Source organism: Bos javanicus, chromosome 1, assembly GCF_032452875.1.
Source record: "Bos javanicus breed banteng chromosome 1, ARS-OSU_banteng_1.0, whole genome shotgun sequence".
Classification (NCBI taxonomy): domain Eukaryota; kingdom Metazoa; phylum Chordata; class Mammalia; order Artiodactyla; family Bovidae; genus Bos; species Bos javanicus.
Genome location: NC_083868.1, coordinates 56,107,408 through 56,395,765, shown reverse-complemented (window position 1 = coordinate 56,395,765; position 288,358 = coordinate 56,107,408). Strand labels below are relative to the sequence as shown.

At 38.7% G+C, this 288,358-nt stretch overlaps 1 protein-coding gene and 1 non-coding gene across 5 annotated transcripts; both read right to left on the bottom strand.

Annotated features, from left to right (window-relative positions):
- Positions 1–66,283: 66,283 nt before the first annotated feature.
- Positions 66,284–211,882, bottom strand: NECTIN3 (nectin cell adhesion molecule 3). 4 transcript variants are annotated; one of them, XM_061389371.1, is made up of 10 exons: positions 211,507–211,745; positions 165,570–165,911; positions 157,505–157,801; positions 154,069–154,186; positions 147,781–147,932; positions 129,499–129,637; positions 126,598–126,682; positions 77,487–77,549; positions 76,514–76,695; positions 66,284–66,668 (listed from the first exon to the last, which is right to left on the bottom strand). In XM_061389371.1, exons 1-9 carry the CDS (start codon positions 211,664–211,666, stop codon positions 76,516–76,518), a joined length of 1,536 nt encoding a protein of 511 aa, XP_061245355.1. In that variant the 5' UTR covers positions 211,667–211,745; the 3' UTR covers positions 66,284–66,668; positions 76,514–76,515. The 4 variants fall into 4 exon arrangements, 3 of the variants coding, with proteins under 3 accessions (XP_061245355.1, XP_061245273.1, XP_061245148.1); XM_061389289.1 differs by lacking the exon at positions 66,284–66,668 and having other exon boundaries at positions 67,636–76,695; positions 211,507–211,882; XR_009731020.1 differs by lacking the exons at positions 66,284–66,668; positions 76,514–76,695; positions 77,487–77,549; positions 126,598–126,682 and adding an exon at positions 140,310–141,153 and having other exon boundaries at positions 129,553–129,637; positions 211,507–211,737.
- LOC133255553 (U6 spliceosomal RNA) lies at positions 86,753–86,858 on the bottom strand. The gene has a single exon (XR_009738970.1). It is a non-coding gene; the product is annotated as a U6 spliceosomal RNA (small nuclear RNA).
- Positions 211,883–288,358: the final 76,476 nt, after the last annotated feature.

The following is a 288,358-nucleotide window of genomic DNA, read 5'->3' as shown; positions in this document are numbered from 1 at the left end:
TGCAGTTGTGATATCACTCCCACTTGTGGGTCGCTGACCTAGGAATTGTGTCTCTGCCCCCACCCTACTACTTGTCACATGTGGCTTCCTTTTTACATCTTTAGTTGAGGACAATCAGACATGCAGATGACACCACCATTACAGCAGAAAGCGAAGAAGAACTGAAGAGCCTCTCGATGAAAGTGAAAGAGGAGAGTGAAAAAATTGGCTTAAAAACTCAACATTCAAAAAACTAAGATCATGGCATCTGGTCCCATCACTTCATGGCAAACAGATGGGGAAATAGTGGAAACAATGCCAGACTTTATTTTGGGTGGCTTCAAAATCACTGCAGATGGTGACTACAGCCATGAAATTAAGACATTTGCTCCTTGGAAGAAAAGTTATGACCAACCTAGATAGCATATTAAAAAGCAGAGACATTACTTTGCCAACAAAGGTGCATCTAGTCAAAGCTATGGTTTTTCCAGTAGTCATGTATGGATGTGAGAGTTGGACTATAAAGAAAGCTGAGTGCCGAAGAATTGATGCTTCTGATCTGTGGTGTTGGAGAAGACTCCTGAAAGTCCCTTGGACTGCAAGGAGATCCAATCAGTCCATCCTAAAGGAAATCAGTCCTGAATATTCATTGGAAGGACTGATGCTAAAGCTGAAACTCTTTGGCCACCTGATGCGAAGAACTGACTCATTGGAAAAGACCCTGATGCTGGGAAAGATTGAAGACAGGAGGAGAAGGAGATGACAGAGGATGAGATGGTTGGATGGCCAACTCAATGGACATGAGTTGGAGTAAACTCTGGGATTTGGTGATGGACTGGGAGGCCTGGCGTGCTGCAGTCCATGGAGTCGCAAAGAGTTGGACATGACTGAGCAACTGAACTGAACTGAGGACAATCATTTTTTCTAGTCTTCAAATAGTTCTTATAAATACCTGCTATGTAAATAGTGTGATCTTGATGTGCCCTTAGAAGGAAGTGAGTTTGTGATCTTCCTCCTCCACGGTCATAATCTCTTTCCCCTCTCCCCACCCTGGCTTTTAAAAAATCCATCTCCAAATGCCTAAGCTCTAAGTTCAGTAAAAAAGTGGATATGGAAAACCCAGCAGTGTCCACAGAACTGGAAAAGGTCAGTTTTCATCCCAATTCCAAAGAAATTGAATGCTATTCAATTTTGGGCAGTTCTATAGAATGTTCAAACTACCGGACAATTGCACTCACTTCCCTTGCTAGTAGGTTTATGCTCAAAATCCTGAAAGCTAGGCTTCAGTCAAATTGTACTTGAATCAAGAACTTACAGGTGTATAAGATGGATTTAGAAAAGTCAGAGGAACCAGAGATCAAATTGCCAATATTCATTGAATCATAGAGAAACAAAGTGAATTCCAGAAAAACATCTAGTTCTGTTTCATTGACTACACTAAAGCCTTTGACTGTGTGGATCACAACTGTGGAAAATTCTTCAGGAGATGGGAATACCATCTTACCTGTCTCCTGAGAAACCTATATACAGGTCAAGAAGCAACAGTTAGAACCAGACATAGAATGGACTGGTTCAAAATTGGGGAAAGAGTACGACAGGGCTGTATATTTTCACCCTGTTTATTTAACTTATATACAGAGTACATCTTGTGAAATGTCAGGTTGGAGGAGTTACAAGCTGAAATCAAGATTGTTGGGAGAAATATTAGCAACCTCAGATATGCAGATGATACTACTCTAATGGCAGAAAGCAAAGTGGAACTAATCAGCCTCTTGATTAGAGTGAAGGAGGAGAGCGAAAAAGCTAGCTTGAGACTCAGTATTCCAAAAAAGTAAGATCATGGCATCCAGCCCAATCACTTCATGGAAAATAGAAGGAGGAAAAGTGGAAGCAGTAAGAGATTTTCTCTTCTTGGGCTCCAAAATCACTATGGATGGTGACAGGAGCCATGAAATTAGAAGACATTTATGTCTTGGAAGGAAGGTTATAACAAATTTAGTACATTAAAAAGCAAAGACATCACTTTGCCAACAAATGTCCAAATAGTCAAAGCTACGGTTTTTCCAGTAGTCATGTACGGATGTGAGAGTTGGACCATAAAGAAGACTGAGCACTGAAGAATTTATGCTTTTGAACTGTGGTGCTGGAGAAGACTCTTGAGAGTTCCTTGGACTGTAAGGAAATCAAACCAGTCAATCCTAAGGGAAATGAACCCTGAATACTCATTGCAAGGACTGATGCTGAAGGTCCAATACTTCAGCCACCTGACACAAAGAACTGACTCATTGGAAAAGACCCTGATGCTGGGAAAGATTGAAGGCAAAAGGAGAATAGAGTGGCAGAGGATCAGATGGCATCACCAATTCAGTGGACATGAACTTGGATGAACTCTGGAAGATGGTGAGGGACAGGGAGGCCTAGCGTGCTGTGGTCCACGGGGTCAGAAAGAGTGGGACATGACTTAGTGACTGGACAACAACAAAATGGTGACTGTCCAACATACCACCATAAACACTTTCCTACTTTTCACCCCCCCCCCCCCGCCACCCAAGAAGAGGAGTCAATGCTTACATTACAAAGTGCCATATCTGATAAGATTAAACATATAGGAACCCAAATTATAAGTACATAAAGAAGATAGATGATGAGGAATAAAATCTCAGACTGTAATAAACTATTTTATCTTGGAAGCTTCAGCCTTCCTAGCAGTGCATCACAGATTGCACTTTAAAGTTTTCATTCTGTTAGTAGGAGATTTTTTTTTCTGAATGGTGAATAAATACATTGTTCCGTTATCAGTAATAACCCTATGGATTACTAGGACATTTTCTTCCAAGTCACAGTGCCTTTGAAATTTATTGATGGTAATTTATTGCAGCACATTTAGCAGAGCAAGGGAAGATAGTGTTAGGTCAGACTCACAAAACGCTAGTATTTCAAACATCAACGAGTCTCTGGAATCTTATATTAACCAACACAATAGCCTATGTGTTTCCATAGCTGTGTCTCCTTTATTCTCCCACTTTTACTCATTTAAATTTTATCTGCTTCTAAAAAGAACATTGTATGATTTAAATACATATACTTAAAATGAAGGTTAAAGAAACAATTTAGGGGAGAAAGAATAATTTTACCCATCCTGAGAATGAGATCATTACTGTAATTAAACACTTATTTTATCTTCCAGCTTCCTAGTAGTTAAGGATAACATTAAATGTAATAGTTATATATACATACATATATATATATATATATATATAATTTTTTTTTAAGCCTACAATTTTACCTAGGGAGACATTTTTATGTCTCTAAATTCCTAGACAATGGTTTTTCAGTCTACATCATATATGAAGCAGGAAGCAATAGAATAAGCACAACAAAAAAATAATAATTTTAGAGGTGATCATGAAATATTCTTCAAATAGATCCCTATATCAAAATTTAATAAAAACCCAACAACACAGAGAAAAGTTTGACATAAATGTACCTTTGTGGGAAGTTAAGCTATCAGTCCTGGTATATAATATCCTGATGATCTCATTTTTTACAAGGATCAGGTTTGAAGAACCTAGATAAGGTACCTCTTAGCCTATCTCTTTTAACCACAATTTATTAGTTATACTCTCAGTGGATAATTTATAGGAGCCACTTCAAGACTCAGATTTTTTAAAGACGTCTAGACTGCTGATTTTGTGTGTGTGAGAGTGTGTGTGTGTGTGTGCTGTTGACTGGTAACTGTGCTGTGATCAGGAGATGGATTTTTGCTAAGTAAAATATAGGTGAGGGTCCCTTATATTTATCACAAGACAGTAACTTTGACATCCCCTGTTCCTCTGGTACCACAACCAGAATGAGCTATCCCTGTTCAAAAGAGTGATTTAGCTCACCACTGAACACCACCAAACACCAGCAACAATAAAAAATTTACAATTTTAGTTTAATACATCAAGTCTTCATCAATAATTCATTTGTTTTTTGAAAGACCAATTAGCTCAAAGTTACAGTGAGAGAATCAGAATCTTAAAATTGTAAGATACTCTTTCAACGTTGGGATGTGAACACATCCAGTGACAGGTAACTTACTGCTAAATGAGACAGCTTGTCTAGCTTCTAAAGTACTCTAAATGTGAGAATGTATTTTTATATAATGTTCTTTTATAAAATTTACTTCTAACTTCCATTTATAGTCTTTTCTGCTGCCCTCTGATGCATGCAGAATATGCATGATAAATAGAAAATATCAATTTCAAATCACTGCTACACAGGAATTTTAATTATGTCATGTTATGTTAAAGGCACTGGTCATAACAAACACCCTCTTCCAACAACACAAGAGAAGACTTTATACATGGACATCACCAGATGGTCAACACCGAAATCAAATTGATTATATTTTTTGCAGTCAAAGATGGAGAAGCTCTATACAGTCAGCAAAAGCAAGACCAGGAGCTGACTGTGGCTCAGACCATGACCTCCTTATTGCCAAATTCAGACTTAAATTGAAGAAAGTAGGTAAAACCACTAGACCGTTCTGGTATGACCTAAATCAAATCCCTTATGATTATACAGTGGAAGTGAGAAATGGATTTAAGGGACTAGATCTGATAGATAGAGTGCCTGATGAACTATGGAATGAGGGTCGTGACATTGCACAGAAAACAGGGATCAAGACCATCCCCAGGGAAAAGAAATGCAAAAAAGCAAAATGGCTGTCTGGGGAGGCCTTACAAATAGCTGTGAAAAGCAGAGAATTGAAAAGCAAAGGAGAAAAGGAAAGATATAAGCATCTGAATGCAGAATTCCAAAGAATAGCAAGAAGAGATAAGAAAGCCTTCTTCAGTGATCAATGCAAAGAAATAGAGGAAAACAACAGAATGGGAAAGACTAGAGATCTCTTCAAGAAAATCAGAGATACCAAAGGAACATTTCATGCAAAGATGGGCTCGATAAAGGACAGAAATGGTATGGACCTAACAGAAGCAGAAGATATTAAGAAAAGATGGCAAGAATACACAGAAGAACTGTACAAAAAAGATCTTCACGACCCAGATAATCACAATGGTGTGATCACTGACCTAGAGCCAGACATCCTGGAATGTGAAGTCAAGTGGGTCTTAGAAAGCATCACTATGAACAAAGCTAGTGGAGGTGATAGAATTCCAATTGAGCTATTCCAAATCCTGAAGGATGATGCTGTGAAAATGCTGCACTCAATATGCCAGCAAATTTGGAAAACTCAGCAGTGGCCACAGGACTGGAAAAGGTCAGTTTTCATTCCAATCCCAAAGAAAGGCAATGCCAAAGAATGCTCAAACTACCGCACAATTGCACTCATCTCACACGCTAGTAAAGTAATGCTCAAAATTCTCCAAGCCAGGCTTTAGCAATATGTGAACCGTGAACTTCCTGATGTTCAAGCTGGTTTTAGAAAAGGCAGAGGAACCAGAGATCAAATTGCCAACATCCGCTGGATCATGAAAAAGCAAGAGAGTTCCAGAAAAGCATCTATTTCTGCTTTATTGACTATGCCAAAGCCTTTGACTGTGTGGATCACAATAAACTGTGGAAAATTCTGAAAGAGATGGGAATACCAGACCACCTGACCTGCCTCTTGAGAAATGTGTATGCAGGTCAGAAGCAACAGTTAGAACTGGACATGGAAGAACAGACTGGTTCCAAATAGGAAAAGGAATATGTCAAGGCTGTACATTGTCACCTGCTTATTTAACTTATATGCAGAGTACATCATGAGAAACGCTGGACTGGAAGAAACACAAGCTGGAATCAAGATTGCGGGGAGAAATATCAATAACCTCAGATATGCAGATGACACCACCCTTATGGCAGAAAGTGAAGAGGAACTAAAAAGCCTCTTGATAAAAGTGAAAGTGGAGAGTGAAAAAGTTGGCTTAAAGCTCAACATTCAGAAAACGAAGATCATGACATTCGGTCCCATCACTTCATGGGAAATAGATGGGGAAACAGTGGAAACAGTGTCAGACTTCATTTTGGGGGGCTCCAAAATCACTGCAGATGGTGACTGCAGCCATGAAATTAAAAGGCACTTACTCCTTGGAAGGAAAGTTATGACCAACCTAGATAACATATTCAAAAGCAGAGACACTACTTTGCCAACAAAGGTCCGTCTAGTCAAGGCTATGGTTTTTCCTGTGGTCATGTATGGATGTGAGAGTTGGACTGTGAAGAAGGCTGAGTGCTGAAGAATTGATGCTTTTGAACTGTGGTGTTGGAGAAGACTCTTGAGAGTCCCTTGGACTGCAAGGAGATCCAACCAGTCCATTCTGAAGGAGATCAGCCCTGGGATTTCTTTGGAGGGAATGATGCTGAAGCTGAAACTCCAGTACTTTGGCCACCTCATGCGAAGAGTTGACTCATTGGAAAAGACTCTGATGCTGGGAGGGATTGGGGGCAAGAGGAGAAGGGGACAACAGAGGATGAGATGGCTGGATGGCATCACTGACTCGATGGATGTGAGTCTCAGTGAACTCCAGGAGTTGGTGATGGACAGGGAGGCCTGGCGTGCTGTGATTCATGGGGTCACAAAGAGTCGGACACAACTGAGTGACTGATCTGATCTGATGTTAAAAGCTCATCTTTGCCCACATGATGTGTAGTGTACCTATTTCAGTACAGAATGCTCACTGCATGATTATTTTTTGTGATGTTAATAGTATAGATGATTCTTCTCTATTGACTTAATAGGTCTTTTCTTTCCTCTGTTCGAACTTAATCCAAATAATTTGTGGTCCTGCCCTTCCTACACTTCCTAAAAGGTCTGTGATATTCAGTATGTGCTTCCACTCTATCCTAGATCATGACTGGTTAGAATACAGATAAATATCCCAACCAAAAGTTACCAATTCATGACCAGAATGATTTGTATTACTCAAAGGAAATGGTCCCATAAGAGTCTCTCTCTTTCTGAAGATGGATGTTACCTGAATCTGCTTTGGTAATATGTGCTGTATGCCTTAAAGTTTCAGTTATGTTGTTAATTAGTTATTGATATAACCAGAAAACATTAATTTTTTAAAGATTTTCTCTTTAATACAAAATACATTGTTAGTCAATGGTGAATGTTAGAGTAGGAAGATCATGAAGACTGGAGGATCTTACAATTTAAGCTGTCATTGGAAAGGTGACTAACAAAGATAAAATAAGCATTTAAAGGAAGGAGAATAGAGTGTGCAGAAGAGGACTTGCTGGTAGTTTATCTGAGCTTGAGCAATAGAGAAAGCAGTTTTTAACTTGCTGCCTTCTGTTTCCACAAGGCCTGGTTACAGTGGTTCCCATCCTCAGATCCCTATGTGAGCTCTGTATCCTTACAATGCCCTCCGACCTTTACTTGATCTGATCTGACTGGGTCTTTGTGCCTTGAAAATGAGACAGCCCTGACTGAAGAGGAATGGAATACAAACATCCCAAGTATACAGATGGAGAATCCAAGTTACAGAATGGGACTTGAATTAAGAACACAGAGAGCTATATGTAGCACTGGCAACGGAAATCCTTCTAAGCTCCATTTTTGTTGTTATTCTTTTGTCCAGTCATGTCCGACTCTTTGTGACCCCAAGGACTGCAGCAGGCTAGACTTCCCTGTCCTTCACCATCTCCCAGAGCTTGCTCAAACTTGTGTCCATTTAGTCGGTGATGCCATCCAACCACCTAGTCCTCTGTTGTCCCCTTTTCCTCCATTTTAGTTCCATTTTATACGGGCTAATTTCAGTGACAGAGATTGTTTTGTATACTTTTATGCATAAAAAAGGAAGAGATCAAATTAAAAGAGATTAACTATGACTCTATTCAGCCTGTGTGGTTCAGAGAGCAAGTATCCACATATAAAGAACTCAGTGCACTTTGCACCACAGATCATCCCCAGGAACTTGGCCTATTTCACAGTAAGATGCTGGTTCAACATGCAACTTGTCCTGGTTTCATACTCAAGATGAGCAGCAGTTCAGACTACTGTTAGGAAGCCCCACTTCACATGAACAGAGCAGATCACAGAGCGTATGGAAACACACTCGGGAAATCCTCCTTACACACCTCTCATCTGTGGATGGGCTGGAGTTCTAGGAGGATAGATGGTGTCTGATTGAGGGACAGCGGGGCAAATAAGGGACAGAACTGGCTTTGACTACTGGGAGGGGAAGCTATAGATGACATTGGAGAGCCACTTGTTTGGAACATGATTTATAGTATTTTCCAAAAGGGAGTTCATACCACATTGTGCACAATTTACACCATGCAATATATATTCATCTTCCCTTCCTTCTCCATTCTATTACAGACTTTGAATGAGTCATTCTTGACACACGTTGTATTGTTTCGGACACCAGTTATTTTGAAAAACAGTGTGGAATAAAATGCTTTCTCATTACTTTATCCCTAGGAGCTATTGGTTAGTTCATTTGGTTTCTAATATTTCTTTTTTTGGTTCATAAAATAAATCATCCAGTGAAGCCCCAAGGTAATCATGCATGAAAATAAAAACATTTGACAGCAAAGATTCGCCTCACAAAATTCCCATTTTCTTTATGCCCAAGGGAAGTTTTTTGGGAATTACAGTGGGAAGTAAAAAGCAGGAGAGAAAAAGACAAAGACTTCATAGTTAAAGTGATTTCTAACAAGCACAGGATTAAAAAAAAAAAAAAGGCAGAAATTACATTCAGCAAAACCAAAGCAAAAAGGCAGAGCGAAATGAATCACAGAAACGTCTGCTCAGAATCTGAAAATTAAAATATTGCTCTGAATAAAATAGATGTGATTCCCAATTGAACAATGAGCTGAAATCCAGGAAGCTTTCAAAAATAAATAGGAGGTAATCACAGTGAAGAATAAAGATAAGTGCACCTTCTCATTTACATAAGCGGACAGTAGTTCCACAGACACTTGCTTATTAAAATGGATTGTTACCCAGACTGCAAGGAGCAAAGTGAAATGGATCATAAAGTTGCTCATTTTAATGCTACAATCTCTCAATGAAAATGTATTTTCAAATTAAGATATAATATACGAGATGAAATCTCAACATCTGAGTGATCAAAGAATCACTGAGAAGGATTTTGAATTAACCAACATCTACTGTTTGGGGCAAAGAGAGTTTTTGTCTAAGTGACCCACCCATCATTATAATTCAAGGGCTTGTTAGGAGACTTCCATATATCCTTCTCTCATAGACAATTACTATTCTTACCTTTCCTGGATAATTGTATCACTGCCCTTGTTGCTGCAGAGTGACTGGGTCAGCCATGAAGTTACTTATCTAGGCACCAGGATATAAGCCCTACCTTCAATAAGTTTACATATCTGTGAATAAGTTATTTCTTCCTATTTAACAATCTATTCCAAAACTTAAGGACTTAAGTTACTGACTTATGATTCTACAATTTCGGCTCGACTCAGCTGGGCAGTTCTTTTGCTCATCTTTCTGAGTGGTGGATGATCTAAAGTGGCCTTATTTAACTAGATCTATGGTTCCTCAGTTCTCTTCCACATGACCTTTCCATGTTTCTAACATAAAGGAAACAGCCTTCCACAACAGCAGTCCAAATACTCAAGTACATATCAAACCACTGTCTGAATCATTTTTATCTATGTTCCACTGACCAAAATCACATGGCAAGTCACACAGCCAACCCCAGAACCAATGTGGGAGAGAAATCACACCAAATCCCGAAATTCTAGAAGTCATTATTCATACGGCTATTAACGCAACAATACATAAAAACTCCTATTTTCGGTTGAGCATAGAATAAAGTACAAAGTACTTAGTCTGGCATTTCTACATATTCTTATCCCAAATCACCTTTTCTTGTCCCATAGAAATGTTACAGTAGCAAAAATAACCACAGGTTTCAACATAAAGACAAATGCCATACCCAGAATCTGTCCTTTTTAGTGCTGAAATACACTCTTATGGTCTCCACTCTCTCTGCCCAGGTCCTTCCATCTACTGAGAATCCTGGCCATCCTTCAAGGTCCAGATTAGAGGTTTCCCATTCTGTGAACACTTCCATCATCGTTCCAACACATGAATAATTTCTCCCTTCTCTAAACTCACTATCAAGATGGCACCGTGTAGTGCAAATGACCAACTTTGGAATCAGACATACTTAGTTCCAAACCCCAGTTCTTCTAGTTTGTGATTATGATCATACTACTTCAGCTTCCTGTTTTACTTTATGTCCTCTTATTTTGAGAACTTGTCAAATAATGTGAATCTTTAAAGACACAAGTAAGTATTAACACCATTTTATTGCCCAAGCCTACCTCCCAGTCTACAGGTCTCAGTCTACAGTCTACAGGTCTACTCTACCTCCCAGTCTACAGTCTACCCCCTGTATACAGGTCAGGAAGCAACAGTTAGAACTGGACAAGGAACAACAGACTGGTTCCAAATAGGAAAAGGAGTACATCAAAGCTGTATATTGTCACCCTGCTTATTTAACTTATATGCAGAGTACATCATGAGAAACGCTGGGCTGGAAGAAGCACAAGCTGGAATCAAGATTGCTGAGAGAAATATCAATAACCTCAGATATGCAGATAACACCACCCTTATGGCAGAAAGTGAAGAGGAACTAAACAGCCTCTTGATGAAAGTAAAAGAAGAGAGTGAAAAAGTTGGCTGAAAGCTCAACATTCAGAAAACTAAGATCATGGCATCTGGTCCCATCACTTCATGGCAAATAGATGGGGAAACAGTGGAAACAGTGGCTGACTTTATTTTTCTGGGCTCTAAAATCACTGCGGATGGTGATTGCAGCCATGAAATTAAAAGACACTTGCTCCTTGGAAGGAAAGTTATGACCACCCTAGACACCATATTAAAAAGCAGAGACATTACTTTGCCAACAAAGGTCCATCTAGTCAAGGCTATGGTTTTTCCAGTGGTCATGCATGGATGTGAGAGTTGGACTATAAAGAAAGCAAGTGCCGAAGAACTGATTCTTTTGAACTGTGGTGTTCTAGAAGACTCTTGAGAATCCCTTGGACTGCAAGGAGATCCAACCAGTCCATCCTAAAGGAGATCAGTCCTGGGTGTTCATTGGAGGGACTGATATTGAAGCTGAAACTTCAATACTTTGGCCACCTGATGCGGAGAGCTGACTCATTTGAAAAGACTGTGATGCTGGGAAAGATTGAGGGCAGGAGAAGAAGGGGACAACAGAGGATGAGATGGCTGGATGGCATCACTGACACAATGGACATGGGTTTGGGTGGACTTCGAGAGTTGGTGATGGACGGGGAGGCCTGGCGTACTGCGGTTCATGGGGTCGCAAAGAGTTGGACACGACTGAGCGACTGAACTGAACTGAACCGAACCTCCCAGTCACTTCAGTATGTAGTGTTTATTCAGTGTTAGCTAAAGGCAGAAAAGAAAGAAGGAAAAATAGAGAGGGAAGGATGGTATCCACATTACTTCTTAAAGCAAATGATGTCAGTTGTAGTACCTCTCTTTGTAAAGGACACAGTTGCTGATTGCCACTGGTAATTATTCAAACTGCTAAACTGCTAAGACATACTAAATTTCATTGCAGAAAACATTTTTCTAACCATAGTAGGTCTATTTGATAAGTAAAAATATCATGGATTTATAGACCTAGAATAGATGCTAAGAAGTTGTTTAACCTAGCTTCTATCTTCAAACAGAACTGCACCCAATTCATAAAGACAAAGGTGAGGCTTGTCCTCACACTGGAGGAAAGAAAAGACTCTGCTGAGAGGAGGTGTGGCAGGCCCATTATGTAACCAGGCTCCCATTGCTGAGATACCCTGAGGAAGATGCTGATGGTGGATATGTAATTTCTAGCAAGTCACTATTAAAACAACTTACTTTTTCCCAGTCACAGGGGTGTGTCTATGAGCCTGGTTTAGAGTAGTGCAAGAAAGTCACTGGAGAGAGAATGGGAGACAGTGAAACTGACATTCAGGGAAACTTAGGACAATGTGATTTGAGTCAAATAAAGAGAAATGGGTAAATGATTTTAAATGTTGCCATCAGAAGAAAGGAGTTGTCAGGAGTTAGGGATGGGGTGAGGAGGAAGTCAGTGTAGCTATAAGAGGGGTAGCTGGAGGATCCTCATAACAGAACTGCTTTGTATCTTGACTGTATCAATATCGATGCCCTGGTCATTATATTGTACCATACTCTGCAAGATATCATTGGGAAAACTGGGTAAGTGGTGTATAGGAATCTTCTCTGTATTATTTCTTAACAACTGCACATGAATCTACCTGTATTCAAAATTAAAAGTGTGATTTAAGAAAACTTCTAGAGATGCAAATAAATGAGTTGAGAATCAAGTATAGAATACAGAGTTTGTTGTCAGAACAAGTTATCAGTACCAAGTCCATCCTTAGTAGTTGTTTGATCTTGGCCAATGTCTTAATCTCACTGAACCAGAAAACTCTTGTCCTTTGAATAGGCTTAGTATTAATATTAGCACCTATCCCAGAGGGATATGCAAGAATTTAATGAATTAAGATATAGAAAGTCTTATCCCAGAGCCAGGCACATGGTAAATACTCCATAAATGCCATTTCTAATTATGACTTCACATTTCCTCTCTCTCAATACAGTCCATATCATTTTAGGAACACAGGAGAAATAATAAGATACAAAAATAGGAAGACTTGGTTTTTATTACACTGAAGCTGGGTAAAGACTTAGTGTGAATATCTCAAATGCATAAATTATAATGAGACACAAAATGCAGTTATAATTAAACTAAGCAATTTTTATGAACTAGAAACAAAGTCACTGCCCAGGTTTATGCATCTCCTTTTTCTTTTTTTATGAAACAGAGAACCAATTAAACAGCCTGTGTGGAATTTTTGAATTAGCATTAAACAGAGGCACAAAAGTGATAAAGATAATTCCTTGCTAGTTTCCCAAATTACTAGCAATAATAACTAAAATCAATTAAAGTTTTCCTAAGATCTTTTCCTTAGAAAAAAATTTCTGAGATGTTCACACTTTTATGAATTCAATTACCCAAGTTTTTGTGCTTTTTCCTTTAAGGAATATTCTTTTCAAAATCAGGAGAGGTTGTAAGGGTATGTGGACCCTCTCTTTTCCAGAACAGTGGTGGATGGGGATGATACAGGCAATTGAAGTCCCTTGGAAAAAAATGTAAATTTGTCATATCTATTTTGGTCTTCTTCTCTAACAAGCAGCTAACCATCAACCATATGGACTAACTAGCATTTTTGGTTGACCTGATCACCAATTGCTAAAAAAGAGAGGAAAAGAAACACTCGATCGAGGTCAGAATAAAATATAAGCAGTCTATAGAGTGGAGGATACGGGCTTCCCTGGTGGCTCAGTGGTAAAGAATTCACCTATAATGCTGGAGACATGTGTTCAATCTCTGGGTTGAGAAGATTCCCTGGAGAAGGAAGTGGCACCCCACACCAGTATTCTTTCCTGGGAAATCCCATGGACAGAGAAGCATGGCAGACCACAGTCCATGGGTTCAAAAAAGAGTTAGACATGACCTAGCAACTAAACAATAACAAGAGCCAAGGATACCATGCAACCTTGGCACTTTAAATCATCATGGATTCAAGATTTCATAGAAGACAAAAACTGAACTATGAAATAGAGAACAAAAGAATTCAGCAGAACATGGAAAATATGATTTTCCTAACAAGGTTTCACTATGAAATGATGACTCTATCACCCTGGTGAAATGGACAAAACACACACACTGAAATCAGCTGAACTTTAGTCAAAACCCAAGGTCCAATGATTACTTGCTGTGGGACTTTAGACAAGTTACTCATGTTTTCGAGCTGCAACTTCTTCATTTGTAAAACTGGAGTTATAGTAGCTGTCTTGCTGGTGGCTCTGGACCCAAATGAGAGCACGTTCGTGACATGCACACCTCAGTGTGACACAACAGGAGCGAGGGTAGTATTAGATCCCTTCCCTCTTTGCTCTTGTATCTTCTGTTTCTCTTGCTGTTGCGGCTTATTGTTGGGTTCAAGTTACTCCCCACTACTGATTATGAAACTGTTCCTTAAGGACAAACCCTGACTCCTCAAGGCAACAGTGAAGATAGATATCTTGACTGTCAAGTCTGGATATTCCATTCCAGGTTGTTACTGACAAGTAAATCCTCTGAATCAACTGCAATACACACATACTAAAAAACAAGCTCACATACAGTTATTCTTTGGAATATTAAAAAGGAAAGAGAAATAGGTAAATGGAATGGGGGTTGGAGAAGAGCTCAATTCCACTGACAGGGAGCACATCATAGATCCATGGGTTCATTCTCATAATCTTGCAGAATGGTCTCACCCATCACCTTAAGTGAAGGCCCCTGACTCATGCAGAGAAGCTTGAAGGCCTGTGTCTAACCCAGTTTCAGTCACTAAAACATCAGAAAACTGATAAAGTGATTGTCTCTTGAAAGAGAGAAGTTAGGTGGGTCTCTCATGGGCCAAGAAGCAGGAATCTAGGTTTAAGCAAAGGCTGACATCTTTGGTTACTTATCCATTATGCCTTCACTTCACTTCACTTATGCCTTAACTTTTTCCTAATTGAATAGAAGCAATGTACCATTGTAAGATGTATTCTGACATGAAAAAAATGTTAGTAATAGTGTGCATGAAATAGTATAGGGTTAGACAACTCTGATCCTTTTGTGTATTTCTAGTTGCCTATGATAGATTGCTACAATAATGGCTCCAATGAATGATGCTCTCCTGTATCAACTTCCCTTTGCAGTGTGACCTGTGAGTCCTCCTACCAAGTAGAATCTATTTCCCCATCATGTGAATGGGGAAATCTATTTCCCCATTCATGTAAGCTGGGCTTGTGACTTTCCTGGACCAAGAGAATGTGGTAAAGTGATAGTGTGTGACTTCCAAGGCTAAGCCTGAAAATGCCTTGCAGCTTGTGGAGAGGCCCCATCGAGAGCCAACACCAACCATCAGTGAAATGAATGAGGTCATCCATGAATGCCCCAACCTCGAGTGTACCAACCAACACTCTGAGAACATGTGAATGAGTCCAGCCAACCCTAGAGGAGCAGGAGGGTTTCCCAGCTGAGTCTAGTCCTATGACACTATGATTCATAATAAGAAATTGGTTTTGCCTCATGTTTCTGGTTGTTGTTTAGTCTGCTGAATCATGTTTCTGGCACAGAACTCCTAAAGCCCTTGGAATTTCCTAAGTGATGAGAGTATAAAGGTGTCTTTTGTTATGTTAATGAGGCCACAATGGAACCGCACCTAAAGGTGGAAGCTGGTTGCCAGGAAAATCAAACAGCTTGGTTAGAGGATTGAAACCTTTCAGTTCCACGCTCCTGGCTTCCCAGGAGTGAAGAAGGGCTGGAGGTTGAGTCAGTTGCCTGTTGCCAGGGGCCAGTGATTTAGTCAATTTTGCTTGTGTAATGAAGCCTCCACAAATATCCAAAAGGATGGGGTTTAAAGAGCTTACAGGCCATGAACATATGAAGGTGTGGGGAGAATGGTCTGCTGGAGATGGCATAGAAGCTCCATACCTCTCCCCCACCCCTTGCCCTAAGCATCTCTTACAGGGTTGCTGAGCTACAATCTTTTATAATAAACCAATATTTCTCTGAGATCTGTGAACTACTCCAACAAATTGATCCCACCCAAGGAGAAGGCTGTTGGAACCTTCAACCTATAAGTGGCCCAACAAGTGCTCAGATGATAAACTGGACACGTGACTGGTGTCTCAAGGTGGCGGGGGAGGGGGGGGCGGGGCTGCAGCTTTACAGAACTGAGAACATGACACCATCTCCAGGCACACAGTGTCAGAGTCGAGTCAGACTGTACGACACTCAGCTGATGTCAGAGAACTGCTTCGTGGTGTGAGGAAAAAACCCACACGTTGTAAACGGGTATAGAATCATAAGCCCAGACTGCTCATGCACGGAACTGTGACCAAATACACAGCTTTGTTTTAAGCTACTAATTTCTGGCTTGGATTCTTATCCAGTAACGGATAACCAAAACACAAGGTAAAAGGACCTGGTGAGGCAAACTCCTGACACAAAATATAAACGAAGCTCAGAAAACTAGTCACCGCACCTCCCATTTTTGTTACATCCAGTTGCCTTCTTTTCATTCTTATTTTTTTCCTTGGCACTTCTGCAGCTTTTAAGATGTCTAATCACCCTTTTTGGAGATGTCTCCGTAATTTCCTTCACAGCTTTCCTGGGTGCTACACAATCTCCTCCTTCTCCATCACCTTTTCCAGTTTCTTTTCCTCTAGACTCTCAGCATCCCAGTTCTTGACTCTGTTCTTATCTCCCACTCACTCAGGTAGCTTTCTCCTGAGAATAGTCTCCTCTATTCTGATGACATGCCAGTGTTTAACTATTGCCTTGATCTCTATATACCATTGGTTTTCAATAAGTACCTGCAATATGGTTTTTACATGGTTTCATATGGAGAAAAATACACACTGACTGTGAATCTCAGACTTACATTTGACAAAACCAAAAACATCTGAAAATCTATTTGTTGTTTTCAGTCACTAGGTTGGATCCAACCCTTTGCAACTTTTAAAGGGTTCTGATTTCAAGAGACAATTTCCCACCTGACTGTGAAAATCTGCTGTATTATATTGGGGTCAAAATATTTCCCCTCCTAAATGAGGATGACAAAAAAAGCCAGTAGGAGTTCAACTCTTATTGTACACCCAAAGACACGAGATGAATGAAAGATTCAAGTATTAAATACTCACATGTCACTGCGGCTTAAATACCTTTCTTCAATTCTCACTTAGGCATTCAAAGATGCTTCTGGCAGTTCCAAATAGGAATCCACATGTAGCTCTGGGCTTCAAAGAATGAAACAAAACAATAATTTCAATTTCATAAGTCCTCAGAGTGAAAACAACTGAGAATGTAGCCTTTTTCTGGCTGTTGTGTGTTCCAATCCCTGCTGGCCAATTAAGTTCTTTCAAAGCCCCAGCAAGGGCTTGAAGGTTAATTAAAATGTGTGATTTAGGGAAAAAGAGAAAAACCAAACTGAGGATGCTGTAAAGGCACACACTCTACCAGCTGCTTTGGAAGTGACATTTAATTAACTAGCAGTGAAGCGAGGCGCCTGCACCGTCCATCTCTGCACAGACACCGTGGCTGCAGGGGCCAAGGTCTCAGAAGGTGATGTTTGCAAAGACAGCAGACAGGACGTCTCTCCATTCCCCACCCCCACTCTGTCCCCTCCTCTTATAGACAGGGATCCTGCTTTTTATTGTCTTTATTATCAAGACTCCTTCCCACAAATTGTGTAAGACTCCCTCCCGCAAATCTTTCCCCACTGACTCTCCTCTAAAGCCCCACAGAGAAGATTTTCTCATCTCTTCTGTTCTCCCCTCTACACACAGCTTGCCCGTCTATTTTCTGCTCTTCAGAGTGGCAACTACTTGGTTAATTAACTAATGGCTTGTTAGTATGTTAATCTGCTCTGGAAACACATACATCTTAAATGAAGAACGCATAGGGCTTGAAAGACTATCACTGGAAAGGGGTGGCCAGCCTCAGAGACACCCCCAGTGACCTCTACCTCTTGGTATGCACACCCATGTGTAATCCCCTCCCACATTTTACCAGGGTTGGTCTGGGTGATCAGTAACATATAACCATAGTAATACTTTGTCATTTCCAAAAGTAGGTTATTAAAAAAAGAAAAACTTCCATCTTAGGTTTTGTCTCTCTTACTAGTTCCTTAGTAGGAGCCCTATGGAGAGGCCTTCACGGCAAGGAAGTGAAGAGTCACATGAGTGAGCTTGGCAGTGGTCCCTTCAGCCCCAGTGAAGCCTCAGAGACTGCAGGCTTTATGGATTGCTTGGCTGTGACCTCATGAGAGATATTGGTCTAGAGCCACCCAGCTAAGTTGCTCCCAGATTCCTAACCCACAGAAACTGCGCCATACCCCATGGACTCTAGCCCATCAGACTGCTCTTTCCATGGAATTTTCCAAGCAAGAACTCTAGAGTGGGGTGCATTTCCTACTCCAGGGGATCTTCCTGATCCAGGGATCAAACCCACATCTCTTTTTGTCTCCTGCTTTGGCAGACGGGTTCTTTACCACTAGCGCCATCTGGGAAGCCCCAGAAGGAACTTTAAAACAATAAAGGCCACAGTTAACATCATGGTAAAAACTGGAAGCTTTTCCACCAAGTTCAGCAGCAAGCTAAGGATGTGTAGTCTCACTACTTCTGTTCAACATAGTACAGGAAGTCCTAGCCACCGCAATCAGTCAAGAAAAAGAAATAAAAGGAGTTCAAATTGGAAAAGAAAAAGAAAAGTTATCTCTGTTTACAGATAACATGATCCTGTATATAGATAACTTTAGACTCCATACACACACACACACACACACACATACACGCACAAATGTATTAGAACTAATAAATTAATTCAGTAGAATTTTAAGATACAAAATTAATATAACAGGTGCATTTCTATGACTTTCAAGCATGATCAATGAGTGGCAGTGGGTTACTTTGATTAGTGGAAGATGTCACTGGATTGAACCTCAGATAAAGAAAGGCTGCCTCCCACCTATGGTATTTTATAACTGGTATTGGGTGCAGGTCTTATTTTTGGGGGAGAGGTGCATGTGTTTTAAATAAAGCATTGGGTGATAGAAAGAACATGGACTTTAGAGTCAGGCAGAACTGAGTTTAAGTTCTCTTCCCAGTACTCCATAGTTTCTGACTGTGAGAAAGTCATTTTGCCTCCTTCGCTTCTCATCTGTAAAATGAGACTATTAATATTTACTCACAGACTTGTCAAAATGAGATGATATGGTGTATATGAATATAGAATGCTTAAAATTTAGTAGAGTTCCATAGAATTTTGCTGTGAATGGTGACAACAGGAGGATAAGTAGTAACAGTAAAATCAAAAGTATTTATCAAGCACTCAAACCTTATGTAAGAATTCTTCCCTCTGAATGCCCAGACTTTTGAAGACACTACTCCTTTCTCAAATTTCTCAGAAGCTCTAAACAGAAGAGAGGGTGTGAGTATGTCAGTGTAGAGAGGGGGACATGGGTAACAAATACATCTACTCCCCATGGTGCTCTTGAATTTGGCCAAAGCCATGGTAGCTTCCATGGTTTGTGACTAAGAAGCAATATGGTAGGGTTGAAAATGCATGTTTTGGCACCAGATGCCTCTGGGTTCTAATGTATTCTCTGCAGCTTACCAGTGGTGTCATGTGGGTAATTTCTCTGAGCCCTGGATCACTCATCTATAGAATGGGAATGATGTCTAGCTCATTAGCTTATTGGAAGTGAGATAATATACATAGGTCTCCAAACACAGTTCCAGGAATCAGGAGAATGTTCACCAAATACTAATGTCCCTTCTTTCCAGTCTCTCATCTGAATCATTCAGAGTAACTCTAATAACTCCCAGGGATTTCAAAAGAACTCCAGGGTCTATTGCATGAGTCAAGACAAATGAGAGGTGTATTATAACTCTTATGAACGTGCAATCACTTTTCAAGAAAGAGGAAATCAATCAATGTATGCCTTAAATTTCATGCTATTTTTTTCCACCTCCAGATAATATTTAAAATACACATGATTCAAGTAAATTTACAAAATTATTCAAACCACAGATGAAGCATATATGAATATTTAACTATTATTGATAGACCAAGGACTAGCTCTATGAAAAAGATTTCAAGATGAAAGGGGACTTAGAGCACATGCAGGCTAAGTGCACACTCCACAGGGAAGTCCCACCTAGAACACCTATTAGAGACAGAACAGTACTGGAATACCTGGATTCAAACACCAGCTCTGCCACTCATTAGCTGTGTGACCGTGGGCAACAAACTCTCTGAGCCTCAGTCTCCTAATCTCTAAAATGGGAATAATTGTAATACTTGACTTTTAGGGTTATTGTGAGAATTAATTATATCTATTGATACATAATATCACTGTTGATACATATATCAACAGTGGGCTGCCCTGGTGATTCAGATGGTAAAGAATCTTCCTGTAATACAGGAGACTCGAGTTTGATCCCCGAGTTGGGAAGATCCCCTGGAAAAGGGAATAGCTACCCAATCCAGTATTCTTGCCTAAAGAAGTCCATGGACAGAGGAGCCTGGTGGGCTGTAGTCCCATGGGGTCGCAAAGAGTCGGACACAATTAAGTGACTAACACTTTCATACCAACAGTGCCTATTTATACTAATACCTGGTAATGACTAAATATAAGTGGTCATTGCCAGTTTCAAGTAGCTATTGAGCTCTAGCTTGAACTTCAGGAAAACTCAGGAAACTTAGCCCCTGATAAGGCAGACCTTCCACTGTTTGATAGCATTGGTTCCATGTTCTGGGACAGAATAAAGCAAGGCTACTCTATTCAGACAGGCCAGCCTCCTGATACTCAGGGGCAGCTAGGGCCATGCTCTGCACTGTGTCTCCTGTCATAAAGGATTTCCAGACCAGCCAGTCCCTGGGTATCCTCCTATAACTGCCCTCAGTTCATCAGTAATCTTTCTGGAGTGTGTCATGTAGAATTAACTCAGTACTACAGACTCTTGAGAGTCCCTTGGACTGCAAGGAGATGCAACCAGTCCATTCTGAAGGAGATCAGCCCTGGGATTTCTTTGGAAGGAATGATGCTGAAGCTGAAACTCCAGTACTTTGGCCACCTCACGCAAAGAGTTGACTCATTGGAAAAGACTCTGATGCTGGGAGGGATTGGGGGCAGGAGGAGAAGGGGATGATAGAGGATGAGATGGCTGGATGGCATCACTGACTTGATGGATGTGAGTCTGAGTGAACTCCGGGAGTTGGTGATGGACAGGGAGGCCTAGCGTGCTGCAATTCATGGGGTCACAGAGTTAGACACAACTGAGCAACTGAACTGAACTGAACTGAACAGATATGATTAGCATCAATTAAATGGGACTAAGATTTCCATTAACAAAGACTAACTCTGTACCTTTACTAAGACAGAATCACATTATGCTAGGGTTTTTTGTCTGTTTATTTTTGTTGTAGAATTATAAGATAAAGCTTATGCTCCGTGTTCAGTTGCTTCAGTCATGTCCAACTGTTTGTGGCCCATGGACTGTAGCCGACCAGGGTCCTCTGTCCATGGAATTTTTCAGGCAAGAATACTGGAGTGGGTTTTTTCATTTCCTTCTCCAGGGGATCTTCCTGACCCCGGGATTGAACCTGCGTCTCTTGCCTCTCCTACATTGGCAAGTGGATTCTTTACCACTAGTGCCACCTGAGAAGCCCCAAATCAAGCTTGTTTTGTAGTGAATATGGGTCTTTATCCCCTGGATTTTACCTTATTACTGTGATTCCAGTATTATAGCTATTCTATTCTAGTACTAGCACTTTGAATTTTTTCTGTTTTTCCTACTTTTGTGTCAGCTACAAAGCTACAAATCGACAAGGAGCCTTCATCCAAGTCATGTAGAAAAGGGTTTTTTCTTATACAGCTGCTAGTAAGCAAGGAGCACCCCCTGTCTCAGTGTGTGAAACAGGGTAATGTGATGGGCATCTTTTGGATCCAACATGACCATGGATGGTGTGGCCTCGAGGGATGCAAGCTTTGCAAGAAGACAAAAGCTACTGAACACAGCAAAATGAGTCAATCAATAGATCATTAAGGAGAGGCCCAGAAGAAGAAAAATCCAGATTAAAATTCACATTGAGCAAGACATGACCAATACTAGATACTCTGGAGAAAAAAAAATTTTTTTGAGAAAGGTAACTGTATTCCTAAACAGGGTAGGAAAATAAGTTATTCAAAAGAGGACACATTCAGAGACTTCCCTGGTGGTCCAGTGGCTAAGATTCTGCCCTCCCAACGGAGCAGGCCCTGGTTCTATCCCTGGTCAGGAACTAGATTCCACCTTCTGCAACTAAGAGTTTATATGCTGCAATTAAAAAAAAGATCTTGAATGCTGCAATGAAAATCAAAGATCCCCATGCTGCAACTAGGACATGCCCAGCCAAATAAATAAATACTTAGAAAGAGGAACTATTCAATAGAAACTTCAGTTAGTTCACAGTACAAGCAGACTCTTTCCTTGAAACTTTGAGGCAAAAGCCTTTCTTAACTCAGTAAAGCCTTTCAGATCACATGATTTACACCTTTCACAAATGCAAGTAACAAATAACTAAGAGATACAAAAGGACACTAACTCCTTAACCTGAGGAATTTGCTTTAGAATTGGGAGAGTGAATGAAAACCTGTAAAAATAACATAGCAATATTAAACAGCAACAAGAAGCTATGGGAAAAAAATAAAAGGAAAATGGAAAGTAAACCAAAACATTATTGAGAGCCTACTGTATGCTAAGTGCTTTCCACACATGTTCTCTTTCATTCCTTCCCAAGACTCCTTAGTGTAAATAATCCATCTTTTTTTATAGATGAGAGAAGTAATTTTCTCAAGACTTACAGGTAATCAGAAGCCAAATGTGACTCAAACCAGATTTGCCAGACTAAACTATGCTCCCTCAGTGCAACACTTTGCCTCCTTGGGTTTTAGTCTATTTTGGAGAATGTAGACATATACAAATTGAAGAAAACAAATTATGCCAGTGATCACTGAGTCGATCATTGACAATATTGATAACTTTTGTAGCATGGATTAGAACTTGTTTTGAAGTTCAAAAGCAAAAGAAAACCTAAGAAATCTAGAGATGTCAGAGTAGGTGGCTTCATAGAAAGGTTGAATAACTGAGTTCTATACTCACTTAAAGGGTGAGTGTAGAACTTGAGTGGTTGTGGGGAGAGGGTAAGGACAACAGAAGACATGGTAGGAAGATAAGGAGAGCCATTTCTTAAGAAAACGTGTTAGGACCTAGTGTGGCACATGACATGGAGTGTGAAGGACAGAGAAGGGAAAATGACAAGTGCAAAGTATAACGGTGGTCCCACTGACAAGGGTCAAAAGAAAGTAAAGAGAAAAGGTGTTTTAGGTGAAAGAAGATAAATTCTTCTCAGAATTGCTGAATTTAAGATGACAGGGAAGCACACAAACTAAACTCTGAGTAGAGGAAACAGACTGAAACTAGTGAGAAAATGGGGCTTGAAATGCATATCTGAAGGGTACTTTACCACTGAGGTGATAATTGCATTTAAAGACATTATTAATGAAGACCAGACCATAGTGCAAGCAACAAGGGAATTGCTGAAAATCCACAGTTACACACAGAGGATCCAGTGAAAGGTCACTGGAGTTCAGAACAGTATAGAGTCACAAAAGCCAGAGTGGAAGAGAGTCTCAGGCATGGCACCCTGAATGACTGGCTTCAATTCCCTGCATGCAGCCTCATTAGAAGCAAATGTACCATTCCTGCCCATGGCTTTGGGTTTACCCAAATGACTTGTTCTGAGCAACAGTGGGAAAAAGTGACACGGTTCCAGCTCCAAGACTCTAAGAAGCTTTCCATGTTTCCACTTAGCTTCCTGTGTCTCTACCATTACTGTGAGAAGAACAGGCCCCAGCTTGCTCACTGATTATGGGAAGAGGATAGGAGAAACGTGGGAAAGAGCCTCCCTGGCTGAACCTAAGTGTACAGCAGGGCTATGCCAGCAGCCATAGCCCGAAGCAAGAGACACCAGCCAAAGCCATCCTTTATCAGACAAACGCCTAACAACCTGCAAACCTGTATGAGCAATAACATCTGATGGTTGTTTTAGATCAATGAATTTGGGGTTGGTTTGTTATGCAGCTATGGCTAAGCATCAGGATTGCTGACCTGAGAAAATATGTCAGAGATGATAAAGAGAAAAGGACTACTGAGCCTGGAAACAGGGCAGCCCATAGAGATTTTTAAGAATATTTGATGTTGTAGTTTGTAGTATTTCTCTGAATATGAAACACAATTGCAGTAGGCTGGCAGTGTATGAAGACTAGCTTTTGAGAGGGACAGGGAGCTGAATCTGAATATATCATCAGATTCTGAACATATTGCCGGCTGAATACAAATTGTTGTTGCAGGCTGGATTACCTGATGACAGAGCTTTCTTAATAAGCTCTCTTGAATAAAAAGTGTATGTTCTCCTGAATCAGTGCTGTAGGTATAGAATTATTTAGACATGCAGAAATGTTATCATTTAAGAGCATATGGTCTGAAATGACTCTAAAGGAATATCCTGTGATGTGCAATGAAAACTGGTGTGACTCTCAAAAAAAAAAAAAAAATGATGTTTCAGGAAAACCACAAGTCCCAAAACTAGATTTCAAGGGATAAATAACAGTGGGAAGAGGCAGGAAATGTACTCATAAGTAGAGATCACTTAGCTGAGAAGCTTTAAGGTTAAAATAAAAAGGATAACTATTAGCAAGATACTCAAATATCATATCCCAGAGTGACTTGTGCACATCTGGAAGCACAGGGAAGGAATTCATGGAGGTGGGGGGGTGGAGGGGTAAGAAGGCTGATGATTGTGGAGGATGAGAGCCTCATTGTAGAAGGAAGGGTGCCCAGAAATCAGAGGGAATGGTGTGCAGCACAGAGTGTAAAATGATTCTGCACTCTCCAAGGTGACACGATGAAGGAACTGAAGTCAGGTTCTGAATCAATAGACCACAGATGGGAGGAGTATTTTTTCAGTGAAATTCTTAGATTGTAACTTGATAGCAATGATGAGGGTGTGAAAAAGTATTGCACACTTGCTTGTGTTTTCTTTACATTGAATAGGATTCTGTAGAGTCAAATATCTAACCAAGAGATATATCCAAAGACTTCTTCAGTTTCTGAAGAGAAAGAGTTTGACACTACATAAAATTCAAGTCCATGGCTTTGAGTGTCTTTAGGTGCTTCTAAGTGACCAATCATGATGTCAAATGGGGAAGTGGAAGTTCACGGGATCACTATGTGAGGAGGGAAGCATGTTGTCTTGGAGAGAAGTATGATGCACTGATGCTCCAAGATGTCACTGAATCATTCTAGGCTAACGAGAGTGCTACTATCTTCGTGTTCCTATGACCCAGGAGGTCATGAGATTTCCTTTCACTGGCCTGACTTCCCAATTTCCAGCCAAATAAATGAATGTCTCTGTCTGAAGGCCTTTCAAAATGACATAATAGGGCTACAAAAAAAGGCCTGAGAGCAATTCATGGATGAGGATGGTTCTATTTTTGAACACTGATTTGCAGCGGTGTGTCCCAAACTAGCTGAGACTGATATGTCAGAGCCACCTGAGTGAGCAAAATGGAATAGGATCTATTCCTGGCAGGGCAGCTGTTGACTCGCCAGGAGAGGTAGTGAGCACCCCAGCAACTGTGCCGTCACTGCATGATGTCCTGCCTCATTTCTGCTCTAATGGTGAGTCAGGATGATATTTACTCTGCCTGCTCTGACCCCAGTGGAGTGTCATCAAGGCCGCCCTTCCCTCCCAGGCTGCGTCTGGACTGTCAGGGAAACTCTGAGGCCTGCATACTCAGAGCCACTGGCCTACTGGCTGCAGGCACACCAGAAAGCAACCAAAGCCAAGGTTATTTCAGGGCACCTGTCAGCGGGTAGGATCACCGGCGGGAAAGGATTAGTACAAGAGGGTGGAGGGAAGCATCTTCTGGGTCTTCCAGTGAAGGAAAAACAAGTGACACTGCACTCTGAGGACAAGGGCACCAGCACCTGGCCTGCTCCCAGACACTCATTCTGGGGCATGTCTGGAAATGCTACGTGAAGCAGGGAAGAAGCAGGCAGGGTGGATCTAGGGACGTTATCCAAGACACTCTCTACTCCCCTAGGTTCAGATTTTAAAGTTGGCCGTTACAGTATGTCAGGAGACTTATGATCAGTGTGATAGACTCTAGCCACCATAAACTCCTCAGTCAGTGAACAAACAAACTGTGCTAGATACTGTTGGTTGAAAATCAGACCCTTCCTACCTGTCTAAGTTCTCCTTTGTACTGCAGGGATGAGAAGCTCAAATCCCACAGTGCCTAAGCTCCCTGGCCAGGAGACCCAGTTAGGTTTGGCCAGCATTTTGAGATTTTGAAGACAGAAGAGAAGAGCCAGTTGTTCCCCAAGCGGCAGCTGCAGACCAGGATGTGGGTATCAGCAGATGACAGACACAGTAAGGATTTTGCCCTAGGCTTCCATGCATCCTCCTGGGAGCCATCCGCTTCTCCATGTGAAGTCATGGTGATGGCTTCTTGCGAGCCTGTTCTTCCTGGTTCCTGTGTTGAAATCTTGCTTGCCTTTACTCCCTCAGTCTCCCAACTGAAGGCTCCAGTTATGCCAACTCCATTTCTTCTTATTCAACCTCTTCCTACTTCAGATACCTGGGGAGTCTTCTGTTTTTACCGACAAAACCTGACTCATACACTCATTAGAATCATATATATTCATTCATATACTCATTAGAATCTGCATGCTTCTAATTAAAGAAGGCTTGCACATATTGACATCTCTGGCTTTTTGTGACCCAAACTAAGCAATGGCACCCCACTCCAGTACTCTTGCCGGGAAAATCCCATGGACAGAGGAGCCTGGTGGGCTGCAGTCCATGGGGTCGCTAAGAGTTGGACATGACTGGGTGACTTCACTTTCACTTTTCTCTTTCACGCACTGGAGAAGGAAATGGCAACTCACTCCAGTATTCTTGCCTGGAGAATCCTAGGGACAGTGGAGCCTGGTGGGCTGCCATCTATGGGGTCACATAGAGTCGGACACGACTGAAGCGACTTAGCAGCAGCAGCAGGCCCCAGCAAGCCACACCCTCATCTGAGTTGTAAAACACAGAATGAAGGGAAACTGCTAGCTAGTTTTGAGCATGTGTGGCTTTTATGCTAAGGAGAAAAGAAAACTTGTTTTTAAAACAACAGAACTTTAATAGGTACTCCACCAAAGAAGATATACAGATGGCAAATACGCCTATGAAAAGATGCCTCACATCATATGCCATCAGGGAAACCCAAATTAAAACAAGATACCATCCCACGTATTAGAATGACAAAATTCAGAATCATGATAACACCAAATTGCTGGCAAGGATGCAAAGCAACAGGAACTCTCATTCACTGCAGACGGAAATGCAAAATGATATAACCACTTCAGAAGACAGTGGTCATTTCTTACAAAACCAAACATATGCTCCAGCACTCATACTCTTTAGCATTTACTAGAAGGAGTTGAAAACTCATATCCACATTAAAATATGCATACAGATGTTTAGAGCAGCTTTATTCAAAATTGCCCAAACTTGGAAGCAACCAAGATGTTGTACAGTAGGTGAAATGATAAACTATGAGATATCCAGACAATGAAATGTTATTTGCTATTAAAAAAGAAATGAGCTACAAAGGCATAGAAAGCCATGGAGGAGCCTTAAAGGCATACTAGTAAGTGAAAGAAGCTAGTGTGAAAACACTAATCTGTATGATTCCAACTATATGACATTCTGGAAAAAGCAAAACTATCAAGACAGTAAAAAGATCAGTGGGTTGCCAGGGGTTGTGGGGAGGGAGGAATGAATGAGCAAAGCAGAAAAACTTTTAGGGCAGTGAAAATACTCTGTATGTACTATAATGGTGGACATACATCTTTGTATACAATTCTTTGAAAACCATAAAATGTACAGAACCAAGAATGAAACTTTATATAAACTATAGACTTTGGAAAATAATGATGCATCAGTATAGGTTCATCAATTGTAAAAATATACCACTCTGGTGGGGCATGCTGATGGTGGAGGGGGGAGCTATGTATGGGTGGGGTCAAGGTGGAAATGGAAACCTCAGAACCTTCTATTCAATACTGCTGTGAACCTAGAACTGCTCTTAAAAATAAAGACTATTAAAGTATAGAGCATGAGAAAACACGGACCCAGGATTCATTCTCTCCCTGAAAGCCATAGTGCACTATGTTTCCCACTGGCCAACTACTCCTCAAATATAACCTATTGACTTCTTGCCTTTGGTCTGTAAACACCATTTGCAACCTGGCTTATAAAACGATTATGAGTTCTACACCAAGCTCTTATCAGAATTTTCTGCAAACTGCAAAATAAGGGCTTAGTCCCCCAGATGATGACAAGATGATGTCGGATTGAACGAGAGGAAAGAGGCCAGATAAATAATAATAACTGAAAGCTAAGAGAGAAAATGCATGTAATTTGGCTGAGATGGTTTCCCTGGGAAGAACAGCCACTAGATACTGGAGAATGTCTCATGGAGGGGGCTCCAGCACAAGGAGACCATGAGAGTTCCCGGGGCTGTGCTCCAGATCCAGCGAGCTGAAGAAGACGTCAAGACAGAGGCTCTCTGTTCCCAGAGGCACTCTTTATTTTTTTCCATCAATTTGTTTATTTGTCTTTATTTTTTGTTTTATTTTAATTGGAGGCTAATTACTTTACAATACTGTATTGGTTTTGCCATACATCAACATGAATCTGCCACGGGTGTACCCATGTTCCCCATCCTGAACCCCCCTCCCACCTCCCTCCCCACACCATCCCTCTGGGTCATCCCAGTGCACCAGCCCCGAGCACCCTGTATCATGCATCAAACCTGGACTGGCGATTCATTTCACATATGATATTATACATGCTTCAATCCCATTCTCCCAAATCATCCCACCCTCTTCCTCTCCCACAGAGTCCAAATGACTGTTCTATACATCTGTGTCTCTTTTGCTGTCTCACATACAGGGTTATCTTTACCATCTTTCTAAATTCCATATATATGTGTTAGTATACTGTATTTATGTTTTTCCTTCTGGCTTACTTCACTCTGTATAATCAGCTCCAGTTTCATCCACCTCACTAGAACTGATTCAAATGTATTCTTTTTAATGGCTGAGTAATACTCCATTGTGTATATGTACCACTGCTTTCTTATCCATTCATCTGCTGATGGACATCTAGGTTGCTTCCACATCCTGGCTATTATAAACAGTGCTGCAATGAACATTGGGGTACACGTGTCTCTTTCAATTCTGGTTTCCTCAGTGTGTATGCCCAGCAGTGGGATTGCTGGGTCATATGGAAGTTCTATTTCCAGTTTTTAAAGGAATCTCCACACTGTTCTCCATAGTGGCTGTACTAGTTTGCATTCCATCAACAGTGTAAGAGGGCTCCCTTTTTTCCACACCCTCTCCAGCATTTATTGTTTGTAGACATTTGGCAGAGCTGCACACAAACACCGCACTGAGACAGCTTCGTCCAAGCCGGCTGCCAGCACAAACAAACCGCTGAAACCTGAAGGAGATGGTAAAGAAAAGACGAGAAGGGGATAGAGCAGAGAGGGGAGGGAAGGGGGCAAAAAAGGAAAGGGAAAGGAGACGTAGGCTAGCTATCTCAGGTACTACTCGGGGGCTGTGAGGAAGAAAAATCCCCAAAAAAACACTGGGAAACAAAAGAGCGAAAATATCTGAATTTCATTAACTAAACTCAGCCAGGACTAACACAAACAGGAATTCCAACCTGACTTCAGAAACACTTTTAACTGAAAGGATGAGAGTGGTTATTACAGATTTTATTTGCTGTTTGGTTCCATAAAATCTTTTCCTTGATAAGCTTCTCACCTAAAGCCTCATTTAGGAAAATATCACATTGTCATTAAAAAAAAATAATCTTTTAGCTCTATGTAGGTATGAAAAATGTACAGCAGAATTCACAGGGCTGTTAACACACCAACATCCTAAATTTTGAAAAGACACTCCTGGCTCTAACAGCTCACTTTGTCAAGCCCCTCCTCTCCACCCCCAAGCCACCCCCTGCTATATACACACAGTACCCACAGGGCACAGCACACCCCGTCACCACTCCCATGGCTCTGGGCCTCACATATTTAAACATCCACACACAAGCTTCTTACCCTCAGCTACTTCAGTGGTTGACACACGTCGAATGGGTTGTTCAGTATGGGCACAATCTTGGCCTCAGCTACTGTGTTCATGGCCTGATTTGAGAAGCACCAAAAGCCCTCTGTGGAGAAGTGTGGTCTGCTCATCTTCTAAGTTTCTTGCTTTTCAGGTAGGAGCATGGACCACAGCCTTAGCATCACCTGTTGTTATTTAGTCACTAAGTCGCATCAGACTCTTTTGTAACCCCATGGACTGTAGTGCACCAGGCTCCTCTGTCCATGGGATTTCCCAGGCAAGAATACTGGAGTGGCTTGCCATTCCCTTTTCCTGGGGTTCTTCCCAACCCAGGGATCAAATGTGAGTCTCCTGTATTGCAGGCAGATTCTTTACCATCTGAGCCAGCAGAGAAGCCCTTGTGAACACACCTTATACGCTCTAAATGCAGTCATCCAGATGGAACAGGAATCTGCCTGCAATGCAGGAGACCCCAGTTCAATTCTTGGGTTGGGAAGATTCTCTGGAGAAGAGATAGGCTACCCTATCCAGTATTCTTGGGCTTCCCTTGTGGCTCAGCTGGTAAAGAGTCTGACTGCAATGTGAGAGACTTGGGTTCAGTCCCTGGGTTGGGAAGATCCCCTGGAGAAGGGTACGGCTACCCACTCCAGTACTCCGGCCTGGAGAATTCCATGGACTGTAGTCTATGGGGTTGCAAAGAGTCGGGCATGACTTTCACTTTCATTTCACTTTCAGATGGAACTCAGTAAGTTTGAAGATCACCCGAGTCTGCCATGTATTATGTCAACAACCATGGGTTCTTCTTCCCTGTGGTACTTTCCTCTGTGACAGTGAGTGTGGACAGGACGCACTGCCACACGCAGCTGTATTTGCTGGCGCAGTTGCGGTCACATGGAACAAGCACAGAATGCGGAGTCAGGATACATAGGGTTGAGGTTTTCACCCACATCTTAGCCGTACGACTAAGTCCAGTTTCACTTTTCAGCCTCAGTTTCCTTTACTGTAAAAATAGTAGCCCTTCTATGTATACCACAAACAATTGTGAGGATAAGTGAATATAAGGTAAGGTGTAGGTGTAATAAAAGGTGTAAACTATTACATACTACAAATGCTGCAGGTTGTCATCCTTGTATCTATTAAACATGCCCTCACATAGTTGTTGATTGGGTACTAGGAACATAGATAATTATAGAGCATCCAATTTTGAAATAAATTCCCTATTGATTGCCTCTTCTAGGGCAGAACAATTTTTAAGGTTTGGTGAGCGGGGCTGTACTGTCAGGTATCAAGTATAATATATATAAATGCCCCTCTGATGGAGAACGTGCCCCTGTGTGGACTGTTTATGCAGTGGGAAAAGGCTGGTGAAGGCAAATTCAGATTAGAGCGAAGTTAAGAACATGACTTTGGGGACAGAAGTCGATGTGAGATTATTTGGCCTGCAATTCACTCTATTTTCCTTCTTGAACCCCAGTTTCCCCATCTGTGAAATAAACCACTGCCTGGAACTGTAGTGAGACTTCCAAGAGAAGATGTGTATGGTTAGCACTATAGTTGATCCACAGTCTACTCTCATTAATCTGTAACTGTTTCCATCATTATCTCAGCTCAGCAGAAGCCTGCCTCATCATCCTGGGAGAGGCAGGAGCTTTGGTGAAGTTTCAAAGAGACCTGGCCATTCATCTTGTTTGGGGGGTCTGTGTGGAGGCTGTTGGCAGGTTTGTTTAGCAGGGACAGGCCCTCAGCTGGCACTCTGTTTGATAACTTCAAGCCGTCTAGTCACATTCTGCTGGACAGACGCATTATTGCTGAAGAGCAAGAGAAGCAGCTCACAAGATTGATGGCTCTTTCCAGTATGGGCAGCTCCCGTGGGGCTCCCCTCTCAGAGTCTGGCCTCCCAGGGAGAACCTTTCTGCTTCATCGACTTGGGCAGATTGAGTCCTGCCCCATGAGTTCCCATCCCTGACGGGCAGTCTATAAGTTTATGATAGCCAGTGTCATTATTCCAGCTGGGTATTCATAAGAAACCCTATCAGCCCAGCAGATCTCAAATTGCTTTCTATAACTTCTCCTCTTCTGAGAAGCCTTTTCTTGGAATGATGTAACCCCTGGGTGACAGTGGGAACACCGGAGGGGATGGCACAGGGCCAGAGCAGTGACAGCGAGCTGGTGTTTATAGTTGTAACTGACTGTGCCTTGGATGGCAGAGGCCAGAGGATTAACTGTCTGGGTTTATCGGAGACTATGGGGTAGTCTTGGATGCAGAACTTTAGCCAGATTATTGAGAAAGGGAAAGTGTCAGTCAGTCAGTCGTGTCCAACTCTTTGCAACCCTCTGTCCATGGGATTCTCCAGGCAAGAATACTGGAGTGGTCTGCCATTTCCTTCTCCAGGGGATATTTCCAACCCAGGGATCGAACCTGGGTCTCCTGCACTGCAGGCAGATGCTTTACCATTTGAGCCATCAGGTAAACCCATTTTCAGGAAAACCTCAGGTTTAAACCCTGAAAATGGGTTTAAGGAAAACCTGAAACACCAGAATAACTATTAGATTAGTGAGAAGTCTAGACAATAGATCTCATTCTTGGACCAAAAAGGTAGAGCAGTGCTTCTCAAAATTTAATGTGCGTGGAGTCGCCTGGAGATCTTGATAAAATGAAGGTTCTGATTCAGCAGGTCTGAGATGGGACCTAATAGTCCTCATGTCTAAGAAGCTCCTGGGTGATGGTGATGCTGTCAATTCTTGGACCACTCCTTAGTGGACCTCTAGGAGGCTTGGGAAAGGCTTGGCTTGGCCACCTGGACACATCTCTTCTCAGACATCATTCTTTGAACTTCAGTTTCCTTGTATGCTCGAACCCTATCCCCCTGCAGATAAAACTCACTGTCCAGGTTACTGATAATTCTGTGTTCCTAATCCCTAATATTCAGTCTTCCAATGCAGCCCCTCCTACTTACCAACTCTTATCTTTTCCTATTTATGCCAGTGCTCACAGCCTCCAGCAGGGGGCACACAGTCATACTCAACAGATGCCAGTTTCCTCTTCCCACTCCTCATACCTTCATTAGTGCTGATTCTAAGCCTCATTAAAACCCTTCGCCTCCTCAACCTTATCCATTTCATCCATTTCACCCATTCCAATGTAAATGTGGATGATTTGGGCCTGGGTGTGCCTAAGGACATTTAGTCACAAACGTTCCCCTTCTAGCTGCAGGCTTTTCAACTATGGTAGGCAGAAATCTAAGATGGTAGAAAGGATTCCTGTCCCTTGGTGTGTGTATATCAGTATACCATCTCCCAGTAATTCAAACAAATGCTAATCTAGGTGCTGTTATGAATGGATTTTGCAGATGTATGACTCAATGGACATGAGTTTGAGCAAACTCCAGGAGATGGTGAAGGACAGGGAAGCCTGGCATGCTGCAGTCCATGGGGTCACAAAGAGTCAGACATGACTGAATGACTGAGCAGAAAACAACAAACTAGTTTCCCTAACCTGTTGACTTTTAAGATAGGAAGGTGATTCTTAGCAGGCCAGACCTAATTAGATAAACTCTTCAAAGACTGGACCCTCCTTGGTGTGAGAGATTAGAACTGTGAGAGTGATCCAATATGGGGAAAGATTCTCCATTGTTGGATAGAGGGTGCCATATGACAAGGGATTGACTACAGGGGATTCTAGAAGCTGAGAGTGGGTGACAGTCAGCAAGGGAATAAAGATCTCAGTCCTTCAGTGCAAGGAATAAAATTTGGCCAACCACCTGAATGCACTTATCATCAGATTCTATCCCAAAGCCTCCAAGTAAGAACCTAGACAAGTCAACACCTTGATTTAGCTTGTGAAACCATTGAGCAGAGGAGCCAGTTGATCTATGCCTGGACTTGTGGCATAATCATAGAAATTACAGGTGATATATAGCATTGTTTTAAGACACCAAATTTGTGGCAATTTGTTTTGCGACAATAGAAAATGAACACCCTAATATACTCTCTCACATTACAATAGCAGAAGAACAAATGACCACCAGTCCATTTGGTTGAACTTTCTGTTCCCCCAGGAATCAGAGCACACTGGGTCAAAGTATAAGTGAAGTGACAGGCACACAGTATCTAAATGAAATGCTTACTGAAGTTGAGAACCATGATTTCTCTCTGATTTCACCCCTCAGCATTATTTTCCTCATTTCCCCTATTCTAGCCATACTGGCCTCTTTGCTTTTCCTCAAATACATCAAGTGTGTATCTGCCTCAGGACCTTTGCACATGCAGATCCCTCTGCCTACAGCGCTCTCCTCCAGGTGGCTCCATGACTCCTCCCCTCCCGTGCTGCAGGTCTCCACTCACATGCCTCCTTATCACTCATGTTTATCATGTGCATGATTCGTCCCCAGTACTATTTAAAATAGCCACAGGGCTTCCCCCATGGCTCAGTGGTAAAGAACTTGCTGCCAATGCAGGAGATAGAGGAGATGCAGGTTCAATTCCTGGGCTGGGAAGATCCCCTGGGGTCACAAAAGAGTCGGGCACAATTTAGCAACTAAATAACAACGACCACCACCTTTCCTCATCAATACCCACCAACATTCACACACACTCCCCATCCCTACACCCCTGTTTTATCGTTTCTCCCTGCTTTTTTGTCTCTTTCAAGCAGCTATTAACATCTACGTAATTTATTTCTTTATATCTTGCATCCCTTCACTGGACCATAAATTCTGGGAAAGCAGAGAATTTGCCTATTTGTTCATTCCTACAGTTCCGATGCCAAGCAGATAGCTGACATGTAGTAGGCATCAGGAAATACTTAAAAATAAGTAGCTATTGTAAGTTGTGACATAGCAAAACCTTCTATATTAGAAAATAACCACAACTAGCCAGGTAAATGCACAAATAGACTACAGCATATAAAGCATTCTGACTTCAAATCCCTTTATAAATTCCTTCTATAATATTTATAACTTTGAATTTCTGTACCTAAAAATGCATAGGTGTCTATGAACTGTCACATGTATTTGTGGGCACACATTCATACACAGACACATACAAATATGCCCACACACAAAGCTTAATAAGGGGTACAAATAGTGTGCACCATAAATGTGTTTTGAGGGGGAGGGAGTTAATTTCCTGTGAACCCTGGAGAGCATGGCACCACTGCTTGAGCACAAAGTACAAGGCTCTTCTCCTGCAAGGACAGTGGTCCTAGTAACCATGTTTCTTCAAATATCCACCTGACCAACTCAGCGTAACTTGATGAAACAACCAAATCTCTGTCGTCAAGCAGAAAGACAGAGAAGGCATATTGAGCCTAAAAGGTGTTTTGACTGTTTCACAATGGCCTAACTTTAGTGCTAATGGGTTAATTTCCAGGTTGCACATCCTCACTTCTTAAATTGCACTTAGCGTAACTGATGCCAGGTTAATCACTGTGCCAGCCAAGGGAAGTGTCCACAGGGCAGGAACCACATGCTGTTCTACCTGTGTTTAAAAAATGTCACTCCTCTCTGAAGAAACAATGCTGTCTGAAAATAGTACTGAGTCTCAAATGAGACCTTGGAGAAAAAGAAAGCAAGAAGCACAAAGGGGGAAAGAGACAAAACTCACCACTGTCTAAGAATTAAGATGAATATTAAAGTGTTTATTTTTTTCTTCCTTATATCGTTAACTTCTGAAAATAGAATGATGTATATTATTTTATAACTATTGACAATATAGTATTATGTAAAAAATGTATTACATGGAAAGTACTCCCAATTTTAATCGGGACTTGTCTTAGTCTATTTGGGCCACTATAACAGATAACCATAGACTGGGTGGCTTAAAAGCAACAGAAATTTGTTTCTCATAATTCTAATTTTCAAGAATTTCAAGATGAAGGCACTAGCAGAATTGGACTTTGTGAGGATCAGTTTCCCAGTTCAAAACTGGCTTGCTCTCACTGGGTCCTCACACAGTGGGATGGGGGAGTTCTGTGGGTTTTCTATTATAAGGACACTGACCCCATTCATGAGGACTCTGCCCTCTTGAGCCAATCACCCTCAAAGGTCTTACCTCCTAATATCATCACATTGGGGGTAGACTTCAACATATAAATGCTGTAGGGACACAGACATCAGTCTGGGGCAGGACTACAGAGAACTGGAGGGTTCCAATGATGCATGTACTATGCTCAGTCTTGACCAACTCTATGTGATCCTATGGACTGCAGCCCTCCAGGATTATCTGTCCAAGGGATTCTCCAGGCAAGAATACTAAAGTGGGTTGCCATGACCTTCTCCAGGGGATCTTCCTGACCCAGGGACAGAATCTATGTCTCTTAGGTCTCTGGCATCGGCAGGCAGGTTCTTTACCACCAGCCATCTGGAAAGTCCCTCAAAGGATGTATACTCAAATGTTAAGAGTAGATACCTCTAAACAGTGAGATTAGTGTTAAATCTTATTCCTGCCTCCTCTCTTTTGTATTATTTTCTTAATTTTTGACAGTGAGCATCAGCTACCTTTCTAATTTAAAACCAAGTGGGTTAATTTTCTTAAAATTACTACCATCCTGTGTCTGTAACAACTAAGCATTTTTCTGCTTGCCTTGAAAAGTGAAAGTTAGTTGCACAGTTGCGTCTGACTCTTTGCGATCCCATGGACTGTAGCCCACCGGGTTCTTCTGTCCATGGAATTCTCCAGGCAAGAGTACTGGAGTGGGTTGCCATCTCCTTCTCCAGGGGATCTTCCCAACCCGGGGATCGAACCCAGGTCTCCTGCATTGCAGGCAGATTCTATATCAATTGAGCTACTAGGGAAGCCTTGTTTGCCTTGAGTTCATCTTAAACAGATTCCATCTCAGATTCCTGGCATTATATATATTAAGAAACGGAAAGGAGAAGGCAATGGCACCCCACTCCAGTACTCTTGCCTGGAAAATCCCATGGATGGAGGAGCCCGGTAGGCTGCAGTCCACTGGGGTCGCTAGGAGTCGGACACGACTGAGCGACTTCACTTTCACTTTTCACTTTCATGCATTGGAGAAGGAAATGGCAACCCATTCCAGTGTTCTTGCCTGGAGAATCCCAGGGACGGGGGAGGCTGGTGGGCTGCCGTCTCGGGTGGCACAGAGTTGGACACGACTGAAGCGACTTAGCAGCAGCAGCAGCAGCAGCAAAGGTTTTGTCTTGAAGAGGTAAAGAGAGTGCTTTCTGTATGGTGTCACCTCTTAGAAGGAATCTTGGCATTTTGCCTTTCCCTAAGATTTCCCCTTCGCTAGTGGAAGCAGGGGAATTAAGGGGATCTGCTCTCCTGGCCTAACACTCATTTGAATGCAGAGCCGAGTGGCCTTGGAAGTCACAAAGCACCACCCTCTTTCACAGGGGAGGAAACAAGAGTTCCTGAAGGAGGAAAGGGTTTACTCAAGATCACAACATGTTGGCGACATCATAGTAAACCCGGGTCTGGAACTCAGTGAGAACCTGTGTTCTCTCCGCTCTCTACTTACTTACTCCCTATACTCAGATATGGGATCCTTGAGAATTCTCAGCATAGTGCCTTGCATAGACCCCAACAAATGAAGGTTGGAAGAATAGAAAAATTAATTTTACAAGTCTGGAACATTAATGATCAATACTTAACATGGAGGGAAAAAAAAAAAGAGGTTCTGAAAACAAATACCAGTTCCTTTTCTTAACTTGACAGAAGAAAAGAAAAAGCAGAGACAAAACTGCCTTAAAAGTAGAACATCCACCTGTGGGCCACCCATGGTGGCAGCAGGTGTCTGGATCTGTCCCCAGAGAGAAAGTTAAGATGACTCTGGAGATGGAAACGCATAGGGAGGCCTGCACACTTCCGTCTTTGGGTTTAAGAGGTCCCAAGACCTCAGGAGAAAATGTAAAAATGTATACCTCTTCCTGATGGGGAAAGAGAAAGCCTCACCCAGCGGCCGCAAGGGAGTTCTGGTAAGTGATTGATCGAGAAGCCTCCAAAACCCAACGGGACATCCCTCAGCTCAGCAAAACCGATGTGGCCCACACTTGACAAACTTCAGGTATTAAAGGGAGGTTTAAATGCACCCTGGAGGCAGCAAAAGGAACAAAAAGAACATTTAGTCCCCAGAGTAAGGACAGTTTTAGAAGCGAAGAGAACATTTTCAGGATTTAGTACGGCTTACCAATAACGATGCACAGGCTTCTCCAATGACAGGCAGCACATAAAATGCAGGGCTTGCTTTTCTTCTGTCATTGTCCTGTCATTTGAACCAGCTAGATTCTCCTAAGTAGCTTGGCTTACTCTGAGAGGCACAGTCATTTCATACGACTCAGTAAACCACACCACTCTCAGAACGGCAGCTGCCAGAGTTGATGGAAATTTCTCTATCATCTCCATTTTGAGGGTTTCTAATGCTAATTTTCATATTTTCCCATCTAGAGATGCTTTCTGTGAAGATTCCAAATTGTCTCTTTTAAAAAAATTTTTACTTATGTATTCAGTTTTCGCTGTGCGGGGTCTTCGTTGCTGTGGGCTTTCTCTAGTTGCAGTGAGCAAGCACGGTGCACAAGCTTCTCGTTGCAGTGGCTTCTCGTTGTGGAGCGTGGGCTCTAAAGCACAGGCTTCAACAGTTGTGGCACATGCGCTTAGCTGCTCCACGGTATACAGGATCCTTCCAGACCAGGGCCTGAACCCGTGTCTCCTGCTTTGGCAGGCAGATTATTTACCATTGAGCCACCAGAGCAGTCCTCCTGATTGTCTTTTCAACCTCAATCTTTGGCTCAGGTGAACCGTAATGCAAACATGATAACCATGGTATGCCAGGCATCCCTTCTTAGAATGTTTTCTCACCCAATTATAAGATTAGGGATTCAAACTGTCTTGATGGGGTGAGAAAACAACAGGTCAGTGAAGATAAGACTGCTGCATTGCTGTCCTGTGTATCGTGAGGTGGGGGGCAATGGGCAAAGATATGCATACAGCTCTCAGGGAGCTTCAATTTACTCAGATGTTCCCCTTATTGGAAGATAATCTCCACTTTTTTTCATTTACTAAAATCATTAACTATCAACTAGAGTTAGTTGGTAAAAACATGGCTTTCCAGAAGGAGTTGTCCAGCCTAAAAGGAAATTTATCACGGGCTCTCAGCTTTAGAAAAGAGGCTTCCATACAGAAGTTCCTTAATATGCATTCATTTATTTATTACTAAATAAACTGTGGAAGGCAGAATAATGACCTCCTTAAAGATGCCTATGTTCTAATCCCTGGGGCTTGTAAAAATGTCACCTTACATAGCAAAAAGGACTTTGCAGGTGTGATTAAGTTAAGGATCTTGTGATGGGGAAATTACTCTCTTTTCTCATAGGTACAATGTGATCACAAGGCAGAAAGGTCAGAGTAGAGGGAAGCTGGAAGACACTCCACTGCTGGCTTTGAAGAGGAGGAAGGGCCACAAGCCAAGGAAGGCAGAGGGCCCTTCGAAACCAGAGAAGGCAAGGAAATGAATGCTTCCTGAAAGCCCTCAGAGGGCATACAGCTCTGTTGACACCTTAATTTTAGCCCGGTAAGACCCAGTCCACACTCTGACCTCCAGAATTATAAATACTAAATTCTGTGTTATTTTCAGCCACTTGGTATGTTACAGTACTAATAGGAAGCTACTACAAAATCCAAGTGAAAAGGCACATTTGAGAATTACCCAGATTATCCCTCACCCCTTTCTAGAAAGAGATGGTTAATAGACAGGAAAACAACTCCAGAGACTTCCAGTGCAGATTCTTCCACCAGCCTGTCTCAGCAAAACGGTGCCACGGTGACCTACAAACATGAGCATACAAAAGCATGGCCACCCTCGTTGGGGCTAATGTGCATTTCACAAAGTCATGTGCAATCAGAACAATCAGTTCTAAAGAACAGAGCTTTTTGCTCTGCAAATCAGCTCTCTGGCCTTCTTTTTAGTCCAGATTATAACAAACTCAAATACCTCAGTACCGCATGAAACAAAAGACACAAAGACAGTGCCTAATGTGTAATTTGGGAGGGAATTTAATGATACATCTGTCTGTTTTGACAAAGTACAGTCTTGAAGTATCTACTTAAAATAAAATCAGCAGATTGGCAGCGATTAAAAATGAAAGGCTATAAAAAGTTTAGGGAGAAAAAGCATTAAAGTCTAATAGCTTTTGGTTTATGTGCCAGTACTATAGTAAATATTTCCAGCACCAAATTTCTCGCCTGAAATCTCAAGTGTTAGCTACTGCAAAAAATACCACCATTAAACACATACCAAAAAAAAAAAAATCTATCCTTTATAAAGATTAGGCAGTGAATCTACCTGGGATACAGTACGGCTCGGTATACACAATGTTTTAAGATATTTTATTGAACATTGCTGAACTCCATCTTTCAAGCCAGAAAAGTAGGAACAATATCCTGTTATTTTGTGTAAATATTGCCCTGCAATCTTTTTGACACTAACTGAGCAATCTATTAAGGAATTTTGGAAGTGTGTGAATTTAGGGTATTCTAAATGATCATTTGGAAATATAATAACCATATAATATATTGATATCTGCTCTCAAAAACTCTAATATAGTTTATAACTTAAAGCAATAATGTAATGACAACAAGAGAAACCTATTACCAAAATGAAGTTTTTAAATAAAGTTAGTTATAAAATTGCAGGAATTACCAGTGATAGAATGACACCTATAAGAACAAAGGGTAAAATCTACTGCATATGCAAAGTCCTGGACACAGAGCCCACCCTGAACCACACCCCAAAGCAGACCTCAGTTCTCTCACGCTCCAGTCGTACTTAATGTCTCCTTAGGGCACCTGCTTTCTTTCCTCTACTTAGTGTATTAAATCGTTGGAGATTTGTCAGAATCTAGTCCTAATCTAATAGATCTCTTATCCAGTACAGATTCTCTTACACAAGCTTCTTATTTCATGGAGAAGCCTTACATGTAATAACTCTTCCAAGAACTAGAGAATAATTCTACAGCTTTTAAAAAACTAGTTAATGGTGTAAGTGGCTAAGGATGATTTATAGTATTATAGCATAGGACTGTACAAATGTAGACCTTTGATACTTTTATTATTGTAACTGCTTCCTTAGTATAAACCTGGCCAAAGCTTCTCTAAGAAGAAAGAAAATGTGGGAAAGAATATAATCAAGGAAATTATGCTTATTCATTTATTTATTAAATATTAAATTTTTTATCTACTATATGGTATGTTTTGTGCTGAGTGTTGAAAATACAATGGGAGATAAGATGGACATGGTTGTGGTCTTTAAGGTCTAAGATGACTGCTAAACGTCCAGCTATCACAAATGCATTTCAGGTATTTGGATGTAGGAAGGGGTAAAGAAGATAATGTCCTTTCCATTTAAGGGAGGAATTTTTCACACTGCCACTTAAGTCTCATTAACAAATACTTAGCCCCATGTTCACAGTAAGCTGTAAGGGAGCTGAGGAAAATAGATTCTTAGGTGTCTGATTTGTGTCCAGCTTAAAATTAGTGTTCTTATTTTTAAGTAAAGAGAAATGGATCTTCAAAGTTATCTAGCATATTCTGACACAGTATCTATTTCTTTTATATCCAACAACATGTAGTCTGACTTAAAGCATAGGAAATTCTTCATTTAATTTGAATAATAATCAAGCATGACAATATAAGAAACAGCTCTTTGTAATCTCTAAAGTGCCACATACATGTAAAATACTATCAGTTCAGTTGAGTTGCTCAGTCGTGTCTGACTCTTTGCGACCCCATGAACTGCAGCACACCACGCCTCCCTGTCCATCACCAATTCCTGGAGTCCACCCAAACCCATGTCCATCGAGTCAGTGATGCCACCCAACCATCTCATCCTCTGTCGTCCCCTTCTCCTCCTGCCCTCAATCTTTCCCAGCATCAGGGTCTTTTCAAATCAGTCAGCTCTTCGCATCAGGTGGCCAAAGTATTGGAATTTCAGCTTCAACATCAGTCCTTCCAATGAACACCCAGGACTGATCTCCTTTAGGATGGACAGGTTGGATCTCCTTGCAGCCCAAGGGACTCTCAAGAGTCTTCTCTAGCACCACAGTTCAAAAGCATCAATTCTTCGGCGCTCAGCGTTCTTTATAGTCCAACTCTCACATCCATACATGACCACCGGAAAAACTATAGCCTTGACTAGATGAGCCTTTGTTGGCAAAGTAATGTCTCTGCTTTTGAATATGCTATCTAGTTTGGTCATAACTTTCCAAGGAGTAAGCGTCTTTTAATTTCATGGCTGCAGTCACCATCTGCAGTGATTTTGGAGCCCAGAAAAATAAAGTCAGCCACTGTTTCCCCATCTATTTGCCATGAAGTAATGGGACTGGATGCCATGATCTTAGTTTTCTGAATGTTGAGCTTTAAGCCAACTTTTTCACTCTCCTCTTTCACTTTCACTGAAGATAAAAATCAACTAGCTGTTAATTCAGGAAATTGGTACTTTCAAAAACCTAGAGCCTGAGAGCTGTTATAGGACAAGACAAAGATCAGTTCCATAAAATACTGAATTCTTTTCCATTAAATTGAGTTATTTCATTTCATCTATTTAGTTGCTAATTTTTATAGTTATTTCTACTTATACATTGTTTTTGTTTTCAAAATATTTAAATATCATTCTTGTATAAAACATCTGTTGTCAGTTTTTCCAGAATGCACTGCATGCTCCTGATTTATTGAAATGATTCAGAACTAAATTCACTCATCAACGTATGTTTATTAAATGCCTACTGTGTAGCAGGCACTGTTCTAGGTTCCAGATGATAGAACATACAATTTTTTTTAAAAAACATGCTCTCAGAGAGCTTATATTCTAGCAGAAGAAGAGAGAAAACAGCCAAGAAAATCTGTTTAGCTTTGCAATTTCTGTGAGTGATACAAAAATCAAAGAAACAATGGCATCTAATGCCCTTTTACCTTTATAATGATAAAACAAGCATGTGCTGTGTGTTGAGTTGCTTCAGTTGTGTCAGACTCTTTGTGACCCTGCCAGTCTCCTCTGTCCATGGGATTCTCCAAGGAAGATTCCTAGAGGGGGTTGCCATTTTCTCCTCTAGGGGATCTTCCCCATCCAGGGATTGAACCCCAGTCTCTTGTGTCTCCTGCATTGGCAGGAGGATTCTTTACCACTGGTGCCATCTGGGAAGCAGGAGTACTGGAATGGGTTGCCATTTTCCTTCTCCAGGGGATCTTCCTGACCCAGGGATCGAACCTGGGTCTCCTGCATTCCAGGCAGATGCTTTAACATCTGAGCCACCAGGGACTCAAACAAACATAACCTGGTTGTAAAATAAAGATGGTGGGGGCGGGGTATGGAGGGAGGCCGAGTAAGAGGGAGAGAGGTTGAGAGGTTCATTCATCTGCAGGGCTGAATTAACCAGTTGAAGCTGAAAGTGATTTTCTAGTAAGGGTGGCTCAGTGGTAAAGAATCTGCCTATCAATGTAGGAGTTGTGGGTTCAATCTGTGGGTCTGGAAGATGCCCTGGAGTAGGGAATGGCAACCCACTCCAGTCTTCTTGCTTGGAATATTCCATGAACAAAGGAGCCTGGTGGGCTACAGCCCATGGGGGTCTCAAAAAGTGAGACACGACTGAGTGCACGCACACACACACACACACACACAAGAATAAGATATGACTGAGACCACACGCGCATGCACACACACACAGACACACACACACACACACACACGCACACGCACACAGGAAGAACGGCGGAAAAGAAAAAAGTTGGTAATTGTTAATGAAAGAAATAAATTGCCCCTACCTTGAAACGTGCCCCATAGAGCTAACAGAAACTGGTGACTAATAGAATTTCTTGAGCTCCTTTTATACAACAGTAGATAAGCTAATTAATGACCTCTCAGCTAATAATGCAACAAAACTGCCTAAAACTGGATAGAACCTATGTGGCCGATCAGAGTCTGTACAGAACAAACTCGCTTGTCCAACGGGTAAGCTTTTAACATCACAGCCCAAATTTTCCCCACCTGTTTCATGCCAGCCCACCTAGAACTTGCCCACAGGACCCACAAAGAGACAGGAAGCCTGCTTGTGCCTGCGCATAACAAATTTAGCAACTCAGTAAACTTTGTAACTAACCTCTTCTGTTTTTCTTTCTCACCTGGAGAACCCTAAGCCTTAAACACCCATCTCGTCTTGCCATGGGGAGACAGAGTTGACCCTTGCCTCCTGCCGGCTTGCTTGATCAACCTGCAATAAAGCTTTTTCTTTTCTTAGAAGCCAGCAGCATGGTGTTTGACTTCCAAGCTTGGTGTGCATCCGGCAAGGAGCGCTTTGCTCCATTAACAGCCTCCCCACTTATCAATGGTGACACTGCAGAGTGCTCTGCTGATGTGAGTACGACTTGGGATGGTGTTGGCTTGAAACCTCACGAGTCTCCTGGGTGAAATCTGAAATTGACCCTCTTATAGAGGAGATCTCTGCATCGCTGGCCAGCCTCTTAAACGTTTACACAAAGGCCTTACCTGGGTTTAGTTACATCTACCATCCAGATGCTCTCCATGCCACCTTGATTTCTCAAGTCTGCATCCTTGAAAATGGCTCCAGCTGTGGGAAAGGTGGGCAGAAGATACACTGCAAGGAATGACAGGAGCAGGGGTAAAGATTTTCCGACTGCCTGATCCAGTTTGTGGGTCAGCCAGCAATCACGTCCTCCCCCCGTGACCTCATCTAACTGATGAGGATGGTTGGAAAGGCAATACCTTCTTTTGCCCTGTGGTATATTAACAGACTGAAAAGCTTGTGGCCCAAATGAGCAGAGGAAGGGCCACCTCAGTGCAAGAGGAGGTGAATTTCTCCATTCATTTATTGCGCTGCAGGGACTAGGTGGGGCAAAATAGACCCAGCCCCTGTGCTCAAGTGGTGTCCAGTCTAGGACAGACAGTAAACAGGAACAAAAAGAAACATATATTCCTATGTTATATATAGTACTCTGAAGTAAGGACTGTGGTGAAAAATCACCACATGTGGTCCTGTGATAAATTATGTGGGGGCTGGGGGGACACCAGTCAGTGGAAACTAAAAAAGAGACATCTGAGCAGGACAAAAGGGATGAATAGAGGTCAGCTGGGGGAAGTGTGGAATGCATCCCAGAAAAGTATTAAACACTAGAGGTTACTGGTGAGAAAAATAGATTTTGGAGATTAAAAATCACTCAAAAACTCCCAGTGTCCATGTGCATACAGATGACTCATTTGAATTTAGATATATAGTAAAACATTTTCCATTAATAAAATATAGTATATCCCTAACATTGCTTTGCTGAAGATACCTTGCACTGGCTCACTAGATTCTAAGCATCTCTTTCTGAGTCTGCATTTGGTGATCTCAAAATGGCAGCTTGAAATTGGCAGTGGTCAGAGTCTTTAAATAATGGAAATTGGCAAAGGCGACACAGCAGGGCTGTTTTTTTTTTTTTTTCTTCCAGAAAAACTTGTTGTTAAACCTTTACCAGTACATCATTGTCCTTATGTCAACTACTGACAGGATGGCTAGGCAAGAAACACCCAGAGAAAGGCAATAAAAACCAGTAATTTAAATCATTCTAATAAAATCTGATACAATATTTTAATATTTCTCTAATGGTTTAATGTCTTCATAGAGAAAGTATCAAGTTTATTTTGGGAACAAAATGGAATAATCATATATTTGCTGTATCTGTAGTAAGTTGCTTAATTACAATGGTTCAATAATTTACCTAGGTGTGATAACATCACTTCTAAAGAATGCTGGTAATTTTCTGAAAACTGCAACACATTTCATTGATCCTTTTTACTGTTTATTCCACTTTAAACATTCCAAAGCCTATTTTCTGATTACTAATTATTGTGCCAAGCTTGGCAGGGGAAATGCCAAAGGAAAATAACAATCTTAGGACTCAGAAAGCTTTCAGTGTAGAAGAAATGAGAAATATTAAAGAATTGAAGGCTACAAATGTTAATGACCAGTAAGATGAAGACAGATACACATAGGTAAAAATGATAGGGAGGGAAGACATCACTGAGAACTTGAATTGATCCGGGCTATCAAAGATGTGTAAGACATAATAATCTAACACATTGCCGGTTGGAATGTAAAATAGTCTAGTCAGTCTGAAAAAGAGCATGGACGTTTCTTAGAAAACTAAGTAGGTACTTACCATAAAACCTAGCCATTGTACTTCTGAGCATTTATCTCAGAAAAATGAAAAATTGTGTTCACCCAAAAAGCCTTATATATATGTTCTTAATAGCTTTATTCATAATAACCCCAAACTGGAAAAGAAAAATCAGTTTGTCTAACCATTTATCCTTCAATGGAATGAATGACCCCGAAAGTGTAGTACATCTACACCATGAAATACAACTTGGAGAAATCTCAAGGGAATTATGCTGCGTTTAAAAGCCAGTCTCAAAAGGTTACATACTGTATGATACAATTCCATTTATAGAGCACTCTTGAAATGACAAAAGTATAGAGGTCCTTATGTGGAATTGTTTTGTATCTTAACTATAGTGGTGGTAATACAAATCCATACACATGGTAAAATTGTGTAGAACTAAATGCACACACACACACACGCACCTGCAGGCACCATAATGAGTGCATGTAAAACCAGTGAAATACGAATAATGCCCATTAACTGTACCAAAGTCAATTTCTTATTAGTGACATTTTACTATAGTTTTTTTTTTTTTCAAGATTTTATCACTAGGGAAAACTAGGTGAAAAATATACAGGGGACCCTCTATGTTGTTTCTTCCAACTACATGTGAATCTATAATTATCTCAAAATTAAATGTTTACTTTAAAATTATAACACAATAGTGAACAGGAATGAGAAAATAATCTCCATAATGCCATCACACCTTTATAATAATAATGGCCATTTCTTTTATTCTTGTGGGTGCTGCTGCTGCTGCTGCTGCTAAGTCGCTTCAGTCGTGTCCGACTCTGTGCGACCCCATAGATGGCAGCCCATTGGGCTCCCCCATCCCTGGGATTCCCCAGGCAAGAACACTGGAGTGGGTTGCCATTTCCTTCTCCAGTGCATGAAAGTGAAAAGTGAAAGTGAAGTTGCTTAGTCGTGTCCGACTCTTCACTACCCCATGGACTGCAGCCCACAAGCCTCCTCCATCCATGGGATTTTCCAGGCAAGAGTACTGGAGTGGGGTGCCATTGCCTTCTCTGGGTAGTAGTTGGATAAAGACACAGGAGGGGATTTATTAGAATACCTCAAATCACAATGTATGACTCTAATAAGACAAAAATCAGTCTTACTTATTCTCTGTGAATATTAAATATGAGAAGAAAACAGTACAGAACTGCATTACAGAGACTCAGTCTCTATCTTTCTTATTCATCCTATTACCACCGTTGGTAAGTATGTCATCCAAAGATGCCTACATCATCCTTGGCCCTCCTGAGAGGACTAATGTACAAAGTCACAGCTGCAACATCAGATGACAATTTACGGAAACATCGCTATAAAAACCGAGTACTTCTTTCTGTACCTTTTTCTTGATTTTTCAAGATACAGTGACAGTAACTTAATCGTAGAGTAGATATCAGAGTCTTGGCCTGCTGTTGTGTTGGAAGGTAAAACTTTAGGCTTAGAATGGCAGTGAGGTGTAATTTGCACCTGCTAAAGCACAAACCCATGCATGGACCTATCTGTTTAGTTGTAATCAGAATCATAGATTCTGGATCTCAACATCCAGTACCCCCAACACCACTGTGTGTGTGCGTGCTAAGTCATTCAGTCGTGTCTGACTCGTTGTGACCCTATGGACTGTAGCCCACCAAGCTCCTCTGTCCATGGGAATCTCCAAGCAAGAATACTGGAGTGGTTTGCAATGCCCTCCTCCAGGGGATCTTCCCAACCCAGGGATTGAACACACGTCTCCTGCAGCTCCTGCATTGGAGGCAGATTCTTTGCCACTGAGGGAAGCCCCCAGCACCACCATACATATACTCAAAATGTATACATGTTTTAAGTTCATCTCATAAATGACTATAGAAAATTATGTAGAACTAACTGATGAAACTAAGCCATAAATTTGACATTTGAATGCTCTCGTAGCCCCAGGTAACATCCAAAAGCCACAATTTAATTTTAGACCCAGAGTGAAAGGTTTATGACCATGTTATTCAAACAAACACATGTTGCTATGAAATGCCACTCTGGTCAGACCATCTGTTTATCTGGGTGAATTCATTCAGTACACAGATCTGAAGGAGGATAAATCAGATGTTTTTTGGCATAAAGGGGTCTGCAGAGAAGGCCAAAGTCTGTAACTCAGTTTCTGCTCATCCATGATCAAGCTCGAAGCCCTAATCAGAGTCTAGTGGTAAAGGGCTGATTTGAAATGGCAGCCTCTGAGCTCTGTTTCTATTGTCTCTCTTTCTAGAAGGTGCTTAAGATCTTAGGTCAAAACAGAGTAATTACTGTTAACTGACCATTAGGGAAGACCCTGATCCTGGGAGGGATTGGGGGCAGGAGGAGAAGGGGACGACAGAGGATGAGATGGCTGGATGGCATCACTGACTCGATGGACATGAGTTTGGGTAAACTCCGGAAGTTGGTGATGGACAGGGAGGCCTGGCGTGCTGCAATTCATAGGGTCGCAAAGAGTTGGAGTCGACTGAGCCACTGAACTGAACTGAACTGACCATTGTTATATTGCTCAATAAAAATCTCATTTGGTAAATTTAATAATTATGTATTTTTTGTTTTATTTTGTAAACTGTGTCTTTTTTTATTATAGTTAATTCACAACATTGTATTATTTTCAGGTATGCAGCGAAGTTCTTTTTCAGATTCTTTTCTATTATAGCTTATTACAAGATATTGAAATAAAGTTCCATGTGCTATATAGTAGGTCCTGTTGGGTGTCTGTTTTATATATAGTAGTGTGTGGGTTTCCCAGGTGACTCAGTAGTAAAGAATCTCCTGGCCAATGCAGGAGAGGTGGGTTTGATCCCTGGGTCGGGAAGATCCCTTGGAGGAGCACATAGCTACCCTCTCTAGTATTCGTGCCTGGAAAATCCCATGGACAGAGGAGCCTGGTGGGCTACAGTCCATGGAGTTGCAAAGAGTCAGACATGATGAGCGACTGAGCACACACGCATGAATATAATAGTGTGTTTGTGTCAATCCCAAATTCCTGATTTATCCATCCACCTCCTTTTCCCCTTTGGTAACCATAAGTTTGTTTTCTATCTCTGGGTCTATTTCTGTTTTGTATATAATTAAGTATTTTTAAAACCAAAAATCTGTGAGGAAAACAATTTCAAATATTAGTTTGTCCATACTTCTTAGTGGAAGGAATACAAATTTGAAATCAGACACGTTTTGAATGTCTGCTCTTTTTCTTGACCAGCTATAACTTGGGCAAGTTACTTCAACTCTCTGAATCTGTTTCCTAATTTGTAAAACAGGGATAAGAAAAACTACCCCTCACATTTCATGAGAATTGACTCAATAACTGGCACACAATAGATGCTGGATAAATTCTCTCAAGTCTTTTACTGAGATTTTCTTAAGTAACACATTTCTTTGAATTGTTATGCTGCTGCTGCTGCTGCTAAGTCGCTTCAGTCGTGTCCAACTCTGTACGACCCCATAGACGGCAGCCCACCAGGCTCCCCCGTCCCTGGGATTCTCCAGGCAAGAACACTGGAGTGGGTTGCCATTTCCTTCTCCAATGCAGGAAAGTGAAAAGTGAAAGGGAAGTCACTCAGTCATGTCTGACTCTTATCGACCCCATGGACTGCAGCCCACCAGGCTCCTCAGTCCATGGGATTTTCCAGGCAAGAGTACTGGAGTGGGGTGCCATTGCCTTCCCCGTGAATTGTTATGAGAACCGACCAAATAATTAAGCACGGCTCACTAAATGCTTGTTCTAGTCCTTTACTGAGATTTTTCCATAACAGAGTTACCATCAATTCAAGGCAGTGTGTGTAAGTCGTGAAGAGTGCAGATCCTGAAGCCAGACTGCCAAGCTATAAAGACCAACTGTAGCATTTTCTACTTAGAAATATTTGGACAAGTTATTTCATTGCTGTTTCCCAGTGTCCTTATCTGTAAAGCGTGGATAATGACAGGATCCTCATAAGGACTAAATGAGTTAACATAAAGCACGCTGAGCAATACCTGGGGCCTGGGAAGTGCTAGATAAGGGTTAACTATCAGTATTATTATTACCTAGCAACCTAGATGGCATATTCAAAAGCAGAGACATTACTTTGCCAACAAAGTTTTGTCTAGTCAAGGCTATGTTTTTTCCTGTGGTCATGTATGGATGTGAGAGTTGGACTGTGAAGAAGGCTGAGCACTGAAGAATTGATGCTTTTGAATTGTGGTGTTGGAGAAGACTCTTGAGAGTCCCTTGGACTGCAAGGAGATCCAGTCCATTCTGAAGGAGATCAGCCCTGGGATTTCTTTGGAAGGAATGATGCTGAAGCTGAAACTCCAGTACTTTGGCCACCTCATGCGAAGAGTTGACTCATTGGAAAAGACTGTGATGCTGGGAGGGATTGGGGGCAAGAGGAGAAGGGGACAACAGAGGATGAGATGGCTGGATGGCATCACTGACTCAATGGACATGAGTCTGAGTGAACTCCGGGAGTTGGTGATGGACAGGGAGGCCTGGCGTGCTGCGATTCATGGGGTCGAAAAGAGTCGGACACGACTGAGCCACTGATCTTATCTGATCTGATCTGATTATTATCACCAAGTGTTGTTTAAAAACTTATATTTCATGGCTTGCATCTATTACATTCAAAGATCTTTTTTTCTCTCGATCACTTAGTAAAATAATTTCTTTTCCATTGTTTTATACTAAAAATAGGTAAATCTGGTTCTCTTCCTTCCTGCCTCGTCAAGTCTTCCCAGATGACACTATACTTCAAATGAGGGATCAATGACCTTTATAAGTCTCTCCCAGGAGGTGGAGCCAGCTCTAAGTTTCTTTTGAACGTCTGAAAAAAATTTTTTTTGGTTTTTTCTTCTGGTAAATCTGCCCTCAGGCTTGACATTCTCTAGGGTTTCTTCCTGCATTAAAATTCTGTGAAGAAATCCTTTTCCACTCATGGAGATGATTAGGGAGAAAGAAACAAGTTTATCTGAATCTCTGTGGGAAAGAATTGAATAATAAAAATGGAACTAAGACATCCTTACTGTCTCCTCTTCTTCAATAATGAGTCCATTAATACATTTCAAGGCCATTCTATCACAATAGCTCTATACAAACTTACTTTTTGCTTTTCATCTTTATAAAACACCATATTTAATTGTATTAAATAAAATTTTCTACAACCCTGAATAATAGCAATGGTCCCCTTTGCAAAGAGAAAGGTGCCACTGCTGTTCTCCAAGGACAGGACAAGTCTTTTGGGTGAATTCACATTGGAGTGATGTCAGTTACATTGGAGTGATGTCAGTCTTCTTAAATACTCTTATGCTCTTCTCCTCTTTGACCAGGATATGATGGCGCCCCAGGTTGGGAACATGGGTTTTTCCCACAACCACTGCACAAAGTGCAGCTGCCAGGCTACACTCTGAAGCCTAAATTGGTGTGACAGTTCTGTGCTCTATGGACCAGCTGAAGATTTAACGTCAGCATTAGCCAAAGAGGGCAGAAGTGGCAGTTCATCTCATTCAGTTTGGCTCTCCTAAAATAAAGGGTCCTTAAAAGAACATCCTGAATTTTTTCTCTTTCTTCCCTCAGAAAAAATCCCAGGCTCTCATCCTATTTCAGATCCTGGGTCACATCACAACACCTATGAGGCATTAGCAGTCTCCCAGGGCTCATGAGAGTTCCCACTTCAACAAAAGAGATCTTTATTGGCAGTATATCTAACTTCATTCAGAAGGAGTGCTCACCCACCCAGTGTGGCTCTAGGGCCTATGAGAAGCCCCCTGAAGTTCCTCCCTCCCTGCCTGCCTACACTCCCATCAGAAGTGATTATTCAGATAATTACTGGGCAAATAATTTGTAATCTGAGGTAAATTGTTTCTGTCTTTTGTTGACCTTTGAAAAAATGAAACTATCACAGCAAAATAGGAGAGGACGGATCTGATTTTTATACTGCTTATCAGATATCTAGACTGTTTGAAAGCTTAGTATTCTTGCCTGGAGAATCCCCACGGACAGAGGAGCCTGGCGGGCTAAAGAGTTGAACTCTACTGAGCAACTAAACAAACATGTGCACACACACACACATACACACACCCACATACATCAAGCTATGCGGGGCTCCCCAAGTGGTGCAGGTGGTAAAGAACCCACCTGCCAATGGAGGAGACATAAGAGACTGGGATTCCATCCCTGGGTCGGGTAGAAGATCCTCCTGAGGAGGAGGTACAGCAACCCACTCCAGAGCTCCCTCAAGATACCTGAAGCCAGAAGTACAGTGACCATAAAAAACCAAAATGTGCTGGGACAGCTCAGTTTCATGCATTTTTTTTTCTTCAAAAGAGGCTTTTTGCTAAATATAATTAGAGATGATCTAATGTTTACTTTGGAAAGACTTTTCTAAGACAACTTGGAGGAATGTGTCCATTATCCCACATGTTCTTGTTTGAGGTTAGGCAAATACAGCCTTTATCATAAGGAATGCATAAGTCAGAGCTGGGTGACTTGGTGATCTAAGAAGGGGTGTCTGGCTGAGCTCAAGCCAAGTCTGTGCAGGAGGCTGGGGCAGAGCCCCGTCCCGCCCACTAGATGCTGGGAGGGAAAGGTGAGGAGCACACAAAATCCGCCCCCACATGGGCAGGTCTGCTGCAGCAGGAGGAAGGTGGGCGTTTTACACAACCACAAAGCCACAGGTGGGCGGTGGAAGGCCACTGATGTTTGCGTCTGTCCTTACTGCCTGACGTCTCCACCGGATCCCAGCCTCTCCCTCCTCATACAAATGACTTTGGGAAGTTTCTCTAGGAAGTTACTCAAAATCTGTTTCAGGGGGGAAATTTTTTTTTTTTAAATAGAAGACACCCATTGTTCTAGGAATTCAAAATTACTTTCAGTCTTCCTATGTATGTTCTGAGTGTATTAGCACTTCCTTCAGTGAACTCCCCAGAGCTGATGCTGACTTTTTGATCTGGAGAGGAGCCCCGCACTAAGCTAACCTGCACACACCCCTCCCTGTGGCTCTGGCAGAGCCCCCAGGACACAGAGGTCAGTTCGCAGCTCAGTTTAAGTTCCAGCGTTTGTGCCGAATGGGGTTCGTCTCAACAAACACAAATTTATGCCATTATGATTGTCGAGCCCCACTCCTTAACTGTTCCTCTTGAACATGAGAAAGTATGAGTTGTAGATGTCAGCTCAGAAGCTGAAAGTATGTAATTTCTCAAGCAGTATAACAGGCAAACTCTATGACATGCACATCACTGTTGCTTGAATGTCCCTCCTCTGGACAAGCAGGGAGATCCAGGAGGCAGCTCAGGTTGATAGAAATGTTTCACTTGAACTCAAGTCTGACTACCTATGTGTTTTCAATATTGTTTTGTGATTATAAAACTAATACGTATTTACTGAAATGTAGGATCTCTGACAAAACACAAAAACATAAATATAAAAATCTATTTTAACCTCATAAAGGGGTGCTGTTAATGTTTTAATGTATTTATCTCAGTGTTATTTATACAATACGCATACACAAGCACATTTGCATGCCTTACCACTTGTGACATAACTGAGATTACAGAATATAGTATTTTGAATTATACTGCTTTCAATTTATATATCATTAATATTGTCCATCATGTAAAATATTCCTTGAAAACATTTCAATGGCTGCATATTGTTCCATAGAATAAATGTACCATTATATATTAACTTTTCTCTATTAATGAGTTTTTTAATTTTTCCAAACTTTTGCTTTTTCAAATAATAATTTAATAAACATCTTGATACAAGAATCTTTGTCTAATTGTTTTACTATATCCATACAGTAGATTGCTAAATGGGAAATTACTGAGTATATGGACTTTCTTTTTAGAAAGATGTATTAGTTTTTATTTCTAGAGGAAGTGTAAGAGAGTATTATTTTGTTATCTTGTTTTCAATACTGAATAGTATGACTTAAAAGTTCTTTATTGCTATAAGCACTGAAAAACAGCCACTTCATTGCTGTTTCAAGCCTCATAGTTTTTAAGAGGCTTCATTTCTCTAGGTAAAAAACATCATTGTGTGTATAGCACATTTTCTTCACAATGTCTACATACCATCCTTAATTTTCACAAATGCAACTGCTTGGTGATAACTATGATATTCTTACTGTAGGGTTTCAAGAAGAACTCACCAGTCTCTGAGGCTATGCCTGTGGAATCAACACACTAGAGCACAGGCTGCAGAAAAGGGAGGAAAAGGGGATGGAGCTGAGAAGGGGCCACTTCTCAAGGCTGGATCCGACCCTGAGGGATAGTCCTGTCAGAGCTGCTATAGCAGGAGGACTCTGGACACTGGGAAAGGAGGTGCTGGGTAACAGAAAAGAATCTTAGGATACAAAGGTATTGAGACAAGCAGTGAATAGCTTGTCTTACTGAGGATGTTCCTGAGAGGAAAGCCTCGGGAGGATGCTGGAATGAAAGAAGCCATTAAACACTCTTACAGCCATGGGTGTCGGACAGAGCTGCTCACTAGAAATGGAACAGGTCAGACCTGCCCATCTGGCGGGTAGTACTCAGCAGAAAATCATCCAGCTAGGAAGGCAGAGCGTGGTGTCCCAAGTATAAGGTGACAAGCAGATGGATTGCTGCGGTCCACTAAGACGGCACTTGACACTGGAAGTTCCTTGGGTGATCCCTGCTGGGTTTCCCTGACCTTGAAGGGGCATGGAGAGCTAAACATATTGTCAGCCCGAACAAAAGGCTAGACAAAGGTGTCGCAACAGGCAAAGACAGACCCCAGCCCTTAAGTGTGGTTTGGGGAAGGACCTGAAAAGGTAAGGTGACCCTGGATGATCTGATGATCTGGACAAATTAGGTCAGATCTTTAAGCCTAGACATCAAGACAAGAGGCCAGGTTTCTAGAGCTCATGAGTAAGGACTGAGCTGGGCATGGAGATCCTCAAGAGACTCCATGCATTCTTGTGGTGACGCCTAGGACTGAGGCCAGACTTTGCCTCTGGATGGGGCTGTGAGGTCTTGGCTATGGGGACTGGCAGGCTGAGATGGCATAGGGCCAGGGATGTCATCTGAAAAAACAAGCAGAGAGCCCTTGAGGACACCCCCAAACGAATATTGCATTTTGTTCTCATCATGCATGTTCATGAACGACTGGATGCTTCAAATGATAAATTGCAAGAGATTTATGGATGAACGGGGAAAAAAATGTATTTGTAGAGGCCTGGTGGGGAATGAACAAAAACCACAACTATTAAAGTAGGCTAAATGGAATGAACTAGCAACCAAAATGAAATGTGTTGTGACACTAGTCAGAGGAGGCTAAAAAGCAGAAGGATTTGTAGGGATGCATTTTTTTAAGGCCAGCTTGTAAATCAAGAGCATGAGATTAATGATGACTTTGAAATGGTCAAGGTATTGAACTGATTTTCTTAATCTGTCTTTAACAAGAGAAATGGAACCAAGCGGCTGTTTCAATTAGGAGGTAATAGGGAGTTTGCAAAAACATCCACAGTTGGTAAGAAAAATCTGGTGACCATATAAATATGCTGCTCAGCAGGTTCTGATGAGATTCACCCTTGAAGTGATGTCTGCAAATAATCCTCACAATGGAGGGAAAGGGTAGGCAGAGTGGGAAGGGGTCAGGAGACTGGAGAAAAGATGGAGGGGAAGCAGCCTATTGGGAGAGTGCCCTGTAAGCAGGCTGGTGGAGATGGGTATTAGAAAAGAGTTCTATGAGAAATCCCGAGTACTGTGTTGGGAGGGAGACATTCGAGCGAGCGAGTCACCACTCCAGGAAATACACCTTAGGATAAAGTAGTTAGGAACAGAGGGAAGGAATGTAGATGGTGGTTAGCATCACCATGATTTCCCACATGTCTTTATGTGTTAAAAACATAAAGACAGTTTGCCAGATCACTATGAAAGACTTTTTTGAAAGAGCTACCCTAGTTTTGAAGAGTGTAGGTTACATTTTGTTCAATCCAGTAAATATCTGCCCAAGACACATTACATGCCTCATAGATGTTGGAGGGGGTGGAGAAAGCATAAAAAACCCCAAAAAGTTACATCAAGTCCCTGCCTTTATAGAGCTTATGAACTCCTGGAAGTACCCAAACCAAATGGGAAAATAGTGCACAGTGGTGTAAGCTAACTTGTCAGCATGGGAGGTGCAGGCTCTGACGGTCAGGCCCAGGGACAGAGCTGCTCACGTGGACTGTCCCTGACATGACAGTCCTTCATGACATGACTTCCCTTCATGTCAGGGAAGACATGCAGAAGAGGGCACCTGAAATGGGCTTTAAAAGGAGGAGAGGAAAGGATCTAGGCAAAGAAAAGGGTGTGGGCTCCCCTTGCAGAAGTTAGAACAGCAGGTCATGTGTGATGGGAGAACAATGACCCACCTCCCAGAATATTGGAAATAAAAGCAAAAATAAACAAATGAGACCTAATTAAACTTAAAAGCTTCTGCACAACAAAGGAAACTATAAGCAAGGTGAAAAGACAGCCTTCAGAATGGGAGAAAATAATAGCAAATGAAGCAACTGACAAACAACTAATCTCAAAAATATACAAGCAACTCCTCCTGCTCAATTCCAGAAAAATAAACGACCCAATCAAAAAATGGGCCAAAGAACTAAATAGACATTTCTCCAAAGAAGACATACAGATGGCTCAACATCACTCATTATCAGAGAAATGCAAATCAAAACCACAATGAGGTACCATTTCACGCCAGTCAGAATGGCTGTGATCCAAAAGTCTACAAGCAATAAATGCTGGAGAGGGTGTGGAGAAAAGGGAACCCTCTTACACTGTTGGTGGGAATGCAAACCAGTACAGCCACTATGAAGAACAGTGTGGAGATTCCTTAAAAAACAGGAAATAGAACTGCCTTATGACCCAACAATCCCACTGCTGGGCATACACACCGAGGAAACCAGAATTGAAAGAGACACATGTACCACAGTGTTCATCGCAGCACTGTTTATAATAGCCAGGACATGGAAGCAACCTAGATGTCCATCAGCAGACGAATGGATAAGAAAGCTGTGGTACATATACACAATGGAGTATTACTCAGCAATTAAAAAGAATACATTTGAATCAGTTCTAATGAGGTGGAGCCTATTATACAGAGTGAAGTAAGCCAGAAAGGAAAACACCAATACAGTATACTAACGCATATATATGGAATTTAGAAAGATGGTAACGATAACCCTGTATACGAGACAGCAAAAGAGACACAGATGTATAGAACAGTCTTTTGGACTCTGTGGGAGAGGGAGAGGGTGGGATGATTTGGGAGAATGGCACTGAAACATGTATAATATCATATATGAAACGAATCCTGATCCATGACACTGGTTGCTTGGGGCTGGTGCACTGGGATGACCCAGAGGGATGGTACGGGGAGGGAGGAGGGAGGGGAGTTCAGGATGGGGAACACGTGTACACCTGTGGCGGATTCATGTTGATGTATGGCAAAACCAATACAATATTGTAAAGTAATTAATGTCCAATTAAAATAAATAAATAATAAAATATAAAAAAAAGAAAAGCAAAAAAAAAAAAAAAGAAGCTGATGAGAATAGAGAGCTCAGCTGGGAGGTGGGAGGTGCTCAAGTAGACAGGAAGAATTCCAAGTTGCAAAGGGTTAGAGTCCTCAAAAAAAAAAAAAAAAAAGCAGAGGACATGATTTGGTCCAACACAAGGAGTTATTTCGGTGTTCTTGAGTTAAGAAAGTGATGTGAGAAGAGTAAACTTACAGAAAAAGGGCCAAGAGAGAATTAATTCCACCCTGGAAAGGGAGGAGGGTTAACTAGGAAAGCTAGAGATGAATGGGAGTTTTGCAGGTTGAGAAATGGTGAAAAGGGTGTCCTGGTCAGACCATACACAGACACAGTATTATGGAAGTAGGTGTAAAGCTCCAGAAAGTCACCCAGAGACAACTATTATACCAGTGGAGTATGTACAGGGAGTGGCAGATGAGATAAGAAAGGTTACCTGGGGCCAGATTATGGAAGGCTGACTATCCAGCCAGAGAGCAGACTACTCCAGGCAATGAGAGGCTACTGAGCAACTTCTAAAGCAAGGAGTGACAAGACCAGAGTTATAGCGTTGTGCAGGGCAGGCTGAAGGAAGGAAAACCATATCCAACTAGGAAATAAAAGCTCACTCCAGCTTATTATTATTCTGTAACTACCCTTTAGCCAATTTGAAATTAAGATATAACTGAAATGTATGTTAATAATAAATTTTACTATATATTTAAGAAAAAAAAAAAGAAAGTAAGAGGTCCAGCCTTGTAGAACACAGGGAAGATTCGAGCAAGGACAGATGTTTAGGAGGTTATGTCTACAACATGAACATCACTTTTCCTGCCCAAACCCTGATCTAACTACCACAGCCTCTCGGCTAAATGCTTGAACTGTTCTCTGAATCAGACACCCTACAGGGGTCCTCTCCTGCTTTGAACATTTCCATCATGGCAGCCAGAGTGATCCTTTTAATGTATAAGCAACGTATATCACTCCTCTGTTGAGAACTCTCTGATGACTCCTAAACCACACAAGAAGCACAGTCCTCATAATACCCCACAAAGGACTGATTACCTGATTCAGTCAGTGCCTACCTCCCTTTCCTTCTCAGATCTCATCTTCTACTTACTCACTCCTAGTCCTCAAATGTGTAGGCCACACTCCTGCCACAGGGCCTTTGCACCTGCTGCTCCCGCTGCCTGGATAGTTCTTTCCCCAGATGATATCCCCTAGACCTTGCCACTTCCCCCTAAATATCACCTTCTCCATGAGGCGTTCCCTGGACACTCTACCTAAAGTTATAAACCCTATGCCCCCAACATTTTCTAACTCCTTTCCCTACTTTGTTTTTCATTCATATGCATCACTTTCTAACATACAACTTATTAAACTGTTTCCTGTCTCTCTTACCCTCTCCACCCATGTTTGTTTTGTCCATTGCCATAGTCTCAGTATCTGCAGCAGACCTTGGTAGGCACTGAATCACACATATCAGATAAATGGATGAATGAATAAATAAATGTCACAGAAAGCTGAGAAGGGTTGAGAGTAAAATGGCTGAGAGCTCCAAGATGGAGAATTTGGTGATAACTATGGGGAGCTGTACAAAGGTGTCAGAGCCAAGAAGGAAACAAGGAATGCACACCCTCTCCCCAGAAACCCTGCTCTTAACTGTCCTTATCAGCCCTGTCTGAAACATGAGGCTGGGTTTTATAGAAGGGAATGGAATGTTCCCTTCTATGAAATGTGCAGAAGGCTGCACACTTTATAGAAGGAAATCATCTTTGAAGCATGATGTACAACTAACTGAGACCCATTAAGTGACCTGCTAGGACTTCCCCAGTAGCTCAGTTGGTAAAAATCCACCTGCAATGCAAGAGAACCCTGTTTGATTCCTGGGTTGGGAAGATCACCTGGAGAAGGGACAGGGTACCCACTCCAGTATTCTTTGGCTTCCCTGGTGAGTTAGTTGGTAAAGAATCTACCTGCAATGCGGGAGACCTGTTAGATCCCTGTGTTGGGAAGATCCCCTGGAGGAAGGCATGGAAACCCACTCCAGTATCCTTGCCTGGAGAATCCCCATGGACAAAAGAGCCTGGGGGGCTATAGTTCATGGGGTGGCAAAAAGTCAGACATGACTGAGCGACTTTTACTCTTCACTTCACAAGTGACCTGCTATATGAAAAAATCTCAACCTTTTCTTTCCAGGATATTCCTGATGAGGTTTTCAAACATGTACTTCCCCTCTTCTATCTTTAATTCTCCTTGATATTACTGAAAATAAAATCCAGTTTAATACTGGTCAGAAATCAGTATTAGTATGTTCTATTCACTTTAAAAGTTTATTATAAAAAGAGTCTTTAGAGGTTTCTTATGACAAATATAATTTACTGTTTTACAATTAGAAATTTCAAAGAACCTCAGATATGAGGAAACTGAAAATAAGGAATAAAAATAAAGATATGAGATGAGTGATACAAAGGACAGGATGGGAACGTGAGAGTGAAAAAAAATTGAGGATAAAACAAGAAATGGGTGGAGTCAAGTTTTTGCTAAAGTGCTCTTATAAAGAAATACTGGTAGGACTAGAGTTGAGTTGAGATCAATGCAAGAATAAACCAATGGCAGGAATAGAGACACAGACATAGAGAACAGACGTGTTACTGTGGTGGAGGGGACGAGGTTGGAATGAACTGGGAGAAGAGCATTGACAGACATACACTGCTATGTGCCCAGAGCCGGCTCACTGGAAAAGACCCTGATGCTGGGAAAGATCGAAGGCAGGAGAAGGGGACGGCACAGGATGAGATGGTTGGATGACAACACCGATTCAATGGACATGAGTTTGAACGAACTCTGGGAGATAGTGAAGGACAGGGTAACATGGTGTGCTGCAGTCCATGGGGTCGCAGAGTCAGACATAACTGAGCGACGGAACAAGAATGTGTAAAACAGATAGCTAGTGGGAAGCTGCTGTATAACACGGGGAGCTCAGCTCAGTGCTCTGTGATGACCCAGAAGGATGGGATGGTGGGGTGGGAGAAGGCTCAAGAGGGGGGACATATATGCATACATATTGCTGATGCACATTGGTGTACAGAAGAAACTAACATAACACTGCACACCAACTATACTCAAATGATCTTAAAAAATGAACAAACCAGTGGAGTTGGGGTGGAGGACAGGATGGGCCTGCTCCTGTTCAGAGATGGACAAGAGGAGCTGGAGCAAGGCTTTGCAAAAGTGCTCAACATCTCTGCATCCATCTGGTAATATGTGGTCCAGATGGTTAAGGACATAGAAAGTGTGTGTGGAAGGAACTGGGAGGCTGAAAGGACATTAGCAATTAACAGTGTTGGGGAACGGAGAGACTGACATGATGGTCTTTCACATGAGTGAAGCAGGTAAGAATCAGTCTTTATACACAAGACTACAATCAATATCACACCTCTTTCTTTTCTTCTAGTCAGCTTTTTCTAAAACCATGTTTCTACTCCAACAGGTGAGACTGGAAATTCAAAGCTATTTTTGTAACATTCTTTTCTTATTTGTTTCAAGATTATTTCAAAGTCCTGGGGTCTGACACAGTGGTGAGGAGGGGTGGTGTCTCTTCAGGTTCACCACCCTACTGCTCTTCTCAGCTGAGACTAGGACAATGAAGATTCTCACCGCCCATATTTACTGGGGAATTGTTCCCTCTGCTGCTGCTGCTGCTGCTAAGTCGCTTCAGTCATGTCCGACTCTGTGCAACGCCATAGACGGCAGCCTACCAGGCTCCCCCATCCCTGGGATTCTCCAGGCAAGAACACTGGAGTGGGTTGCCATTTTCTTCTCCAATGTATGAAAGTGAAAAGTGAAAGTGAAGTCGCTCAGTGGTGTCCGACTCTTAACAACCCCATGGACTGCAGCCTACCAGGCTCCTCCATCCATGGGATTCGCCAGGCAAGAGTACTGGAATGGGTTGCTATTGCCTTCTTGAGGCTCTTCTAAATACACAGAAATACCCGAAACTCCGTATCTCTTGACACCAACCATCCTAGAGCCTTTTTTTTTAGTTTGAGAGAAATTGCCTTTCTCTTCAAACTCTGTTCTCAGAACAATGGGTTTAGGCTTCTGGGAAAAAACACAGAGAAGAATAAAACCTCCCCTGAGATGAAGAAAGTACTCCCTTGAAAGGGGAAGGAGATAGGGGCAGAATATATAGAGAAAGTATGATAATTAAACATTATCTTGCCACTTACAAAGCCTCCCTAGTCCAAGAATAAATTAACAGTAACCAATCTAATGAAAGTAATCAGCTTACTTCAGTTTCTCTCTTGGTGTAGTCAGTGGAAAGGCACTGCCCACATCCCCTTTCAGAAAAGGACTTGCCCCAGCTTTCAGCTCCCGGCTTGATCCTGTTGCAAAGGGCCTCCGCACCCAAGAACATGCCATTTCTGGGCAGCCTACATCCAATGAGGGGGGCAGGGCATGGACAGGAGCCATTTCAGCTCAACGCGGGACATGCGTGCTACAAACCTCCCTGTGGATGGATCGATGCTTCACAGACCTTCCTCACAGTTCTAATGTCTTTCTGCCCTATTTTGCTTCAGCCCTTTACCTTCCACAGCTGTTTGTCTTACACTCAAATCCTGTCTCATCATCTGCTTCCAGAGAAGCCAACCTACAACAGTGCATCCAGGAGTGGTCCTCAAAGTATATCAATAACACAGGATTTGGGGGCCAAATCCCTAGTCACATGACAGGCAATGAGAACCCAGCTGGTGATAGAGGGAACACAGGCACCCTCTGGCCCAAGGGGACAGTCCTAAGGAACATGTAGGAATTATAAGGACAATGGGATTGTGTGAATTTTGCTAAGTGCCACTGATATACACCAGTGCATCCCTGATGGTTCAGATGGTAAAGAATCTGTCTACAATGCAGGAGACCTGGGTTTGATCTCTGGGTTGGGAAGACCCCCTGGAAAAGTGAGTGGCAACCCACTCTAGCATTCTGGCCTGGAGAACTCCATGGACAGAGGAACCTGGTGGGCTACAGTCCATGGGGTTGGGAAGAGTTGTACATGACTGAGAAGCTAATACTTTCACTGATACACAAAGCATAATGAAAAGCTGCAGGCAATTATTAGGCCATAGAAAAGTCAAATATAAAAATCAGAGGATCTCGCTTAAGTTAATAGGCTTGCATATCCTGCAGCTGAGGCCAAACTCAGGAGTAGACCTAGTGCTGATCTCCAGAAACGGTTAAACACCTCACCAAGCAGACCTGTTACTAGTTGGGGGAAAGGAGACGCTGACACTTGGGATGGGAATATCTGGGAAGATTCCCCTGAAAATGTTGACTCTCCAGAATCCTGGGATGACCAACTGTCCTGATTTTCAGTGACTGAGTGGTTTCCTGGGCGGTGGGACTTTCTGTGCTAAAAGTTCGATAGTCCTGGGCAAATTGGGACTAATCTTTGTCCTCTGTGCTGCTGTGCTTAGTGGCTTAGTCACGTCTGACTCTTTGCAACTCCCCTGAATTCTCTGCTAGCACTTCCCTCTTGCTTGGAATCAATATAGACGTCACCTCCACCTTCAAGATAGCATATGCTCTACTCAAGATCTACCCACACCTCTCCTCCTGGCTACTAGGCTTCTAAGTAGGATTAAGTCACAGCATAATCACCCTGGGAAATGCTGGGCCTGATAAGGAATAAAGGGACTTCACTCCAAAGAAGCTGCAAGGCCTAGCCAACATCCACTGGCAGATGCAAGGCAGTACCAGTTGGACTGGGTTCTGAGGCTGTGTGACTGAGCAGGGCTGGAACATAAGATCAGATGAGGGAGAGTTTATTGATTTGGGAGCATACTTCAAAGATACAGGATTTACAACCTGTCAAGAACCCTAGGAGATGATGTCTAGCATGGTACCTAGAAGCATGAAAAAGCAATGGTCCATCTACTAAGTGAAGTTGGAATGCCAGAATGTCCTGGAATATAGAGGAGCAAATAATTAAAGGGCTTAGGGGTATGGACATATCAAACACGACATAATTCTATATTATGTGAGGCCTTAAAACTAACTAAAAAGGCAATACCATGTATCAAGGTGATGCTAATGAGGCATGGCCTCATTATCTGCCAGGAATATCGTAACAAGGAGCTTCGGTATCACCAGTGCTCAGCAATGATGAAAGTACCACAAATGGAGTAGGAGAGTACCCTTCCCCACGATAGAATCCCACATTCTCTTGTTGTTGTTGTTCAGTCACTAAGTCATATCCAGCTCTGTGACCACATGGATTGCAGCACGTCAGGCTCCTTTGTCCTCCACTGTGTCCCGAAGTTTGCTCAAATTCATGTCCATTGAGTTGTTGATGTTATCTCATCATCTCATCCTCTGCTGCCCCCTTCTCCTCTTCAATCTTTCCCAGCATAAGGGTCTACTCTAATGATTTGGCTTTCTACATCAGGTGGCCAAAGTATTGGAGCTTTGGCATCAGTCTTTCCAATGAATATTCAGGGTTGATTTTCTTGCTGTCTAAGGGACTCACAAGACTCTCCTCCAGCACCACAGTCTGAAGGCATCTGTTCTTCGGCACTCGGCCTTCTTTATGGCCCAACCCTCACACGTGTACATGACTACTGGAAAAACCAAAGCTTTGACTATAAGACCTTTGTCAGGAAAGTGATGTCTCTGCTTTTTAATATGCTGTTTGGTTTGTTAGAACTTTCCAAGGAGCAAGCATCTTTTAATTTCACTACAGTCACCATCCACAGTGATTTGGGAGCCCAAGAAAATGAAAGCTGTCACTACTTCCACTTTTTCCTTCTATTTTCCATAAAGTGATGGGACCGGATGTCATGATCTCAGTTTTTTGAATGTTGAGTTTCAAGCACCGTTTTCACTCTCCTCTTTCACCCTCATCATTGTGTGAGAATCCCACATGATAAAGGCCAAGTGTGCGAATGCCTAGCAAGCCAGGTGGATGAAGTTACCCTAATGAACAGCCAGGTAAGAGCAGCAGCCAAGGGGGCCTGCAGAGTGTTATGGTCTTACAGGACCACCAGTGGCAGCTTGTCCTGGGAACCTCTTAGAAATGCAGTTCCTCAGGTCTCTTCCCTGACCGACTGAGTCAGAAACTGCAGGCGGGACCCAGGAATCTGAGTTTTAACTAACTCTCTGGGTGATTCTAATGCAAGCTGAAGTTTGAGAACCTCTGAGTTAACAGAACACAGGTAAATCAAGACCAACTTTGAAAGCAGGGCTATGCCTGAAAACCCAGAAAGTCAGCATGTGCTATATGTTTTAGAAAAGGCTTTGTTTCCTCTTTAGCCAATACAACAATGTGAGAGTTTATAGAGAAGTCGCAGCTTAAGTCTCTATGCCCTGCACATTTCTACTTAGAAAATCCAAATTTTAGGGAATTAGCAACTGTGAGCTCTGAGCAATTGAACAGTTCTGCCCATCTGCTGCACTGAGCAAGGTAACATTCTTCTGCCCAGCAAAGCAGCTTTTTGGTTTGCTTTGAGCTGAGAAATGCAGGTCAAAGGCATCAATCCCACACTGCACCTCTGGGCTTTACCAGTAAGTAGGAGGAGAAGTGTTTAGAAGCAGAGAGGCACATTGTGGACAAAAAGGTTGGGATGTTCTTAATCACGATTCATGAACTAAAGCCAACTTGGAAACTCAGGTGGCGCTGGTGGTAAAGTATCTGAATGCAAATACAAGAGATGCGAGGTAGATCCCTGAGTTGGGAAGATCCCCTGGAGGAGAAAATGGCACACCACTCTAGTATTCTTGCCTGGAAAATTCCACGGGCAGAGGAGCCTAGCCGGCCAGTCCATAGGGCCTCAAAAAGTCAAACATGACTGAGCATGTGCATGCACACACATACACAGACACATAATTAGACTAGAATTTCAAGGGCTAAAGTTTGAGATATGAATTAATTATTTTCTGGATGATTTTCCATCTGATTTCTCTAGAGCTTTTTTTGCAGCAATTTCAGGTTGTAGAAGGGATTTTTTTTTCCCCCCCCGTTTTACTTCTTGGTGAAAGCATAAATCTCAAGGCTTTTCCCAGAACCTCTGGGGAGAAGAAATTCAGAGGCAAAAATATCTGGTTGCAAGAGTTCATGATTCTGTTATCTAAACATGAACAATCATCATACCCAATTTTTTTGACTCCTAATTTGAATTCTTCTCCAAACCGACTATTTGTGTAGAGTATGTCTGCTCTTTTGTTTACTGGCTATTTCCTACCCATTCAATACCCAACTAAGATATAACATGTTCACCTTTGTTCTGACTTCATTCCAACACTGCTTTGACCTTCTGGGAAGTGTGAGGGTATGTAGTTATCTGTCTTGTGGCAATATGGCCATGATTTCAGAGAATGAAGGCTGAGAAAGAGCCATAGGCTATTTGGGAGTCTAACAATATAATGGCAGGACAGACAGGTGTGGAGGTGAAGACCAATGACAGTCAGGAAGATGGTAGCTCTAGTTTCTGATGACTCTATGTCATATGTGCAGTAAGAGATGGTCTATGTCAACACTGTACTAGCCAGGAGGCACCACCTTGCAGGTGCCAACTGTGTATGTCCCTTCCCAACTGAAGTTTCCAATAAATGAGCATGGTAAGTTTCTCTATTTATTTAGGTTTTCTTTGATGTCTTTCATCAGCATTTTATAATTTTCATCACTGAGACCCTATATAGATTTTGTTTAATTTATACCTAAGTATTTTATTTTCTTTGGCACAATGGCTCACGCTTTCCTCTACATTGATGAACATACACAGTGTATTTATAATATTGGTTTAATGATCTTTCTTTATCCTCTAGGTCAGAGGTTAGCTAACTATGGGTCAAAACCAGCCTGCAATATGACCCATGAGCTAAGAATGACTTTACATTTTTAAAGGATGGTAGAAAACAAAACAAGACAAAAAAAACACATCATCAGCAGTCAGGGAAATTATAAAACAGTGAGACAGCACTTCATACCTACTAGGATGGTTATAATTAAAAAGAGCAGATAACAACAAGCATTGGTAAGAATGGGGAGAAACTGAAACCCTCAAACACCGTTGGCAGGAATGTAAAATGGTGCCGCAGCTTTGGCAAACAGTCTGGCAGCTCCTCAAAAGGTTCAGTCTGAGTTCCCACATGATCTAGCAATTCCACTCCTAGGTATATATGGAAGAAAAATAAATACATATGTTCACACAAAGGCTTGTACATGAATAATACATAATTCTTTCCAGAAAGTAGGAACAACCCAAATATTCCTCAACTGAGGATTGGATAAATGTGGAATATCTATACAATGGAATATTATTCAGCAATAAAAGGAAATGAATAAATGCTGTAAGCATGGTTGAACCTTGAACACATTATGCCAAGTGAAAGAAGCCTACATATTATGTGATTCTATTTACATGTAATGTCCACAATAGGCCAATTCACAGAGATAGAAAGTAGACTGCTGTTGCCAGGGGCTGGGAAGTGGAAGGGGGACTGAGGCAAGGAGCAAATAGGAGTGGGCTTCTTTCTGGGGCAATGAAAATAGTCTAAAATTGGCTTTGGTGATGATTACAAAATTCTCTGAATAACTAAACAGCATTGACTTTTAGAATTTAAGAGGATGAAAATTATGGTATCTCCATAAAATGTTTCTTTTAAAGTGGTTCCTATTTTGAGAGCTAACAGATCAGTAAAGCATCCATCCCTAAAAAAATTCAGGAATTCCAAGTTAAAAAATGTAAGAACATATTAAAATTTATCATCTAGCACTAATACCATTTCATTAAAGAAGGGACATTTTAACACCTAAAGACTAATCAGGAATGAAGAACAGTTTTTAAATGGAATAAATTCAGTTTCATTTAAAAAGTATTAAGTAATTTCCACAAGCAATTACAATAATATGTAACTTGTCACGTTTTAAAAAATATTTACAATATTGCTTGAAGTATAAAAGTACTCCTGTTACTATTGTTAAAATCATTTTTAAAAAAGGACTTCAGTATAGAAATTTACTACTTCTATGAAAGATGTTCTTTAAATCTTGAATTTTATAGTCATGTAATTAGGTTACTAATCTTTATGTATATTTTAATCATACTTTATTTATCAATAATGAAAATGAAAAAGTTTAGTTGATAAAAACTTTATTCAAAACATATCAAGAACCACATAGTTCAAAACTGCAAAAATAAAAGACAATTTCTGGTAACTTAAAAATAAAGAGTATCTATAAACAACCACATTAACATCTACTATTTATAATACAATTTCAAAACCAAAGCTAATCTCTGTATTTCTATATCTTGATACATTTGAGCTAGAATCCTCCTCCTTACCTCACTATATTATTATGCAACCCCTTCAGTTTTAACAGTTAAAATATAACTTGGGTATTTTCTGTATACTATTAATCTCTTCCCATACTGAAAAATTGAGACAGTTCAAATGATTAGAAACTAATTTTCACTTAAAAAAAAGAACAGGTTAGTAAAACATTTCTTTTGAAAACTTCTCTGAATTGAGCTACACAAAAACACATTTCTACTTGAGGACTCTCCAGATTATTCACTATGCATTTATATATATATATAGTATAAGACATTTGAAAAAAGCTTTTCATCTTTTTTTTTTTTTTTTTTGGTCAAGATTCACACTACCCAGGTGCTGTGAAACAGCAGAATTAACCCCAGTTTATAAAGGGAAAACAAAGGCACCATAGTGAGATCTCACCAGGGCCAGAGTGAGACCACATTTACTTTCTGATTTATGTCCACAGCCAGATTCTCTTTCTGGACGACATTAATTTGTTCAATGATGGAAGTAAGTGATGTGGGATTTATTGTGGGAGAACTAGTTCTGGCTCTGTAGGTAAAAAGTTCACAGGGTGGACAAGGTAGAGAGGACAATTTCAGTGTGAAACGGGTTAATGAGAAGAAAGTTAAAACAGGAGTACAGACTCTATTCAGACAGAGATCACTTTTCAGACATATAAATAGCAAAACAAGGATAGGAAAAAATAATAGCTATAGAGTTTCTCATTTCTAAACCAAGGGGCTTTTACAAAATCACTTTAAAAGTAGGAGCTTTCTTGAAGACAACCCTTAAACATCTTATTCTCCCCGCGCTCCATAAAACTCCTGTAAGGTGGAGACTACCAATTTTTTACTAGGGATGAAAGTGAGAAGTAATGAAGTTAAGAGGCTAAGAATGAATTCTCACATGGAGAATGAATAGGCTGGAGCAGATGTAATGTCTTAAAGCTTTGGTTTAAAAATAGAAACAGAAGGTAAAGGATAACAGGAACTTTTCTGGATGGACAAGTGGAATAATCCAGGGATCCAGTAACAACACCACCTACTTAACATTTTTCTACAAAGAACTTGGAATTTCAAGTACATAGTGAAACCTAAGATGACAAATGTTCTTCCGGGTATTGAAATGCTCAGTTGAAGGGAATATAGCAATAAGTTCTCATAAGACCACATGAAAAAACAGAGGCATTAATAAGCCACAGTGTGGATAAGTGCAAACTAAGGCATTTAGGACAAAATAATGCTGCCTGTAGCTAAAATATGATGGACATGGAGCCAGCAACATGACTTCTGAGAGGAATTTAATTTAGCCTGATCAATGAGTTAGGGTGGATTAAAGGGAAAAAAAAAAAAAGAAACAGAAAAGCTGGTCATTATTGGCAAGAATAATGAAAGCTAAAACAACGGTGTCCATGCATTTGGGAATCAATGGAACTCTCGTCTTTATAAACCCACTGTGAGTTATTAAGGGACATTACGAATGCTTGAAATACATTCCTAACCTCTGGAGGAGACACATAAGACATTTATTCATGGCTGTCAGACATATTTGTAGCAGGATAGGCCACAGTTCTAAGCCAGTGTGGCAAATCTGATGTTCTGGATTCCCAAGGGGTTTTCCCCTGCAGTCTCCTCCAATCAACTTTACAGTTCAATCCTGTACCACAATAATAAATACAACCAGTTCAGGCCATAATATCAGGGGTCCTGCTGGGCCACAGGGAATCTGATCATAAAATCTTTAAATAGTAATGCTGGGAAAAACCTCAAGAAGGGAACTGTTTAGTCTCCTACCTCTAGATGGAGTAAAACATTGAAACATCTCAGAAAGCAGGTTTTTGTTTGTTGAAGATTGTTTGGGATCACAGTCATAATCTAGTAATAATTTCAAGTCCATTAGGTCTATCTCCTTGGAGAAGGCAATGGCAACCCACTCCAGTACTGTTGCCTGGAAAATTCCATAGGTGGAGGAGCCTGGTAGGCTGCAGTCCATGGGGTTGCGAAGAGTTGGACATGACTGAGCGACTTCACTTTCACTTTTCACTTTCATGCATTGGAGAAGGAAATGGCAACCCACTCCAGTGTTTTGCCTGGAGAATCCCAGGGATGGGGGAGCCTGGTGGGCTGCCGTCTACAGGGTCGCACAGAGTCAGACACGACTGAAGTGACTTAGCAGCAGCAGCAGCAGCAGCAGTCTATCTCCTTGGGTCTAAATGACCTGTGTGTGCGTACGTGTATGTGTGTTTGTGTGTGCGCGTGCACTCAGTAAATGATATGCTTCCTGTATAAACTGTATGCAAGTGGCAACTGTAAACAACACAGCTCTAGAATGGGAGTCCTTAGAGGACAGGGCCCAGCTGACCTATAATTCATGGAGGTGCTGCTGTTTTCCATAAATATTCACAACATCTGAAATGCAGGCATTTATCCTTACACCTCACTGCTAGAGGTGACAGATATTGCATATAACTAGAACTTTTTGATCACAACAAACTGTGGAAAATTCTTAAAGAGATGGGAATACCAGACCACCTGACCTGCCTCCTAAGAAATCTGTATGCAGGTCAAGAAGCAACAGTTAGAACTGGACATGGAACAACAGACTGGTTCCAAATTGGGAAAGCAGTATGTCAAGGCTGTATATTGTCACCCTGCTTATTGAACTTACATGCAGAATACATCATGCAAAATGCTGGGATGGATGACACACAAGCTGGAATCAAGACTGCCAGGAGAAATACCAATAACCTCAGATATGCAGAAAGAGAAGAACAGAAAGCCTCTTGATGAAAGTGAAAGAGAATTAAAAAGTTGGCTTAAAACTAAACATTCAGAAAAGTAAGATCATGACATCCAGTCTCACCACTTCATGGCAAATAGATGGGGAAACAATGGAAACAGTGACAGACTATTTTTTCAGGCTCTAAAATCACTGCATACGGTGACTGCAGCCATGAAATTAAAAGATACTTGCTCCTTGGAAGAAAAGTTATGACCAACCTAGATAGCATATTAAAAAGCAGAGACATTACTTTGCCAACAAAGGTCCATCTAGTCAAGGCTATGGTTTTTCCAGTAGTCATGTATGGATGTGAGAGTTGGACTATAAAGAAAGCTGAGCACCGAAGAATTGATGCTTTTGAACTGTGGCACTGGAGAGGACTCTTGGGAGTCCCTTGGACTGCAAGATCCAACCTGTCCATCCTAAAGGAAATCAGTCCTGACTATTCATTGGAAGGACTGATGCTGAAGCTGAAACTCCAATACTTTGGCCACCTGATGTGAAGAACTGACTCATTGGGAAAGACCGTGATGCTGGGAAAGACTGAAGGCGGGAGGAGACGACAGAGGATGAGATGGTTGGATGGCATTACTGACTCGATGGATATGAGTTTGAGTAAGCTGTGAGTTGGTTATGAACAGGGAAGCTTTGCGTGCTGCAGTCCATGGGGTTGCAAAGAGTTGGACGTGACTGAGTGACTGAACCGAACTTTTGGTGAGGGCGGTATGTAGGTATGTAATTTGATATACATCATGGCCTTATCCCCCAAACACTGGCTGGGATATTCTGGGGGAATGGACCAATGAAAGGAATTTATTCCCAATCTCTGGAATGGAGAATCCTTTTCTTTGTCAATGGTGGTTTCCCTTATCCTTGAAATATAGAAGGAACGTCTACATCATAGTCTCAATTGATAATGTTTGATAAAAAGATGTTTAGTGTCATCTGAATTGCTGACATTCTCTTTATTCTAGTCTACTTGTAGTTCCAAATTTCCACAATCAAACAAACATGACTAGACAATACTTTTCCTATTAAATGGAAATACATTAGAAATAAACTACTTTATATATTTTGGCAATTAAGGCAAAAAGGCATCTGAACCTACTTCTAACCTTTTTGCAGAAATAATGCTAAAGTATTATAAAAAAACGCTAAAGCAAGGTAATAAAAGGGGCTGGAAATAGATGTTTATAGATGTGAGGATTTTCTTGCATGTGTGAACTCCAAAATTTTTTTCAACTGTGAATTTAAGTGGGCTTCTCTCCCCTCTTTCTCTGATGCATACATGCATACACATACACACATACACACACCCCCATCCTAAGCAGGAAAAGGCTGCCACTAAGGAGAAATGCCCGCAGGTGGCTGACTTTAGAGCGGTGAATATAGTGCATCCCAGTGTGAAAGTGTGGTAACAACGAATCCTTAAGAAATTCTGTTATGTTGAATGTAATTTAAATTATTTTGGTGATTGTTAAATGGTCTTACCGTACACCCTAGAAGCGTTTAGTTAACATCTGAAATTTCCTAGTTGGGAATATAGCCTCCAAAGGTTGTTAGTTAGCATTCGAAAAGCTTATTTCAGAGGCTACTACCACAAGAGTTCAGCACCAGAGACTTTGTTAATAGGTGATTATTTTCAGTGGTCAGATTAATGGTGTTAAAGGTATGTGGATTGGCAAAAATACTACAGGGCACTCCATCCTTTCACAAACAGGGCATACAGTGCTAGCAAGCCCACTAGCTCTAGGATTCCTAGAGTACTAACCTGCTCTGTGTCTAGAAGTTGAACAGAATCAGGCTGCCTGACATTGAAGCAGCTGTAGTATTACTGGATTCACTTCTAATAGCCCTTTTACACAAAATATTGATAGTCTCTCTAAAAGAATGGAGTGGGAACTTTTTCAAGCTTACATGACAGGTTGACTACTATAGGATGTCTGTTCTGGTGCCTGCTTGTTTATGTACATGAATAATGCAGACTCTGGCTTAAAACCTGATTTCCGTGTAATATACCACCTAGTAAGGTTGCGGGGAGGAGACCTACAGCCCTCATCTACTGGAAGCCACCAAAAGTGAAAGTGAAAGTCACTCAGTTGTGTCTGAGTCTTTGCGACCCCATGGACTATACAGTCCATGGAATTCTCCAGGCCAGAATACTGGAGTGGGTAGCCTTTCCCTCCTTCAGGGCACCTTCTCAACCCAGGGATCAAACCCAGGTCTCCCGCATTGCAGGCGGATTCTTTACCAACTGAGCTATCAGTCAGAAACCCACCAAATCATCTAATAATTCCAAGTGACCAAACTGATAAAGTCCAGCTTACAACAATTTTAATGGAAGGAAGACAAATACCTTTCAAGGGCCATAAGATGAATCCAGGCATAGTCCACAATTGAACAGGCTTACAAACAACAGTTTCTGCAAATTGCCCAAGGATGAAGGGTGTTGCCAGTTCAGCACAGGAACAAGAGAAGCACAGAACTAGACCACAGGTAGAGGCCCTGACATTTCTACGTTCATTTCAACTGACCACCCCGCCCCCCACACACACATGTGCATGTTGCAGGGAAGCCAAGGACAGGTAAGAGTCTTCAAAGTTAACTAGCAGATTCTGACACTATTTCTTACGTGTGTGTTCTCAGTTGCTCAGTCACGTCTGACTCTTTGTGACTCCATGGACTGTAGCCCACCAAGCTCCTCTATCCTTGGCCTTCTTACATGTTCTAAAATTGAATAGAACATATAAGAAAGCCAAGGATAGAGGAACCCTCATAGAAGAGAAAACAAACCACTGCCTTTTAAAAATTAATCTAAAGTCTTATCCCATTATGTCAGAGCAATCCTAAATCATGCTGACACTAGTTCAGTGTGGTGTGCAAAGAATCTGGTGATCTGCTATTGCAGCGATGATGCATGCTCCTGGAGGTTAGGCTATCTACAAAATCAAGGCTGTGTGTTTAAGATGGAGCATGCACACTCCCCCTTGAAATGCAAAGCTGCAAGCATAAGTGGATAAGCACTCTGGGATTTATTTCTGGTTCAGTGTGTTTTAATAAACCAGTTATGAGAAGAGTATCTAGTATCAGCTGTGGCTTACATCCTTAAGCCTCCCTCACGGATCTTGAAGAGTCTGACTTCCAAATTTAACTGTCCATCCTCAAGTGGTCTAGACTCCAAATTTAGAGATCAACAAGCTAATTTTGGATGGCATTTTTTGCTTGAGGGAGCTTGTTGATCAAACCCTTTTAAAGCTCCATTCTATTCCCCTCAGTATTTAGAGAGAACAGATGGAAGGCACCGGGATAAGCAATTATACAGCTTCTGTGACCCATGTAAGGGGCCAACAGCTATAAAATCTACCAGTTTGTTAAAGAAATATCATAGCTGACAGAGAAGCAAAGAGGATATTGAACTAGCTGGCTGTTGCAAGAGGTGTCTACACCCTGAGATTTCTTTTCTATAACTACACCAAGAATGTAAAAACTTGCAATAGTGGCTACTTGTTGGTAGGGAGGCAGAAATACAGGTCAAAGGGTTCTGAAGCTCAGTGCTTCCAATCTCTTTCCCTAGTGCCAATGAAGACATCTCACTTCCCCTTGAGGTCCAAGGTCTTCTTTTGTAACACTAATCCAACAATTTGCTCCCCACCAGGACCCAAGAAACCATCCCCCATTTTTAAAGCTCACTAAAGGAGTGACTGCACCTCAGTATCTTCCACTGTAACATCCAGTATGTATAAACCACTTCCTTATCAAGGAGAGCTCTGTCTAGAGTCAACTTTCTACTGGAAGACATTGCAAGGATCCCTATACCTTCAGTTACATTAACTCACTGATGGGATTTCAAGTAATAAAGTTAGGTACCTTCTTTCTGGGCCAGCTTGCTAGCAAGGGCAGTGAACTTATTTTGAGGTAGTGCAGTGATACAGCAATGATGGTCCCTGGTATTTACCCTTTGATTCCATTTAACTATCATCTTTTGGGGCTTCCCAGGTGGCTCAGTGGTAAAGAATCTGCCTGCCAGTGCAAGAGATGCAGGTTCCATCTCTGGGTCAGGAAGATCCCCTGGAGAAGGAAATGGCAACCCATTCCAGTATTTTTGCCTGGGAAATCCCAAGGACAGAGTAGTCTGGCGGGCTAGTCCATGAGGTCACAAAGAGTCGACATGACTTAGCAAGTAAATAGCAATGACAACTATAATCTTTTACAGAACTGCCGGTCATCCATGTAAAGGAGGGTGGCATTGTATTACTACTGTAGAACAACTTGGATAATTTTTCTGATAAAGCAAGGCAACTGAAAAAAGGAAATAAATACACAAGCAAGAAATAGAGTCAGAGGAATGTGAATCATAACTTATCTTTGGTATCCCAGTAGAAATCTATGTTAATATTCTCCTATCCCTTGAAGTTTAGGTTGGAAATGTGTACTATTTTATTTCAGTGCTTATGTCACTCTTTCCTAATATATGACAAGTCTGCAGTGTTTTCATATCTGTGACAGACCCATAAGCTTCCAGAACACATAGTAAAGCAATGCTTGTCTAAGATGTGAGGACGGGACACTGACACTTGCACGTGTACCTATGCTCCCCACTCTGCTCACCCCATTATAATTGCTACCTTCAAAGCTCAGTGAGGAAAAGTTGGCAAAGGGAAGTGAGAAAATTCCAGACAGACACTGGCAGGCACCAAGATGTTGTAGAAAACACTAGTAAGCCAGTCACTGTAATATCTGCTGTTAGCATCTCTTTACACTTATTATTGACCAGGTAAAGATGGGGAGGAAGGATCAAGGACCACATGTGGGTTTAGCACACAGGCCATATTAATGCGGCTTTTTTGTTTTTTGGTTTTTTTTTTTTAGGTTTTCAAATTTTTGACCTGGCTTTTAAAAGCAAGGATTATTTCATGGTGCTTTTTCCATCAGGCTTTTTTTTTTTCCCCCTGAGGTAGATAAAACATGGACAATAAGAAGTCTGAAGAATGCAGAGGGTAGCTGAAGCCTGTGTGGACAGGATTAGTTTGAAAGAAATTTCAGCAGTGAAAGCTGAGCCTGTCATATATAATACCACAGAAAAGAGGGAAAAGGCTCAAGGCTGTCCACCATTTAGAAAGGGCTTTTAGATTTTAACAGGTGGGAAATGGGCTAATCTGGACTGCAAAGAACAGAACTGTGGGAACAATGACCGAGTAAGAGAAGAACCTTGGTAAGCACACAGTTCATCAAGACTAGGTTGATGATAGCAAGAAATATACATCCCTCAGGACCTTGGTGATCCTGAGATCATAAGAAGGAACACACAGTACAATATCACACGAGTATAAAAGCAACCAACAGACCTGAAGGTTTAAACTGCCTTTTGTTATGTTTTTGGGATAAACAATAAAGTATGCCTCTTAGCCTCTTGTTTGTAAGCAGGTATTGTTAACTGTACTAAACAAGTCAGGAAAGCCCAAATTCCACGACATAATTAGTGAGATGGATTCTGAGCTCTTTTTTCTGCCTGTTTGAATTACAAATGAACAGGCTGGTCTGCCTGAGACCCAGTGAGGTTAATATTCCCAGCTGGGGCCTTTCTTTCTGGAGAATCACTGCTGTCATCCCAGGCAGATGCTCTACTTTTAAATGAACATGTCATTGTAGGCCAAGTGTTAGTAGTTAAACGCCATCATCACAGAAACACACAAAGCTAGAGTCAAGTTCACAAACACAGCTGGTGGCTAAGAAACTCTTAATGAAAGAAAGAAATTTGCTCTTGGAGCCAAGTCATTCATCACAACTTCCGATACACTTAGACTGGGATTGCTTTATATGAAAGAGAATAAAATCATAACTATTGGCCTCAGTTTCTCTCCCCCCAATCTAAGAATAAACATTTGTTAAAACAGCACTGGAGAAAGAGGACCTTCACACATAATGTTCCCGGGGATTGATGTAGACTCCCTCCAGGTCGCTATATGGATGGTGTCTGCCAGGGCTCCCGTCTTGGTAGTGCATCTGATCATACAAGGGGTACATCTGCTGAGTCCCGTCCTCCCCCACTGGATTCTCATCTTCACAGTCGAATCTCCTGCTATTCAGTCCATTCTAAAAATTCAAACATTGCTTACATTAGTTGAGCAGCTGTTTGCATTTTTTCTAGCTCTTGGGTGAAAACAGGCAAGCACAGAATTCATTACACACAAGCTATTTATTGAATGGCAAGGTGTCAACAGCTTATCATTTTCTAGTCACTTGTTGCTTTTAATACCTAAGAGTGATGGCATCTCCTAAACAGAAAACTGTGACTAATGGGGACTGTGGTCAGTTTCAGGCTTCGAAATTTGGAACTGGTCTCAGTTAAGGTAAACTGGAGAAAAACAAGGTTGTGAACTGCAGGAGTCTCTCAGCAAGGCTCAAGCTTGGAATCCATGCATGAGATAATACAGAGATTTAAATTAAATAACCAAAACCAAACCAAAAGAAGCCTCAGGATTCAGAAATGGGGAATCAGGGGAGAGATACAGTGAAATGCATAGGTAATATCTGACTGTATGCCCAACATGGCTGAGAATAAGAAATGCTTTCAAAAAACAGCCTCTTGTCTTGACCTTTCTTCCTTGCTTGACTCTGGGTCACAGCTGATACCATAAAATGAACTTCCCTGGTGCTCTGTGTTGTCGCTGGTACTGATCCTCTGTCAGGTTATTGGTTTCATATAACTTGATTACTTCTAAGAGGAATAAACCAGCTCAAGGACTTTACGAAATCACACTACAGGTGCTCAGATAGCAGAGGGGAAGAAAATGAAGTTGCATGGAAATAAAATGATCTTTTAATAAACATGGTGGTCACTGGCTCCACCTGGGCTGACCCCGTTAGAGGATCATGTTACTCACAGGGTGCTGGACATTTCCAGTCTCTCTTTCTTTGAACTGAGTCTGCAGAGGCAAGTGTTCAGTCTGGAGGGAGAAGACAGAAAAAGACATGCACTTTAAAGCACAAAGCACATGATAAAACAGATCAACCAAGACCACTAAGACTCCTATTTTAAAGAGCCAACCGTGTCTTGTTAAATGTCTGCCAATGAAGCAAACTGTTTCACGTGAGGATGGGAAAAGCAACGGCATTTCCTGAGTGTTGTCTCTCTCTCAGCTCCAGCCTTCTTGTAGAGGAAGAAAATGCACAGAACATCTCCTACAGAAGCTCTCATGCAAACTGGTTTGCATCTTACTCAAGGGAGCACTCAGCACAGAAGGGCTCTTGCCTCTTCCTGGTGGAAGAGGCTGATATTTTGAATCGGCTAAAAGGGGTTTGGGGTGGTAATGAAAGGTTATTCTGTTTTTATTTATAGATGTATATATGGTCTGCTTCTCTTCCTCTCGCTACTCCTTGTCTCCCAACCCCAAACAGCTCATAAAAGGGATTCATCATTTCTAAACCTCAGCCTGAGAGAATGTTTCTCAGCTTCCCCTTGGCTTATAAACACATACTTACCTTTCAGCCCCAAGTTCAAATATCATCTCTTTCAGGAAGCAGAGCACAAAACCCTCAGGCAGAGAGAGTCACTTTCCTTTCTGTATTTTCACAGCATGTGTAATTTTCAAATCTATTTGCTTTCTCCTTCACTGGACTGAGGGTGCTGGCTGGAGTATTTACAGACATTACCTCATTTAATTTTTATAATAATTCTGTAAAACCCAGGTCTTTATTTTACAGATGACTAAAACGGAGGCTCAGAGTGGTTAAGTAAGGTGTCTCTGATCACACAGCTTGTAAGTGGTGGATGCTTTGTCTGATTCCTAAACCTATATTCTTATAAGCCCTGCTTGCGCCTAGAAAAGAGACGTTCAAGAACTGTAATACAAGAATGCCTGAAAATCCCAGCATGTGGGCACATCTATCAGCATGTTCTTCATTTCACTGTCTTTGCTTAGGCTGTCTTTTTAGTCTGGAATGTCTACCACTTAGCCTCTGGCACTTGAAATACTACCAATCTTGGCCAGACTAAAGTCAATTTTTTTTTCCTAAAAGGCTTTTCTGCAGTACCCATCGAAGTTAATTTATTTACTCCTACTTTTCCTGTTGTTCTTATTCTTATTTATACCTCTATTATAGCAGACATCATGATCTGTTTTTTAGTTCCTAATGTTTTTATCTTTCAATCCTAGCGAGCCTTTCCTGGCCATCCTCCTCCAAACCCACACCCTAGCCTGTGGGTCTTTCATAATAAGTCAATCACTAACTAATAACTTCACTGAAATATGAACTATCAATTCTTGATATCCTCTGTCATATGCCACATTATCCAAAGCATAAGATATCTGTGACAAATTTGTTCCCCCGTCACATTCTGCATGACTCTGGGGTGCTTTTGGCATGATCAGTTGATACCGACAGTACACAATGGTAAAAATTCAAGGCAAGGCCTGTTCCATGGACCAATCACATGGGGCCTTGTGCTCAGAAGGGTCCCACTTTGGGGTTCAATGTTCTGTGGTTGCCACCTTAGATTGCTTAATGATTTTATTATGAATTTGTGGTTTGTACGTGGCCAAAAGGACAACAGAGCATGCTTCAGGGACCTATAACTTCGGCCCAAGGGTGTCCTGCCTCCTTCTGCTTGTCTATGATTTCTTGGCTGCCACCCCCAGACCCTCCCAGTTTCCCCTCTCTTCCCCTGTCCCGTGCCTGCTGCTGCCCTCTGCCCTGGCCAGGGGCCTGAGTGCTGGTACAGGGAAGTCTGGGGTCAGGAGTGCATGCCCTCCACACCACAGAGCATCTGGCGGCTGGCAGGAGGATATGAGGACACGTTTCATTGAGGCCAAACCTCTTACGTCCATATAGGAACCCAGTCTCCATACTGAAAATCTTATTTTTTAAACAAAGGGCCCTGCATTTTGCTTTGCACCGAGACTACAAATTACATAGTTGATCCTGGTCCAAGAAAAATAGACTCAGAAAAAAAAAAAACACCTAAAATTAAAATTAGCATTTTCTTTTGTTTCCTGGCTATTTTAGATAAGCCATGGCTTTATGGGTGGCTCAGACAGTAAATAATCTGCCTACAATGCAGGAGACCTGGGTTTGATCCCTGGGTCAGGAAGATCCCCTGAAGGAAATGGTAACCCACTCCAGTATTCTCGCCTGGAGAATTCCATGGACAGAGAAGCCTGGCAGGCTACAGTCCATGGGGTCGCAAAGAGTCAGACACGACTAAATGACTAACACATACACACATGGCTTTATGAGCAAGAACAGCATAGCTACCCTTTTCTCATGGCCTGAGCTTTAAAATCAGCAAGTACACTTGAAAATATTGGACAAGAAAAGAGAGTTCCTAGGACAGAGCAGGAAGAAATGGTGCCTGGACACCACGAGCAGTCTTCACCTTCACTGACTGGACAATCAGCAAATGTTAAGTTCTTATTCTCTATCTAATATTGTAATTCTCTATCAATAAATCATTATACCTCACACGAGTCCGTGAATTTTGTAATACAACAGTTGGTCAAATTCTTTATATAGACAGAAGTCCCACACGTCCTAGGGATGGCCCTGCATTAGGGACCAAGACTATGGATGCCTGCCTCTGCCATGTATTGGCATCTAGCTTCTGACCAGATACCTTAGGAACTTAATTTTATAGTGGCTGATAAATGCGCTCTCTTTCTGCTAGTCCATAACTACTCCAAATGTTACATATCTGACTTTCTAAAAAATTTAATCACAAGAATATATAGAAAAGTGTCTTACATGATACCTCACATGTGACTGGTGCTTTGCATATGTAAACTGAATTAATCTATGGTATTTTAATTGGTGGATATATGGTATATATTATTATTCTTGTGTTTTTTTCCCAGAAAGCCTTGAGAGAGTCTGAATCTCTAAAACATATTTAGACTTCCCTACTTTACATGTACTATCTTGTAACAATTTCTACTGAGCTGCAACCCATACTTACTTTCCTGATTCACTAAAGTCATGTAGATTTTCATTCCTGTCTTCCAAGGTACTAACAAACTAGTTTTTCAAATTGTATTATCATAATGAATATTTTTACTTTCTCTGACTCAAAAATAAATCTCCACATGTTACTATGTGTTATATTTTATTCTTTCTGTTTAGATAAGACTTTAAAACCCCATAAACAGAGCTTTAAGAGTTACTAAAGTTTATTTTCAGTGATAAACAGAATCAAGATTTCAAGCTGCTATTGTCAACAAGTCTACAATCACACTGGACACTGCTTGCTCTGGCAGTGGAAAAACTACAAACTAGAGTTCCAGTTGAAACCATTATTCCCCTACTGAATTAGAATTCTTTTGGTCTTCTCTCATATCATAATTTCATCCTCAAAATACTCTTATACTTCCTTCCATGTCTTCCTTTTGCTCACATTCTTTTACTCTAATTTATAAACCTTAAACATTATTTTTTAAACACATTCTCTTACCTTCCCAAATGTTTCTCTAACATGTTCCCTCCAATTTCTAGCCCCAACTGACATCCATCCATCCGCCTCTTCTACAATTTTCTTAAGCCTAGAGAAAATTACTGCAGATCACTCCCACATCTACCAGAACTTCCCTATCGTTCTCTTATTTTTCAACTCTCTCACGCATATTTGCCATGGATTCCTACCTCTTGGCATGACAATATGTTCAAGCATCTGCCATCTTCAGAGATAAATGAAAAGATAGTATCTATTAAAACTTCAACATCTTAAATTCTAAAAGGGCATATACCTCTTGAAACTTCAGCTTAACAAGATAACTAAAACTCATTACCTGCTGAAGGACCATCCATCCTCTCTCAGTTCCTAAGATTATAAGGGAATATAAACTAAGCCATGATCAGTGTGTTCTCTTGGCATAACTCTACGAGCTTTGTCCTGCTTCATTCCGTATTCCAAGGCCAAATTTGCCTGTTACTCCAAGTGTTTCTTGACTTCCTACTTTTGCATTACAGTCCCTTATAATTAAAAGGATATCTTTTTCGGGTGTTAGTTCTAAAAGGTCTTGTAGGTCTTCACAGAACCGTTCAACTTCAGCTTCTTCAGCATTATTGGTCAGGGCATAGATTTGGATTACTGTGATATTAAATGGTTTGCTTTGGAAACGAGCAGACATCATTCTGTCATTTTTGAGACTGCATCCAAGTACTGCATTTCAGACTCTTTTGCTGACTATGAGGGCAGACAAAGATGGAGAAGCTCTATACAGTCAGCAAAAACAAGCCTGTGAGCTGACTGTGGCTCAGATCATGAACTCCTTATTGCCAAATTCAGACTTAAATTGAAGAAAGGAGGGAAAACCACTAGACCATTCAGGTATGACCTAAATCAAATCCCTTATGATTATACAATGAAGTGGGAAATAGATTAAAGGGACTAGATCTGATAGACAGAGTGCCCGATGAACTATGGCCGGAGGATCATGACATTGTACAGGAGACAGGGAGCAAGACAATCCCCAGGAAAAAGAAATGCAAAAAAGCAAAATGGCTGAGGAGGCCTTACAGATAGCTGTGTAAAGAAGAGAAGTGAAAAACAAAGGAGAAAAGGAAAGATACACCCATTTGAATACAGAGTTCCAAAGAACAGCAAGGAGAGATAAGAAAGCCTTCCTCAATGATCAGTGCAAAGAAATAGAGGAAAACAATAGAATGGGAAAGAATAGAGATCTCTTCAAGAAAATTAGAGATAACAAGTGAACATGTCACGCAAAGATGGGCTCAATAAAGGACAGAAATGGTATGGACCTAACAGAAGCAGAAGATATTAAGAAGAGGTGGCAAGAATACACAGAAGAACTGTACAAAAAAGATCTTCACAACCCAGATAATCACGGTGGTGTGATCACTCTCCTACAGCCAGACATCCTGGAATGTGAAGTCAAGTGGGCCTTCGGAAGCATCACTACGAACCAAGCTAGTGGGGGTGATGAATTCCAGTGGAGCTATTCCAAATCCTGAAAGATGATGCTGTGAAAGTGCTGCACTCAATACGCCAGCACATTTGGAAAACTCAGCAGTGGCCACAGGACTGGAAAAGGTCAGTTTTCATTCTAATCTCAAAGAAAGGCAATGCCAAAGAATGTTCAACTGCCGCACAATTGTACTCATCTCACACGCTAGTAAAGTAATGATCAAAATTCTCCAAGCCAGACTTCAATAATATGTGAACTGTGACCTTCCAGATGTTCAAGCTGGATTAGAGGAACCAGAGATCAAACTGCCAACATCCGCTGGATCATTGAAAAAGCAAAAGAGTTCCAGAAAAACATCTATTTTTGCTTTATTGACTATGCCCAGCCTTTTACTGTGTGGATCACAACAAAGTGTGGAAAATTCTGAAAGAGATGGGAATTCCAGGCCACCTGACTTGCCTCCTGAGAAATCTATAGGCAGGTCAGGAAGCAACAGTTAGAACTGGACATGAAACAACAGACCGGTTCCAAATAGGAAAAGGAGTACGTCAAGGCTGTATATTGTCACCCTGCTTATTTAACCTATATGCAGAGTACATCATGAGAAATGCTGGGCTGGTGAAGCACAAGCTGGAATCAAGATTGCCAGGAGAAATAGTAATAATCTCAGATATGCATATGACATCACCCTTATGGCAGAAAGCAAAGAAGAACTAAAGAGCCTCTTGATGAAAGTGAAAGAGGAGAGTGAAAAAGTTGGCTAAAAGCTCAGCATTCAGAAAACTAAGAACATGGCAACTGCTCCCATCACTTCATGGCAAATAGATGGAAAAACAGTGTAATTAGTGGCAGACTTTATTTTTTTGGGCTCTAAAACCACTGCAGATGGTGACTGCAACCATGAAATTAAAAGACGCTTACTCCTTGGAAGGAAAGTTATGACCTAGACAGCATATTAAAAAGCAGAGGCATTATTTGGCCAACAAAGGTCCGTCTAGTTCAGGCTATGGTTTTTCCAGTGGTCATGTATAGATGTGAGAGTTGGACTATAAAGAAAGCTGAGTGCCAAAGAATTGATGCTTTTGAACTGTTTTGTTGGAGAAGACTCTTGAGAGTCCCTTGGACTGCAAGGAGATCCAACCAGTCCATCCTAAAGGAGATCAGTTCTGAGTGTTCATTTGAAGGACTGATGTTGAAGCTGAAACTCCAATACTTGGCCACATGATATGAAGAACTGACTCACTGGAAAAGACCCTGATGCTGGCAAAGATTGAAGGCTGGAGGAGAAGGGGACCGTTGGATGGCATCACTGACTCAATGGACATGAGTATGGGTAAACTCCAGGAGTTGGTGACGGACAGAGAAGCCTGGCATGCTGCAGTCCATGGGGTTGAAAAGTGTCGGACACGACTGAGCCACTGAACTGAACTGATAAACTAAGCACTCTACAACTTCATACCTGGTATGTAATACCTAGTATCTCCTCCATTGCTTCCTTCCCAATTCAAGCATCTGCTAAGCTTCCACATCACTTCTTTGGGTAACTTTATACCACCACCTATAGTACACCAGACATAACAAAATATTTTCATATTTACTATTTTTATAAAACCAGAGAATCTCAGAGTAAAGATTACGTGAAGAATGCATGAATAATGAACTTATTAATAAACTGTCAGGATTCCGCCTGAAATGTCTTGAAAGACACAAAATCCTTCTTTCCACAGCCCTAATGGGATCACTAGTAAATTCCACCAAACATTTAAAGAATTAATACTACTCATAAATTCTTTATGCAAATGAGAGAAAAGAGAACATTTTGTAACTACTTTTATGAAATTAGCATCATTCTAATAACAAAACCAGGAAAAGGTATTACAAAAAAAAAAAGAAAAGTTTTTATTCCTTTCATCCCAAAATCTTAAATGAAAACAGTCCTCTACATTTTAATACTAAACAAATCGTGGCATATTCATAAAATGAGGAGTACTACTCAGCAATGAAAGGACATTTATTTATGCAACATAAATCTCAAAAATATTATGCTAAAGTAGTTAGACACACAAAAGCATGCTGTCTTCCTTCCTCTGTGAAATTCTTTATAAAAAATGTAACTATTATTCTGTGATAGAAATCACAGTAGGTGTGGTGCGTGGTATGTGTAAGAAGTCTTTCAGGTGATAGAAATGTTCTTGATTGAGATAGTATACATGAATGTATACATTTGGCAAAGCTTATCAAACTGTACACTTAAAATGGGTCAAGTATTATGCCAATTATATCTCAATAAAGTTGGTTTAAAAAAAAAAAACAAACTATGCCTTTCCATTTTATCATCGTCGTTCAGTTTTGCAGGAGTATGCACACGGAGGGAATCAGAATGGGAATTCACTGACAGTCTGGAATCTGGTGTGATACAAAAACATAGTAACTTCTCAATAAATACTTCATACCAGATCATCCTTGATGCAGGAGTTTCTCGACTATAATATTCAATTGCTTACTTGTGTTCTAGTGACTGAGTTCCTAATCCACAGATATGATTTTACCACACTAAAGGAATAATACATGAGGAAATGGTTATCATACATAATTCACTAAGTATGGATTCCTCAAGGCACGAAGGATATTACTTTGCTATCAAGTACCTCTTTAAACCATGACTAAAACGGTGAACCACAAGTCAATTTCCCTTTCACTTTTATTAATAGTTGTGAGAGTGGCCGGCTATGTTGTATGAGCAACTATAAAGATTGTGTTCCAATCAAGCAAAATTTACTACGACATTAATTGGGCACTTGTTTAATGAGATATATAATTATTACTGTTCTCTGCAATAATTACCCAAGCTATTCACATGAATGTCTCTTATTAGTATAGTAGACCCTTGGCATTTACAGATTTTTTTTTTTTTCTTTTTTTTTTTTCTTCCAATTTTATTTTATTTTAAACTTTACATAATTGTATTAGTTTTGCCAAATATCAAATGAATCCGCCACAGGTATACATGTGTTCCCCATCCCGAACCCTCCTCCCTCCTCCCTCCCCCTCCCCATACCATCCCTCTGGGCCATCCCAGTGCACCAGCCCCAAGCATCCAGCATCATGCATTGAACCTGGACTGGCAACTCGTTTCCTACATGATATTTTACATGTTTCATTGCCATTCTCCCACATCTTCCCACCCTCTCCCTCTCCCACAAGTCCATAAGACTGTTCTATACATCAGTGTCTCTTTGCTGTCTCGTACACCGGGTTATTGTTACCATCTTCTAAATTCCATATATATGCGTTAGTATACTGTATTTATGTTTTCCTTCTGGCTTACTTCACTCTGTATAATAGGCTCCAGTTTCATCCACCTCATTAGAACTGATTCAAATGTATTCTTTTTAATGGCTGAGTAATACTCCATTGTGTATATGTACCACAGCTTTCTTATCCATTCATCTGCTGATGGACATCTAGGTTGCTTCCACGTCTTGGCTATTATAAACAGTGCTGCGATGAACATTGGGGTACATGTGTCTCTTTCCCTTCTGGTTTCCTCAGTGTATGCCCAGCAGTGGGGTTGCTGGATCATAAGGCAGTTCTATTTCCAGTTTTTTAAGGAATCTCCACACTGTTCTCCATAGTGGCTGTACTAGTTTGCATTCCCACCAACAGTGTAAGAGGGTTCCCTTTTCTCCACACCCTCTCCAGCATTTATTATTTGTAGACTTTTGGATCGCAGCCATTCTGACTGGTGTGAAATGGTACCTCATAGTGGTTTTGATTTGCATTTCTCTGATAATGAGTGATGTTGAGCATCTTTTCATGTGTTTGTTAGCCATCTGTATGTCTTTTGGAGAAATGTCTATTTAGTTCTTTGCCCATTTTTTGATTGGGTCGTTTATTTTTCTGGAGTTGAGCTGTAGGAGTTGCTTGTATATTTTGAGATTAGTTGTTTGTCGGTTGCTTCATTTGCTATTATTTTCTCCCATTCTGAAGGCTGTCTTTTCACCTTGCTAATAGTTTCCTTTGATGTGCAGAAGCTTAAGGTTAATTAGGTCCCATTTGTTTATTTTTGCTTTTATTTCAATATTCTGGGAGGTGGGTCATAGAGGATCCTGCTGTGATGTATGTCGGAGAGTGTTTGCCTATGTTCTCCTCTAGAGTTTTATAGTTTCTGGTCTTACGTTTAGATCTTTAATCCATTTTGAGTTTATTTTTGTGTATGGTGTTAGAAAGTGGAAAATATGGAACGCTTCACGAATTTGCGTGTCATCCTTGCGCAGGGGCCATGCTAATCTTCTCTGTATCGTTCAATTTTAGTATATGTGCTGCCGAAGCGAGCACGGCATTTACAGATTTAACACTGCTGGTTTTAACCATTCACGAGTGAATTTTACAAGGTTATGACAGGTTGTAATTTCTAACTTTGTTGAGAAACAGATTTGAATACAGACTGAGATTTGTGTTATGGAATAGTTATTTAGCTAGTTAATGAGCTCAGCAACTGCTAAGCTGTGTCTTTGTTATTCTCAACTCATTTACGAATTCTATAAAAGACAGGGGTACTTAAGAAAGTAGGGTTTCTCAAAAGCCTGTGGACATTTCCTCAGTGAATGTCAAAGGGGTGCTATATTAATCAACCTTTTCCTTTTAAATTGAGAAATTGTTTTCACTAATTTTTAGTTAATTCTTAGGTATCTAGTATCTAGAATCAATTATGATCGATGCACTATACATTATACAGATTGAATGCATAAAGACTTTCTGGATCTTATGCCCTAAGACTTGATATTTTATTTGCTTATAACTCCTCTTTGCTAATTATTGGGAGAGTAAGGCTCATTTCATTTGGTGTGCTGCGATTCATGGGGTCGCAAAGAGTCGGACACGACTGAGCGATTGATCTGATCTGATCTGAAGTCTCATTTCTATGTTCTGTCCATGAACTCCATTGTATAAATCCTTCCCTGTTAACACTCTAAGAAGGTGACTGGGAGGTTTCCCCCAAATCTTATATGGTGCTCAACAGAGTATATGCTCAACAAACACTTGCTGATGTATTATCCATACACAGGATCTGTTCTGACTCTCACTCTCAGTCAGCAGTCCCTAAAAAAGTCTTGGGTGCTAGAATATGTTGAGAAACCTGTGCCTGGACTCGAAGCCTTGGGTCTAAAGTCCCGACTACAAAAATAGGGCACAGTTAGGTCTGAACTGGTTCAAAAAAAGAGTGTGAACACCATGAAAATAGATTCTAGATCCTTAGGACTCAGAAATTTTATAAAGACAGACTGGAGAAGAGAGTCTAAGGTAAATGGAAGATAAAAAGGCTCTGCACAGTAAGAAGAACAAGTGTAACTTGTAAGGACCGACAAGGTATTTCCCCTACTCCTCGCCCCTTAAGGCAAGTATTGTACAATAAGTTTTGAATGTCCTTATATTCTTATACGTACATCTCCTAAAGGTGAATTTTATCACTGTTCCTATAATGGAGATGAGGAAGCTGAGGCTCAGAGAGTTAAATCAATGTTCCCAAGTTCAAAGAGCTAAGATTCAAATTCAGTCTGTGTCTTAAACCATCACACAAAGCTGCCTACCTTCCTCTTATGAGTATATCCAGTCTCTTCCTAATTTTACTGTAGAAGAGGCCCCAAAAGGAAGAATACAATGGGCATTTGAAAGGGGAGAGGGCATAAAACTGAGGGGAAGGACTGGTAATGTTCAGTACTCGAGAGTTTTGCCACCTGCTGAGTCACCTTCGTCTGAAATGGTCAAATACAAACTATGGCTTAAGTTACTTTACTTCCTGCTCGGGCTTCAGCCTCGATTGAGGAAAAAGAAAGGCGGGGCTTTTCCTGAGCAAGCTAGGACTCTCAGAGTCCTAAAGTTTCATCTGCCCCAGCCCAGGGCTGAACACATAATAGTCATTTGCTGTGGGATAATACTTTATAAAATTAACTGAAGGGCATTTTCCCTCCTGATTTATGGTTTATACCCTTCAGTGATATGGTTAGTGCCTTAAAATGAAATGTCTAGGCCCTTAATTTATAATGTTAAAGATTGTAATGAGGCAATTACAAGCAGAAATGCCTACAGAACATCCTCATGGCAAACTTTTCAAATGCAGACTTAAATCATGAGGCTTTTTATAAGAGAGAATATTAGATGTCTTATCCCACAAGGTAGCTTTGGGTTTTTCTTAAGTCCCCACAGAATTATAACAGCCTAGCAGTTGTTGAAAACATTGTCTTATCCAAAAGGAAGACAGTGTTCCTTCTTATCATTGGTAAACAAATGCATTACTTTTACTGAGTATACATTCTAGATTTTAATTTTTCAAAGTAAAATCTGATATGACACATTTTAATGAAATTTCTTGCCTTGACTGTGGTCTTACTTAATAATCCTTACCTTAAACTACACAAAACAGTGATACTTCACCTAAATTGTAATATGTATGCAAAGCCAAATACCTAATTAAGGCAGACAGATGATAAAGATGATAGAAAATTATTTGCAGGCAAAAAAGACATTCACATACAATACTAAGATTTCCTCCCCCATCATTAATGCCACTCATTGAAGGATACAAACCAAATGATTATGCATTCATATGTGCTAATTTCCACAACTAATAAATACCTGCACATTTTAACACCAGAATGCTATGCTGTGCTTGTCACAGTGGGCATCTTTGCTCTTAACCCTTTGCCTTAATGCTGTACCAATTATTCAGGCATACCACTTTATCTCCAAATTTGCCCACAGGGTAAACCTTCAATCCAGAGCTACTGATATACATTCATCTATGCACCTAAACGCCCTCAAAGAAGGGGTTAACTACCTCCTCTGTATCAGGCACAGTACTGTACTCCAAGTTACTATGTACAGAAATATTATCTTGACAAACCAAATTCTAATTCCTCTCAAGAAACTACTAATATGGGCCTTCCCAAGTCTTACATTTAATTCATCATTCCTGAACTCATGGTACTGGAAAAAAGATACTCTAATAAGAACTTTTCTGTGGTTAATGTTATGCTATTCTTAGCTTAAAAAGATTTAAAAAAGTAAAAAGAGCCTCCTAAAAATCTTTAACACCAAATATATTTTAGATTGTGAAACAAAACATAATATATTAAATGTAGAGTACCACTACTCTTATATTCCTTCCTGAAGAAAGGTGAGAATAATATATAGGAATCATTTCCCTTACCAATAACCTACAATTCTATTGAGAGTGTAATAAAAAGGAAGAAAATGAAATATAAATAAGTCTTTATCTGTTCACTAAATGATTACTCTCCTATGAACAATCTAAAGGATCCTGGAATATATTTAGTTAATAATTACATGTATTTTTCCTTTGGGGTCTTACATTTGATTGAATGTAAGAATTGTGAATTTTCCTGAAAATAAAAAAAAGATATATAGGTAACATACACTGTTTCTTCTTCTAAAGGAAAATAACCTAATAATAGTAAAGAAGGCCAAGACAGAAGAGAAATCACCTGCTATGGAAAGCTAATATTAACCTTCAGGGACTGCAATTTTGTAAATATAAAGCCCAAAGCAGGCCATTTTGTTTGAAATAGAGAAGCAGATATAATCCTAGTTTGGCACTAATGTGTTGAGCAACCTGCACAAAGATTCCTTGAGCTGGAATCCAGCTCCTGGATTAAGCACAACCAGAACTGTCAGTGACAGCAACAGAGTTCACAGCACCAGTGGTTTAAGGAGGAGGGTGCAGTAGAAATGACACAGGAAGAGGATCCTTCTGGTGGAGATAAGGCTGCTTAGCTCCTAAAATGAGTCAAGGATCTTTTGCACACCTTCAAACTACCCTAGACTCAGAATTGAGTGTTTAAGATACGCTGTTAAGAGATGCCTTTCTTTATCAGGCAAGAAACACTGCTTGTGCTGTGCTGTGCTTAGTCGCTCAGTCATGTCTGACTCCTTGCCACCCCATGGACTGTAGCCCACTGGCTCCTCTGTCCATGGGGATTCTCTGGGCAAGAATACTGGAGTGGGTTGCGATGCCCTTCTCCAGTGGATCTTCCCAACCCAGGGATTGAACCCAGGTTTCCAGCATTGCAGGCGGATTCTTTACCACCTGAGCCACCGGGGAAGCCCAAACACTCCTTACTAACAGTTAAACAACAGTTGACATAGCATTGTGTCTTCATGCACACATGATTTAAATGGCCAAACAAAGCCTTAAGTATTTTCTGTTAGCCCCCAGAACAGGCTAACAACTACAAATAACATGTCATCCACCAAGTCTGGATTTGTTGTAAATGCCACTTCAACTGACATTCCTTCACAGATACTGAAAGGACTTGTCTGTTAGGACATGATTGCTTCCATTATTTGAAACTAAGAACTAAAGGTGAACTTCTGGGGGAAAGAGCAGAAGTAGCATTTTTAAAATATCAATTCATAAGATATTCAAATTAATTCCATATTCATGGCATTTAAAGTGACAGAATTATCTAATCCCTGCCCAAGCTGGAATGACCATAGGCTGTGGATGCCCCTGATCAGAATGGATCCTACTTGGAGAGGCCTCCTTGGGAGCCATCAGCAGGGGCCACTGAAGCAGCAGCAGCTCTTTTCTTGGTTCTGGGCAGTTAGTTCAGACACAAGGCTCCTGAGAAGTGCCATCATGTTAGGGATATCTACGTAGCCTGAGAGCTGCTGGAAGTTTTGGTTCTACTGTTTATGAGAACTGATCTCTACAGAGATAAACTTCAGTCTTCTCTAAATGGTCTGGAAATAAACAGTCTGTACTGAAATACCCTAATCATTAGCAATATTCTGCCAATCAGTTCAGTTCAGTTCAGGCACTCAGTCGTGTTGGACTCTTTGCAATCCCACGGACTGCAGCATGCTAAGCTTCCCTGTCCATCACCAATTCCCGGAGTTTACTCAAACTCATGTCCATTGAGTCAGTGATGCCATCCAACGATCTCATCCTCTTCTCCTCCTGCCCTCAATCTTTCCTAGCATCAGGGTCTTTTCAGATCAGTCAGTTCTTTGCATCAGGTGGTCAAAGTATTGGAGTTTCAGCTTCAGCATCAGCCCTTCCAATGAATATTCAGGACTGATTTCCTTCAGGGTGGACTGGTTGGATCTCCTTCAGTCCAAGGGACTCTCAAGTGTCTTCTCCAACACCACAGTTCAAAAGCATCAATTATTGAGCACTCAGCTTTCTTTATAGCCCAACTGTCACATCCATACATGACCACTGGAAAAATCACAGCCTTGACAAGATGGACCTTTGTTGGCAAAGTAATATCTCTGATTTTTTAATATGCTGTCTAGGTTGGTCATCGGAGAAGGCAATGGCACCCCACTCCAGTACTTTTGCCTGGAAAATCCCATGGATCGAGGAGCCTGGTAGGCTGCAATCCACGGGGTCGCTAGGAGTCGGACACGACTGGGTGATTTCACTTTCACTTTTCACTTTCCTGCATTGGAGAAGGAGATGGCAACCCACTCCAGTGTTCTTGCCTGGAGAATCCCAGGGACGGGGAGCCTGGTGGCTGCCGTCTATGGGGTGGCACAGAGTCGGACACGACTGAAGTGACTTAGCATAGCATAGCATAGGTTGGTCATAGCTTTTCTTCCAAGGAGCAAGCGTTTTTTAATTTCATGGTTGCAGTCACCATCTGCAGTGATTTTGGAGCCCCCCAAAATAAAGTCTATCACTGTTTCCATTGTTTCCCCATCTATTTGTCATGAAGTGATGGGACTGGATGGGATGATCTTAGTGTTCTGAATGTTGAGTTTTAAGCCAACTTTTTCACTCTCCTCTTTCACTTTCATCAAGAGGCTCTTTAGTTCTTCTTTGCTTTCTGCCATAAGGGTGGTGTCATCTGCACATCTGAGGTTATTGATATTTTTCTGCTGATAGGGATGCCAAAGAACTTATCTGTTCCCCTGCTCAAGGAACTTACAGCCTTGTTTCATGTGTCTTCCAAGTGGTTAAACAACAAAGCAAGACAGTTTGAATGCAAACTAACTAAAAGTAGGAAACCTGTCTCATGCTTCTACTTTTTCTCTTCTATCACAGTGCCTATCATGCTTTAGATATATAACCATCTGATCTGATTATAGGAGAAGGCAGTGGCAACCCACTCCAGTGTTCTTGCCTGGAGAATCCCAGGGATGGGGGAGCCTGGTGGGTTGCAGTCCATGGGGTCGCTAAGAGTTGGACAGGACTGAGTGTCTTCACTTTCAGTTTTCACTTTCATGCACTGGAGAAGGAAATGGCAACCCACTCCAGTGCTCTTGCCTGGAGAATCCCAGGGATGGGGGAGCCTGGTGGGCTGCCATCTATGGGGTCTCACAGAGTCGGACACAACTGAAGCGACTTAGCAGCAGCAGCAGATCTGATTATAACCTCAAATAACTACAGGGCCACAATTTCTTAACTGAAAGTTTTAGGGATGGATATATTTTTGATTGGGGGTTCCCAGGTGGTAAAGAATCTGCCTGAAATGTTGGAGAGATAAAGACTCGGGTTCAATCCCTGGGTCAGGAAGATCCCCTAGAGGTGGGCATGGCAACCCACTCCAGTATTGCCTAGAGAATCTCATTGACAGACAAGCCTGGGGGGCTACAGTCCACGGGGTCACAAAGAGTTGGACATGACTGAAGCGACTGAGCATGCATACATATTTTAGAATTCAGAATTTTTCAGATGTTTAGAAAGGTGATATATACTTATTCCATGTATTTATAAAACATCTCCTGAAAAGCTTGCTATAGAACTCCATAATCAAGCATATAAATATTTTTGCAATGGAAATATGAACATTCACATTAAGTGAAGAAAGTGGTGATTATGTATAGCTCTATGTATAGAGTCAGCAGTTCAGGTGAGATTTTGGTGCAAAATGAGTTTAAAAAAAGTTAACTGCCTAGAGATTTTTACAAATGTAGATAACAATTGTGGACCTATAATACACATCGTAAGAATGTCAGAAGTTCAGAGGCTAGAGCAATCAAGGTAAGCTGTGGAGAGGTGAAGGCTAAACACTACTAGTGAGAACCCAGACGTTATTGGTGGGGTTGGAGGGCGCATCTGACCACACTGAGGGTATGAGGTCTGACCACAGAGCACCAGACAGAGTCTCAAGCCTCCAGAGCCACCCAGATTCTAAGTTATAGACAGCAGGGCCTGAGAAACATCAATCTAACCAATGATGCTTATCATGCTGATGGTGAGTGTGGCTAGGTTTTTAGAGCACAGGAGAATCCGGGATTTGACCAATAGCAGGGAGTGGAGAAGGGGAAGTAAGAGAGGCAGAAAACATCAACAGACCTATAGCTATAAACCAAGTCTGTGGATGCTGCAAGCATGTAGAAAAAAAGATAAAATAAGAGGAAAAAAGAAGAAACGTAGGTCATGTACTTCATTAAAGGTTTATGGGGCAGAAAGTCTATTTGTCCATGAAAACAAAAACAATGTGGTTAATAGCAGAGATTATTACTACAGATTGAGTTGAATCACGAGAAAAATCACATTCCATCCAGGAAAACAACATAGATTTTTCAATAGCACAATGAAAGAAGAAATGAATACTCACTCAATTGTAGGAAGGAGTATATTACAGAGGCCAGCTAAGGGGGAAAATGATAGTTCTTAAAGAGCGCACAAAGACTGTAAAATACCCCGGGGAGGCGTATCAGGGGGGTGAGTGAGCAGCTCATATTATAGACATTGAAGCAATTGTGAGGCTGGGGAGGAGTAGTAGAAGGGAAAAGGCTGCTGTGCCCCAAAAGATGGGTGACATTTTACCGGCCCCCATAAAAGATTAAGGTGAATCAGAGCTGATTCAAAGAATTCTGATCAAAAGGATCATGCATGATTTGCAGGCGAAAGATCCAGAAGAGGTGAATGCTGCTGGCCTGAAATTGACAAGACGCAACAAAATAGGAGAGGTTAAATGCTATCACATGGAGGAAAACACCACTGTTCACGTGAAGGCGAAGAGCATCTGGTGGTTCTGTAATAGCCCTTCCTTGCTTGAAGCATGTTATATTAAAGAACAGTGGCATGCACTTGGGAGAGGAGTCATGTTTTCCTAACAGACTCAGAATGGGTAACACATCAAAGAGAGTAAGCACCATCTGTGTATTCAAGGAAAGGCATAATGTTTGCTTCTGACTATAGCCTGTTTTGTGTGTTTTTTTTAAATGTTGCATTTCTAAGTTGCTTGGAACAGAAGAAAGAATATAGTCAATGTAAGTGCCTTAAAAGCTCCAAAAATCTTCCATCACTTTTCCTCCAAAGAAACTCAGACTGCTTTGCTAGAATCTCATTTTTAGTTGCAAAAAGATTTGGGCAAACTCAGCAGTGAGGGTTAGAACAGACAAAGGTTCTCAGAGAGAATTATGCAGGATTTCACAGTAAGTCGAGGTGCTTTCCTCTGTTCATAGAATAAATGAGGCCTCCAACCAATGTGCATGGTGTTTGGCAGATCAAAGAAAAAGGCCAACAGGAAAAACAGCCTCTGATAACAATTTGTGGGTAGAGAATTTTCTAACAGATATCACCGCACCATTAAGAATGCAAGTTTTACTTCTTATCACGTTCAATAACTGATCCTAAAGACTCACTTTAATTTTCTCCTTCTAAAGTCATTAATTTTCTCCTTCTAAAGTCAGTTTTGAATACTGCATTATCTTATATTTAGTATGCTTTGGAGAAATACACTTTTTCAAAAAGTAAGTACATAAAGAAGCTAGGTAATTCAAATTTCTAAGAAATAAAATCCAGGCTAACTTCAGCCACCAAATATGTGGAGAAGTAGATATAAAAGATCTTATTTTTATATTCATCCTTCCTCATCTAGATTTTGTCAAGAATCCAAAAGAAAAAGGTGTAACAGTACAAAGTCCTCAACTCATATATTTTTAAAAGTCAGTTTGGTTGAATCTGCATTCACTTGAAAATAAGAAGAGATGGCTTAGAATATTTAGATGATTAATAACCAGTAAATGCCTGAATGTTTCCCTATTTTGTGAAATGTTGAAAAAAAAATCTACCTTAAGAACTTGGCTACAAATCTGTGCAACAGATCTTTAACAGGGCTGGATGAGGAAGTGAGTTGTTCTGAGAAAATGCATGCATGTCACATTGTAGCTAAACATTTTTTCTTAGCAGGGGATGACTATATATATATATGTGTGTGTATATATATATATATATCTCAACTGTTTTTAATTTAAGAGCTTTTTTCCTTATGAGGTTCCACCCATATGTGAAGTGGGTCATATGATATCTTCTTACAAATAGCTTTCAAATGGCAACATGCACTGGAGTATGGAGCTCTGTTCTGTACAGTTGCAAAGGCACCTGATGTGCTGGAAGAAGACAATGCGTCCAACTGTAGCAGCCGCGCCTCTTCTAGGTGTATTCTCAGAGGCTGTGGAATAACATAGCTGCTAAAGTCTAAGACTGTCCTTAATAGTTGATGAATCCAAAGCAGCAGCCTGGTTTAGTCCTTTTCATTTGAAGAATTCTAAAATGTTACTGAAAGAAAAGCCTCAGGAATTATCCAGAAACAAATGCCCTGCTTTCACATTTGAGGGTAGAGAGAGCCAGAGAGATAAAGGGATTTCCCCAAGGATTCACCCATGATACAACTGGGACACAAATCCAGATCTGTATTTCTTGACTCCCAGGCCAGTGATCTTTCCAGTATTTGTGACACAGTGTGGACTCTCACACTAGCCTGGCTGGGTTCTAATCTGGGCTTTCATAGCTGGGGGCACTGGCAAAGTTATTTAAGCTCTGAGCTTGAGTTTGCTCATGTGAAAGATGAGGATCATACTAGCAAGTGCCTCACAAGGTTGTTATGAGGGGTACATGAATTCATACATACAAAAGCAGTTAAGACAATGCCTTGCATTTAACAAACGCAAACTATACGTGAACTCTAATTATTATAGTCAGTATTAACATGTGTTCTCTCAGTTGGTAGGCACCAAAGAACAAAAGAGCCCTAACCTAGAAGCCCTTCACTAGAAATTACCTTGGTAAATTCACCCCTCAAAGCCTTAGTTTCCTCATCTATAAAATGGGAAAATAGTACTTCCTACCTCAAGGTGACCATAAGGATTAAATGAGATGGTTCATGTGAATGTTTACAACAGAACCTGGCATATGAGTAGTGCTCTACAAATAACAGATAGTATCCACAAATAATAATTCAATGAAAACTATAACTCTTTATCACCAACCTACTTCCTCCCTACTTAACACTGTCTCCTTCTACCTTTCAACTTTCTCCATATCTATGCCCAACAAAGAAGAATAAGGGATATATTTTTCAACATTAAATAAGGGAAATAAAGAAAAAAAGCTTAAAAGGATTTTTTTTATATATATAAACAGCCTAATTTATCCAATACATGAGTACATGAGAGTTGACACTTTGGAGAAAGGAAAAATTGTATGCACAAGAACATTTTCAACTCACCAGCATATCATTTAGAGCCTTAATAAAGTACAGTAGTAATGTAAATACAGAACAAGCTAATAAATGCACTAAAAGATGTGTTTTCTTCTCATATACTATTGGTGGCAGTGTGCATTGCTGTCAAGTACAAATCTGTGGGCAATAACCATCAAAATAAAAACCCACATACCCATTAATTTCTTAGATGACTTAATTAATTAGATGACTTCTTAGGAAGTCATCTAATACATATGTTTTAGACATACAAAAATTATATTTACAAATTAATCATTGCAGCTGAATATAAAACTATTTCCTTAATTCTTAGTTCAAGATTCTAGATATCTCTCCAGTACCTAGTCATATGTACCTATCATTGAATTTGAAGGGAAAAGTAATATCTTCACATTAGACTCTAGAAGCTAAGTAAATAGAATAATCATAAACAACTTTAAAATATGCTTTGGTAACCATGTTTAGAAATCGATTACTTTTCTATGATAGTGTATTTTACACCCTTGTGAGGTTTGCTAGGGGGAAAAATGCTCATTGATAATATCACAGTATCAAGCTGTATTTGCCAAATATTGCTTTTAAAACATCAAACATTTTGGGTAGTGCTCTCACCAAAATGGTGCAGTAGGAGAACCCAGCTACTAGCCCCCTACAAAAATAAAAAAAAAATTAGACAACTAATCACAAACAGAAACAGTTCTGAGAGAGCTCAGGAGTCCACTTAAAAAACTTCAGCAACAAAGCGGAACAAAAAACTTGAGAAAAACTATAGGAAAAGGAAGGGAGAACAAAACTTCATTTTGCCTGCATCGTCCCATCCCTCAGGCCTACGCTGCTCAGCGCCAAGAGCACACTTTCAGCTAGAAAGCATTCCTCTCCCTGGGGAAGAGAGGGGTTGGTGAATGACCAGCTTCCCTAACCTTTTGGAGCACCACATGAAGGATCTACCTCCATTTCACTCCGCCCAGAGACCTGCACAGCTGAGATGCATAGAAAGGGCTAGGAACAAAGAAAAAGAACAGGGGCTGCCAATGAGAGCCACACAGTGGGGGTAACCACACTTTCCAGTAACCTGCTCTGCAGAGGAACCCAGCAACTTTTGCCACTGAAGAAACCAACAGTCAACACAGCTGTCACAAAATCCTTACAGATTTAACCTTTTTTCATCCCAAGGTATCTGCATTTGCAGACTACCAGTTACTGTGCTGCATGCTAAGTCGCTTCAGTTGTGTCTGACTCCTTTCGATCCCATGGACCATAGCCAACCAAGCTCCTCCGTCCATGAGTCCCTCCCAATTCCCTCCCCTCCCTGTCTCTTCTGTAGTCCAGGATTCTTGCTGGAAGCCAACCCAGGCCTCTACAGCTGAAGACACCAGGCTAGACTCCCTTGGCCGATTCCCATCACACGTACGTTCTTGGGGCCAGAAACTCTGACTGAACACATGCGTTCTGACAGTCCACACCCATCACTCATCAGCACTGCTATGTATGCATCTGTATGCCCTGGAGCAAGATCCTGCGATCACAGAAGTACACACTGACAGTCAAGGGCCCCACGGTTATTTTTGGGAGCCAACTGCCAGTGTGTCCACAGCTGACTCCACCCTTGCTGACTGCCCTGGCCTCTATCATTACACATGTGTCTGTAACCAGTGTCTGCTACACAGGTACCTATAGCTGGTCCCCTGCAATCTAGTGTATGCACACTCCTTTCTCTGGCCACCACTACTGCCTGGTCCCTAGCTGCTGTACCTAGATGTGCTGCTGCAAACCACAACACTGCAGATCCCCTCCCAGGGCTCAACAAGGACTACACAGTAGTTGATGCTGTGACTCAAGTGACCTGAGCCGAAGCGATATCATGCCTGGCCTGTCCCAAGGCCACAGTATGGTCCCACTCTTATGAAGGCAGATCATCTGAAGTTAATTCACTCAGAGGACCTAAAAAGGATGAATAGGAATCAAGAAAGCCTACTGGACTTGTGGAATACCATTAAGAGAAACAAATGACAGCACACAGTGGGGGTAACCACACTTTCCAGTAACTTGCTCTGCAGAGGAACCCAGCAACTTTTGCCATTGAAGAAACCAACAATCATCACAGCTGTCACAAAACCCTTACAGATTTAACCACTGGAGTCCCATAAGGAAAAGAGAGGGAGAAAGAGGCAGAAAACCTAGTTAAATAAATAATGGCTGAGAACATCCCAAACCTGGGGATAAATTTGGACATACAGGTTCATGAAGATAATAGTTCACCCCATAATTTAAATCCAAAACAATTTACTCTTGGTCACATAATAACAAAACTACCTAATATTAAAAAGAATTTAAAAATCAACAAGAAACAAATTTCTCTCCAAAAGGGAACCCCTATAATGCCAGAAGTGGGTTTTGTAGAAAAAACTCTACAGGCCAAGAAAGTGGCATAATATATTCAAAGTGCTGAAAGGAAAAAACAAAACAAAACTGCCAACCAAGAATAATTTACCCAGCAAAGCTGTCCACCAGAAACGGCGAGATAAAACAAAAATATATGCATGTAACAGTAAGTATACATAGTATTCAGAATACTCTAATACTAATGAAATATGGAGGTATGTTAACATTTAACTCTAGTTTAAAAGAAAAGGGACAAAAGTATTAAAAACAGTTTAGTTACAATAATTTCTTAATGGATTCACAACAAAAAAGAAGTATATTTTAATTAAAATCACAAGATTAGGAACAAAGACAAGGCGATTCTCACCAATCATACAGAATAGTAGACTAGAAGTCCTAGCCAGAGTAACAAGGAAGAAAAGAAAGGCGTCCAAATTTGAAAACATAAGTAAAATCATCTCTGTTTGCTGATGACATGATCTTGTATATAGAAAATCCTAAAGATTCCACCAAAAAAACCTGTTTTAATTAATAAATGAATTCAATAGTTTCAGGATACAGACTCAATATACAAAAATCAGTTGCATTTCTATATAACAAGAAACTATCTGAAAAAGAAATAAAGAAAATTCCATTTACAATAGCATCAAAACCAAAAAATACTTAGGAATAAACTTAGCCAAGGAAGTGAATATACTGAAACTACAAGATGTTAATGAAAGAAATGAAGATGACTCAAATGAATGGAAAGTTGTCCTGTGTTCATGGGTCAGAAGAATTATTACTGCTGAAGCACTGAAACTACCCAAAGCAACCGACAAAGTTAATGCAATCCCTGTCAAAATTCCAATGCCATTTTTCATAAAAATGTTTTAAAAATTCTAAAATCTATATGAAACTACAGAAGACCATGAATAGCCAATGAACAATAAAGCCAGAAACATCAAACTTTCTGATTTCAAACTATATTACAAAGGTATAGTAATCAAAATAGTATGGTAATGATGTAAGAATAGACACATAGATCAAGGGAATATAACTAAAGCCCCAGAAATAAATTCATGAATATATGGCCAGTTATATGGCCAATATATGGTCAGTTAATTTTGACAAAGGAGCCAAGAATATACAATGAGGAAACTGTATTTTCTTCAATAAATGGTATTGGGAAAACTGGACAGCCACAGGCAAAAGAATGAAACTGGATCACTATCTTAAACACAAAAATCAACTCAAAATGAATTAATGAGGACTTAAAAAAAACTCCTAGAGGAAACAATTATTCTTGGCAATGACTTTTTAGATTTAACAATGAAAGCAAAGGCCACAAAAGCAAAAATAAGTAGTTTCTACACAGCAAAGAAAACTAAAAAGCTTCTGCACAGTAAAGAAAATGAAAAGGCAACCTATGGAAATTGAAAAGGCAACCTATGAAATGAAAAAAAATACTGACAAACCTATTTCCAATAAGGGGTTAATATAAAAAATGTAAGAGGTTCTCACACAACACCAAAAAACAAATAACATATGTTAAGACTGCTTTTAGAGAAAAGACAAGAGATAACAAATGCTTGTGAGGATGTGGAGAAAAGGGAACTCATGTATACTGCTAGTGGGAATGTAAACTGTAACAGGCACTACAGAAAACAATATGCAATTTGAAAATTAAAAAAGAACAACAATAATATCCAGCAATCCCATTTCTGGGTATATATCCAAAGGAATTGAAATATGAATCTCAGAGTGACCTCTCATTCCAATGTTCAGTTAAGTTCACTCGCTCAGTTGTGTCTGACTCTGCGACCCCATGAATCGCAGCACGTCAGGCCTCCCTGTCCATCACCAACTGCCGGAGTTCACTCAGACTCACGTCCACGAGTCAGTGATGCCATCCAGCCATCTCATCCTCTGTCGTCCCCTTCTCCTCCTGCCCCCAATCCCTCTCAGCATGAGTCTTTTCCAATGAGTCAACTCTTCGCATGAGGTGGCCAAAGTACTGGAGTTTCAGCTTTAGCATCATTCCTTCCAAAGAAGATCAGAATGGACTGGTTGGATCTCCTTGCAGTACAAGGGACTCTCAAGAGTCTTCTCCAACACCACTGTTCAAAAGCATCAATTCTTCAGTGCTCAGCTTTCTTCACAGTCCAATTCTCACATCCATACATGACCACTGGAAAAATCATAGCCTTGACTATATGGACTTTTGTGGGCAAAGTAATGTCTCTGCTTTTCAATATGCTATCTACGTTGGTCATAACTTTTCTTCCAACGAGTAAGCATCTTTTAATTTCATGGCTGCAGTCACCATCTGCAGTGATTTTGGAGCCCCCCAAAATAAAGTCTGACACTGTTTCCACTGTTTCCCCATCTATTTACCATGAAGTGATGGGACCAGATGCCATGATCTTCGTTTTCTGAATGTTGAGTTTTAAGCCAACTTTTTCACTCTCCTCTTTCACCTTCATCAAGAGGCTTTTTAGTTCCTCTTCACTTTCTGCCATAAGGGTGGTATCATCTGCATATCTGAGGTTATTGATATTCCTCCTGGCAATCTTGATTCCAGCTTGTGTTTCTTCCAGTCCAGCGTTTCTCATGATGTACTCTGCATATAAGTTAAATAAGCAGGTGACAATGTACAGCCTTGACATATTCCTTTTCCTATTTGGAACCAGTCTGTTCTTCCATGTCCAGTTCTAACTGTTGCTTCTGACCTGCATACACATTTCTCAAGAGGCAGGTCAGGTGGTCTGGTATTCCCATCTCTTTCAGAATTTTCCACAGTTTACTGTGATCCACACAGGCAAAGGCTTTGGCGTAGTCAATAAAGCAGAAATAGATGTTTTTCGGGAACTCTCTTACTTTTTTGATGATCCAGCAGATGTTGGAAATTTGATCTCTGGTTCCTCTGCCTTTTCTAAATGCAGCTTGAACATCTGGAAGTTCATGTTTCACATATTGTTGAAAATGTTAAGGAGAGTTTATCATTTGTTTTTCAGTCACTTAGTTGTGTCAACTCTTTGCATGCCAAGGACTGCAGCATGCCAGGCTTCCCAGTCCTTCACTATCTCCCAGAGTTTGCTCAAACTCATGTCCACTGAGTCGATGATGCCATCCAACCATCTCATCCTCTACTGTCCCCTTCTCCTCTTGCCATCAATCTTTCCCAGCATCATGATCTTTTTCAGTGAGTCCACTCTTCACAACAGGTGGCCAAAGTGCTGGAGTTTCAGCTTCAGCATCAGTCTTTCCAATAAATATTCAGGGCTGATTTCCTTTAGAATTGACTGGTTTGATCTCCTTGCTATCCAAAAGGAGATCAGTCCTGGGTGTTCATTGGAAGCACTGATGTTGAAGCTGAAGCGCCAATACTTTAGCCACCTGATGCAAAGAGCTGACTCCTTTGAAAAGACCCTGATGCTGGGAAAGATTGAGGACAGGAGGAGAAGGGGATGACAGAGGATGAGATGGTTGGATGGCATCACCGACTCAATGGATATGGGTTTGGGTAGATTCCAGCAGTTGGTGATGGATAGGGAGGCCTGGTATGCAGGGACCCCTGTTGGTGGGGTCGCAAAGAGTCGGACACGATTGAGCGACTGAACTGAACTGATATAAACTAAACAAATACAAAAGTAGACTTATAAAATTTAAAGTTCCAATTAGCCATTAGCACATCTTCTTTGATGAAATGTCTATATAGTCAGCCCTTCATAACTGTGAGTTCCCCATATGAGGATTAAACCAACCACAGATAGAAATTTGAAAAAGTTTTCCAGAAAGTTCCAAAATGAAAAATTTTAATTTTCCCACACATTGGTAACTATTTACACAGTATTAATTCTTACTTACAAATACTTACAAAGTGTTTGTATTGTATTAAGTACAATGTAATTATAAAGTAAATGACAGATGATTTAAATATATGAGAGAATGTACATAGGTTATATGCAAATGATATGCTAACTTAAATAAGGGACTTGAGCATATGCAGATTTTGGTATCTGCAGGGTGTCCTGGAACCAATTTCTCTCCATCCCCCATACTGAGGGATAACTGAGTTGCAAGATTTCTTTATTTATCCTGGATATAATTCTTTTGTCTGATATATGTGTTGCAAATATTTTCTTCCACTTCTGGTTTGCTTTTGTTTTCTTACTGATGTCTTTCGAAGATCAAACATTTTTAATTCTAATGAAGCCTAATTCATCACTTTTTTTCCTTTTCTATTCTGCATTTTTGTGATCTAGTATAATTAGTTTTGTAAACTGCATGTACACACACACATGGCTTTACAGTTTTACATGCAATTCATATCTCAGTAAGAAGTAACCACAGCAAAAATTTTCAACTTTGCAGCTTACCTTTTCTCAGATATAGCCTATAATTTCTCAGGTTCTACTTAAATGTAAAGGTATTATTTTACATCATATTTCAAAAGAGGTATTTGTGGTTTCCATGGGAATACATGTACCAGCAATAAAGGATTTAAAATGTTTCAAATACATTCACATGGCATTTCTTTTAATAAACAGGATAGACAGCCTAAATAATTAATGCCCACCAAACATTTGAAATTGAGACTATTACCTTTGTAAAGTGCCAATGAATTTAAAATAGGAATCATTATAAAGCTAAGTATTCCCTTTCAAAGACCTTTAAATGCTCTTTCTTCTGAAGTTACTTATGTACATGAAATATTCTGCAGTTACCAAGTTTTATATTTCATCATTTATTCATTGCAGTTAAACCACTGTAAAGATTTCATTCAAAGTGTATTTTAAGCTTCAGAATCTATGTGGGCAGTCAGTCATTAATTGAAAACCAACCATAAAACAATGTATAATTTGCATTTTAAGAACAAAATTTTTTCTTCCTTAAAAAAAGGTGAAAACATTTAAAGTAATTTTTCCTTTGTCAAACTGTTTTTAATTAAGACTTAATAAAACTACAGGGAAATAGATCTCGAAATCAAACTCAGTAAAAACACAAATAGTTATCTCTAATGTTACTGCTTTTAGTAACTCATTAACTAACTAATCATATAGTAAAATAATATGCTCAGAATCAAACTGAAGTATCTATGTAGAACATTGGTCCCAAGTTACACTGATGTTTTTCAACCTAACACCAATATTATTTACTTAGCGGGAAAAAAAAAAATCAGCAGATAGGACTAGAATGGGCCTTAAAATTTAACTTTACTCCTAATTTAGAAATGATTCTTGTAACATACAATAAAATACATCAGCTGAGTCCTTTTCCCAACAAGGCCCACTGGGAAATATGTATTACTTTTGAGATATCAGCCCCATTATCAGACAGACCCTAACTATTGGATAGGTTTTCTTTATACTGAGTATTAAAATCTGTGCTCCTATGCCCTTCATCTTCTGATCCTAGCTCTGTTTTCTAAAGTTACAAAGAAAAATTATACTCCCCCAACCAAGAGAACAATGCAAAATCATCAAGGAGTTCAGTTCTGAGGAAAAACCAAAGAAGTAACTATGTAATCATAGAAACGCTAAATGAACTTAAGCTCGGTCTCTTGAAAGATAAGAAACAGACCTACAGCAAGTCATCAAGAGATAACCTTGAATATATTACATACATATTTGCTAGTAATCAGCACACAGAGGTAAAGAGAACTGTACATTTTTGTAAATATGTAAACGATTTTAACAGGCTAATTATTTTTGAAAAATATTTGCATGGCAGCATCAATGATTCAAACCAAAGTACCTCTCTAGATAAGTTCCCCTCCCCCATAATGGCTTATTAATTCCTCAATAATAAAATACCATTTAGTCCAAACTATAAAAATAATTTTTAATTTACACACCCAGAGAAACACTTTTCACTTTGGGGCTTACTTCTTTTCAGAATCAGATTCCCAAATAGCAAGCAATACATTAAAAACACTGAACAACAGGCTAACTGCTTGCCCTGTACTATTTCTAATTAAGCAAGTATCAGGAAAGCAAAGGGCTTCCAAGGTGGTGCTAGTGGTAAAGAATCCGTCTGCTAATGCAAGAGAAACCAGAGACGCAGGTTTGATCCCTGGGTTGGGAAGATCCCCTGGAGAAGGAAATGGCAACCCACTCCAGTATTTTTGTCTGGAAAATCCCATGGACAGAGGAGCCTGGCAGACTACAGTCCACAGGGTTGCAAAGAGTCAGATACAACCGAAGTGACTTAGCAGCAGGTAAGCAAAGACAGTACATACAATTGAGGGGACAAACATCTTGTTTAGATGATGTGTCAAAGAATCAACAAAATAAATCTGGAATCATGCCACAACCTAACTTAGCCAGTGCTGACAGCAAGTGTCTGGGGAAAGAGAGCAGTAACCATGTCTACCATCATGCCCAGGTACAAGAGCTACCAAGGAAGCCCCCCAAATGGGGGATCAGTTCAGTTCAGTCATGTCTGACTCTGCAACCCCATGAATTGCAGCATGCCAGGCCTTCCTGTCCATCACCAACTCCTAGAGCTTACTCAAATTCATGTCTATCGAGTCGATGATGCCATCCAACCATCTTATCCTCTGTCATCCCCTTGTCCTCCCACCCTCTATCTTTCTCAGCATCAGGGTCTTTTCAAATGAGTCAGTTCTTCGCATAAGGGGGCCAAAGTATTGGAGTTTTTCAGCTTCAACGTCAGTCTTTCCAATGAATATTCAGGACTGATCTCCTTTAGGATAGAGTGGTTGGATCTCCTTGAAGTCCAAGGGACTCTCAAGAGTCTTCTCCAACACCACAGTTCAAAAGCATCAATTCTTTGGCGCTCAGCTTTCTTTATAGTCCAACTCTCACATCCATACATGGCCACTAGAAAAACCATAGCTTTGACTAGACGGACCTTTGTTGGCAAAGTAGTGTCTCTGCTTTTTAATATGCTGTCTAGGTTGGTCATGAGAAGGAAATGGCACCCCACTCTAGTTCTCTTGCCTGGAAAATCCCATGGATGGAGAAGCCTGGTAGGCTGTAGTCCATGGAGTCGCGAAGAGTCGGATGTGACTGAGCGACTTCACTTTCACTTTTCACTTTCATGCATTGGAGAAGGAAATGGCAACCCACTCCAGTGTTCTTGCCTGGAGAATCCCAGGGATGGGGGAGCCTGGTGGGCTTCCGTCTATGGGGTTGCACAGAGTCGGACACGACTGAAGCGACTTAGCAGCAGCAGGTTGGTCATAATTTTCCTTCCAAGGAGCAAGTGTCTTAATTTCATGGCTGCAGTCACCATCTGCAGTGATTTTGGAGCCCAAAATACATTCTGACACTAAAGCATGAATATGTAAAATCAGGATGGTCCTGGAAATTCTAGGATACAAGACTGGTGTCCCAATATGTTTGGAACATTTGATAATAATCAACAGCCTGAGTTAGTCTTCCCATAGTGGTTTCATGTTAACAGGCAGTAACAGATAGTACTAAATTAATCTCTACTGATCTCTATTATTAATCTCTGTTCATCACTATTATTCTCTGATGCTAAGTCAGGCATTGTGGTAGGCATAGAGGCTTCACTGACACTGCACACATCACAAAATGAAAAGAGCCACCTAAAGCAACACTCCGTTTAGGTCAGCTTCTTTTAATTCATAATTGAATCTACTTAGGAAGAGACTAAAAAAAAAAAAAAAATCACTCAGCATGATTTACTCTAATTCACTGAATGAATAAATTAACACTGTAAATTCAAACATATGGATAACATTTATCTAAAATAATAAATCATTTACATTACTCTCTCAAAAGTTCATGTGTGGTGTTTACTAATTTTTTATATTTAACATATCAAAATAACTTCAAGAATCTGCCGAGATGAAAATTAAAACTAAATAACCAAATTCAAAGTAAAGTTTGATTTTTAATGTCTATATAAAATTAAATTCACTAATAAGTAGTCTGTTCTTTGAAAACAACAGTGTTAGTTTGTTCTGAACATTTAAAATAACAGCTGTCTCAGATTTCTCCATAACTGAAAAGGAACCTCTCCCAACTAAGAAAACCATGCCTGCTTTTAAGAATGCTATTAGGTCCCCTAAAATTTGGATGAAAATTTCATTGTACTTAGCTTACTGTATTTAATTTCAATAGATCTTTTACTCCTCATTACTCATGAGTCAATCAAGAGTCACCTTTAATTAAGACTTATAATTCCTTGATGGCAGTATGAATTTAATGTAGATCTCAAATAAACCACTCAAAATTTAATACTGACTGCACTTGAAGTATGAATAGTCTAAATTCTTTAAAAATCAAGGCAAAAACTACAATTTAAGTAAATTAATGGTTAGGATAATACTTTTTCCCAGGAGTTCCCAAGTAGTATTGAGGCATTAAAACAGTTTTAGTCCTCCAAAATTTAGCATTACATCTGAGTTAATATTTGACACTTTACCATGGCTCTTGATGAAAGTGAAAGAGGAGAGTAAAAAAGTTGGCTTAAAGCTCAACATTCAGAAAACGAAGATCATGGCATCCGGTCCCATCACTTCATGGGAAATAGATGGGGAAACAGTGGAAACAGTGTCAGACTTTACTTTTCTGGGCTCCAAGATCACTACGGATGGTGACTTGAGCCATGAAATTAAAAGACGCTTACTCCTTGGAAGGAAAGTTATGACCAACCTAGATAGCATATTGAAAAGTAGAGACATTACTTTGCCAACAAAGGTCCGTCTAGTCAAGGCTATGGTTTTTCCTGTGGTCATGTATGGATGTGAGAGTTGGACTGTGAAGAAGGCTGAGTGCTGAAGAATTGATGCTTTTGAACTGTGGTCTTGGAGAAGACTCTTGAGAGTCCCTTGGACTGCAAGGAGATCCAACCAGTCCATTCTGAAGGAGATCAGCCCTGGGATTTCTTTGGAAGGAATGATGCTAAGGCTGAAACTCCAGTACTTCGGCCACCTCATGCGAAGAGTTGACTCATTGGAAAAGACTCTGATGCTGGGAGGGATTGGGGGCAAGAGGAGAAGGGGACGACAGAGGATGAGATGGCTGGATGGCATCACTGACTCCATGCACGTGAGTCTCAGTGAACTCCAGGAGCTGGTAATGGACAGGGAGGCCTGGCGTGCTGCGATTCATGGGGTCGCAAACAGTCAGATACGACTGAGTGACTGATCTGATCTGATGAGGTGGCTGAAAAGTATTCTGGTCGTTATGTCAAAAAGTGGATGCTCATTTCCAGTTATTAGGAGCTGACAGTGATTAAATCTTGGGAAAAGATATTATAGATTGGCACCTTGACATCATCTTGGGCTTCCCTCGTGGCTCATACGGTAAAGCGTCTGCCTACAATGCAGGAGACCCCGGTTCGATCTCTGGATCAGGAAGATACCCTGGAGAAGGAAATGGCAACCTACTCCAGTACTCCTGCCTGCAAAATCCCATGGATGGAGGAACCTGGTAGGCTACAGGCTATGGGGTCGCAGAGTCAGACATGACTGAGCTATTTCACTTCACTTTACTTCACTTACATCATCTTACTCAAAATTACTGATGGACTGGCTATAAAAGTCCAAGAAGCTTAAAATAAACTTTCTAGGTATTACACAAGTAGAAGGATGAGGTGACACTACTGAAGACTTTGATGTCTTCTTTTTTCCCCCAAATTCCTGAAATAATCCTCAACTAGCTCAGGAAACTGTGACTTTGCAAACAATTAATTTCACTACCACTGTAACTCAACAACAATTACTGAGTAGCTTTGTACAGTGAAGTTTATTAGATACAAAGAAAGGTTACAAAGGCAGTAGTAAGTCACAGTTTCTCTTTCTGAAGATTTTATAATTAAGAAAATAGAAAAACAGAAGACTCACAAATACATATCTATTAAGAATAATGAGTATGTAATATTTATAATAAATCAGTTCTTACAACTTATTTATAGGTTTAAAAGGATGAAAGAAAATGAGATGTTTATCACAGACAGAACCACAAAGAATTTTACTATAAAAAGTCTTACAAAAAAGGTGTCAATTAGATGTTCTCTCTGGATTGCTCAGAACATCTTAAAAGGCCAACATTTAGTTCTTTTACTTTAATCATCTACTTATTTTTTCTTTTTTTGGTAGTAAGTATTGGTGACTGGGATGAAGCCAGCTCTTTTCTGTTATTTAATCTACATAAAATAATTCAATATTTTTTAGAAATAGTTCTGAGGGAACTATTGTGTTATTCTTCTTTTTTTCTTTTTTAAGATGGTCCAAACATTCCCACTCAGTTCAGCTACAAATCAGAAACAATCAGAATCAAGGTAAGATTTCAACTCCTTTCTGAAAAATCACATAATAAATGCACTTATGCTGGTAGTATAATTAAAAATACTAAAATGCAATTAAACTCAGAATCTTTAGAAATCATCTCTCCAGGTTCCCCAGATTCATGCTGGTGTACATGTATACAATAAGTCTGAAATAAAGTTTCTTAGGGTATTTCTATAATTTATCAGTTCAGTTCAGTTCAGTTCAGTCACTCAGTCATGTCTGACTCTTTGCGACCCCACGAATGGCAGCATGCCAGGCCTCCCTGTTCGTCACCAACTCCCTGAGTTCAAGTCAAAATGAGTGAATTTGAATCTTTTTATTATAACAAGATTGTTAAATCCCATTTGATTCTACTGAAAACAAGAGGTAACAACATGACTCAAATGTTGTTGTTCATGTACCACTTACTACTATTCTACTTTAAAATTTTTAGTAAGCATCTTCTCTCTACTAATTACTGTTTTTGATACAGATGAATAGAACATATAGAGAGATAATGGCTACTTCAGTACCAAGGACTACAAAATACTATTATTTATATCTCCTGAGGATACTAGATATTGAAGGAAAGCTAGTGACCAAGAAAAACTACTGTCTTTGAATTAACTCATTAAATTTCCTAATTGTTGATGCTTACACAGGAAAAATAAAGAAAATGATATATCATGAAATGCATTAACCAAATTAAGACAAAGTAATAAAAATACATATCGAACATTCAAAAAACAAAGATCATGGCATCTGGTCCCATCACTTCATGGCAAATAGATGGGGAAACGGGAAACAGTGGCTGACTTTATTTTTCTGGGCTCCAAAATCACTGCAGATGGTGACTGTAGCCATGAAATTAAAAGACGCTTACTTCTTGGAATGAAAGTTATGTCCAAACTAGACAGCATATTAAAAAGCAGAGACATTATTTTCTCAACAAAGGTCCGTCTAGTCAAGGCTATGGTTTTTCCAGTGGTCATGTATGGACGTGACAGCTGGACTATAAAGAAAGCTGAGTGCCAAAGAACTGATGCTTTTGAACTGTGGTGTTGGAGAAGACTCTTGAGAGTCCCTCGGACTACAAGGAGATCCCACCAGTCCATCCTAAAGGAGATCAGTCCTGGGTGTTCATTGGAAGGACTGATGTTGAAGCTGAAACTCCAATACTTAGGCTCCCTGATGCGAAGAGATGACTCATTTGAAAAGACCCTGATGCTGGGAAAGATTGAAGGCAGGAGGAAAAGGGGACGACAGAGGATGAGATGGTTGGATGGCATCACCGACTCAATGGACATGGGTTTGGGTTGACTCTGGGAGCTGGTGACGGACAGGGAGGCCTGGCGTGCTATGGTTCATGGGGTCGCAAATAGTTGGATACGACTGAGTGACTGAAGTGAACTGAACTGAATGTATCTATAAAGTATACCTATTTAAAAGGAATGAACTATAGACCAAAACAGCATAAAAAAATCTCAAAATCATTATGTGGAGTTAAAGAAGTGAGACCAAAAAAAGAACCTACTGTATGGCTGTTACTTAAAATTCAAGAACAGTTAAACTCATGTATATAGATAGAGAACAGATTAGTAGTCGGTTCTCTGGGGATGTAGAAGGGGAGCAGAGAAATGACAAGAGAGGGAGATTGCAAAGGGGCACCAGGAAACTTTTGCAAATGACGAATATGCACATTATCTTGATTGTGGTGATGTTTCTAAGATACGTATGTATATTTTTTTGTCTGTTTATTTGTTGTATGCCAATTATACTTCAATAAAATTCTTTCCCAAAAAAAAGAAGAAAAAAGTCATCCTAGGCATTCATCCATTTGTCACTAGAATGTAAGCTCCATAAAGACAACATTTTAAAAGTCTGTTTTATTAACTATGTATTCCCAATACTTACATACTTAAATATGTTTGATAAATGGAAGACAGAGAAAAATCAAAATAGAACTATGAATCAAAAGAGGAAAACTCCATTTAATTTCATTTCAAGCACTACTAATTTAGCTTGTAATAAAAATATCAATAATTTCTGAAAGAAATATATGCTGAGTTTACTTACATGAGTTAAAGTGGTATTAGTTTTTTCCTTCTACTGAAATAATTTCACTGCATGGTCTCTTAAAAATGTTCTAAGAATAACAAAACTTCTTTTAAACTAACAATAACAACAATTACAGCAAACACATAGCATTTACTATGTGTCAGGCACTATTATAAGGATATAATAGATGGTAATTTATTAATCTTTATAAAATCTTATCAAGCAGGTTTATCTTTTTATTTATAAGACTGATTAGTAAGAGCTTTGACTTAGTAATTTAAAAATACCAATCCTTTATACTTTAGAAGCTTCAGTATTTTATTTGAATATATTATTTAGATCAGAGAAGGCAATGGCACCCCACTCCAGTACTCCTGCCTGGAAAATCCCATGGAAGGAGGAGCCTGGTAGGCTGCAGTCCATGGGGTCGCTGAGGGGTGGACACGACTGAGCGACTTCACTTTCACTTTTCACTTTCATGCATTGGAGAAGGAAATGGCAACCCACTCCAGTGTTCTTGCCTGGAGAATCCCAGGGACGGGAGAGCCTGGTGGGCTGCCCTCTGTGGGGCCACACAGAGTCAGACATGACTGAAGTGACTTAGCAGCAGCATTATTTAGATTCATCCAAATTTGCTGAGCCCAAAACTTTTCCTTCCTCAGACCAGAACGAGGCCCTACAATCTTTCAGTACTGAGTTCAATAATTATCACTACCTATTAACTGGAGGAAATATGCAAGATGAAAACATTTTGCTACTCAAGGGCAAAACTATCCTAGAAATACTCAGGACCCATTTACTCAAATATTCCACTCAGTCATTTAATTTCCATGAATTTGGAAGAAAATGTTAATTCTCTTATAAGTTTCCTCTCTCCCTTCTTCCTAATCCCAAAGCCTGTAACTACTGATAACCAGTATCTGGAAATACGTTAAAGTATTTAGATCCAGGGAGAAAACCAGATCATTGACAATTAACAAAAACAGATTATCTAAAAATAGTATTGTAAAATGGCAGTGATACATTGTAAAGATGAGTTTTGAGGAAAGATAATGAGAATCTACAAAACTATAAAAAGTAGAAGGGGGAACAGGTTCAAGTAAGTCTTAAATAAAATATGGTATGATTAGTAGCTGAAATTAAGATACCTGGAGGACACATCTCTAAATCTAAAACTTGATAGGACCTGTTATGCTAATATTATCCACCACACAATTTGATAACATTAGCACTCTAGTCAAGCGCGCTGGCTGCAACGGGCCGTACAGAAGCATGCCTGCTCCGACGGATCCTGCAGAAGAGTGGCCAGGAGGAGCTACCCCTTGTCCAAGGTCAGGGGCGGCGACTAAGAGCGCCAGGCTGTGACAGCGCAGGAGCGGGCAAGAGGAGCTACCCCATGCCCGAGGTCAGGGGCAGTGGCCTAGAGGAGCTAACCACGCCCGAGGTCAGGGGCAGCCTCCCAGAGGAACACCACCACTTGCAAGGAGTGGTGGCTGTGCGGGCCCAGGAGGGCCGAGAGGAACTACTCCACGTTCAAGGTCAGAACGGGCAGCCTTGAGGAGATACCCCTCACCCAAGGTAAGGAGCAGCAGCTGGGCTTTGCTGGAGCAGCCATGAAGAGATACCCCACATCCAAGGTAAGAGAAATCCAAGCAAGATGGTAGGTGTTGCGAGAGGGCATCAGAGGGCAGACACACTGAAACCATAATCACAGAAAACTAGCCAATCTGATCACATGGACCACAGCCTTGTCTAACTCAGTGAAACTAATCCAGGCCATGTGGGGCCACCCAAGACAGATGGGTCATGGTGGAGAGGTCTGACAGAATGTGGTCCACTGGAGAAGGCAATGGCAAACCACTTCAGTATTCTTGCCTAGAGAACCCCATGAACAGTATGAAAAGGCAAAATGATAGGATACTGAAAGAGAAATTCCCCAGGTCGGTAGGTGCCCAATATGCTACTGGAGATCAGTGGAGAAATATCTCCAGAAAGAATGAAGGGATGGAGCCAAAACAAAAACAATACCCAGTTGTGGATGTGAGTGGTGATAGAAGCAAGGTCGGATGCTGTAAAGAGCAATATTGCATAGGAACCTGGAATGTCAGGTCCATAAATCAAGGCAAATTGGAAGTGGTCCAACAGGAAATGGCAAGAGTGAATGTCAACATTGTAAGAATCAGAGAACTAAAATGGACTGGAATGGGAGAATTTAACTCAGATGAATATTATATCTACTACTGTGGGCAGGAATCCCTTAGGAGAAATGGAGTAGCCATCATGGTCAAGAAAAAAGTCAGAAATGCAGTACTTGGATGCAATCTCAAAAACAATGGAATGACTGCTGTCGTTTTCAAGGCAAACCATTCACTATCACAATAATCCAAGTCTATGCCCCAACCAGTAACGCTGAAGAAGCTGAAGTTGACGGTTCTATGAAGACCTACAAGACCTTTTAGAGCTAACACCCAAAAAAGACATCTTTTTCATTACATGGGACTGGAATGAAAAAGTAGGAAGTCAAGAAACACCTGGTGCTACAGGCAAATTTGGCCTTGAAATACAGAATGAAGCAGGTCAAAGACTAATAGAGTTTTGCCAACAGGACGCACTGGTCATAGCAAACACCCTCTTCCAACAACACAAGAGAAGACTCTACACATGGACATCACCAGATGGTCAACACCGACATCAGACTGATTATATCCTTTGCAGCCAAAGAAGGAGAAGCTCTATACAGTCAGCAAAAACAAGACTGGGAACTGACTGCAGCTCAGATCATGAACTCCTTATTGCCAAATTCAGACTTATATTGAAGAAAGTAGGGAAAACCACTAGACCATTCAGGTATGACCTAAATCAAATCCCTTATGATTATACAGTGGAAGTGAGAAATAGATTTAAGGGCCTAGATCTGATAGACAGAGCGCCTGATGAACTATGGATGGAGGTTCGTGACATTGTACAGGAGACAGGGATCAAGACCATCCCCAGGGAAAAGAAATGCAAAAAAGCAAAATGGCTGTCTGGGGAGGCCTTACAAATAGCTGTGAAAGAAGAGAAGCAAAAAGCAAAGGAGAAAAGGAAAGATATTCCCATCTGAATGCAGAGTTCCAAAGAATAGCAAGGAGAGATAAGAAAGCCTTCCTCAGCAATCAATGCAAAGAAATAGAGGAAAACAACAGAATGGGAAACACTAGAGATCTCTTCAAGAAAATTAGAGATAACAAGGGGACATTTCATGCAAAGATGGGCTCGATAAAGGACAGAAATGGTATGGACCTAACAGACGCAGAAGATATTAAGAAGAGGTGACAAGAATACACAGAAAAACTGTACAAAAAAGATCTTCATAATCCAGATAATCACGATGGTGTGATCACTGACCTAGAGCCAGACATCCCGGAATGTGAAGTCAAGTGGGCCTTAGGAAGCAACACTATGAACAAAGCTAGTGGAGGTGATGGAATCCAAGTTGAGCTATTTCAAATCCTAGAAGAATATGCTGTGAAAGTGTTGCACTCAATATGCCAGCACATTTGGAAAACTCAGCAGTGGCCACAGGACTGAAAAGGTCAGTTTTCATTCCAATCCCAAAGAAAGGCAATGCCAAAGAATGCTCAAACTACTGCACAATTGCGGTAAAATAGTAAAATAATGTAATAGTAAAACAGAATAGTAAAATAATGCTTAAAATTCTCCAAGCCAGGTTTCAGCAATACATGAACTGTGAACTTCCAGATGTTCAAGCTGGTTTTAGAAAAGGCAGAGGAACCAGAGATCAAATTGCCAACATTCGCTGGATCATGGAAAAAGCAAGAGAGTTTCAGAAAAACATCTATTTCTGCTTTATTGACTATGCCAAAGCCTTTGACTATGTGGATCACAATAAACTGTGGAAAATTCTGAAAGAGATGGGAATATCAGACCACCTGACCTGCCTCTTGAGAAACCTCTATGTAGGTCAGGAAGCAACAGTTAGGATCTGGACATTGAACAACACACTGGTTCCGAATAGGAAAAGGAGTACGTCAAGGCTGTATATTGTTCCCCTGCTTATTTAACTTCTATGCAGAGTACATCATGAGAAACACTGGGCTGGAAGAAGCACAAGCTGGAATCAAGATTGCCGGGAGAAATATCAATAACCTCAGATATGCAGATGACACCACCATTACGGCAGAAAGTGAAGAGGAACTCAAAAGCCTCTTGATGAAAGTGAAAGAGGAGAGTAAAAAGTTGGCTTAAAGCTCAACATTCAGAAAACGAAGATCATGGCATCTGGTCCCATCACTTCATGGGAAATAGATGGGAAACAGTGGAAACAGTGTCAGACTTTATTTTTTGGGGCTCCAAAATCACTGCAGATGGTGACTGCAGCCATGAAATTAAAAGACGCTTACTCCTTGGAAGGAAAGTTATGACCAACCTAGATAGCACATTCAAAAGAAGAGACATTACTTTGCCAACAAAGGTCTGTCTAGTCAACGCTATGGTTTTTCCAGTGGTCGTGTATGGATGTGAGAGTTGGACTGTGAAGAAAGCTGAGCGCCGAAGAATTGATGCTTCTGAACTGTGGTCTTGGAGAAGACTCTTGAGAGTCCCTTGGACTGCAAGGAGATCCAACCAGTCCATTCTAAAGGAGATCAGTCCTGGGTATTCATTGGAAGGACTGATGCTAAAGCTGAAACTCCAAAACTTTGGCCACCTCATACGAAGAGTTGACTCATTGGAAAAGACTCTGATGCTGGGAGGGATTGGGGGTAGGAGGAAAAGGGGACGACAGAGGATGAGATAGCTGGATGGCATCACTGACTCGATGGACCTGAGTTTGAGTAAACTCTGGGAGTTGGTGATGGACAGGGAGGGCTGGCGTGCTGCGATTCATTAGGTCACAAAGAGATGGACATGACTAAACGACTGAACTGAACAAGTTCTTAATCTCCTTATATTATCACATAAATCTATGGGAATATAAGATTCATCTTTCTTAACACTGTATACCACATGTTTGGATACTGATGAACAATGTACATACTGCTCATGCTGAAATCAACTCAAAAAATTTTCGTTTCTACTTATAACATATTTAAATAGCACACAAAAGAATGATGGCTTGCAGGAAAAGAAATGACCCTTTAAACATCTGAAGACATGCTGAGACTCACTAATGATGAGGTTACAAAACTGCAATTATATATTTACTATTTTTCACCTATCACCAGTAATCAAGTGGAATCAGGTGGAATACATATATTGTTGGTGAGAATGTGGACAAAGAGGCACTTTCAAGCATTATTCATACATGTGCAAAATAGTAAAATATGTATAGAGGACAATTTGACAGTATCTATAAAACACATAAACACATTTACTATTTGATGTAGTACAGTTCAGTTCAGTCACTCAGTAGGGTCCGACTCTTTGCGACCCCATGAATCGCAGCACACCAGGCCTCCCTGTCCATCACCAACTCCCAGAGTTCACTCAGACTCACGTCCAGGCAAGTCTAAAAAATTATCCTGCCAATTATACTTGCATAGATATAAAATAGTATATATACCAAGCTATTCACTGCAACATTATTGGTATATTAAAATATTTTGACATTATAAGCTATGCAACACACACACGTTAGAATATTACGAAGACATAGAAAGAATGAGAATGCTCTGTATCAACAAAGGAAGATATCCAGTGTATCTTAAGAGGAAATGGCAAGTTTATAACAGAGTACATATGTTACCTTTTGTTTGAGAAAAGATAAAATGAATGTTTCCTTGCCTACGTATTAAACTATATCAAGACAAAGAAGAAGTTTATAAAAATGTTTTTTTGTAGGAGGTGGTAGGAGTAGGATAAATTGGAATGGAAATGGTAGTAAGACCTTAGAAACTACTCTTTTTTACAGTTTTGTATGCATTATACACTCAAGAAAAAAAAATAGAAACAACTTTCCTTCACAACACTCTGCCATGAACTTTTACAAAAATTTACGAAAGAATAAGATATATGACAGTGAATTATTTGGGGAAAATCATAATTTTCCAGATAGTAAACTGTGCTTAAATATTAGCAGATGCAAACTATTATAAATATTAATAGAATGGATCAATAACAACATCCTACTGTATACCACAAGAAACTATATATAATATCCTATAATAAACCATAATGGAAAAGAATATAAGAATACATGCCTATATACATACACACACACACATACATATGTGTAATGAATCACTTTGTGTTACACCAGAAACTAATACAACATTGTAAATCAACTATACTTCAATAAAAAAAAAAAATTTTAAAAAAAAGCACAGTGCTGTCTTGCTTTAAGAAGAGAAATACAGAACAATGTAATAATTAAGCGTTCAGAAATATTTATTCTAAGATAAAAGTGTCCTCAAATCATGGAAAAGAACAGACAATTCAATAATTTCTGGACAACTGGTTATATCATTGGGGTGGGAAACTGGTCACTACTATACATCATAAGCAAAAATACGTTTCAGATGTTATTTAAAATAAAATATCCTATAAAACTGTTAAAGAGTTTTATATGATTTTTTTAACACCCCAGATCAGGGAGAGAGGGGGAATGGAAGCAAGTCTTTTTAGATAATATACAAGTTCTACAAACTACAAGGAAAAAGCCAAAGATATTTTAACTACATAAAAACTTAAACTTTCTGTATTAGACACGATAAAGTTAAGAAATAAGAGACAAATGCAAGACAAAAAGTTACTGTCCATATGAAAGAACTGCTAAAATATTAACAAGCAAAATTCAAAAAGTAACTATAAATTTGAAAGATGATGCAAATAGGTGGTTTACATAACTACAAACAAGGGATCAATCATGAAACTTCTTCCAAGAATCAACAAAGCTTTTAGATTATTTTTCCAGTTTTCTCAAACAACAACAAAAATTCTAGTAAACATTAGAGAAGGAAATGAGTTTTAATATACTATCTATTGTTCTTTACAGCATCAGACTTTACTTCCAACACTAGTCACACCCACAACTGGGTGTTGTTTTTACTTTGGCTCTGTCCCTTCATTCTTTATGGAGTTACTTCTCCACTAACTTCCAGTATCAAGTTCATCTTTCAGTGTCCTTTTCATACTGTTCATGGGGTTCTCAAGGCAAGAATACTGAAGTGGTTTCCCATTCCCTTCTCCAGTGGACCACATTTTGCCAGAACTCTCCACCATGACCCTTCCGTCTTAGGTGGCCCTAGAGGGCATGGTTCATAGTTTCACTGAGTTAGACAAGGCTGTGGTCCATGTGATCAGTTTGATTAGTTCCCTGTGATTGTGGCTTTCATTCTGTTGGCCCTCTGATGGATAAGGATAAGAAGCCTATGGAAGCTTCCTGAAGGGAGAGACTGTGGGGGAAACTGGGTCTTGTTCTAATGGGCAGGGCCATGCTCAGATAATCTTTAATCCAATTTTCTGTTGATGGGCAGGGCTATATTCCCTCCCTGTTGTTTGACCTAAGGCTAAACTATGGTGGAGGTAATGAAGATAATGACCACCTCCTTCAAAAGGTCCCATGCATGCACAGCAGCACTGAGTGCCCCCAACCCTGCAGCAGGCCACTGCTGATCCACACCTCTGCCGGAGACTCCTGGAAATCCACAGGCAAGTCTGGGTCAGTCTCTTTTGGGGTTACTACTCTTTTCTCCTTTGGGGTCACTGCTCCTTTATCCTGGGTCCTGGTGTGCACAAGGTTTGTTTGAACACTCCAAGTGTCTCTGGTGGGTATGGGGTTTGATTCTAAACAAGATTTCGCCCCTCCTACTGTCTTGCTGGAGCTTCTCCTTTGCCCTTGGATGTGAGGTATCTTTTTCTGGTGGGATTCAACATTCTCCTGTTGACGGTTGTTCAGCAGCGAGTTTTAATTCTGAGTCCTTGCAGGAGAAAATGAATGCACATCCCTCCTCTTTGCCATTTCCTCAGCCAGAAACAGCACAAAGAAATGGCGTAGCCATCATAGTCAACAAAAGTCCAAAATGCAGTACTTGGATGCAATCTTTCAAAAATGACAGAATGATCTCTGTTCATTTCTAAGGCAAACCATTCAATATTACAGAAATCCAAGTCTACGCCTCGACCAGTAAAGCTGAAGAAAATGAAATTGAACGGTTCTATGAAGACCTACAACCTTCTGGAACTAACACCCAAAAAAGATATCCTTTTTATTACAGGGGACTAAAATGCAAAAGTAGGAAGTCAAGAGATACCTGGAGTAACAGGCAAATTTGGCCTTGGAGTATGGAATGAAACAGGGCAAAGGCTAATAGAGTTTTGCCAAGAGAACGCACTGGTCATAGCAAACACCCACTTCCAACACACAGGAGAAGACTCTACACATGGACATCACCAGATGGTCAACACCAAAATCAGTATGATTATATTCTCCGCAGCTGAAGATGGAGAAGCTCTATATAGTCATCAAAAACAAGACAGGGAGCTGACTGTGGCTCAGATCATGAACTCCTTATTGCCAAATTCAGACTTAAATTGAAAAAGTAGGGAAAACCACTAGACCATTCAGGTGTGACTTAAATCAAATCCCTTATGATTGTACAGTGGATGTGACAAATAGATCCAGAGGATTAGATCTGATAGACAGAGTCCCTGAAGAACTATGGACAGAGGTCCCTGACATTGTAAAGGAGGCAGTGATCAAGACCATCCCCAAGAAAAAGAAATGCAAAAAAGGCAAAATGATTGTCTCAGGAGGCCTTACAAATAGCTGAGAAAAGAAGAGAAGCGAAGGGCAAAGGAGAAAAGGAAAGATACAACCATTTGAATGCAGAATTCCAAAGAATAGCAAGAAGAGATAAGAAAGCCTTCCTCAGAGATCAATGCAAAGAAATAGAGGAAAACAATAGAATGGGAAAGACTAGAGACTTCTTCAAGAAAATTAGATACCAAGGGAACATTTAATGCAAAGATGTGCACAATAAAGGACAGAAATGGTATGGACCTACAGAAGCAGAAGATATTAAGAAAAGGGGGGCAAGAATACACAGAAGTAGTATACAAAAAAGATCTTCATGACCCAGATAATCACGATGGTGTAATCACTCACCTAGAACCAGACATCCTGCAATGCAAAGTCAAGTGGGCCTTAGGAAGTATCACTATGAACAAAACTAGTGAAGGTATTGGAATTCCAGTTGAGCTATTACAAATCCTAAAAGATGATGCTGTGAAAGTGCTACAATCAACATGCCAGTAAATTTGGAAAACTTGCTAAGTGGCCACTGGACTGGAAAAGGTCAGTTTTCATTCCAATCCCAAAGAAAGGCAATGCCAAAGAATGCTCAAACTACCACACAATTGCACTCATCTCACATGCTAGCAAAGTAATGCTCAAAATTCTCCAAGCCAGGCTTCAACATTATGAGAACTGTGAACTTCTGTATGTTCAAGCTTGATTGAGAAAAGGCAGAGGAACCACAGATCAAATTGCAACATTTGCTGGCTCATGGAAAAAGCAAGAGACTTCCAGAAAAACTTCTACTTTTGCTTTATTGACTGCCAAAGCCTTTGTGTAGATCACAACAAACTGAGGAAAATTCTTCAAGAGATGGGAATACCAGACCACCTAACCTGCCTCCTGAGAAATCTGTATGCAGGTCACGAAGCAACAGTTAGAACTGGACATAGAACAACAGACTGGTTCCAAATCAGGAAAGGAGTGTGTTAAGACTGTATATTGTCAACCTGCTTATTTAACTTATATGCAAGAGTACATCATGCAAAATGCTGGGCTGGAAGAAACACAAGCTGGAATCAAGACTGCTGGGAGACATGTCAATAACCTCAGATACGCAGATGACACCATCCTTATGGCCGAAAGGGAAGAAGAACTTAAGAGCCTCTTAATGAAAGTGAAAGAGGAGAGTGAAAAAGTTGGCTTAAAGCTCAACATTTGGAAAACTAAGATCATGTCATCTGATCCCATCACCTCATGGCAAATAGATGGGGAAACAATGGAAACAGTGAGAGACTTTATTTTCTTGGGCTTCAAAATCACTGCAAATGTTGACTGAAGCCATAAAATTAAAAGACGCTTGTTCCGTGGAAGAAAAGTTATGACCAACCTAGACAGCGTATTAAAAAGCAGAGGAGTTACTTCGCCAATGAAATCTGTCTAGTCAAAAGTATGATTTTTCCAGTAGTCATGTATGGATGTGACAGTTGGACTATAAAGAAAGCTGAGCACTGAAGAATTGATGCTTTTGAACTGTGGTGTTGGAGAAGACTCTTGAGAGTCCCTTGGAGTGCAAGGAGATCCAACCAGTCCATCCTAAAGGAAATCAGTCCTGAATATTCATTGGAAGGTCTGATGTTGAAGCTGAAACTCCTATTCTTTGGTCACCTGATATGAAGAACTGACTCATTTGTAAAGACCCTGATGCTGGGAAAGACTGAGGGCAGGAAGAGAAGGGGATGACAGAGGATGAGATGGTTGGATGGCATCACCGACTCAATGGACATGGGTTTAGGTAGACTCCAGCAGTTGGTGATGGACAGGAAGGCGTGGCGTGCTCCCGTTCATGGGGTCGCAAAGAGTGGGACATGACTGGGCAACTGAATTGAACTAAACTGAACTGATGCTGGGAAAGACTGAAGGCAGGAGGAGCAGGGGATGACAGAGGATGAGATGGTTGGATGGCATCACCAACTTGATGGACACGAGTTTGAGTAAGCTCCGGGAGTTGGTGATGGACAGAGAAGCCTTGAGCGCTGCAGTCCACGGGGTCGCCAAGAGTCAGACACGCCTCAGTTACTGAATTGATACTATTTATAGGAATATAAATTAATACATCTAGTTTGGCCAGCCATCTGACACCTATTTAAATATAAAAAATATTCATAGCAGTTCTATTTTTTGCATATATTTTATAAACACATGTGTATAATAAAGTATAAAAAACTATGCTCAATGCAACAATTAATGTAACAAAAAAAAAAAGAAAACCACCTAGGAAAATCATTAGGCAATTTGTGGTGTATCAACACAGTAGAATATAATTACAGCCATTAAGAATGACATAGAGAAACAGCAACAGTTCTCAAGCATGAATGTGCATTAAAATTTACCTGGAAAGAAAGTGAAAGTGAAGTCGCTCAGTCCTGTCTGACTCTTTACGACCCCATGGACTGCAGCCTACCATGCTCTTTGTCCATGGGATTTCCCAGGCAAGAATACTGGAGTAGATTGCCATTTCCTGCTCCAGAGGATCTTCCTGACCTAGGGATCGAACCTGGGTCTCTTGCATTGTAAACAAGATGCTTTACCATCTGAGCCACCAGCGAAGTCCAAATTCACCTGGTGAGCTAGGTAAAATGCCCACTGTCTCCAACCCCTGGGATTCTGATTCAGTAAAACTGAAACTGTGCTCCAGAATCTTCCTTTTTAGGAACACAGAGGATTTTGATTAAGGTGGCAACACTAGTCATTATGAAAAATATTGGTTTGTAATAGTGGAAAAACCAGTTTCTAGAACAATATGTATTCTATGATCACATTTACGTTTTTTAAAAATTAAACTACTTGTAGCTATAGACAAGGATGATGTATACTTCAAAGTAAACAGGTGGGAAAAAGTCTGGGAGGATATTTAAATTTGTAACAACAGTGACCTCTGTGAAAGAAATAATATATTTGGGAATAGGGGGATGAAAGAAAACTTTAATAGTTAACTCTATAAATATCTGTACTATTTGCATTTTTTGTACCAAAAATATACTTACATATTACTTAAAATGTTAAGAAAATAAGCCATAATAAAAAGGTAAAATATATTTTAATGTCATGAGTTAATATTAGTTTCCTAAATGGAGACTCACTTTTGTAGGATTATCAACTAATAATATAACAAGCTGGTGGTATTTTTTTTCATATTCATTTATTCTTTAATTGAAGGATAATAGCTTTACAGAATTTTGTTGTTTTCTGTCAAACATCAACGTGAATCAGCCATAGTATTTCTTAATTACTCTTTACCACCAGGCGAGAAATTCCTCTTTTTATTTCCTTCTTTTTATATTTTTGTGGGCCTCCACATATGTTCTCTGCAGTGTGGTAATAGTTCCCTTCCCACTAAAGGATGTCTTCACAATACTAGGCCTCATTTTCCAGCTTATATTTAGAGTGAAAATTCTCAGCTATGAGTTTGGTAATATTCCCTGGTGGCTCAGACAGTGAAGAATCTGCCTGCAATTCAGAAGACCTGGCTTTGATCCCTGGGTTGGCAAGATTCCCTGAGGAAGGAAATGGCTAACCCCCTCTAGTTTTCTTACCTGGAGAATTCCAAGGACAGAGGAGCCTAGTGGGCTACAGTCCATGGGGTTGTAAAGAGCTGGACGCAACTGAATAACTAATAGGCTTCCCTGTGGCTCAGATGGAAACAAACATAAGTAGTAAGGATCTTTTTCTTTGTGTGGTTTCCCAAGGGTAGAATACCAATGGGTAGAACAAGTGGGACTCTCTTCCTTAAAGCCATGACAGTATTTGGGAGCATGGCCTGGTGTGAGGACTAAGGACTATTGACTTCAATTAGGAATTACCTCATAAGTCTAAAGTTGACAAGTTATCTACTGAAGCAGAACATTATGATGGCATTTACTACTGCAGCGTGGTTATCATTGCATGAAGCTAATTAGATAGTAATTACACACTTACAGATTTCTAGGTAACTAGGAAACAGTTCTGTGTATTTTGCATTTTGGTATCACAACATTAATTAAAACACAAACAGCCATATAATTAACATATGACATTATAATGCATGAATCACAACAAATTATCTTACTGATGGATAATAATTTTAGCCTGAATTATTCTTAAAATCTTTATAGAATTAAGAATTATTTCATTTCTAACTCATTTTGACTCTCCTAAGCAAAATGATGCAACCAGCTGACCTTTAGCAATATCTTATAGACTCAATTTAATAGCTAGAAGAGGGAAACAATCAATCCTCACCTGCTTAATTTTATAGATGAGAAAAAAGTCACAGTGATCCTAGGTGGTCTCTAACTCCAAAGGTCTAGTGTTATCCACTGCAGATGCTGTCCCACCAATTCCCTTTCTAAAATTTCCACTACTCTTTCACATAACTGTTCATTTCCACCTAGATTTATGCCTGTGATTATGAAATTTATTCTAATCAACAACTGAGTAATTTTATCACATGCATCAAAAATCCTACTTCCAAACTGATCCATCCAGGAAGCTTTTTCTGACTCCAAGGATAAAAATTTCAGTCTGTACCATTATCAAATCATCCAAGAAAAATCTTCCTTTTGTGTTTATTTAGCAGCACTTACATATATAGAAATTATATTTTCTTAACTAAAACCAGGTCCCATCATCTGTGCCAAGTAATTTTTTTCAATTCATAAACTTTTATAAATATTTAGTTTGAAAATATTAAATAAAAAGTAACATAATAAGTTGATTTTATGGACAAGAATAAAATTATATGCAGTTAAGGTTGTACTAAAAATTACTAACAACATTCTTAAACTATCCCCTCACCTGAATCTAGAAATCCTCCAGTTAACTTCCAGCTTTGTAGACGGAAGAAGGCAGCTATCCTATCCATCTGCAGCAGTTAACAACACCTCTAGCTAAATCCTTTGCTGACATTTCACACTGCTTATCAATTTAATTCATTTGCCAAAGGAGATGTGAGGCTGTACTGTGTGTTAAAACAACAATTCTGAAAAGATAGGTCACCTTCATCTCTAGGACACCAAAGTTGTGCAAGATGACAAGCTGGTACCCACTGTCAATGAGTGCACATTCTGTGAAATGCTCCTCCCTGCCCTATACGCAGGCAGTAGATCAACTAGACAGTCAACTAAGGAACAGAAGCTGAGAACATTGAAACAGATATATTCCTTTTAAGTTTTCCCTCCAAGTTAATTAATTAGTTGGTGGGCAACTGATTTGCCTTATTCAAGCTGAAGATACAGGACATATTTTAGAAGAAAAATATTCCAGAATAGTTTCTCAGGTAATAAAACTCCAATATGGGGTTAGAGTCCCATGGGTGATAGAGGAAAGAAACAAAAAAAATTAAAATTAAGAATGCATGCATGCCTAGTTGCTTCAGTCATGTCCGACTCTGTGCGACCCCATGGACAGCAGACCACCAGGCTCCTCTGTCCAAAGGAGTCTCTAGGCAAGAATACTGGAGTGGGTTACGATTTCCTTCTCCAAAACTTAAGAATAAAAGTATTCAAACATTCCATTGGCTTAAACTTTCCCAAGTAGAGCATATTAGTTTAGATATGGAATCTAAGACAGAATGATTGAATCAGTATTTTCACATGAATTTCTGTAAACTGATTCTAAGAGAAAATTTAAATTATCATCAGTGTAAAATGGGGCCCAATATTCATACCCAATATTTTAAATTGGAATATAAACCTTTTGTTGCTAAATAAAAGCAAAAACTTAGACCTTGCATATACTGAAAAGAAACAAAATACATATGCCAAGGAGAAAAACCGCTCCATCACATATTAAACCTTAAAATTCAATTTTTCTTTTATTTTATAGGAAAATGCATGTAATAGATCTGTATGTCAATAAAACTGTATTAATAATAAGTCTTCAGTCATAGGCTTTAAGCAAAAATTTGTACTCCTAATACAGTGTTGATTTGTTTTACCTATACCAGCCATAAATTCTTTTAATCAATTTGTAGACTAAATTTGATTCCTTGAATGTTTCACAGAAATTATTGTATAATACTTAATGTATAATGACTAAATAATATTTAGAAATAAATATTGAAAAATTTGAAACAAACACTACTTCGTATTTTTTATTTTATTTCATTTAAGTGTACTCAAGGATACTTACTTGATATAGAAGGTCTTTCTGAGGCAAAGGGGGAGACTGTTCTTCATACTTAGGAGGTGGTTTATGTGTGGGTGGAAGGTCGATCCTGCATGAAAAAGTTTAAAAAATATGATTACCACATTTCACAAAAGACAAAACAACAAAACAAAAAAGGGGAGTGGGGAACCATCAAGATTCTCTTAAGTTTTGAGAATATTTTCCTCATACTAATAGTTGTATTAGTATACATGTTTAATTCAATTCTTACATTTCCATTAATCATATTTGGAAAAAAGTAAACGAGCTTTACAGGTTCTAATGTTTAGGAGTAATCTGAAATAAACAATTCTTCAAAAATTTAAAAAAAGAAGCAACCTATATAGAATCATTTTTTGAAAACTGTTATTAAGCAAGCAATCTAGTATATAACTAGGCTTCCCCGGTGGCTCAGTCGGTAAAGAATTCACCTGCAATTCGGGAGACCTGGGTTCGATGCCTGGGTTGGGAAGATCCCCTGGAGGAGGGCGTGGCAACCCCTCCAATATTCTTGCCTGGAGAATCCCCATGGACAGAGAAGCCTGGCAGGCTACAGTGCGTGGGGTCACAAAGAGTTGAACATAACTGAGCAACTAAGCATAGCACTAGTATATGACTAATTAAGTATTGTATATTTTTTACATGTGACCATGCAGACCAACATTTTAAAATAGTCAACTGTGTGATGGAAAACACTTTCCTCCAAAGTGTCATAATAGTGATTTGAAAGACTTAGGGCTTCCCAGGAGATGCTACTGGTAAAAAACATGCCTGCCAATATAGGAGACATAAGAGACATGGGTTGGATCCCTGGGTTGTGAAGATCCCATGCAGGAGGGCATGACAACCCACTCCAGTATCCTTGCCTGGAGAATTCCATGGACACAGGAGCCTGGCAGGCTACAGTCCATAGGGTCACCAAGAGGAGAGCATGAATGAAGCGGCTTAGCAAAAGACCGTATCTTAAAATGGTAATGAAAAAATGAGTTTATACTACATTTTGGAAATACTTCTAAAATTAGTTTTCAAAAGCCATGGTCACCCTTAGAACATTGATCATGTAAATTAAGATTTTCAATCTACAAACCATTATAAATCTTGCCACCTGAAACAAACACAGGCTATTATATCCTTGGGGAATGCATTTACCTTTGCCAAAATGACCTAATCTACTAACAAAAGTATTTTCATATATTTTTAAATTGTTATATTACAACAAAAATAGAATTAAAAATATCTTGTAGCTTTCTGCATTTTAGAAAGCAGCTTTTTATATAGACTCTTACTTTTGAAGATCACAGATAACTAATTTTCAGTAATTAAGATTAGTAAATAAAAAAAACTTTACCTATATTAAAAGATAAAGAACATGAAAGCTATAGAGGCCAAATTACAAATTCTCAGTAGTCTAATAACTTATCAATGTGGTCATGAAATAATATTTTAAATGATTAGAATTCAAACAATTAATAAAATACATTACATGTATTACTAGCCTACTAGTAAAGTATGTTTTTGAAATTATAGAAAAGCTCGAGATAATTCAGCAGCTAATATGAATTTAACCACAAACCAGTTAATTACTCTTGAAATATTAAAGAAATTCAGTCTCGCAGGTAACAGACTGAAAGAGTACTTTATTTCTTTTATTTAAAGTAATTATTTCCCTTAATGTAATAAAAATTACAGCAAATATATAGCTCCAAGGTGCCATATGTCATTTAGGTGAGAAAACCAAGGTTCATGGAGGTGATTCATTCATGGTCATACTATTAACTCGATCATAATAGACCTGAGACTAATACCCAGGTGCTTTTAACCCCAAAAGATTCATGCTCTAACTGTGCCAGATTAGAGAGGCAAAGACATATAGAAAGCATTTATGAAGACAGAAGAAGTACTCTGAGAGCCTTATATCTTCATGTAAAAACACTAAAGAAATAATGCCATTTGTACAGAACTTCACAGTTCATAAACAACATCATCTTATTCTACTCTTATCACAGCTGTGTGAGGTAAGCAGGTCACCCAGGTGCTTTTAACCCAAAAAGATTTGTGCTCTGTGCCAGAGAGGCAAAGACATACACAAAGCATTTATGAAGACAGAATACATTCTTTGAGAGCTAGCCTTATATCTTCATATAAAACCATTAATAACCACACAAGAAATAATCCCATTTGTATAGACCTTCACAGTTCATAAACAACATCATCTTATTCTACTCTTATTAAAGCCATGTGAAGTAAGCAGGAAAAGTATTATTTACATTTCACAGGTAAAGTAACAAAAGCTGCTGATGGAATTAAGTGAACTGGGACATCAGTCTTTTGACTATTCAACAAAATGTAATTTCTTTTTTATAACTCTATCTAATGATTAGGTCCAAAACATTCCTTTCTCTTTCAATAAAAAAGATGCACATTTTGTAATTCACCAAAATCAAATTTCTTTAAGATAAAAACTTTAAAACTCAACACATTTAATGACTTGGCAGCTGCAAGTTAAGTTATATCTATACATAAGACAGGCATATACAATCTAAATAAGTAAACTTCTAAGACTTTTTATCTGTCTTTCAACTACTTCATTGAAGACTTGCATCTTTATTCAGAAGGCAGGACAACATAAAGGGTCATTATGCTACCATTTGGAAAGATGTATAATACACTGTAGGAAAAAAAAAAAAAAAGAATGTATTTGTCTCTAATAGCCAAATATGCAACTTGCAACTGTTTATTTACCAAGATGTAGTTTGAGACTTTCTGATAAAACTAGCCATCTTACAGATACCTAACAGTATCTTTATTTCTATCCCTCAGACACTTTTCATATGAGTAGCTGTAATGATAAAGACTGACTTAAACACCAGCAAAAAAGTTACCTACACTTTGTCAAGGTAGGATGGTCTCTTTTTTCGAGGAGTCAACAGCACAGTCACAAAGATAGCAATGATGAAGAGGGCAAGGACAGCTCCAATTACAGCTCCAGCTACGGCTATAGAAGAAGTCTGCTTAAATGGAACATCTGAAAAGTAACAAAAATTAGGTTTTTCAAGCAATTTTACAAAGAATTCTTGAATTCCTGTCCTCTGATTTCTACAATGTGCAAGAATGTTATCCAGCCACAAGGTAAGAAGACCCCAAACTTGATGTTACTTTTTAATGCTCACACACTCTTTGCAAGATGTAACCTTAGTACTCCCAACTTTACTTTTTTAAAGTTATGAAAAGAATATCCCTTGTCACGTATGAATGACTGAATCTACAGTCTATGGGGAAAGCTTGTCTTAAGAAGAAAAGATGAAAACTAATTTCTTATTCTAAAAGATGATAAACAAAAACTATTCAGTATGCTTTAATGGAGTTAGCCAACACCATATTCAGCTTTTATTATATTAAAAGAAATCCTATTGAAGAAACCAAAAATCTTCAAGAAAAAGAAAAATAACACTAAAAAACAGAAAATACCCTAGCTCTCTAGTAATAAACAGTCAAAAGCTGACATTGCAAAATTTAAGTTTTTAAAACAGAAATGTGACTAAAACAGTATGTGTTGCAGATAACTTCCCTTAATTAACACACATTTAATACATAGTACACTTTAAGATAGTGTCTCTACTACAAAATTATGTAAATTCTTCCCTATCTCCTGGCTACACACTATATAATTTCTGAATATCAATTTCTCATTTCCAGCCTGTATCATAAAAATTTTATAAGAAAGGATTTTAAAAACGTATTTTAGTTAGCATTTCACACATTTTTTTTTAAAAGCCACCCTATTTTATGAATTCCCAAGTAAAAGAACTTACTAAAGTTATTTTCAAATATAAGTATTATGGATATTACAAAACCATCAATCCTTATGTATAGGTATTATTTTGACAATTTCAGCCGTATTACACCCAATAGCTAAATTTTGAGGAATGACCCATCAGTTACAAAAAACCTTCAATATACTCAATTTATCTAACCAATAAGATATTTAAGGTAACATTCTATAAATGAAGATACTTTTGTTCTAAAGTTAAATGTTCTGCCCAAGGTCATTCAGTCAATGAATAGGAAATAAAACTAGGTTAGGACATGACACAAACCTCTACCCTACCCTACGTACGCCTTTTTGGGGAAAGAATGGTTTTTGTAATATCTAATATAATCTCTTCTTTTGGGTGCCCTATTTGGAAATAAAGAGCTCTTTTGTCTTCAATTAAACTGATGCTCACATACATCCTTAAATAGTTACTACTGGACTCCAGACATGACAAATTTAAATAGAATCAAAGCACTATCAGTTTTGAAATATTTCATCTACTTACCATCATAGAATTTCCAAATATACTGTATTTAAGAGTATTTTTCAACTGTTTTTATTCAAATGTGAGTCATGCGGTGTTTTAGATTGCTAAAAAGAATGTTTCACTTCTTTACCAATTTCCTAGCAAACTAACATCTTGGGTTTGTTAATGTGTCATTTTATTAGTTTTATTCTAGACTAAAAATCTCATACCCGTGAGTGCCAAGTAACCAATTTCAACAATAACTCAAATACTGAATAGAATCTAAAGATACACAATTATTGTAAACAATATAACCTGCTTCATCATTCAAAAGGTTACCCTCATTTGCTAATACATACCTGGTTCATCATTCATTGTTGCACGTATCTCTAACCAGTACTAACTCCATTTGAATATGTGCTACATGAGAAAAAAAATTGAAAACCAAGCCAAATATACTCTGCTTTTATAAATGTAGAAGAGACTTGGGATGATATAGGGCTAATTTTCTCATCTATACTATCACTTTTTCCCACCATATAAATTAGTTTCGTATTCAGGTTTTAACAATAGGCCAATTGAAACCTTTTAAGGTTACAATGCAAAAGTTATCTGACCAACATTATACACCTTGTCAGAGGCAAAATTTTTTAAAAATCTCCGTGTGTCAAGTATGCTACCTATTTCACACTAGTCGAAAGTTTCCCTTTAAAAGAAGTTTTTCTTTTCCTAAGGAGTAAAGTGACCCTATGTATGGAGAATTTAAATTTGAGTGTTCTTATTTTGATGATAATGACAAAGTTATACCATATTTATAGTAATATTTCTGAAATTATTTTTCAAACACTCAGGTTACTTTTTGAATGTAATTAGTCCAAATTAAGATTTTAGGTATGAATCCATTTACCAACTGGATATCATACTCCACACAGGTAAACTAATTATGTCAAGTACATACATGCCATAATTTCATGTTTTCTTTTTGATTTTTCAATTCTTCAAAATTTAATTAAGAAAAGAAATAATACATTTAAGAGCATTAAGATTTTAAAGGTATTAACGGGTGATGAACACTAGTATGAAATGTAAATGAAAAGCTAAAGTTTCTTGCATTCAAGTCAAAGATTTTTGACAAAATTTGAGAATTTAGCCCCAACACTGCCTCCCTGTATCCCTGCCCACATAATCTACATAGTCTCTATATTCCAACAAAACCAGAAGAAAAAAAAATTAAGCAAGCAAATGTATAAAAATTTGGCATTTTTAAACATCAAGCTAGTTTACTGAGTGATTGACATGAAGCAACATTACCTTACCATCACTTAAGGAGATGTTCTACTAAATCTAATTTTACGTTTATAAGCAGCAGAAAACAAAAACACAAACATTCAAATATTTAGCATTAAAGGACTGATGCATGTCTCCCCAAAGAACATATTCCTGTTATCATGGCAGCTTATGAATCCATATACATTGGAAACCACCTCCAAAAACAGAAAAATAGCATCCCTCAGTACAACCAAAATACCCTATCCATAGAAATATAGAGACACCATAAATTTTGGTGATTATGGAGAAAACTATCAAACATCAGTTACAAATAACTTTCATTATTTTTTGAAAAATATACATAAATATTACAGATATTAAATTGAACTAAAGTCCATGTTATCACTCTGATATAAGTGAATAAAACTACATAAAAGCTATTCAAATATGTGCTCACATCTGAAACTGAGGCACTTTTATAGTTTTGAAAAGTTAAATACTATTCTATAGACTAAAATATGTGTTTCTGGCAATTTGCTAAAACCATTTTAAATTGAGTATAGAAATTTATAGTCCCTTATTATACTTATGTTAAAACACTAAATCTTAACAATTAACTGAAACATTAAGTTTCATCCCTTTTTCTTCATTTCCTTTACCAAAACTAATATAATCCATCAACTAATTCACAGCTTAATATACTATACAAATTTATCTTCCTAACTTTTATTTGGGTTAAAATACATAAATATTCCCACACTACATGTCACTGTATTACCAATTTTCCCCATAAATATGCCCCACTCTCACTTTTCATAAAAAGTCCTTTTAACACTTATCAATATGACATCTAAGCCTCTACATCCATCCATATATTTATGTCACTACTTTTTAATGAAGGTCCTCTATTTGGATCAGGAGGGTCTCCTTAGATTTTCATCCAACAAATTACCAATAGTAACCTAAGGTGTGTCATGTCTTGTTCTAAGTGCTAGCAATGCAAACGTAACATTTACAGCCCCTCTCCTCGCAATAGCAAACAAAATCCTCATAACAGTGTTGGAGAATCCATAAAATTATTTATTTTTCAATAAAGTATAGAAAGAAATGATCACTTATCTCAAAATAAAAGAGAGGGAGAAGGCATTTAATAAAAATTAGCATTGTACTAATATGGATTGGCACTGGTAGCCCTAATAGGTCCATGCATCAGGTGGCACCCTGCCACATAGGGCACCCAAGATATCCTATGGGGAGTGTGGAGTTGGACAGTCCCGAATTAAAGCAGACAATTACATCTTCACTTGGTTGTCCTCCTCATCATAGTCCGCATCTTGTGACAGATGTATTATGACATATGGGAGCTCAGCTGAACTAAAAATTTATCTAGATTTAATGAAAAATAAAAAATGTAAAGGAGGCATGACACGGGTGCTCTATGTGACAAGTGAACATCTGACTCATAAACCAAGTGAGGGTATCAGTGCTAACCCATGTTAAATACTAGTAAGCATTTATTCTTGGTAAATGTCATTCCTGCAAAGAATTGACAGAAGGAACACCAGTAATATAGGAACAAATAATAAAACAAAATCCTCCAAAATGGCAATGCAAATATCTTACTCCTAATACCTAAACTGCATGTTACATTATGAAATAAAACCATGGCAACCTAATTAGATGTGACAAATCAAGTCCCCCTCAGATAAAATAATTAGAAACCAAATAAAATATAAATTTATATTCACTCCTCTTTAACAAACCTCACACTAAACCCATAATGGGCTGAAATAGCTAGTATGAGGGTGATTAGCATTGACACTGAAAAACCAAACACCATGAACATGAAGACTAGCGCTAAAAACAGTAGTTGGGATGAAAACTGTTAAGGTCCCTAAAAATATACATCTTTCATTGAATCTACTTGTTTCTGAGAGGTAACTGAGCTTTCATATATAAAAACCAGTGTCAAAATATACTCAACATGGACTTACAACTTTTAATCACTGAATCAAAAAGTGTAAAACCAAGATGAAAAGACAAATGAAGCACATTCAATCGTATGGTTTTTCTCAAAAATGTTTTAGTGAGGAAAAAGCCAACTTTTTAAAATGAAGTACAATTATATTATTTACTCAAAGATTCCTCTTTTAGTGAAAATAATCTTTTAAAAATGTTACTTTATCAAATTTAAAAATTTTCACTTTTGAATATTTTATAATGCATATAGCAAACTTCTATGGTAGCACACATATAATTTATAAACTCTACATATGAGGAGTACATACGAATTCTTAACTGATAGGTACAGTCAAGTTCCATTGAAGACCACTAACCTAGAGAAGATAGTTAATAACTAGAATAATGTGGTATTACAGTAGAGGAGATATAGGTTGATAAAAAAGGATTATGAAGAGCAGTTATTAACTTATGAAGGGAAAAGTTTCACTGAGCTGTAATTTGAACTGGACCTTGAATACAGACTGATTTCCCAGTACAGCAAAGGGAGGAAATGGAATTTCAGGTCAAGGGAGCAGCATGAATATAGTCACTAAGACATCAAAGTACATGGTATGGTAAAAAACAGAATTAATAGATCTAGATGTTATATAGGTTCCCTGTCACTTTGTCCCTAAAGCTCAAAGTTTAGGCTTTGAGCATCAAATTGCTGCTAATATTGCAAGAAAATCAGGTACTATGTGCCTGATGGACAAACACCACCACTTAAGAAGTAACCTTGCTCCCCAAAATTAAGCATTAATCTTATCAAGGCTCTAGATCTGTCAAGAGATGCAAGCAAAAGGAGCAGGCAACTGGCACAATCCAAACTGGAAAACTGCAAGACAAATGAAGCTGTTTCTTCCCAAAATGTTGCATGGGAGAAGTGTGGGAGTGGGAAACAGCACATAAAGGACACACAGATTAAAAGACATTTCAACCAACCAATGTGTGGATCATATTTGGTTACTAGCTAAAACTGTAAAAAGAGATGATTAGAAATTTAAACAGTAGCTGGATACTTGATATTAGGAATGATTCATTTCGGCAGAGTAATGAATCTGTGATTACTTTTTCTAAATGTTCCTTATCTTTCAAGTTACAGACTGACATACTTACAGATGAACTAGTAATAATGGCAGGAGGGACTATGCAGACCGGAGTTTAAATGAAACAAGACTGACCATGAATGGACAATAACTGAAGCAGGTACATGAACATTCCTTTCATTATTCTTACTTTTGCATATTTTTAAATAACTTTTTTAAAAAGTCAAAGCCTCTAGGTTTTGTTACCTCTAACTTTTAGATGAAACTGTCCCTTTAAGACTAGGTTTTTCTTGAGATATTTCTCATAACTGAGACTATGAACATTAGGATATCATGTCTATATAGAAATATAATGCATGAAAGGGAATGAGGTCTTGAATTAGTCTCAAGTTTTGAGAATAACTTATACTTTACTCAACTTTCACTAGGTTTCATCCACAGTGCCCAGCCAGAATAAAAGCTATTTGGTTGGCCAAAAAGTTCATTCTCATTTTTTCTGCAACATCTTATGGAAAAATATAAATGAACTTTGTGGCCAACCCAAGGCAAGTGAAATAAAACATCAGAAAACTGAATCGTTTTATCTTTAGAAATTGAAGTGAACATGATAAAACTATTATCAAGGTTCAAGAAAAGAAATTATTCCAAGCATAGGTATATAGCAAAAGCTTTTGAAAGCAATCTTGGTTTTAAGCTCTTGATGGAAATCTATCACTACTCAATTCAAAGAAGATAACACGTTTTTTAAAAAACAGTGCTTATTGGAATATAACAGAAGAAAACAAATGCATTAATAGAAACAATCTAAAAACAGAAAAGTTGGTATATTTTGTACACTATTCAATGATTCTTTTGTGCATGAATTTTTATTGGTATAATAAAAATGAAATCAAACTTAATTCAGTCAAATTGTATGTTATTTGGGGGGAAAAAAAACTGTGCTGCTTGCTCTAAAATAGTTTAAAGTTTAGAGGAAAAGTGTATCATAATTTTATTTTGGTTTAAGTATTTTAGGCTTTCAAGTTTTTAGTTTTTAATTTTTATTTTTTTTGTCTACACCATGCAGCATATGAGGGCATGTGTGATCTTAGTTCTCTGACCACGGACTGAACTCAAGCCCTCTGAAGTAGAAGAACAGAGTCTAAATCACTGGCTTGCCAGGGAGTCCCTGTATTATAATTTTAAAGGTCAGAAATAAGGAACAAGGAGAATAAGAATCAATGTTATTCCTACTTGAAGCAGCTCATAAGCTATAAGTAAAAACACTAAATGTCAACTTAAAAAATATCTTATGGAATTTGTTAATTCCAAACTGAAAGTTAATATATAAAAAACTGATGTCAAAGTCACAGCAAAACACTTAAAACATTTTAACTGCTAGGGCTAAAGAGATAAGACAATTTATGACTGTGGAGAATGTTACTGATTATATGTATATATAAGATAGGAATTCTATGATTAATTAGAAGTAAATTTTATAATGGTTAACATACCCAAATGATTCCTCAAATTTTATTTAACTGTATCCTTAACCTGGTATGGTTTTGTTTGGAAAGAGAAATTAATTCATTTCTAATTCCACAAAACATCATTAATTAAAGGGAACTAGGTTACAGAGGGAGAAGGCAATGGCACCCCACTCCAGTACTCTTGCCTGGAAAATCCCATGGACGGAGGAGCCTGGTAGGCTGCAGTCCATGGGGTCGCTAGGAGTCAGACATGACTGAGGGACTTCACTTTCACTTTTCACTTTCATGCACTGGAAAAGGAAATGGCTACCCACTCCAGTGTTCTTGCCTGGAGAATCCCAGGGATGGGGGAGCCTGGTGGGCTGCCGTCTCTGGGGTCGAATAGAGTCAGACACGACTGAAGTGACTTAGCAGCAGCAGCAGGTTACAGAGACACACACACACAAACACAAACTCGCTCTCTCTCGGGACAAAGAAGGTAATCCATAACCATAGGCTTGTTACAGAAATATGCCTCTAAAGAATTTTTTTTAAAAAACTTTTATTTAAAGATTTGTTGCGCAGCTATTGGGGCTACCACCGGATAAGTAACTTGATAAAAAAAAAAAAATCCCTGGTACAAATCAAAATTAAATATATCCCAACATACCAAAAATTTGAGAAAGGAGCTTTTTATGGATGGTACATCAACAAGTAAATAAGAAAAACAATTCAATCTGTAAATAATTCCCGTTAAAATTAAAAAATCAATATGGGTACCATTTCTTTCTTATACTTTACATTGATTACTTCCACACATTAATAAATTCTTGTTCATACTTTTGTTTTTAGCAGTATTTACCAAAAGCAAAATCAAACTCAAATCAGATGTTTTCACATCTAATATTGCTACATTTCTCTCAATTTTTGCACGTATACATTATACTTCCTACAGCCTCTTGTGCTAAACATTCAGCCAGGGATACCATTATAAAACTTTCCTATTTATGGCTATCAGAAGCAATACTACTACTGAAAAAGCTTAACGATTTCTTTAATGTTAGACTTATCAAATGGAAACCTTTCAGGCACATGGTAAAATACTAAATCTTTCAACTATAAAGTACTTCTCAAATATCACTTTTAAAGTTAACCCCTATCCTATTAAAGTTTCAAGACATTTCAATAAAAATGGAAAAAAAAGGGAAAAAGAGTTGAATTAATCTTCACTGTACAAGTATTTTAACCAGTGTGAAAGAAAACTCTAAAGTGAATACAAAAATGAAAAACCGGCCGGCCCAAACATAAAAGTAATAAATATAAACATGGCCAAAATATAGTAAAACTATTCTGCCATCTTTTCCAAGAAGAGAGTAGGAGTTCAACTCATCAGTCAGCTGTGTACATTACTGATATTCAAAATTAATTTAACAAAATGTTTATTAATATGACTATGCTTACAAACAAGTCTCTATGTACAGTAAACATACATAAAGTTCTAATAAACAACAGTGCAATGCTTCAGAAAGTCTTAAGCATTAGTAGCAGATTCTTAAAATTCTGAAGTCTTTTAGTTTGCTAAATGCTTTGGATTAAGGATAGAGAATATATCAAATACTCACTTGCAGTTTTCCATGTCACCCTCTACTGCCAAAAACAAAACAAACCAGCAAAAACTAAACAAACAAAAAGCCCTAACTACACAATGACCACAATTTAAAAGGAAATTCACGATCACTAAGTAGATATTTATACTTTTAAAATACAGCTCCTGAAACACTGCTAACTTCCTTCAGATCAAATAGAGATTTGTATGATATTCTAAATGGGATTACTCTTCTCAAATTCATACAGCACTTCAAAGCACTGTTCCAAAGATGAGATTTTGATTTTAAAAAAAGGCACAAGTTTACATCTTCCAAAGAAAAAAAGCTTTAGACTCATCTTTTTATGGCCATATCATTGCTAAAATTTAAATTAAAAGTCACTTTAATCATAGAGTATTACAAGAAAGTTTTTCTTTCAATGATTTGGATCAAAGAATCTTAATATTTTTCAGTGGTAAGCTATATTTAGAACAAATATTTTCAACAAGACATCAGCGAATTTTACGTTAATTGTATCCTTAACCAATACTTTACTGTTATACTAAGCTTTTGAGGGAGAGAAAGAAAACAGATTTCAAACTTCCACAAAATACTGCTGGTTAAAATAAACTAAGTTATAATCATTGAGATTAAAGCCTTCACTACTTGCAAAATTCTATGAACATGTTAGAACTTTGCCTTATAAAAATATTTTTTTTTAGATCTGATGAAGATTGAGAAGGGGTAGGTTGACAAGGCAAAAAAAAAAAAAAAGTACTTTGTCTTTATTAATAAAATAAGTCAATTTAGGGTTCTCCTACAAACTTCTATTTTAATTCCATGGCAAAACACCTAAAGGCAATTCTACAGGACTTTTTTCAAATGAATCATCAACAGGAAAAACATATTCTATGGGCTACAAAATAGTTGTCATTATTATAGTTGTATAGATTCCCACTGCAGAATTAATTTAATTACGTCACAAAGAAGATCCACATTTGAAGATTTAGGAAAGATTTCTTTTGCAAAAGATGCATGATTTTTGGAAAGAATAAACTTAATTATGTAAAAATCAAAACAAAAAACCTCATGGTGTTTCCAGTTTTAATTGGGAAAACAAAAATCTTGAAACACATACAAACATTTAGGAGAAAAGAAGGGATGGTTTAACAACATCCATCAGCAAGTGTTAGTGACTGGTTCTATAACTAAGTTTTTTTTCTTGTTAAATCTCAAATTTCCAAGTTTATTCTATTTTTTCCTATATATATTTACCCGTTTGAACAACATCAATAAATGACTAAAACAAGATGGTCTACCACATTCTTTGCACAGATTCTTGTCTGAAACATCTGTCTTATTTTTTAAAAAATGGTACTCCAATGCTTGTTTGCTTGTTTACATGGTTTTCCATATAGTGAAATGTCCTCTCTACACTCTATTATATGTACCATCTTCTCATTATTATTATATTTAGCACATAAAGCATTAAAACAAAACTACCACTTCATGTACCAACGTTCGCATGACAATATAAGCATTGTCTTCCAGAGATGAAAAAAAATTGTAATAATTATCATGTTTAAAAGGCATGTTTTTATTACTCTTAAATGTATTTTGGACAAAAATATTGATCAGCTAATTATGCTCTTCCACACATCATGTTCACTGAGTTTACTACCACAGTTTTTAGTGCAACAAAATACCTTTGAAAAGCCACTCTACAGTCATTATGGCAAGGCTCATTAAAATGCAGAGGTAAGATTCCATTTGTATAGAAACATAGAAAACAATGTTTGAAAAGAAAAGGTGTTTCATCAGGCTGAATTTTTTGTATACTAAAAATATATATAAACATTTCTTGAATTAGTTTTATAGTCAATTTAGATGTAGTATCATTTAGTGGTGATAAATTTTGAGAGGTATATGTTCAATAAACATTATACTTGAGATTATATAGTCTTAGGTAAACATTTAATATACAATGCCAAGGTAGTTTCCTTTTTTTTTTGTTTCTTTTAATTTTTGTACCAAAAAGTCATACATTTAATGGACATTTCTTCTTACCTGTGTGCCTCAGACCAATAAAGTACTCTGCATTAAAATTTAAATCTTGAGACAGTAGTATAGCATTGAAAAAAAATTGTAAAGCAGCTCAGATACATTGAACCCAGATTTTACATTTCCATTTGTCAAATCAGAATATAAAAAGTAAGCTTGAAAATCAAGTTGAAAAAGCTTATTCTTCCCCCAAGAAAAAGTATGAACAATCTGAAAATGATCAACTAGTATGAATGAAACATTGTACATTAAGTCATATTTAGTGGTTGCTAAACATACCACTCCCTCCTGGAAATTACGGAACCATCTACATGTGAAACTAAGTCATCTTCATTTTCGTCATACTGTTCATCACTGACGAACTTCATTCCCATTTTTAGATCTTCATAATAATCCATTGGTCTTTCAAACCTATTGAGATTTTCTACATTGTTCCACTGCGTTTTTTCAGGCTCTTCTAAATAGTCTTTGCGTATTAGATTGTTCACTGGATTTTTGTTTTCTTTTTTTACACTGTCTGGGTAAGAATCAAGCTCATCTTGTTGAAGAACATCTATTTGTGATTCTTTTTGCATATCTGATGGTGGAATGTAGTTCTTGGCAAAGTAGTCTCCACGAAACGTCCGTCTTCTCCTATAGCAGAATATTCCAGCCAAAACACTTACAAGTACTATGAAGAGAGCCCCACCCACTACACTAGCAATGATCGTGCCGATCGTGTCATCCTTAATTGTTGCCAAAGTTGACAATGGGAAGGGCAATTTTTTTGGTTCTGTTGCTAGATCCTTGAAGTCAGCAGTTGAGGGATGCCACTGAATTGTAGGCTGAAGGGTGGTAGTAGTAGGAGGATCTAATGGAAAAAGTAAAGATAGACAAGACACAGAAGGCAAAGAATGTCAATGCAGGCTGATTCAGCAGCAAGTTGAAAAGACAGCACAGTTAATGAAAATAAATATTCATAGTAACAATAGTTTTTCATTCTTAATTTAAGATCAGAGGGTAGTGATACTTATATATATATATACGTATTTTAATAACAAAACTGACACTAAGTCAGTTACCAATCACATAAAGGAAGTGAAAAATTATGCATGGTGTAAATCCTAAATTTTCTATTCCAAGTTAAGCACAATACTGTACTCTAAGAAAAATATTTTTTTAATGAAGACTATTATTTAAATGTTATATATATACTATACAGCTGGCTTAAGAATTATCATTATCAAAAAATTAAATCAAATCATTCAAATGTACATTTTCTTAGCCAGTACAGTAGCAAAAAGAAGTAACAGAATAATAAAGTAAAAGAATGAAAAAAATTCATTTTTTCATTTTCATGTATTTTCTTAATATCCACCTTTACCTAATAAAGTTAATCTTTATTAAGAGGTGAACTTATCTTTAAAAGAATGAAAAACTATAGATTGTTAAGTGGCCATAGTATAAGCTGTTGGCTTAATAATTCTCTCAAAAATATTTTCCTTAAATAAAGAAAATGCTTTAAATTTTAGAAAGCATGTATGCAGTATATACCATTATTTAGTGATTAAAAAAATAAAAAGTACATATTTATACTATGTTAGCCAATCATGGGCTTTTATCAAATGAGACTAACAGACAAAGAAAAAGCATGTTATAAAGTGTTATAAAAATACCATCATCATGTCTATATCCCACGGGTAAGATATCTGAACATTAAGGAAATTTAAGAAATTTCAACCACATCTGCAGAATTCAATGTCACATTGCTTTAGGATGGAGTCTTAAAAAGAGCAGCTAATATTTTAGAGAGAACATTCTAATGATACTTAAATATTAGATGCAAATGACCCTGTGTATTGCCATTAGATTATAGAGTAAATAGCCATTAATATTAAAAAGCAACTAAACATAAATAGTAAAAAATAAAGATTGGTTAATTATCAATTAAGTGGTATTTGCAGATCATGTTACACAAAATTCTAGAGTTTGAAGAAAGGATGAGTTTTAAATTCTTGAATTTCTTCACTGATAAAAAAATGATCCAAATGATAATCTCCTATAATTATTTTTTAAATGAGTGGTACTGACAGAGCTTTTAAAAAGTGATTGTTAGAAAAATACTAAATCTACATGGGGTAAGTTATTCTAAAATTACAAGCTAAAGAAAAATACTTACTGAAACAGGTTTCATCACGGAATGCCATATGTACAGAATGTGGTAAAAATTTAGCAAGTACAGTATAAAATGTAACAAGTACATTATAAGTAATTTCCTATGAGTGTAAACCAATATAACAGGCAATCCAGTCAAGTACCTTGAAGTGAATATTATTTATCATAGTATATGTAAGTGAATCAACAAAGAGTTTCAATTTGTGAGAACATAATCACTAGCTGAATAAATTCAATCTTAAAATTGTGGAACAGTAGGATCATTTGCACTATAAAAGTAGTAAAACCTCATATAATCCAATCCAACCTCACAGAACCAGGATAGTAAAAATTAACCATTTATAAGATAACTCATGTATTTTCTAAGAAGGACTAATGGAAAAGTTTTACGTATTCAATGTCGTCTTATAATGATTACCAAAGAAAAAGTATTATAATAAACGGGCATCAGCATGTTTAAACAAAAACACAAATTACCTAATTAATGATTTAAAATTCTAAGTTTGTGATAGCTCTTAATGAAATGGTATTCTTCTCAGAATAGTACACCTGCGTTCTCACCAAACATAAGATACATAACTGTACATTTTTATGAAGTATTCTTTAAAAAATCACCAACATTTATTTCTACTTGCAATGTTCTTTATGTAAACACAAATGGACATCTGTTTATTTAACTGAGATTTAACAAAATACAGCTTTCAGAAAATCTAACTACAAAAAAAAACAATAACCCCCCCCAAAAAAATTTTAAAACTCTTAGTCAGTGGTTTTAGAATTTTTTTTTAACCTACCATCTCCTTAACTATTAAAAAAAAAAAAAGAAACGAAAAAACAGAATAGCCTCACTATCAATAAATTCCATGAAAAAGGGACTTTTACTAAACTTTGTATTTTGTATCTTAAGCAACAGACAGACATATGATGATTCACATGAGACATTTATTCCTGCTTTCCAATTTTGCTCTACTCCAAAATAATTACTGTGAGAATCATATTTGTGAAATGAGGCAACTAACAGCTACTTATTTATCAAGATTTAGAAATCCTTCCCAGCAGCATTCTGTATTAATGCAGTTTTTAATATTCTTTGCTAAATGTGGTAAATAAATACATAACAAATGTAATAAGCTAGTAGATTCTGAGTTCTCCATATCCAACTTCTCAACTTCCCTTTTCAAACGAACTGAGTCCTGCCAAATAGGAAAACAAATAGTCCAGCAAAACCTCTGTAGCTATGTTTTAGCCTAATAATTATTATGTTAAAAATGGAATGAATTGGTTCCTTTTTCTTTCAGACTATATAAGTTGTTAATAAACAAAATCTATAAACATTAAAATTTAAGGACTGCTAAGTTAAGTGTGTTTAATATGTCTGGATCAAATCAATTTGATTTGAAATTCAAGATCTGCAAAGGAATATACTTTGATTTTTTAAGGCATGAGGGAACTTATGTGATACATGAAAATTTGCTTCTCTCTTCTCAGAGAAGTAAGAGGTATCAGGAGAAAAAACCCACATCAAAAGCAACTAGAAAAACACAATTTCATGCAGTCAGTTAGTATTGGACAGAGTCATTGTACCATGATGAGCAATAACTAAAGTTGTATATTGCAATCTTGGATCCTGAATATATAAAAATTATGCCAATGTGGGAAAATGTATAACAAAATTTCAAATAACCTCTCTCAGAGCTAATAATTCTATTCTGTTCTGGGTTACCTTTTAGTCTCCAGTCATATGATATACTCATTTTACAAATATTTCTAAAAATCAGTACTGAAATTTTAAAATATAAATTTTATTTTTGAGATAAAAATGTTGTCCTGGAGAAAAACAAGAATATATAACTCACAATGAAAAAAGACTAACTTTCTGATCATTCACTGTGTAAGTTATGGCCTTTTATTATGATAAAAGCCTACTAAGTAGACCTTACTAGCCATTTTGGAAAGGCAATTTATATCTAAGATATTAGATATAACTAAGAAGCTCTTAGTGGAGTTAACTAAACTCAGCATGGTATACTGTATTAAAGACTATGGATAAAAAAGTAAAGTCTAATTCCTGATGATTACTTAAAGAAAACCATTTCATATAATGCCATCTTTTTCTGAAGTATTTAATGATAATTAATTTGATTTTTAATATTTACTCAAAATGTCATATCCACTCTTATAAGACTTGGTAGAAGCTGATTTTAAAATGTGTAAAGTTTATCATCAGTGTTACATTAGGACTTTTGTCAAGAAAAATAAAATTACATAAAGGCAGATTCACAATTTTTTATTCTTTCTTGATTGTTTTCTTCTTAAATGTATTCATGCATGCAACAAAAGTTTCCTGAACACTTGTTATGTGTTAAATATTGCTGCAATTGGTCAGAATATAGTATTGATTAAAGCAGACAAAAATCCTGCCTTCAAGAACATATGTTCCAGTGGGGATAAAAACAGGCACACATATAAATAAAACCAAATATGTAGTCTATCACATGGTAATATGTACCACAGAGAAAAAAATAAGACAGAGAGATGAAAGACAGACAGTAGTAAAGGGGTGAGAAGAGAGGAGTTTCAATCTTAAATACAGTTGTGAAGGTGACTGAAGAAGGAAATGGCAACCCACTCCAGTATTCATGCCTGGAAAATCCCATGAACCGAAGAGCCTGGTGGGCTACAATCCATGGGGTCACAAAGAGTCGGACACGACTGAGCGACCTGAGTGTGTGTGTGTGTGTGTGTGTGTGTGTGTGTGTGTGTGTGTGTGAAGGTGATACATGAGCAAACACTTAAAGGAAGTGAGGGAAAGAGGTATGAAAACATCTGAAGAGTATTCTCAGCAGTGGAAACAGCAAAGGCAATGACTCTGAAATGTACCTATTGTGTTCAAAAACAGCAAACTGGCCAGTATGACTGAAGCCAAGCAAGCAAGAGCTATTAATAAGAGGTGAGCTCAAAAAGATAATCTAGCACCAGAACATGTATAGAGCTCACAAATCACTGTAAACATCTGGTTTTCATCGTGGGCAAAATGGGAAGTCCATGAAAAGTCTGGAGTAGACGACTGACGTGATCCGGCACGTCCTTTAAAAGGGTTAATCTGGCTGCTCAATTGATGACAGGCTGAAGAGTAGGAATATTAAATGACTGTTCTATAGAGAAGCAAGGGTTGCTGATGGTTTGTGCCAGAATACTGGCAAAGGAAGTAGAGAATTGGTAAGGTTTTGTATGTAACATAATGAGAAAGTTCAGACCAATTTGTTGATGGATGGGGTGTGGTATGAGAAAAAAAATCAAAATCAAGAATAAGTATCAAGGATTTCATGCCCTGAGCAAACATACTGACAGAGATACCAATGACTAAAAGACAAACAAAGACTACTAGAGGAAGAGATTTCATGGCAAAAGGCATAAGAAAGATGAGGAACTCAGTTTTGAATGCAAATTATACTTCTATATATAAGGGGTTGTGTGTGCATGCTAAGTTGCTTCAGTCGTGTAAGACGCTGTGACCCTATGGACTATACCCTGCCAGGTTCCTCTGACCACAGGATTTTCCAGGCAAGAAACTGGAATGGGTTGCCATGTCCTCCTACAAGTGATCCTCCCAATCCAGCGATCGAACCCACATCTCTTATGTCTCCTGCATTAGCAGGCGCGTTCTTTACCACTAGTGGCACCATTGAAGCCCCCATAAGGAGTTAAGGGTCACTAATAGACAGTGGGACACACAAGTAACCAGTACTGGGAAATGGACCCAGAATACCAATGATATAAATTTGGCAAATCACCAATTGATAAGATGCTAAAATTGAGCCTTGATATTTAAAAGATTACAAAATTGGAATACATTGAGCCTAGGATTTATAAGTAATATTCCATACCAAATTTTGTACAACAGAAATAATAAGTATGCAGTCCTTAGGTAACTACATTTTAAATATGGACTTCCTGTGGCTTCAAAGTTCTTTTCTAACAAAAAACCTCTATGGGAAGAAAAGTAGACTAATATACTAATACATTTATATCAAAGCACTGCTACTGGCAGGAAAGACCAGGTAGAGATGCACAAAACTCTAATCTGATACATGCAAGAAAAAAAAAAAAAACTTGTGTCCCTACCATGTGCCAGGCACTAAGTGCTAAGAATACAATAATAAAGCAAATACAGATTGTTTAAATATGAAGAAAGATAATAGGTAAACAGGTAAGTATACAACTACAAACTGTGATAAATACCATGCAAAATAATATGGGGAACTGTTCTTAGATTAAGAGATCACAGAGCACAAAGAATGTGACATTAATGCAAGCTTAAAATTTCTCTAAAATCATGCAAAAGAATCTGAAAAAGAATATATATATGTACATATATAAAACTGAATCACTTTGCTGTATACCCAAAACATGTAAATTAAGTATAGTTCAATTTTAAAAAATTTAGTTTTAGACTGAACAGAGATAAAACTCTTAATATCTATTATCAAATTACTATACAAACCTATATTTCTCAAGGTTCTCTTCCTTTTTCCTCTCATTTTCCATTTGTTAGAATAAAGATTACTACATTCTTATAGTCAAGAAGGAGATGCTTAAAATATTTATATCATCTTTATAAATAAGCATTCCACTGATAATTTATTTATAGCCACACCCAGGAAAAATATAGTTTTAGCTCCAACTATGTTTTGTAAAAACCCAAATTTATACTCAAACTGATGAAAACATTCACAGCGAAACAAATGAAATGCATAAAATCTAAGTTCTTAGTGGCTTATGGACCAACCAGAAAAAACATCTTAAATTTTATTTCATCGGCACATTTTCAGTAGCATGCCCACTTCACCTCTTAGTAACTCAATAAGGCATAATCTCACATTGAGTGACAATGATATTTAATAAGAAAGGTCATCAAAATGGATATTTTATTTATTAAAGACACTTGTGTGCAGAATAGCTGCCAAAAGCAAACAAAAAATCCACTATTCATTTTTGGTATAAATACAAAAGAATCTAGAAAGGTACAGACTATATGCAATATTATAACTAAAAAATCAGCTATATGCATAGGTCTTAAAATGTATATGAAGTTACTGTGTAGACATTTTGACAATTTTTAAGTCATGGAATGCTACTTTATTATATGAATTTCAGGTAGAGTTACTTTATCACATCTCTTTTAGATTATTTGGAAAACCTCACACTGAGGAATATGTATCTTCACAAGTACAAATTACTGCCTCCATCATAGTGCTATTGTTATTACTGTTGTTATAGAAATAATCTACATAATTCATTTTGTGAGTAGATAGTAACTTACCTGAAATATAGATGACCTTTTGATCACTTCTTTGGCCAAGCGAATTGGTCACTTTACAGACATAAACACCAGAATAATTGAAAGTCAGTGGATGGACAAAATGAAGAGTATTGTCTGAAGCCAATAAACCATCAGGCCACTGTCCATCTAACCTAGATTTTAAAAAGCATGAAATTAAATACCTTCAGATTCTATTCACTGACACAACTATTTAAGTAAGATATTACACTTTCCAGTTGTTAGAGAAAGAATCAGCATCCTTTAGGTAAAATTCACTATGAAATAAAAGCATGTAAGTTATGAATTTTCATTTTAGTAGAGATGAACCAACAGATAAAGAACACCCATTTAAACACCCATTCTTTCAAAATATCAATTCATATAAGTGAAGCTAGGCTAACATATTAGAGGGAATAGGAGAGGAGAGAAAAAATTATTCATTTTTAAAGAATTATATTCAGAAAACTGGAAAATTAGAAGTTTAAAAACATACCCATAGTCTTAAAAAAATTAAAATAATTCTCAGTGAATTATGAATCCATACATGATGTATCTATAATTTTCATAGTGAAAGTCATCATTTTAGCACATGTTAATATTTTAGCACCTCTGTAACATATTTAAAGAGTAACATTTAATATTGAGCAAATAAATTTATACTGCACTATATTCCAAAGATGGTTAACTTCTAAAGCACCAAGGGTCTTCTTACAAAATAATTTTATTCATAAAGTAGGTATCTGTGACAGTAAAAACCAAGGCACCTTTGCTATCAATAATAACTCTTTTAAAATGATTTTTATACTAATTAGGCTAGAAGGTTCTATCTGGTGTACACATTACTCTATGAAGTATAATAGGAATAAAATTTCAATGTAAGAACTCTAAAGCTATTCATTGCAATGGAACTAAATGTAAACTGTTTTACATCATTTTTCCATGTTAGGGTATATCCCACTGTGGAGGGAGGAGGAACCAATTAAGTCTTTATTTTGAAAGTGTTTTTTCAGCCCATAAATTATTTTTATTAAGATAAGAGGATAAAAAGTGAAGTAAACCCAGGTACTCAACTAGTACTATAGTTTGAGTTAAGCAGATTTTCAAAAAGTTCATTTACTCATTCACTCAGTCATCCATTATTTAAATTATTAAGAACTTAACCATCTACCATACTCTGCTCTGCTAGTGTTGCTGAAATGCACAAGTAAGAAAGATTCGGTCCTTGTTTTCTGTGATCTAAGCACATTAGTAGACCAACTAATTACAAAAGGAGTAAGAACAAAGAACATTGAAAAGGTACAAAGAAACAAATCAACACTAGAGACAGGATTTTGTTCTGTGATCCAAACAATCAATAAAACCTTTTAGAGTTGCTATGACTTAATTTAGCACTGAAGGGTAAAGGTAATATTCTTAAATTATTTAAAAAACAAAAACTTCCTATCTTCTTCTTAAGAGGACCTTGGAAAGAACACTTTTACAAACATCAGCTTTCAAAAGGTGAACTCTTTCTCTAGGTACAAGAATGAATATGAAGTCTAGGTATCTTACCAATTAGCTCTGTACTTTGGGCCCTAAATTCTAATCCCTTTAATTCTGAGAAATATAAAAATGGCTTATAATCCTTTTAAAGTGCTTATTCAAATAAGCTAGAAAAATATAAATACCATATTAAACTCACAACAAAGGACAAGCTAAACACCTTACAGGCTCTTGTACCTACACTACATGGTTTAGATTGATCAGCTTTACCCTCACAAAAACTCTATGGAGTACTATTATCAATGAGGAAACAAAGGATTAGAAAGGTTAAATGATTTATTCAAACAACTGCTCCAAGTACAGACACTAGAATGAGAACTCAGAAGTGTATGACTTTCAGAAATACCCTATCACACATTTTTTTTTTTAACTTTACAATATTGTATTGGTTTTGCCATATATCAAAATGAATCTGCCACAGGTATACATGTGTTCCCCATCCTGAACCCTCCTCCCTCCTCCCTCCCCATACCATCCCTCTGGGTCGTCCCAGTGCACCAGGCCCTATTACACAACTTAACCAATGCCTGCTTCCCACTTTGAAGAAAATGTAAATAGAAGGCCTTCACTACTTTTAAACTTTATCTTTCCTTAAAGACAACAGGTTAACCAAATATATTCTTTTTCTGATCCCACAAAATACCACCTAAAACAGGAGCAAAGGAATAAAAAAACTATTAAAGACCAACAAAGAGAAAGAGAAAAGGAGGCAGAATTCATCATACAAGATGTATCAAAAACTTTTAGAAGACAGAAAATAGATAGGGAAAACAATACATGCATTAAGCCAGTGTTTCCCAGACAGAATACAGATAAAAAGACAGAAGTGATTCTGTCTCCAGGGGACATATCTTGTATACCTTGAAACAGTTTTGGTGGTCATAGCTGAGAGTAGGGGAAAGTGTGTGCTACTGACTCTAGAGAAGCAAGGCCAGGGATGCCACTAAAATATCCTAATAGTCCACAAGACTGCCTCCAACAACAAAGATTTATCGAGCCCAAAATGTCAGGAGTGACAAGGGTGAAAAGCTCTGCTTTTGGCTGAAGAAGTCCTTGCAGGAGGCACATGAATAAGAATGCAGCCAATTTGGCCCAAAGAAGCCAAAGATCCAGAGTCTGACCCACTGTACTGCAGAAGGCCAGTAAGGCAGAGGGCGAAAAATAGGAGATTAGTTGAAAGTTGAAAAAACAAAACAACAGAGTCCACTCAACTCTGCACGGATACCAGGTATTCATGCTTTAGGCAAAATAATGAAGGTTAATTCATGAAAAAAAAGAACTCCACTGTTCAATAAGTGGTATCTAAAGCTTCTCCAGGGAAATAACCTCCTCTATAGTAGAATCTACACAATAAGTACTCCCCACTATAGAGTTTCCACTCAGCATTTTAATGCATCACTGTGAAATGAATGGACAACTCAGAAAATCAAGAAATATCTACAAAATAAGACCAAACAACAACAACAAAAGAACCTGGAAGAAAAAAGAAACAATATATAAGAAACAGAAAAACTCTGCTAAGGAAATAACTCTAGTATCCCAATTTAGAAACCAGAAGATACATCCATAAAAGATGAAAAGGATGCTATGAAAAACAACAAAGAATAAGAAAACACTCTCAGAAACATTGAAAATATCTCAAAAAGAAAATTTTCAATCAATGGTGGGAAAAAATCAAAGAAATCTTGGGAGAACAACAAAAATTATTTGAAAACTGAAAAAGAAAGACTGTTTAGTATACAATAAATAGGAATTCTAGTATGAGCAAACAGAAAAAAAAAAGTAGGGGAAATGACCCAAACAATGAAGGAAAAAAAAAAGAGAGAGAGAGAGACAAGAAAAGAATTCACAGGTAACAGATAAAATTCTCTAGATTGAAAAGGTGGGGTTGTTGTTGCGGGGGGGTGGAAGGGGGTGGGGGGATGTGTGGAAGTTGCAAATACTGAGAAATAAGAATGAAATCTCAGCAGAACAGTCTGAAATTTCACAAATAAAGATAATTAAGGCTTGTCAGTAAACTACACAAGTAAAAAGAAGGAATAATTAACCTCAGGAAAAACAAACAGCTTTAAAAAATAAAGCAGAATTCTAGTATACTACTTCAGTTCAGTTCAGTCGCTCAGTCATGTCCGACTCTTTGCGACCCCATGAATTGCAGCTCACCAGGCCTCCCTGTCCATCACCAATTCCCGGAGTTCATTCAGACTCACGGCCATCCAGTCAGTGATGCCATCCAGCCATCTCATCCTCTGTCGTCCCCTTCTCCTCCTGCCCCCAATCCCTCACAGCATCATAGTCTTTTCCAATGAGTCAACTCTTTGCATGAGGTGGCCAAAGTACTGGAGTTTCAGCTTTAGCATCATTCCTTCCAAAGAAATCCCAGGGCTGATCTCCTTCAGAATGGACTGGTTGGACCTCCTTGCAGTCCAAGGGACTCTCAAGAGTCTTCTCCAACACCACAGCTCAAAAGAATCAATTCTTCGGCGCTCAGCTTTCTTCACAGTCCAACTCTCACATCCATACATGACCACTGGAAAAACCATAGCCTTGACCAGACAGACCTTTGTTGGCAAAGTAATGTCTCTGCTTTTCAATATGCTATATAGGTTGGTCATAACTTTCCTTCCAAGGAGTAAGCGTCTTTTAATTTCATGGCTGCAGTCACCATCTGCAGTGATTTTAGAGCCCAGAAAAATAAAGTCTGACACTGTTTCCACTGTTTCCCCATCTATTTCCCATGAAGTGATGGGAATGGATGCCATGATCTTCGTTTTCTGAATGTTGAGCTTTAAGCCAACTTTTTCACTCTCCTCTTTCACTTTCATCAAGAGGCTTTTGAGTTCCTCTTCACTTTCTGCCATAAGGGTGGTGTCAAATGCATATCTGAGGTTATTGATATTTCTCTTAGCAATCTTGATTCCAGCTTGTGTTTCTTCCAGTCCAGCGTTTCTCATGATGTATTCTGCATAGAAGTTCAATAAGCAGGGTGACAATATACTACCTTGACTACTCCTTTTCCTATTTGGAACCAGTCTGTTGTTCCATGTCCAGTTCTAACTGTTGCTTCCTGACCTGCATACAGATTTCTCAAGAGGCAGGTCAGGTGGTCTGGTATTCCCATCTCTTTCAGAATTTTCCACAGTTTATTGTGATCCACACAGTCAAAGGCTTTGGCATAGTCAATAAAGCAGAAATAGATGTTTTTCTGGAACTCTCTTGCTTTTTGCATGATCCAGCGGATGTTGGCGATTTGATCTCTGGTTCCTCTGCCTTTTCTAAAACCAGCCTGAACATCAGGAAGTTCACGGTTCACGTATTGCTGAAGCCTGGCTTGGAGAATTTTGAGCATTACTTTACTAGCATGTGAAATGAGTGCAGTTGTGTGGTAGTGTGAGCACTCTTTGGCAATGCCTTTCTTTGGGATTGGAATGAAAACTGACCTTTTCCAGTCCTGTGGCCACTGCTGAGTTTTCCAAATTTGCTGGCATATTGAGCGCAGCACTTTCACAGTATCATCTTTCAGGATTTGGAATAGCTCAACTGGAATTCCATCACCTCCACTAGCTTTGTTTGTAGTGATGCTTTCTAAGGCCCACTTGACTTCATATTCTAGGATGTCTGGCTCTAGATGAGTGATCACACCATCATGATTATCTGGGTCGTGACGATCTTTTTTGTACAGTTCTTCTGTGTATTCTTGCCATCTCTTCTTAATATTGTCTGCTGCTGTTAGGTCCATACCATTTCTGTCCTTTATCGAGCCCATCTTTGCATGAAATGTTCCCCTGGTATCTCTAATTTTCTTGAAGAGATCTCTAGTCTTTCCCATTCTGTTGTTTTCCTCTATTTCTTTGCATTGATCGCTGAGGAAGGCTTTCTTATTTCTTGCTATTCTTTGGAACTCTGCATTCAGATGTTTATATCTTTCCTTTTCTCCTTTGCTTTTTGCTTCTCTTCTTTTCACAGCTATTTGTAAGGCCTCCCCAGAGAGCCATTTTGCTTTTTTGTATTTCTTTTCCATGGGGATGGTCTTGATCCCTGTCTCCTGTACAATGTCACGAACCTCTGTCCATAGTTCATCAGGCACTCTGTCTATCAGATCTAGGCCCTTAAATCTATTTCTCACTTCCACTGTATAATCATAAGGGATTTGATTTAGGTCATACGTGAATGGTCTAGTATACTACTCAGTTCTCAGTAAATAATATTTATCTATTATAGGGAGGCAATGATTACACAATTTAAAGGCTGCTTAATGTCACTGCAGAAGTTGGTGATGGACAGGGAGGTCTGGTGTGCTGCAATTCATGGGCTCACAAAGAGTCAGACATGACTGAGCGACTGAACTGAACTGAAGTGAATGTCACTGAGACTAGCTTAATTTCACTGGGATGACAAAGGGCAGGAATATGTATATGGGTATGTTTGTGAAGAGGTAGATATAAAACTAAATTTTCATTTTCATAATAAGCCAATAGACAGTGTTAAAAATTAGTAGTTTAAGAAGTAAGTTTAAGACCTATGATGATAAGTGCCAGGAGGAATTACTAAAGTTGCCAAGGTAGCCCCTGAGAAACAGAATTGAGGAGACTGGAAGGCGGGGAGAGGTGAAACACAAAAACACGTGCAAGATTTCCAGCTATTACGGTCACTGTATATTACATTGATAAAAACAAGTTCAAATATGCACTGAAGAACACTTGTGACTTTTAAATAATTCCTCTTTAGAACTATCAACATTATTACCTGCTCCACACGGATTTGAAGGGTGGTGGATTTGCATCAGCATTACATTTGAGATTAACACCTTTTCTTCCTACGAACCAGTTTCCATCATAGCCTGTTACTGAAACCTCAGGAGCATCTATAAAATAAATGCATTATTCAGCAGATTATCTTTTGTAAACAATAGATGCAATATACAATGATAAAGTATTAACAACTTTATAACTTTAGAAGCTGTGTACTTTGCTTCACTCATACACATAAGAAATAAGGAATATGGTATTCAATCCCAAGTGGCTCAGTAAAGCAGGAGACGGGTGTTCGATTACGAGATCGGAAAGATCCCCTGGGGAAGGAAATGGCAACCCACTGCAGTATTTTTGCCTGGAAAACCTACCTCATGGACAGAGGAGCCCAGCAGGCTATAGTCCATGGGGTTGCAAAGAGTCAGACATGACTCAGCAATTGAACAACAAACTCAATAAATTCTGGGTAACTAAAATAAATGAATGAGTAGACAATAAGCACCAAACACTAGACAACTATAAGCATGTTCTAGTTGTTCTGGACACAATGTAAGAATATTCATAAACTTATAATCACCAAAAGCAAAATATGAGCCCTATTATGAAATATACAGAAGTATATAAACAAAGAAAATACAATAATTTGATGAGAGATGGCATTTAGGCACAAAGTCACTACCTAAAACTGTCTTTAAAGAAATGTTTAATGTGAAAGGAAATATGCCCTAAGAGATATCAAGTTAATTATAAAAAATTATAAAATATATTATAATAGTCATACATTTAATTAATATAAGTTTTATATTATAATATTATGTTAAAATTAATGTTATATATTAAGATAAATTATAATTAATATAATAATATCATACACTTAATATCCATAGGGCATGAGAGATATGACAAACTTTCTAAGACTATAATTACAACTAAAATAAATTTTCTGAGGCCTCAACTGTTCCAAAACGTGAACTTTTATCCATTTAATGTATCCAAAGGTCTTTTAGCTTACGTACTATATAATTAAATGAGTAATTATCTACATCTAAACTTTCAAACTGTGAATTCCAATACTAATCATTCACTGAACCATTATTCGTTTAGCTCCTATTAAGTGACAGGCACTGTTTTAGATATTTAGTATAGATATTCTGTATTTATAATACTTATATTCTAATGGTAACAGGGAAGATAACATTTTTAAAAATTTAACAAAAATCCATTATGAGGGCTAACAAGGAAAAATAAAGAATGATATGAGAGAAGGTAAAGAAATGATACTTAAGTATGGTGCAGAGACCCTCCAACCTTCTGTGAGGTACACAAGTAAACTAGACAAAAAGCAGGCCAGACGGGAAGTTAGAGAAACCAGGTCAATCTTTTAACTACGCAGGGAAGCCTGAAGTCAAGTAAGGTTTACAAAAAACAGTGGTAAAAAGTTAAACTTCTTCAAACTAAGGTACAATTACCTTAATAATTTTAAAAGGCCTACCTCATAAATACCAAGAATTAACATTTTTTTCTAATTTAAAATTGGTAATAATTAATGTTGCTGAAAGAACAGTACAGATATCTGTGTGTTTATTTTCAACGAAGGATAAGATAGATATTAAAGTATCCTCAAAGAATACCTCTACATTTTGAGATATGAATTTTGCATGTAAGATTTTATCTCCTCAAACTTTGTTTACATGTTTTATAGGGCCTAATTAACAACAGCAAGAAAGAATAAGAATATTTTAGGTGTAGGCCAATAAGTCTAAGCCATAAAGTCTTACATCAGGAGAAATATTTTTATATTTTAAAATTGCATTTAAGCAAACAAAAAATAATAGTATACATAATTGATGAAAATTTCAGTCATTATTAGACACAGGGAAGAGAAAATACATATGAGAAAAATATTAATGGACTTACAACTGAATCTAAATTTTATAAGAAAAAAGAAAAACTTAAAAGTATGTACAAGATAGAAAAATGAGGAGAAAAGAAGGTACAGCCAGCCATCTTTATGGGTTCAGCTTCTGTGGATTCAACCAACTATAAATGAAAAATATTCAGGAAAAAAAAATTCTAGAAAAGTTCAAAAATAAAAACTTGAATTTGCTGCATATCAGCAATTATTTACATAGTATTTACATTGAATTTAAAGCTATTTACATAACATTTACATTGCAGTATGTATTATAAGCAATCTACAGATGATTTAAAGAACATAGGAGAATATGTATAGATTACATGCAAATATATGCCATTTTATATAAAGGACTGGAGCATGCCTGGATTTTGGCATAAGCAGGAGTCTTGTAACCAACCCTTCATGGATACTGACAAATTACGAGAAGGGACTACTACTAGGACTGTATTTGCACTCAAGAATACAATGAATGGTAATAAAATCCACATAAGATAGCTCCTCAAGTTTAACTCTATAAATGTTGAAAAAGATCCTTACAATTTTCAAAACAATCACACGAAGTGTAATGAATATGTGTAAATTAAAATTCCATGCATGTCATATCAAAAAAACAAAACAACAAAAAAACAGAACATCTCCTTCAAAAACCTATCTAGATTTATGATCTGTGCATGGATGGAAATGACACAAGAACCCAGAGACTTTTCATAATTTTATCTTTAACCTACTTAACTTTCATTATCTTTACTATAAGCTATCTGTATTTCTCTTGCTCAAATTTTAAAGTGCTACACAAAGAATATATAAAAAGCGAGAAACTTTATAAAAGGGGAAAGTATATACACATATGTATCATATATATATGATATCCACATATATATATATCTCCACATAAATACACATATAAGAGAGCATCTCTTAGGAAAAAAAGCAGCACAGGATGGGCCAGCTTTTAACTTTATCTAAGATTACTATTATCCCAACGATCACTTTACTGTTTTACCTTTATGAGGATCTTAGAATTTCTGTCATCAACAAAATGTGACTACAAATAATATTAAAAGAACAAATTTTCCAGCTAATTAAAATGCATCTAGGAAATTAAAAATTCTTACTGAAAATATCATGGGTAGCATCCATAAAAATGAACAGCTAAATTAATTGGACTGGAGAAGCAGCTGTTTTTCTCCAAGTACTGAACATTCTGAGGTACAAATGTGCACAATTTACCCAAGTCTAGCCTATTTTAAGGTCTAAAAAAGACAAGGCTAAATAATTTTAAGTTAGACAGCAACTTTAATCATTGTCTTTACAAACTGACAATAATATTCTGGTTAAACGAAATTTCCATAAAAATATTTTTTTTAATTAAGAAAAAATGTCAACAAGGAAAATCTACAACAATATAGGAATACTACATATTCAAACTAAACACAATTTGATACAGAATTATGTTAGAGGAATAAAATTAAAACACATAATGTTTAAAAAGCAAACACTATCATTTACTTACACTGTATATCTAATATGAAGGAATATCGGATGTCCTTTTCCAAGGCTGGATGTTTTACAACACAAGTAATTCTCCTTCCTTTGGCAAATCTGGTAGGAAAAAGCTTGTATTGGCTGACAATTGTTGCTGTTTCATTTGGAAAAGAAGTTGTAGTGGATTCCATTTCTCCAAGATCACCTTCCCAATCAATATGTGCAACTGGTTTTCCAGTGGCTGCGATACAAATGGCTGCTACTGTTTCATTTCCTCCATCAATTAAAGAATCTGGCCCTTTTATCAGGCTCACAGTAGGTTCAACTGTTTAAATTTTAAAAAATTAGTTACATTTCAATTAAGAGCATATTTACTCCTTCCAAGCCATATCTAGCCACATTTCATAAACTTAAGGACAACTGAATATAAGATACACACACACTAAATGCCAACACCAAATGGATTCTTAGAACAAGAGAAGATTGAGTCAGGCCAATCTAGAAGCAAGACTTTATATAACCATCACAAAGATGGTTCTCCCTGCCCTGATAGAGATACACCTTTTTTTATCGGGACAAATGAGTTTCTTCCAAAGTTAACATATAAAAAAAAATCTGCAAACTTAATCATAATTTCCATTAGGAGATTCAAGGTACTATTATTCTGAAATGAAAAATAAAAAAGCAGTTTTAATATATAATGCTTCAAGCTGTGGCAAAAATGTTTATATTTAAATTACAACTGTTAAAATATATAGCATTAACAGTTATGCTTACTGAAATGTACATGCTACCTACCTTTATCTGATATAAGAAAGATCCTCAGCAGAAGTAACCTTAGTGTGAGATCCTTTTAATCTACCCTCCACATACATGCTAGCAGTCTCTTCAGATTTTCCAGTAAATTTAATATGCTCCTTTCTGTATAAATTCCTTAGTACTCACTTCATGTGTTCTTTGGCTCCAGCCTATAGTTTACTGTGTCCATTAAGTTTTTAACCTAAAAGACTTATTTCCAAAATTTTTAATTGGGTCATTTTTAAAATATATTTTTGTCTCAATTTTCTGTTCCTGAGGTTTATTCATGTAGGATCATTTAGCCTTCAATTATTATTTTGCAATTCTTTGTTTTACTTTTAGATCATTTAGATTTGCATACAATTGTATCAATAATTAGTCTTAACTACTGTATGGTTCATTTACTGTTGAATATTGGTGCTGCTTCCTCTTTGGAAAAAAACGATTTTTTAAGAAACATTTTCACTCATGTATCTTGGTATATTTTTAAAAATGTTTCTCTAGTTTTTCTCTTGCTTCTATGTTTATTTCCAACTTTACCAAGTAAGGCCAAAAAGCTTTCCAAAGTACCAATTTACTCTCAGTCTTAGCACTCTGACTGGTCCCAACATACCCACTACAGTTGATACTGTCAGACTTTTCAGTGTCTGACAATCTTGTAAGTATATAACAGCATATAATAGAGACCCTGTTTTTAATTTCTCAGTTATAAATGACACTAAGAATCTTGTCTTGTTCATGAGCCATTTGGGATTTTTCTGAAAATACCTATTAAAGTCCTTTTTTTTTTTTTTTTTTAACTGATTGGGGAGAGTCCATTTCTGATTATATGTGCAATATCTTCTACCATTTAGGGCTTCTTTCTTTATAGTGTGTTTTGATGAGCAGAAGTTTTTAATTCAAATGTATAAAATTCATCCGTTAACTGTTTTTTATATACAGGCACACCTCACTCCATTGTGCTTCACAGATATTGCATTATTCACAAATTGAAGACTTCTGGTAACCCTGTATTGAGCAAATCTATTAGCATCATTTTTCCAACAGCATTTTCTCACTTCCTATCTCTTTGTCATATTTTGGTAATTCTCAGAATATTTCAAGCTTTTTCATTATTATTATATTTGTTATGATGATCTGTAATCTTGGATGTTACTACTGTAAAAAGATTAAAACTGGCTGAAGACTCAGATGATGGTAAGTATTTTTTAGCAATACAGTGATTTTTTACCTAAATTATGTACATTGTTAAGACAATGCTATTGCACACTTAACAGACTACAGTGTAGTATAAACATAATCTTTATAACACTGTGAAACCAAAAAATTCATGTGACTGTTTTACTGTGATATTTACTTTATTGGTCTGGAACCGAACCCACGTTATCTCCGAGATATGCTTGTACTAAGAATTACCTCTGTACTTCGAGGACAAATTACTATGTGAGATAAATATATATATAAATACTTATATACACACACACATATACATTATATATACATACACATTATATATATATACATAGACATTATACACATACACACACATACATACATATATGGGCTTTGCTGGTGGCTCAGATGGTAAAAAATCTGCCTGCAATGAAGACCTGGGTTCAGTCTCTGGATGGAGAAGAGTCCCTGGAGAAGGGAATTCTCCAGGTTTCTTGCCTGGAGAATCCCATGGACAGAGGAGCCTGACAGGCTATATATATATAGTCCATGCAGGCACAGAGATGGACACGACTGACAGTTTCTTATTCTCTGCAGAAATTCAATAGATTGACCTATCCCTTCAAATGGTAAGCACTGTTTAATAGTCTATGTCAGATAATTCCAACACCTTACACAGGTCTTTTTCTCTTCTTTTTGCACTGGGTGCTTCTGGGGTCTTCTTTACTTATATGCCTGGTCATTCAAGCAGATCATATGCTTGAATTTGAATAATTAAGGTAGAAATAATTTGAGGCTTAGAATACAGTACCTTTCTTCCAGAAAGGATCTTTCTTTTCTTCTGCTAAGCTAGCTTCTAAGAACACTATCCAGCCCAGGGTCTCAATTTCAGATTACTCAAGTGATATAAACCAAGCCTCAAAGTCTGTAATAAGGCTAGTTTACTGTGGGTGAACTACTCTTCTGAAAATGTTAAGTCGTTGGGTACCAGGAGAATATAAGAAAAGTTATTAGATATCCCATCTTGAGCAGACATACACTTAGGTATTTGTCTCTCTCACTTCTCAAGGTTCTCAAAATCTTAGTTCATCATCTTAGGTATCTCTTCTGAATTGTTGAATGTCCTCAAGGTTGAATACAGATTTCAGCTTTCAGAGACAGGTTTATTTCTATGTTTCTACTTTTTCTTAGATTTTAGTGTATATTCCTTACTATATTATTATTTCTTTGAAGTTTTCAATGGTTTTTAATGTTTCACGTGCCCATCCCCCAACCATGGCAGAGTCAGTGTGAATAACCTGTGCCATCAATAGAGGATTTTATCTTTGAGGAAATATAAAAATTATTTTAAAGTTAATTTTAAATTATATTATTTGTTTCTTCTGAAGGGACTCAAACCCCTGGTTGTAGACTACAATGGCTTTCTAAAGTTACTTTTCTCGTATTTCCCAACATTTTAGTTAGCTTCTCTGCACTTCGTCCCTGGAGGTTTCGCTGTCACTCCCTCTCCTACCCAGTGCCCTCTATACTCTGATTTGTAGGAATATGACGTTTTCCCAGCCCTATATTAACACCAGGATTGTTAAGACCACTTCTTTCTGCTGGTTCTTTCCCCCATCTCCAAAGTGTCTTCCACATGTACACAGCAAGTTCTAAACCAAAGACTTCAGAGGGCCCTTCTGTAGGTCTCTAAAGCACACACATTCTTTCTCTTGGATACTCCCTTTCTACTTTCTGCTCCACAAATTCTAAACATCTGTCCAATCCATCTCTTAAGCTCAGTGAGACCAGTATTCTTTACTTGAAGCCCTTGTCACTGAGTTGCCACTGGAGACTGATTAAAGAGGAGGCTGGAGCAACTGCATAATTCTTGCCTATCTTTCTTCTTTCAGGGATCATAATCCTATCATGCCTATTGCCCAATGACTAAAAACTAGTTGGTTAGTTTTCTTGTTAGAGAGAGAAAGGGTAAATCCCATCCCTGTTACTCCATTATGTCTGGCAGTAGAAGTCTTTTTTTTTTTTTTAATTATTATTACAAAAGTATTACTAAAAATTAGAAAAAAAAAAAAAAGAAAAATATCCACAACTATAATATACTAATATAGTCATTATCATATACTTCCACTTCTTTCTCTTTATTTTTGTATCCAGTGTCTATATAGATGTAATCATGGTATTCCTACAGTTTTTTGGCTCATTTTATTTTCAAGCAGCAATACTTCTATTAACTACAATTTTAATCACTATATAATATCTCATATATCAAGAAGAAGCAATCAATTATACAATAACTCTTCTCCTATGGGACATTTGTTGTTCAATTTTCTTAAAAGTGTTTTGCTATATTACATTCCCTTAATTCAGGTCTATTGCTCATTCCTTTGAAACTCTAATGTCACTAACTCTGCCTAATCTACACACTCAATGCTTTTCTTTGTCTATTTTCTTTGACTGACTTGGTAGAAATCTGATACTTAGAGCAGTTCTTCCCAATCAGTTCCAAAAGAATTAAGTTCTAATGCCTTCAGGTATCTGCTCTAAGTAATAGATTAACTTCTGGGATATGCATTTAGAATGATAGTAGCTATGTGCCAACCATGCATGCTAGGTCGCTTCAGTCGTGTCCAACTGTGACACTAGACTGTAGCCCACCGGGCTCCTCTGTCCATGGGATTCTCCAGGCAAGAACACTGGAGTGGGTTGTCATGCCCTCCTTCATGGGATCTTTCTAGCCCAGGAATTGAACCTGCATCTCTCATGTCTGCTGCATTGGCAGGTGGGCTCTTTACTGCCAGCGCCACCTGAGAAGTTGGATGTGCCAACCACAGGAGCACTGAAAAAAATGGGTCACTGAAATCATTTCTGTAGGGCTTGATTCTCACCGTGGGAAAAATGTGCTAGAGCAATCTTAAAAACTTTATCTTCTCTTGATATAAATAATATTACTTTAACAGTTTTTTGCAAAGCTATGTTTTTGAATTGTTCATCTCTATTTCTTCTAATCCCTGCCCTAATAAAACTTCCGTTACTTTCTGTCTCTTAAAAACTTTTATCTGATAAACATTACTACCTGAATGATCCCTAATTTTATTCACTTTTGATACAAAATGTGGTATCATTTGTCTATGTATCCTCCAACTCAGTAAGCCAAAGGTTGAATTCATCATCTCATCCTCCCAATCCCCAACTTGATTTTCATGCAGACATGCCAATTTAAATTAATGGCAACATAATTTACTCAACCACTAAGGCTCAAAACCTGTTACTGTTCAAACCTTCTTGGTTTCTTATATATAGTCAGTTACAATGTTCTGTTAGTTTCTCCTTCCTAATAGCTCCCTTCTTCACTCAAGTGGCATAAATTAGAAAATTAACGTCAAGCTTTCATGGCCTCCTATCTGAGGCATTATGATTTCAGGACTCTTCATTGTAATCCATCAAAAACACCTGACTGATCTTCCTAAATGACAACTTTCATCACATTACTTACAAATCAAGTCTATGAGTTGACACTCCTCTAAGCAAGGTGAGAAGATGGTCAAAGTAGTGTTTTTCAAACTTTACCTACTGTGCATAAAAATTACTTGGGGATCTTGCTATAATAGATTTATCATTCAACAAGTCTGGGGAGGATCTGAATTCTGTATTTCTAACAATCTCCCAAATGATACCACTGCTGCTGGCTCATGAATCACACTTTAAACAACAAGAATCTGGGACTTCCCTGGTGGTACAGTGGTTACAGCTATACACTTTTCACTAAAGGCATGGGTTCAATTCCTGGTCAGAGAACTAAGATCCTATGTGTCACGTGGTACAGTCAAAAATAATAAAAAATAAAATAAATAAACAGAAAGAACTTGAGAATAAGAGACGGGAGAAATACAACATGCTCAGTTTGCATTTCAAGTAATATAAGGTTCAAATTCCCAATCTTGATATTCGAGTTAAAGTGGTCCTACTCTACATTTCTAGCCTTTAATTCTTGACTTTATATAAATCCTTTGAACAATCAACAGATTATTCAGTGGTCCCTCAGAGGACACTTGGCAATGCTGGGAGACATTCTAACTTGGCACAACTTCTAAGGAACTGCTACTAGTATCTAGTGGGTAGATGGCATGAAGGCTGCTGAACAGTCTGTAATGGACAGGACAGTTTACCCCAGCAAAAATTTCCAGGCCCAAACTTCAACAATGCCATGGTGAAGAAACTCTGCCCTAATGTATGTTGTTTTCTGCTTCCTTGCATTGGCTCACTTATTCCCCCTCTGTATGTTTACACCATTCAAGGACTGGCTCAACTATTTTTCAACAAAACATTTCTGAACTAGAGTTAACTTAGCTATTTCCATACCCTACTTAAATAACAGTGTATTATTGCTATATGCCAGAAACTCTTATAAGCTTTACGGATACAAAGTCAAATTTTAAAGTGCACAGTTGCAGTCCACCACAGGTTTATAGTGAAAAAGACATAGTGCTAAATTAACTGCTGCAACAAAGATGAGCTCAAGATATAATGGCAAAAGAGCAAAATAAAATCCCTATCAAGCAGCAGAGGGCTAGATATTTTTAAAATGGCTACCAAAAGGATGTAGTTTGATGAGTAACAGTTAAATAGAAGAAATGCAGGAAGAAAAAGACAGGAGGGGAAAGGTGGCAATCTCTTGAGAAGAGAGGCATAACAAAAAATACATATAAAAACATAAGTGTTAACATACCACAAATAGTTCATTATGATTATAAAATTCGGGCTGTTGGGAGAAGTAGAGCAAGGAATGGAATAGATGAAATTAGAGAAGCAGACACAGGTAAAATCATGACTGGTCTTATACTTTAAATAATCCTGAGTTTTAAACCACTGAATGTTTATTAATTTAGGAAGGATTACTAAAATTTAAAGTAAAAAATCTTATTCTCATGAGTTCTCTCTTCTACATACAAACTATCTTTTTTTCTTGACACTTATTTTTTTTTAAATTTTTTACCCCAATGGTTTGCACTTGACTTTTTAGATATTAATACCTTGTCTTCCAGTTAAAACTGTTCTCAAAAGTATCAATTTTGTAAACCTAAGTTATATTTTCCCCACAGCCCTTAGGACAGGGTCTTAAACACAAAGTCTTCAAATATTTAATTTTATTTTTATTTTTAAATAGTTTTTCTCAACATGAAAAAATATGTAACAAATTTGGACAAAATTTCTTTCCTGAACTTCAGAGATCCTGAAATCACACCATTAAATATTAGAGGCTGTGTAACTGTTTGGTTCTCTTGAAGCAGACAGTGAGATCAAGTGAGGAGTGCAACAAGTTTATAAAGGAGAAAAGATAAGGAGGATTGAGTAGGGAAAGCTATTAGCAGACCTAACAAAATCCCTGACAGGCAAACAGGTGGATTCAGAGCAAAGACCATCCATTAAAGGCGTTCCACTTTAGGTGGAAATGGCTAAGGTTGCTAGTAGTCCTTGGTCCTCATACTAGTATTCTATGAGTACTCACCAGCTATTCCAGATTGGTTTACCTTTCACTGCGGGTGGCTACTTTAATGCTAATAAGCTCTTTCTAAAGTTCACCATAAATTTTAACAGTTATCACACAGTAAAAGGCAGAAGATCCTTCAATGGAAGCAACAGCCCATGATTCAAATAGCTACACAAATCCACAACAGCAGAAATAAAAATCTGATTTGAAAAACAAACATAAGACATCAATGGCTCTAAGACCACAGTCATTAAAACAAAATGGAAAAGCTTAAAGATGATAATTTAATTAAAGGTTGAAGTTTGAGGGGAAATAAACATCAAAGAATATTAGCACTTAGTATTATAAATAAAAAACATTAGCACTTAGCATTGTAAATAAAAAACAATCTTTCCTGAACAAAGTAAAATAGCTATGAACTACACAGCATTATACGGACAGGTAGATAGGGACAAGATTTTGTTTAAACAGAGTCTAGAATCAGAGTTTTATGACAGAAATTGAAAAATCATATTTGAATTCTTTCATTTAAAATTTACATTTATATGTAATTTCAAGCATTTTAAGTTTTTGAAAATATTTTTACTATAATCCTCACAACTACCACCAAAATATACAATTCAAGTACACGTACCTAATACAGTTACAGTTGTAGAGGACTCAGCATTTCCAAGTGGGAATGTAACAGCTTTGCATATGTATTTTCCAGAATCAGAGAATCCTATGTTATGTAGAGTAATTGTTGCATCATTAATTGAATAGTTTTTAAACAAGACTCTTCCCTGATATTCTCCTTGAACAGAGAATCCATGTTGAGGATGATGAACTGCAACAGTCTGTGAACTTTTGCCATGTATCTTCTCCCATGAAATTTGTGTTATAGTTTCATTTACTTCAATTAAACACTTCAACGAAACATTCTTTCCCCATACTGCTGTGACATGTGGCTCCACAATAATTGGTCCAGCTAAGGCACCTAAGGAAAATAGAAAAGCATAGTTCTTAAAAATGAATCTAAGTTATGCTAACATATGATCAAATTCCCTCCCTTCCTGTTTTCTACACACACACACATAGACACTAATGACTGAGTAAACAGGAAGAACTGAAAAGAGTTAGATGCTTCCAGGGCTGGATTTAAGACCCAAAGAATGATTCTTAAATGAATCAAATAATCACCTATATGTGTTGCAGTGGATAAAGCACTACACTGGGCCAACAGTAAGCTTAAAAGAAGGTCCTTCCCCAGTCAAGCCACTAGGTAAGGTCCCAGCCCTAGCTGACACCCTGACTGTAGCCTAGTGAGAGACTCTGAAACAAAGAACTCAGCTGAGTCATGCTTGGATTCCTGACCCAAAGAAACTGACATATAATAAAAGTATGCTGTTTTAAAACTACCAAACTTTAGGATATTTTGTTACTCAGTGACAGATAACCAAATCCTAAAAGTATCTTCCTTTGGAGGGTTTCTCTACCAAAAATCTGTATAAAACACACTGGTAAATACAGATCAACTGCCAGAAAACATAAATCAAAAAAAAACCCAAACAAACATATAAACGTGAAATCAAAATTTTCTATCTCATAAATCAAATTTATGTTTTTCAAGAAAACATAAAAACGAAAGTTAAAATCATCTAACTTCACCCTTATGATACTGATTCCTTCCTAAAAGCAATGGGCCAAATATAAATCATTTTATGAAACACAGGATTAATGCTCATTAATACTAAATTCAAGCAAGACACTCTTCACTAACAAGTATATTAGAACATTTATAGCAAATACATTGGGGGTATCATTTAAAAGATGATTAAGAAAAATGTTTAAACATGTTCAAACGGCTCTAAACAACAATAAAAACTTAATACAATATTTCCATGAACTTTTTTTTGAAGAAAAAAACAAACAAACCATAAATGAATACATTAAATAGATAATAGAGTTAACTTTCTTATCCAAGAGATGACTGAGGATATTACAGAAAAGGACTGACAATTCACATTGATCATACTTAACAGCTATGGAAGAAAAGTTGTCTTTTTTTTAACCACTCCACCAAAAAAAAAAATCAAGTCCAAAAAATGTACTTTCAACCATATGATAATTACAAAGCTTTTAAAATTTAATGTAATTAGTATAAAACATGAAAATATTCAAATGTATTTTAGCAAGATATCATAAGCCTAATACTAAACCTGAAGATACACAAATGAAAAAGCAGTTTATAAATATTAAAAATTTCATATAATATTATAAAATAACATATGGCTCTGTATTTAAAGAAAAAGACACAATGATTAAGATATTAAAAAATGTAAGGAATTTTTAGACTATTTATCACATTGAAAGGTCACATGGCTTTCTCATTGGAAGCCAAAAGGATATTTAATAGAATTTAATGTTCATTATCTGGATTTTTAAAAAGTTAACAATTGAAAAAAGAATTCTTAATAATACATTCTTCTAAATCAATGGACATCACAATGCTAAAATTAAAGGGGGGGCATGTTATTAAGGAACGATGAAGACAAGACGGTACACTATCATCATCATTCAACTTAGAATGGAAATTCTCATGCAATGAGACAAGAAAAGGAAACAGGGATGAATAGAAAAAGAACACACAAAATTATTATCTTGAAAATCTATTATTAGAAAAACTGAAGAAGGCCAAGGAAACCACTATTAGAACAAATAACATAGCTGCTTATAAAGAATGCAAACTGTATACAAAATATATATTCAACATGTTATAATATATGATAATCTTTACAAATTTACTGTAGAAAAAAACAGTATTAGTAAAAATATTAATATTTAAACTACTTAAATAATGTTGTAAAGAACCTGCAGACCTGAGCAACTGACCTGCATAATTGGAAGACATGTCATAGTCATGAGAAGGAAAATATAATGCTACATAGATGGCAAATCTCCCCATATTAGCACACAAATTCAATGTAACTGCAATGAAAACCATGACATACATACACACAACTGCACAGTAAGGAGGGGGTTGATACTAAAGTAAAAATAATAAAAAGCTTAGTATCTTAAAGCAACTTAAAATATATAAACAGATCAACATATATAATGGCATATGGTATGTAATATGTTCTATGAATGTAAATAATGAATTAGTGAAGATATGATGAAAGGACAAGAGCTAAATATTTGGAAACAGAGATCCCTGCTTTACATTAAACACACATACACACACAAAACCAAATGGAATGAAGATCTAAATGCAAAAAAATTAGTCACATATGCTATATATACTGACAATAATTTTTTGTATGTTCTGAAGATAAACATTAGTTACTGTAAGGAGTGAAATTACTAAAGATTAAAGAAATAACTTTTAGTTGTCACTTTGTGTTCTTCTTTGATGTCAGAATCACTTACAATAAGTAATGTTCATAATAAAAGCAAATAAACATATTCATCCTCCTCAGGTAGAGATACAGAAGGCATAGGATAATGGAATGAATGTTTGTGTCTCTCCAAAATATATATATTGAATACTAACTGGAGGTGGGGCCTCTTGGGATAATGATATTTGTATGAAGGCAGGCCCACATGCTGGCATTAGTGTCCTCATTTAAAAAGAGGAAGAGAGAAAAGAGCTCTCTCTTTCTGTCTACCCTGACAAAGCAAGAAGGTGGCTGTCTACAAGTCAGGAAAGGGTCTTCAACAGGAACTGAATCTGCTCACACCTTGATCTTGGATTTATCAAACTCTAGAACTTTGAGAAATAAATGTCAGATATTTAAGTCAACCAGTCTATAGTGTTTTTTATAGCAGGCTCACCTGACAAAGACATCAAAATAAACTGGAAAGGATAGCGCTAAGGATATCTCCTTACAACCTTAAGAATAATGGCTTATGGGGTAGCAATGTTCACACAGAATAGACAAACGACAAAGAGGATATCATATAATGACAAAAGAGTCAATCCAAGAAGCAGATATAACATTTGTAAACATATGTGTACCTAATAGAGATCTCTTCAAGAAAATTAGAGATACCAAGGGAATATTTCATGCAAAGATGGGCTCAATAAAGGACAGAAATGGTATGGACCTAACAGAACCAGAAGATATTAAGAAGAGGTGGCAAGAATACACAGAAAAACTGCACAAAAAAGATCTTCATGACCCAGATAATCACAAAGGTGTGATCACTCACACTCACCTACAGCCAGACATACTGGAATGTGAAGTCAGGTGGGCCTTAGGAAGCATCACTATGAACAAAGCTAGTGGAGGTGATGGAATTCCAGTTGAGCTCTTTCAAATCTTAAAAGATGATACTGTGAAAGTGCTGCACTCAATATGCCAGCACATTTGGAAAACTCAGCAGTGGCCACAGGACTGGAAAAGGTCAGTTTGCATTCTAATCCTAAAGAAAGGCAATGTCAGAGAATGCTCAAACTACCACACAATTGCACTCATCTCACACACTAGTCAAGTAATGCTCAAAATTCTCCAAGCCAGGCTTCAGCAACATGAACTGTGAAATTCCAGATGTTCAAGCTGGTTTTAGAAAAGGCAGAGGAACCAGAGATCAAATTGCCAACATCCGCTGGATCATCAAAAAAGCAAGAGAGTTCCAGAAAAACATCTATTTCTGCTTTCTTGACTATGCCAAAGCCTTTGACTGTGTGGATCACAATAAACTTTGATCCACAAATCTGAAGGAGATGGGAATACCAGACCACCTGACCTGCCTCTTGAGAAACCTGTATACAGGTCAGGAAGCAACAGTTAGAACTGGACATGGAACAACAGACTGGATCCAAATAGGAAAAGGAATACGTCAAGGCTGTATATTGTCACCCTGCTTATTTAACTTATATGCAGAGTGCATCATGAGAAACGCTGGGCTGGAAGAAGCACAAGCTGGAATCAAGATTGCTGGGAGAAATATCAATAACCTCAGATATGCAGATGACACCACCCTTATGGCAGAAAGTGAAGAGGAACTAAAAAGCCTCTTGATGAAAGTGAAAGAGGAGAGTGAAAAAGTTGGCTTAAAGCTCAACATTCAGAACACTAAGATCATGGCATCTGGTCCCATCACTCCATAGGAAATAGATGGGGAAACAGTGGCTGACTTTATTTTTCTGGGCTCCAAAATCACTGCAGATGGTGACTGCAGCCATTAAATTAAAAGACGCTTGGTCCTTGGAAGGAAAGTTATGACCAACCTAGATAGCATATTAAAAAGCAGAGACATTATTTTGCCAACAAAGGTCCATCTAGTCAAGGCTATGGTTTTTCCAGTAGTCATGTATGGATGTGAGAGTTAGACTATAAAGAAAGCTGAGCGCCCAAGAATTGATGCTTTTGAACTGTGGTGTTGGAGAAGACTCTTGAGAGTCCCTTGGACTGCAAGGAGATCCAACCAGTTCATCCTAAAAGAGATCAGTCCTGGGTGTTCACTGGAGGGACTGATGTTGAAGCTGAAACTCCAATACTCTGGCCATCTGACGTGGAGAGCTGACTCATTTGAAAAGACCCTGATGCTGGGAAAGATGAGAGCTGAAGGAGAAGGGGATGGCAGAAGATGAGGTGGTTGGATGGCATCACCAACACAATGGACTCCGGGAGACGGTGATGGACAGGAAGGCCTTGTGTGCTGTGGTTCATCAGGTTTCAAAGAGTCGGACATGAGTGAGCGACTGAACTGAACTGAATAGATGAGTACCTAAATATATAAAGCAAATAATAATAGACATAAAGGAAAGAATTGACAATAATATGGTAATAGTAGAGGACTATAATGCTCTACTTCTATCAGTGGATAAATCATCCAGACAGAAAACCAATAAGGAAATACTGGTCTAAAATGCAGACAAGATGGACTTAATAAGTATCTACAGAATAGTTATCTCATCCAAAGCAGCAAAATACACATTCTTTTAAAATGCATATGGAACTTTCTGCAGGACAGGTCACATGCTAGGCCACAAAAATATCTCAATAAATTCAACAAATTGAAATTATATCAAGCATCCTTTCTAACCACAATGGTATGAAACCAGAAATTAATTATGGGAATAAAAATGAAAAAATAGAAATGTGGACACTAAACAATATGCTATTAAAAACAAAACAAAAAATGCATCTATGAAGAAATGAAAGAAGAAATTAAAAAAGAAATACCTTGAGACAAATGAAAATAGAAACACAACTTTCCCACATCTATGGGACACAATAAAAGCAGTTCCAAGAGGGAAGTTTATAGATATATAAGTCTACCTCAAGAAACAAAAAATCACAAACAACATAACTTTCCACCTAAAGGAATTAAAAAAGAACAAAGCCCAAAGGTAGTAGGAGGGAAATCATAAAAATCAGAGCAGAAATAAGTAAAATAGAGAGCCCCCCACCAAAAAAAACCCACCAATAGAAAGGATCAATGAAACCAAGAGCTGGGTTTCTGAAGAGATAAACAAAATTTATAAACCTTTAGCCACCATCTTCAAGTATAAAAGAGGGCCCAAATAAAGTTAGAAATGAAAGAGAAGTTCATTTCACCACCATCACAGAAGTACAACAATCAATCACAATGCTAGTTATATGACAACAAATTGAAACCCTCTCTGAAATGGATAAATTCCTAGACATTATAATCTACTAAGACTGAAGCAGGAACAAATAAATAGAAAATCTGTACAGACTAATTCAGCTCAATTCAGTCGCTCAAGTCATGTCTGACTCTGCGACCCTAGGAACTGCAGCACGCCAGGCTTCCCTATCCATCACCAACTCCTGGAGCTTGCTCACACTCATGTCCGCTGAGTCCCTGTAATTACTAGTAATTAAACGGAATCCGTAATCCGAATCCTCCAAGAAAACAGAAGTCCAGGGCCAGACAGCTTCACAGGGAAACTCTACCAAACATTTAAAGAAGAGTCAATATCTATCCTTCTTAAACTATTCCAAAAAGTTGAAGAGCAGAGAGCATCCTAAAATTCTGCAAGGTCAGCTTTCCCTTGATACCAAAGTCAGAAAAAGACACTACAGAAAAAAGAAAGAACGAAAACTGCACGCCAGTATCTCTGATGAACATAGATGCAAATATTCTCAAACAAAATAAATACCAAGGAATAAACCTACCTAGGGAGACAAAAGAGCTATATACAGAAAACTGTAAGATACTGATGAAAGAAATCAAAAATGACATAAACAGATGGAGAGATATTCCACGTTTATGGGTTGTAAGAATCAATATTGCTAAGTAAGTCAGAAAGAGAAAAACATACAATATATTAATACATATATATGGAATCCAGAAAGATGGTACTGATGAACCTATGTGCAGGGCAGTAACTGAAATGCAGACATAAAGAACAGACTTATGGACACAGGGTGGGGGGAGGAAGCAGACAGTGGGACGACTGGAGAGAATAACATGGAAACATACACTATCCTATGCAAAACAGATAGCCAATGAGAATTTGCTGTATGATTCAGGAAACTCAAACCCGGGCTCTGTAACAACCTAGTGGGGTGGGATGTGGAGGGAGGTGGGAGGGAGGTTCATGAGGGAGGGGACATATGTATACCTCTGATTCATGTTGATACATGGCAGAAACCAACACAACACTGTAAAGCAATTATCCTTCAATTAAAAGTAAATACATTTAAAAAGTATATTAGCAAACAATTCAACAATACACAGAAAGGATCACATTATCATGATCAAGAAGTACTCCACAATGGAAGGATGGTCCAATATCTGCACATCAATCAATGTGATACACCACATTAACAAAACAAAGGATAAAAAAGCACATGGTCATCTCAATAGACACAAAAAATACATTTGAAAGAATTTAACATCTATTTACAATAAACTCTCGACAAATTTGGTACAGAGGAAACTATCCCAATATAATAAAGAAAAAGGCAGTGGAACCCCACTCCAGCACTCCTGCCTGGAAAATCCCATGGACAGAGGGGCCTGGTAGGCCACAGTCCATGGGATCCCTAGGAGTCAGACACGACTGAGCAACTTCACTTTCACTTTTCACTTTCATGCATTGGAGAAGGAAATGGCAACCCACTCCCGTGTCCTTGCCTGGAGAATCCCAGGGACCGGGGAGCCTGGTGGGCTGCCGTCTATGGGGTCGCACAGAGTCAGACACGACTGAAGCGACTTAGCAGTAGCAGCATGACAAATCCCAGTAATCATGTATGGATGTGAAAGGTGGACCATAAAGAAGGCTGAGTGACAAAGAATTGATGCTTTTGAACTGTGGTGCTAGAGAAGACTCCTGAGAGTTCTTTGGACTGCAAGGAAATCAAACCAGTCAATCCTAAAGGCAATCAACCCTGCATATGCATTGGAAGGCTTCATGCTGAAGTAGAAGTTTCAATACTCTGACCATCTGATGCAAAAAGCCAATTCATTAGAAAAAGACCCTGATTCTGGGAAAGACTGAGGGCAGGAGGACAACGGGGTGACAGAGGACAACATGGTTGGATGGCATCACCGACTTAATGGACATGAGTTTGAGCAAACTCCAGGAGATGGTGAAGCATGGAGCACGATGGAGGGAAGCCTGGCATGCTGCAGTCCATGGCGTCGCAAAGAGTCGGACACAACTGACTGAATACAACAATGACAAATCCACAGCTAATATTATACTCAATGGTGAAAAGCTAAAAAGCTCTTCCTTTAAGATCAGATAAAACAAGCATGCCCACTCTTGCCACTTCTCTGTAACAAAATAATGAAAGTCCCAGCCACAGCAATCAGACAAGAAATTAAGGCATTTCATTTGGAAGGGAATAAGTAAAACTGTCATTGTAGATGACATGCTACTACTAAAGTCTTCACCAAAAAAAGAGAGAGAAGTAATATGTAGATTCAGTGACATTACAGGCTACAAAATCAATATACAAAAGTGTGGATTTCAGACTTCCCAGCAGTCCAGTGGTTAAGACTCCAAGCTTCCTCTGCAGGATCCATGGGTTCAATTCCTGGTCAGGGAAATACGATCCCACCTGCCATATGCATGGCCAAACAAAACAAAACCTGGTGGATTTCTATAAACAGTGGCAAACCATCAGAAATAGAAATTAAGACAATTCTATTTACACACAACTCCACTGAAAAGAGCACCTAGGAAAAAATTTAACGAAGGTAAAAGACCTCTATGTTGAAAGCTGTACTACACTGATCAAAGAAATTGAAAAAGACACAAATAAATGGAAAGATATCTCATGTTCATGGATTGTTAAAACACCCTTACTACTCAAAGCAATCTACAGGCTCAAAGCAATTTTCATCAAAATTCCAGTGGCACACTTCATAAAACTAGAACAAATAACCTTAAAATTCATATGAAACCACAAAAGACCTCTAACACCCTAAGCAATCTTTAAAAAATTTGGAGGCATCACACTCCTTGCCTTTAGACTATACTACAAAGCTACAATAATCAGAAAAGTATGGTACTGGTATAAAAAACAGACACATGCTCAATGGAACAAAATAGAGTACAGAAACAAATTCATATATATACACTCAAGACAGATTAAAGACCTAAATGTAAGACCTGAAAACTTATAAGACTCCATAAGAAAGCATAGGCAATACTCTTTGAAATTACTCTCAGCAATATTTTTTTTGGATCTGTCTCCTCAGGGAAGGGAAACAAAAGGAAAAATAAACAAATGGACCAAACTACACTTAAAAGTTTTTTCATAGTGAAAGAAATCATCAACATGAAAAGACAACCTATTGAATGGAGAAAGATATTTGTAAATGATATGTCCAATAAGGGATTACTATCCAAACTACACAAAGAACTACTGGAACTCAATATCAAAAGACTAAACAACCCTATTTAAAAAATGGGCAGAAGACCTGGATATGCATTAATCCAAAGAAGAAACAGATGGCCAAGAGGCACGTGAAAAGATACTCAACATCATTATTATCAAATGCAAACACAAACCACAATGAGGTATCATTTCACATCTGTCAGAATGGCTATCGTTCAGAAGACAAAAAAATAACAAGCATTGGTGAGAATGTGCAGAAAAAGGAACCCTTATGCACAGCTGATGGAAAGGTAAATTGGTAGTCACTACAGAAAGCAATATGGAGGTTCCTCAAAATGTTAAAAACAGAGTTACAATATGATCTAGCAATTGCACTCCTGGGTGTTTATCTGAAAAAACACCACCAATTTAAAAAGATAGATGCATGCCAATATTCAAGTAGTATTAATTTACAATGGCCAAAATAAAGAAACCCCTAAAAGATGTAATACAAATATACATACACACACACACACAGAATTTTACTCAGTTATTTAAAAAAATAATAATAAAACTGTGCATTTGTGACAAAATAGATGGACGGACCTGGAGGGTATATTTTGCTTAGTGATATAAGACAGAGAAAGACAAATACTGTACGTTTGTTCTTATATATGAAGCCTAAAAAAATAAATAAAACAGACTCACAGAGAACAAATGAGTGTTTGCCAGATAGGAGAAAGGGGAGTAGAGAGGTATGATGAATAGTACAACAGGTGAAGGGGTTTAAGAGGTACAGACTACCAGCTACAAAATAAATAAGTTACAAGGATAAAATGTGCAACACAGGGAATATAATCTATACTGAATAATAACTTTGTATAGAGTATATTTTATAAAAATATCAAATCACTATAGTGTATACCTAAACTAACAAGTCAACTATACTTCAATTTTTAACAAAGAAAAGTTTTTGAAAAAAGAAAGAACCATGGCTTAATGGGGCACCATTACTAAAGAGAATAATACTTGGAAGATAGGAAAAAGAAAAAGTGGATCCAGTAAATCGAAAATACATTTAAAATATTTTACAATATTTAAAAGGGGAAAATTACTCTCCACATAACAAAGACAGAAAAACCACCAAGGAAAAAGTTGACAGCTTTGACCACCAACAACAAAACACCTCTCTAGTAATCAAAGAGCTGGAGCAGATACTGACCAAAAAACTATAAAGGGCTATTTTTAATGAGTTCAATTTTACTTGTAAACAAATATTAATGTAACTGTCAGGTTTTTCTTTTCCACTTTAATTTCTAGGAACTTACAAGTGGTTTTTACTGTCTAATTTTCCTACAGAAACATTCTGAGGATTTTTTGCTTTCTGCAAAAATAAATCTGGTATAAATTTTTGTTTATTTCAACCCTTAAATCTTTACACAAGGATTTACATTACCCTGAAAGTATTGATAATTTGGCTCTCCCTTAGATCCCATGCGGAGAAGGCAATGGCACCCCACTCCAGTACTCTTGCCTGGAAAATCCCATGGATGGAGGAGCCTGGTAGGCTGCAGTCCATGGGGTCGCTGAGGGTCGGACACGACTGAGCGACTTCACTTTCACTTTTCACTTTCACGCATTGGAGAAGGAAATGGCAATCCACTTCAGTGTTCTTGTCTGGAGAATCCCAGGGACGGAGGAGCCTGGTGGGCTGCCCTCTATGGGGTCACACAGAGTTGGACACGACTGAAGTGACTTAGCAGTAGCAGTAGATCCCATGAGCTTCCAAGGACACATCTCCTTGTTTGTGTTTCAGTTAGCCAAAGTTAGTTCTTGTTGCTTGCAAATAAAAGTGTCTAATATATTTCCAAACCTAGACTAAACCCAAAAGTTAAAAGCCACTTCTGAAGAAGATTTTCCCCATGGAATCTTAAAACCATGGAGAAATAGATTTTCCATTGTGGTTCTTAGACCAAGGTCAATATTAGAATGCTCATTACTTAAGATCTCCCAAACATGGAGCCTACTTCTTCCTTCCACTTCCCCATCTGCAGCTGTGTGTGACTGGAGACCAGAAGAGTACTGGAGAAGCAACTGTTTATTACTAAAGATCTAAATTAATTGAAGTATGTTCCTCATTAATGGTTATGTAAAGTCTACAATATAAAGAGGCTAAGAACAGCAAAGAATTGAATGTATCCTATCTGGCAAGACCCTAACTTTGTCATATCCTGGCTACTGCACACTCTAGAGGCCAAGGAAAGGCATGATTAAGATACAATGTTGTTTCTGCTCTGTATATCGATTTGATATAAACCAAATAAAAAAGTTCTGTAATTAATTAACTAAACTTATTATCTTTTCAAAGATAAAGAGGGTTGCTATTCCCCTACCTGTGGCTCCCATGAAAACACTACAATCAAGAAAAAAACAACTCTTTGGGATTTTCATGTATATTTGAATACTCATGTGTATTTGAATTCAGTGAGACTTCAAAGTGCCCATAGGATACAAATAATTAGGAAATATATATATATATATATATATATATGAACAATAAGCTTCTGACAAAAAGAAAATATAATAACACATGGAACTTATATCGATTTTTTAAAAACAAAAAGACTTGAGATTTATAATAGAGATCACATTAAAGTGATTGAAATGGAAGTATGAATGAAGTGGCAACCATCCAAGAAAAGAACCAAGAAGTAAAAGTCATCACAAATCTATCTTTACAGCTATCCTTTTTGATATTTTAATATTATCTTTTACCACATCTCACTTTTCAACCTACAAAAAATGTCATGCATCTTGGGTATTTTAGTTCTGGGATCTTCCAAATGTTAGATCTACAAAATAAGTATAAGCAAATATACAAATGAAACATTTATTGATTGTACTGTGTCTAACTATATAAACAAAATCTCCAAATATCTCTGAAGTACGGATTCTTTCAGACTTCTCAGAATTTAGAATTGCTTCTTCAAAGCAACAACTGAAATAAGTAGGTATTTTCAAGAGACTAGCAAAATCAGACCATCTAGGTATCCTCAATCATTTCAGCACACTCAACATTTGAGATGGGGACTTCCCTGGAGTTAAGGTTAAGCAGTTAAGAATCCACCCTGCCATGCAGGGGATGTGGGTTCAACCTCTGGTGGGAGAACTAAGATCCCACATGCCATGGGGCAACTAAGCCTATGAGTCACAACTACTCAGACCACGTGCCACAACTATTACAGAAGTCTGCATACTGCAACTAGAGAAGCCCACACACCAAACGAAAGACCCCACATGCCACAATTAAGACTCAAATAAATATTTTTTAAAAAGCATTTAGATAAATTAAATTTTACACCAATACATTCAATAATTAGTCTGAATTAGTCTGTTTTAAACTGATAAGTGGTTTGACATGTCAACTTCAAAAATATAAGCAAAATCTTTTTTAACAACCCCAAACACTCAGAAATAAGCACAGAATAGTAGAGCCAAGTGACTAACAAAATGTGAGAACTATATTATAAACTGATAACTCAAATACTATTAGAATATAAAAGAATCTCTCTAACTTTGGGATCATAGGAGATCCTACATTCTAAGGAAAAACCTGGATCACATATCAAAAAAGGCTGAGAGAATTCAAGACACTAATGTATTAGTATGTATTAAGTATGTACTTTGTTTGCAGGCACTGTCACTGTTCTAGGTGCTGGGAACAGTACCGAGCAGGTAAGATATCCCTGTCCTTACGGGGTTTACAATCTAACTGGAAAGACATAATTAACAAGAAAATAAATAGATGCCAGATATTAAGAACTATGGAGGAAAATAAAGGAAGGTAAAAGTACAGTTATTACTTTAGGATAGCACCACAGCTTTCTGATCAGAGTGACAAAAGATCTTTTTAAAATAATATTGGAACAAGGATTTGAAAAAGGTGAAATAGTGAGAAAAAAGAACCTTGCAGTGTCCCTATGGTGAAGCAAGAGAAAGAATGGCAGGAAATGAGGCCACAGCAATAGCAGGGGACCAGGCTATACAACTGTATAACTTGGCTTTTATTAATCCTGATAAATTGAAAAACGACTAGAAAAGTTTTTGGCAGAAACATGATATACTCTAATTTACCTTTTAAAGGGACAAGGACCCCAGGTAAGAATACATTTTGTTAAAGGAGAGAGAAGATGGGGTTTGGAGCACCCTAACCAAAATGGTTCACTGATGCAATGGACATGAATTTGGGCAAACTTTGGGAGATGGTGAGGGACAGGGAGGCCTGGTGTGCTGCAGTCCATGGGTTTGCAAAGAGTCGGACATGACTGGGTGACTGAACAACAACAACAACCAAAGTGGTAGTGTTAAGTAGTAGTCAGATTCTGGATATATTGTATTTTGGAAGCAGAGCAAATGGGATTTTTTGGTGATGGACCCAAATATTGGGTCTAAGATAAACAGAGAACCCAAAATTACTCCCAAGTTATGGCCTGAATAAGTGAGATGATGGAGTTGGCCTTTTACCAAAGTGAGAACTAGCGAGTGTTTTTAAGGATTAGACTGCAGAAGTGCAGCTTTTAAGTTTGTGATACCTATCTCACAACCAAACAGACAAGATTTATAAACAGCTGGATACATAAAAGTATGCTGTTCTGGACGAACTGATGGACTGAAGATGTAAATTCGGAGTAATCAACCTATAAAAGATATATAAAGTCATGAGACTGGATGAAACCATTACAGAGTATTAACACAAAGACTAAGCACTCATGGTGCATTCAAATATTTAAAGGTCTGGAAGTTGAATAGAACTCAAAAGAGAAGATGGCAAAAGCATGGCCAGGGAAGAAGGAAGAGAACCAAAAAGTATATCCTGCACAATAAGTATAGCAAGTATACAGAAAGAGAGAGCGATCAATTACCCCAAATGCTGTGTAGGCCAAAAATGAGGCCTAATAAGTAACCTATGAATTTAGCAACTCTCTTACTGAACGGTGAGGATAAAATAAAAGCCTGATGGGACTAGGTTTGTAATACTGAAGAGTATACATACTTCTGAGTCTAGTCAAGGAAGGGTAACAAGATTTACCCTCAGGCTTGAAACAACCATAATGATTCCAGAGAGACAGTAAACACACCAGTGAGCCTGATGATTAGCCTCAGCTTACCACTCAGAGTGAATTCCAGGGCCAACACTAGAGACAGAGAGACCCTACACAGCCAGGCAGTCTGTCTGAGTTCTACCCAAGCTAATAGTGAAGATTCTAGCCAGTACAATCAGGCCAGAAAACAAAATAAAAGGTATCTGGATTAGGAAAGAGTAAAACTGTCTTTATTTGCAGAAAACACAATTTTCTATTTATAGAATATCTGATGGAATCTATTAAAAAGCTACTACAACAGGGTGATTAGCAATGACAGTATAGTACTTATATAGGATCTAACATCAATACACAAAAATTAACTGTATTTTTATGTATTAGCAACGAAAAATTAGGAAAAAATTTTAAACATTGCTGTTTAGCATTTTAAAAAAAAGATATGCTAAGGAGAAATTTGACAAAAGCTGTAAAACACTGGTACAGTTAAAACTGCAAAATTGAGAAATTAAAGACCTAAATAAAAGGAAAGGCATACTTGTTCAGAGGTTAGAAGATTCAATATTCGTAAAACATTAGTTTATCTAAATTGATTTACAGATTCAATATAATCCCAGTCAAAAGCCAATATACCCATTTATGAAAAACAGGCTGTTGCTAAAATTAATATAGAAATGCAAACGTAAATTTTTGTGACTCTGCCTCCAGTTCAGTTCAGTTCAGTGGCTCAGTCGTGTCCAATTCTTTGCAACCTCATGAATCGCAGCACGCCAGGCCTCCCTGTCCATCACCAACTCCCGGAGTTCATTCAGACTCATGTCCATCGAGTCAGTGATGCCATCCAGCCATCTCATCCTCTGTCGTCCCCTTCTCCTCTTGCCCCCAATCCCTCCCAGCATCAGAGTCTTTTCCAGTGAGTCAGCTCTTTGCATGAGGTGGCCAAAGTACTGGAGTTTCAGCTGTAGCATCATTCCTTCCAAAGAAATCCAAGGGCTGATCTCCTTCAGAATGGACTGGTTGGATCTCCTTGAAGTCCAAGGGACTCTCAAGAGTCTTCTCCAACACCACAATTCAAAAGCATCAATTCTTAGGCCCTCAGCCTTCTTCACAGTCCAACTCTGACATCCATACATGACCACAGGAAAAACCATAGCCTTGACTAGACGGACCTTTGTGGGCAAAGTAATGTCTCTGCTTTGAATACGCTACCTAGGTTGGTCATAACTTTCCTTTCAAGGAGTAAGCGTCTTTTAATTTCACTCTGCTTGGGCAACTATTTTCTTAGATATGTAATTAAAAGCACAATCAGTATATTTCATCAAAATTTAAATTCTCTGCTCTTCAGAAGACACTTCTTAAGTCACTTAATGGGAAAATGTCTTCTACAAATCATATCTGATAAAGGATTTATAGCTGATAAAGAACTTGAATCCAAATATAAAAAGAATAATCAAAACTCCATAAACGTAAAACAAACAGGTCAATAAAAAATGGGCAAAAGATTAGAACAGACACATCACCAAACAGCACATGAAAAGATGTCCAACATCATCAGGGAAATGCAACTAAGGCCACAATAAGATACCACTACACATCAGAGTAGATATAATCAAAAAAGTTGACACCACCAAGTGCTGGAGAGAATGTGGAAAAACAAATTCTCCTACACTGCTGGTTGAACTATAAAGTGGGACAACCTCATTGGCAGTTTCTTAAGCATATAAGCACTGTATCATTCACCAACTTTACTCCATTATCTTTACTCAATAGAAAAAATGGCATGTATTGATACAAAGACTTACACACAAATGTTCATAGCAGCTTCATACTTAACAGTCATAAACTGGAAGCACCCCAAATGTCCAGCAAGAGATGAATGAATAAAGAAATTGAGGAATATCTGTACAATGAAATGCTACTCACCAATAAAAACGAATATTCAAGTAGGAGAGAAGCTTCTTCAATTTGATAAAGAACATTTATCTAAAAAACTTATGGCTAACACGAGAAGCTTCTAGTAAGAAACTAGAAGGTTTCATGATAAGATCAGGAACAAGTCAAGGATGTACCCTTTGCCGTCCCTTTTCAACATCATACTGGTCTTCCCTGGTGGCTCGGATGGTTAAAAATCTGCCTGCAATGCAGGATACCTGCGTTCTATCCCTGGGTCAGGAAGATCCCCTGAGGAAGGGAATGGCAACCCCCTCAGGCATTCTTGCCTAGAGAATTCCACGGACAGAGGAACCTGGTGGGCTACAGTCCACGGGGTCCCAAAAAGTCAGACACAACTGAGTGACTAACACTTCAACATCACATGATGTAGTAAGAATAAGAAATAAATAATATATTGATTAGAAAGGAAGAAATAAAACACTGATGACAAATGACATGATCATCTATGTAGGAAATCAGAAAGAATCAACAAAAAACTCAAACTGATAAAGCAATTATAGCAAGGCTGTAGGATACACCTGCTTTCCTATATATTAGCAATGAACAAATAGAATTTGAAATGTAAAACACAATATTATTTATATCAGCACCCCCAAAGAAAATATTTAGGTATAAATCTAACAAAATATGTATAAGATCTATTTAAAGAAAACTAAATAAAAATATTTGTTCTATGTTTATGGGTAGGAAGAGTCAATATTGTCAAGATGTCACTTCTCATCTTGATCTACAGATTCAACACAATCCTTGCTCCCAGCAAACTGCTTTATGGATATCGACAAACTGATTCTAAAATGTCTATGGAAAATCAAGACACAGGATCAGTCAACAATACTGAAGAACAAAGTCAGAAGACTGATACCACATGACTTCAAAACTGCCTATAAAGACAGAATAATCAAGACAGTGACATTGGTGAAAGAACAGACAGACTGACAGAACAAAACAGAGCCCAGGAATAGATTCATTTTACTAGGTCAATTGATCTTTAAAAGAAACAAAGCAATGTAGTGAAGCAAAGAGTCTTTTCAACAAGTGATCCGGGAACAACTGAACATTCACATGCAAAAATATAAGTCAAGACACAGACTTTACACCCTTCACAAAAATTAACTCAAAATCGATTGCAGGATTTTCCCTTGTGGTCCAGTGGTTAAGAATCTGCCATCCAATACAGGTGACTCAAGGTTCAATTCCTGGTAGGGGAACTAAGATCCAACATGCCTTGCTGCTGCTGCTGCTGCTAAGTCACTTCAGTCGTGTCCGACTCTGTGCGACCCCATGGACTGCAGCCCACCAGGCTCCTCTGTCCATGGGATTTTCCAGGCAAGAATACTGGAGTGGGTTGCCACTGCCTTCTCCCCCAACGTGCCTTAGAGCAAAATAAATTAAAACAAAAGAGCTCTCTGTAGTCCTTAACAATTTTTTAAGAGTACAAAAATGTTCCAGATCAAACAGTTTGAGAACCACTACTAGAAAAATGTATGATTTCAGACTAGTACCAAGAGCCACTCATACTTACTAATCTTGAATTACAGTGACATCAATCAGTATTCAGCTGCCTAAGTGGATAAATGGAGACGGCAAAGAGTAAAAGAATTCAGTTTGGTTCAGAGTTTTACCAGGCTAGCACAATCAGAAGAAAGATGAGCAAGCAGCTGATGTTCAGGCAAATAAATGATTTCAATGGTAGACTACAGACTTTAGTCAAGAAGGAAATAACGATTAAAGGATTATAGAAACCAACGTAGTTAAAGAATTACTGTAGTAAGTATTAAGTAAAGGGAGGCAGAAAATGGGACAAAGTCAATCTCTTTGAGACTCAGTTTTCATATTTTATGAACACCTTACAGTTGCATATTCCTGAAAACTGTCAGTTTTTATATATACCATTATTATGATCCCCACATGCACAACCAAAAAATGCATGTGGATGTCCAGTTGTTCCAGGATAACTTGTTGAAAAGACTCTCTTTGCTCCGTTACACTGCCTTTGTTTCTTTTAAAGATCAACTAACCTACTTCAATGACTCTATACCTGGGCTCTCTGTAAGGTACATAGGTAATTTTTTTCCATATGAGAGAACCAAAAAAGTTAAAAGACTTACCACAGGTCATATAAATAAAAAGAGACAGTGCCTTTTGCAATAGTCCAGAGGATCAGAGAAAGCTTTGCAAAAGGTGGCATTTAAGCTGTTAGTGCTTCCCTGATAGCTCAGTTGATTAAAAAATCCACTTGCAATGCAGGAGGCCCCAGTTCGATTCCTGAGTCAGGAAGATCCATTGGAGAAGGGATAGGCTACCAGCTCCAGTATTCTTGGGCTTCCCTTGTGGCTCAGCTGGTAAAGAATCCGCCTGCAATGCAGAAGACCTGGGTTTGATCCCTGGGTTGGGAAGATCTCCTGGAGAAGGGAAAGGTTACCTGCTTCAATATTCAGGCCTGGAGAATTCCATGGACTGTACAGTAGAGTCCATGAGGTTGCAAAGAGTCAGATACGACTGAGGGATTTTCACTTTACTGTTATTCCAACCATAAAACTTATAATCAACAGTAAACAATGTTCAACCAATGGTATTGTTTTTTAACAATACTGATGAATTTACTTCTGGTCCTTAAATTTACTTTAACTTCAACTGTAAGTCATACATAAAAACCTTAATAATCTGAAAATCTCAAACTTACTTTTAAAAGAAGCATCTCTAAGTAAGTATATGGAGCTTATGGTCGAGTAGTGTAATACTTTGTGAATCAGAATAAAAGTTGTGAATGTTAACAGGATGGAATAAAAGAGAACTTTGGAGCCTGAGTAACCTATGTTCAATAACACACAGATCTCTAAATTATTACAGTGTGACCCTGGGTACTTCAATACCTTGTTTTAGTACCTATAAAACATGACTTATCACATAATTAATAAGGTTTTAGTAAAATCTTAAAGAAAAAATTAAATGGAACTTCCTTGGTGATACAGTGGTTAAGACTGTGAGCTTCCAAAGCAGGGGCCCTGGTTCCATCCCTAGTCAGGGAACCAAGATCCAACACACTGCAACTGAGTGCACTTGCTGCAACTACTGAGCCCACGCGCCTCAAGGAGAGAAGTCCAGGTCTCACAACAAGGAGACTAGGCGCTGCAAGGAAGACACATCACAGCCGAAATAAATGAAAAAACCATGGAGCACACAATCAGTCAGTTCAGTTCAGTCACTCAGTCGTGTTCGACTCTTTGCTGCACCATGGACCACAGCACAGCAAGCCTCCCTGTCCATCACCAACTTCCAGAGTTTACTCAAACTCATGTCCCCTGAGTTGGTGATACTATCCAACCATCTCATCCTCTGTCATCCCCTTCTCCTCCTGCCCTCAATCTTTCCCAGCATCAGGGTCTTTTCAAATGAGTCAGTTCTTCACATCAGGTGGCCAAAGTATTGGAGTTTCAGCTTCAACATCAGTCCTTCCAATGAATATTCAGGACTGATCCTGAATCAGTCCTGAATCCTAAAGGATTAGGATGAACTGGTTAGATCTTCTTGCACTCCAAGGGACTCTCAAGAGTCTTCTCCAACACCACAGTTCAAAAGCATCAATTCTTTGGTGCTTAGCTTTATTTATAGTCCAACTCTCATATCCTTACATGACTACTGGAAAAACCATAGCCTCGACTAGATGCACCTTTGTTGGCAAATTAATGTCTCTGCTTTTTAATATGCTGTCTAGGTTGCTCATACCTTTTCTGCCAAGGAGTGTCTTTTAATTTCATGGATGCAGTCACAATCCGCAGTGATTTTGGAGCCCAGAAAAATAAAGTCTGTCACTGTTTCCACTGCTTCCCTATCTATTTGTCATGAAGTAATGGGACCAGATGCCATGATCTTAGTTTTCTGAATGTTGAGTTTTCAGGCAACTTTTTCACTCTCCTCTTTCACTTTCATCAAGAGGCTCTTAAGTTCTTCTTCCCTTTTGGCCATAATGGTGGTGTCATCTGCATATCTGAGGTTAGTGATATCTCTCCCAGCAATCTTGACTCTAGCTTGTGCTTCCTCCAGCCCAGTGTTTCTCATGAGGTACTCTGCATATAAGTTAAATAAGCAGAGTGACAATATACAGCTTGACGTACTCCTTTTCCTATTTGGAACCAGTCTGTTGTTCCATGGTCCAGTTCTAACTGATGCTTCCTGACCTGCATACAGATTTCTCAAGAGGCAGGTCAGGCAATCTGGTATTCCCATCTCTTTCAGAATTTTCCAGTTTGTTGTGGTCCACACTGTCAAAGGCTTTGGCATAATCAATAAAACAGAAATAGATGTTTTTCTGGAACTCTCTTGCTTTTTCCATGATCCAGCGGATGTTGGCAATTTGATCTCTGGTTCCTCTGCCTTTTCTAAAACCAGCTTGAACATCTGGAAGTTCATGGTTCACATATTGCTGAAGCCTGGCTTGGAGAATTTTGAGCGTTACTTTGCTAGCATGTGAGATGAGTACCATTGTGCGGTAGTTTGAGCATTCTTTGGCATTGCCTTTCTTTGGGATTGGAATGAAAACTGACCTTTTCCAGTCCTGTGGCCACTGCTGAGTTTTCCAAATTTGCTGGCATATTGAGTGCAGCACCTTCACAGCATCATCTTTTAGGATTTGAAAGAGCTCAACTGGCATTCCATCACCTCCACCAGCTTTGTTCGTAGTGATGCTTCCAAAGGCCAACTTGACTTCACATTCCAGGATGTCTGGCTCTAGGTCAGTGATCACGATATCATGATTATCTGGGTCATGAAGATCTTTTTTGTACAGTTCTTCTGTGTATTCTTGCCACCTCTTCTTAATATCTTCTGCTTCTGTTAGGTCCATACCATTTCTGTCCTTTATTGAGCCCATCTTTGCATGAAATGTTCCCTTGATATCTCTAATTTTCTTGAAGAGATCTCTAGTCTTTCTCATTATATTGCTTTTCCATATTAGCTCACTTATTTTTTCACTTACTACAACCTAGACTTGTAATATCTAAGCCCTTGCCCCAGTGTTTTCATTTATAGCAGCCTTGCAAAATGTTAATTCTAAATCAGTTCAGCTGTACAAATTCTGTATGCTTATTTCTCAGCTACTAGTGGGACATGGGGAGAAAAAAATCATATAAGCACGCAGATTGGTACCACTGTTAATCAGGTGTTAGCTTCATGGAGCATGCACTAACTAAACCAAAAGAATTGTTAGAAAAACTGTCTAAGGTCCAACTGAAGCTAAAGCCTGATTAACAGTGGCACCAATCTGTGTGCTTATATGATTTTTTTTCTCCCCATGTCCCACTAGTAGCTGAGAAATAAGCGTAAAGAATTTGTACAGCTGAACTGATTCAGAATTAACATTTTGCAAGGCTGCTATAAGTGAAAAACACTGGGGCAAGTGCTTAGATATTACAAGTCTAGGTTGTAATAAGTGAAAAAGTAAGTGAGCTAATATGGAAAAACTACAAATATGTATGGCACATGGTAAGAGCTCAAATACTTATTGCATTTCATTCACTCCAATTAAGTACTAAGTATTATAACGTGGGCTTCCCTTGTGGCTCAGACGTTAAAGAATCTGCCTGCAATGCAGGAGACCTGGGTTCAATCTCTGGGTTGGGAAGATCCCCTGGAGAAGGAAATGGCAACCCACTCGAGTATTCTTGCCTAGAGAATCCCCAGGGACAGAGGAGCCTGGTGGGCTGCAGTCCATGGGGTTGCAAAGAGCTGGACACGACTAAGAACATTGTAACACAGAACATAACACAGCCTGAGACTTCCAAGGGCTGAGAATCTAGAATAGAAAATACGACATGTGAGGCAATGGATGTGGGGTAGAGTGATCATCTTTTAGAGTGAAAAGAAGTGGAGGAGTATTATTGTTGACTATGCCAGAAATACAGTTGTAAGCCTAGACATTCCAAGGCAAACTGGGTTATATCACCTTTATGAAAGTCACCATAATTAAAGATGAAAAAGAGACCTGGGAGAAGGAATGGGAGAAGGAATGAGAGAAGGGTGTAGAAGGAGAAAAGTTGAAACATTTTCTTCAGCCAAGCCCAAAGTGCTGCTAAGTCACCTCAGTTGTGTCCGACTCTGTGGGACCCCATAGACGGCAGCCCACCAGGCTCCTCCGTCCCTGGGATTCTCCAGGCAAGAACACTGGAGTGGGTTGCCATTTCCTTCTCCAAAGCATGAAAGTGAAAAGTGAAAGTGAAGTCACTCAGTCGTGTCTGACTCAGCGACCCCATGGACTGCAGCCTACCAGGCTCCTCCATCCATGAGATTTTCCAGGCAAGAGTACTGGAGTGGGGTGCCATTGCAAACTGGTGATTACTAATTTTACTTGGTAATATGTGGAAATGCAGTAGAACTTGAGCTAGATTTTATTTAGGCAAGGTAGAATTTTTCTAAAGCTGAGTTTTTCCAAACAGAGAATGAGTACTATAGGAAGAAGGACGAAAGCAAAGAGATTCACAGAAACAGAAAATACACGGAAAGTTTGGACAAGTAAGAAAAATCTAAAGTACTGGTTAACAAATAACAGTGATGAAATCAGAAAGGCAAATTCTTAATTCGGTTTCTTTGCACATCCGTTTTTTCACTAACATTTATTTAACATTTAACCAATACAGACCAGGGTTTATGCTGAGAAAGGACAGGAAGAGGCACATTCCATGCCCTTCAAGAGTTTAAAATAAAATCAGGGAAACTGTAAATAAAGGGGAAAAAATAAGTAATACTGAAAAGTAAAAATACAAGAAGCCAAAAAATTAACTAGAAAAATTCATGTAGCACAAGTTCATATATTATAGTGGAAAAAATAAAGCACAGACGAAGAAAGTAATTAGGAGATGTTCACCTGTGAATGTGACCTTATTTAGAAAACATACAGGCTCAATTTGCATATATATAAGAGAAATACTAAAAATCAATCATCTAACCAACCATTTCAAAAAAGAAATAATAAACCATCCAAAAATTGTAGAAGAAAAGACAGAACAGATAATAATGAAACAGAAAACAAACATAGGGACTTCCCTGATGGTCCAGAGTTAAGACTCCACGCTTCCAATGCAGGGGGCTTGGGTTCAATCCCTGACTGAGGAATTAAGATCCCCCATGCCATGTGGTACACGCCAAAAATTTTTTTAAAAAGGGAAACATAGAGAGCTTGGACAATGAGTCAAAGATAGATTCTTTGAAAAGTTGAATAAAACTGATTAACTCCTGGCAAGACTGATCCAGAAAACAGAAAAAAGAAATAAATAAACCTGAGGAATGAGAAAGGGGGGCATTAATATTAGATACTCCAGGCAGTAAAAAGTTAGTTAAAAAAAATAACAACTTGAGGTCAAAAGATGTGCAAGCAGGAAACTGACAAATTCCTATAAAAAATGCAATGTGCCAAACCTGATGTAAGAAGAAAATGATTACTTAAAAAGTGAACTGGAACTAAAAATCCTTCCCATAAAAAAATTACTTCCGGTCCAGACAGCTTTACCAACAAATTCTACCAACTCAAAGAAAAAAAAAGTATCAATCTTATTAAACTCTTACACAGAATAGAAAAAGATGCAGCAATTCTCAGTTTTTTTTGTGGATCTAGCACAACCTTGCTCAAAACTTTGCAAGAGCATTGTAAGAAAATTACAGGCCAATTCAATTGATAAACATAGATAGCAAAGAAAAAACTGTTAAAAAAAGTTGAATCCTGCAATATAATAAAGGATACATTCATCAAAACCAAACTGGGATTATTCTGGAAACACAAAGATGATTTAACATTTTTTTTTAATGTAATTCATAGTATTAAAAAAAATCATATGATCACCTCAAAATTAATATAAAGCATTTGATAAAATTAAACTCTATTCATGATAAAAATTCACAGGCAAACTAGGAGTAGAAAGAAAATTTCCAAAACTGATAGAGATTAAAAAAAAAAAAAAAACTACAGCAAACATCATACTTAATTTTGAAATGTTGAACACTTTTTTACCTCTGAGATAAGGAATGAGACAACGATGCCTGCGGTGACCACTTTAATTCAACATCATAGTGGAGGTCCTAGCCAGTGCAATAAGCAAAGGAAAAGGAAAAAAAAAAAAAAGTATAAGGATTGGAGAGAAATAAGGCTTTAATTATTCATAGGTGGTATGACTGTATAGATGGAAAATCCAGAAGATTCAACAAAGTATTAGAAATAAATGAAGTTATTTAGCAAGGTCTATATTTTTATATGCCTATAAACAGTAATATTTTAAAATACCATTTATAATAACATCAAAAAATAACTTGAAATCTATAATTAAAATAACTGAAAGTTTATAGTTATGCAAGACCTCTACACACAGAAAAAAACTAAAGTTTTATGGGAAGAAAGTAAAGAAAATCTCAGAAAATAGATAAATCAGGTTCATTGAGTTGGAAGATTCAGTATTATAAAGATATCAATTTAACCCCACATTAATTCATATAGATTTAATGTACTTCCACTAATATCCTTGGAGGTTTTCCATAAAAACTGATAAACTGCCAATAAAATGTACATGGAAAGGAAAATGACCAAGGTTAACCACAATAAACTTGAACAAGTAGGTTAACTTATTGTACCCAATATAGGATATATTATTATACACTTATAATCAGACACTATAATTGTACACAGATAGTAAAATGCACCAATGGAACAAAGAAGAGAGTCCAAAGTTAAACCCAGGCATATATGGCTGTTTTATTTATTATAAAGGCAGTACTGCAAAGCAGAGGGTCTTTTCCATAAATGGAGATGGTCAAGTAGATAATAAGTGAAGAAAACACATGGACCCTACCTCATTAACCACAAAAATAAATTCTAGATGTTATCATATTAAAGGCAAAATAATAAAGTTTCTAGGGAAAAATGTTTTCATGATGATATAACAGACAAAGACTTTGCAAATAAGACACAAAGAATTAATTATAAAGAAAAGGATTAGTTTTGACTATATGAATATATATTAAAGTGTCTTTTTTTTTTTTTTAAAGTGTCTGTCCACAGATGCCATTAATACAGTGAAAAGGCAGAGTGGGAGAAGATATCTGCAATACATATAACTGATAAGTGGTTCACATCTAGAATTCAAAAACAACTTCTACAAATCCATAGATGACAATCCAAATGAATAAAATGGGAAGTGAATGAAAAGGTACTTCACAGGGGGATATTCAAATAGTCCATAATCCTTAGAACTCAGCCATCAGATAAGTATAAACTACAACCACAATATTATATCATTGCGCACTGATTGGAATGGATAAAAAAAAATGAAAAGACACTTACTCCTTGGAAGAAAAGCTATGACAAACCTAGACAGTATATTAAAAAGCAGAGACATCACTTTGTTGACAAAGACCTGTCCAGTCAAAGCTATGGTTTTTCCAGTAGTCGTGTATGGATGTGAGAGTTGGACCACAAAGAAGGCTGAGTGCCAAAGAACTCATGATTTTGAACTGTGGTGTTGGAGAAAACTCTTGAGAGTCCCTTGGACTGCAAGGAGATCGACTGCAGTCAATCCTAAAGAAAATTAATCCTGAATATTCATTGGAAGGACTGATACTGAAGCTCCAATACTCTGGCCACCTGATGTGAAGAGCCGACTCATTTGAAAAGACCCTGATGCTGGGAAAGATTAAAGGCAAGAGGAGAAGAGGATGACAAAGGATGAGATGGTTGGATGGCATCACTGACTCAATGGACATGAGTTTGAGCAAGATCCAGGAGATGGTGAAGGACAGGAAAGCCTGGTGTGCTGCAGTCCATGGAGTTGCAAAGAGTCAGATAGGAACGCAGGACTGAACAATAACAGAGGGCTGGTGAGGCAGTAGAGCAACTGAAAAACTCTTAAACACTACTGGTGGGAAGTATAAGTTGTAACAAACACTCAGGAAAACCCTTTCAACCAAAACATACGTAAAATAAACCAGTAATTCCACTACCAAAAGAGTGATACAGATGGTCCCCAACTGTTGATGATTTAAGTTAAATATTTTTCAACTTTATGGCAGTGTAAAAGCAATATACATTCAGTAGGAAGTGTACTTCAAATTTTGAACTTCTCCTAGGCTACCAGTATGTAGGATACCCTCCCATGGTGCTGGGCAGTGAGGGGCAGGTCCCAGTCAGTCATGCCATCGAAAGGGTAAACAACGGACACACAACCATTTTTTGAGTATAGTATTCAATAAATTACATGAGATATTCAATACTTTGTTATAAAACAGGATTTGTGTTAGGTAGCTCAACATTAGCTCAACTAATGTTGTGTTCTGAGCATGTTTAAGACAGGGTAGGCTATACAGGGGGCTTTTTTTTTTCTTCATGACTTCTTTTAATTGATTGACAGGCATACTTTTCAAACATTGTACTGCATGTAATCATGCGTCACAAATACTGTGTTTTGTTACAAACTGAAAGTTTATGGTAACCATGCATTAAACACATCTATGGCATCATTTCCCAACATCATGTATTCACTTGGGGTCCCTGTTCCACATATCGTTAATTCTTTAAATATTTTAAACTCTTTCCTTATTTTATTTCTTTTGGTGCCGTGATCAGTTGTCTTTCTTACTATTATAACTGTCTTACATTTGTAAATTAAGCTATGTGCATGAGGTATGAGCAGTAAAGAATCCACCTGCCAGTGCAGAAGATGCAAAAGACATGGGTTGGATCCCTGGGTCTGGAAGATCCCCAGGAGTAGAAAACGTAACCCCGTTCCAGTATTCTTACCTGGAAAATTCCATGGGCAGAGGAGCCTGGTGGGCTACAGTCCATGGAGACAGAGAGTCAGATGAAACTGAATGATAAAATGCACGTGCACGTGCACACACACACACACACACACACACACACAGATATACACACAGGCTAAGCTGTGATGTCTGTTAGGATATGTATATTAAATAAATATTGACTTATGATATTTTCAACTTATGGGGATATAACCCCAGCATAAGTCAAGAAAGATATGTACAGTGATGTTCACAGCAGTGTTATTCATAAAAGTCTCAAAATGAAAATAACCTAGATGTCTACACAACATTAAAAATGATAAACGGTTAATTCTCCAAAATTGGCAAAGAAATAGAAAGTTCAAAAACAGGTAAAACTAATTTATGATATTGAAGTCAGAATTGTGGTTATTACTAAAGAAGAGAGAAGAATCGTGATTGGAAAATAATGGGAAGGGCTTCCTTGGTGGCACAAATGGTAAAGAATCCACCTGCAATGTGGAAGAACTGGGTTCGATTCCTGGGTTCAGAAGATCCCCCAGAGGAGGGCACAGCAACCCACTCCAGCATTCTTGCCTGGAGAATCTCCCTGGACAAAGGAGCCTGGCAGTTCATGGTGTCACAAGGAGTTGGACACAACTGAGTGACCAAGCACAGACTAAGCACAATAGTGGGAAGGGGGCTTCTGAAGTGTTGGTAAAGATTTATTTCTTGACCAGGGTGATGTTTCTGTGGATATGCTCACTTTGTAATAGTTCTTCAGATTCCGTATTTTCCATGTAAACTTTTCTGTGTGTTTGTATCTATAATATACATTCACACATATGTGTATGTGTGAGTGTGTGTGTGTATATATATATACACACACATATAATGTTAACATATTATATTAATATTCATATGTGAGTTTTAGTATTTCCTGAATTAATGTTTCAAGTCTGGTTCAAACCAGCCCATACTTCACATCTTCAAATTCTGTATTTACCTGTCACTCTAACCTGAGCCTCAAATCTCACAATTAACACAGTCAAAACTAAAATCATTACCCCTTTGTTATGAGATGTTATATCCCCCTTTAAAAATATCAGATCAGATCAGACCAGTCGCTCAGTCATGTCCGACTCTTTGCGACCCCATGAATCGCAGCACACCAGGCCTCCCTGTCCATCACCAACTCCCGGAGTTCACTCAGACTCACGTCCATCGAGTCAGTGATGCCATCCAGCCATCTCATCCTCTGTCATCCCCTTCTCCTCCTGCCCCCAACCCCTCCCAGCATCAGAGTCTTTTCCAATGAGTCAACTCTTCGCATGAGGTGGCCAAAGTACTGGAGTTTCAGCTTTAGCATCATTCCTTCCAAAGAAATCCCAGGGCTGATCTCCTTCAGAATGGACTGGCTGCATCATCTCCTTGCAGTCCAAGGGACTATCAAGAGTCTTCTCCAACACCACAGTTCAACACCACAGTTCAACACCACAGCATCAATTCAAAAACAAAAAAATTTTTCAAAAAAAAAACACAAAAGCATCAATTCTTCGGCGCTCAGCCTTCTTCACAGTCCAACTCTCACATCCATACATGACCACTGGAAAAACCATAGCCTTGACTAGACGAACCTTTGTTGGCAAAGTAATGTCTCTGCTTTTGAATATGCTATCTAGGTTGGTCATAACTTTCCTTCCAAGGAGTAAGTGTCTTTTAATTTCATGGCTGCAGTCACCATCTTCAGTGATTTTGGAGCCCAGAAAAATAAAGTCTGACACTGTTTCCACTGTTTCCCCATCTATTTCCCATAAAGTGATGGGACCGGATGCCATGATCTTCGTTTTCTGAATGTTGAGCTTTAAGCACACTTTTTCACTCTCCACTTTCACTTTCATTAAGAGGCTTTTGAGTTCCTCTTCACTTTCTGCCATAAGGGTGGTGTCATCTGCACATTTGAGGTTATTGATATTTCTCCCGGCAATCTTGATTCCAGCTTGTGTTTCTTCCAGTCCAGCATTTCTCATGATGTATTCTGCATATAAGTTAAATAAACAGGGTGACAATACACAGCCTTGACACACTCCTTTTCCTATTTGGAACCAGTCTGTTGTTCCATGTCCAGTTCTAACTGATGCTTCCTGACCTGCATACAAATTTCTCAAGAGGCAGATCAGGTGGTCTGGTATTCCCATCTCTTTCAGAATTTTCCACAGTTTACTGTGATCCACACAGTCAAAGGCTTTGGCATAGTCAATAAAACAGAAATAGATGTTTTTCTGGAACTCTCTTGCTTTTTCCATGATCCAGCGGATGTTGGCAATTTGATCTCTGGTTCCTCTGCCTTTTCTAAATCCAGCTTGAACATCAGGAAGTTCACGGTTCACATATTGCTGAAGCCTGGCTTGGAGAATTTTGAGCATTACTTTACTAGCGTGTGAGATGAGTGCAATTGTGCGGTAGTTTGAGCATTCTTTGGCATTGCCTTTCTTTGGGATTGGAATGAAAACTGACCTTTTCCAGTCCTGTGGCCACTGCTGAGTTTTCCAAATTTGCTGGCGTATTGAGTGCAGCACTTTCACAGCATCATCTTTCAGGATTTGGAATAGCTCAACTGGAATTCCATCACCTCCACTAGCTTTGTTCGTAGTGATGCTTTCTAAGGCCCACTTGACTTCACATTCCAGGATGTCTGGTTCTAGGTTAGTGATCACACCATCATGATTATCTGGGTCGTGAAGATCTTTTTTGTACAGTTCTTCTGTGTATTCTTGCCATCTCTTCTTAATATCTTCTGCTTCTGTTAGGTCCATACCATTTCTGTCTTTTATCGAGCTCATCGTACCTGTGAGTGTTACCTTATTTGGAAATAAGGTATTTGTAGATAATGGCACCCCACTCCAGTACTCTTGCCTGGAAAATCCCATGGATGGAGGAGCCTGGTAGGCTGCAGTCCATGGGGTCGCTAGGAGTCAGACATGACTGAGCGACTTCACTTTCACTTTTCACTTTCATGCACTGGAAAAGGAAATGGCAACCCACACTAGTTCTTGACTTGAGAATCCCAGGGACGGAGGAGACTGGTGGGCTGCCGTCTACGGGGTTGCAGAGTCGGACACAACTGAAGAGACTTAGCAGCAGCAGCAGATGTAATTAAGATGTAAATTAAGTACAGTCACACTGGAGTAGGCTGGGCTTTAATTCAATATGGCTGCTGTCCTTACAAGAGAAGGAACACACCAGGAAAAAAACACAGGGAAAATGGCCTGTGATGACAAAGGCAGTGACTGTAGGAATACAGCTGTAATCCAAGGAATGCCAAGGACTGAAGGCCACCACTGGAAGCTAGGATGAGGCAAGAAAGGATTCTACACCAGAGTTCAGAGGGAACACAGCCCTTCTGACACCTTGATTTCAGACTTCCAGGCTTTAGAACCATGAGAGAATAAATTTCTGCTACTGTAAGCTGTGCAGTTTGTAGTATTTTGTTACAGGAGCCCTAGGAAATTAATAAATCCTTCCATCCGGCATCTAATTCTTAACCTCAACCTCCTTTTTAGCAGTATTTACACTATTCTCCCATCTGCCTAATACATAATCTCCAAATGCACTAATATTTACTCATTCTTCATATCCTGAGATCAAGAGGTATTGTTTTGCCTTTTTATTCTCTTGTTTTTAAATTTTCCCTTTCATTTCTACCATCACCATCCACTTACTTTCTGTTCCTGGATGATGCCACACCAAAGTGCCCTTCCCATCCCCCTCACAAAGACAAAGAAGTCTCATAAAAATTAAAAAGCTTTTCTTCAACTCTCTATAGTAGACACCCATAAAAAATTTATTCTCTTGGGCTATGGGACTTAGTAGTAGAAACTGGACAAAAATGGAATCACCACATTGAGAATTAGAGCTCTAACACAGAATTTGGGGACAACACAATCAGTCCACAGTAACTGATCCATTATTCCCCCTCAAATTATTTGTTCATTTCCTCTTTCCCAAGAGCAAGTCCTACCCTACTGTTTTTTCATTATTCCTTCATTATTTAAGTTTTTTGAAAATTGACCTTTTTCCTAAACACTTTTACTAAATTACTGAGTCATCAACGTACTTTTCTTAACTACTAAAATGTATTGATCTATCAAGATTGTATTCCCAGATTATTTATCCCTTCCCTCCCTCTTATCTAATCAGTGTACCTCAACCTTTAAATTCTTTTCCAGTCCCCTCCCTATTTCCACTTCCTTCCTCTCTTCTCTTCTCCCTTCTTCTCTTCTCCCACTCTGTCTCTCCCTCAAAGAGCTCATCTAATCCAAATACCTCAATAATTCCCAATTCCATGTCCTTCCCTCCTACTCTCTCATAACAAATTTCTAACTACAGCTGTAAAATACATCCCAGAGGCACCACAATTAAAATGCCTCCAAAAAGTTACTAGACTGATTCATTAATCCTTCTGCAGCCATGAAACTAAAAGACGCTTGCTCCTTGGAAGAAAAGCTATGACAAACCTAGAAAGCATATTAAAAAGCAGAGACATTACTTTGTCAACAAAAGTCCATATTATCAAAGCTATGGTTTTCCAGTAGTCATGTATGGATATGAGAGTTGGACCATAAAGAATGCTGAGCACCAAAGAATTGATGCTTTTGAACTGCGGTGTTAAGGAAGACTCTTGAGAGTCCCTTGGACTGCAACAAGATCAAACCAGTCAATCCTAAAGGAAATCAATCCTGAATATTCACTGGAGGGACTAATGATGAGGCTGAAGCTCCAATACTTTGGCCACCTGATGCTGGGAAAGACTGAAAGCAGGAGGAGAAGGGGATGACAGAGGACGAGATGGTTAGATGGCATCACTGACTCAATGGACATGAGTTTAAGCAAGCTCCAGGAGATGGTCAAGGACAGGGAAGCCTGGCATGCTGTAGTCTATGTGGTCACAAAGAGTCCGACATGACTGAGTGACTGAACAAGAATCCTTTTCTAGTCACTCAAGCAATCTAAGTTCATATCCAACTCTTGTCTCCTCAACCACGATGATATTCAGACACCATGTAATCTACTTCTCAGATCTATCCCTCGCTTCAAACTTTTCTATCAAATTGCCAATTATCTCCACAATCCTCTCTTCCTATGTACAACTGCAATGGTTTTCCCTTTTGCTTGTCTCTCATTATCTCCCATTTATCTTTTACAGTGCTGTCAGAGCTATAAAATATTCTGAAATCACAGACTCAGTAGTTACCTGCTTTCAAAAGCTTCTCACTGCCTCCCACACAAACTCTAATCTCCTCAGCCTCAGCAAAGTATTTAAAAATCTATGACTCCCCTCCATAACAGCTCATACTTGAACATGGAAACATTAATTCCTTCCACAGAGTCCTCAGTCCAGTGATCTTTTCAGCCTGGAATGCTTTTTTACTGTCTTCCCTCAGAAATGGAAAACTCTTTCTTCAAGGTTCAGCTAGAAAATCAGGTCTTCTATTGAGTCTTTCTCAGTTAAACTTTTGAAGCAATTAGATACACTTTGCATTTTTAATGTAAGACAATCCATTTTCCCTTCCATTATGGTTAGTTGTATTTGTAAAGCACTTTACTATAGTTTAATAAGGATTTCATTTAATTTTCACAGCAACTCTGTAAAGGAGGTATCATTTAGCTAAGTGTATAAGGACTGAGGAGCTTCCCTGATAGCTCATCTGGTTAAAGAATCCACCTGCAATGCAGGAGACCCTGGTTCAATTCCTGGGTCAGGAAGATCCACTGGAGAAGGGATAGGCTACCCACTCCAGTATTCTTGTGCTTCCCTTGTGGCTCAGCTAGTAAAGAATCCACCTACAATGCGGGAGACCTGGGTTCGATCCTTGGGCTGGGAAGATCCCCTGGAGAAGGGAAAGGCTTGGACACGCTTGGACGCTACTGAGCGACTTTCACTTTCACTTCACATAAGGACTGAAACAAGCACAAAGATTAAGTAACTGGGTATAAAATAGACAAACAGAAACACACACGCTATTTTGTAATCCCAAAATCTGCTAACAATTAAATTTTACATTTCTTAAAGGGAAAGACTCCAAGGGTCCTAGCATAGCCCTTTCAGTGTAACAGATGCTTTGTGTTCTAATATTTTCTTTTCCTGTTTGACATAACCCTGTTTTACCTGTCTGAACTCAAATCATTCTTATAGTTCCAAAGTTTCAATTCCTCTAATAAGTGTTCTTGACTCTTCCAGGCCTTACTGATCTTTTTTTTTTGAGGGGGGGGAGGGCTGTATCATACTCTTTGGTATGTTATTACAGATACCTAACACGCAGTTACTCATACTAGCGGGTTTATAAGCTTGTGAGCACTTATCCCACTGTGGTATCCTCTGTACTACCCATGACTGATGTGCAGCAGTCTCCTGTCCATCCCCTGCTTAAACTTGTAAACTTTTATTTTTTGCATTAAAGGTATAGATCAACTGTTGTTATCTGTTATCATACTTTAACAGTAAATATTATTTAACCCACTCTTGAAATTTAAAGCACATGTCAAGAAAGCATTTTAATCCTCTGATGGAAGAAAAGTCTAGAGTGACTATCTTAGATGACTGTAGAGGGCAGCAAAGCAACAGTAGTATTCTCTAAGAAAAAATATTTATTTTTCTCAGAGAACTTCAGATTTGTTTTTATATTTTAACAGACGCTGTTAACATCAAAGCTTTTATTATAAGAGAAGACTTTTTAACATGCTATATAAAAACTTCACCGGCTACTTATTCATGTAAACATTTTCACTAGCAGTTACAAAATATAACAAATACAAATATAATCAAAGCCCACACTCTTCTATACACATATAGAAAATAAGCCTTACAAACAATTCATGATTTCAAAATAGCCACCATAATTGCTAAATCTTTTACAAATAATCTAAAAGTTGACAATGTTTTTTACTGAAAAATGTAAAAATAATCTATCTTAAATACAGAAAAGAGTATCAATAGTCCAAAGAGTCTTATTTCTTGCTAAGGCAATGGCAACCCACTCCAGTACTCCTGCCTGGAAAATCCCATGGACGGAGGGGCCTGGTGGGCTGCAGTCCATGGGGTCGCTAGGAGTTGGACACGACTGAGCAACTTCACTTTATTTTTTCACTTTCATGCATTGGAGAAGGAAATGGCAACCCACTCCAGTGTACTTGCCTGGAGAATCCCAGCAATGGGGGAGCCTGGTGGTCTGCTGTCTGTGGGGTCACACAGAGTCGGACACGACTGAAGCGACTTAGCAGTAGCAGCAGCAAGATGTTTTCATTAGTATTACTAATTCTAACCTAGATGTGCCTTCTTTTTGTCATTCAACGGAAAAAGCCATACCAGCTTTAAAAGAAAAACAACAAATCTTTGACACTGTGCTAGTGTAAAACAGAAGGTAACAACTTGAAAGAAAAGTTTCTTACTGTTACTTCAATACTAAAATTCACACTGGTTCTAATGTGGACTAGGCAAATGAAACTGTGTCATCAAAATAATCACATATTTATAACCTTAAAATTGCTTATAGGAATGAGAAGCTAATGTAAAAGTTGATGCTCAGTACAACTGCATTACTTGCATATATTTATCAAAGTTTTTGTTGGTGGTAATTTTTTACCCCTTTTAAGTAGCTGCTACAGCAATTAACATATGAAGACTTCTGGTTAGTGAAAAATGCTATAATGCTCTAGCCCTTTGCCCTTAATGAGGACAGGACTGTTAGCTATGTACCTTGTACCTTCTCCCATCTGAATTTCTTTAATGAAAAATAGGGAAGCTTTTTTAAAATTCTACATTTAAAATAATCTGGGTATTCCTTCTCACTGAAGAAGGAAATGGCAACCCACTCCAGTATTCTTGCCTGGAAAATTCCATGGACTGAGGAGCCTGGCAGGCTACAAGGGAGTTACAAAGAGTTGGACACGACTGAACACACAGGTACTACACTAAGCAGACTCAAATACAAGATAGATTATTATCTGACTTACTTAACATTAAACTGAATTTATAACCATGAATGATTATCTCTAATCTAAATCAAATTATAAGGAGTTTGGAGTTCATGACAAGGACACTTGTAAAATGAAATCTTAATCTAACCTACAGTAGCAATGACTAAATTAAATAGTGCATTAATAAGTTTCAAAACCAATGGTCTCAGATATTTTAGTAATGACAATAATGTCTATCAAGGATAACTCATACAGTCACTATATGAAATTCATCTTACCATAGTTTTCCAATACTAACACTTCATTAATGCTTTTGTTTTTCCTCTTAAATGAAACCATTAAAAAGATTCAAGCACATTTTTAATTTTATACAATGTTCTCAAATGTTAAGTTGGAGTCCTAGCTATGTACATCTGTTTTTATATCCGCCTCTTGGTTTTTTCACGTCCTTTTCAGTAACTGCACTGGTATACTTCCATTAAAACAGAAAAGCTATCTTAAATATACCTACTCTATTTCTAAAACACAAACTCAGAATGATATGTATAATACATAAAATGAGATATATCCCAAAGAAACTGCTTAAGCTACATATATTTTGGGGTAAATAATACACTACTAATACCAAAGAGGAAGAATTGCATTCCTCCTAGGTCAATTTCTCAAATTTCTCAGATTCAAAATGGGTAAGACAGTGGGGACAGAATATAAAGACAGGTATAAAGACAGAACTAAAGAAAGCAAAAGGAATTTTTAGAAAAAAGAAAAGGCAATGAAGAACATTTCTCACCAAGTAACATCTTTAAAGCCTATCAACCTTTTCTAGTATATTAAATAAATAAACTCCTCCCTTATCTTGGAAAATAGCAATAGAAAAAACTGTCAGGGTAGGAATAAATATCAAGTATACAAACCTCTTTAAGAATACATTCCCTATAGTGTGTTCTGTACAACAAAGCTTCTGCAGCAAAAACAGACTGTTTAATTAACTGCAGAAAAGGATATTTTACTGAAGAATTTCTTAAGCCATTAATAAACTAATGCACACAGTGATTTTCCATGAGGGAGGAGGTTACATGATTAGTTTTTCCCATTCCCAAATATATTCAACCATGGCACTTTTTTCCAGAAACTAGGGTTCTATTAAACACTTTGGAAAACATTGCTCTAAAAGCATGAAAAGATGAACAGAATTTGCTCCAGGGACTCAGGATTTGAAAGACAGCTAGGATCAGATAGGAAATGAAGTCAATTCACAGAAGTTTTTGTAGCTATTTATTATAGCTATTATTGTTTTATTATCTTATTTCAACATGGAAGATGAAATCATAAGCTAAGTATTCTCTTGATACCCTTTTGTTGTATAGCAAATTTGGTCAATTCTAAAACAGGGAAAAAAGCAAATGTTTGGGAGCAGAAGTTGCTCCCCAATAATGTCTCTGGCACAGGATTATTGTGAGCTGAAAACAACCAAGGACCAAAAGACAGAAAGAAATTTTGACCTTCCCCCTAATTGCCTAAAAAGTTTTTTTAGATAAAGGGCCTGTCACTGAGCTATGGCCAGTTATCTGTAAAAAGTAAAGGCAAAGTGTAGTGGGGAACCTCTGCATGGCCTAGAGATCAGAGTCCTCTCTCTGTTCCCATTGTGTCTACAAGGCCCAGCAAACATTTGTTTTACATCTTTATGTGAGTTGCCTTTCTCCCCTTTGAAGTCCCAAATCACTACCTCCAGTACCCTGTTTTGTCTGTAGCCAAAGTTGGTATTTAATGTGAGGGTTAGGCTGTTTCCTGGAAGGGCTTCCCCAGTGGCTCAGCCAGTAAACAATCCGCCTGCAATGTAGGAGACCTGGGTTGGGAAGATACCCTGGAGAAGGGAACTGCTACCCCTTCGAGTATTCTTGCCTGGAGAATTCCATGAACTATAGAGTCCATGGCACCCCAAAGAGTCAGACTCGACTGAGCGACTTTCATTTAAGCAGTTTCCTGAGTCTCTTCCATGTATACATGGCATCAAACTTCTGTTTTATTTTCTCCTTTTAATCTGTCTCATGTGAATGTAATTCAGACCACACAGGAGAAACTAGAAGGGCAGAGAAAAATTTCTCCCTCCCTGACATGTTAAAAATCTATAAGCTTAAAAAATAACTGTGTTTATTCTGTAATAGGTGCTAGGATGCATACAGTGAAGCTTGAGGCAAAGTCTTTACTGCAAAGAACACACATCATAGAACAACTCACAATTACATTACTAAATAATGAGTAACAAGAGTAACTACTTTAGAAAGAAAAAAGCTCACTGTATGAAAGAAGTGGTGAAGAAAGTACTCATGGAGAAAATTAATTTCAAACTGGGAGCTCCAGAATTGGACTAGATAAGAAGGAAGAGTAATATCATTTTAGGCCTTCTGAGTAAGTACCAGAGAAGGGTATAACCTACTTTGGAGACCACATATAGTTTAGACCTGCACTGTCCAATATGGTAATTGCCAGCCACACCTGACTTCTGAATACATGAAATACAGCTTATCCAAACAACAATCTGTAAGGGTATAGTACACATCAGATTTCAAAGACTTACTACAAAAGGAAAAAAAAAGTAAAATATCTCAATTTTTAAATATCAACTGCATGCTAAATAACATTTTGGTTATACTGTGTTAAATAAAATATATTAATTTCACATGTTCTTTTCATTATTCTTTTAATGGGGCATTAGGATAACTTAAAACTATGTATATAGTTCACAGATCTCTATTGGGACACTGATGGGTTAGACTAAATTTTATTTTGTGGTTAAGCTCTTGCTATAAAGAAATCTGAGTACCCACTGCATACTTGGCATATAAGATACAACAGTAAACAAAATAATGACCACATCTGGTCAAATCAAATATAAAAATGCTATAATAAATAGTATTCATCAAAGGAAGAAACAATCAACTGAATATGTCTCTTAAACTACAAATGCCCCAATCACCAGGCTCCACTCTCCACCCCCTTGCAAAATTCCTGATCCAGTTAGTCCACAGTGGGGTCTGGGATGTTGTTTTGAAAAAGATTTCCTAGTAACTAGTATTTGAACCTATCAACACACTGTACTTTGGCTGACCCTGGGTAGCTGAGAATAGTGATTTATAGATATACCCTCCTCCTTTTCAAAAGTTTTACTTCTGAAGAAATCTAACAGCTTAAAGTAAAGCGCCTCTACTGATATAACAGCCAACCTATTAAAAAAAAAAAAAAACTGTTAAACTATTAACTTCCTATTAAAGGAAACCACAAAAAGTAAAAAAAAAGACAATATTATAACCTCTCCTATCTATAGAGTCACAAGTATAATTAAATATCTCACAGCTACAAAATAATCAACAGAAATGCTGTCAATTCTTTGCCATTTAAACCAGTTATGAGCTGGTTTGTTCTTACATCAGTTCAGTTCAGTCGCTCAGTCATGTCCAACTCTTTGCAACCCCATGAATCGCAGCACACAAGGCCTCCCTGTCCATCACCAGGCCTCCCGGAGTTCATTCAAACTCACGTCCATCGAGTCAGTGATGCCATCCAGCCATCTCATCCTCTGTCGTCCCCTTTTCTTCCTGCCCCCAATCCTTCCCAGCATCAGAGTCTTTTCCAATGAGTTAACTCTTCGCATGAGGTGGCCAAAGTACTGGAGTTTCCAGCTTTAGCATCATTCCTTCCAAAGAACACCCAGGACTGATCTCCTTTAGAATGGACTGGTTGGATCCCCCTGCAGTCCAAGGGACTCTCAAGAGTCTTCTCCAACACCACAGTTCAAAAGCATCAATTCTTTGGTGCTCAGCTTTCTTCACAGTCTAACTCTCACATCCAAACATGACCACTGGAAAAACCATAGCCTTGACTAAATGGACCTTTGTTGGCAAAGTAATGTCTCTGCTTTTGAATATGCTATCTAGGTTGGTCATAACTTTTCTTCCAAAGAGTAAGTATCTTTTAATTTCATGGCTGCAGTCACCATCTTCAGTGATTTTGGAGCCCAAAAAAATAAAATCTGACACTGTTTCCACTGTTTCCCCATCTATTTCCCATGAAGTGATGAGACCGGATGCCATGATCTTCATTTCCTGAATGTTGAGCTTTAAGCCAACTTTTTCACTCTCCACTTTCACTTTCATCAAGAGGCTTTTGAGTTCCTCTTCACTTTCTGCCATAAGGGTGGTGTCATCTGCACATTTGAGGTTATTGATATTTCTCCCGGCAATCTTAATTTCAGCTTGTGTTTCTTCCAGTCCAGCGTTTCTCATGATGTACTCTGCATAGAAGTTAAATAAGCAGGGTGACAATATACAGCCTTGATGTACTCCTTTTCTATTTGGAACCAGTCTGTTGTTCCATGTCCAGTTCTAACTGTTGCTTCCTGACCTACATACAGGTTTCTCAAGAGGCAGGTCAGGTGGTCTGGTATTCCCGTCTCTTTCAGAATTCTCCACAGTTTATTGTGATCCACACAGTCAAAGGCTTTGGCATAGTCAAGAAAGCAGAAATAGATGTTTTTCTGGAACTCTCTTGCTTTTTTGATGATCCAGCAGATGTTGGCAATTTAATCTCTGGTTCCCCTGCCTTTTCTAAAACCAGCTTGAACATCTGAAGTTCACAATTCATGTATTGCTGAAGCCTGGTTTGGAGAATTTTGAGCATTACTTTACTAGTGTGTGAGATGAGTGCAATTGTGTGATAGTTTGAACATTCTTTGGCACTGCCTTTCTTTGGGATGTTCTTACATACCATATCTCAAATTCCAGTTTATTACTCCACAATACTACATGGTACTTCTTTCCTACTGATCTTAATTAGCAGAATGAATATTGGGCAATTAACAGGGCTGCAAGTAAAATAATCTCCCTGGATGCAATATTAAAGAAAACATGTAAAACTCACAATATAAGTATGCAATACAATATCGTTTCTGAAACAGCTATAATACCTGCTGCTGCTGCTAAGTCACTTCAGTCGTGTCCAACTCTGTGCGGCCTCATAGACGGCAGCCTGCCAGGCTCCCCCATCCCTGGGATTCTCCAGGCAAGAACACTGGAGTGGGTTGCCATTTTCTTGTCCATATAATACCTGCAGTATAGCTGTATCTAGACTTACAGGAGGCAGCCATCACTAAAATTTTAAATTAATGACCTATGCTGTAATAAGTGAACCATTTAGGAAAAAACCTAAAAGTCACCCTTGATAAAGATTCACAACAAATTTTATTTACATAAATAATTAATCTATGTCAGAGCCTAAAACAGAAAATCATAAGTTTTATAAACTCAAGAAAGGATACGGGTTCAAGATAATTTTAGATAAAAATATAAAAGGTAACCAAAAGTATGACATTAATGGTGCTGAGATTTTTGGATCTGAGTTTCTGACACACTCATTACTTACTTAAAGGTTCTTTGAATTTAGCCTATATTTACATATTAATAGCCATTATTAGGGCTTCCCTGATAGCTTTAATGCAGGAGTACGCCTGTAATGCAGGAGACCCCAGTTCGGTTGGGAAGATCCACTGGAGAAAGAATAGGCTACCCACTCCAGTATTCTTGGGCTTCCCTTGTGGCTCAGCTGGTAAAGAATCCACCTACAGTGTGAACCTGGGTTCGATCCTTGGGCTGGGAAGATCCCCTGGAGAAGGGAAAGGCTACCTACTCCAGTACTCTCGCCTGGAGAATTCCATGGACTATATGGTTCATGGGGTTGCAAAGAGTAGGACACAACTGAGAGACTTTCACTTCACTTTGGCTATTATTAATTAAATGCCACATCTTTCACAAATCATGTATTCAGTATTGCCAATTTTATGAGGACTTTAATAGAGTATAGAATATGCCATAGGAGTAAGTTATTTACTCACTAATTTTTTAAGGGCTAAGCAACAGAATACCAAAATACTCCTTTTTAACAAGCATATCACAGCCAGCTTCACTTCAATCATTTTGAAATAACAGGCAATAAGCCATAAGTTTTGTTCCTTAACTATACACATGCAAAATGTACCTCAGCGTTGCTGAATCATATATATATATATATATATATTTTCTTACACACACATATATATATGCATAAGTGACATAAACAAGGTAAAACAGTAAATACACCCATACCCACAAATATATTATTGACCAGCTTTTCCCAATTCCTACTTTGGACACTATAGCTAAATGCAAAATTTGCTCTTTTTTGCTTCCTTTTAAATTTGGGTCACTTTGCCATTATATACGTCTTAGAAGCAGGAAGATTGATACGGGCAATATATATAATAGGCTCCAACCTGATACCACCAGTAACTTGCTAAAGTAGAAATGAAATTATGACTCCATCTTCAACTGCACATTTTCGACTCTACACTTTTCAATATAACCACTAACATTCTAAGTGACCATACAGAACCGCCAAGTCCTAAAACACATTCTACATCATTATGGGACCATCCAACTAGATTCCATACAATTACACAACTGGGTTAATTTCATTACATCCTAACATTCTGAAAACTGGTCTGTATACTTATCTGAGGTAAATTTAACAAACACTTCAAGAGCACTGACTGGGCTATACACTCAAAATAAAGATGAAAGTATAAAAAAAGCAATCAAGTTGAAAACCCAGTTATTCAAGTCATCAGGGTAAAATTTAAGAATGACAAATACCATGTTGGTTGGTCTTTGTTGTTTAGTAGCTAAGTTGTGTCCAGCTCTTTTGCCACCCCGTGGACTATAGCCCACCAGGCTCCTCTGTTCATGGGATTTCCCAGGCAAGAATACTGACGTGGGTTGCCATTTACTACTTCTCTAGGGGATCTTCCCAACCCAGGGATCGAACTCACGTCTCCTGAATTGTCAGGCAGATTAGATTCTTCACCACTGAGCCTCCAAGGAAGCCGCTAATAATAGTATGAAATAACATAAATGCTAAAATTTGAATGTATATTCCATGCATTCTGCTATTTTATTTTCTTTCACTTAATCCTCACAAGAACTCTATAAGCAAGTTGATATCACCCTTTTTTGAAAAGACGAGAAAACTTAAGTTTACTGAGGTTAAATAACTTACCAATGATTCACACAGCTGTAAGTGACAATCTTTTTTCAGATTCAAACTGCCTATTTAGTATCTTAACCATAAAGTGCAAAGAGCAAACTTATACCACCTACCATAATGACCTATCTCAATAAGAAAATCTAACTCAACTGATTTTTTCTTAGGTAACTTTTTTTTTCTCAGTTTACACTAGTATCTCTACATAGTTGGTTAGGTATTCCTCTTCTGGGTAATCGACAGTACCTCATGCACAAATCTGTCATAAACACCAAGCTGTCCTATATGAAAGTCACTCAGTTGTGTCTGACTCTTTGTGACCCCATGGGCTGTAGCCTGCCAGGTTCCTCTGCCCGTGGATTTCTCCAGGGAAGGATACTGGAGTGGGTAGCAGTTCCCTTCTCCAGGGGATCTTCCCAATCCAGGGATCGAACCCAGGTCTTCTGCACTGCAGGTGGATTCTTTACCATCTGAGCCATAAGGGAAGCCCTACAACCATCTGTTTACATTACGTCTATTATAGTGCTGTAAGCTCCTTGAAGCCAGGACTCTGCCTTATTCAATGTCCTCTAGTGTCTAACAAGTGCCATGAATAAAGAAATTTCTGAAAGTGCTGTTAAATGTTCCATCATCATAATAGATTTTTTCCTTCTATAACCTTCTAAATATCCATTTAAGATAAAACCTTGTTGAAAATGGGAAGAGCTGGAACTTAGGTCAATAGTCTATCTTCTCTCTCATCAATACCATATCCCTGCTAATATTCTCTGTCCCTCAAGAAAAATACGGGAAGGGAAACTAAGATAAATCTCATCACATGTGAATTGATCATTGGCATCATAAAGAAATATGGACTTCCAGATTTAAATAAATGATGTTTATCAAGTCAGAAAACGTTGAAAATCTAGTCCTCTTAACCTTTACACCTATGCTTTATCAAGCTTAACACACATACATATACACACACAAACTAACTTCGATGAGTGAGAATTTCAGTTCTTCAACTAGGACAGATAATGTACACCCTTCAAAGGAGCAAATCTGATTAATTTTTCATAGTTTTCAGAATATCATGTCTACTAGTTTGAATATGAGGGGTTTTTTATAGCAGTAAAATTAGCATGACATAGAAATGATATTATGGTAATAGAGGATACTCCAAGAGTTTAGCATAGTTAAGGCCATGCTATATGTAACCAGAATATCAAAAATAGCAGCAAAAAGAAAAAAATAATCTGTATGTGGTAAAAATAAGCAAAGCATTCTAATTAATAAATCATCATATAGTCATCTCTTTAAAGCCTAAACATCTTATTTCTAACACCTTCCAAAGCACTGTAACTCAACTACACTTCAATAAAATTTTATAAATAAATAAAACTAAACTCAATCATCAGTACATGCCAAAACTTGTAAGTAGTACTATGAATGTTAGATCAATGCACAGGTTACAAGAAGAAATTTCCATTTCCATACTTACTGCTGCTGCTACTGCTAAGTCACTTCAGTCTTGTCCGACTCTGTGTGACCCCACAGACGGCAGCCCATCAGGCTCCCCCATCCCTGGGATTCTCCAGGCAAGAACACTAGAGTGGGTTGCCATTTCCTTCTCCAATGCATGAAAGTGAAAAGTGAAAGGGAAGTCGCTCAGTCGTGTAGGACTCTTAGCGACCCCATGAACTGCAGCCCACCAGACTCCTCCGTCCGATTTTCCAGGCAAGAGTACTGGAGTGGGGTGCCATTGCCTTCTCTCCATACTTACTAAGTATCCATAAATCAGGACAACTGTGCCCTATTCAAAGACTTTATTCTAAAATAAAGGTTGACAGAAAAAAACTTGTAATAAGGGTTCACAAATTAGGGTGTTATAACACTATAAGCCAAAAAAAGGAAGCTCTTTAAATGAGCAGTGCACAGTAATACAAAGCTAGTGTTTGTCTCTACAACTACAAGCAGAGATGACTCTTAAAAACTTCAATGTACACCTCTCTAAATCACAGTCCATTTGCCTATACTACTTGAATTTTCAGGACTCTAAAATATCAAGCACATTATTAAGGAGATTTTTTTAAAATTCTTTTCTTCTTTCATGTGAATTCCAAAGTGTTTCCTCAAAAAGTAAATGACACTTTACTTTCACAACAACTATGAAATTATTACCCCAATTTAATTTTCCTTGTATTACCTGTACATATTACCTTGCTTCAGTCTTCTATGGGGCTTTGCTTAGCTAGATAAACCTTTACTGGAGGTACAAACATTTTTAGTCTTTAACACAATCTATATCAGAATAGTAAACTGTTAACATCCCCCTCCCATTTTCCTCCCACCATATTCCACAATACTCCTTAATGCAAAAGAACAGTACACAAAATTCAATCCAGAATCTTGCATCAATATAAAGAAGTAACAGCATTAAGAATTGTGTCCTGAAACCAAACACCTGGGGTGTGGGACTACAGAAACAACATAGATTAGATAACATGCCATTTATCATACTATACTCTGTAAATCAGAAACTGTCATTGCAGTGCTTTAAACGTGACAGTGATTTGGTAGTGGAAATTCTCAGCCTATAAGGGGCACTCAATCTCTTGAAAACTTTGCCTTCCTCATAACCAGCTACCCCGACATACCTAAACGGTACAGGGGTATATAGGATTCTCTTCTAAATCACACCATCCAAGAAAACCGCACACATCTTTTCTTGTAGTAAATACTGCTAAACTTCCTGGTTTCTTTTAAGATTTCATTAAATGCGGACACCCAAGAGCAGATTTATGTACCAGAAAAATGTCTCAGGTAAAACATGCATTGAGCAAAGCCTAAGTTTTCCTCTCCACTTTCCTGCTAAGTGGGAGTCACTGAATGAATAACGTCCTGCTGTGTTCCGGTATCACCAAAAGACAGAGCTAGTCCCCAGAGCTAGACCGGTGGCCTTAGTCTCCCAAATCGCCGCCTTCCATCAAGGATCACTTAAGTCCACGTCTCTCGCACGAAACGGAGATATTTATTTAACGATACTCTTTAACAAGTAGGCTTCTAGTCTCTGATGCCTAGGAAGTGAACTTACAATGAGACCACCTCCCAAGTGTGACAAAACTGTAACAGAACATGTGGGAAGAACGGCAGGAAGAGGCGCGGGGCTTATTTTGACCAGAACAGCCGGGGCACGGCCAATGCAGTCAGGTATTTTACACATAAATCAAAGTCCTGAAGACAAATTGGCTCAGCTAAAATAAACATGGACAGTGAGACAGACGTCCCACAAACTGGAAGGCAGCGACAAGGCTCAGTGCAAAGCGATCCAGAGGCTGCCAGGGCAGAAAGAGGCCGGAGGATCGAAGAAAACTGTAGGGGATGCTGCAGGGTGGGCTAACACGGTGCCTTCTCCAGGGTGGAAGGAGAAGCGGGGTGGGAACCCAAAGGCTTCATTCCGACGTCGGTTGTTGTGTTCCTAAAGGTACCTAGGCTCACAGCTCAAGTTACACCCGGGAAAAAATGAGGCGGCAAACGACCATCCCATCACCTTAGCGCCAGCACAGAAGTCCGTGCTCTCGGCTTCCTCCGCGAATGAGCGAGCAAGTAACGGTCCCGACAGCAAACACCGAAGGACCCCTGCAGCACCGAGCACTCGGCGTCCGGACCGAGAACATCGTAGCCAAACCCCGACCCGCAGCGTGGCGAGCCGCGCGGCCGCGGGGGAGGGGAGCGGGCAGTCGGCGCCTCACTCGCCAGCCCCGGCCCTTCCCCGGCCTCGCCCAGGGCGCGGCGAAAAGTTTCCAGCCAAAGTCCACGGCACCCGCTCACGCAGCCAACCGCCGAACACAACCGCCCTCCGCACGAGAGAACGGCCCGCGCCGGCCCGGCCGCGGCACAGGGACACTCGGTCGCGCCTCCCCTCAGCCCGCGCCAACAGCCGAGGTTCACCTACCACAGAGCCAGGAGAAGAACAGCAGCGGAAAAAGCAGCAGCAGCAGCGGCGGTGGCGTCGGGGGCGGCAGCAGGAGCCCGGCCCCGGGGGGAGAAGCGGAGGAAAGTTGTGCTTTGCCGCCTCCGGGACACAGTGGAGCCGGCCCCGGGGTCCGCGCCATCCCCCACCCTCCCCCCGGCCCGCTTGCTCTCCCGCCGCCCGGCTCCCCCGGCCCCGGCGCCTCCGGCTCTGGGCGGCGGCGGCGGCAGTGGCCGCGGCGGAAGGTCCGGTGCGCGCGTCCCTAACTCCCAGTTCTTGAGCCGTCGCCGCAGGCTGACACTCAGTCGAGCGCTCGCGGCTGCTTCGACTCCGCCGTCGCCGACGCCACTGCCGAGGCTGAGGCGGGAGCCGCCCGCCACCACCGCCGCCGCCACTCCCCTCCCCCCCCCACCCCGGCACCCGCCCACTTCGAACTCCTGGGAACTCGGAACGCACCACCCCGCCCCGCGCGGGAGGGGGAGAGGAAGCTGGACCCTCAGAGCAGGAGCAGGGATTCGCCCGCCCAACCCGCGCAACTCGCGCTCCCGTCTGATCCCAAAGTGCGAGCCGCGACTCCTCCCACCCCGCCCTCCTACACTCGCTCCTCCCCTTTCAAAAAAAAAAAAAACCCCAAATCTCTTTTCTCCTCTATGATAACGGGGTTTCTCCCAAAGCAAGGCTTTAAAGAGGACAGGAAAATCTGGAATAGGTTAGTAGGCCCCGCCCCTCGCGTTCCTGCCTTGCCCCCCCTTCCCAGCCTTTCCAATGGTCTCGCCCACTCCGCCCTTCGCGGGTCCACCGCGGCCCTAGCGCGGATAGAGGCGGAGGGCGGTGGGACGGTCGTGCTCGCAGCTCAGCTAGCCTGGGCGGCTTTCTCCCTCTGGCGGGGACCTGGAGGAGAGAGGGGGTGGGGAGAGGAAGGCACGATGGGGCTGCCCTTCCGTTGCCCCGGCTAAAGGTTCCTGTCTGGGAAGCTGGACGTATTCTGCGGGACTAGTCATCTCCTTCCTCGCCGGGGCCTGGAAGGAGAGACTTTCTCCCTCCTGCTTCCCGGGACAGCTGAGCTCTCCGAATCCCTCCTTTCTTCCCAGCCCCACTTCCTCCTTAGCCCGCCGAGGCACGTTTGCACAGGCGTTTTTCTTGCCCATTTCTCTCGGAGGGCAGTTTGGTGAAAGGGTCAACGGAGCCAGGCAAGGAGAGGAGCCCCAGGACTTTTCTCGCTCTCGTTTCTCTGGCCGCCCGGCTGTCCGCTGTCCTCGCCGGGCGACTGGCAACAGGAGGCCGTGAATTTCCCTGATCGGAGCGCCTGTAGTGCGGTGCTGTTTTTCTTTGGTTTTGTTTCATTTGCATGTTCGCACATGTGATTTTATTTTCGTTGCCTGTTTTCCTATGAACTGATCGCCGGACAGTGACCTCGGGAAATATTAAATATTTGCCCGTAAAAGGAGCGTCTGTGATCCTCCGCGACCCTCCTTCATCCCGGTGGTTGCGCACCCTGCCCTCTTCATTTGCCCGCCACTCACTGCCCTGGTGGCTTAACCTTGGAGCCACGGCCACTGGCGGTTCTGCGGGGATGGTGGACAGTTTCCCCTATCCCGAGGGGGGCTGGAGGCGGAGGACACACATCCTCAATCCTGACACCATTAATTTTATGTTGGCCCTGCCATCGCCACCGGATAGCCACATATGTGCTGCAATAAGAATAAAGTTAAAAAAGGATTTGGCCGCCTGTCGCAGCTAAACTAATGATTATCTCTCGCCAAGATCACGCTGTCCTCCGCGTTCAGTCACTAGGGCTCCCCGACCTCCACCTACTGACTTAACGTTTTACTCACCTGCAAGACTACACGCAGTTCTACCCACTGCCCACCGCTCTTTTTTTCTTTCTTAACTTCCGCCTCCCATCCTGTCTTCCAGCGCTCGGTTTAAAGACCTCTTTTCCTCCACCCCCTTTTCTCGCTCCCTCTACATTCCTGTCTGCCTCTGTCGTCCCCTGTAAGCCTGTCTCCTTCAACCACTCCTTTCCATCACCTAGTCTCAGAATGGACTTAAGAATAGACCCTGTCCTGCCTCGGTCCAGGAGATGCCCTGATGATGATCATAACTGACTAAATGTAGCTATTGTGACATTCCTCAGCTGTGCTGACACCACCGTTTCCCTTGAGAAAAAATTCCCCCCTATTTTCACATTCCCTAAACCTAATTTCACAGTTAAATTTAGGCAGAGCCCACTGCGCCATGACTAGCTAATTATGTTTAGATAGCACTTTAACACGTTGTTGATACTCAGTTAAATGTTAAACAGCCAGAATTTTAATTCTGCTAGCCAATTCATTCCCCTAGTCTTTCCCTGATAGTTCCAGTCTCCAGATAAAAAGTAATTTGACCAAGATTTGAAAACATGCCAAAGACTTAATATGGGGGCCATCATGCAATTGCTACAGAGACCATAAGGGATTAGGCGGTTTAGTGCTTCTCAAAGGGATGATACGGAGCTTTAAAGAATATATTTCCTCCGTATTTTGAGAATTGGATTAGTATGCTATGATTATTCTCCTCTGACCTAAAGTGAAGGGAGCATGGAAGACCAGTATTTTATAAATGTAATATAAAATTGAAAAGAGCACCATGCTGGTGTTTTATGTGCATACATGCATTGTGTTTTAATAATAATAATTTGTTTTAATACACCAGCTTCAGCCAGAGATGTCAAAGCAAGAAAGTTTACAATTACTGTTATACCTCCTTGACAGCCAGAGGAACCTAGGCACGAAGTTTGCAAACTCTACAAGCCAGGTGTGGTGGTCTCACCACCAGAATCAAGTTCTTGCCTTCTAGTAGACACCACTGACCTCCAAAGATTCCTTTTAAAAAGTTGAAAACAAGTAGACTAATTCAAACTTCTACTTTCTACATATCCAGTCTCAAATACATTCCTCTCAAATGAAGACATACCCACCTTAAGTTTTCCTGTAGGAAATTATTACCATCTACAGAAAAAGATTTTACATTACATGGTACAACTCACTCTTTTCAAGGACCAGAATTACTGTTATTTTTCTTAAAGCCTTTAACATAAAAATATAACTGGGTTATAACATTTTCAGATGTCTAGCTTTACAGGTAAGTTCACTTTTATTGTTTGAATGGCAAACTGGTTAAAGGAATACTTAATCATAGTTAGTATTGACATCTCTGGTACCACTGAATCCAAAGTATTCATGTATTTTCCAAGAACAAAAAATTATCTGAACAAAAAGCAACATGATTCTAATGCCAACAGTGATTTCATTGTTTTGGATTAAGAGCACTGATGGTATCCATCCCACTTTCTGCCTTAAAGACTGTTGGCCAATTATCAAGGTTCATTAACTCTTAATTAAAGAATGAAGTTTGACAAAGACATCAAAGGCATCTTATGTACAGCTTGGACATTTTACATTTACTCAGATCATCCAAAGAAAAAGTTTGAGGCTAGAATTTCATACCTGACTCTGAAAGAGGAAATATTTTTTTAGTACAGGTAGGCTATTATGTACATACCTCAGCTAGTTCTTTTACCATCAGCAATTTTTTTATAACCTGCTGCATGAAGAAGTATAGCATTTCTCTCAGTGGAAGAGATGAGCACTGCTTTGTGGAATGTTTGAATTGGTACTATATTTGACAGTAAGTTGATGTTACCCAGCTAGAGTCACAGTTGTCTATAGCAGAACTATGCAAATAGTTAAATTGCAAATCCATTAAAAAAAAAAGTCCACCCATTTTTATCAGATACAGCCATTTCCTACTGAAAAGATCTTCAACCATACTGCTTTCTTCTGGGTTTTTACTGTAATTGCACTCTGTCATTAAGATCTTCCATGACCACCCCATATGAAAGAGCTGCCCCCACCTCCAATCCCTATTCCCCCACCACACACACACACACACACACACACACAACTTGCTTTATTATCTCCATTGCACTCACCATCAAACACATTGTATTTTTATATGTTATCTTTTTTCTATTTATTAGAATGACAGTTCCACAAGGGTGGGCATAAACCTATTTATTTTTTCACTGTTGAAACTCAACCACCTTGAAAAATATCTGCCATATAGCTCTCAGATTGGATGATTGAATGATACCTATAGTGACAAGCATACTCAAGTGTATGTCTAATGGCAGACAGACTCAGCAGAAGAATATTAATTTCTTAAGGTCTTGAGTATATGACCATGTTGAGTTTTTCAAGCTGCAAGATGGTTACTTTAAGTGACCATGGCTTACCACTCTTGATTTAATTGCTCTTAGTGCTACTTAGGGCTTCCCTGGTGGCTCAGTGGTAAAGAATCCTCCTGCCAATGCAGGAGACAGGGGTTTAATCCCTGGGTCAGGAAGATCCCCTGGAGAAGGAAATGGCAACCCATTCCAGTATTCCTGCCTGGGAAATCCCATGGACAGAGGAGCCTATAGTCCATGGGGTAGCTATAGAGTCAGACACAATTTAGCGACTAAACAGCAACAGTACTACTTACTAAGCTATCATATCTCCATTCCATATTCACACTTAATACTGGGGCTAGGGTTCTGCAGACATCCATCTCCTTTGCCAGCTGGCTTCTTGATAGATTCTATCAATAGAAGTCACTGGACAGAGGGTAGTAGGTGGGAGCAGGGGAGAAGACATGTATTCCCTTCTGTTTGCTTTCTGCTCCTATCAGCATCACCTCAGTAGTAATGGCCCATCAGCCTGTCATCAGCAGTGGGCTCCAGCCTCCCATTTTTATGCTGTAAGAAATCATCACAACACCTCAGAGTTACCCACAAAAGCAAGGCTATGCCCAGTTCTCAAAGGTCCATGCCCTAGACAATAGGACCTATCCTCTGAGCTTCTTAGTTCTAATAACCCAGAATTCTCCATTTGCTTCCCCAGCCTTAAGGTGGTAATAGTTTCCTACACCACATATCTGAATCACCTCAGTGTCCCCCTTTTTGGTGTGGAGCACCCTTTCGCCCTCTGTGCAACAATACCCTATTATTAAGTTCTATAGGCAACATAATATAGTTTCTGTTCTCCTGACTGAACTTTGGTTGATGTTCAGTTTTTCAGTGACTCTTTCCTCAAACCTTCCCTTATAACAGTTATTTTTCTTTAAATCAAACTGTTTAAAAGTATAGAGCCTACCTACATCAATATGTCAATTAATATAAATAAAAGCAATAAGGCAAATGAGCAAAATTTCTTCAATTTCATTGACAAGAATCCAGGTTAAGCAGAGGTGGGTTGAAATTAGTAATTTTGGAAGTAATTGTGCTGGTGTTTTTGTCTTGTAAACATATGATTTTATTTTTGCAATTAATGTTTCTGATCTAGATCATGGTAGAAACAAATAGAAATTTCTAATATTAGGTGGTTAAGGTGATTTCTTTGTTTTACAGAACTTGATTGCCCTTGAGGATCATTATGGAACTAAAAGATAAGAGGGTTGTTTGGGAAAGGAAGAATTGGACTTCTCTCCTAAACCTACAATGAAAACATACATTTCACAAAGCTATCTAAAGGCTAATTCTATTAATATTAATACCACACAACTCTTTTGTAGGGGCACTAGTCGGACATGACTGAGCGACTTCACTTTCACTTTTCACTTTCATGCTTTGGAGAAGGAAATGGCAACCCACTCCAGTGGTCTTGCCTGGAGAATCCCAGGGACAGGGAAGCCGGTGGGCTGCCGTCTATGGGGTTGCACAGAGTCAGACACGACTGAAGTGACTTAGCAGCTTAGCAGGGTTCAAAAAAAAATGCAGTGTTAAGCATTAATATTCAGGTAGGTTAAATAAAAATGTAGAGAAATAGAGCAAAGATGATTGAGCTACTATATACTGAAATTTATGTCAAGTGTTTGGAATGGAAAAACTCAAGTCCTGACCCCAAATACCAATAACAGTATTCTTGCTAACAATGGAGGAAAGAACAGAGGGTGCGTCTGAGGTCTGCCTAAAAGAGACAGAAAAAGCCTAACAGCAAAGTTAGTACTTGAACAATCTTTTTTTTTTTGATTGAGGTAAAATTGGTTTATAACATTATGTAATTTTTAACTGTAACATAATATAATTCAACATTTGAATACACTATAAAGTGATCACCACCAAAGGTCTAATTACCATTCGTTACCATACAATTCACGTCCTTCACCTGTTTCTCCAAATTTTCAACCTCCTTCCCCTCTGGTAACAACTATTCTCTGTATCTATGAGCTTAGTTTCGTTTGTTTATTTGTGATTTTTTTCAATTCCATATATGAGTGAAATCATACAGTATTTGTCTTTCTCCCTCTGGTTTATTTCACTTAATACCCTCTAGGTCCATCCATGTTGTCACAAATGGCAAGATTTCATTCTTTTTATTGACTGAATAGTATTTGAACAGTTTTAAAGATTGACTAGGAGTTTGCATATGGATGGGGTAAAAGCAGCTGAGGGGATATGAGAATGACAGATGGAATGTTGCAGAGGCATGGCAGAGAATGACAAAGTCACAAGTATTTCTGTGCTGCCAGAGGGTAACATGCAAAGGGGAAGTAGGAGAAAAGGGAGAAATGAAGTGAGATAGGTAGGCAGGAATTTTTTTGAACCTTATAAAGAAGTTTGGATTTTATCTGATAGGTCATGTGAACCATTGAAGACTTTTAAGTAGGGAAAGGACGATTTTAGGTTTTCTAGAAAAGTCAGAAAGCAGTGTAAAGGTGAGGATGGATGATTGTCAGGGGGTTTAGGAGAATTATTAATATAAGCAGAAATGTACTAAAATTGTAAGGAAAAGAGAATGAACATCTGAACTTGAGCAGTGATAAAGTGGATAGAAAGGAGAAAATGAATTCAGGAGAATTTTAGTATTTTAAAACAAAATAGTTTTTTCCCACAGTGGTTTGGATATGTGCTGCTGCTGCTGCTGCTGCGTTGCTTCAGTCATGTCCGACTCTGTGCGACCCCAGAGATGGCAGCCCACCAGGCTCCCCCGTCCCTGGGATTCTCCAGGCAAGAACACTGGAGTGGGTTGCCATTTCCTTCTCCAATGCATGAAAGAGAAAAGTGAAAGTGAAGTCGCTCAGTCGTGTCCGACTCTTAGCGACCCCATGGACTGCAGCCCACCAGGCCCCTCCATCCATGGATTTTCCAGGCAAGAGTACTGGAGTGGGGTGCCATGGATATGTGCTAGAAGATAGTAATATGGGAACTGAGGGAAACAAGAGGCAAAAGACACATGAGTAAGAGGATGAAAACTGATGAAAAGAATAGCACTCAAATAATAATAATAATGGAAATATGGGTAGAGGCCACTGTTTCCACTATTTCCCCATCTATTTGCCATGAAGTGATGGGATCTGATGCCATGATCTTAGTTTTCTGAATGCTGAGCTTTTAAGCTAACTTTTTCACTCTCCTCTTTCACTTTCATCAAGAGGCTCTTTAATTCTTCTTCACTTTCTGCCATAAGGGTGGTGTTATCTGCATATCTGAGGTTATTGATATTTCTCTTAGCAATCTTGATTCCAGCTTGTGCTTCATCCAGACCAGCATTTCTCATGATGTACCCTGCATATAAATAAGCAGGGTGACAGTATACAGCCTTGAATTACTCCGTTTCCTATTTGGAACCAGTCTTATGTTCCATGTCCAGTTCTAACGGTTGCTTCCTGACGTGCATATAGGTTTCTCAAGAGGCAGGTCAGGTGGTCTGATATTCCCATCTCCTTCAGAATGTTCCACAGTTTATTGTGATCCACAGAGTCAAAGGCTTTGGCATAGTCAATAAAGCAGAAATAGATGTTTTTCTGGAACTCTCTTGCTTTTTCCATGATCCAGTGGATGTTGGCAATTTTATCTTTGGTTCCTCTGCCTTTCTTAAAACCAGCTTGAATATCTGGAAGTTCACGGTTCAGGTATTGCTGAAGCCTGGCTTGGAGAATTTTGAGCATGTGAGAATTTACTAGCGTGTGAGATGAGATCAATTGTGTGGTGGTTTGAACATTCTTTGGCATTGCCTTTCTTTGGGATTGGAATGAAAACTGACCTTTGCCAGTCCTGTGGCCACTGCTGAGTTTTCCAAATTTGCTGACATATTGAGTGCAGCACCTTCACAGCATCATCTTTCAGGATTTGAAATAGCTCAACTGGAATTCCATCACCTCCACTAGTTTTGTTCTTAGTGATTCTTCCTAAGGCCCACTTGACTTCACATTCCAGGATGTCTAGCTCTAGGTGAGTGTGAGTGATCACACCATCGTGATTATCTGGGTTGTGAAGGCCTTTTTTGTGCAGTTCTTCTGTGTATTTTTTGCCACTTATTCTTAATATCTTCTGCTTCTGTTAGGTCCATACCATTTCTGTCCTTTATTGAGCCCATCTTTGCATGAAATGTTCCCTTGGTATCTCTAATTTTCTTGAAGAGATCTCTAGTCTTTCCCATTCTATTGTTTTCCTCTATTTCTTTCATAGATCATTGAGAATCACAGATGGTGATTGCAGCCACCACCAATTAAAAGACACTTACTTCTTGGAAGGAAAGTTATGACCAACCTAGACAGCATATTAAAAAGCAGAGACATTACTTTGCCAACAAAGGTCCATCCATTAAAGTCTCTGGTTTTTCCAGTAGTCATGTATGGATGTGAGAGTTGGACTATAAAGAAAGCTGAGCGCCAAAGAATTGATGCTTTTGAACTGTTGTGTTGAAGACTCTGGAGAGTCCCTTGGACTGTGAGGAGATCCAACCAGTCCATCCTAAAGCAGATCATTCCTGGGTGTTCATTGGAAGGACTGATGTTGAAACTGAAACGCCAATCTTTTGGCCACCTAATGCAAAGAGCTGACTCATTTGAAAAGACCCTGATGCTGGGAAAGATTAAGGGCAGGAGGAAAAGGGGATGATAGAAGATGAGATTTTTGGATGGCATCACCGACTCAATGGACATGGATTTGGGTAGACTCCGGCAGTTTGTGATGAACAGGGAGTCCTGGTGTGCTGCAGGTCATGGGGTCCCAGAGAGTCAGAAGCAACTGAGCAACTGAACTGAACTGAACTGATGGGTAGAGGCAGCTTGCATGCATGCTTAGTCACTCAGTTGTGTCCTCCTCTTTGTGACCCCATGGGCTGTGGTGCACTAGACTCCTCTGTCCACGGGATTCTCTAAGTAAGAATACTGCAGTGGGTAGCTATTCTCTTCTCCAGGGGATCTTCCCAAACTAGGGATTGAACCTGGAACTCCTGCATTGCAGGAGGATTTTTTACTATCTGAGCCACCAGGGAAGCCCCAGAGGCAGAGGGATATTAGAAGAAGAGAGAAAATAATGAGGGAAAATCATGTGGCAAAGTTGCAATAACATAATAGATTTTTCTAAGTTATTGGGCAAATTTTGTAAGTTACTTCCTATATATATCTTTATACCGTCCCCTTAATTCTTATGGATGCATCTCAGGTTCCTGTAATTTCCAATACCTTTTGTTTTATATTATCATTAATCAATAAATAATTATTGAATGCAAGGGAGGGAAAAGAATATACATCTGTGAATGATTTTGCTGTTGTATTTATTTATTTATTTATTTTTGCTGTTGTATTTAAATTGAACTGAACTAAGAAAATCTTATACCTGTGTAGATTTAGTAAATCAAGAGCCACTTTTCCCCATGAGTGTTTCAACAGATCCCGCCCTAATTAATCACATGAAGTTTTATTTCTATCTTGTACCTTTTAAACAGAATCCATCTAAAACTGAGTTTCACTGACAAATTTATGATGAACCTCTCTATCCAAAGCTTTATTTCCTTTCTTGTCTCACTCTCGTTCTCCTCAGAACTGGGGAGTATCTGATGAAAGGGGAATTGAAATCAAGCAAGACACTATAGAGCCTTCCAAGGTATAAAAGCCCCATCTGGTCCCCAGTTTCTTGTCTGCAGAAAAAGGTTTAGTCTCTTAGGCTTCCACCAAGTCCCCAAAAGGAGACTCAAGGAATTACTAATTTGGGAAGTCAGGGAATGTAGAAACAAAGGGAAAAATCAAGCAAAAGTAATAATAGTTCAGTGATAAACAGAGTCTCAGTTCCTCTTCCTTGTAGAATATACAGAGCAATCTAATAAATATCTTTGAATTGTTCTTCAGAAGCTAAGACCGACCCACTCCCCGCCCAGATACAGGATGTTGACTATATGCTGACCACAAGCACTAGAATCCAGATTGGCTGGAATCAGAAGGTTGATGATTAAAATTCTCCAAACATTACCCTATTACCTCACCAGCTAGCAATCAGAAGAAAGTCCATGAGCTTATCACATGCCCTGCAATCCTTACCTCTCATGTTGCCTTTAAAAATCCTTCCCTCATCAGAGAGTTCTGATATTTTGAGTGTAAGCTGCCCATTCTTCTGACTTGATACCTTACAGTAAAGTCTATACTTTCTTTCACCACAACCTGGTGTCAGTGGATTGGCTTTGCTGTATGGTGGGCAAAATGATCAGAGATGCAAAGTTACTGACTTTATAAATAGAGGAAAAAGACAATAAGCCAAAGAATTTGGCAGTGTTTGGAAGATAGAAAAGGCAAAGACATAAATTCTCCCCTAGAGTCTCCAGAAAGGAATGCCCATGCCTTGATTTCAGCTAGACCTGTGTTAGACTGCTGATCTAGAGAACTGAAAGATAATGAATCTGTATTGTAAATCATTGAGCCTGTGTTAATTTGTTATAGCAACAATAGAAAACTAATTGTGACATAATAAGAAATAAACATTTGATCTTCCTCTCTCCAGTTCCTGGCACAGAACTCCTATAACCCTTGGAATTTCCTGAGTGACATGGGTGAAAGGAATATCTTTTGTTATTTGTGATAAACCCCTTTCAACCATTTGTGTGCTTATGCTAATGAGGTGACTGGAGCATTTGGGCTGGTTGCCAAAGAAACCAACCTAGTGATCAGAGGGTTGGAATTTTCAGGCCCACCCCCCTCTCAACCTCCAGGGTGGGGAGAGAAGCTGGAGATTGACTTAATCATCAATGGCCAATGATTTAATTGTGTTAACTTAATGAAACTTCTTTTATTTTTTAATATAAATTTATTTATTTTAATTAGAGGCTAATGACTTTACAATATTGTATTGGTTTTGCCATACATTGACATGAATCCGCCATGGGTGTACATGTATTCCCCATCCTGAACCCGACTCCCACCTCCCTCCCCATCCCATCCCTCTGGGTCATCCCAGTGCACCAGCCCCAAGCACCCTGTATCAGGCATTGAACCTGGAATGGCAATTCATTTCACATATGATATTATACATGTTTCAATGCCATTCTCCCAAATCATCCCACCCTCTCCCTCTCCCACAGAGTCCAAAAGACTATCCTATACATCTGTGTCTCTTTTGATGTCTTGCATACAGGGCTATTGTTACCATCTTTCTAAATTCCATATATATGCATTATTATACTGTATTGGTGTTTTTCTTTCTGGCTGACTTCACTCTGTATAATAGGCTCCAGTTTCATCTGCCTCATTAGAACTGATTCAAATGTATTATTTTTAATGGCTGAATAATACTCCATTGTGTATATGTACCACAGCTTTCTTATCCATTCATCTGCTGATGGATATCTAGGTTGCTTCCATGTCCTGGCTATTATAAACAGTGCTGTGATGAACATTGGAGTACACGTGTCTCTTTCCCTTCTGGTTTCCTTGGTGTGTATGCCCAGCAGTGGGATTACTGGGTTGTATGGCAGTTATATTTCCAGTTTTTTAAGGAACCTCCGCACTGTTCTCCATAGTGGCTGTACTAGTTTGCATTCCCACCAACTGTGTTAAGAGGGTTCCTTTTTCTCCACACCCTCTCCAGCATTTATTGCTTGTAGACTTGTTGATAGCAGTCATTCTGACTGGCATGAAATGGTACCTCATTGTGGTTTTGATTCGGAGAAGGCAATGGCAACCCACTCCAGTACTCTTGCCTGGAAAATCCCATGGATGGAGGAGCCTGGTAGGCTGCAGTCCATGGGGTCGCTAAGAGTCGGACACGACTGAGTGACTTCACTTTCACTTTTCACTTTTATGCATTGGAGGAGGAAATGGCAACCCACTCCAGTGTTCTTGCCTGGAGAATCCCAGGGATGGTGTAGCCTGGTGGTCTGCCATCTATGGGGTCACACAGAGTCGGACACGACTGAAGCCACTTAGCAGCAGCAGCAGCAGTGGTTTTGATTTGCATTTCTCTGATAACAGGTGATGTTGAGCACCTTTTCATGTGTTTGTTAGCCATCTGTATGTCTTCTTTGGAGAAATGTCTGTTTAGTTCTTTGGCCCATTTTTTTTATTGGGTTGTTTATTTTTCTGGAATTGAGCTGCAGGAGTTGCTTGTATATTTTTGAGATTAATTCTTTGTCAGTTGCTTTGTTTGCTATTATTTTCTCCCATTCTGAAGGCTGTCTTTTCACCTTGCTTAGAGTTTCCTTTGTTGTGCAGAAGCTTTTAATTTTTATTAGGTCCCATTTGTTTATTTTTGCTTTGATTTCCAATATTCTGGGTGGTGGGTCATAGAGGATCCCGCTGTGATGTATGTCAGAGAGTGTTTTGCCTATATTCTCCTCTAGGAGTTTTATAGTTTCTGGTCTTATGTTTAGATCTTTAATTCATTTTGAGTTTATTTTTGTGTATGATGTTAGAAAGTATTCTAATTTCATTCATTTACAAGTGGTTGACCAGTTTTCCCAGCACCACTTGTTAAAGAGATTGTCTTTTCTCCATTGTATATTCTTGCCTCCTTTGTCAAAGATGTGTCCATAGGTGTGTGGATTTATCTCTGGGCTTTCTATTTTGTTCCACTGATCTATATTTCTGTCTTTGTTTCAGTACCATACTCTCTTGATGACTGTGGCTTTGTAGTAGAGCCTGAAGTCAGGCAGGTTGATTCCTCCAGTTTCGTTCTTCTTTCTCAAGATTGCTTTGGCTATTCGAGGTTTTTTTTTTTGTATATCCATACAAATTGTGAAATTATTTGTTCTAGCTCTGTGTAAAACACCGTTGGTAGCTTGATAGGGATTGCACTGAATCTATAGATTGCTTTGGGTAGTATACTCAGTTTTACTATATTGATTATCTGCAAATCAATCAATGTAATACACCACATTAACAATTGAAAAATAAACACTATATGATTATCTCAATAGATGCAGAGAAAGCCTTTGACAAAATTCAACATCCATTTATGATTAAAAAACCCTCCAGAAAGCAGGAATACAAGGAACATACCTCAACATAACAAAAGCTTTATATGACGAACCCATAGCAAACATTATCCTCAATGGTGAAAAATTGAAAGCATTTCCCCTAAAGTCAGGAACAAGATAAGGGTGTCCACTCTCACCACTACTATTCAACATAGTTTTGGAAGTTTTGGCCACAGCAATCAGAGCAGAAAAAGAAATAAAAGGAATCCAAATTGGAAAAGAAGTAAAACTCTCACTGTTTGCAATGACATGATCCTCTACATAGAAAACCCCAAAGACTCCACCAGAAAATTACTAGAGCTAAGCAATGAATATAGTAAAGTTGAAAGATATAAAATGCAAGAAATCCCTTATATTCCTATACACTAATAATGAGAAAATAGAGAAATTAAGAAAACAATTCCATTCACCATTGCAACGAAAAGAATAAAATACTTAGGAATATATCTACCTAAAGAAACAAAAGACCTATATATAGAAAACTATAAAACACTGGTGAAAGAAATCAAAGAGGACACTAATAGATGGAGAAATATACCGTGAAACTTCTTTTAAAAATTCTAAACCCTGAGAGCTTCTGGGTTGGTGAACATGTGAAAGTGCTGAGGGTGTCCTGAACCCTTCCCACAGATTTTGCCCTATGCAACTTTTCCATTTGGCTGTACCTGAGTTGTATCCTTAATAATAAACTAGTAAATGCAATTGTTTCCCCTGTGTTAGGGAAATTAAAATGGAGGTAGTCTTGTTCAGGGTTCAGAAGTGGAAGAGCAGGCCTCTGACTGGATTCTGACCCTGCCTGGACCCTAACTGAACTACATGCTGGCCTGCAAATACACCAATTATTGCCAGCAAGTCAAGCAGCACTTTAAGAAAAGGAGTGGGTCTTGAAATTTCTTAAGCTTCTGGGGGCCTGGCCAGCCTCTGGGGGTCTATAAAGTCTTCTATCTCACAAGATGAAACAAACAGCATTGTAAAAGTTAAAGGAAAACCAGAGCTGAAGTATTGGTGTGCAAACTTATGATGATTTTAGTTTTCAGTCTGGGATTATAAGCAGGAGCCCCCAAAGCTACAATTTGAAGTCTTACTTATGGGTTGGATACACTGCCCAAGACCCTTTTCCCAACTGGGACTCCACACTGCTGTTACTAGGGACTTCCCAGCACTGTTCAAATTTGGATGGAAATTCTCAGTTTACAGCTGATTGATCAGAAGTACAGCAGACAACATTAGACTTGTGACGGACATCTGAAATGGGGGTAGTCTTGTGGGACTGGGTCCTTAATCTTTAGGACTTTTTGATTCCTGCTATCATAATTGAATTGTAGGACAATTGGTCTGGAGAACTGGAGAACTGTTTCATCTGGGACACACCCAACACACACACTTGGTGTCAGAAATTGCTGTGAGTCGAGCAGTGAGGAAACAGAGTTTTTTTTTAAGTTATTTTACTAATAGAACTCCCTATCACCTTACCTTAATTTTTTGGACTAATATTCAAAGACCTTAACATAAAATTTAGCATTACCTCTCACCACTTTACTTGGCTTACCCTAATACCACCGCAAGCCCACTCCATTCCTGACCAATCTGTGTATTTTCTTCATGAGACTTTAGGACCCCTGTTCCACCATGAACTAACATCTCCATATTCTTATTTTTAATACTTCCATCTTCTTGAACTAAATAAAACAAGGATTTTTCTCTAAAACTTAATATTCTTTTCATCCTCTTCTATAGAAAGTTCTTTTTTTCTACTACTTCAACCCATGCTGCCGGGAACAAGGATGGGTGTATCTACTTCTAGATCATTGCTCTGTAGACATCATTTAACAGCCAGTTTTCTTTTGAATTTCTTACACATTTTTAATTCTACTATTTGAGGTTCTTGGTAACATCAGTACTTTCCAACCTCCTGTGGAAATTTCCTCTCAGTGGGAATTCCTTATTGAAGAGCTTTTTCTAAACTAGCCTCGTGTTTTCCAACCAGTTAAGCATCATTATTGAATTTACTCTTCATCTTACAATTTTTGTTTTCTAATCCTTATCTCCAAACCCATTACTGTATTTCTGACTTTTCTGCCTTCCAGTTAAGACTGGACTCCATGGTAAACTTCTCAATAATGCACTCACCAGCATTTGTTTGCTTTGCTAATCCTCATTAACAACACTCAGCATTCCTGCCATAGTGTTACCAAAGTGTTGCTTGCCACTCAAAAGCCAATACTCAAGAAGCAAGTGTTGGTTGGAAAAAGGAAGGTTGCTTTATCGAGGGGCCCAGCAACCTGGAGAGAAGGCAGACTTGTGTCTAAAAATTAACTCTGAAGATTCTGCTCAACCATGAATCTTTCTAAATGGAGAATCATTTGGATAGGAGGTCAGAGTGTCTGTAATCATCCATAGTGTGAAGACTTTCTTCTGATTGGTTGCTGCTAAGTCTGCTGCTAAGTCACTTCAGTCGTGTCCGACTCTGTGTGACCCCATAGATGGCAGACCACCAGGCTCCCCCGTCCCTGGGATTCTCCAAGCAAGAACACTGGAGTGGGTTGCCATTTCCTTCACCAATGTATGAAAGTGAAAAGTGAAAGTGAAGTCGCTCAGTCGTGTCCGACTCCTAGCGACCCCATGGACTGCAGCCCACCAGGCCCCTCCGTCCATGGGATTTTCCAGGCAAGAGTACTGTCTGATTGGTTAGTACGTCCAATTTTGATTGGAGGTAACAGGACATTGTTTCAGGAATCTTGTGCTCTGGATGAAGTTACCATCCTCTACCTGAGTGGGGACCTTAGTTCCTGCTTGTTGGTGTTGTGAAAGTCGCTCAGTCATGTCTGACTCTTTATGACCCCATACAGTCCATGGAATTCTGCAGGAGTAGATAGCCTTTCCCTTCTCCAGGGGATCTTCCCATCCCAGGGATCAAACCCAGGTCTCCCGCATTGCAGATGGATTCTTTACCAGCCAAGTCACAAGGGAAGCCCTGCAGAAGAACTCAAAGATAAATGTATGTATCCCTTGAGGAGGAAACGGGACCCTGTCCCATTGCTGCACTGTTGTTTCTTGACTGCTCTTCTTGTGTTTCTGTATTCCTTCCCTTCCCCAATAAGCAACTGTTTGAATCTGTTCTTTGGAACTTAGGGAAGGTCAAAGAGTCTGAACGAAGTCTATTTCCTACAAACAAGAAATAGGAGAAAGGGAAAGGATTTGTACCCTGAGGGTCCCACAGGGACCTGCTTCATTTTAACAGATCTAGAGTTACTTGATAAAATCTCAATAGGGCACAAGCTATAATTCCTAAAAATTTATAGTATCAAACTTTTCCATGGATTCTAAAGCTATTCAATAGTTCTTAGAATCATCCTTATTAAAATCTTTACAGGACTTCCCTAGTGGTCCAGTGATTAAGATTCTGTGCATGGGTCTGATTGCCGGTCCGAGAACCAAGATCCTGTGTGCCAAGAAGCATGGCCAAAATGATAATAATAATAATAAAAACAATAAAATAGAACTTCAGTTCAGTTCAGTTGCACAGTCATCTCCAACTCTTTGTGACCCCATGGACCTCAGCACACCACGCCTCCCTGTCTATCACCAACTCCCGGAGTTTACCCAAACTCATGTCCATTGAGTCGGTGATGCCATCCAACCATCTCATCCTTTGTTATCCCCTTCTCATCCTGCCCTCAATTTTTACCAGCATCTGGGTCTTTTACAATGAGTCAGCTCTTTGCATCAGGTGGCCAAAGTATTGGAGTTTCAGCTTCAACATCAGTTCTTCCAATGAACACCCAGGGCTGATCTCCTTTAGGATGGACTGGTTCGATCTCCTTGCAGTCCAAGGGACTCTCAAGAGTCTTCTCCAGCACCACAGTTCAAAAGAATCAATTCTTTGGCACTCAGCTTTCTTTATACTCCAACTCTCATATCCTTACATGACTACTGGAAAAACCATAGCCTTGACTAGATGGACCTTTGTTGGCAAAGTAATGTCTCTGCTTTTTAATATGCTGTCTAGGTTGGTCATAACTTTCCTTCCCAGAAGTAAGTGTCTTTCAGTTTCATGGCTGCAATCACCATCTGCAGTGATTTTGGAGCCCCCCCAAAAAAATTCTGTCACTGTTTCCACTGTTTCCCCATCTATTTGCCATGAAGTGATGAGACCTGATGCCATGATCTTAGTTTCCTGAATGTTGAGCTTTAAGCCAACTTTTTCACTCTCTTCTTTCACCAAGAGGCTCTTTATTTATTTTTTTTTAATTAATTTTTTTATTGAAGGATAATTTCTTTACAGAATTTTGCTGTTTTCTGTCAAACATCAACATAAATCAGCCATAAGTATACATATATCCCCTCTTGAAGCTCCCTCCCATCTGCCTCCCCATCCCACCCCTCTAGGTTGATATACAGCCCCTGTTTGAGTTTCCTGAGACATATAGCAAATTCCAGTTGGCTATCTATTTTACATATGCTAATGTAAGTTTCCATGTTACTCTTTCCATACATCTCACCCTCTCCTCTCCTCTCCCCATGTCCATAAGTCTTTTCTCTATGTCTGTTTCTCCATTGTTGCCCTGTAAGTAAATTCTTCAGTACCATTTTTCTAGATTCTGTATATATGTGTTAGAATATGGTATTTATCTTTCTCTTTCTGACTCACTTCACCCTGTATAATAGGTTCTAGGTTCATTCACCTCATTAGAACTGACTCAAATGCATTCATTTTTATGGCTGAGTAATATTCAATTGTGTATATATATCACAACTTCTTTATCCATTCATCTGTCAATGGACATCTAGGTTGATTCCATGTTCTGGCTACTGTAAATAGTGCTGCAGTGAACAATGACATACATGTGTCTCTTTCAATTTTGGTTTCCTCAGGGTATATGCCTAGAAGTGGGATTGCTGGGTCATATGGTGGTTTTATTCCTAGTTTTTTAAGGAATCTCCATACCATCTTCCATAGTGGCTGTATCAATTTACATTCCCACCAACAGTGCAAGAGGGTTCCCTTTTCTCCACACCCTCTACATCATTTATTGTTTGTAGACTTTTTGATGATGGCCATTCTGACCAGTGTGAGGTGATATCTCATTGTACTTTTGATTTGCATTTCTCTAATAATGAGTGATGTTGAGCATCTTTTCATGTGTTTGTTAGCCATCTGTAGGTCTTCTTTGGAAAAATGTCTACAGAGTCTTTTTCCCACTTTTTGATTGGGTCGTTTGTTTTTCTGGTATTGACTTGTATGAGCTGCTTGTATATTTTGGAAATTAATCCTTTGTCAGTTGTTTCATTTGCTATTATTTTCTCCCATTGGAGGGCTGTCTTTTCACCTTGCTTATAGTTTCCTTTGCTGTGCAAAAGCTTTTAAGATTAATCAGGTCCCACTTGTTTACTTTTGTTTTTATTTCCATTACTCTAGGAGGTGGGTCATGGAGGATCTTGCTTTGATTTATGTCATGGAGTGTTCTGCCTATGTTTTTCTCTAAGAGTTTCTAGTTCTGGTCTTAAACCCATACAAGAGGCTCTTTAGTTCTTCACTTTCTGCCGTAAGGGAGGTGCCATCTGCATATTTGAGGTTATTGATATTTCTCCTGGCAATCTCGATTCCAGCTTGTGCTTCATCCAGCCCAGCATTTCTCATGATGTACTTTGCATATTAGTTAAATAAGCAGGGTGACAGTATACAGCCTTGACGTACTCCTTTTCCTATTTGGAACCAGTCTGTTGTTTCATGTCCTTAAAATAATTAAATAAGATAAAATTTTTAAAAAGCTTTTACAGTGACTGCTCTTTTTTCCTTTCTCTGCAGCCCTCCATCCCTTTCCTTAGCCTATGCATTATCATTGGATAACATTTCTTCCTATTTCTCTGAAGAAAACTGAAGCTCTCCTAGATGAATTGCATCAATCGCCTTTTAATTTAACCTTATTATGACCCTTTTCTCTCCTTCAGCAATAATTTAAAAGTTCATTGATAGTAACATCATCTCCACTCTCCCTCACCAATGGAACCTATGGATTTTTATTCTCTAAGCAGCTGAAGGTGGAAGAGTGTAGATATGACTCATCTCTTAGAAATAGATCAAAAACTTTGAGTATTAGAATTCTTTTTTTTTTTTTTTTGAGTTAGTTAGGCAATCTGTTTAGAATTCTTAAAATCCAATTTTAGAAGCAGGAATCCAGCTTTAAAGATAACCCACTGCTGATAACATTGCTGCCCTCTTGTACAGGACAGTCTTTTGGTTATGAGAATAAAACACCAAACAAAGAAGTTGACCTAATGAATGGAACTACATTAGAAAGCTACAAGCCAGTTTGTCAAGAAAAATCAGTTCTGTCTCTTTGATGATCAAATATTTAATGCTAAGCTGTTGCCATTCACTGTTTGAAAATACAATTTTGGTATAAAATGTATGCAAATATTTGGGTAAATAAATGTTTTGTTGTTGTTTTCATATGTGATTCTATAACTAGGTGGCTAAAACCTCAGGATTGGAGGGGTTATCATTTTTTTCTGTATCTCCCTCTGCTCTATAATTTTCTTTGTCTCTTTTACTCTGCCTTTTGTACATTGCATAAAAATTCCATCTATTTAATTCTTTAATCGGTCTTTTTCTATCTAATTCGATAACTATCTCCATGGTTACTTATTGTGACATATACTACATTATTGAAAAACATCTAGGCATTTCTACTTCTACTACAACTCACTTAGAGAAATTAAAAGTCATTTTGAAACTGGAGGGAAGAGGACAGGGCACAACCTTTGAAAGAATGACATAGCCCATGACATAAACTCATTAGAACCAAAAAGATCCAAGATGAGTGTGTAATGAGGCTCAAGGTCTATTGGAAGTTGAATCTTCCACCCTCTTAGGCCTAGGCAGGTCTAACAAATTTATGCCTTGTAACCAAGGGCTATGTCATTCTTTTAAAGGTTGTACCCTGCCTTTTTCCCTCCTGTTTCAATAGGAAGACTGAGAAAGAGATGTGAGTCGGAGGACACCCTAAGAATGGGTAATTAAACTGCCTGCAAATGCCACTCCGGTAGGGATAAGCACCATCTTACTGTTTAACATGATCTGTCAGAGACAGGAACAAACTTAAAGGACTTGATTACACAGAAGCAACCCAATTCTATTTGATTATCTTAAGTTTTCAGAAATTTTGTGAGATTCTGACTGGTTTAAGCTCCATCTATAAAAACTGTAAACAAGTTGTCAACTTAGTGTAAACTAGTTTTTACTTGCTTATTACTCGTGTTAAATCCAGTATAATATGAATCTCTTTGGAGAGATTTTTAAAAGGAACTTAGAAAAGAGTAGTATACTAAATTTAATCTTTATTCTACTACCATTTAAGCCAAAATTAGAAGTAGAACTATAACCTGAATCATGCTGATTTATAACTATTGCAATGTTAAGAGCAGAAAGACTGTGTGTATTAGCTATTTTTGACATATTAACCTGTTAAAAAATTGAAGCACATAAAAGTAATAACACATTAAGTTTTTCAGCCCAAATATACTCTAAAAGATTCTGCTCAGTAAAATTGCTTTTTAAAAATCCAAATTTTCAAGATTGAAAATAAATGTAATTTCTCTGGAATTTAATCTTTAGACAGAGCTAAGACCCATCTATCATTTAAAAGTCTTAAAGGTATATGTAAGAACACATAATAGTTTTTGTTATGATAATATGGTCTCCTATTGAAAATGAAGGTAACGTTTATTCTTTGCAAGTGTGCTGTTGCAAATCTACTTAGAAAATGCTTTTAAAATCCCTTACTTTCATTCTATGAAATTGTTCCTTTTCAATGACCAAGCATTACCTCTCCATAGTGATATTTAAATGGTAACTATAGAAAGACTTTTTCTTCAGAGTTGTCATTAGAAAAGGTATTTTCCTTGTGCTGAGCTCAGAGTAAGACCTGAATTGATAGGCTTTTTAAAATTAAGTCTTAGTCCTCTTAAAATACTCTTAAGTGATAGGCCAATAGTTATATGGGAAACCCTGGGTGATATTTTGGGGACTCTAAGACCTAGGCTCGTTCAGTCTTTCTGCCATAGTATCCACAGATTTCTGACTCTTTACTCATAACCTCAATGTTCCTGGTCACAAAAAGGATGCAACAGTTCTAGGCATTATAGTCAAATTAAAGGCAAGAGGAAGGGAGAATTGCAAGTGAACATCTTTTCTTCAACAGTATACTGAAACTCCTTCCAAAAGTTTTCCAAGAGATCTTTCTCGTGTTTCTTTGGCTAGGACTAGGTTATATATCTACTCCTGGAACGGACCTTTCTAGCCTTCTGCAAGAATCATTTTTAGAAATGATTGTGCATGCACGTTCATTCACTTCAGTCATGTCCAACTCGTTGTGACCCTATGGACTGTGGCCTGCCAGGCTTCTCTGTTCATGGGGATTCTCCAGGCAAGAATACAGGAGTGGGTTGTCATGCTCTCCTCCTGGGTATCTTCCGGACCCAGGGATCAAACTCTTGTCACTTATGTCTCCTGCATTGGCGGGAGGGTTCTTTACCGCTAACACCACCTGAGAAATGATTGTAGGGTTGCTCAACCATTGCTATTATGATTTTAGAAAGCCATTTTTGTGTAATTAGATATTGTCTGTATTCCACCTAAATACTCTGGAATGAAAAATAATTCAAGGATGCTTAAATTGCCCAAAGTGGAATTACTTTAGGATAACGGGGACAAAATAAGTAAAAGTGTCCTATTTTCCACATCACTATTATTATTATTACTATTACTGTAATTATTATCATGTTGCTTGAGGACAGAAACTTGCTTTTTTAAAAATATTGAAATTATTGGGGCATACACACACTTCATTTCAGAATTCTAGGTTTTTAAGGAGCGAATCATGGACACATATACATTATCATATGTAAAATAGATAGTGAGAATTTGCTGTGTAAAACAGGGAGCTCAACCCAGTGCTCTGTGACAACCTAGAGGGATGGGATGGGTTGGGAGATGGGAGGGGGGTTCAGGAGGGAAGGGACATATGTATACCTGTGGCTGATTTGTGTTGATGTGTGGCAGAGGCCAACACAATACTGTAGAGCAACTGTCATCCAATAATTGATTTTATTCTATACTTCTCAATATTGTACAATTATAATCTTTGATAATTAAAAAATTAAATAAATTGTATTTTTGGAGGGCAAAAAAAAAAAAAAAAAGGAGCAAATCAGGCTTATGAAGAACCTTTTCCACTAATATTGTTCTGGGAGGAAATGTTCACAGTATGCTTACAAGTTCTCACTTTACTCAGAGACCTCTGTACCCTCCTTTTTTTTTTTTTTTCATCCTTCTTTATGAAAGACACTCAAGGCAGAAATGAATCTATGAGTTTCAAGTGTTGGTCTCACCTGAGCCAAGTTTGCTTCTCCAGGTGCTAGTCACAAGTGCCACAGAACCGTGTTGAAAGTGAAGATTTATCTGCCCTTTTGCTTTCGAATGTGAGATCCTTTAATGGGTCTCTGAAGAAATCTAGGATGAAATGAGGCTGTGACCTCTTGCTCTCCATGAAGTGACATAGCAGAAAGTATGATTGTCCAACTGCCATTTCACCATATGCAGTCTGTCTGTCACTTCTCTTGGGACAGCCTTAGAGACTGATTTACAAGGCTTAGCAATGTGACTCAACACCAAGTCCACAGGCTTTCATGTCAGAAATTCAAGTTCTGAAGCTTATTTTCCCCACTTACTAATTCACTTTAAGTATATCACCTAAGTTCTATTTTTTTTTTTTCTTTAAAATGGTAGTATAGTGCGGCACCCCACTCTAGTTCTCTTGCCTGGAAAATCCCATGGATGGCGAAGCCTGGTAGGCTGCAGTCCATGGGGTCGCTAAGAGTCGGACGCGACTGAGCGACTTCACTTTCACTTTTCACTGTCATGCTTTGGAGAAGGAAATGGCAACCCACTCCAGTGTTTTTGCCTGGAGAATCCCAGGGACGGGGGAGCCTGGTGGGCTTCTGTCTATGGGGTCGCACAGAGTCGGACACGACTGAAGCGACTTAGCAGCAGCAGCAGCATAGTGATAATACTTTCTTCAAAGATCTGTTTTGAGAATCAGGTGGGATGTTAATTAAGCATTTTATAAATGAGAAAGCAAGTTATAAATGTGTTATCTTATTAATTCAGTAATTTTGAAGGTGGGTCCAATCTGGGCCTACTTTGAGGCAGACTGTATTTCATGGATTCACAAGTTTAACCAAGATAGTGTCTATAAAAATGCCTCCTTCATGTTGTATGTTCTTTCCTTTGCAATTGCTTGCAAAGGTATAATCAAAGAAGAGTTCAGGTCTGTTTATAATATTAAACAGATTTCCTCTCTCATTCATATTGAGATTTTAAATTCCTTCCTTATAAATCTAAGTGTATCTGGTTCACTGCTTTTGCCATCACTGCTGTATTTAGTAAGCCCCACTGACATCAAGAAAACTATTTTTATCTGGGATCTTCTCTGATAGTACTAGAAAAGTGCAAGTTTGCTGGATGAAACTGATTTCAATTTTTTAAAAAAAACAAACAGACAAAATAGACCTTTACACACAAATAAATGTTCAAATTTTCTATTACATTTATTTCACAAATATGTAATTATTTTTATATCACAAGGTAGGAGATTAATTTATTTAGAATCATCACCAAATATTTTTCATATTTCATATAATATTACTGTTCATATGATGTTCATATGTGTTATTCCCTCAGAGAAGTCTTTGCTGACCTTCCATTCTATATTGGTTATCCCTGGTTATTTCTTTATATGGCAAATATTTATTTGATTTAAGGTCACAAAAGTATAAGCTTCATTATAACCTAGTCTATTTGGCTGACTACTACATACATACCCAGCACTTAGCTAGTATATAGATGCATTCAAAGAATATTTGTTAAATGAACAAATGAAGAAAATCAAAGAATAGATAATGCTTGTAATGAATATATTCCATATTTTTTTTCATATATTTCTTCTGTATATTGGGACGTAGAAAAATCATGGAAAGAGAAGAGGAAAAGAGCAATTTAAATAGCAAAGTTTCAGATCCCAAATCTAAAAATCTGGTCTAGAGGAAGTCAAGCAGTTCTTGAAAATTCAACATCATTGGCAAGGTTAGAGACACCTTTTTGTTGATCTATGCAAACAGTCCAAGTTTAGAAGGAAAAGACACATAATGCAAAAACAGTAAGAGGCATTTGGGAAAGAGGTGAAAGAGCGAGTATTCACTGATTCTCCTTTCTCTGCTCTTCCATGGAGAATAGGCTGGCTCACTCTTACCCTCTTTATTCACCTCTCTTCGTCTGTCCTAGTGAGAGCAGGGGCACCTTCTACCTCATACAAAGTGGTCCCCAAAAAAGGCAGTGATGCCAACTATGAAATTGACTGATTGATGCTTTTGGGGCTCCCAAGTTGCCTCTTTGGCTGGCTGTGGTTCTTATCTTGAAATATAAAAAATAAGAGTGGTTTATAAATATTCAAGGATTGTACCTCCAATTTTATTTTGTCTATAGGATATTGGATTTCTTGTTACACTATACAAAAATTATAATACTTGATGTGTAAGGCATGTCTTTGTTCTTAAGAATTCCTGCTGCCTGTAGTCGTTGACTCAGGGAATAAAGAGGAAAGCACGTGTACCCAAAGGTCTTCTCATAAGGCAGGACAGCCCGCAGTGATCTACTGTGTCACTAATCTTCACAATTCAAAGAGGTACCCATAGAAGTTAGAGCCAGAAGTTAGAAGCCAGAAATTTCCTGTTAGCCACAGGATAGCAATTCAGCTCCTGGCAGTTTGTTTCTCTCAAAATTGGAGAGTATATTGAAAAGGAGTCTTTCTCATATGATGGGGAAGATAAGCCATGGAGTTTTTTGAGAAAATGGGAAAGAAAGACTGATTTACTGATCTTTCTAAAGCTTCTCCAGGATCTTTCTCCCAAGCTGAAAGGAAAATGAGATCTTATCATCTTCATGGAGAGAAGTAAGACAGCCATGATGAAGCTATTTAATTTGTACAAAAGGAATTATCTAAAAACTATACACACGCAAAGTAGGATTGATGGCTATTTACAGCATGAATGCTCTGGAAACAAGTAGAGTTTTAAGATTGAGTACTTATGCCAGTGTATGCATTTCGTTAACTAAAATCCCTACTCCTAAGAAAGTAATTGGGTGTAAGGTGAGAGGTGGTAGGCTAGTCTACCCATAAAAGATGAGACTTCAGGAGAGCCTCCCAATGTCTGCAGAGACATACAGGGTGACCCTAGAAGTCGTTTCTGGGGACCAGCTATAGTCTAATTTTCATATGCATGCTGGATCAAATATATTCTATTTCCTGGTTTCCTTTATAGTTAAAGGACAGGAATGGGGGGGGGTGGCGCATCGAAGCTAAATACTACTACCTCTTCCCCACACCCCCTCCCACATATGGAAACACAGTTCACTGGCTGATAGAATCTTAGAGCTGGAAGGACCTGCAGAACTCATCCCATTTTAACATATTTGCTTTTTTGTTGACACGGGCCAAGGACACACAGAACTGAATCGGTTGACCTAAGTTAACGTGCTGTGAAAGGAAGGATGCTGTACAGGATGGGAGAAATGGATCAAGTCCAGGACCTATCCTAGACAGTGTGGGCAATTCCTTTTTTTTTTTTTTTTTAAGCAAAACTGTTTTTGTTTTTTTTTCCCCCACACCTTGGTGTTGCTCTCCTGCCACCCTCCAGAGACAGGCCACTGGTCTTTTTATTGAAATAAAGTTCCATCCACACCCAGTGGCCTGAGTTCAAGATCTGACCCTGAGTCTGCCAGAGGATGGGCATGATGCTTGAGGCACCTTATAGATGTTTTCTAAGGCTGCTCCCTGCACAGTGACCTGTCCTCTGGCTCTGAGAAGGGGCAGTTGGCTCCCCAGACACTTCTAGTGCCACAGCTGTGATTTCAGGGCAGTGGGTGTGCCCCCAGACGGCGGGGCAAGGGAGCCCTAGTCGTGAAGCACAATGCCTGGACAGCTCCACAGCCGCAGGCTCAGTGCCCCACCCCAAGCCACCTCCCACCCCTGCTCTCATCTCTGCAAAGCACTGGGTGCAGGATGGAGAAAGGTGAGGCATGGGTGGCTGCCCTCTACTGACCACGTAGGCACCTGAGGCTGGTCACCCCGATGCCCCAACTTGGCCACAGAACGTTGCCCGACCTGGAGCCACGCGGCCATCCAGAAGTCCTAACAAGCATGGCCTGACTGACGGGCACACTGGTTCCCTAGTCCCAGGAAAGCAGCTCCTTCCCAAACTCGACCATGGCTCCTGTTGAGGAGGTGGTCAAGCAGCTGGCTTCAGCAGGCCCTTGGGGCCCAGGAGGTGAGTGTGTGAGCGATCTAGGCTTTGAGGCCTGAGCTTCACCTGAATGGCAATGATGATCAGTATTTGATGCTGCAGGCCTGCGGGATCCATGCCTAGGGCAGCGTCAAGTGAGTCTCAGTGGGACAGGCTCCCTGGACAGGGCCTTCAGAAACCTGTCTCTGTCTCCTGATTTTCTGGAATCAGGCTCTAGATCCCACTACTAATCAGTGCATGCAACACTGAGAGATTAATCTTCTTGAAATACTACTTTTATCATTGCATGCTTGTGCTCAAAATAATGAATAGTTTTCTATTACCACCCTACTAAGCATCAAATGTTAATTCATTTGCTTCTCCTAGGGCAGAAGTTGCAAACTTTAATACCCACCCAGAATATATGTCTTACTGAAAAGAAAGTTGCTAAACCATGGCTTCCTCAGACTGCTGCCATGTGGGAAGGTAGACTCGATGAGGCCAGACAGAGCTTTCGATATCTCAAGAGAAAGGAAGTTTAGATTCTAAATGTGGGTAACTAAATAACTTTTTTCTTTGTGACTTTGTTTTGTTAATTATGTCAAAACTATATTTCAAAGTCAAAACAATAAGTTATATTCACAGAAGTCTTGCTCTCATTTCTATCCCTATCACCTTGTTTTGTACCTCCCCTTTTAAGTAACTGCTTTAGCTAGTTTTTGGTTTATCTTTCCATCATTTCTTTTTGAAAATATAAACAATATACATATGTACTCATATTTCTTTCAATTTCTTACACAAACAATAGCATACAATAAACACCTATCTGCCCTTGTTTTTTCACTTAACACTGTTTGGATCCATATCATAATACAGGTATTTTCCTCAATTCTTTAGGTGGCTCAGATGGTAAAGCGTCTGTCTACAATGTGAGAGACCTGGGTTCGATCCCTGGGTTGGGAAGATCCACTGGAGAAGGAAATGGCAACCCACTCCAGTACTCTTGCCTTTAAAATCCCATGGATGGAGGAGCTTGGTACAGGCTACTATCCATGGGGTCGCAAAGAGTTAGGCACAACTGAGCAACTTCACTTCACTTCACTTCAGGATAACATTGGTATATACTATGATTTTTCCCAGGACTGACAAACTACAGTCTGAGAGCCAAATCTACCCTGCCATCTGTTTTTATATGGACTTCAAGCCTAGAATGACTTTTATGTTTTTAACTGGCTGAGAACAAAAGAAGAATATTTTGTAGCACAAAAGTTATACAAAGTCAAATTTCAGTGACTACAAATAAAGTTTTATTGAAACACAGATACACTCATTTATTGTCTATAGCTGCTTTTGTACTATGATGGCAGATTTGAGTATTGCTGCAGAGACTATATGCCCATGAAGCCCAAATTATTAACTATTTGGCCAAATAGAAAATATTTGGGCTTTCCTGGTGGCTCAGGTGGTAAAGAATCCACCTGCCAACGCAAGAGACCTGCCAATGCAGGTTCAATCTCTGATTTGGGAAGATCCTGCATGCTGCAGAGCAACTAAGCCTGAGTACCCTAACTATTGAGTTTGAGTCTGTGCTCTAGAGCCCGGAAACCACAACAATTGAGCCGACACGCTGCCACTACTGAAGCCCGTGAGTTCTAGAGCCCATGCTCTGCAACAAGAGAAGCCGCGCAGTGAGAAGCATGTGCACTCGAACAAAAAGTAGCCCCTGCTTGCCACAACTGGAGAAACTTGAGCAGCAAAGGCCCGGCACAGTCAAAAATAAATAAATAAATATTTTTTAAAAAGAAGAAAATGTTTGCCAACACTTCTTTACGCAGCCACTCTACTTTAATAGAAGTTTGTTTTTTCCAGCTTACTGCTATTGTAAAACAAAGTATAGCCTTGGACACCAGTCATTTTGAATTTTTACCAGTAAATCTTTACAACAGATACCTAGAATTGGAATTTATGTGTCACAGGATAAATACATATGTAACTGCATTAGAATTTGTCAAATTTCTCTCTGTGAGGATTGTGTGATTTCTTTTTTGCTTTCTTACTAACCATGTATGAAGGTAACTGTTTAGCCATGTTCTCACTAACAGAGCATATTGTCAAATATTAATTTAATTAATTAAATTAATTCTAATACATTTTAATACACTGGAAGGTTCCAACAAAGTATGTCTAAACCCAAGGTGCAGCTGGGGATCCACCTTTTCAGGTCTGCAATGTATTATTAGCCAAGTAGTACTGTGTGGGTAACAGTGTCTGGCCCTGGGGTGCAAATAGAGACTGAAAGCCATCCTTGTTTACCTAAGTCTGTGCCCTTCATGCTTGCTTTAACCTGATTGGTTCTGCCAGGGTGAGTCTCCATTTTCTAATTTACTCACTAGAAGGAACTTTTTGCAATTTATTGATATAGGGGCTGGGTAAGGGCAGCAGCCTCAGTGGAAGCAGAAAGTTGAGATGGAAACTTGCTGTAGTAAGGCTAGGAGAGAGAGTGGGGAAGATGGTTATAAGAACCTGCAAGAATAAAGTAAAATAATTAGGAATTCTAGGAACAAAACTTAAAACACTAAGAAAGAAAATGTAAACATAGTGAAACTGACTGATAATACCACTACTTTTCTCTGTAGTGAACATCTATATATAGTCAAAATACTCTAAACATGATTAGATTATTTAATTAAAATTGACATAGTTCTAGTGGGAGGAATGGAAGAGGGGTGGTGGTAGTTGTGTTGAAATAGCCAAATTCTCATTTATCATAGAATGGCATAAAACGTATGTAACAATGGTATATCAAGAATAGCAATATAAACATACTACTTATAAATACAGGAATTAGTAGTTAAAGAGAGGTTGCCTCTAGGGAACAGGACCTGGGATTGGGGAAATGTAGAGAAAGAAATTGCTGATATTCCTGATAACTTTTTTGGTTCTATTTGATTTTTGTAAGCATATGCATGCATTGCTTTTATGGAAATCTGATTTAAAAACTATTTTAAAATTAGGGTTCCATCAGTTCAGTCTCTCAGTCATGTCCGACTCTTTGCGACTCCATGGACTGCAGCACACCAGGCCTCCCTGTCCATCACCAACTCCCAGAGCCTACTCAAACTCATGTCCATCAAGTCAGTGATGCCATGCAACCATCTCATCCTCTGCTGTCCCCTTCTTCTCCTACCTTCAATCTTTCCCAGCATCAGAATCTTTTCTAATGAGTTGGTTTTCTGCATCAGGTGGCCAAAGTACTGGAGTTTCAGCTTTAGCATCAATCCTTCCAATGAATATTCAGGACTGATTTCCTTTAGGATGGACTGGTTGGCTCTCATTGTAGTTCAAGGGACTCTCAAGAATCTTCTACAACACCACAGTTCAAAAGCATTAGTTCTTCAGCACTAAGCTTTCTTTATAGTTCAACTCTCATATCCATACATGACTATTGGAAAAACCATAGCTTTGACTAGATGGACCTTTGTTGGTAAAGTAATGTCTGCTTTTTAATATGCTGTCTAGGTTGCTCATAATTTTTCTTCCAAAGAGCAAGTGTCTTTTAATTTCATTGCTGCAGTCACCATCTGCAAGGATTTTGGAGCCCCCAAAACAAATTCGGTCACTGTTTCCATTGTTTCCCCATCTATTTGCCATGAAGTGATGGGACCAGATGCCATAATCTTAGATTCCTGAATGCTGAGTTTCAAGCCAACTTTTTCACTCTCCTCTTTTACTTTCATCAAGAGGCTCTTTAGTTCTTCACTTTCTGTCATAAGGGTGGTGTCATCTGTGTATCTGAAGTTATTGATATTTCTCCTGGTAATCTTGATTCCAGCTTGTGCTTCATCCAGCCCAGCATTAAATGATGGAACTGAACAGACTATATTGTAATCTTTGCAGTTTACTCTGATAGATCAAGTATGAGTCCTGATTTCTTAACTGGCCAATGTGGTTCTAGTCCATGTGTTCCTAATTCTTCCTCTCCTGATGGAGGTGTTTTAAAACTTAATTAACCAATGCTTATAAAGGTATTTCAGGTGCTTGGATGAAATGTTTAGTCAATGTTGAAGTTGTTTCTCCTAATGAAATATTTTAGGGTACATTTTGCTATGACTTTTATTTGACATCAAATGACAAGGAAATACTAGAAACTGAATACTAGAACTAGTACAGTCTATTATATAAATAGCATTCTATTATAGTCTGTTGTACTTTTAAAATTATAGGTATTTTTAAAAATCAGAGGAAAATTAGTATTTTTATATTTCCTAGAGGTCACCAAAATAGAGGAGTAAAATATAGACAATAAAGTTAAATCCATTTTTTAAAAGAAACTAAATGCATTCTGAAGACATAAACAAGATTGAAAAGTTGAATGAATTTAACATATGTCATTACCTGGCTTTAGAAGGTATGATATAAAAGTTTAAATAACATTTATTGAGCATCTACTATATACCAGACCTTCTGCTAGATTTTTTCAAGTACATAATCTCTTCCAATCCATCTAATCTCTATTGTGCAGATAAGAAAATAGGCTTCAGAAATGGTAAGTCACTATTTCAAAATTAGACAGGTAATATGGTAAATCTTTAGTTTATACTCATAGAATCTAATTTTAAGTTTGTGCCTTGTTGAACATGCTATGAGCTTTTCAGATAAAGCAAGTGAAACAATAATGAGAATATAATAGTAACAGGGTAAAGTGGCAACTGTCTCTAATTGCTACCAAATTTAAAAAGATGTGAGTTGGCAAGTTGGGGCTGAAACATTCACAGTAAAATTGATTTAGTTTGGACAAAGCAGAGCTTAAAGTTCTATAATTTGAGGCAATTGAAACAGGCATTTGTTAGGTAGCAGAAATAATAACCTGAACCTCTCAATCAATGTTTCTTAAAGTGTGGTCCCTGGACTAGCAGAATAAACATCACCTGAAAATTTATTAGAACTGCAATCGTTGGGCCCCAATCCAGGCCAAGACCAATGCTTCTCAAACTATAGCTGCATAGGAATCACCCGGACGGGTAGTTACAGCATGGGTCCCTGGATGCAGGGATTCTACCTCAGTTGGTCTGTGGTGAGGACTAGAAATTTGCTTTTCTAACAGACTCCTTGGGTGATACTGATGCTGCCATTCTGCAGCCACAGTTGTACTTGAGTTATAGATCACTGAATCTCACTGTATGTTACCAATTAGTTTTTTGTTAAAATAATGACGACATGAATGAACTTTTCACTAGGACAAGGAATTGAGACACGGCTAGGTTAGAGGATAGTTAGAACTGAAAAATCATGGGAGATAGGTCAAGCAGGTACCTCAAAGTTGAGAGGCTTATTAGTCAGGGTTATTCCTAGAAGGGATGAGGTCTGCGTAAGGTCATTATGTTGGGAGATAATCTGGAATTTCCCTTAGCAAGTTTGGTTGTTTCCATCCTGCATCTATTAGGTCTCAGATGTGGCAAGGGAAGGGACCTTTTTTAAAAAAATCAATGATTGAAACCAGCTTTATCCAAGAGTTCATGAATCGCTGGAGAGAAGAGGGAGCAGGTGGAAATTAACTACTAATTTTCAGTGTCATATTTTTTTTCTCTAAGGCATTCTGAAACTGTGGGGTTTGACCAGTACCCTGATAGCACCTTCTTTTAACTTTCTTACTTTCATGTCAGCAGAAAGCAGCACTGCCTGAAGACACAGAATCGTCATCATCATCATTGATTCATGGTATAAAAATAAAATTTTAAAATAAAGATTTAAAACTTTAGAAATAAATTAAATATAAAACATATTTTGGTCTTAAAAAATTCCGTACCTTTCCACCATTTTCAATTTCCTTCCCAAATCTGGAAAGAAATGTTGAAGCTACATTTTCAGATTCAGTTGAAATATTTGTTTCAATATAAAATATATATTTTATATATATTTCAATAAATATATTTGTTTTCCAGAACAAATGATGATAAATACATTGTATAATTTTTGTCATTGAGGGTCATATTTAACAAAATCAAACACTACCATAACAGAATTCAGAAATCCACAGAAAATTATTGTATGTTGTGGTAACAAGTACAGAACAACTTTTTCTTTTCAAAAGAGGCCAGGAGAGTCATAGAGTTATAGAATGAGGAGGAATCCTTAGAGAGCTTGAGCCCTTTGCATTCAAACTGGAGAAGGAGGAAATAAACACAGGAGAAATGATTGTTTGGTTATGCATCCTGGAGAGTAAAAGGTACACAAAAATACAAACCCCAAAGCCTCTGAATTACAGAGAAGCCTGTGGAAGAACGGACCCCACTCTCTGGGAAATACTTGTTTTTCAATTAGTAAAAGATATTAGAAATGCCTCAAATATTGGCTTTTGAATCACTGTTACTTTGGGTTTCTCCAGGCACATACTCAAGGATTCAAATTCAAGTGGTATATTTGGAAGATAATCTTAGGAAGCACCAGCGGGGAAGTGAGGAAGTGAGGCAGAGAAGGAAAGGTGGCCAAGAGTGCTTTATCAGTCAGTGGGACTTCCCTGATGGTTCAGTCATTAAGACTCTGTACTCCAACTCAGGGTATGTGGTTCCTTCCCTGGTTGGGAACGAAGATCCCACATGCCACATGGCCAAAAGGGAAAAGAAAAAAGAGCACTTTATCAGATTACCACATGATAAAAGGAACTGAATCCTGCTGGAGACCTCTGGAGCCACTGTAGAACACATATCCTCCCACCAGCTCCAACACTCATCCTTGAATTAAGGGTGGGGTGAGAAGGGTTGGGTAGACATTTGTTCTCTGGCACTGCTGCTCTGCCATGTCTCGGGGCAGAGAGAGTTCCACTGAGTCAACTACTGGATTTGCATGGTCCAAAGCAAAATGATAATGTGGAGCTCCTGGCTCAAAAATCCAGGAAAAGCCCTCTCTCCTTGTCTCTTTCTCTGCACGTGTGCATGCATGTGTGTGTATGTGAGCGAGTTTTTATGAGGGCTTGGTATTTATTTAATATATCACTCTGGTAGAGGGATACTCACAGGGCAACTGCAGATGCTCACAAGTTGTCCCATGCTCCAACCCATCCCATCACTGGGCACATGGAATGTGCTGTATGCCTGTGCTTGACCCTGATTCTCACGCAACTTGTGTCTAGCTCCTCGGCCAAAGGTGGAAAGAGGCCGAAGTCACTGGGTCAGGCCAGAGGAGAGGGGTGCATATGAGTGGAGGCTCCAACCCCCTGTACATGTTCTACTGCCCCACTGGACTTCACTTATAGAACACAAACTTACTAAGAATTTCAATAGAGCAACAGCTGAGAATTGTAATTCTCCAAGCATAAGGCCCCCATCTGAGTATAGAAAGTATAGTAAGACTGTACTGGTCATACCTCCAAGAAGCTAGCCCTGGTATGGTCAGTCAGATGAGCCCTTGGCTAAAGAGATACAGATACTGCTAGCTGGAGAGTAGAGGGGACTCTATTGGTAAAAGCCCAAGGGGATATGAGTGGGGTATCAACAGTGCATGGTACAGGCTCAAAGACTTAAACTATAGATAGTAGCTTTTCCTGAAATTAACTTAACCTTTCAAATGAGATCATAGAAAGTTCTTTAACTGCCCCTGAAGAGTTATACAACAATATATATACTCTTGTATATCTTGTGTATATAAGAGTTATACAACACTTGCAGATAATCTTCCCTTTTTGCTCACTCCCAAACAATAGGGAGCACATGTGTGAAAAGGGTAGTGTTAGTTGCTCAGTCATATCTGAGTCTTTGCAACCCCATGGACTATATATATCCTGCCAGGCTCCTCTGTCCATGGAATTCTCTAGTCAAGAATACTGTAATGGGTTCAGTTCAGCTCAGTTCAGTTGCTCAATGTCCAACTCTTTCTGACACCATGAACCACAGGACGCAGGGCCTCCCTGTCCATCACCAACTCCCAGAGTTCACCCAAACTCATGTCCATTGAGTTGGTGATGCCATCCAACCATCTCAACCTCTGTCGTCCCCTTCTCCTCCTGCCCTCAATCTTTCCCAGCGTCAGAGTCTTTTCAAATGAGTCAGCTCTTCACATCAGGTGGCCAAGTATTGGAGTTGCAACTTCAACATCAGTCCTTTCAATGAACACCCAGGACTGATCTCCTTTTAGGATGAACTGGTTGGATCTCCTTGCAGTCCAAGGGACTCTTATGAGTATTCTTCAACACCACCTTCTAAAAGCATCAATTCTTCCACCGTCAGCTTTCTTTATAGTCCAACTCACACATCTATACATGACTACTGGAAAAACCATAGCCTTGACTAGATGGACCTTTGTGGAAAAAGTAATGTCTCTGCTTTTTACTATGCTGTCTAGGTTGGTCATAACTTTCCTTCCAAGGAGTAAGTGTCTTTCAGTTTCATGGCTGCAATCACCATCTGCAGTGATTTTGGAGCCCCCAAAAATAAAGTCAGCCACTGTTTCCACTGTTTCCCCATCTATTTGCCATGAAGTGATGGGACCAGATGCCATGGTCTTAGTTTTCTGAATGTTGAGCTTTAAGCCAACTTTTTCACTCTTCTCTTTCACCTTCATCAAAAGCCTCTTTAGTTCTTCTCCACATTCTGCCATAAAGGTCGTGTCATCTGCATATTTGAGGTTATCGATACATCTCCCAGCAATCTTGATTCCAGCTTGTGCTTCATCCAGATCAGTGTTTCTCATGATGTACTCTGCATAGAAGTTAAATAAGCAGGGTGACAGTATACAGTCTTGATGTACTCCTTTTCCTATTGGAACCAGTCTGATGTTGCATGTCCAGTTCTAACTGTTGCTTCCTGACCTGCATATAGGTTTCTCAAGAGGCAGGTCAGGTGGTCTGGTATTCCCATCTCCTTCAGAATGTTCCACAGTTTATTGTGATCCACAGAGTCAAAGGCTTTGGCATAGTCAATAAAGCAGAAATAGATGTTTTTCTGGAACTCTCTTGCTTTTTCGATGATCCAGTGGATGTTGGTAATTTGATCTCTGGTTCCTCTGCCTTTTCTAAAACCAGCTTGAACATCTGGAAGTTCACAGTCCAGGTATTGTTGAAGCCTTACTTGGAGAAATCTGAGCATTGCTTTACTAGTGTGTGAGATGAGTGCAATTGTGCGGTAGTTTGAGCATTCTTTGGCATTGCCTTTCTTTGGGATTGGAATGAAAACTGACCTTTTCCAGTCCTGTGGCCACTGCTGAGTTTTCCAAATTTGCTGGCATATTGAGTGCAGCACTTTCACAGCATCATCTTTTAGGATTTGGAATAGCTCAACTAGAATTCCATCACCTCCACTAGCTTTGTTTGTAGTGATGCTTCCTAAGGCCCACTTGACTTCACATTCCAGGATGTCTGGCTCTAGGTGAGTGATCACACCATCGTGATAATCTGGGTCATGAAGATCTTTTTTGTATAGTTCTTCTGTGTATTCTTGCCACCTCTTCTTGATATCTTCTGCTTCTGTTAGGTCCATACCATTTCTTTCCTTTATTGAGTCCATCTTTGCATTAAGTGTTCACTTGGTATCTCTAATTTTCTTGAAGAGATCTCTAGTCTTTCCCATTCTGTTGTTTTCCTCTATTTCTTTGCATTGATCGCTGAGGAAGGCTTTCTTATCTCTCCTTGCTGTTCTTTGGAACTCTGCATTCAGATGCTTATATCTTTCCTTTTCTCCTTTGCTTTCTCTTCTCTTCTTTTCATAGCTATTTATAAGGCCTTCTCAGACAGCCATTTTGCCTTTTTGCATTTCTTTTTCTTGGGGATTGTCTTGAGCCCTCTCTCCTGTGCAATGTCATGAACCTCGGTCCATAATTCATCAGGCACTTTGTCTATCAGATCTAGTCCCTTAAATCTATTTCTCACTTCCACTGTATAATCATAAGGGATATGATTTAGGTTATACTTGAATGGTCTAGTGGTTTTCCCCACTTTCTTCCATTTAAGTCTGAATTTAGCATTAAGGAATTCATGATCTAAGCCACAGTCATCTCCCAGTCTTGTTTTTCTGACTGTATAGAGCTTCTCCTTTGGCTGCAAAGAATATAATCAATCTGATTTCGGTGTTGGCCATCTGGTGATGTCTTTGTGTAGAGTCTTCTCTTGTGTTGTTGGAAGAGGGTGTTTGCTATGACCAGTGCATTCTCTTGGCAAAACTCTGTTAGCCTTTGCCCTGCTTCATTCTGTACTCCAAAGCCAAATTTGGAGAAGATCCCTTCTCCAAAGGATTTTCCCAACCCAGGGATTGAACCTGGGTCTCCTGCATTGCAGGCAGATTCTTTACCATCTGAGCCATCAAAGAAACGCATACATCATAGCAACTCATACTTATTGTACATATACTATGTATGGTTTCCAAACAGGCTCAAACATGTATTGAATATATTTGCTGAGCTCCTATTATGGACCAGACACTGTGGCAGGTGCTAAAGATATAGTGATGAACAAGACCAATAGGTTCCCTATGATAATGGAGATTATGTTCCAAGTTGTACTCAAGGAATCTTTTACTTGTATCTGACTGAAATTCTCCCCACATCATAGAAGCAGTGCTAGTATATGGAAAGGAGAAATGATACCCTTATTTCACGTCAGTTGCAACCCTTGAGAATTATTCATGAAAATGCAGCAGCTACATTAGCTTACCTTTTAAATCCATTTAGAATCCTTGTTAGGCTATAAACTCAGTGGAAAGTCCCTTGGGTTAATTAGAGATTTTGTAGAAGTGATTCCTTATATTCCTTTTCACAATGACAAGCTCACCAGCATATGATCCAGGGTAAAAACATAAGCAGTGGCTTTTTAATATACTTTGGTTCCTAATCATTCCTAATTGTCATAATGTTGCTGTAAATAGAAAAGCTTTGTAGTAAATCTGTACTCCCCCACCTAAGTCATAGGCTTCACTTTTTCTATCAAAGGAAAGTCAGTCTTCTATTTGGGACTCTGTCAGTTATGATCTTAAAACTGTTCCTAAACATTTGGATCTTAATTTCTCTTCAGTGCTCCATTAAAATATGAAAATAGCTATCTTTCTATGTAAAAGGTAAGAAAGAAAAATATCTTTTTATATAAAATATGGAAACCATATTGATGGTTTCTCTTTTTTTTAATTCTATCCTTGGTGTGAAGATGATTTTAAGAAATAACTCCTACACAACAACAAGGCTTTCAGAACTGTGAAAGAAAAATCACATCATGAAACAAAATAATTCTCACTTTGTTCCTGGAAGAAAATGGTCATTGTTTCTTGTCTGTGAGGTCATTCTTGGTATAGTGAGTGAAATGGCAAGAATAATGGAGAAAAATAGCTGTGTGTAGCACAAAAGCCAAATGCATCTTTTCTATTACATAAATAATGATCAGCTCTTACTGACAGTTGTTATTGTATATTTAGAAAAGAGGTGTTTGTATTCTTAGATATGATATGAAAAGCCTCATATCCCTCTTTCATTACATTTGTAGTGATTTAAAACATCAGTTGCAGCATGCACTGTGTATCCTGTCTACATAAAAATGTAATATATCTTTGAACAGACCTATCTCAAATGAAGCTGCTGGTAAACTACCTTTATATATCTGATTCTAGAAGATCACAAATAGCATACATAAGAAATATCAAAAAAGTAATATCACACAGAAATCCAATTTGTTTCTTATTAGTGTTGAAAATTGTATTGATAGCTGTTTATAGCTTTTATTGATAACATCACATGGAAAGAAAGGTTGTAGGCATTTTAAATGACATTTTATGCCCCTTTAGAACTTTTAGTTTCTATATAATAACATTCAAAAATAATTGCAAAACATTCCACTAGTGAAAAATGGCAGCATGAAAGCAATTTCTCATTTTTGCTTATAAAATTCTTTAAGACCCAAGAAATATGTAAATAAGATTACCCACACTCTATTTAAATGAAGTAAATGTTTAATTTTAACCTTTGTTTTGATAGCTCTTTTTTTATATCTGCTATTGCAGAATCTCCAGTCTCCTGCAAAATTGCCCACAGTTATTTCTGAAGGATCTCTGGGGATGTTTTATCATAATTCCTGAGTTCCACCAGATATATTATATGGTGTCATCCATTTTTCTTATCTCCAACTCTGACCTGCATCTGAGGATGCTCAATGCTGAGGGCTCTGTTGTGCATGGGCCATATTCATTCTACAGATGTCCTGCTCATCTCTTGAAGGCTACTGTGTTGGGAATGGCCCTCATTCTTTTGGACATTGCTCTCTTTTATCAGATTATTTCCTCCTAGTTTCTCCATCAGTTGATGTGGTAAGTCCTCCAAGAAGCCAACATTTCTATTAATAATGGAATACTCTCTCTTGCTCCTGCCCTAAGTATATTTTCTGCTGAGCTTTCATTTTTCTAGTGGTCAGGTCTCAAACCCTGAGCCACCCTTGATTCTTCTCTTTTTTTCACATCCCACAGCAATTTATAAGTACCTCCTCTTGGCTTTATCTTTAAATATATCCAAAATGTGATTATTTTCACCCCATCTACCTCTGCCATCTTAATCCAAGTCTAGCACCTCTTGCCTAGACTGTCATAATAGCTTCCAATGTATGCCTTTGCTTTCAGTTTTGCCATTCAAACAGCAGCCAGAGTTATTATTAAAAAAACCCCACATCAATTTTGCTCTAAACACTTTAGTGTTTTCTCTCTCACTCAGAATGAAACTCAAAGGATGTACTCTGTTTTACACAGCCCTTAGTGATCTTCTTCCTTGCTACCTAATACTTCATCATCTTCAACTCCCCTTTGCTAACTCACCACTTATTCTCAACTCATGTATTCATAAAACTTGTCTTTCTTAATTTTTTGCTCTCTGCAACTGTCACCTTCTCAGAAAAGCATTTCCTAATCTGACCACCTTATTAGAAAAAAAAGAGTGGTTTTCCCTCTTCACTTACACTCCACCTACTTTCTTGTCTCTTAACTGACTTTTTCATCTCAGCATTTTTTGCCATTAGATACATTAAATATTTATTTAATATATTTATCATCTTTCACTCCATGTCGAATGTCAGTTTCATGAAAGTAGCGATGTGATTTGTTTCGTTCATTACTAAGTCTCCAGAACATGGCAAGTAGTAGCTGTTCAATAAATATGTATCAATTAAATAAGTGGATATGATACTGGGACAAAATTCTAGTATTCTTGGATCTCTGACTAAATATTATAATAATAGCATTACATCCTGCTATAATAACTCCAAGCTGTTATGTCCAACAATAATACTACCATCAGTGATTAAGAAATATATTATTTGGTACTGAATGAATGGCCTCAAAAGTTTGATTACTGTTCAGGGAAAGTTTGGCTGTAAGTCTGGATAGCTGTAATGAGTATATCTTTAGACGCATTATAGCTAAATTATACTCATCATAAAACTCACATAAAGGATAATTTTTAGTTATCAATTTTTAATTCAATCAATAATATCTAAGGTTTTTCTCGTTATATTTTATATATTTTTTCTTTCAAAATTAAATAATTGAGAATATATACTCAAGAGAAAGAGTTGTATGAAAAGAAAATTTCTTATTCTATTTGTAAACCCAAAAGGGAAAATATTTGTAAATAAACAGGACTAATTTTTTTTACACAACTTATATGCGTTTTTTAAATGTAAGTGTGGCTGTTTTTTCTTGCCTTTGTTTTCAATGTCTTTCTCCTTTCTAATCAAAGTAATAGTTTATTTTCTGTATAAATGATGGTGAATTTAAAACTTTCCTTCAGAATAATGTAATTTAAATGAGGCTATTTTAAAATGGGCCATCTGTCTGCAGGAAAGCCCAATTAGGCCTAAAAATCTATCCAAATAGATTTTTTGAAAGTCATGTAAAATTTTTGTTAATATCTTCAGTAAATCAGATTAGTTTCCTAGTCTATAATTAGCTTCACTAATCCCTGGACAATATTTCTAGCATCTAAGGGCTCTTGTAGACCAACAAGGGTGAGCTGCAAAGGATGGAGAGAGATGTAAGAAAAAGAAACAGTAGGTAATTAGGCCATAAAATCATAATCAACAGTAATAAATTCCCTACGTTAAATAGCATTTATAACATCCTTTGAAGTCCTCAGAAGTCTCATGCTTGGGAAAAATATGAAGGTGAGGAAAATGAGATATGAGTAAAGAATGATCTTTTGGAACATGAAATACCAGTATAAAAACCTTTAGGTCAGGGGCAAACTTACTCTGCAAATTTCAATTTTAAGTTCTGAATTAGACAACCTCATTAAACAAACATTCTCAGTCATTACCAGAGTATCATTTCTGCAGTGCTGTGATTACAAAGAACGCCATAATTAGAATTTTCAATAGCAGAAGAAAAATTATTGTAATACTATTGTAATACTTTTCACCTGAAAAATGGAAACTTGCCTTCTTTTATCTAAAATAATGTAATGCTTAAAGGCTGCTGAATTGCAATTATTTTGGTTAATCTTTATATCCCAGTCTGAATGATTAATCCATCAAGGCTTAAAAATAAATTTGCAGGTGTTTTGATGGGGAATTCATTTCTAAAAATGCCTTAGATTTTTCCCCCCTTTTTTCAGTGAAGGTCATCAGAGTAGAATGGTTAAAAAAAAAAAAAAAAGCTGTGATCTTCAAACTTTAGTGTGCATGTGAAGCATCTAAAAATTGCTGAGCCGTACCCCCAGAGTTTCTGAGCCAGTAGGTCTGGGTAGGGCCTAGCATTTTGTATTTCCAAAATGTTTCTAGGTGGTGCTTATGCTGATGGTCTAGGAATTATCCTCTGAAAACAGTGAACCACTAGCTTGTATTAAGGCAAGTGGTTACTCCACAAATCATTTTGTTTAAATTTATATCTATTTTTAATTGTAAAGATGTTATTTCTCATGCAAGAAAACATGTTTAAAATAGACTGTTCAAGTCTTTTAGACTCTGTGGGAGAAGGAGAGGGTGGGATGATTTGGGAGAATGGCATTGAAATATGTATAATATCATATATGAAACGAATCGCCAGTCCAGGTTTGATGCAGGATACTGGATGCTTGGGACTGGTGCACTGGGACGACCCAGAGGGATGGTATGGGGAGGGAGGAGGGAGGAGGGTTCAGGATGGGGAACACGTGTATACCTGTGGCGGATTCAAGTTGATATATGGCAAAACCAATACAATATTGTAAAGTTAAATAAAATAAAATTTAAAAAAAAATAGACTGTTCAGATATAATTTTTAAAATGCATTGATTTCTCTATTATGTCTTACTAAATCTTACTTGGGGCTTACCAATAGCACACATCCCCAAGATGGTATACCTATGCAAAGTTTGAATTTCTAACTGTAGTGCAGAATCTGTACATTTAGAAAACTATTGGTACATTACTTCTACCTTCTAATACCAATCAAATTAATTGACAAATATAGACAATATTAAAAAAAACAACTTCTAGTTTAGATTATATTCATTCATTACCTGAACCAATTTCTGGAATTCCTTATTAATGCATTTAAGTTAGCTTACTTTGAAAGAGTCTTCAACCTAGTCTGGACTTTTTCTTATCTTTCTTGCCTGAGAAAAAATTTGCGTGATCAAATGTACAAAGCTAAGCTATTAAGATATGATTCACAATGGATATATTCTCATGGTAAATAAATTCCCCACATCTCAACCATCTTTTTTTTTGGTTACGTGTCCAGTTCATTTATGGTACTTGGAAACAGAGATGAGAAACAAAGCAGCATAAAATTCACTTCCATAGTCATAGCAGTAAAAATTATCCCCTCAAAAGGTTTTTTCCTTAATTTGATCTGATTGCATTTGTCTCTATATACCTAACAATGGAACTTTTTAATTTTAAGTTCTTTTGCCCATTTTGCACACATTATTTTCATGAATATATCGCATGTCATGACTTCTGTTTTTCAGCCTGTCTCTTCACCTCAGACATTTAGCAAAACACCAGGTCTGTCTGGCTAGAGGGAACTGACACCATCTCCGTGGATATAACTACCATTAACGTTATTGGATTTGATGACCTGCCATCTTCCTCTATTGTCCCAAGGTGATTTTTGTTGTTTGCACCTTCCCTGAAGGCATTTTATGTTTTCTAGGCTTCTCCCAGGCTTTGGAATTTGCAGAGATGCTTCTGATTTATAAAGCAGCCCATATCCTTCGAGGTGTATGTTTTCTGAATAATCTCAATATAAAGTCCCATATAAAGTTGTATGATGAAAATTCAAACACATTATTACCAAAAAGTCACATATAAGTATAATAAACATATATGATGTTGAACCTTATACCATATGGAGTAGATAGCGTACTCCCAAAAGTTAAACCATAGCAGGCCATTACAATGATTTAGGACCCTTTAGAAAGATGTTCTTCTTCCCTTTCTATCTCACATTCTAACTCAGAGAACCTGCTTATTTCTCATTCTCAGAGCTCACCCTCCATCGCTGTGAATTGGAAAAGTGTTAGCTCTGGTATAGATGATTGACTTTAGGGAGACAAATTGGGATTTGAAAACCTGATTTAGAATTTTTAGGTGGTTGGCTATAAAAGCTAGTCTTGGAAAATAATGTAGACTCAGAGATGGAGGACACCATTTCTATACATATAGAAAAAGAGAAGTAAAGCAAATAAGCACAGTGGGGCAGGAAAAAGACAACATTTGATCTATAGAGTTTTGTTGACTTTCCATTTCCTGACTATCCCAGATGTACTTCCTGTCCTGTGCAATAATCTTGCTTAAGCTCGCTCAAGTGAATCTCTACGACTAAATTATGTTTGACTAACACAATGTGTGAAGTCGCTCAGTTGTGTCTGACTCTTTGCAACCCCATGGACTGTAGCCTGCCAGGTTCCTTTGTCTATGGGATTTTCCAGGCAAGAACACTGGAGTGGGTTGCTGTTTCCTTCTCCAGACTAAGACAATGCTCGTGGTTAAAATCCCTTTATTTCCAACTGGAGGGAGAATAGAATAACAAGGATAACAGACTCAACATCAGAGCCACCATGCTGTCCAATCCAAATGTTTTCCTGTTACAATTTTTCTTTATTAATAATTTAAATTAGAAAAATAAAAAGTAATACATTGTCAATTTAAAAAATCAGAAGTATAGAAAGTTCATATCCCAAGTCTTACTTTCTCATGATGCTATTACTCAGAAGTAAATTCCAGTTAACCATTGTTACATATCCTTCCAGATTTATGTATTTATAAACAACAAACATTAATGCACATGTGTATATTTCTGTATATGTATCTACTGTCCAATTTAAATACAATGTCTCTTGTTCATTCTTCCCCAGACACAGGAAACATCTGCTCAGGTTCTCCATATAAATCCTTCATGGGTCTGAGACCAGCCATCAGTTGCTTCGTAGTTTTTTGTTTTTGTTTTTTTACAGGTAAAACAATCCCAATTCCATTAAATTTTCCTTCGTAAATATATTTAAACATCATTTTTTTCTTTTTCTCGCTACAAAAGAAAAACTGGTCTCTGAATTAAGTGATCTAATAATTTTTTAAACACTAATATTTTTTATTTTATTTATTTATTTTTTAAATTTTACAAAATTGTATTAGTTTTGCCAAATATCAAAATGAATCCACCACTGGTATACATGTGTTCCCCATCCTGAACCCTCCACCCTCCTCCCTCCCCATACCATCCCTCTGGGTCGTCCCAGTGCACTAGCCCCAAGCATCCAGTATTGTGCATCGAAGCTGGACTGGCAACTCGTTTCATACATGATATTATACATGTTTCAATGCCATTCTCCCCAATCTTCCCACCCTCTCCCTCTCCCACAGAGTCCATAAAACTGTTCTATACATCAGTGTCTCTTTTGCTGTCTCGTACGCAGGGTTATTGTTACCATCTTTCTAAACTCCATATATATGCATTAGTATATTGTATTGGTGTTTTTCTTTCTGGCTTACTTCACTCTGTATAATAGGCTCCAGTTTCATCCACCTCATTAGAACTGATTCAAATGTATTCTTTTTAATGGCTGAGTAATACTCCATTGTGTATATGTACCACTGCTTTCTTATCCATTCATCTGCTGATGGACATCTAGGTTGCTTCCATGTCCTGGCTATTATAAACAGTGCTGCAATGAACATTGGGGTACACGTGTCTCTTTCCCTTCTGGTTTCCTCAGTGTGTATGCCCAGCAGTGGGATTGCTGGATCATAAGGCAGTTCTATTTCCAGTTTTTTAAGGAATCTCCACACTGTTCTCCATAGTGGCTGTACTAGTTTGCATTCCCACCAACAGTGTAAGAGGGTTCCCTTTTCTCCACACCCTCTCCAGCATTTATTATTTGTAGACTTTTGGATTGCAGCCATTCTGACTGGTGTGAAATGGTACCTCATAGTGGTTTTGATTTGCATTTCTCTGATAATGAGTGATGTTGAGCATCTTTTCATGTGTTTGTTAGCCATCTGTATGTCTTCTTTGGAGAAATGTCTATTTAGTTCTTTGGCCCATTTTTTGATTGGGTCATTTATTATTCTGGAGTTGAGCTGTAGGAGTTGCTTGTATATTTTTGAGATAGTTGTTTGTCAGTTGCTTCATTTGCTATTATTTTCTCCCATTCTGAAGGCTGCCTTTTCACCTTACTAATAGTTTCCTTTGATGTGCAGAAGCTTTTAAGTTTAATTAGGTCCCATTTGTTTATTTTTGCTTTGATTTCCAATATTCTGGGAGGTGGGTCATAGAGGATCCTGCTGTGATGTATGTCGGAGAGTGTTTTGCCTATGTTCTCCTCTAGGAGTTTTATAGTTTCTGGTCTTACGTTTAGGTCTTTAATCCATTTTGAGTTTATTTTTGTGTATGGTGTTAGAAAGTGTTCTAGTTTCATTCTTTTACAAGTGGTTGACCAGATTTCCCAGCACCACTTGTTAAAGAGATTGTCTTTAATCCATTGTATATTCTTGCCTCCTTTGTCAAAGATAAGGTGTCCATATGTGCATGGATTTATCTCTGGGCTTTCTATTTTGTTCCATTGATCTATATTTCTGTCTTTGTGCCAGTATCATACTGTCTTGATAACTGTGGCTTTGTAGTAGAGCCTGAAGTCAGGTAGGTTGATTCCTCCAGTTCCATTCTTCTTTCTCAAGATAGCTTTGGCTATTCGAGGTTTTTTGTATTTCCATACAAATTGTGAAATTATTTGTTATAGCTCTGTGAAGAATACCGTTGGTAGCTTGATAGGGATTGCATTGAATCTATAAATTGCTTTGGGTAGTATACTCATTTTCACTATATTGATTCTTCCAATCCATGAACATGGTATATTTCTCCATCTATTAGTGTCCTCTTTGATTTCTTTCACCAGTAAACACTAATATTTTTTAATACTTGCTAGCTCTGGTCATGTATGGATGTGAGAGTTGGACTATGAAGAAAGCTGAGTGCCAAAGAATTGATGCTTTTGAACTATGGTGTTGGAGAAGACTCTTGAGAGTCCCTTGGACTGCAAGGAGATCCAACCAGTCCATTCTGAAGATCAGCCCTGGGATTTCTTTGGAAGGAATGATGCTAAAGCTGAAACTCCAGTACTTTGGCCACCTCATGTGAAGAGTTGACTCATTGGAAAAGACTTTGATGCTGGGGGGGATTGGGGGCCGGGGGAGAAGGGGACGACAGAGGATGAGATGGCTGGATGGCATCACTGACTCGATGGACGTGAGTCTGAGTGAACTCCGGGAGTTGGTGATGGACAGGGAGGCCTGGTGTGCTGCAATTCATGGGGTCGCAAAGAGTCGGACACGACTGAGTGACTGAACTGAACTGAATTGAGCTCTATATCAGAGTCTCACCATGTGTATAATGGGATCATTGACTCATCCAGTCAGTTTTGAGGCTTCATTTTGTTTGGCATTGCATTGATTACTCTCTGCTAACAGATATTATGGTTGTATATAGTATGATGAGTAAAGAAATTGTATATTTTTAAATTTATCCTAAATAGAAATATGGTCTCCTATTTAACATGATGTGGCTATCTTAAAGTCAAAGATGGAGAAGAGATATTCTTCATTGCTCAACATTCCTTCCACAAGTTGTATAACATCTGAATACTTACAAAAACCTAGAGAAAGTTCTTTTTAGGTAGAGAGTTTATTAAGTTATGTTTTATAGAGTTAGTATTTCTGAGATATCCAAACAGGAAAAAAAAAAATCCCTCAGTGGCTTCCCTTTCAATTATTTTTTAAGCCTCTGTTTTAAAAATAATCTTTGAAATGCATCATACATACAAAGAAGTATATAAAACCTATCTGTAAAGTTCAGATGATAGTAAAATGAATATCTCTCCTCTAGTCCTAGGAAACAGAATGGTATCACCTCTTCAGACCCACCTTGGCAAATACATCCCCTTTACCTCTGAAATACAGGTAGCCTGTATTCTAAATTTTTATTCCCTTTGATTTTGTTATTTCACCATTTAGATATCTATACTTCAACATTATTATACTGGTTAATTTCCCCAAACCTTAAATGGTATACTAATTGAATCATACTGCACATATTTTTCCATTATTTCAGCCAAATAATTTTGCAATTCATCCATGTTGATGAGTACAGGTTGCACTCATTCATTTAATTGATGAATAATATTTCCTTGTATGAATAAAGCATCTGCCTACAATGCAGGAGACCCGGGTTCAATCCCTGGGTCGCGAAGATCTCCTGGAGAAGGAAATGGCAACCCACTCCAGTACTCTTGCCTGGAAAATCCCATGGACAGAAGAGCCTGGTAGGCTACAGTCCATGGGGTCGCAAAGAGTCTGGGCAAAACTGAGTGACTTCACTTTCACTTCATACTACTGATAAATTTTGGAGTTGCTTCCAGGTTTTGCTGCTTTGACAATGTTCAGGGACTTCTGTTATTTTCCTAGTAGGTGGACTGCTTGGTTCCATCAAAAAAATTTTTTTTAACACAAAGCAAAAGTCTTTGCACATAGTTGGACCTGAGAAATGCTTGAGTGAATTAATTTCAATAATTGAACAGTTGACTTAAAGTCTTTTTAATATTTCTTAGCAAACATGTACCAAGGAACAAATATGAAAAACATAATTTGTATACAGAATGTGAGGTGGAGACCTAGTAATTGTTTAATTGGACTTACTCATCCCAGAAGAAACTCACCCTTGCTGAAGAAAACACAGCACAACTCATTCCCATCTCCTGTTCTTTGATAGGCTACCAAGAAAGAACACATTTGCCCAGCTAAGCCCACTTAAAACTTATTGGGAGACAAAGACATATAGAAACAAGTACAGTACATTTAATTAGGTCCAATTTGTTTATTTTTGCTTTTATTTCCATTACTCTGGAAGGCAAGTCATAGAGGATCCTGCTATGATTTATGATAGAGAGCGTTTTGCCTATGTTCTCTTCTAGGAGTTTTATAGTTTCTGGCCTTACATTTAGATCTTTAATCCATTTTGAGTTTATTTTTGTGTATGGTGTTAGAAAGAGTTCTAGTTTCATTCTTTTACAAGTGATTGACCAGTTTTCCCAGCACCACTTGTTAAAGAGATTGTCTTTTCTCCATTGTATATTCTTGCTTCCTTTGTCAAAGATAAGGTGTCCATAGGTGTGTGGATTTATCTCTGGGCTTTCTATTTTGTTCCATTGATCTATGTTTCTGTCTTTGTGCCAGTATCATACTGTCTTGATGACTGTTGCTTTGTAGTATAGCCTGAAGTCAGGTGGGTTGATTCCTCCAGGTCCATTCTTCTTTCTCAAGATTGCTTTGACCATTAGAGGTTTTTTGTATTTCCATACAATTTGTGAAATTATTTGTTCTAGTTCTCTGAACTACCAACTACCATTGGTAGCTTGATAGGGACTGCATAAGCAAGGTGAAAAGACAGCCTTCAGAATGGGAGAAAATAATAGCAAACAAAGCAACTGACAAAGAATTAATCTCAAAAATATACAAGCAACTCCTGCAGCTCAATTCCAGAATAATAAACTATCTAATAAAAAAATGGGCCAAAGAACTAAACAGACATTTCTCCAAAGAAGACACACAGATGGCTAACAAACACATGAAAAGATGTTCAACATCACTCATTATGAGAGAAATGCAAATCAAAACCACAATGAGGTACCATCTCACACCGGTCAGAATAGCTGCTATAAAAAAGTTTATAAACAATAAATGCTGGAGAGGGTGTGGATAAAAAGGAACCCTCTTACACTGTTCGTGGGAATGCAAACTAGTACAGCCACTATGGAGAATAGTGTGGAAGTTCCTTAAAAAACTGGAAATAGACCCAGCAATCCCACTGCTGGGCATACACACCAAGGAAACCAGAAATGAAAGAGACACATGTACCCCAATGTTCATTGCAGCACTGTTTACAATAGCCAGGACATGGATGCAGCCTAGCTGTCCATTGGCAGACGAATGGATAAGAAAGCTGTGGTACACATACACAATGAAATATTACTCAGCTATTAAAAATAATTCATTTGAATCAGTTCTAATGAGGTGGATGAAACTGGAGCCTATTATACAGAGTGAAGTAAGTCAGAAAGAAAAACACCAATACAGTATATTAATGCATATATATGGAATTTAGAAAGATGGTAACAATGACCCTATATGCGAGACAGCAAAACAGACACAGATGTAAAGAACAGATTTTTGGACTCTGTGGGAGAAAGCGAGGGTGAGATGGTTTGAGAGAATGGCATTGAAACATGTATATTATCATATGTGAAATAGATCGCCATTTCAGGTTCAATGCATGAGGCAGGGTGCTCAGCGCTGTTGCACTGGGATGACCCTGAGGGATGGAATGGGGAGGGAGGTGGGAGGGAGGGTCAGGATGGGGAACACACGTACACCCATGGCTGATTCATATGAATGTATGGCAAAAACCACCACAATATTGTAAAGTAATTAGCCTCCAATTAAAAAAAAAAGAAAAGAAACAAGTACAATAAGTCAAATATTTGCCCAGCTGACTTTTTCTGTCAAGTTGGTCTGTATATGGGTGGCAATTTTCTCTTCAAGCTCCTTCTGGCCCTTCGTTTACTACTTAAAACATTTTCATTCCCATCAAAAAGCATTTATTAAGCACTTAGCAATCACTGTATTGCAAGTGAAATCACAGTTGCAAAGTAGATTAGTGCAAAAGGGCTGTATGCTTTGTTACTAAAGAAAGATTAAAAGCTTTGTTTAACCTATATCTTATGTTAGGACAATAGTTGTAATATCAATCTTTTTCCATTCAGTTTGAATGATTAATATGGTTTGAATGATTAATATGGTGACAGAGGCCTAGACAGTAGAAACACAAGGGTAACCATGACAATGTCCCTGCTATCACCTGCAGCTTCAGGGAGCCCTGAGTTTGCTTACCATCTTTCCTTTCAACAGGAAATATCAGGAGGTCAAGTATTTCCTGCCTTGGAATTAGGCTCTTCCATGTCCCCTGGAGAAGGAAATGGCAATCCACTCCAGTACTATTGCCTGGAAAATCCCATGGACAGAGGAGCCTGGTAGGCTACAGTCAATGGGGTCACAAAGAATCAGACATGACTGAGTGACTTCACTTTCACTTTCATGTCCTTAAGGCAGGGGTGCTGATTATGACATCTTTTTTTTTTTTTTCTAGATTTACTTGCTTTATTTGACATCAGTAACTTGTCTGATTTCTTTCAGTTTTCTCACCTGACTTCTTGGTTTTAAAAGCTTAGTTTAATTTTGTTTCTTAATAATCACTATTCTTTTTTACCAAGGTGACAAATGATTTTTGCAGATGCAATTTGGGATGTCCCAAATTACAGTTGAGGTGTGAACCATGCTTCCAAGTATTATATTTGATAGCTTGCTAACTTGTTATCTATAGCAAGTTAGCAAGCTATCAAATATCTTATTATACTAGGTAGCAAGTTAGCAAGAAATTTAATATGTTTCCTTGATACTCATCTCCCTCCCAAGCTCCCTTTTTTATTTTTAAAATTTATTTATTTAATATTTTATTGTCCAAGGTTTTTATTTCAATCCATAAATTCTTTTCAACCTGCCTTTTGTATTCCAAAGGCCAGTCCTGCTTGTTCCTTTATTCTTGCCAGCTCTATTGCTATTATATTTCTTACAATTAAACAATGCCTAACATAATTCCCCAGAGAAGGCAATGGCACCCCACTCCAGTACTCTTGCTTGGAAAATCCCATGGACGGAGGAGCCCGTTAGGCTGCAATCCATGGGGTCGCTAAGAGTCAGACACGACTGAGCGACTTCACTTTCACTTTTCACTTTCATGCATTGAAGAAGGAAATGGCAACCCACTCCAGTGTTCTTGCCTGGAGAACTCCAGGGACGGGGGAGCCTGGTGGGCTGCCGTCTATTGGGTCCAACAGAGTCGGAAACGACTGAAGTGACTTAGCATAGCATAACATAATTCCTATGGCTAAAACATCTTGTTTAAATCTAATCTGTAGAGACTTCTAGCTCAAGGATAATGGGGTACCTCTTACTAGAAGAGTGCCTGAGGTCAGCTGTCTTCTCCCCTCTTCCTCTTCTTTTTAATATCAACTCACTAAGGAATTAGAGCTGCTATGAGGTCTAAAAAAAAATGTTTCCCATTTTTTATTTAGTAATATTTTAAGTTGGGTTTCCCTGCTGGCTCAGATGGTAAAGAATCTGCCTGTAATGTAGGAGACAGGGTTCAACCCTGGGTCGAGAAGATCCACTGGAGAATGGAATGGCAACCCACTCCAGTATTCTTGCCTGGAGAATTCCATGGACAGAAGAGCCTGGTGGGTTGCAGTCCATGGGATCACAGAGTCAGACATGACTGAGCAACTAACACACACACACACAATATTTTAAGTTATAAAAATGAGAAGTAATATATGCCCATTTTGTTAAGTTGGGAATTTGGACTCATCATTTTGATGGGGTTATCAGATAAAATACAGGATTTAATGAAGTTTAAAGTTATGGCAGAAAGTGAAGAGGAACTAAAATGCCTCTTGATGAAAGTGAAAGAGGAGAGTGAAAAAGTTGGCTTAAAGCTCAACATTCAGAAAACTAAGATCATGGCATCTGGTCCCATCACTTCATGGGAAATAGATGGGGAAATAGTGGAAACAGTGTCAGACTTTATTTTTTTGGGCTCCAAAATCACTGCAGATGGTGATTGCAGCCATGAAATTAAAAGACGCTTACTCCTTGGAAGGAAAGTTATGACCAACCTAGATAGCATATTCAAAAGCCAACTTTGCCAACAAAGGTCAGTGTAGTCAAGGCTATGGTTTTTCCAGTGGTCATGTTTGGATGTGAGAATTGGACTGTGAAGAAAGCTGAGCACTGAAGAATTGATGCTTTTTAACTGTGGTGTTGGAGAAGACTCTTGAGAGTCCCTTGGACTGCAAGGGGATCCAACCAGTCCATTCTAAAGGAGATCAGCCCTGGGTGTTCTTTGGAAGGAATGACGCTAAAGCTGAAACTCCAGTACTTTGGTCACCTCATGCGAAGAGTTGACTCATTGGAAAAGACTCTGATGCTGGGAGGGATTGGGGGCAGGAGGAGAAGGAGACGACAGAAGATGAGATGGCTGGATGGCATCACCGACTCGATGGATGTGAGTTTGAGTGAACTCTGGGAGATGGTGTTGGACAGGGAGGCCTGGAGTGCTGCAATTCATGGGGTTGCAGAGAGTTGGACACAACTGAGTGACTGAACTGAACTGAAAGTTTAAAATTTAATAAAGTTAAGTAAATGAAGTTTCAGATAAACAACTATATATATTTGATGTATATGTGTGTGTGTGTATATATATATATATATATGTATGTATATATGTATGTATGTACATATGTATATATGTATATATATATGTATATATATGTATATACACACACACACACACACATATATATATATATATGTAAGTCCCAAGTAACATTTGGGAAATCTAGTACTAAATATTATTTATTGTTCATCTGAAATTCAAGTTTAACTGGAAATTCTATATTTAATGTTGCTAAATCCGGCAACGCCACCCCTTGTGCTGGTGGACTTCAAAACTGCCCACAGATACTGGTTGCTTGTTAAAAAGCCACTACCTTCTCCAGCGTTGGTGCAGCCAAAGTTGGAGGCAACCAGAAGTATGGTAATCATTTAGAATGGCTGGTGTCTAAGAAGAGGAAGCTTGTGATGAACTTTATGTTCCTGTAGCTTCTGCATCAGTCAGGGCAGATTACTGTTTACTGATTGTTTCAGATTTCAAGGAAGGATCATCTTACTCCCTAACACCTTCCTCACTGCTCTACTAGGTCAATAGTGTTTCATGGTAAAATTATCCTGAGGCCCTTATATTCTAGCTTTTTGGATTCATTCACATAATTACTTCAGGAAGCCACTGCCTGCCTGTGGAAAGATTGATATAGGACAGGTTCACCTATGTAGAACCTGTCTTTTGTCAGGCATGTCATCTGGTCCCAGCCTTTTCTGTCTCTGTGGTGACTTTACTTTTATTTTTGTCTTTTCTGGTCACTAGGCTTCTGTTGGGGTTATGGTCATCTATTCTCACAGATTTCAATTATCTTGATTTTGGAGCAAAATGGTTTGAGCTCTGGTACTGTCATATGGAAGAAAGCCACTAATTGTACGCAAATGTGGTTCCCTCTGGAAATTTTAAAGACACAGATAATATCAGGAATTTATCTTAAAAAGGTAGGAAGAGCAATAGATGGGTAGAGTGAGGGATAAAAGAAGAGAGGAAGGGAGGGAGAGAGGGAAGAAGAGAGTGAGAGAGACAGAAAGGAAGGAGGAAGAGAAAGAAAAAAAATAGAAAGTTCTACTTTCTCCTCACTGGGAATTAAAAAAATGGAAGAAAGCAAAAACTTGAAGTTCACTGGACATAGTTAAACCATAAAATGCAATACATTTTTAAATTTGGGGAAAACAGAGCAACACTGATCTCAAATCCAGCTACGGTCCCCTGTGTGTGTGTATGTGTGTGCGTGTATCTGTGGTTATTCTGTGGGGGTGTATATATATTCAGATATACAAATAAGCTCATACTCTACAATTTATTTTCAAATCTTCATTTTCCACTTAATATTATATTTTTCCATATAACTAGAAGTGGCTCAGTGGTAAAGAATCCACTTGCAATGCAGGAGAGTCAGTTTCAATCCCTGGGTCAGGAAAATCCCCTGGAGAAGGAAATGCCAATCCACTTCAGTATTTTTGCCTGGGAAACCCATGGACAGTGGAACCTGACAGGCTACAGTTCATGGGGTTGCAAAGAGTCAGACATGACTTGGTGACTAGACAACAAAAACAACATAATTAAAAATACTTCTAAAATATTATTTTAATAGCTAGGAAATATGCTATTAATTATAATAATAATTATATTTAACCAATCATTTATTTTATACACTTAAGGTATTTTAATGTACCATCTTATGGCTAATCTTTGCATATATCTTTATTTCCTTAGAATAAATTATCAGCAGTAGAATTTCTAGAAATGAGTAAAACAGGATTTTATTGTGAATAATTTTAGATTTACAGAGGAGTTGCAAAGATGGTATAGAAAGTTCTCTTCAGCCAGCTTTCCCTAATGTACATCTTATATAACCATGGCACATTTACCAATACTAAGAAATCACCGTTGATAAACATTAAGTTGAACTACAGCATTAACATCCTTTTATTGTTCCAGATTGCAATCCATGTTACTAAGTTGCATTTAGTTATTATGTCTCCTTAATCTTTTCCAAATTGCTTTTCATGACCTTGACACTTTCAGAGTACAAAGTTAGCTATTTTGTAGAAGGTCCCTCAGTTTGAATTTGTCTGATGTTTTCTCATTATTAGACAGCTAATGTGACCATATTGCTTAAGGTTTTGACCTATACATTTGAAACTGTGTTGTATATAAGTGATAGGCTGGTTGAAAGAAGTTGTTGAAATCAGTAAATTTATTAAAATAATATATACATACTTTATTCATTTTACTTGCTTTATGTATTTCATGTGCCAGCATTTCAGTTTTGAGCCAAAGTTTTACCTGTTTTGTTTTCTTGTTCTGAATAGCCTTTATTTCATAAATCACAACTGTAATTAATAAATCATTTATGATTCTAGCTTCACTTTGCTTAAAATGAAGAAAGAACCTAAAACACTTGAAAGCAGCTTTTCAAAATTTTTGCATTCTTTTGCATCTGATTCACCTACTTTTGATAGCAATTTTCTTCTTTGAAAATTTATATTCATTGAATCTTTTCAAAACACTTGGTTTCCATTGAAAAAACAAAATATTTTCATTCCATCAAATTATATATTTATTAAATAATAATTAAAATAATGAATAGAATTGAAATGATTGAGTTTAGAAAAAACATAATCCTCTTGATAAACTCCTTTGGGTTACTAAACAGCAAGAAAGCAGCAATACTTAGGTGAATTCTAGAGAAGCTCCCTAGCTTCAAGGGCTTCCCTGGAGGCTCAGATGGTAAAGAGTTTGTCTGCAATGCAGACGACCTGGGTTTGATCCTTGGGTTAGGAAGAGTCCTTGGGGAAGGGAATGGTTACCCACTCCAGCATTCTTGCCTGGAGAATTCCATGAACAGAAGAGCTCTGCAGTCCATGGGGTTACAGAGTTGGACATGACTGAGTGACTAACACAACAACCACCCCAGCTTCAAGCATTCACTGTGCAGATGGTACTAGACTGTGCTTTACAGAGAGCATGATGGGTGCTGGTTAACTCAGAAAACTGGTTAAAAGAAGCAAGTTAAGGAGCTGCTGATGTATTGGCAGGATGTCATTCAGTAAAGCTACAATCTATTTATGTTCCAGTTACCTGATAGGAGAATTTCTATTTCCTCACCTTTGATAACACTAAATAATAGTATGTCAAGCTAGATTTTAAAGAAATAATGTATATTGATAGTAGAAAATTATATTTTGGTGATTACAAATGAGACTGAATTTTCTTTTTATCATTTTACTTATTGATCATCTGTGTTTCTTTGTTTATGATATCGATATATTTCTACACAGTTAGGAACCCAAATTACAGACCTGCCTTTATTTGAAGGTTTTTAGACTGTGACTAGCAATAGGAGAGGCATTCAGCATGGAGCTTAGAAGCAACATATCTGGATAAACCTTGCAACTTGTAGCTTTATGATCTGTCACTTCTGTCCCTTGCCTCTCTCACATCCCCTCCCACTACTCTCCTCTTTGCTGGTCTTTGTACTGTTCTTGGAACACACTGAGCACATTCCCACCCAAGGGCCTTTCTGTGGGCTACTCCCTTTGCTAGGGACATTCTTTCCCTGCTTATCTGTAGGGTTAGCCCCCTTACCTCCTCCAATTCTTTGCTCAGAAGTCACCTTTGCACTGGAGTCTGTATTGATTACCCTGCTTAAAATTGTAACCTACCACCCATACCACTTCTGGCTCCCTTTACTTTTTCTTTTTTTTCTGTAGCACCTATAAATTTCCTTATTCTATATCACTCATTTGTTTGGTTTTTGGCTGCTCTGCACAGCTTGCAGTATCTTATTCCCCAACCAGGGATTGAACTCATAACCCCTACAGTGGAAGCATCAAGTCCTAACCACTTGATTGTTAGGGAAGTCCCTCTTTATCATTTACTTGTTTGTCACATATATTATTTAATTCTACCTCCCATTGCTAGAATGAAATGGCACATGGCAAACACCCAGTAAATATTTGTTAAATAAATGAAGTAAATTAAAAAGAAGGCCTTCAGGTATGCAAGAGAAAGATACAGAAAAGGGAAGTCCCTACTGGGGTAATCTATCTGGAAAAACAGAACGGTTTCATTCAGAGCCATTTGAATGTGTTGCCGCCCTCTTTGCTGTTTATCCTATAGGAGTGACTTTGGTTACCATCTTGCTGTGTGCTCACATTACCTCTTTTTTGTGTGCTTGAAGTGGGAGGAGCAAACTTCTCTGGTGTCTTATCCTGAAAGTGCACTAATTGCATCATGAGTAGCCCCACCCTCGTGACCTAATCTAACCCTAATTACCTCCTAAAAGCTCCATCTCCAAAAATAGAGCAATATAAACATTCAGTGGGTAACACTGGGTGACCAGGACCCTGTGTTCTGTGGCCCCATGAGTGAGAAGCTTTAGAAAACACATCCCAAACCATTCTTTCAGAGCTCACCAAGCAGGTTATTTGGCTTAAGGCGATGATCTGTTTTTCCCCAATCCTCAGAGGAAAAAGCCAGAGAAATTGCTGTAGGCAAGAGCAGAGTTGGTCCTCATTTTCTTTCAATTCACTGAGACTATTAAGATTTTATTTTTAAGTTTAAAGAATTTTTAAGGATGTTTTGTTTTAAACACTAATAGGAAACTAGAAGTTCAGTTTTGTTTATGACAAAGAAAGCCACAAAAAACATCTTGCCTCTATACTAACAAGAGGAAGAATCCAGATAGTCCAAAAGAGCCTATTTTTCCTTAAACTTGTCAGAGAACCAAAGTTACAAGGCAGCTAAGGGAACTGGATCTTATGGAGCCTGGTGTGCTGCAGTCCATAGGGTTGCATAGGGTTGGCCATGACTTAGTGACTGAACAACAACAGCAAGCCCCTTTGAAGAGGGATGGGACACACAAACTTTTACTTTTAGCAGAGCAAGGGAGGAAGGGGTGGCTTTCAGGGAAGCAACTAAGAAGAAATCAGCTAAAATGTCAATAAATACCTACAAGCCATGTGTGGGCTAGCATATCAGTTTAGGGTAACTGGGAGCTTGGTTTACAAGTGGAATTCAGTCTTTCAAAATTCCTGGATGCTCACAAGAAAGATAAGTGTCAGGGCAGGAGACCAGAGAGTCACCGTTGGAGCCTTAGAAACTAGGGAATGTCTGGTTGCCACGGGAATAGAGGCAGGAGCACTGAAAGGCCCCATTCCCAAGGCTGAGGTGCACAGACTCTCTACCTAACTTTGGGGCTAGACTAGGAGAATCATGAACTACCCGCACTCCCACTGCAACAAGCAACAGTAGTCTACTGCTGAGGCAGGGGGCCAGTGCTTGGGGTGAAATATCCTCTGGGATGCACGTGTGTAGGGACTGATGAAAGCTGCGGGTGGAACAGGAACGCTGAGAGAAGCTCTCCAGCACTTCCAGGTTAGCGAGCCTGGTTCACAAGAGGAATTCATAGTCTTTTCCTCTGGAGAGGAATCTGAAGACTGGTGCACAGAGATAACGACAGAAACAATACAGGTCAAACAGGGCTTTTAGCTGGGCTGTAGCAGGGATGAGAAGGTACCTATCTGATGATACATCTTTTCAATCTTTCCTGCCTCACTCTTGGCTCAAGGCTTTTGATTTTAACAAAATGAGTGTTTGAAAGTTTTGGTTACTCCATGGTTGGCAGCCACAAAACAGTGAGGGCCTCCCACAGAGTAGCCCAAGTGGTGAGATGGTGAGTTGGAAAATGGAGAGTGTGGGGAGGACTGTTAACAATTATTTGCTGCACTCATATGCTTAGTCCTCAGATTTACCATAAGCTGTAACATTCCGTGATTTCTTTTAAAAGTATTTAGTCAAGGTTTGTTTGTTTTTAGTATTCATTTATTTTTATTTATTCATTTGGCTGTGCCAGGTCTTAGTTGCGGCATGTGGGATCTAGGATCTAGTCCCCTGACAGGGGAACGCCCCCTGCCTTGGAAGCTCAGAGTCTTGGCCATTGGACCACCAGTGCAGTCCCTAACATTTCATGATTCTAAATCAAACTTTGTGAGCAATTATTTTTCTGCCCATGAGAAAGAAAGAATCTAATTTTAGAAGTCCTTTGTCTGTTTCTGCCTGTTGCTGTGGTGGTTGTGGTTTGATTTTCGTATCCATCGCCTGGTCCTTGTACCAACATTCATGGTAGTGTGACTAGACTAAGTGGTTATGGCCAGAGTGAATTATAGGCAAATTCATTTATCATTGTTTCCAGTGGGATCATCTTTTTCAAAAATTACATGCTGGAAAACATGTGCAGCCAATTTGGCTTTATGAAACTTTTGCTAAGAAAATCAATACATATCACATAGACGATGTTAAATGTTAAGGGTATTTCTTTAAACATTTCCCTAGATTCTCCAGAATGTTCTTTAGCAATTATTCTATGAATTCAATAAACATTCACAAGAGGACATAGCATAGTTGAAGAGACAATTCATTTTTCAAGGTTAAATTGACTTATAACGCCTTCTTAGAAGGCCCTCTACTTTATATTCTACATGTAAACATAACTGCACAGTTAGGAAACACAAACTTAAATATGTTGATTACAAAATAATTTCTAGCACTTCATACATGAAGTGCCCAAGATTTAAACTTCAAATTTAATACAACACATGTTCAACAGAGGGACAAAAAATAATCAGTAACATTTACTGATACAGTTCTTCAGAATTTCAACTGAAAATTGATTCAGTTGATTACTGAATCAAACTTGGAATTCAAGATTACCTTGAATTTGTAACAGATGAGATTTTAAAAAAAAATCAAAAAGTAACAACCACCTCAAAATTTTTTCCATTTAAATAATGAGTTAAAAGCAACTGACAGTTTGATTTGTTTATAAATTAGGCTTGTTCTATGAAAAATAGAAAAAAAAAAAAAGTCCTCAATCTTAACTTCCTTCATATCCTAGAACTGGAAAAAAGATAACATAAGCAAGTTAACATTTTTGTTTGTTTGTAGGTGATGATATGGTCCTAAAAATAGAGGCAATTGCTACCTATATTAGAGCTTTAATGGAAGAATGTGATGGTCTGTCAGTATGCAAGGAAACAGTCAGAAGGATAAAAGAGAAAGAAAAAAGGAAAGCCCATGGCATTGGTTCTCTCTGTCCTCCTGTCTTCAGATAAAAGTGGTCACCAAACGAAAGTTGGTGAGATTATAAACCTTGCTTTTCTATGTCTTCCAAAGGGCAAGGATGGTCTTTTCTATCTGGACTTTTTTGTTTTTAAAAATAGCCCTGGGTCATCTTTATTTTCTATATCGACACAGCACAAGTTTTATTCATTGGCCACAGAATGGAGACGTGTGAACTAAGTTCACAGATCAGTATCTCACCTACCTGTCGAGAGGGATTTACTTTTTCTGGATCTTCTTTTTAAGGTCTCTTAATAGGTATAAAAATATAATAGGTAGTTAGATTGATTGCTGGAGTCCATATAGCATTTTAGAGTTAGCTCTTGTGATAAAGACTACTTGCTTCAAGAATTAGTTTGTTACACACTTTACAAGTAGAACTTCAGTTTCATTCTAGTGTAATTTGAACAGCTAGCAAGTTTTGTATACATTTTTATTCATTTTTTTTTCATTCTTATCATACTTTTCCTTTCTGAGTACAAGAATAATACATATTCATTATATAGAACCCAAATATTACAGAAATATGTCTACTACAAACTTTCCCAAAGACATGAATTGTTTAGGTTATGTAGTTTAAAATCGTCTGATGACAGCCTGTGTTAGGGAGAAAGATAATATATATAGACAAATAGAATGCAGTTTGGTTTCTTAGAAATTACCACAAGATATGTGGTCCTAAAGTTTAATATATCTTTTCTGATCCTTCTTACACCTCATTCGGAGTCTATTCCCCCATTTTAAGTTATGATACCACTATTTTCAATCCAATGAGCTCCAGGCTCAGCTCAGAGATTCAATCATGCTGTCAGAAGTTGCCCCAAACAAATTCATTTTGTCTAAATTTTAGATCTTGGCTCATTAAAAATACCTTTACCTTCCAAATGATAAAAAAATATATAGGCCAAAAAGAAGACATTAGAACGGAAAAGTTTTTGGTTTAATAGCATCCATTTAAAATTTACTAAAAGTTAATCAAATAATATTTAAACAAATTATACTTAATAATTTTATTATTCTGCTTCTGTAAAGTAAGACCATATCTATCTGGAATTTAGTTAACCAGCAACCTCACTCACTCATAACATAGCCTGAAATTAAAAATAAACCAAAGTAGTTCACATAAACAAAAGTTCTTGATCCTTTATTTATAGATGGCCTCCTCAGGTGCTCTCAAAAAAACAATTTGCTCTTATGTAGCACATATTTTTACTAAGTTTTATAGAGTCTATGATTTTAATAAGCTTGGCAGTCTGGCTTATAATCCTCTCCTAGGTTAGAAGAAACACATCAAGAGAGGAGAGAGGAGCATCTACCTTCAAAGACACTGGCAACTGTAAGAAATAAGAATTGTAAGCTTGAAAAAAATTTTAAAAAATTAAAAATATATAAATAACAGACCTAATTATTAAAAAAAATTGATTTAGGTTTGGAGTTATAAGTCCTTGAGTGGTCCATGGTAGACTCTAAGAATGACAAAAACCTCCCTTAACACACCCAAGGTCTTTGTAGAATAACTCATTAACCATACTGAATTAACTGCAACCTAGCTCTTTTTTGAAGGTAAAAGATCTCTTCCAGGTTCTCTCAACTCTCTCAGTAGAAAATAGGTACTTACTACTTTAGTCTCCTCTTAGTTTTCAAAAAACGAAGATCATGGCATCTGGTCCCATCACTTCTTGGCAAACAGATGGGGAAACAATGGACACAGTGACAAACTTTATTTTCTTGGGCTCCATAATCACTGCAGACGGTGACTGCAGCCATGAAATTAAAAGACGCCTGCTCCTTGGAAGAAAAGCTATGACCAGCCTAGACAGCATATTAAAAAGCAGAGACATTACTTTGCCAACAAAGGTCCATCTAGTCAAAGCTATGGTTTTTCCAGTAGTCATGTATAGACGTGAGAGTTGGACTATAAGGAAAGCTGAGCCCCGAGGAATTGATGCTTTTGAAAGGTGGTGTTGGAGAAGACTATTGAGAGTCTCTTGGCCACCAAGGAGAACCAACCAGTCCATTCTAAAGGAAATCAGTCCTGAATATTCATTGGAAGGACTGATGCTGGAAGCTGAAGCTCCGATACTTTGGCCACCTATGTGAACAGCCAACTCACTGGAAAAGACCCTGGTGCTGGGAGAGATTGAGGGTAGGAAGAGAAGGTGACAGAGAATGAGATGGTTGGATGGCATCATGGACTCAATGGACATGAGTCAGAAAATTCCAGAAGACAGTGGAGGATGGGGAAGCCTGGTGTGCTGCAGTTCATGGGGTCACAAAGAGTCAGACATAACTTAGTGACTGAACAACAATCTGGTAATTAGTATGACACAGTAGTAAGAATAGTAACTTTTGATTCAAGCAGATGTGGTTTTGAATGCAGCCTTGTTATCAAAACCTCTATAACCTGGAGTTAATTAACTTCAGTGAACTCCAGTTGAATCATCTGTCAAATGAGGATAATGTAATATTATTATAGGGATACTGTGAAAATTTAATACGAAAATGTCTAACCATGCATAGTGTACAGTAAGTGTCCATTATGCCATTATAAACTAGTTACTCTCATCCTCTTCTAGTCACTCTCAACTGCTGACTTTCTGATTATTTCATAACCATGGAAGCTTTGGCACCTGGCTCACTGGCTTCCTTTCCACCTTAGTGCCTGATATCATCCAGTCAATATTGTTATGCCATTATTCCTTCACTGCTTTTCAGCATCCCATTGTCATGTGTTGACTTGTGCCTTGATATCAGTCAGATCTGTTTTATTTCACTATTTCCTAAGTATGCTCTACATCTGAAATTTTAAATTACAAGTAATGCTCTTTCTAATTATTGCTTCCTTTTCCTCTACTTTCATTCTTTACTTACATCTATATTTATTTTTCATAAAGCATTATAATCTCTAGTCAAATAGCTGCTTAATCACTTTCCAATATATTAATTTCACTTTCTTACTTTTTTCCTAGCCAGTCTACACCTGGTGACTCAAGACTTCAAACACTCATGCAGTGCTCTCTTCTCTCTTGCCCCTTGTCCTTTTAATGTACCCACTCCAAAAATTCCTGATCTATGTACAATCTAGATTTTCTGTTCATACAAGTCCTTTAACATATATACTCACTGCAAATTTTCTTTCAATCTATGTCCTGTTTATTCATTTTCTTAAATAGTGTCTTTTGATGAGCAGAAGTTTAAAATTATAAAGTCAAGCTATCACATTTTGGGGGACTTCCTTGGTGGTCCAGTGGTTAAGAATCTGCCTTGCAATTCAGGGGATGTGAGTTCAATCCCTGGTTGGGGAACTAAGACCCACATGCTGCAGAGCATCTAAGATCCAACACAGTGAAAATAAATAAATATATTTTTAAAAAACTTTCAAATTTTTGCATGTGGTTAGTGTTTTCTGTGCCCTAAGAAATCTTTGCCTACTCCATAGTAACAAAGAATTTCTCATATATTTTTCAAAAGTGGAAGTTTAGCTTTTATGTTTAGGTCAGAAATCCATGTCTAATTACTGTGTATTGTGGGATGTAGGGGAAACAGTTTTTTGTCCCCATATACTTAGTTGTTTTGGCATCATCTGTTGAAAAAACTTTTCTGTCCTCACTGAATTATTATGGCACCTGTATGGAAAAGTAATTGATCAAATATGTGCATCTCATTATGGATGCCCTATTCTATAATGTTCATCTATTTGCCTAAATTTATGGCAACCCACTCCAGTATTCTTGCCTGGAAAATCTCATGGACAGAGCATCCTGGTAGCTACAGTCCATGGGGTCACAAAGAGTCAGACACAACTGAGCAACTGAGCATGCATGCCACTACCCTATTAGAAAACACATCTCTATGGATCCTTTGCATCTCTGCAAGGTTTGTAAACAGAGGTACTGATGGCCTTTGTTCTGGAATATCTTTTTAAGGGTAAGAGATAGTGTCTCCCTCTAGAATAAAAGGCAGACTTATTTATTGTCTATTACAGTAAATATAATAAAGGTAATGTCTCCTTCCTAGGCAAAGGCCAGGCAGGCTTACTGCCTTTTATAAAAAGATTTGGGTTCCCTAAACTCAGGGTGATGCCATCCAGCCATCTGATCCTCTGTCATCCCCTTCTCCTCCTGCCTTAACTCAATGGACATGAGTTTGAGTAAGCTCCAGGAGTTGGTGATGGATGGGAAGCCTGGTGTGCTGTAGTCCATGGTGTCACAAAGAGTCGGACACGACTGAGTGACTGAGCTGAACTGAAACTCATGGTTCATTTCCTGTAAATGCACTCTACTGTGAGTACAGTTATCAACTGACACTGTTAGTGATATCCTGTAGGAATCAGTCCCCAGAGAACTGACATTAACCACTGCTGATACTCTGGCTTTAGCTATTACCATGAATAATAAAATATTTTATCTCTGACCCTGGTCTCTTATGTCTTTTGCCAGGATCCTTGAAACAGTGGCAGACTATAAGATCCAGCATGTTCTCTGTCTTGGTGAATACTCCATGGTTATGTGTGATTCTCCTATTGTTGAATGTAGTATTCTATAAAACCAATTTGCTTAAGTTGGTAGCTGCTGCTGCTGCTAAGTTACTTCAGTCGTGTCCAACTCTGTGTGACCCCATAAACCGCAGCCCACCAGGCTCCCCCGTCCCTGGGATTCTCCAGGCAAGAACACTGGAGTGGGTTGCCATTTCCTTCTCTAATGCATGAAAATGAAAAGTGAAACGGAAGTCGCTCAGTCGTGTCTGACTCTTCACGACCCCATGGACTGCAGCCCACCAGGCTCCTCCATTCATGGGATTTTCCAGGCAAGAGTACTGGAGTGGGACGCTATCACCTTCTCCGAGTTGGTAGCTACTATTGCTCAAATCTTCCATGTAGTTACTACTCCCCCAGTATAGTTGTTCTATTAATGACTCAGAGAGTCATTAATATATTTTCACAGTATTTCTTTTCCCATGCTTTTACTTTTAATGCTCTGCATCTATTTATTTCAATGACATTTCCTTTAAAAAGAATATATCAGTTCAGTTCAGTCACTCAGTCGTGTCCAATTCTTTGCAACCCCATGGACTGCAGCATGCCAGGCCCCCCTGTCCATTACCAATTCCTGGAGTTTACTCAAACTCATGTCTATTGAGTCGGTGATGTCACCCAACCATCTCATCCTCTGTCATCCCCTTTTTCTCCTGCCTTCAATCTTTCCCAGCATCAGGGTCTTTTCAAATGAGTCAGCTCTTCACATCAGGTGGCCAAAGTATTGGAGTTTCAGCTTCAACATCAGTCCTTCCAATGAATAGTCAGGACTGATTTCCTTTAGGATAGACTGTTTTGATCTCCTTGCAGTCCAAGGGACTCTCAAGAGTCTTCTCCAATACTACAATTCAAAAGCATCAATTCTTCAGTGCTCAGCTTTCTTTATAGTCCAACTCTCACATTCATACATGACCACTGCAAAAACCATAGCTTGTCTAGATGGACCTTTGTTGGCAAAGTAATGTCTCTGCTTTTTAATATGCTGTCTAGGTTGGTCATAACTTTTCTTCCAAGGAGCAAGTCTTTTAATTTCACAGCTGCAATCACCATTTGCAGTAATTTTCAGATCAGATCAGATCAGTTCAGTCACTCAGTCGTGTCTGACTCTTTGCAACCCCATGAATCGCAGCACGCCAGGCCTCCCTATCCATCACCAACTTACAGAATTCACTCAGACTCACGTCCATCGAGTCAGTGATGCCATCCAGCCATCTCATCCTCTGTCGTCCCCTTCTCTTCTTGCCTCAATCCCTCCTAGCATCAGAGTCTTTTCCAATGAGTCAACTCTTCGCATGAGGTGGCCAAAGTACTGGAGTTTCAGCTTTAGCATCATTCCTTCCAAAGAAATCCCAGGGCTGATCTCCTTCAGAATGGACTGGTTGGATCTCCTTGCAGTCCAAGGGACTCTCAAGAGTCTTCTCCAACACCACAGTTCAAAAGCATCAATTCTTCGGTGCTCAGCCTTCTTCACAGTCCAACTCTGACATCCATACATGACCACAGGAAAAACCATAGCCTTGACTAGATGAACCTTTGTTGGCAAAGTAATGTCTCTGCTTTTGAATATGTTATCTAGGTTGGTCATAACTTTCCTTCTAAGGAGTAAGCCTTTTTTAATTTCATGGCTGCAGTCACCATCTGCAGTGATTTTGGAGCCCAGAAAAATAAAGTCTGACACTGTTTAGAGATCAAATTGCCAACATCCGCTGGATCATGGCCACGTTGAAGGTCAGGAAGGGGGGCAGTGAGGAGATACACTTCGTCCAAGGTAAGGAGCAATGGCTGCGCTTTGCTGGAGCAGCCGTGAAGAGATACCCGACGCCCAAGGTAAGAGAAACCCAAGTAAGATGGTAGGTGTTGCAAAGAGGGCATCAGAGGGCAGACACACTGAAACCATACTCACAGAAAACTAGTCAATCTAATTACACTAGGACCACAGCCTTGTCTAACTCAATGAAACTAAGCCATGCCATGTGGGGCAACCCAAGATGGGCGGGTCATGGTGGAGAGATCTGACAGAATGTGGTCCCCTGGAGAAGGGAATGCCAAACCACTTCAGTATTCTTGCCTTGAGAGCCCCATGAACAGTATGAAAAGGCAAAATGATAGGATACTGAAAGAGAAACTCCCCAGGTCAGTAGGTGCCCAATATGCTACTGGAGATCAGTGGAGAAATAACTCCAGAAAGAATGAAGGGATGGAGCCAAAGCAAAAACAATACCCAGCTGTGGATGTGACTGGTGATAGAAGCAAGGTCTGATGCTGTAAAGAGCAATATTGCATAGGAACCTGGAATGTCAGGTCCATGAATCAAGGCAAATTGGAAGTGGTCAAACAAGAGATGGCAAGAGTGAACGTTGACATTCTAGGAATCAGCGAACTGAAATGGACTGGAATGGGTGAATTTAACTCAGATGACCATTATATCTACTACTGCGGGCAGGAATCCCTCAGAAGAAATGGAGTAGCCATCATGGTCAACAAAAGAGTCCGAAATGTAGTACTTGGATGCAATCTCGAAAACGACAGAATGATCTCTGTTCATTTCCAAGGCAAACCATTCAATATCACAGTAATCCAAGTCTATGCCCCAACCAGTAACGCTGAAGAAGCTGAAGTTGAAGAAGACCTACAATACGTTTTAGAACACCCCAAAAAAGATGCAGTAATTTTGGAGCCCCCCAAAATAAAGTCTCTCACTGTTTTCACTGTTTCCCCATCTATTTGCCATGAAGTGATGGGACCAGATGCCACGATCTTAGTTTTCTGAATGTTGAGTTTTAAGTTTTAAGAATACATATATTCTTTATATAACCACTGGATCACCAGGGGATTTGCTAAAAATAGTATATTTTGACTTTACTTTTTCACAGTGTTTGATGATCTCTGCTTTTTAATTTATATGTTCAGTACTAATGTATTTAATGTAACTACTGATACTTTGGTATTTAAGTTTACCGTTTACTTTTTCATTTCTTACTTGTCCTATTTGTTCATTTCCCTCCTTTTTTCTTTTTTTGGATTAACTTAGTATTTATAAGTATTCCATTGTATATCTTCTCTTGGCTTTTCACTATAACTCTTTCTTTGTGTGTGTGGTTTCCTTAGGGTTTACTATATGCATCCTTTACTTACCACAGTCTACCTGGGACTAACATAATAATAGGATGCATAATTTAAGAATATTGGATATTATACTTACACTTAACCTTTTCCAAATTATTGTGCAGTTTTCTGTTTTAATATTACATTTATGAGGTTCTTCACATTTGTTTTTATCACTTTTTCTTTTAAAAGGTAAATTATCTTTTAAAGATATTAAGAAACAGAACAAAAATGTTATATATTTGCCTAAAGAGCTATCATTTCTAGTGCTCTTCATTCCTTGGTATAACTTGGAGTTTTTGTTCAGTCTTGTTTCATTTCAGCTTAAGGAACTTCCTTTATGATTTCTTTCAGAACTAGGTTTGCTTATATAAAGAAAGTTCCTTAGCTTTTATTTGAAATGTGTTTTGTTTTCATTTTTGAAGAGTATTTTAGGAAAGCATGAGTTAAATTCTAGATTGATAGGTTTTTCTTTCAGTACTTTATAGATTCTGCTCCAGTGACCCTGGCTTGCACTAGTTCTAAGGAGATGTCAGTGATCATTCTTACTGCTATTCCTCTGTATGTCTTGTTTTCCTAATTGCCTCTAACATTTCCTCTTTACATTTGTTTTCAGCATTTAGAATATTAATGTCTTATTGAGTTTCCTGGCTTTGTGGGTTGACTTTTAAAATTTAATTTGGAAAAATTTTAGTCATAATTTATTTAAATATATTTCTTCTCAGTCTTTTCCTTCTTCTGAATTCTGATTATACGCTAGACTTCTTGATAATCTTCTACAGGTCACAGGCTTCCCCCCCACCCCCAACCCCATGTGCTATACTTTCTAGTGACCTGTGATCAAATTTATAGATTTTTTTTGGCTAAAGATTCCAATCTTCTCTAAGACCAGTTGGCAAATTTTCTCCCAATTACAAATATTATAATTTTGAGGTATAAAATTAATTTCAGTATTTTTTGGAATTTCCATTTATCAGTTGAGATTTTCCATCTCTCCACTCATGATGTCCATATTCTCCTTTTAATCTTTGAACATATATTTATAATATTTTAAAATCCTTGTTTGGTCATTCTATCAATAACATTTTTGTAATTCCTTATTCTGTTTCTACTGCTTTTTTTTTTTTAGGGAAGTGGGAGTCATGTCACATTTTCCTGTTGCCTCAAGGCAATGGCAACCCACTCCAGTACTCTTGCCTGAAAAATCCCATGGATGGAGGAGCCTGGTAGGCTGCAGTTCATGGGGTCGCGAAGAGTCGGACACGACTGAGCAACTTCCCTTTCACTTTTCACTTTTCACTTTCATGCATTGGAGAAAGAAATGGCAACCCACTCCAGTGTTCTTGCGTGGAGAATCCCAGGGATGGGGGAGCCTGGTGGGCTGCCGTCTATGGGGTCGCACAGAGTAGAACACGACTGAAGCGACTTAGCAGCATATGTATTATAATTTTTGGTGTGTGCTTGATGTTGTGAAAGATAATTGTGGAGAATCTGGATTATGTTGTCTTTCTTTAAAGAGTTTTGAACCTTTTAGAGGTGAATTAATTTACTGGCAATTTTGCTTGACAAACATTTATTTTTATTTTAGACTTATTAGGATGGATTTAGAGCAATCCTTGCTTTAGAACTGGAAGACCTCAGAACGCCCAGAGTGTTTAGTAAGGTCTGTTGGTCTTGTCTGCAATATCTCTCAGCATTATACTGGCACATTTACATTCAGTTCATAGCTTGTCAGGCCTTCTTCTTTGCTAGGTTAATGTACTCTTTTTCTGTGCTTGTACAGATTAGAATAGAGCCAAAGACTAAAAGGGACTCTGCAAATTTTGGCAGCTCTCTCTATATATAGTTCCCTGCACTCTGGTTCCCTGATTGACTAGTTGCAGCCACCTCAGGATTGCTGAACTTAAATTTCTCTTCTCTCCATCAAGATAATTTCTCTCTATGTGGGCTCTACTAATCTGTATTGCAGTTTGGAAAGTGTTCTCAGCCAGAAACCTGGGGTGAATGTAGCTTATGTTATCATTTCCTTTCTCTCTAGGATCACAGCTCTTCTGTCTCTTCCAATGCCAGAAAAAAATTCATACATTTTTTTTTTAGTTTAATAGATGTTTATAATGGAGAATATATTCAACAGTCCTTAGTCTGTAAGTGCTGGGACCAAAATCAGTACTATTCTTAACTCCTGGATTCTATTCTTAATTTTTGGATTTATTCTCTCTCTCTCTTTTTTTTAATACTCACAGCCGCTACCACACTTTCAGAGTCATCAGAACCCACACTACTAAGAATCTTGCAGTTGGCTCCTAATTTACTTTTTTATCATAGTTCTATTTTTCTTCTATGTATACTTCACATTTATACTGGAATATCCTTCCAAAACATGGGTTTGATAAATCTAAGTCTCCTTAAAGTCTCCAAGAATTTCTAGTAGCCTTCATGATAAATGTCAAACTCTTAATTATGGCATTCAAAATCCTTCATTATTTGGGTTACACTGACTTCTCTATCATTAAATATCTTACAATTCTGCCACTTGCACCCCATTATCATGCCAAACCAAAATCCTTTGAGCTCAAAGAATTCTTTGTTTCCTTTCCTCGTCTCTAGCTGGCTAATTTCTCTTTATTCTTTGGAAATCACCCATCTTGGGAAACTTCTCCTATCCCTTAGATCAAACAGTCCACTCCTGCTTTAAATTAGGTCCTCTATTTCTGAGCTCCTACAGTACCTTGTGTTTATCTACAGCATAGTTATTGTAAAGTTACCTTATAACTTCTCTTGTCTATCTCCCATCCTATGGTGTAAATTAATCAAAACAAGAAATTTCTGTTTTATCAGAGTACTCAATAACTGATTACTGAGAGAATAAATAGAGCATAATCCAGTAGTTTTCATAAGGAAAATCATGGATCATTAAAAAGATTTAAAATTTTATTTCATATAATATATTTAAGAAGGCAGGAAATATATACAATGGCTTAAAAATGTTTCTGCCCCAAATAATTAATTTTTTTAAAGGTTCAGGGAGGCAGGGACTTTATTTACTTATTTTATTTACTGACCACCAGCGGCATGTGGGATCTTAGTTCCCTGACCAAGGGTTGAATCCATGCCTCCTGCATGGAATCTTAATTACTGGATTGCCAGAGAAGTCCCCAAATAGTTAACATTTTAAACATGATTCATATCTTCAGAAAGGCAGAAAAACTTATTAACCAGAATAATACAAGTTATGGTTTGCTATGATTTATTGTTAGCCTTGTAATTTTTAGCAATAGTAAAGACAACAATTTTTAAAATAAAAAAAGAAAAACTTAGGTTTTCAGGCACAATTGCAAAATTGCTGTCTAAAATATAGAACAGAAGGGAACAGAACAGATTTCTCCTGAAGAGGTCTGTCAAAATTCTCTTCATCTCAATATGCCTCCTTCAAGACAGGCAGATATCTGCTTTCTTGACCAGGGAACAGAAAGTCTTGATCCATTAACTGCTAATTCCTGTTGTTCAAATCAATAATAGTCTTCATTTGTTATTTGTCATGATATAGTGCCTTGGGGGCTTCCCAGGTGGTTCTAGTTGGAAAGAACCCGCCAGCCAATGCAGGAGACATAAGAGATTATGGTTAAATCCCTGGGTTGGGAAGATCCCCTGGAGGAGGGCATGGCAACCCACTCCAGTATTCTTTCCTGGAGAACAGAGGAGCCTAGCAGGCTACAGTCCATGGGGTCACAAAGAGTCAGATGAAACTGAAGTAACTTAGCATGCACACATGGTGCCAGTTACTTACATCAACAAACTGAGAAGTGAAGCAATTTGCCTCAGAATACCAGACCACCTGACCTGCCTCTTGAGAAACCTATATACATGTCAGGAAGCAATAGTTAGAACTGGACACGGAACAACAGACTGGTTCCAAATAGGAAAAGGAGTACGTCAAGGCTGCATATTGTCACCCTGCTTATTTAACTTATATGCAGAGTACATCATGAGAAACGCTGGGCTGGAAGAAACACAAGCTGGAATCAAGATTGCCAGGAGAAATCTCAATAACCTCAGATATGCAGATGACACCACCCTTATGGCAGAAAGTGAAGAGGAACTAAAAAGCCTCTTGTTGAAAGTGAAAGAGGAGAGTGAAAAAGTTGGCTTAAAGCTCAACATTCAGAAAATGAAGATCATGGCATCTGGTCCCACCACTTCATGGGAAATAGATGGGGAAACAGTGGAAACAGTGTCAGACTTTATTTTGGGGTCTCCAAAATCACTGCAGATGGTGACTGCAGCCATGAAATTAAAAGACGCTTACTCCTTGGAAGGAAAGTTATGACCAACCTAGATAGCATATTCAAAAGCAGAGACATTACTTTGCCAACAAAGGTTTGTCTAGTCAAGGCTATGGTTTTTCCTGTGGTGTTGTATGGATGTGAGAGTTGGACTGTGAAGAAGGCTGAGCGCCGAAGAATTGATGCTTTTGAACTGTGGTGTTGGAGAAGACTCTTGAGAGTCCCTTGGACTGCAAGGAGATCCAACCAGTCCATTCTGAAGGAGATCAGCCCTGGGATTTCTTTGGAAGAAATGATGCTAAAGCTGGAAACTCCAGTACTTTGGCCACCTCATGCGAAGAGTTGACTCACTGGAAAAGACTCTGATGCTAGGAGGGATTGGGGGCAAGAGCAGAAGGGGACGACAGAGGATGAGATGGCTGGATGGCATCACTGACTCGACAGACATGAATCTGAGTGAACTCTGGGAGTTGGTGATGGACAGGGAGGCCTGGCGTGCTGCGATTCATGGGGTTGCAAAGAGTCGGACACGACTGAGCGACTGATCTGATCTGATCTGATCTGATAGGTTCCTGTGATTTGTATTTTCCCTGAAACACAACATTTGCTCTGTTCATTTATCTCATAAGGACTTTATAGAAGTTCAAATATATACATATATAAAAGTGGCTAGCTTAGATATGACAGCCCAGAATTTAGTAATTGTATAGGTTTTATGGCTGTTACACTTACATGTATAATTAATTTTAGAGGACAAACATATTTGGTATTTATTCTAATGAAAGCTTATTAATCACAACATGTTTTTTGAAGGTTAATTATTTTTACAACCTTCATTTTTTTAATTCAGATGATATCCAGGCTCAGCCTTTTAAAAGGAATGTTGGCTTGTTAGATTGGGCCATCTTTCTTTATTTCCCTTAACATTCAAACATAAAATAAGGAGGAATGTAGGTCTATTAAACAATAAAATACCTGTAGCAATACTTTAAATTTTTTGACCCTCAAAAACATTGCTTAAGAAATCAAGTTCAGCTTAGTTGTCAGTTCAGTTCAGCCGCTCAGTTGTGTCCAACTCTTTGCGACCCCATGAACTGCAGCACGCCAGGCCTCCCTGTCCATCACCATCTCCCAGAGTTCACTCAGACTCACGTCCATCGAGTCAGTGATGCCATCCAGCCATCTCATCTTCTGTCATCCCCTTCTCCTGACCCCAATCATCAGAGTCTTTTCCAATGAGTCAACTCTTCGCATGAGGTGGCCAAAGTACTGGAGTTTCAGCTTTAGCATCATTCCTTCCAAAGAAATCCCAGGGCTGATCTCCTTCAGAATAGACTGGTTGGATCTCCTTGCAGTCCAAGGGACTCTCAAGAGTCTTCTCCAACATCACAGTTCAAAAGCATCAACAGATCAATAAAAGCTTCATCAAATATTCTGCTTATCTGTACATTTTTGGATAATTCTTCCTTATGGGAAGAATAAAATTCTTTGTAATAAAAATAATGTCCAATGTTTGTAAGATATAATAAGATATTTATAATTTTAAAAATTTCTTATAAACTCCTTTAAGCTGCTTGAAGAGATATATAATATGAAGACAAGTTATTAGTGATTGAAATGTGTTTTCCACAAATCCCACCAGTTGTTTTAAATGCAATCTCTTGGTAACAGTTTGTTCAGCCAAGATTAACATAAGCCAATATACACATTTGTAGAAAAATTCAACCCAATTACTTTGAGAAACACTGACATATTTTAGATTAAAATGCCAAAAAATTCCAAGTTTCTTAATAATTTAAAAAATGACATATTTCAGAGAAAAACTGTCCTTAAAAACATCTCTATGCTCTTATGTTACATCTATTATGCCAGCTATGAAGTTACATAAATGAGCAAAAATAAGAAAAGCAACTAATCTCAATAATTACAGCTCATTTCTTTTTTTCCTAGTTGACATATGTGGCAAGTTGCCTTAAAGGTCATTAGCCACGTGTTCTGTAGATAAAGCTCACAACTGTTGCAGTTTAGCTTGGCAGGGCTATAAAATTTGGAAAGCTGTGATTGAAACTGAAATTCTCAAAGTTTCTATAAAGGCCTAAAGTCTTAAAACTTGTAGCTATGACAGGACTGGTTCATGCATTTTATTTTGTAAAATCAAACAATAGCAACTTCTGGCTCTTTTATCTCCTCAGATTCAGATACAAGTATCTCTTTCTTGGTCTAGAGAAACATATCTATCCATACATATATATATCCTATTAGAAATCAATGTGTATATGTGATTTTTATTGGCACTTTGGGAGATTGGGGAGAAAGTGATTAGAAATTTACCTATTATATTAAATACACCTATTATATATATTTTATAGTCAGAAGAGAAAGGGAAAAAATTAAGAGACTATAAGGCTGGATGAGTAAGCTTAAAAAAAAAAAAAAACATTTTAGAGATAAATACTAGGTGTGTGTACTCAGCCCCTCAGTCATGTTCAACTCTTTGCCACTCCATGGACTATAGCCTGCCAGACTCCTCTGTCACTGAAATTTTCCAGGCAAGAATACTGGCGTGGATTGCCATTTCCTGCTCCACGGGATCTTCCCGACCCAGGGATGGAGCCCACGTCTCTCGTGTCACCTGTTTCAGCAGGTGGATTCTTTACCACTATGCCACTGCGAAGCCCCAAATACTAGGTGCAGACTAGCTAAAAGTTATAATTTCAGATATCTGCATAAAAAGTTAAACTACAGTATTACAGGAAGTCAATTAAAGCATTTTAGGAGTTATGCATGCTAATGAGTAGGAGAAGGAACTTTAGCTATAGATCAATAGATCAAATAAAAAACATACTGGAATTTGGAGTTCTTATTCCATTACAACTTGGTGCAGTTTTTCAGACACTTAGTTTTAGACTTCCCTGGGCCTGGGACATAGTTTTCCTTCTTCTTAACCAGAGCCTGTTGATTCTTCAACATCAACATCAACATCAACATCATGGCTTTCATCTAAATAGACATGTTACTTTTCATCTAAACCACTCATTTATACTACATTGTGGATATTTCTGAACTATTACCTCAAAGTCAAATTTAATTCTTAAGATTTTTCAGGGCAGAAACCAAATCCTCTACTGCTTGTCTGCTCCTATCTGCTTAGCATAGCGTAGGCACTTTAATATTCACTGAAACCTGTCAGGTAAAATGGCCGATTAAACAAAAGTATTCATCTTTGCTCCCTCCCAAATTTCTAGCAAAATTACAGGAAGGAATAAAAAAGGCACTGATTAATATAAGACAAGACAGTGAGAATGGGAGAGAAGATAGCACTTGACAAGAAAGATTAAAAAATTGGGGGAAATACGACAAGTGGATAGAAGAAACACTTAATAGGGCAGGGGAAGATGAATCTTAAAAGCAAGCAGTGGGAGATAACAAAATGCAAACCTACATTTGTCAAACTATAGAAAGGCTCAGACATTAAACGTACCAGTTAATCAGAAGAAAGGGGTCTGAATATGTGCTCCCATCAGATTCATCTGTTAAAATTCTAACCCCAAGGCGATGGTATCAGGAGATGATATTTGGGAGGTGATCAGGTCATGATAGTGAAGTTCTCATGAATGGGATAAGTGCCCTAATAAAACAGGCCCCAGAGGGCTCCCTTGACTCTTCAATCATGTGAAAATATGTGAGAAATCTGCAACTTGGAAGAGGGCTCTCACCAGAATTCAATCACGCTGGCACCCAGCCTCCAGAACTGTAAGCAATACTTTTTGCTCTTTATAAGCTAGCTACCCAAACCGTAGTATTTTGTTATATCAGCCTGAATGACAAGGGGTACAATGGGGAGTGAAAACAAATGCATGGGATCACAGGCATCTAGGTCTCCGTGCATGCCTGCTAAGTCACTTCAGTTGTGTCCGACTCTGTGCAACTTCATGAACTTCAACCATCAGGCTCCTCTATCCATGGGATTCTCCAGGAAAGAATACTGGAATGGGTTGCCATTCTCTTCTCCAGGGGGTCTTCCTGACCCAGGGATCGAATCCATGTCTCTTAGGTCTCCTGCATTGGCAGGTTGGGTTCTTTACCACTAGGGCCACCTGGGAATCCCATCTAGGTTCCCACCTCTCCCCTATGTAGCACATGCCCACCTTTCTGTCACTTCCAGAGGAAATAAAAGTTTTAGGTTGAGAGGACATTTAGCCATAAGGGCTCCAGACTTGTGCTTGTCAGGCACAAAGATGAACATGGGTAAAATGGCTACTTCAAGGCAGAGCAAATTAAATGAAGGTGTATATATACAATGAACGATGAGAACACACCCCTTTCTGCCTTCCCTGACCAAATCCCAGAAGATCAGCAGTCACATCCATCCTGAAGCAAGAATTGGGAGGGTCCTTCTCTGAGGAAATGGAAGAGACAGAGAAAATAACCACTGATAGTTACTTTTTTTGTATGACCTAGCAAGAAGGCTAGTGGGCCACCCAGTCCCCACAGTGAAGTACTTACTCTCATGCATGGAACTTACAATAAGTCTTAGTATAACAGTGTCAGACTTTATTTTTTGGGCTCCAAAATCACTGCAGATGGTGACTGCAGCCATGAAATTAAAAAACGCTTACTCCTTAGAAGGAAAGTTATGACCAACCTAGATAGCATATTCAAAAGCAGAGACATTACTTTGCCAACAAAGGTTCATCTAGTCAAGGCTATGGTTTTTCCTGTGGTCATGTATGGATGTGAGAGTTGGACTGTGAAGAAGGCTGAGCGCCGAAGAATTGATGCTTTTGAACTGTGGTGTTGGAGAAGACTCTTGAGAGTCCCTTGGACTGCAAGGAGATCCAACCAGTCCATTCTGAAGGAGATCAGCCCTGGGATTTCTTTGGAAGGAATGATGCTAAAGCTGAAACTCCAGTACTTTGGCCACCTCATGCGAAGAGTTGACTCATTGGAAAAGACTCTGATGCTGGGAGGGATTGGGGGCAAGAGGAGAAGGGGACGACAGAGGATGAGATGTCTGGATGGCATCATTGACTCAATGGATGTGAGTCTGAGTGAACTCTGGGAGTTGGTGATGGACAGGGAGGCCTGGCATGCTGCGATTCATGGGGTTGCAAGAGTCGGACACGACTGAGCAACTGGACTGAACTGAACTGATGTACGATGTCTATGTACAGGACTATGTACTTAGTCTATAGTAAATGACTTTCAAACATGAATGAGTCATCAAGGATTACCTGCCAGTTGGGAAATTCCTCCAACAGGAAAGAGCAAAACAAAGAAAAGGAACAAGGTGAGAGGCATCAGAGTGACCTCCAGAAAATCATATAACTGATATATATATATATATATATATATATATATATATATTTTAAAAAGGAGGTTTGAATATGTGGAAAAATCCTTTTGGAATTTTTGTGTGAA

Coding starts and splice junctions, on each gene's coding strand:
- NECTIN3 (XM_061389164.1), bottom strand. CDS start 211,666: ATGGCGCGGACCCCGGGGCCGGCTCCACTGTGTCCCGGAGGCGGCAAA. Junction 157,802..165,569: donor TACAACTGTAACTGTATTAG/GTACGTGTACTT, acceptor AAATTTAAACAG/TTGAACCTACTGTGAGCCTG. Junction 154,187..157,504: donor CTTCATATTAGATATACAGT/GTAAGTAAATGA, acceptor TTTATTTTATAG/ATGCTCCTGAGGTTTCAGTA.